The sequence below is a fragment of the Phlebotomus papatasi genome, chromosome 1, assembly GCF_024763615.1.
Source record: "Phlebotomus papatasi isolate M1 chromosome 1, Ppap_2.1, whole genome shotgun sequence".
Classification (NCBI taxonomy): domain Eukaryota; kingdom Metazoa; phylum Arthropoda; class Insecta; order Diptera; family Psychodidae; genus Phlebotomus; species Phlebotomus papatasi.
The window spans coordinates 21,204,452-21,459,167 of NC_077222.1; the positions used below are offsets into that span (position 1 = coordinate 21,204,452).

The 254,716-nt window shown below is 34.0% G+C and overlaps 14 protein-coding genes and 2 long non-coding RNA genes across 30 annotated transcripts; 7 read left to right on the forward strand and 9 right to left on the reverse strand.

Moving 5' to 3' along the window:
- The first annotated feature begins 16,913 nt into the window (after window positions 1-16,913).
- LOC129798245 (mite group 2 allergen Tyr p 2-like) lies at window positions 16,914-18,647 on the forward strand. Its single transcript, XM_055841283.1, has 2 exons — window positions 16,914-17,027; window positions 18,103-18,647. Exons 1-2 carry the CDS (start codon window positions 16,958-16,960, stop codon window positions 18,504-18,506), a joined length of 474 nt encoding a protein of 157 aa, XP_055697258.1. The 5' UTR covers window positions 16,914-16,957; the 3' UTR covers window positions 18,507-18,647.
- Window positions 18,648-23,535: 4,888 nt separating this feature from the next.
- LOC129798244 (uncharacterized) lies at window positions 23,536-25,051 on the forward strand. Its single transcript, XM_055841282.1, has 2 exons — window positions 23,536-23,649; window positions 24,114-25,051. The coding sequence occupies exons 1-2, from the start codon at window positions 23,580-23,582 to the stop codon at window positions 24,515-24,517; spliced, it is 474 nt and encodes a 157-aa protein (XP_055697257.1). The 5' UTR covers window positions 23,536-23,579; the 3' UTR covers window positions 24,518-25,051.
- A 4,353-nt stretch (window positions 25,052-29,404) lies between these two features.
- Window positions 29,405-31,413, forward strand: LOC129798242 (uncharacterized). Its single transcript, XM_055841281.1, has 2 exons — window positions 29,405-29,516; window positions 30,863-31,413. The coding sequence occupies exons 1-2, from the start codon at window positions 29,447-29,449 to the stop codon at window positions 31,264-31,266; spliced, it is 474 nt and encodes a 157-aa protein (XP_055697256.1). The 5' UTR covers window positions 29,405-29,446; the 3' UTR covers window positions 31,267-31,413.
- A 6,087-nt stretch (window positions 31,414-37,500) lies between these two features.
- On the forward strand, window positions 37,501-38,685 carry LOC129798251 (uncharacterized). Its single transcript, XR_008751400.1, has 2 exons — window positions 37,501-37,842; window positions 38,245-38,685. It is a non-coding gene; the product is annotated as an uncharacterized LOC129798251 (long non-coding RNA).
- LOC129798240 (uncharacterized) lies at window positions 38,100-39,997 on the reverse strand. Its single transcript, XM_055841278.1, has 3 exons — window positions 39,684-39,997; window positions 39,098-39,208; window positions 38,100-39,039 (listed from the first exon to the last, which is right to left on the reverse strand). Exons 1-3 carry the CDS (start codon window positions 39,757-39,759, stop codon window positions 38,726-38,728), a joined length of 501 nt encoding a protein of 166 aa, XP_055697253.1. The 5' UTR covers window positions 39,760-39,997; the 3' UTR covers window positions 38,100-38,725.
- Window positions 39,998-48,431: 8,434 nt separating this feature from the next.
- Window positions 48,432-49,428, reverse strand: LOC129798249 (uncharacterized). Its single transcript, XM_055841288.1, has 2 exons — window positions 49,218-49,428; window positions 48,432-49,162 (listed from the first exon to the last, which is right to left on the reverse strand). Exons 1-2 carry the CDS (start codon window positions 49,396-49,398, stop codon window positions 48,891-48,893), a joined length of 453 nt encoding a protein of 150 aa, XP_055697263.1. The 5' UTR covers window positions 49,399-49,428; the 3' UTR covers window positions 48,432-48,890.
- A 630-nt stretch (window positions 49,429-50,058) lies between these two features.
- LOC129798250 (uncharacterized) lies at window positions 50,059-50,714 on the reverse strand. The gene is made up of 3 exons (XM_055841289.1): window positions 50,612-50,714; window positions 50,423-50,533; window positions 50,059-50,361 (listed from the first exon to the last, which is right to left on the reverse strand). The coding sequence occupies exons 1-3, from the start codon at window positions 50,679-50,681 to the stop codon at window positions 50,099-50,101; spliced, it is 444 nt and encodes a 147-aa protein (XP_055697264.1). The 5' UTR covers window positions 50,682-50,714; the 3' UTR covers window positions 50,059-50,098.
- A 3,969-nt stretch (window positions 50,715-54,683) lies between these two features.
- LOC129798256 (uncharacterized) lies at window positions 54,684-55,295 on the forward strand. Its single transcript, XR_008751405.1, has 3 exons — window positions 54,684-54,745; window positions 54,823-54,927; window positions 54,994-55,295. It is a non-coding gene; the product is annotated as an uncharacterized LOC129798256 (long non-coding RNA).
- A 233-nt stretch (window positions 55,296-55,528) lies between these two features.
- LOC129799654 (uncharacterized) lies at window positions 55,529-56,121 on the forward strand. The gene is made up of 3 exons (XM_055843754.1): window positions 55,529-55,592; window positions 55,651-55,758; window positions 55,823-56,121. The coding sequence occupies exons 1-3, from the start codon at window positions 55,529-55,531 to the stop codon at window positions 56,119-56,121; spliced, it is 471 nt and encodes a 156-aa protein (XP_055699729.1).
- A 3,514-nt stretch (window positions 56,122-59,635) lies between these two features.
- On the reverse strand, window positions 59,636-60,322 carry LOC129798248 (NPC intracellular cholesterol transporter 2-like). The gene is made up of 2 exons (XM_055841287.1): window positions 60,085-60,322; window positions 59,636-60,015 (listed from the first exon to the last, which is right to left on the reverse strand). The coding sequence occupies exons 1-2, from the start codon at window positions 60,263-60,265 to the stop codon at window positions 59,741-59,743; spliced, it is 456 nt and encodes a 151-aa protein (XP_055697262.1). The 5' UTR covers window positions 60,266-60,322; the 3' UTR covers window positions 59,636-59,740.
- Window positions 60,323-70,330: 10,008 nt separating this feature from the next.
- On the reverse strand, window positions 70,331-71,013 carry LOC129798247 (uncharacterized). Its single transcript, XM_055841286.1, has 2 exons — window positions 70,786-71,013; window positions 70,331-70,718 (listed from the first exon to the last, which is right to left on the reverse strand). The coding sequence occupies exons 1-2, from the start codon at window positions 70,964-70,966 to the stop codon at window positions 70,441-70,443; spliced, it is 459 nt and encodes a 152-aa protein (XP_055697261.1). The 5' UTR covers window positions 70,967-71,013; the 3' UTR covers window positions 70,331-70,440.
- A 624-nt stretch (window positions 71,014-71,637) lies between these two features.
- Window positions 71,638-74,272, reverse strand: LOC129798239 (uncharacterized). Its single transcript, XM_055841277.1, has 3 exons — window positions 74,153-74,272; window positions 73,352-73,678; window positions 71,638-71,855 (listed from the first exon to the last, which is right to left on the reverse strand). Exons 1-3 carry the CDS (start codon window positions 74,222-74,224, stop codon window positions 71,712-71,714), a joined length of 543 nt encoding a protein of 180 aa, XP_055697252.1. The 5' UTR covers window positions 74,225-74,272; the 3' UTR covers window positions 71,638-71,711.
- Window positions 74,273-74,584: 312 nt separating this feature from the next.
- On the reverse strand, window positions 74,585-82,729 carry LOC129798238 (uncharacterized). Of its 2 annotated transcripts, XM_055841275.1 has the most exons (5): window positions 79,009-79,085; window positions 78,708-78,875; window positions 77,690-78,481; window positions 77,302-77,628; window positions 74,585-74,892 (listed from the first exon to the last, which is right to left on the reverse strand). In XM_055841275.1, the coding sequence occupies exons 3-5, from the start codon at window positions 77,759-77,761 to the stop codon at window positions 74,749-74,751; spliced, it is 543 nt and encodes a 180-aa protein (XP_055697250.1). In that variant the 5' UTR covers window positions 77,762-78,481; window positions 78,708-78,875; window positions 79,009-79,085; the 3' UTR covers window positions 74,585-74,748. The 2 variants fall into 2 exon arrangements, with proteins under 2 accessions (XP_055697250.1, XP_055697251.1); XM_055841276.1 differs by lacking the exons at window positions 78,708-78,875; window positions 79,009-79,085 and adding an exon at window positions 82,564-82,729.
- Window positions 82,730-96,565: 13,836 nt separating this feature from the next.
- Window positions 96,566-108,731, reverse strand: LOC129798241 (ecdysteroid-regulated 16 kDa protein). Of its 2 annotated transcripts, none has more exons than XM_055841280.1 (3): window positions 108,580-108,731; window positions 101,070-101,214; window positions 96,566-97,020 (listed from the first exon to the last, which is right to left on the reverse strand). In XM_055841280.1, the coding sequence occupies exons 2-3, from the start codon at window positions 101,152-101,154 to the stop codon at window positions 96,626-96,628; spliced, it is 480 nt and encodes a 159-aa protein (XP_055697255.1). In that variant the 5' UTR covers window positions 101,155-101,214; window positions 108,580-108,731; the 3' UTR covers window positions 96,566-96,625. The 2 variants fall into 2 exon arrangements, with proteins under 2 accessions (XP_055697255.1, XP_055697254.1); XM_055841279.1 differs by lacking the exon at window positions 108,580-108,731 and adding an exon at window positions 101,426-101,624.
- Window positions 108,732-112,788: 4,057 nt separating this feature from the next.
- On the forward strand, window positions 112,789-241,318 carry LOC129798181 (sodium/potassium-transporting ATPase subunit alpha). Of its 13 annotated transcripts, none has more exons than XM_055841196.1 (12): window positions 154,896-155,600; window positions 155,720-155,900; window positions 174,937-175,017; window positions 184,684-184,821; window positions 184,906-185,172; window positions 185,404-185,589; window positions 203,540-205,135; window positions 209,495-209,710; window positions 214,102-214,196; window positions 233,164-233,338; window positions 233,421-233,653; window positions 237,906-241,318. In XM_055841196.1, exons 2-12 carry the CDS (start codon window positions 155,889-155,891, stop codon window positions 238,024-238,026), a joined length of 3,120 nt encoding a protein of 1,039 aa, XP_055697171.1. In that variant the 5' UTR covers window positions 154,896-155,600; window positions 155,720-155,888; the 3' UTR covers window positions 238,027-241,318. The 13 variants fall into 13 exon arrangements, with proteins under 13 accessions (XP_055697175.1, XP_055697168.1, XP_055697174.1 ...); XM_055841197.1 differs by lacking the exon at window positions 214,102-214,196 and adding an exon at window positions 215,371-215,465; XM_055841200.1 differs by lacking the exons at window positions 154,896-155,600; window positions 155,720-155,900; window positions 174,937-175,017; window positions 214,102-214,196 and adding exons at window positions 112,789-112,845; window positions 167,425-167,594; window positions 227,699-227,793.
- A 7,359-nt stretch (window positions 241,319-248,677) lies between these two features.
- LOC129799655 (uncharacterized) lies at window positions 248,678-253,525 on the reverse strand. The gene has a single exon (XM_055843755.1). It carries the CDS (start codon window positions 253,523-253,525, stop codon window positions 248,678-248,680), a length of 4,848 nt encoding a protein of 1,615 aa, XP_055699730.1.
- Window positions 253,526-254,716: the final 1,191 nt, after the last annotated feature.

Below are 254,716 nucleotides of genomic sequence, written 5' to 3' on the forward strand. Positions count from 1 at the left end.
TATGTGGCCGGCTGTGAAGGAGCTGGACCATGTCATGTTCGCAATGGCACATGGGCACAGGTTGAAGCAGGGTTCAGCCCGATTTCTACTCACCACGAACTTCGGTTCCAAATTGGAATCTGGTTGCTGGGAATTCCCATCCCAATTGAGCAACCCGAACTTGCTGACTATGCTTGCCTTATACTCGATGGAGGATGCCCTCTTGTTGCCGGAGAAGGTGAAAGGACTTTCGGTTATTCATTCGAAATCATTTCCCCAATTGTAGGGCCTACAGTACTGATCGAACTTAACCTCATTGATTCTCAAACTGAACAGTCTGTTTCCTGTGGTGGAGTTCAGGTAACGATTACTGCGTAATCTTAAAGCAATTTTAAATCCTTAATAAAAATTTTAGTATTGAAGCATTGTAGTATTTAATCTAAAGTTCTTCAAATCAAATAAAGTTTATGATGTATTAAGAATGATTCTACTTAGGAGGCTGCCAGGGGGTGTAAAACCTTTCTTTTATATGATATGATTTTCTATTAATCACACGTAAGCAATATAATCTTATCTCGTCTTCCAACCTAAGGATTAGTTAATGCACTTATCCCTTATGATTTCAATTTTCAGTGGTTCTCCTTGGTATTTTCGTATATATAAGAAATTGTGAACGCTGCTATATCTATTAAACCATCAAAATAAGGCCCAATAATACTAAAATAATGATAGTAAAAATTGGATATATGCTTCACTGATTCTAAATGAGCTGTGCAATATTCTAATTTTTTGAATGATCTTAAGTAATTTGTGGATACTGTTATATATATTTATCTAATGCAATTATCAGAGGAAAACAAAATTTGATTAGATATCGCGGTATATTGGCTAAATTTAATCGTATCTATGACCAAACATTGCGATAATAGCTCAAAGTAGACCACTAGTATTTATTTTTGCATAATGGTAACTGGGGATTTCCTTATTTTCGTTATCTGAAGAAAAAAAAACATTGAAGTATTATTACATAGTCTATCTGTTCGGAATTCTCTTATAGAGATACAGCCTTTATCAAAGTGTATTCAATCATCATAAAGAAAAGTCTTACTTAAATTTTGCGATATATCAGATTTTCAACCAAAGGTTGTTTCAAAGATAGGAACATAAATATAGATAACATTGAAAAATATATAATAATAAAAAAAATAACAATGAAACGGAAATTGTAAAACAAGAAATACTGGTTAAAAATCCCTGGATTCAATTTTATTACTAGGGAAAGCAGGAATTGTTTTGCATGTTTGCAAAGAAATGGAAAATTCGCATCGTTTGAAGGTTCACTATGTGCAAACCATGCCTACATTCCCCTACTGCTTCCCTACTAATTCATAATTGCATGACTTCAGATTTAATCTAAAATAAGATACAAAGCTTAACTCTCAAATAATTGAGGTCTCAAGTAATTAAGCTTGAGAAGCCTGAATAGGAGACTCTCAACCGAAAGAGTTTGATAACTTTTCTATCACTTTAAACATAATAATGTAATGGCAAAATAACAACCATTAATTATTTTAATAAACTGAGGAAATAGAGACTTCCGAAAGAAATTATGGTACTCGTATTTTGGAACTAGTCCAAAATATGTCTGAACTTTACGGCAATCTATAGCGAATTCTGTGATTTAATTCTTATTCACTTCGCAACTGATACTCAATACTCACATTCCTTCACTTATTCACATACTCAGACATCTGCACTGCCCAAATAGCATTTTCCGGGAAGATTACCTTCGGACGTACACACCGCAGAATCCAAAACACGTCTTTTTATGGCTCTTCGAGTCTAGAGTTTATGCAAGCTTAGGAATACTACGTCAGTTATTGTGACAGTTATATGACTTCAGAAAGACTCAGAAATTCCCAGTTTACGACTGAATCCGATACGTCAAACGAGAACTTCAGTCAGTGATTTCGCAAAGTACCGTAGATGCGGGTGGCCTTGCCCTCCGTGGTTGACTTTGCATCCCCAGTGTTCTTAAACTTTCCTTTAATGTGTAAGAATGGTGTGCTCTAAAAGGGTTCATCATTAGAGCCCCATAAGGACTTACAGGTAGATTAAATTAGATTATAGTGGGGGTGGTTCCTTGAAGGAACAGCTACACCCAGCCCAAGCAGCACAAAATAACTTAACCAGAAATTATCGTTATGCCAACGTTAAAAAACGGTTATTTCAACCAAACAAGTTACGAAAACGTTATCTAACAGTTAAATAGCCAAGATGTGCTGCTTGGGAGGCGTCCTTTTGGGCCCATTATGCATCCCCAATTAAATTATCCACTATTAAGGGCAAGATGGTTCAAGCCAGGTTTTTCAGGTAAACTCCATTAAACAGGACAGGTTTAGTCTTGCTTACAGGTAAGTATTTAATTGTATTATTATTTTTATTATTATTATTATTTTATTTAATCACAAGAAGAGGGTCATCCCTTTTACAATTCTGATAATAAAAAAAATCAGTAAAAAGAGGAACATAAAAAATAGAGAATGACAAGAATTCAGAATTAAGAGTGTACAAGAAACAAATTAATTGCTTCTAGGATCCAGCCTGAAGATAGAAATTACGAATAGCAGCCACAGAAATACGGCAATCACTCGGAAGAGAATTAAACAGAATGATGTCTTTTACAAAAAGCGACCGATAGAGGCAGTCATCTTGAGCTTTACACACTATGAGTCCTCGTCCTCGAACTCTGGCAGAACTCCCCCTAACCAGAAGACACGACAGGTACCCAGGACATCCAGAAATTAGCAAATGGAACAAAAATAGCACTTCTCTCATTCTCCTCAGATGAGATGGTAAATCGCAGCCAACAAATATGTGACTGAAGGGGGAGCTATGGTCTCGACGACTTAAGCCGCAGATATATCTAACACAATCATTAAACGAAACTGAAAGACGACGTATTCTCAAACTTTTGTGGATAATTTGTAGTCAAGAAATACGGTATAGGGTATGGGCTCATAATTTTGGACAGTCTGCTTATAAGAATCGATGTTCTAAGTTTGAAGTGCGATATTTTCAATACTAATTGATTTTTTTTCGTTACTCTCTTTTTCGAAGGGTTGTTAAGAAACTTGGGAAGGCTTTATTGTCTTTGAATTTACCTAAATTAGTCTTAATACGTTTGAAAACGAATTGATATGTAGAGGTGAATTTGACTCTTATTTTGGACAACTTGGTTATTAATTTGGACAACTTGGCTGTAAATTTGGACAGCTAATCCGCCTCAACAGGATGCCCATTGTTCTTCATTTCATGAACCAATCTTACCAAGTCTTCTTCCTGTTCTTGTAAGGGAAACGTAGAATGTCACATGAAGCCCAGAAACTTTCCATATCATTCATTAAAGTGAGTTGACTTCGGTACTCCAAGTACGTGCGGACTAGCGCATTCACTGGTCTTTCCGAGAGCCTTTCAAGGCTTTTCTCACTACATCTCTTTCGAAGAGATGATGCTCCTTTGTTTCTCCAGGCATTTGTCCAACCTAGTCATCACAAAAGCTAAAACTTCACGAAATTTCCAGATAAAAACACGTGTCCAAAATAAGGAGTATCACCTCACTGGTGAATGTTTTAAAAAATTTCCCATTTTTCACATGAAAAATATAATTCACAAGGCAAATCTCACTTCAGGTCAAATGTACAAATCAACATTAACGTGAATCAACACAATATTCAATGAATATTCAATATCATCACTCAAAAACAGCGAGGAAGAATTTTTAGTACTTCACCACAGCTAAATAAGACTGAAGTAAACACAAAGTTCTGTCATATTTCTCGTAAGCAATTGCTCACACTGAATTTTCAACAAAGCAATTTCAACTCAAATCATATTCAAAATTTAACGTATTTGGTTTTAAAATCTTCAAAAAAGAACAAATATTTTGATATAATTCATTATTCATCAAATATTGGAATAAAAATCCTTAAAAGTGTCCAAAAAAAGTGTCAAAACTGTCCAAAATTATGAGCCTTTCCCCTAGACCTTTTTTTTTAAAGAGGTAAGTAGAGAAGTAATAACAGAGAGATAAGTATTTACTTACTTTTGTGGCTAGAATGTACCTTCTATAGACCGGGCCTTTCATACTAACTTTTCCAGTCCTAACGACTCTGCCAGATCACTCTGGTACTCTACTCACTGCAATTTAAGGACACTGTTCAATGCTGATTTCTATCGTTTTCAGAGGTGTTATCACATGAGTCTCCTTAGGTTCCCTGTGTATTAGCTATCTGAATAAGCAGACGGCATTTTGTGGAATTGCACCAGTCAGTAGATTTGATGTGCTCACTGGCCATAATGTCTGGCTCCCAATAATAGACCTCAAAAGTTCATGGTCCGTCTGGATACGGCACTCTCTGTAAAGGTCTCTATACTAAAAGTCTCAAACTTCCACGAATCGATCATGGAATTCTCATCCGACCTTCCTGACATATAACCAGTGTGGAGGTGAATATAGGAATTGAGATGAAAAAAGCTACGTATTATATTGCACCTCCTCCTCATTTAGATTAAAATTTGATTAACTAGATACCTTGAAATTTCGAGTTCATGAGAACATTTCTGATAAACTTCTGTTTCTTCTACTGATTATCAGTTCAGATAAAGGTCAGTTTGGGACCAACGCAGAAAATATCTTTTTATCTAAAGCCCTAGCTCTGGTTAGGTAATATCAATCGAGTATTTTATTAATTTACAGTGGGATTTAATGCTATTATCAGCATCAACCTCTGTCCCTATAATTTATGATATATCACGAAATGTATATGACAAATTCTGTTGATTGAGTGCATTCCTGGTAAGTGTGGATGGTGAGTATATAACCGGAGAAATCTTTTAACTTGCAGTCAGTTTTACCTTGTCCGTGAAACCTGAAGCTCAGTGAAAAATGAAACTGTTACTCCTTGCTCTTCTCTTGCCGGCCGTTGCTTACGCGGACCTGGTCACTCATTATCCATGTGTGTATTTTAAATAAGAAACTTGAGGAAGGATGGGTCAGTTTCATAGAGCTCAGTTACTTGTGATACTAACTCTAAAGAAACTGTGCAGTATATTTTCAGATAGTCAATAAGTACGGGAAAGTAATGAAACTGCCTCAGCCTCCCTTATTAGAAAAATACATTAAACAAAGATCTTGAAGTTATGAATACGTGAACTGCCTACCATTCCTATGTAGGAAGGATGATATAGAATAAGAAATCGTCTCCACATACACAAGAAGTGTTTTTAATTGCAATCATCTGATACTAAAATATTTAATGATTGATATCAGATTATTAATAATAGTAATTATAAGATTTGACATAACGTTACTGGTGAATATATAGCTGCATTTATTTACCGCATGTGTAGTGATTCGCTTGATTCCAGTAGAGTGGTTCTAAAGCCTTATCCTTATTGGTAGTAATGTGCAAACGTTCCGTTGTCAGGACGTCTGTTATAATTCTTTGTTATACCTAGTCGTCAGTAAATCTAGGCGTTAGTTAACCGTTTGTCCATTCTTGTATTTAAAGAATTCTGTAATCCATTCAGAACTGATCACGGATAAGGATGCTTCTTCAGTGTTCCCTTTAACTTGCGGTCACTTGAATGTTGGCCCAATTAATCCAAATTGCAAGAGAGTACATTGCGATAGATTTAGAATATACTTCCAATAGAAACGATAACAGTGCTACATAATGTCTTTACGGGGTTAAGCGAAGTCTTGATGAAGTCTTCAATATCCATCTGACTTCTGTTATCCGCATACAAACTATTTATTAAAATATTTAATATCCGTTATTACAAAACCTATTTGTAGTATTTTGAATATATAAGATAGAAACAATCTTCTTCTATTTTAATTCTTTTATAGGCACCAACAGCTATCCTGGTGGCAGCCCCGATGTTCCTGCATGGGTTTCTGTTGAGGGATGCAATCAGGATGGATGTTATATCACACAAGGCGAAGTATTGAACTTGGTTGCTGCTTTTGCACCACAAACTACTCATCACAGGCTTGAATTCTGGGTACGTGTCTTCTTGGTGGGAATTTCGCTACCAATTGAGCAACCCCCAGGTCTCGATGATGCCTGCCCACTTATCAATGGCGGATGCCCAGTTGTAGCTGGACAGGGTGAGACTACCGCTGAGGTGGATATGTTGGTAGACCTACCACCAAATATTCCAATTGCTGTAACGGTTCGCGCTGAAGTTAGTCTTCGCGATCTTGATGATGGCAGCACTGTTGTATGCGGTGGTGTTGATATTACTGCTAGATAATCTGGAAAGTAGTACATAACAGCAGTATCACTTCAGTTTTGAATCACACATTTGGATAAACATAAATCAAAAAATACAGAATATTGTCAATGTTTTTTAAATCATCAGAGTAAATAGTTACAAATATTACGATGTTCTTTTTTATTAGCGTTTTATTCGTAAATTTATTTACGATTGCTTTAAAACATTAATCGACGAAGGTACTCAGCGTTCCCAATAGGATATTTAGTGCCACTAAAGACTAAGAAGGCGTTGTTTTCTGTATCAGTAAGTTACGTCATCTGGTATCTTTTGCTGATAAATTGTAACAAAGATCGTAGATAGATTCTCTGCTCCAGATACAACGACTTCTCGGATCTCTTGCGCCTTGTTATTTAACACGGTTAACAGAAGACTTACTTATTTAAGTAGCTGCAACGTTCTTTTAAGGAACTGACCTCTCTCACCAACCTGCTCAATGTCCGGCGACTCTCCGCCATCTCCCTGCAGCACCTCATCATCCCCTTAAGGACACTGACCACTAATTTCTTCAATCGTTTTTTTGGCGTCCCACATAGCTCATTGTCGTAAAGTCCGTCCTATCCGAGGCTCCTTGAGAGTTTTCATAACAATTAAAATCAATCACCTTTATGCGGATGACCTCCAATTTTATGTTGAGGGTGATCTCCCAGACCCCTCATTAGCATTTCGAATAATGAATGAGAATCTCTCAAAAATTGAGCACTGGTCAATCTCCAATGGATTACTTCTAAACCCTAAAAAGTCGCATGCTATACTCATTTCTAAAAAGTCTGTTCACATTACTCCTTATCCTCCGATTCCTCATGGAGAAGTTATTACTTTTTGTGAGCAGGTCAAAAACTTAGGAATCATCTTCAATACAAACCTGTCTTGGTCAGATCATCTGTCTTCTATTTGCCGTACGGTCAATTACTCTCTTTACACGCTTGGGCGCTACCGGGACATCACACACCGTGACACACGGCTGCTTTTGGCTAGAGCACTTTTGCTTCCTTTTTTCAATTATGGGGCCGAGTTGTTTTTCGAGCAGAATCGATGCGCAAACTCTTGATGACCTTCAACAATTGTATCAGGTATATCGTCGGTTGCGTCTACCTCTGTCGTATCTGCATTTGTTTTGTATCTGCATTCGGTGCAAGCTACAATACAAACGTCCCCTCTTGCGTGAAATGCTGACACAAAAGAAATGCAGATACGACAGAGGTAGACGCAACCGACGATATATCTGTTGGCTTAGACCTCGTGATCACATTTCCTCGTATAGGGATGTGTTTGTCCGGGTGTGACCTACCTTCACACTTGCAAATGCGAGCCCTCACGTTCATTTGTCGGCTTCTTGTGTCGCGTCGCGGTGTCCTGAGTATCTGGCGGACGGTGGTTCGGTTAGGTTGAGGGGGCTCATTGTGCCGAAAACTGTAAGTGTGACATTCCGTCGCACTCTCTTTGTTAGGGGAGTCTACCATTACAACTCCATTCCTCCTTTTGCGAGAAGATCAGTTGCTGCTATAAGGGGGCACTTCCTGAATACATCTAAGTAGTTTTTTGAAACTTAACAATTTTTCTTTTTTTTTTCAACTAATTTTTAATTATTCTTCCAACACCTTTTTTTTCACTGATTATTTCTTTTTTGAATTTTTTATCCTTCATCTGCCACAAATTTTGTAAAAGGAAAACACCCTATTTTTTGTGATGAATAAATGAATTGAATTGAATTGAACAATCTTGAGTTTACGGAGAGGGGTTATTAGCCCCTCGCCTAACACTCTCTAGAATGACCAGATTTATTATTAGTTAACTTCAGGTTCGTGACTATCAACTGGGATCGGTTACTTAATCTTCTGTTGGAGTTGGAGGTGAACATAGGGATTAAGGGCAACAGACTGTGTGTGTATCGCATTATCCAACCCCCCCCCCCCCTCCACCATTTTGATCCCTTACCGAAGGCTTGGCTCCACGAACAAAACTGTGAAGGACTATGATAATACCAATTTCGTAGTTTGTACTGCGACATCAGTTGAAACTGGATTCGACTTTACTGATATTAAACACCGCGAATTCTCAAGCTAACTGAGCCACCCGAACTTGCTGACCAGGATTACCTTGAACTGGATGAAACTTGCTCTCTGTTAACAGAGAAGGAGAAATGTCTTTCAGTTATTGCTTCGAAATAATTTTCCCTATTGCACTATGATACTGTTTGCAAATAACTGCATTGTTCCTGAGGATGTGGGCGAGTGATTGGCTTCTAACACGATCTTTCACATGGCGGTTTCGTTGAAAATCTCGACTTCGGAGGAACTTGAAGAGCTGCTTCAAATTGTATTGCCTTATTTACAAAAGAAGACTGCGAAAATGAGGGAGCCAATATCACCCAAATCCCGAATTATGTGTGATTTTTGGCGATTGGTGATGATGACTCAATTTGTCGCAAACGGATTGAAAGCCATCAGATCGGTTGCCTTTATTTTTGTATTCCCGACATTTTGTAGTCCCAAATGACGGATTCCTGATGCACAGCCTCAATAAATTTGGCCACCATCTCATTTGACCACGAAATCCTAGAAGTTTATGAAGGAATATATAAAATGTAGATCGAACACATTTTCGTTTAGATTTTTTCTTACGTATCTTCTTGACCGATCTTTTTCAATGTCTTTTATCCTTTCTCTATCCCGTTCGCGATAAATAATAGGTATTGGAACTACTTATGTGGGAAAATTGTGGCGCAGAAACCACCCGAATAACTGTAATAAAGTCTTACCCGATGAAAATTTAATGAGCAAATGTTGCTCATTATTTTGCTCATTAATTGTCAATCATATTTACGCTATTTTAATATATTGCAACCAATTTTTGTGACCCGAGTCCACTTTTTTATCACTGAATGAATCAATTTCTAAAAGCTCTAGACAAAAATTGCACATTAGGACACATATCAGCATCAATTAATGTGAATCACATTAAAATTTTAATGTGAAATTCTCTTGTGTCATACAACGAGGCTGGCTTGCAAGTGTGACATAAAAGGAGAGGATTGATGAACAGGACCCGGAACTCCTGTGAAAATACACCCGATCTAATCTACGAACGGCACCCTCTAACCAGATTCACAGAGGCATCCCAGTTATGGGGACTGATTTTCTACAGTAGTATAGCCACTCGATACAGGGGAAAGAGGGAAATATGATTCCTGTTTACACTCAAACTTATATAGAGGTAATGTGGGACATTTTTTTGGATGGTACGACTACAGAAGGTTTAATGTTTATAATTTGTATTTTTTTAGTGCCCTTGAATTTGAGCCGGATGGTCATTTGAAAAAAAGGTTCAGTGTTTCTGTTCATCTACTATTACATTCGATCGAATTCAAAGTCTTCTGAATCTTATGCCAAAACAAGGAAGTTTTTACTTAAGGCCAAATTTATTATTCTCAAAATGATCTGATTAATTGGTAACCTTGAAATTTCAGGTTCACAAGAACATTTCTGATAAACTTCTACTTCTTCTACTGCAGTATCAGTTCAGGTAAAGGTCAGTCCGGGACCAACGCAGAAAATATTTTTCTATCTAAATCTCCAGCACTGCGTAAATAAAATCAATGGGGCAGTTTAATAATTTACAGTGGGATTTGATGCCATTATCAGCATCAAACTCTGTTCTCATATTGTCAAAAATTTATCATGAAAAGTAAGTGGTTTTGTTGATTGAGTTTATTACTGGATGTGGTAGGTGAGTATAAAACCGGTGAATTTTTTTAGGATGTTTGCAGTTTTACTTCGTTCGACAAACCTGAAGCTCAGTGAAGAATGAAACTCCTACTTCTTGCTCTACTCTTGCCAGCCGTTGCTTACGCGGGCCTGGTCACTCATTACCCATGTGAGTAGTTTAAATAAGAAACTTGGGGGACGATGGGCCATTTGATCGTAGCTCGACTAACTCTTATTAATCATATTGAGATATTTTTATTCTATTTTTTCTATTACAATTATTGTATAATTCTATTACAATTTATTGTGTTTCTACAATTACTATTTTATTTCTTTTAAAGGCACCAACGGCTATCCTGGCGGCAGTCCTGATGTTCCTGCCTGGGTTGAGGTTGAGGGATGCAATTTAGAAGAATGTACAGTACAAGTTGGCGAAGTAATTAGATTGGTTGCTGCTTTTGCCCCACACACTACTCATCACAGACTTGAATTCTGGGTACGCGCTTTCATATTGGGAATTAATATACCAATTCCGCAACCACCAGGTATTGATGATGCTTGCATACTAATCCAAGGAGGATGCCCAATTGTAGCCGGGCAGGGTGAGACACCGGCTGAGGTGGATATGTTGGTAGACCTACCACCAAATATTCCAATTGCTGTATCAGTTCGTGTTGAGGTTAGTCTCCGCGATCTTGATGATGGCAGTACTGTTGTATGCGGTGGTGTTGATGTTACAGCTGTATAATTTATAAAACATTACATCACAGCAGTATCACTTCAGTTTTGAGTCACAAATTTTTATAAGTCTAAAGCCGTAAATTAGGATAATGTATTTTTTAATAATCAGAATAAATAATTACAAATTTTACTGTCTTTTTTATTAATATTACATTCGTAAATTTATTTACAATTACTTTTAAGTTTCACAGTAGACTCTCGCTCAATAGGCTCTTTGTCAATCAGGCGAAGAATTTTGTTGACAATTTTCACGTTTGATTTTGAAGCAAATTTGCTCATTCACTGTAATTCCCCTTATTTTATCGTGATACTTTATAATTGAATGTTTTTTTTTTTGTGGAATTTACAATGACAGATGCCCGAATCTTTCGATAATTTGAATGACATTTTGCCCCATATGCTCGATTGAGAGAGTGTCTACTGTATTCAGGCGTTATTATAAAAGCACAAAATAAATTTGTCTTCGTTTCCCCAATTTTCCGGCTTACCGTGGCACATAGCGTAAGGTTCTTGATACATTTAGGACTTAAGCCGAGAGACGGCTTAGTGGAAAATAATAGAAATGTGGTTTAACCATTATTTCGAATATAATTACGCTAAGCCGTCTCTCTGCTAATCCTCAAGTCTTTCAAGGCCCTAAGATGGGGTAATTTGGAATGATATCTATTTTCGAATTTTGAGATTTTCTCATTATGCCAGATAGTCAATAAGTAAAAGTAAACCACAAAGAAGTAAAAAGGACTTTACATTCAAAAGTACTTCTTGATTGTTTCCTCTTTTGGGAAATTTGAAAATTCCGACTGATGGTTTCCCTTCCCTGTTCGCGGGAAATTCATGTTGCCCGCCTCTCGCTCCAAGCAAGTCCTATTAAGCTGGCTATACACTAGACACAATTTATTGCAATATTTCTTTTCAATATCCAATATTGACAAGGATTGCCTCAACATTGCAAAGATTTATTGACATATATAACAGTTTTACTATTGAAGAAATTTTGTCCAGTGTCAATATATTATTGCATATTAGTCAATTATTGCAAAATTTGTTTTAATATGGAGCATTTTTTTCAATATTTTATTTCATTTCTTTTTTAATGGCTACACACTTGGCCAAATAATATCAATAAAAAATTTCAAAGTCACATTGAAATAAAATTTCAAAGAAATTCTAAATATCAAATTGATTTGATATTTTCTTCAATAGTTTTTAATGCTCAGGAATCTTCTTCGTTCAGAACATCACAGAACCGCTGGGATTCCCTTGTTCGTCAATGAAAATACATCTAAGATCAAAATTCAAGTCAGGACACATCTCTTCCTGCTTCCCCCAGAAAATCTCATATTCTTGGAATTTCGTTGTACATTTTGTCAAATCTTTCCAAGAACCCAGCTTGATTAGCAGTTCTCACCTACTTACTCCAGGAAATCACAGTTCCTCTGGAATTTTGTTGTGCACTTGGTCGAATATACCCAGAATACTCAAATTTGTCAGACGATTTCTCCTGGTTCCTCAAGGAAATCACAGATCTTCTGGGATTTTCTTTTGTATTTTGTCAAGAACACCCAAGGTGCCCATGTTGGTCAAAGAATTTCTTCTAGTTCCTCCAGGAAATAACAGAAAACCTCAGAAGATCTGTGAATTGCTGGAGACACCAGGATAAATCTTCTGACCAACTTGGGTATTTTGGGCATTCTTAAGAAAAATCTGTAATTTCTTGGTGGAGCCAGGATAAATCTTCTGATCTACTTGCGTACTTTAGGCGTTGTTGACAAAATACAGAAGAAAATCCAAGAAGATCTGTGTTTTCCTGAAGGAACCAGGAGAAATCTTCTGAATAATTTGGGTATCTTCGGTGTTTTTGACAAAATTCGAAAGAAAATCCCACAAGATCTGTGATTTCCTAGAAGAGCCAGTAGAAGTCTTCTCACCAACATGGGTATTCCGGGCGTACTTGACAAAAGATACAACAAAATCCCAGAAGATCTGAGATTTTCTGCAGGAACTAGGGGAGAAGTCCTGACAAAGATGGGTCTCTGAGAAGAATTGAGTAGGATATACAGCAGAATCTCTGGTCTTGTCTACGAAGATATTCTGAGATGTCTTCCTGTTCATAAACATGTTAGTTCTAGGAGTTTTTCGATGTTTGTAAGGACCTGAATCTCTGACCAAAACGGTATTTTAATAAATTGTAATATTGAAATCAATTTGTTCAGTGTGGAGGCAAATATTGAAATATTGATTTCAATATTCGCTTCAATATTGAAGTTTTATTTAAATGTCACTTTGAAATGTTATTATTGCAATAATTTGCCTAGTGTGTAGACAACTTTACTGGCGATATAGCTCTAATGCCCGCCGTGTAGGGGATTGGCTTACTGTCAATCAGTCAGTCGGTTACATGGCCTGGAAACGTTCGGATGGAGGCACAGAGCTTGGTTTTTTCTTATATATTTATTTGTAAAGCCACGGGGATTCACAGTGGGGATATTGGGGACTCAGGTCTTAAGTGGCATGAAACATCGACCCATCGTATGAGTCTAGGTATTCCTGAGCTTGACTGACTATCTGTTCCTGCTGATCGATAGATCGGCAGGGGGCTTTACTGACTGTAAGTTTGAATTGAGCGCAAAGCACTGACCATTGCCCTATGTGCCTGTGAAGGAAAGACAAAAATTGGTCTAAATGGACGGGTTGTCCAAGAAGCGAATTTGAGTCCCCGTTTAGGCATGGCTTAACATTCGGTCAATCGCGACATTCACCGTCTCGGTGAGAAAGAAATCAGAGGCCCAATTTTTGAAATTCTCACTCGCACCCGAGAGCTCTTTAGTGGCCGAGAGAAATCCACTCGCACACCCCGTAGATTCAAATACTTCTGTAACGACTTCTTTATAACATAAAGTACTCGTTGCACGTACTCAAGAATTTCCGGGATGTGCGAGTCAATTTCCCTCGGCCACTAAAGAGCTCGCGGGTGCGAGTGAGAATTTCAAAAATTGGCCCTCAGGAATCAGGATCGAACCGTTTGTATAATTATGTTAGGGCCATTAGAGGACATTGTATTGCAGTACTCAATCAATATCACGAGGAACGCATCAAACTCGACACGAGCCCCGTGGCATTATGGCGTAACTTGTAACACTTATCAGTTACATGATAGTAAAACGAAGTTGTGTCCAAATTCGCCTACCACTGGGATTGATGCCAGATTTTTACATCCAATCTTTCGTATGATACATCGCAATATTACAAAGAAACTCGAACACTAACAGCTAAGTAACTTTCTTTATTCAATGTAAAAAAAAAATCTAGAGGCCATTTAACCTGCAGACGTCTTTTTGACATATTTTTGATCATCAGACAATGGCTTATCGGAACCTCTTGATTGCCTAGAATCCCTGCAACTTGAATCACATGTTCTAGAAGATTATCATCAGTTTCCTATGCAACAAGGGAAAGTTACAAGGAAGTGAATTGGATTATGTATTGTGATACCATTTAAATCAAGGAAGGTATTGTTTGCTTTCTCCATAGATCACATCAGCCGGTATCTCTTAGCTATGTAAAGATCTTATGAAAGATAGTCAGTTGATTTTCTGTTTCAGATGAGACGGAAGCTGAGGTCTTCTACATCTCGTTTTTGACATGATGAAAAGAAAATTTTGCTTCACGAACAAAGGTTCTGAGGCATCTGTTAGAGCTGGATTTAGTCCTACTGATACTCACTTGTATGAGTCAGGTTAGAAATTGGACTTCTTGAGTGATCTTCGATAATGTCACAATATATAACACTGCTATATAAATTTACCTGTAACAATTAGAGGAAAACAAAATTTGATTTGCTATCGCTGTATTTCGGTTAAATTTAATCGTACTTATCTATGACCAAATCTTGCGATAATGATTCGAAGTAGACCATCGGTATTTATATTTTTTATGCATATTTGTTGACTGGGTATTCCCATATTTGCCTTATTTGAAGAAAAAATTATTGAGGTATTATAACTTGGTCTATCTATTCTGAATTCTCTTGTAGAGATACAACCTTTATCAAATATGTATTCAATCACTATGAGGCTTTTTAATGGATCAATGAATAGGGTGCTTTCTCTTTCAATTTGATGTTTCAGGTTCAAAGCTGAGCAGCAGCAGATATTGGATTTGTGGTGAGGGTGGTAGGGGAAAGTGCCCATGTTTCATATGATCCTAAGCTATATAATGACTAAATTTTTCCTGTTTCTGAATAAATGTGACTTCGCAGTACATTTTAAAATCAGGGGCAATTCCCCTAGTTTTTAAAATATATGTGCGATAAATAACATTTACTGAGAAATACACGAAAAATTTTTTCATTACGAAGTTTGAGATTGAACGAAGCATAGGCTCTTTCTCTCCTATACGTTAGCGGAAAATTAATCGTCTAATTTAAACAATTGAGGTTGGTGGAGGAACGACCTTCGACATCAAGTACTAGTTCAGTCAATGTAAAATCCACTATCACTAAATTCATAACGCACACCGAGATGAACTGTTATAAGGGTTGGAATGGATAAACTTAATGGTCAAAATAATGGTCTACATGCACCAGTAATTCGAAACATATAACCGACCTCTATACAAATCTTGATCTTACAAAAGTTTCTTAAAAAATATTGACACAAATATAGGTAAACACCGGTAATACGAAAAACTTTTTATTAGTCTTTGTTTATTTAAATCAAATGAAGAAATAGGAGTTTTACGAAAGAAACTAGGGTACTCCTATTTAGGAACTACTTCAAAATACGTCTGAGCTTCATGACGTATTGTTAATATACTTCGTTACTAATACTAAATAGAAGAAGATGGGGCAGCGTAGGCATTACATTCGAAAATACACAATTTTTAGAATATTAAATAATTATCTAAGAACTGTGTTGTACATTTTCAGATAGCCAATACCCAACCCAGACTAATCAGACTTGGTTAATTTGAATATAGTTCATGAGCCTTTGGCAAATGAATTTTGTAAAAAAAAACAGTTTAGCTGCGTGAAACTGCCCCACCAATGAGGTCTTAGTGAATCGGTGAATAGAGTAGTGTCTCCTCCATAATTGTGAGGTCTTGTGTACGAGTCTAGGCAGCTACAGATTTTTCAACTGTCGTGTTAGTCTCGAATTCGTTTAGTGAATAAATGGATTAGTAAAAAGAGTTGAAAAATACACATTCACTGTCCAGATTCACAAACCGAAGCTGGTTTACCGTGATAAGCAGTACTGTGTGTATCAGAATGTACATAGAGTACCGTCATATAAAGGAGGTTCACCTCCATGGAGGTTGAAATAGAACAAGAGAATGGGATTGGGAGTGCATACTGGACCTAAATAAGTCTGAATGCAGCGGTTCCGAAAGGAATATAATCGATCTACAGCTAAATCTTAACGACCCCTACTACTATAGGGGTACTTATATTTACTACTACAGGGCTACTTATATTTCTACATATTACTTATATCTGACGACAGTCATCTTCACTGCCTAAATCCCAAAAAGCATTTGACAAGGAGATTACCATCGAATATACGTATTCAGGATCCCAAAAACGGGTCTCTTAACGAATTACTAAAAGTGAGGAGTAATAAGTCAGTGTTATTGTGGAAGTCATTTGGAGTTAGAATGATTCTGAAATTCTCCGTCGACGACCCCGTCGTTAATAACATTTCGAATGAGCACTTTAGAATAACTTAGTACATTGGACTCGCAAAGATACTACTAATAGAGTTATAAAATGCCTCACATGGAAATTTTTCTTAAGGTCAAACTTATTTGTCTTACAATGATCTGATTAATTAGGAACCTTTGAAATTTCAGGTTCATGAGAACATTTCTGATAAAATGTTGTTACTTTGAGTATCAGTTTAGATGAAGGTCAGTTCGGGACTAACACAGAAAATATTTTTCTATCTAAATCTTCAGCACTGCGTAAGTAAAATAAATGGGGCAGTTTAATAATTTACAGTGGGATTTTATGCCATTATCAGCATCAAACTCTGTCCTCATACTTGAAGATTTATCACGAGTGAAATTAGGCAAAACAATTGTGGTTGAGTGCATTTCTGGGTGTGGAAGGTACATAAGTATAAAACCAACAAGATCTTTCAGATTGCTGTCAGTTTTACTTTGTCCGTGAAATCCGAAGCTCTCAGTGAAGAATGAAACTCCTACTCCTTGTTCTCCTCTTGCCAGCCATTGCTTACGCAGGCCTGGTCACTCATTACCCATGTAAGTAGTTTTAATTAGAAACTTAAGAGAAGGATGAATGAGTTTCATGGACCTCAACTACTTGTCATATAGAATACTAAGAAAAATTGAACAGTGTTCAAGATATTTATATATTTAGTTTCTGATTCTCTTTGAGAGTTCTATAATTTTATAAGTTTTAAATTTCTTAGTGAAGTTATGAAAACATGAACTGACACACTGTAAGTCCTGTCTTGGGAATATGTCATCCTATCTAGTAACGGACAAAGCGTTTTCGAGTTTCAATTATCTATTATTACAATATTGAATTTTTATTATTAATAATTAGAAATTGTAGTTTTTACATCACGTTACTGGTGAAGTTGACTTTAGATGTCAGGAGTGATACCAAGTGATAGCGTTAGTGTGAACTAAAGTGAACCATTTCATTAAGCAATTGTCAAGTTTACAATTTCATTTAGCAATTATAACTTACACCATAGTCAGTGTAAATGTAAAGTAACTAAATTCAGTGTATTTTTTTAATTGAAAAAAAATCCAAGTTTCGTGTACTGACCCAAATCAAATTCGAACTGGATAAGTATTATCTAGACTCTGCTTGGGCTGTTAAAATGATCCAGGCATGATGTCCGAACCAGTTGAAACACGGTACAAGTACCGATAACAATGAACGTTCAAGTTTAATTCTACGTTTAATACCCAAAGATGCTGATCACGGATCACTGGGTATGCTATTTTACTGAAGTTGAGGCCTATTTGAGAGAACTTCCGAGAGGATAAAAACAGACTGAAACGAAACGTCTCTGAACCAGTGACCTATGCGCCATAGGTCCAACACTCTATCCATATGAGGATAATGGTTAATGTCATCCTATTTTGCTAAATCCCAGCATTTTCGATAAGAGATTGTTTCAATATGTTTTTAAATTGAGAAAAGCTTGAAAAATTCTTTTCGATTCAGACGATGGCAGAGCTAGTTGTTTCATTTGGAGTTGCACAAAGTCCTACTGAAGTCCCCGAACAATTAATTCTTTATTTATGATGTATCGAATAGAGATGATGAAGACAACTATAATTCCTTTAATTTCTTTTACAGGTACCAACAGCTATTCTAATGGAGTTCCTGATGTTCCTGCCTGGGTTGAGGTTGAGGGATGTGATGAATTCGAATGTATAGTTCATGAAGGCGATATATTGCACTTGATTGCTGCTTTTGCTCCACAAAGTACTCATCACAGACTTGAATTCTGGGTACGTGTCTTCTTGGTGGGAGTTCCGCTGCCAATTGAGCAACCACCAGGTCTTGATGATGCCTGTCCACTCATCAATGGCGGATGCCCAATTGTAGCCGGACAGGGTGAGACTACCGCTGACGTGTATATGGAAGTGGACTTGCCAAATATTCCAATTGCTGTAACGGTTCGAGCTGAGGTTAGTCTTCGTGATCTTGATGATGGTGGAACTGTTGTATGCGGTGGTGTTGATATTACTGCTGGATAATTTCAAAAGAAAGACACCGCAATCAATCCGCTTTTGAATTATACATATTTCGGCAAAAATTAAGCAAGAATGCGGAGTACTTTTCTATAAGTGTTTCTACAACAATTCTTTTTATTTTGATTAAATGAAATGTTTAAACAATTATATTAAGTATTTTATTTTGAGAATGCTATAGAAGTCATCTCTACCCAGAAATTATCGCGGTTGGGTCAGCTTATGCACATAACACAATTAATACAGTGCTTAAGTGACCACTTACGTCCCTTTAAGATAACAGACCTCCTGGACAACAATTCATCATTTCACATGATCCAAAGTCAGCGTCCGCTAGCGTCGCAGCATCCCCAGGGTTTTGAGAACATCGTCCACTATGTTTTTTCATCTCGTCCGTGGACGCGCTCTCCTGCTCGTCCCCTACGGATTTCGCTTATACAGTTTCCTTGTCATTCTCTCTTCTGGCATACGGCAAATGTGACCGAGCCAGCTCAATCTTTTCACCCGAATAGAGGTTACAATGTAAAGCTCCTCCAGTTCGTGGTTCATCCTTGTTCAGAATTCCCCTGGAGTTTCCTCATGGAAACGCCCGTAGATTCGTTATAAGACCCGTCTCTCAAAAATCAACAGCTTTCTCTCTTCTGTACGGGTCAATGGTACTGTTTCCAGACCATACGTAATGACTAGCTTCAGTATGGTTTTACATATTTTGATCTTTGTTGACTGCGAGACGTCCCTCGATCGAAATATCGACGAAAGTGCAAGTAAATTATACCTCTATTCCGACTTCATTTACCCGTCGTCAATATCGATCCGAGGTATTAGCTGAGATTCTTTACAATCTCAGCTTTTGTGGTTACAGGTGAAATCCGACGGGCCAGATTGAAGATGGTTGGGTAGAGAGCATCCCCTTGCTCTCTTCTACCGCCTTAACTTGACACACGGGGATTTCAGTAGCCCAATATGCAAGACCGTTAGCTCTTCGGCAGTGAGATCTCTGACTGACTACTCTCTCAGCTGTGAGTTCGAGTCCCGCCTGGTGTAAGCAACTGAATGTCGAGAAAAAGACATTTTTCAGTGCGATGAAACGTAATAAAATACACCGCCTCTGTCAAAAAATCTTCAGAAGCACGGAATAAGCATTCACTACGGGGAAGGCTTTCCTGGGCGATCTACGATCATCAGATCCTTCCAACACGAGGCACATTGTAATGCTTACATTGTAATGATTACATTGTAGTACTAAATAAAATAAAGTGTCTGGATAAGATTAATAATAAGAACTTGGCACATATAAATGTCCATCATCACTAAACCTATCAGCTTTGGGGAACAGCCCAACTCCCGCATAGCATTCCACAGAACCCCTCTATCCCCTCTATCGATCGTGTCATAGGTCTGTCCAAAATCCACGAAAAGCTGTTGTATTGAGACGTTGTGCTTCCAGCATTTTTCCAATATTTGGCATATACTGAAGAGGTGATCAGTCGTGAAACTCGGAAACCTGCCAGGTACACTGCGAAAAATTTGGGTGTGAAATGTGTACAAATCGGGGGTTAATTTTTCACACCAAATTCTAACCCCGAATCAACCAAACCTCTCCGGTAGTAAATTTGGTAATAGGCGGGGGTTAAAAAGATTGAATAGAAAAATTAAACCCCATCGAGTGTTTATTTTACACCGACGCTATAAAACGAAATGGAAACCCCCATAGAGGGTTATTAGGTGAGATTCTTAATAATCTCACCTACTATAATCCTAACAAAATTTCATGTCGTCCGATCGACCTCAAACTTGGCCAAAATGTGTTTCAGCACTTCCTGATCACGAATATATATGTGGCTAATTTACGTTCCCGGCCGGCCGGCCGGCCGTCCGGCCGCTCTTTGGAGCTTAATAGCTCCTAAACTAAAAGAGATATCGACTTGCGGTTTTCGGCAAAGGTTATATATCGTATTAAAATTGCAACTTGGTGCATTGACCCCCCAACCCCCCACCCCTCCTTCCGCCATTTTGAATACCCCCCTTTTTTTGTTTTCTCAATAGCTCAGCCTCTATGGCATCGATCGGGCTCAAATTTTAGTATATTATAGCTGGGCCTTAGGGCTTTCCATAAATACCAAACTTAAGGTCCCCCGACCCCCCTGACCCTAGCTATAAGGGTCCAAAAATAATTTCTTAAAATGGCCATAACTCCGGTTCTAATTGTCAGATTTTGAAAAGTGAGGGCTTTTTGGAAAGCTCTCATGAAATGCCACTTCCCCTTCTAGCATCGCAAGTTCATAAAACCACCGCTAGGGGCGCTATTATTAAAAAGAAGATTTTTAAATTTTCTAAATTAAATAATTCAAAAATTCCATTGTGCATCGGGCTGAAATTTTAGTATGTTGTAGCCCTTGATTATACCTATCAAACAAAAAAATACTTAAGTCGATCCATAACCCCTGACCCCAGCTATAAGGGGACAAAGTTTGAACATTGACCGGCCTCTATCTCCGGTTCTAATTAACATAGCGACCTAAATATTACCTTTTTGGTTTCGTATCGATGAGCACCTTCAGATGGAAGTTCAAAAATTCACCACAGGTGGCGCTGCGATAGCGTCAAAATTCATCGAAATTTAAACTCATTTTTCTCAAAAACGGCATTGTGCAAGCTAATGAAATTTTAGTATGTTGTAGTCCAGTCTAGGACGTTTCCAAAATGGTGCGTATGCGCGCTGTGGTTTCAATAGAACCGGAGATATGAGGGGTCAAAGTTCACGAAATTCAAAAAATCATATCTCCGGTTCTATGTGACCGATTTTGATGAATGAGGGCTTAAACGAAAGATCTCACCAAATGCTACAACTTTCTAGAATATTTGAACTTCGTGGGACCAACACCAGGGGCGCCACAGTCGAAAAACCAATTTCAATATCACATAACCTCAATTATCTCGACTGTCGCTCAACCGATTTTGATGATTACTTCGACATAATTGTAGAACACATTTGTCTCTACATTTCGTCCATACATCATTTTCCGCTCAGACTACGCTATCACTCCGATTTTTCCGTTTAAGTGTGAAAAAATTGATTTTTCCCATAATAACGCTTTGAAATCACTCAGATGCCAATTTGACTGCCTCTACTCCAGCAAGACACTTAAAATATGGTTTTAAATGGAAAGTCCCACAAAATACAACAATTCTTTGATATAGTTGAAGTTCAACAAATGACTACTTGGGGCACTCTGGATGAAAAAACGAGTTAAGAAACAAAAGACCTCGCTTATCTTGGCTTCTGAGTAATCGATGAGATCATGTTCTATGGGAAAATTATAGAGAACATTCTGGTCTACATTTCACCCATATATCACTTTTCTATCAGTCCATTCAAATCCTTGATATTTTGGTTTAAATACAAAATTTGTATAATTTCACGAATTTGATTCAAGATAACTGAATGGCGTCTCCCAACTTTAGTTCTAATTCGAATTTGCATGCACTCCGAGTTAGCTCACGTTAAGAATCTCACCTACATAAGCCGGTTAGGATTATCTGTCCCTTTTAAATCTTCTATAGCGAATTATTTTCTTTAAAAATAATGTTTTTATGACTTTTCTATATGATAATGAAATGAAAGTGTATTAAATTAATATAAAACAGGACCATGCCTTTTTTTGGATGACGAAAACTACATTTTTCCGTGGCTTTTCACAGGTTGTATGAACAGTGCAGATATAACACTCGGCGGAGTTAATTTTTGTAAAGAAAACTTGGTGTGAATATTACTTTTTTCTTGATTTTTTGGTGTGAATCTAACCCCCGATTGCCATAGTGCACATTCAACATATTTTTCTAACCCCGGCTCCCAGATCCATTTCCCTGAGTGTACCCTCCAATAGATTTCTCAGCATATGGCTTCAGCCTATCCAAGATCAACCTTAGTAGAACTTTTTACACAGTGTCCAGGAGCCTAATTCCTCTGTAGTTCTTATAGTCTTGGCCTAGACGATCATCTTTCCTGTTAATTGGGATTTTGAGTGCCATGTTCCAATCTTTTGGCATCTGGATGTGGTTAAACATCTATCTGATTCAATTCATTTAATTTTTTTCGAAGAACCTGAGATAAGTACGAAGATACATTTCATTAATAGACTGGAGGAATGTCAGGAAAACAAAGTTTGATTAGATATCGTATAGTACTTTGACTGTTACACTTATCTATGACAAAATATCGCGAATATACTTGAAGTAGACCACCAGTATTTATGATTTTTATGCATATCTAATAATTTGGTATTTCCATATTTTTTCGTTATCTGAAAAAATATATTGAGTGTTATGAAATGGTCTATCTGTTCGGAATTCTCTTGTAAATACAGCATTATCAAACGTGTGTTCAATCATCATAAAGAAAAGTCTTTCTTAGGTTTTGCGATATATCAAAATACTGTACCAAAGGTTGTTGCAAAAGAAGAAGGACATATTATAGATTACAAGAACAGAATATATATGCTTTTTTACTCTTGCATAACAAAGTATGTTTAGGTTTTATTAACCAAACATGATGTTCAATGGTAACGATTAGCATTATTTAAAAACAATATTTTGGGGGTGTGTATCTCGAGTGGAATATTTGAAAAACACAAGTTTTTTTGGGTCAATGAACTGTAAATTAACACACTAAAAGAATAAAAATTTATAGAGAAAAAGTTATAACTTTTAATACTTTTCCTTAAAACTGGTTTAAACTTGATATAATGGGTTTATAAGAAAATTTCTATTAAACTCCTGCGCAATAGCAGTTAGCATGAAGGTATATTCGGGACCACCATTGAAGTTAGTCTTCCTATCTAAAGCTATAGCACAATGTGGGTGAAATTAATGGGACACTTTATTAATTTATAGTAGGATTTCATGCCATTATCGGCATCAACCTCTGTCCCCATACTTCAAGATTTATCAAGGAAAAATATTTTCAAATTTCGTTATTGATTGCACTATTAGGTGAGGAATGTGAGTATAAAACTGGCGAAATCTTTTGGAATGCAGTCAGTTTTGCTTGTTCCGTGAAACCAGAAGCTCCGTGATAAAATGAAGTTGCTACTTCTTGCTCTCCTCTTGCCCGCCCTTGCCCATGCCGGTCGCGTCACCGTTCATGTGTGTAAGTATTTTAAGTAGTAAGTTTAATCAGAAAGTTTTAAATTTTTTATAGCACTAATTCCCATTTGTAGTCTATACAACAACTGGCTAAGCCACAATGCCAAAGTTATAGAGGATGATCCGATTTTCGGATTACCTTCAAATCTGTAAAGGTCTTTACAGTGCTGAAGCAAGACAACGGGATTTGTACCACTATAAACGTATCTATCAGTGCGCACTTTCTTCATTATGTCTGGAGCCATGGTAAGATTTGTGGTAGCGCTCCTGAAGCCAATATAATTTTCTCAGCGTCCTTGGTATCAGCCGTAGAAAAATTATTCGCAATTTGGATGAAGGATGAAGTGGCTCCCCTAAAATCATCTCAAAAATTTGGCACTTTAATTAATTTAAGAAATTTTAAGATAATTTAAGGAATTTTATGTTATTTAATTAATACGACCCCAATTTTCTTTATTTTCTTTACAGGCACCAATGGGTACTCTATTTTCAACAGACCACCCGTTCCAGACTGGGTTGAGATTGAGGGATGTGATATGAACGAATGCTCTATTCAACAAGGCGATACATTGAACTTAAGAGCGGCTTTTGCTCCATCCACTACTCATTATAACCTTGAGTTCTACGTACGCGTCTTCTTTACGCTCATTCAGGTCCCAATTGACCAACCACCAGGTCTCGACGATGCTTGCCCACTCATCATTGGCGGATGCCCAATTCGAGGTGGAGAAGGCGAGAGGGTTGCCGAAGTGGATATGTTGGTGGACATTCCAAATGTTCCTGTTGCTGTGACAGTTCGCGCTGAGGTCAGTCTTCGTGATCTTGATACTGGCAATACAGTTGTATGTGGCGGTGTAGCAATTTCAGTGTAACAGTCTGAATAAGTACAATAGCAACAGTATCATGTTTTGAAGCAGACCTTTCGATAAATCTTTTTGGCAACTTTGGAGATTACCTCTTTGTATGGATTTCTTCAAAAAAAAAAAATTAAGTCATGAAAATACATTCAAACATTTGTACTGATTTCTTTTGTATTCTATTGTATTGTCATATTAGGACAACGACAACTTGACTAAGAAACTAACAAATACTGTTGTTAACATCTCTAACCCAGTCAAGAATTTAACATCCGGTTAACCCTTTTGAGAACGAGAGAGTCAAAAATTGGGGAACAGAAAAAATCACTTTTTCAAACTTTTAAAAGCAAAACACAAAATCAGCCTTTAAGGATTAAATAATTAACCGTATAGAACCGAAATATACAACCAGGTCCACAATCCGAAACCGCGGTCGTAGACCGATTTCAAACTTTATCAATCCGGAGGTTTGCAGGCTCGTCCAGGTTGAAGAGAGAACCAGCTGAAGGCCTGAAAGACACTTTGAAAATAAAAAGAATTATTAAAGCATTCTAACAAAATCTTTACTTAAAAATTTCCAAATTATTTGAAAAGAAGAAAAAGGGACAGATAATCCTAATCGGCTTATGTAGGTGAGATTCTTAATATGAGCTAACTCGGAATGCATGCAAATTCGATTTAGAGCTGAAGTTGGGGTACGCCATTCAGTTATCTTGAATCAAATTCGTGAAATTATGCAAATTTTGTATTTAAACCAAAATATCAAAGATTTGGATGGAGTGACAGAAAAGTGATATATGGGTGAAATGTAGACCAGAATGTTCTCTATAATTTTCCCATAGAAAATGATCTCATCGATTACTCAGAAGCCAAGATAAGCGGGGTTTTTTGTTTCTTAACTCGTTTTTTCATCCAGAGTGCCCCAAGTGTTCATTTGTTGAACTTCAACTAAATCAAAGAATTGTTGTATTTTGCGGGACTTTCCATTTAAAACCCTATTTTAAGTGTCTTTGTGGAGTAGAGGCAGTCAAATTGGCATCTGAGTGATTTCAAAGCGTTATTATGGGAAAAATCAATTTTTTCACACTTAAACGACAAAATCGGACAGATCGCATTATCTGACCGAAAAATGATGTATCGACGAAATGTAGAGACAAATGTGCTCTACAATTATGTTGAAGTAATCATCAAAATCGGTTCAGCGACAGTCGAGATAATTGAGGTTATGTGATATTGAAATTGGTTTTTCGACTGTGGCGCCCCTGGTGTTGGTCCCACGAAGTTCAAATATTCTAGAAAGTTGTAGAATTTGGTGAGATCTTTCGTTTAAGCCCTCATTCATCAAAATCGGTCACATAGAACCGGAGATATGATTTTTTGAATTTCGTGAACTTTGACCCCTCATATCTCCGGTTCTATTGAAACCACAGCGCACATACGCACCATTTTGGAAACGTCCTAGATTGGACTACAACATACTAAAATTTCATTAACTTGCACAATGCCGTTTTTGAGAAAAGTGACTTTGAATTTCGATGAATTTTGACGCTATCACAGCGCCACCTGTGGTGACTTTTTGAACTTCCATCTGAAAGTGCTCATCGAGACGAAACCAAAAAGGTAAAATTTAGGTCGCTATGTTAATTAGAACCGGAGATAGAGGCCGGTCAATGTTCGAACTTTGACCCCTTATAGCTCGGGTCAGGGGTTTTAGATCGACTTAAGGTTTTTTTGTTTGATAGGAATAATCAAAGGCTACAACATACTAAATTTTCAGTCCGATGAACAATGGAATTTTTGAGTTATTTAACTTATAAGATTTAAAAATTTTCTTTTTAAAAAAAGCGCCCCTAGCGGTGGTTTTATGAACTTGCTATGTTAGAAAGGGAAGTGGCATTTCACGAGAGCTTTCCAAAAAGCCCTCACTTTTTAAATTCTGACAATTAGAACCGGAGTTATGGCCATTTTAAGAAATTTTTTTGGACCCTTATAGCTCGGGTCAGGGGGGTCGGGGGACCTTAAGTTTGGTATTGATGGAAAGCCCTAAGGCCCAGCTATAACATACTAAAATTTGAGTCCGCTGAATGCCATAGGGGCGGAGCTATTGAGAAAACAAAAAAAGGGGGGTCTTCAAAATGGCGGAAGGAGGGGTGGGGGGTCTATGCACCAAGTTGCAATTTTCACCCGATATATAAGCTTTGCCGAAAACCGCAAGTCGATATCTTTTTTAGTTTAGGAGCTATTAAGCTCCAAAGAGCGGCCGGCCGGCCGGCCGGCCGGGAACGTAAATTAGCCACATATATTAGATGAGATCATATATTCTGTCAGTAGAAGAGGTAAAAAGTTTGGAGTGGTATATCTCAGCTCCTGATGAACATAATTGGATGAGTGAACTATTGTTGGAAAGCTTGGTTCATTAGCTTTCAGAATCTGGTATATGTAATTGGCTATGGGTAAATCATGGTCATCCAGAACCATTTATGTCGAAGAAGACACTTTTTGCAGCGTCATTTTTGACCATCTACTGCTGGGACCAGGAGTGACCCACAATTCTCGCACTTGGACTGTTCGTTAGAGGAACTCAAAGGGTATAATTTGTGGAAGAAACTTTTTTTTTGGACGTCTTACTTTTTTTTATTCATCGACTTTTGCAAGAATTTTAACATTTTATACGCATAGAAAAAAATGACAGAAATCCTTCTATCTCATTTTCTGGACAAACTAATGAAGATATCGACTTGGAATGTTCTAAGTACTCCCCCATAAGTTGATCCAAGGAATCCAAATATCATATCAATTTCATCCCCACGTCTATCCTTCCCCTCCAGAAACCACTCTTTTAGGATTTTTGTAATTTTTTCCTTGCGTATAAAATGTTAAAATTCTTGCAAAAGTCGATGAATAAAAAAAAGTAAGACGTCCAAAAAAAAAGTTTCTTCCACAAATTATACCCTTTGAGTTCCTCTAACGAACAGTCCAAGTGCGAGAATTGTGGGTCACTCCTGGTCCCAGCAGTAGATGGTCAAAAATGACGCTGCAAAAAGTGTCTTCTTCGACATAAATGGTTCTGGATGACCATGATTTACCCATAGCCAATTACATATACCAGATTCTGAAAGCTAATGAACCAAGCTTTCCAACAATAGTTCACTCATCCAATTATGTTCATCAGGAGCTGAGATATACCACTCTAAACTTTTTACCTCTTCTACTGACAGAATATATGATCTCATCTAATATATTCGTGATCAGGAAGTGCTGAAACACATTTTGGCCAAATTTGAGGTCGATCGGACGACATGAAATTTTGTTAGGATTATAGTAGGTGAGATTGTTAAGAATCTCACCTAATATGACAACATTGCATGTCGCGTACTAAAAAACATAACCTAACTTAAAATCAGTGTTTTAAATCAACGGTCGATAAATTGTGGACTATAGAGCGATGGCCTATAGCGGGGTTCTACTGTAGTACACAATTGAAGAGTCAAGAATATCGAAATTCGAAATGGGAGAAAAATCAGCGCTGAAGCGGCGGGTATATGAATTTGCACTTTAGGCTTTCGGTAGATTTTCGAATACTTTTGGCTTGGCTTTGCAGTGTCTTTGTTTTTTCGAAAAGTTATTACTGAACGGAGCCGGTGTGTCTATGGCATTAGGAAAGCAAACAGCAGGTATGGTAGACTTTGCATAACTATTTCTACGTAAACTCTAGTTCTCTTATGACCTATAAAAATTGATCCAGAATTAGCTGAGATTATTTATATACGGAAATGCTTTAAGTTTAAGACTTCACAGATAATCTGGCTTCAAACACTTCGTATTTTTCCCATATTTCGCATATTCCTTAATTTGATTCATCAATGGGCAATATATTTTAAAAGCTAGCCTTAAGTATTTAGTCCCTTTCCGGATTTTGACCGTTTGAATTTTTGGATGCTATGACTGTCTACAATCGCTAGCTTCTTAATATAGAAGTAATGTGAATTTGGATCTCGTCCTATCGTTCTTAATCCACGCAGAAACATGTTTTGTCACTCAAAGGTCATGATTATCATACTCGATAGGCATTGATTATTCTTGCCGTCCGCAGTTTTATTTTTGGGCTAACGTTTGGGTTAGTCCCGAACATTTTGATTGATGTGTTATTGACACGACCTAAAGCCCCACTTTTTAATAGATTCGTAAAACAATGCTTAAATATGTGAGTAGAGATATGAGGAATAGTCGATAATAACTTAATTTACTTTTTATTGAATACTATGTTTTATTGCTGCTTGTTTTCAAAGTGAGAGTAAGGAGTAAGTAAACAATTCTTTAAATTTTAAATCAATTAACCCATTGAACCATCAAATAGACATTATAGTGATAAAAAGCAAGAGAGAGAGAGAGAGAGAGAGGATAAAGTTTAATCAGACTGAGTGACTGACTAACAGATAAAATCTATTAATGTTATTTAATCATTCTATGTCATATCAGCCATGATCATTTAACATGATTGGAACACCCTACATAATGCAATGACTGTGGGGTACAAGTAAAACTCGATTGTCTGCGGCTTAGAAATTGAACCGAGCTTCCAACTAAACAATCTAATCTGAGTGGAAACCTTGAAATGTTAGGTACATGGAAAAAATCTGATAAACCCCTGCGCAATATCAGTTAAGATGAAGATTCGGGACCAACGTCGAAAATACTCTTCCTATCTAAAGCTCTAACACTGCATAGGTGGAAATCTATAGGGCATTTTATTAATTTACAGTGGGATTTGGCGCCATTATCAACATCAACCTCTGTCCCCATACTTCAAAATTTATCACGAAAGAAATTTGTCCAAATTTTTTTGAGTGCACTCTTGGTGGCAGAGAACTAGTATAAAACCGGCGAAATCTTTAGATTGCAGTCAGTTTTACCTTTTCCGTGGAACCCAAAGCTCAGTGAAAAATGAAGTATCTTCTTCTTGCCCTCATTTTGCCAGCCCTTGCTTATGCCGGGCGGGTAACCCACTACCCATGTGAGTAATTAAAAAACCTAATTTTAAAATATGTAATTCTCTATCTGTATTGGAAAACCTTAGAGGTTCAATCATATGAAGAATGGTTCTTTCTTGAGTACAAAAGTGAAGCAAAGTTTGTGTTTAATACCTTCAAGAGGAATTTGAAATACTTTGCAACGAAAGTAAATAATATTATAGATTTGAAAAAAAAACGGTATTTGCATTTTAGGCAAAACTTGTTGCAATGAACGAAAGATTGATCTTAGGTTTAGTGAATCTCAGTATCAAATTTGAAAAACAGTGATCCTAACGCTCAATAAAGCTGTGCGATTTTTCGCAGAATCCTGATAGTAGCAACATCACAAGCAAATCAGGGAGAAGGATTTCCTTAGGATGCATCAGGGATGTGTCAGGCAAATCACAGATTTGACCACTGAGAACATCTTTGGCAAAGAATTTTGTGTTTTTCTGTCCTGAAAGGATTACACCCTCTAATGCCTCTGGAGGGAGTTCCTTTCCTTGATTAACTTGTGCTAAAGCTCTGCAATGCATGGCAATGGATAGTTCCTAGTCGGATCACTTCGAGCCATGCGGAGTTAAGGCGACAAAACCATAACTCTGGCTTAAGTCCCTCAGTATTAAAAGCTCTATACGATCTCAAATAGGATCATTGTAAATTTAATGAGATAATTTAACTCGGATTATTTTTGGTTCAATAAATTGGAACATTACATCGTTCATTTCAAATGGAACAGTACAGTAAAATGCTAATAAGTGTGTTTACGATCATGATAAGATATTTGATAGTGAAAAAAGTTCGGCCAAATTAGAATATTTTAAAAAGATGTATATATTTTTGCCCTGGTTCGGATTTATTCTATTGTATGATATTTTGGGTGCTTTTTTTCCTATAAAAAAGAAGAACTAATGGGACAAACCGAGCTTTGGGATTAATTGCAACTACGCTCTCCTTGGAATACTTTAATCTCAAACAACATTTTGGTCAAACGCAAAATGATTTGGTAGTGTTAGAGGGATGTTGGGTTGAAATTGGACTTTTTTCTTCCACTTTTAAATGGAACTAAGCTTTATTATGATGTAATTTAGCTTCTTAATTGGTTTGCTGAGCTAAATTATTATTAGCTAAGGTCCAGATTCATTTCGAAATAAGAGAAAATGCTCAATTTCAAAACTGCCACACTTCAAAGGAGACCCATTTCCTCCAACTCGATGCCGTGTCTCTGATTAAGTAATACTCAAAGAAAATTCCACGGGACATTAAGTCTTCAGACTTTGAAATATATTTTTGCAGAGTAATGTTATTTTATGAATACAATCATTAATTTCTTTTATTTCTTCTACAGGCACCAATGGCTATCCCGATGGTAGTCCTTCTGTTCCTAACTGGGTTGAAGTTGAGGGATGTGATGAATCCGAGTGTACAATTCCACATGGTGGTACATTGAACTTGAGAGCTGCTTATACCCCAACCACTAGTCACGAGAACCTGGAATTCTTCGTGCGTGTCTCCTTGCAGGGAATACCACTCCCGATTGAGCAGCCACCTGGTTTGGCAGATGCTTGCCCACACATTCAGGGTGGATGTCCTATTGTTGCCGGACAAGGCGAGACCATTAGCGAAATAGATATATTAGTGGACTTCCCATCAGTTCCTATTGCTGTAACAGTTCTCGCTGGGGTCAGTCTCCGTGATCTTGATACTGGTGAAACAGTGGTGTGCGGAGCTGTTGAGGTTACCATTGCATAATCTGAAAAAGTAATTTGTGGTAGAATCAGACAAGTTTTCAAGCACATATCACAATAAACCTCAGACAACGCTGGAGATTGCCTTTACAGATGAGTTTTCCGCGAAAATTCATTTTATCTTGGTTAAAATAAAACACAATATTGGAAATATTTGTTTTAATCGATGGATCAGTTATCAGTTCCTATCCAAATTCCAAATATTATAATTTTTTTGCACATCTTAAGATTACTTAGTATACAGTTATACTTGAATATTTACTGCTCGAACTGAAAACGAGTGTAGTAGGGGGAGGTGGGGATACTTTGAGCTCTGGGGCTAAATTATTATACATATACATTGTTTAACATGATATAATTTGGATAGACAAAATATTTGTGGATCTAAATAAAAAAACTGTAAGGATTAGTTTCATTTAGAAATATGCGACAAAATCAATGCAGCCCCACAGCTCAAACTAACCCCACCTCCCCTTATAAAATTATCCTATTTATACAACTATAATAATCCTATTTTTACAACTTGTCATCGGATTTAGAGGAGAAATGGTAAGAGATATTGACTTCCGGTCTTCAGTGACCTTAATAAAAAAAAATAAGATTTACTTCGCATGTTTTTTATCTTACTTGCCTAGTATCTCTCCAGTCCTACAGCTATCTACGGTTTTCTTTATTTTTGCATATGCTTTAGAGATAGTTCATGCAATCATTTCGTCCATACCATCAACCTAACAACAAGTCATTTTAAATTTTCGTTGGTCAAAGTTTAACCGATATGGTTAATTTTAGATTTTTTTTTGGGAAGGTCTTGAAATTTCCAATCTGGTTGCATTGTGCTTAATCGGTAATAAATCGTTTAAACATTGCATTGATAATTAAATAATTTTATTCGAAAATTATGTTTTTTACTTAACCTTCCAAACTAGAAATCAAATGGTAAGATATATCGACTTGCAGTCCTTTCAGTATTCGGTGACCCCCCTCTACATGGGCGTACCCAGCTAGGGGCAGGGGGGGGCAGCTGCCCCCCCCCCCTAGAAGCGTCAGAAAAATTCAAAAACAAGCGAAAAGTAAAAAAAATATACTTATTCAGCAAAAAAATTTAGTTTGACCGGTAAAAAAATCCAAATCTTTCCAAAAATGGGCTTAATTTTCAATTCATAAAGATAGAAAATTTCATGAAAATTCTATTGCTTTTAAAGTTGTAAATTTAGTCACTTCTCATATTTGATGTTTTACTGCTAATTTGTAGAGGATCAATACAAAAATGAACTTATATAAACTCAAAAACTATTAAAAGCCCAATGGGGGGGGGGGGGGCAGGACAAGGCACTTGTCCGTACTGTATTACATTCAAGAATTTTAAAAAAAATGTAAAAATGGGCAAATATTTCGTAACTATTTTTGCTTTCTTTTTCTAACGTAATTTCAGTAAATAAATTCATTCAGTAATGTATTTTTCGAAAAGAAGGAAGTTGTCACGTAATCTTTTTCATATATTTAAGGTATATTTAAGAATTTATAACGAAAGCCTAAAAATCCACAGAGAAAGTAAAAATATAGTGTTAGAATATGTTTTAGAAAAGTCGTACTTGAGTCTTCTAAAAATCGTATTTTTTGCCACTAACGGTTCACCATATGAGAAGAAAGCAAGTTTCTTAAAATGATTCTACCGATTATTTTTAATAATCTTCTTCTTAATGGCCTATACACATTGGGAACTGTTTTCGTCAAAAATTGCATTTTTGACAGAATTGTGATGTTTCCACCTAGAGAAGTGCAGAAAATTTTCTTCTAAAAAGCATTTGCTTTTTTGAAAATTACTCCCAATGTGTAGGCCTTAAGACATCTTAATAACTTGTCCTGATGGACCTTTAATTTCCTCGGGGGATATGTTTAAAAAAAGAAGCTCCAAGGACTCCGGAAGTTTATTTGAAGCCATCAAATGGAGCAACAGACGTGAAATTTAAGAATATGTAATTAAAGCTGAGGCCGTATATTGACTTTGAACTTTGATCTGATGAAGGGCTATGCGGGTCAAAAAGGCTGAAAATAGCATATTTTCTAACTTTTTTTCTCAACATAATAAAAATTTTATTAAATTCAAGCTCCTAGGCATATAAAATCATAACATTTAAACTATTTTTTCACATTTTTATTAAAAAAATAAATAAAAATTCGGCCGTTAGGACCTGATTGTCGGAAACGTTTATTGGAAAACTTTCGTTATTAACGATTACATAGAGTAGATTCATCTGACCCTAAAAACCGTTTTTTTTCTGTTCAGATGAGTTAAACCCGTACTTGAACTTCAGGACTTTTGAAATAAAGATTAAATTGGGTTTTTGGGAAAATTTAATACATAAATATGATTTTCGGAGTATTTTTGTTTCGCCTTGCAAAATAAATTGTTATCAAAGCAACAAAAAATCCATGGTTCAAGTTAGTGTAACTCGTAGTCTAATAGGAAATAATTTGTTTTTTTTTAACGTTAGATTAATCCACACTGAGTCATCGTGATTTCCAAAAGTTTTTTTTTTTGAAAAAGACGTTTCCAAAAATTAGGTGCCAAGTTCCAAGGAGTAAAGGTTAAATAAAAATTTAAAAGAAATGCAGTTGAAATGTTGTATTTATACATACTTAAGGGCTTTAATTGAAATAATTTTATTACGTTGACAAAAATGAAAGAAAACGTGCTGTTATTAGGCTGCGTGATCCATGTAACCCTTTAAGGGGTTACGTAGATCAAACTGACTAAAAAAAAGCACATTTTTCTATAATATTTTTACAACATAATAGAAAGTTTATTTAATTCAAGCTCTTAGGCATATAAAAGCACAACATTTAAAGTATATTTTCTGAAATTTTCTTTTAAAAATTCAGCTGTAGGGATCTGATTTTCGGAATACGGAGACCTTTTTGAAAAAAAAAAAACTTTTCGATGGACAAGATTTCTTGAAATAAATTCATCCGAAATTTAAAAACCAAATATTTCCTGTTAGCTAATGAGTCGAACCAGTCCTTAGTCATCAGCATCATTGTCATTTTCAACAGCATATCCCTTATTGAAGTTTGCGTCCTTGAACGAATGGCATTTTTGAAGTATTTTACACCATGTTTTGTTTTATAGAATAAGTTATGATCAAGTAAACATAAAATCCTTCTTTCGAGGACTAGTTTTATTCATCACCTAACAGGAAATATTAACGTTTTTAATATTAGAAAACATAGCTAAATGGCTGAATTTTGATTTTTTTCTTAAATTAAAATGCAGCAAATATAGTTTAAATCTTCTTCTTATGTCCAAGAACTTGATTTTTTTTTTATTATGCTGGAAAAGAAATTTAGAAAAAAACATTCAGTTTATTAGTCTTAAGTAAATTTCGTTAAATAAAAATGTCAAAGCTGGAAATTTTTAGAACCATATCATTAATTCTATAAAGACTGATAGTCCTTTTTGCCTTGAAGGGTTTCACAAAACGAAATGTTAAGACCAATGTTCCATATTAAGTTTAATAAAATATAAGCTCCAAAACATTATTTAATGTTTTTGTATATGCTTATTATTATCAGAAATGAATAAAGACAGGTGTAATAGTAAAAATGCACTGTGTTCTACAGATCGGAAGGGGCTTTATCAGATATTTCAGATTAAATATGAACTAACGAAATGCATCCTTGCTGTAGTTATTTGGTAAGAAGTTGCGAATAATTTCTAAAAATTAATTTTATTTTTGGTCAATAATATGAGAGACAATGCACACTGGTCCGAGGAACACTGATGATCGTTCCTTAATCAATACCTACAAATTGGGCATAGGCTAATCTCTCGTGAAAAGTAGGACCAGTTTGTATATAGATATTTTTTATCTCATTTTGTTTTTTATGTTTTTTTTTTTCAAAATAAAAATTATGTAGCCCCCCCCCCACCGCCAACAAAATTTAAGACTTAGCCCCCCCCTAACTGAAATCCTGGGTACGCCCTTGCCCCTCTACCCCATAAAGGGACATTATAGAGATTTCCGGGTTAAGTAACGTTGGACTGAAACAATTTGTTATGACTTGCCTAATTGGAAACTAATTTATAAAATATTTTTTTTGAAATTTCCCTAAAAGTAAGAGAATTGGGCATCTTTGAATTGATGCGTATTAAAAATTCTAATTCAATAAACTGTTCTCGGCCGTCGAAATGGATAAAATTGGCTCGACGCGATCCTTTACCCCCAAAATTCAATTTACAATCGAATTTTCATGCATTCCGAGTTGCTAGCTCTCTGCTAAGAATCTGAGCTACCATAAGCTTATCTGGGCTTATCACTGGTTAGTTTCTATTTTAAATAGTCTTAGTGGGGAAAGCCAACAAAAGAAAGAAAAGTTCATTGAAATCGGTTAATACACATTGGAGATATAGTCCGGTCCATATGGATATAAGGTAAAGTACCCTTTATTCGACCGGTTCCTCTATTCGACCGGTAGATTTATTTATGCAATTTAATATATTTGCTATAATATTTTGTGTATGATCTAACATTAATAGGTCAATTATTCTTTAAATAATACGAATCAGGGACAAATTCATAGAAATTGATGAAATTCACCATCAAATATTCAAAAATTGATCCACCGGTCGAATAGAGGAACCCGGTCGAGTAAGGGTACTTTACCATAGTAAGGGTCGGGGTACAGTGGGTTGGAGTAGAGACGGATGGGACCCATTATTAGAAAGATCTTGCTCTCACGTGCAATATATGCTAAAATTTCATAGAATTCTCTTCGTAAATACAGAAAATGCAGTCCGGGATCTGGCCAAGACATTTTTGGTTATAGCTCGGGTCAGGGAACATCGAGGGAGGGGTTGCGACCCACCGTTGGAAAGGTCTTGACCTCAGCTACAACATACTAAAATTTAAAGAAAAAGCATCGTCTAGTTTTCGAAATATTCGAGATCGATTAATCGAAAATCGATTTTTCGATTAATAGATCCTTCGATTTAATCGGATAAAATTGGGGTGTCACAACGGCTACAGTTTATAGTACTCCACAAGAGCTTTCCAAAACACCGATTTTTTTCTAAATCCGATAATTAGAAACAGAGATATAACCATTTGAAAATAGAATTTTTGACCCCCTATAGTTCGGATCAGGGGGGTTGGAGGGGATTAAGTTTGGTATCGATCTAAAGATCTTAGACCCAGGTATAACATACTAAAATTTGAGATCGATCCGTACCATAGGGGCTGAGTTATTGAAAAAACAGAATTTAGTGGTGTTTCAAAATGGCGGGAGGAGGGGGTGGTGGGTGGATCGGATACCACCTACTTCTAGCCTCCCATCGGACGGACGGGACGGGACGTCCACAAAAATCGATTTTTGGCGCAAATAATATTCGTGATCTATGAGTGTCAAAACGTGTATATGCAAAATTTGGGCCCGATCTGACGAGGTCGGACTTCACCTTTGACCACAAAAGCTGAGATTGTAAAGCATCTCAGATAAAAGTATATTTAAACAAAAATTAATTATCGGTGAGTAACTGGTTCATTACCGGTTCACAACCGATTTGAACCGATTTGAACCGATTTATAAATCACTCAAAATATTTCCCGAAATACACATCAGGAGTAATTTAATTGAATTTCGTATAAAAATTATTTATCGCGGTTATGAACCGGCTCATTACCGCTTCACAACCAATTGGAACCGATTCAGTTTCAGGAAATTCCAAGACTTTTGCAACGAGCCCAAATATGACCCCATTCGCGGAATGATTCAACGGTATTTTCATCTAAGGACGAAATGTCCACCTGGGCACGCGTTTTCGAGCAATCCCAAAAAACATGGTTTTGGTGGGGTAGCGGAGGGGTGGGGGCAAACGAGGGGAATGTTAACGATCCTTAGGTCTACTTAAGAGGGGTGGTCCCCCGAAGGTTCCAAGTCGCTATATCGTAGCGACTTGGACTTTGGCCTCTAGAGCTGGTGACAGCCAAACGGATAGACAGACAGACGGACAAACAGCGTGACGACATTTCTCAGAAATCGTCTGAAACGTGAGGATTTGTTGACAAAGGTGGTCTCCGGGGGGTTAAAGGTGGAAATTTTGGGAGGGGGGGGGTGAAAAAATCGACGGATTATACTGCTCTATCTCTGAGGAGTTCGAGCAGTATTTAGTTATTACGTATCTTTTGAGATCGTATGAAGCGTGCGCATTTTCCCTTTTTTTACTCCTAGACATGGCATAACAATAGTTTTCTTTCAAATAGACTTCTATTGTCATCGTGTTTCTGGGCACCATACTACATGTTTAAACTCAATGGTAACAGATTAAACAGCTTTGTTACTAACTTGTATTTTAGTATAAAGGAATCGTGATATTAATACGTGCTACAGAAATTAAATTCTTTCTGTTGCTATACACAGCAAAATTTTAGTGTCTTTTGTTTAGTATATAAAGTAGCTTATGTGTGATCTAACTCATCAGTTTTAAGTAAACTTGTGCCCGAAAACATGTGTAAAATTTTCTACATTGTTGCAGCCTTCTTGTTTAGTACAACGTTGGCTGGCCCAGTTGCCATCACTCCATGTAAGAAATTTTATTCAATTTCAAAATTCCGTGATAAGAGTTTTAAAATATTGTAATAGTTTTTGATCATTAATGAAAAATTTTTAAAGGCTATGCGTAACAGTAAGATGATATTTTCAGTGTTTTTAAACTCTTTAACTTCAACTCTTGAATTTTCTAAGGGTTTCTTTTTAACATATCTGGATGATAAAAATAATATTCAAATAGTACAGTTTTGGAAAGTGCGTTAAGTAAGAAAAATAAGTAAAATAAGAAACTCAATAATTCAATCTGTGCAATAGCCATTTAAATTTTATTTTATTTTAATTTCACCTTCTTCCCTTTAACATATTCTAAATCCAAGACGATGTGTACTCTTTTTAATATTTGAGTTAAATTAAGATGACTAAATAATTTTTACAGGTGGTGACAACAACGGTATAACAGTTTCAGTCGACGTGGACTTATGCTCTGGTACAACTAATCCTTGCGAACTTCAGATAGGTGCTTCCGTTACAATAGTAGTTTCAGTGAACATACCCGCACCGCAGAGTTATAATTTAATTTACGCTTTTGTGACCGTTAATGGTGCTACATTGTTTGGGCCCTATGATGTATGCGCGGAGGCACCAGGACTATGCCCAGCAAGCGGAACGTTCTCTTACCCGATTACAACGACAGTTCCACCTTTTCCAGGAACATATAATGCTGATATTGAGCTACGAGTCGCCCCCGACCGTGCATCTGATTTAATTTACTGTGGAACAATTACAATTCGTATTGTTTCATAAAATACAGATAAAAAAAATGATTTAAAAAATGGATTTCAAATTGCAATGATTAAAAAAAAATATTGATAGCGCATGATTATAGTGTTTTTTTTATTGAAAAAATTAAATGGGTCTTAGCTGCGATCATGGTTATTTGTACTTTCAAGAGTACGTGGAGGATCGACCCTTTGTTCACGCCTATAACACACAATCCGATGTCCCCAGTCATCCTCAAGCCAGAATTCCAAATTAACTGTAACCCCAGACACTGGAGCTTCAACTTTCATTCCCAATCCGTAACGTGCTACATCATTTGCAAAAAGTGGACAGGAAATGTCACCAATAAGAGAATTGCAGCCAATAAGATATTCCTCAGGTAGTTCGTATGGGATTTCAAGTGGTCCAAGAACTATTGACACTCCAGGAGTTATGGTTACCGTGGAATTTCCTGTAAAATAAGGTTTAAGTAAAAAGTGTGAAAGCATCATAAATTATTCCAAACTCACTGACAAGGAAATCCATCTCAAAATAAACGATTTCTCCATTGTGAACATGACACGGAAGTTGTTCGCAACCGTAGACATAGACGTCGAGGGGTAGTGGCACGTTATTAGGACCTAGATAATTTTTTTCTATAATAAATAGCAAAATTTTATCTCCAAAAACAAAATTAAAACAAAATTGTACACGGTGATGACCTTTGTTCTTTCTTCTCCTTTATTCTCTCATACGACGTTTCGGAGGCAGATTTCCTCCTTCCTCAGGTACGGAAAATTCGGGAAAAAAATGTCACAATTTTTCGTTACCACCACTTGCACCACAGACTTCTCCAGTAACTCGACCATTGGCTTTCCCACCAATGGTGGGAATCGCCAATGGTCGAGTTACTGGAGAAGTCTGTGGTGCAAGTGGTGGTAACGAAAAATTGTGACATTTTTTTCCCGAATTTTCCGTACCTGAGGAAGGAGGAAATCTGCCTCCGAAACGTCGTATGAGAGAATAAAGGAGAAGAAAGAACAAAGGTCATCACCGTGTACAATTTTCTTTAAACAATTTTCCTTGACCGAAAACACACTCAAAATTAAAACTCACATGAATATATCCCATCCATAAGATCGCCAGATATTCCGCCAGCAAGGAGTATAACAGCAAAAACGTAACGAAACATAGTTAATCAATGTAAATCAACAATTGCACTGTGCCAAAATGCCTCAATTGAAACTTATTTAAAGACTCGTACTTGCGACTAGAAATTTAATCCAGTCTGCATGATAAGATAAAACCATTCTTAAAATGGACTTATCATCCAGATGTTCAGCATTAGGTTCCCATGCACCTGGCATACAATTGATAGAACGTTTGATTTAAGGATACCGTCATAAATTTTGCAAAGAATTTAATTCAGACCATTTATCGAGAATGCTTAACAGGGTTTTTTCTCACTCACAGTATTGCAAAATTAAATGCTGCACGTATTCAAGTCACGACAGCAAATGGGTTAGTAACTAAAAGAAAAGCATTATTCAAGGATTAGCATGCAATAAATCGTTAAAATTCATCAAATCTAAACTATTTGTTACCATACCGTATTCAATGGGATATGAAATTGATTTTTAAATGAGTTTTTTCTATCCTAAATCGTTCTAACGCCATTTACAAACATATCTTCTCAATATCTAGGTTACATGCATCTTAAAAAGATTTTCAAGAAGTCAGAATCAACAGATAATGATGCTGCAATTTATTATAAAGTCTTTTCAAAATTTTTACGCAACTATAAAAATTCAAAACATTCTATAGTGATTGGGTTTATTGCAAAGTTTTCGCTCTTTTCCCATATACAACTCAAAATTCTATACCAAGCATAAAATACCTATCATTTCCCGTAAAGATATTTAATTTTTTAAGTGTAACATTTGTTTGATCTTATGCCAAACTTAAAGATAATCACTTTGTTCTTACCTTTAAAACTTGGTACAATGATTTTTTAAATCTGTGGAGTGAGAAAAATTTAGGATGATCCTATAACGAATGAAGGGACGTAAGCCTTCAACTCAGAATATAAATTTCTTGAGGAATAAAAGCAACCGGTACAAGAACAACACGATTCATTTTGATCCCAAGCAGCACACTTTGGTTAGTTAACTGTTGGATAACCGTTTGATAACTTCGCAAAATGTAAAATGGAGTTGTAAAAACGTTGTCCGAAGACCCAAAACTTGGTTGTGAGGGAGTTATGGAGCATTGAAATATACTTACAAATAACTTTGTGAAATAACCTTAAAATAACCAAACGATAACTTCCGATTAAACTCATCGAATTGACGAAGAAGAGAATTTTCTTTTCGCCACCGTTGTGTGGCGCAAGGGGCAAATTGTCAAACGCCTGGCGAATTGTGTTTAGTAAATGGTGCATTGAGTGACAAGTGTGGTGACAAAATTGATAATTCATTGTGCGTATTTGGTGAGTTTTCTTTAGTTTCCTCATGTGAAATGTTTATGCCAAAGTGCCGGTCGTGTAGAGAATTCACCGGCGCATTTAAAAAGTAGCTTCCCGTTGCAAAATACACAAATGTTGTTAATAATTTTTCTGAGATTTTGAGTAGTGCGACAATATTTGCAAATTTTTGTTCATCAAAGTAATTGATTATTTTCAAAATACCCTACAAAATCAATAATTAATCTGTGGAGACTGTGTTTAGAGAGATATTCAGTGTTAAATTTTCGATATGAGCCACTGAAAAAAATTTCATAGGTCTCTCTCTCTCTCTTTCCACCATTGAAGGGGCTACTAATTGCAAAAAGGGTGGAACCTGAAATAAATTTTATTTATTTAATTTTTTTTTATAAAAAATTGAACGTTTTTTTTATTCAATACATAATTTTTATTTTGGTTCCTATTGGTGCCTTTTTTTATAAAAACTGCAACTACAAGAATATTTAGATACTTTGTTTTTAGTTAAATATTTACCATTTGGCATAAACATTACTAAAAAATAAATGTATATTGTACAATTAATAATCATTTGTTTTGTTTTTGTTTTTTTTTTTTTTTGGAAAGAAAAGAAAACCTTCAAAGGGACACTGGACAGAAAATAATTTTTGGGGAACACCAGGCGTCTTAGAAGAAAACGGTCCAGCGAATTCTAAATATTAAGGTAAAAATTATCAGTTAATTTGGTGTATAGTTTTTCTTCTACTTTTGCATAGTATATTTGAAAAGCCCAAAATATTTTTTACAAAAAAAAACAACTTTACAAAATTTTTACAAAAAACTTTTTTCATAAAGAAATATTTTTATTAAATCCCAAGGCACTCTAAGGCAATGTCCTGAATTTGATTCAGCTACCTTGTCATGGCATCGTATGACATTGTGATGGCATCGGAAAGACTCATCTGACACAGGGTAAGGGGGACCCAGCGTTGAGCCATTAATTAGTACCCAGCTTTAGGCACTATCTTAGCCCTCGTCGGAAAGATCTGAGTGGTAGGAACGAATCAAGGACTGGATTTTACCACGTACATCAATGGCGGTGAAATTAAACTGTGAATTGCATATCCTACAGTATTGCTACAAAGAAAGTGATATGTTTTATTTAACCAGTATGGACGATTTAACACTTTAGAAAAGTAAGAACAGTTGTGTAAAAAAATTGTCTCATAAAAAATACCTCCAAAGAAAATAAAAACACGTATTTCAAGGTTGGAAATTTGTTTATAGTTATCACAACACTTTTCTCTATATAAAACACACCCACGCACCCACGAATCTTTGTGTAAATTTTAAAAACAAATAAAATCTTTTGGAAAATACTCGATCTTGTCACTGACAGCTGAACAACACGGTTGGCAACATATCTTTTGTAGTACCAATGCTTATCTCTAGGACCGCAAAACAGTGTCCCTCGCATATATTTGGTAAGGGGTATTTTGTATAAGAACTTCTTAAAAGTAAGGTGTGAAAGATAGGGGTTAATTCAGGCTATAATCCACGCTTATTTGGTCAGACGGGGATCCGAGGAACACTGTCGATCGCTGGTACTCTTCCCTTATCTTCCCATACTCTATCTAAAATTAATTAATTTTTTTAATGGGACCAACTTTTTAGCAATTAGTTGCCCCTTCATGAAATTAACCACGCGGCATTCATATGTCATTGGATGTAGTGCGGAGCGCGCAGAGCAAACATAACCTGTAAATTCTGTAGTCATTGGAAATTTGTCAATAAACACAATTATTTCCTAAATTCACACAAATTTGTCTTTTTTTGGCCTTCTTTTGCGTTATAAACATACTGATTGTTGTCAAATGGTTATTTTTCAGTTATTTTTCAGTAATATCGATGAACACTTAAAGCCGCAAAGTTATTTCTCAGTTGTCTCTTAACGTTATTTTAAAAATTCTTATAACCAATTTTTAACGTTGATACAACGATAAATTTTGGTAAGGTTATTTTGTGCCGCTTGGGATGGCAGTTGAGATTTTTGAAAAATTCAATCAGTCAATCATATTGTCATGCTATTCGCTATTCTATCTTTTATCCAGCAACAACCCGGCCGACCAATGTGTTATTAAATATGTATTTTTACACTTTAACGTTACCATATAAAATATTAATAATAATAATTTATTCATAATTCATTTATTCAACTCTACATTTCCCACCCTTACCATGCGTCCGCCGCCGTCTCAGCGGTGATAACCAGCCTCCGAAGCCAAACGGCGGAAATGCTTCTTCTTAGGCTGTATAGTCTTTTGTCGTTATAACGATCTTTTCTTTGCATACAATATGTCGCGGCAGAGAAAGTCTTGCGCAAAGGCACGGGGGTGTAGAGTGCGATTTAGAGAGGGAGCGCTTAGCCCAATGGCTGTTAGCGACCTCTAAAGAGGACATAAGTCCTCGAGAAACTATTTATATTTAAAGGTAGACTGGAATTAGTTAACCTGACTTAAACTAAGATTAAATTAATACAAAATAAAAAAGAACAAAAATAAATTTGATCAAATAAATCATGCTTGCTTAGATTGTAAAAAGTATCTGCTTTAATTCAATTTATTTAATTCAATTAAGAAAACAGAGAAAAGAGAAAAAAAAAAGACTACAATTCCAAAATTTGCCAAACAAACCCCAGCGAGGACGTGCAGGAGCCCCGAACAGACGCGGCACGGCACCACGACCAACCAACCCAACACCGCCGGGGATGGATCCCACCACCGAGATGCCCCTCCTCCAGAAGATCGCAGGTCCGTCCCATCACAAATCATAGGGCAAGAGAAACCGGTGAAGCCGGAAAAGAGAAACCCTCAGGACAGAACCGCGAGGGACCAGGAAGAACGGTCAGACTCCTGGGCCACCCGGCGCTGAACATTTAGCAGATTACCCCCGGAGGTGAACAGAGCAAGATGGAAACCGATACCAGGCCACGTACATCCAGAGTCACCCACCGCCACCAGGAGAGCCGCTCACTCAAATGGCATTAAATAGGGATTCTAAGCAAACCTTTTCGACACACATGAAACTCATAGGGTCAAAAAGCGAAATACAGGAAAAAAAAACATAATAAAAAAAACGAAATCTCCAACAAAAAATCAATATAGATAAAAATTAAACATTAGTAGCAAACAGTCCTCTCCTGAAAAGATCTGCGAAGCCAGAACATAGAAACTATTCAAATCTTGACGATAGTAGTGTCAGCAATCTTTCTTTACTCAATTTTCGGATTTGTGCCAGGACCAATGATCTAAGTAGCGGGATACCATTTCTAAACAAATTATTTATTAACGTGGGACCTTTGAAATTTAAGGATCTCTTAAACCATTGATATTTAGGTCGAGGAACGGGAACCACCTCACCCGACCTTGAGAAGCCCGCACCTGAAACAAAACTCTCCAAATCATTGTGCTTGCAAAAATTATTAAAAAGTGCAAGTATTAACAATGCATGCAGAGGCAAAATATTCCACCCAGAGAAAAGAGGAGCACTGTGATCAAACCTCCCCGACCTCGACATGATTCTCAAAACCTTCTTCTTAATATTGCTATTCTTCTTAATATTGCTATTTATATGCATAATATTTATTAGTCATAATATTTTTAAAATTGTAATTTGAACAAAACATGAGTATTAATGGAATAATTAACACTAAACCTACCAAGACCCGGTCAAATTGACAGGTTTAAAAACTTTTCAAAATTAACACATATTTAAACGGTACAATATCACTATCAAACTTGCATGTAATATATTTTTCAGTGTCTAATTTTTTTCCTCTTTTCCAAGAAAAGCGTATTGAGTATCCTACCCTATCGCGTATTATTTGACGAAGTCCGCTAGGAAAAACGACCAGAAACGGTTGGTAGGTTTAATGTTAAATATTTGATCGATAGTAAATGGAAACATCTACTTAATTTATATGACAAATATTCTAGGGGAAAGCATCCTACTTTCGGACGACTCAAGCTTCGAACAATTCATTCTTTGCGACTTGTTTTTAAGGAATTTGACCCATTATAATATTATATCTTAATGGGTCCCGGTCAAAATCCCGAAAGCCAAAATCCCGAAAGCCAAAATCCCGAACGCCAAAATCCCGAAAGCCAAAATCCCGAATGGGCTAAAATCCTGAAAGCCAAAATCCCGAATTCTTAAAAGTGTCATAGCTACTCCCGCGATTTCACTCGCGCTTGCTGGAGGCAAAGGGAAATCTTCTGTGTCTTGGAAAATTATTTTAAACATTTTCCTTCATATAATTTCATCCCTTTCAGGATTTTAAAAATTCGGGATTTTGGCTTTCGGGATTTTGGCTTTCGGGATTTTGGCTTTCGGGATTTTGGCTTTCGGGATTTTGGCCTTTTCGGGATTTTGGCTTTCGGGATTTTGGCTTTCGGGATTTTGGCTTTCGGGATTTTGGCTTTCGGGATTATGGCTGCCACCGATCTTAATAGCTAGCCTGATGCTTAACGTTTCCAGAAAAAAGCCATGGATCAAATCCATTAAGAACATTGAGTTATTTGAAGCTAGAGTCGTCCAAAGGTAGCGCGCTTTCCTCTATATGCATTACTGTAGAAGGAGCTACCAATGGTTTATTGTTCTTAGCTCTTTAGTTTTATTTAACAATTTTGTTTTTCAAGATCCGGGATCAGTTCATTGGACGATACATCGTTGGAACAAGTGACCTCTTCGGCATAATACTCAATTAATTGATTCATTAACGTCCCGATCAAGGGGAAGATATTAGGGTTAGAAGTGGTGTACGATTGAAAATGAAGTGCTTGGAAGTCTTTGGAAGTGGAAGTGCCCGAATATAAAGTATTTTCTGCCTTATTCCGTGTTTTTTCAGACTACCGTCGTTGCGGGTGACTTTGCACTCGGGGGGTGACTTTGCACTCTGCTGTTCGTGAAAGTTTGAACAATTCTAGCACTTATTGACAGTCTTCGCCGATCCAGTCTACCATGTCAAAGTATATAGGGATATGTTAAGTACCAAGTAAGGTACAATGATCCTCAAAAGGATTCTTGTAGTTTCAGTAATAGTCAATGAAATCCTGGTATAGGTATTTTGTCAAAAAACGACTCCGCGAAAAAGTTATCTGAAGATGCAATTCCAAAATCGATTACAGAGAAGTAAATTGCCCAAATCTATTCTAAATTTATCTGGCTAGAATAATCCACTTCGATTTTGTTCATTATTTTTAGTAAATTCCTTTTTTTCACTATAGTCTCCCTAAGAACGCATGATTTATATTATAAAATTACATATAATGGACTTTCTTAAGCTTTATTATAGAAGTATTTGGCCAAAAATTATCCAATTTTTTTTATAACTTAAGATAAAATGATCGAGATCTACAAAATGGTGTGGTCGCCATCTTGATTTGACGATTCTGTCCGCCATTTTGAATAACTGTCAAAACAAAAAACTTATCCGATTGAGCTGAAATTTTAGTATGTTCTGGCTGATGTCAAGACCTTTTCAGAACATATATAAAATCTGACCTAGGTCAAGCGATTGTCTGGGTACTGGGGCTCTAAGTTCAAAATTTTGACATTTTCATTAATACAAAACTACGGAGAGCTTCTTTTATCGAAACCATCACAAAAAAGGCAGTATTATCGTTAGGCGATGAGATCTAAATAACAAACAAAAAGAAAAGTAATGTTTTTCTTTATAACAGCATATTATTTGAAGATCTGAAAAACTTTTACAAAGATGAAAAAATAAATAAATGCACTTTTCATTTTTTTATAATTACGTAAGAGTAAATAAATATATAAAATAAAAGCCTCAACCTCAACCATTTCTAATGGTTACTGAAGCATTTCGTTTAGGTTTTAAAATTCAGGATTAGAAAATAAAGATCGCCAAAATATGAATATTTCAAATTTTTAAACTTTAAGCCTCTGTATCATGGTAAATACTTGACGTAGACCGGAACATAGATACGTTCTGAAAAGGTCTTGATATCAGCTACAACATACTAAAATTTCAACCCAATCGAACTTGTTTTAGATTTTGACAGTTATTCAAAATGGCGGACAGAAACGTCAAATCAAGATGGCGATCATGTCATCTTGTAGATCTCGTGCATCTTACCCTTAGATGTGAAAATCTTCATTGTCGTTTATTATCAGAAATTGTTGATTTTTTAGTATTTATTAAAAAGTGCAAAGTCACCCGCACCTTATCCCCAGTGCAAGCCTTTTTTCTTGATTTTTTTAAACATAATAAAATTTTATAAAATTAATGCTAGTGGCACAAAATCCATTCATTAACAACTGAATACAAATAATTTTACTCAAAAACCCCCCTCCCTTCACTTTAACTATCCACTTTTAGAGGGCAAAGTTGAAAAACAACGAAAAAACGTGCAAAGTCACCCGCAACGACGGTACGCTACTTTTTGTTGAGATTTTTAATTTTAGCGGCAGTATAATTTGAAAAGATCTTTTTTGACATTTTACAAATTCGGTTATGACAATGAAATGGAGCAAATATGCTCAATTTTATTACAGCATAATTTGTGTTGTGGTTTTTCCGAGAAAATATTCAGCTGAATAAAAATTTTCTTTAATTTTCACGGGAATTTCAAATGCGTGTAATTGCTCGGAAATAATGGCAGCTATTGCAATTGACTTTGAATCAATTTGATATATTTTTTTTAATAATTTATCGTAATATGTATTGGATGATTGCATAAATTCGTGAGACTTTTTCGCAAATGCAGTTAACTCTTTCGCGTCACACTTTTATTCAGCAGATGAATTCATGTAAAATTGAGTTTTTCCTAATGCTTTATGATCAAATATAATAGTTCAGAGAGGAAAAAATTTTCCATTGCGTGAAAACTCGGAAAAACCCCGGGTCATATATGACCCTATTGTCCTCAAGGGAAGTGTACATACCATTTTCAAAATCTATATCACGGGCTTTTTAAGAGTTTTTTTTTGCTTGAAGTTACTAATTTGGCCAAAACCATGGCAAACTGGATTGTCTTGATGAACACTGTACTCCTGGTGTTCAAGGAATCTTCCTGGTAATCCCTTGAACAGACACTTTCACAATATTTTGAGTGGTATTTGACAAAAAATACACTTATCCACATATTTATTCACACACAATACAATTGCACAATATGAGACGCTTGCAGAATACTCTAAAATATTGCAAAATATGTTATAATTCATCAGATATAAGATGAAATATCCAGGAGCAATTCGTCCCACCTGCATTTCACAAAGAAAAACAATGTCCCAACTACATTTCGCTATAGGTTTGGGACGAAAACACTGTTACCCTTGCCGACAATAGGGTCATATATGACCCAGAAAATTCTACACGCTTTTCTGAAAAATTGAGAGTAGTTTATTATATCAAAATATGCAATAAACAATCTTTGGATATTCTATTTTGTGTTTCTAAAGAACTTTTTGCTGAAAAAAATAAATTAACATGAAAAATTTTGAAAAAGAAAAGTCATTTCACAAAGTTCGAAATTAGTGATTTTTGATCTCAAATATTTTCTTTTCCTGAATTTCTGGAGTCTTGAGAAAATTAGCCAAGAATCTTACATCCTTCTATTATGATGTCGTGCACAAACCGATAGATTTCAATTAATGTAAATAGTCAAAAAAAAAGTTTTTCGCCCGGATCATATATGACCCTAATGACGCGAAAGAGTTAAACCCATCATTATCTAAATTGTCTTTCAAAGACGCAAACAGAATTTGTTTTAGTGATTATATTGTTGATATTTTGGTTTTAAGATTTTCATTTGATTTTTTTAAAGTTTGGTTGGAGTTCAGGTCCTAGGTTCCACGATGATTGGCATCTGACCACAAGCTACACTTCGTTCATTGTCGTCAAAGATCGCAATGCGAACAGTGAATTCCTTATTAACTGGTACTCCGGCTGTCATTATTCTGGTTTTGAAATAATATTCTCCAGCTGGTAAGTAGGGATCACAATATCCCTCGATATTGATACAAGCATCTCCGTATTCCAGTGGAAAGGTTTCCTCGACATCGTCGATTATGATGACAACGTAAGCCGGGAGACGTGTTGTTATGTAATCTATGGAGTAGTCTTGGTTAATAAACTGGGACAACATAATGAAATGCAAACTTACTGGTCCTGATTCCAATTCTTAGTGTCATTACGGTATCTTCAATAATTGGCGGACATGGGCCATGGCTACAAGATACCAATTCAAAGACAGTTGGGAGATTTCCTTGTGGACATGGTTGAACGTTGACTTCAGTAAGGACAGCAGGAATCAGGAAAAGAGCAGCAGCAATTAGACGCAGCATGATGAAAGGTTTTTTTTTGGTGGTCGACTTGTGACTAAATTGTACTTGATCAGAGCATTTATACTTGAACCCTGGTAGATTGTACATAAGATTTTTATTGCAGTTCAGCAGTGATAGGAAACCGAATTGATAAACCATTTACTTACCGCTGTGAGATAATGAAAGAACTTTCGCTATAAGATCTTGATAACATCTGAATTGACGCATATACTTCGAATGACCTTTGATCTAGTGAGATCCCTGAGATAATGTGGCCTTAGATTCCCCTCTCATGGAGACAACTTAGACAATAGGACGCTTTTATCACTCATTCAAACCTTAATGCGACTAAAGTACAATATTTAGCAGAGATAGTACCAAACCTTTCCTGTATACGTAATCAAATCATAAAGCTCTTTTGTTGAGCATCTGAATTAATCTCTTTGCAGGTGGTAGAAAATTTTTCGATAATTGCAACCTTAGATAAGGATCACGTCGTAAATCAGGTCTAACACTGGATTGGGGCAGTGTGTTATATATCTGCAGAAGGAAAGTCACAATATTTTGCTTTAATCTATCAATGAACAGTGATAAGATTAAGGCAACAATTGCGCAATGGTAAGTCTCAAGTTCCTGTGACCTCGATTTCAAGATCAAGATTGTATTAAAAGAAAGCATAAATATTGTAAATCAGCATCTTTATTCCTTAAAAAAAAACTTTTTAACCTCCAAATTCACCAATGACGGAACCACAAGCCATAGCATGACCATTCTGATCACTCATAGTTACGGTAATGGTGACTTGTTCATTGGCAGGAACTCCCTGGATAGTGAGGGGGAAAACAACTGTATGGACACCAGCATCAATAGGACATCCTCCAAGAACGGCGTTGCAGCCATCTCCAGTTGGAAGTTCAAAATCTATGACTTCACCATTGGCCAAGGTGATCTCCGCAGTGGTTGGAATTTCAGTTACCGTTCCAACTGAAAGTGCAAGGAAGAACATTAATATTTTGTCGATATTTCCTTCCAAATTAGATCTTACCAGCTTCGAATCCTATTTCCAAAGTAATTTGTTGGCCAATATAGAAGTCACAGGGAGGACCACCGGGGCATTCAGGAATATTGAAAGAGATTGGCGGTTGAACTCCGGGACCTGTTAAGAAGTTTTATGAATTTATAAATCACTAATTTTATAAAGTCATACAATTTAAGTGTATTTTAATTTACGTACAGGGAATGAATGGAAAATCGGCCAAGGCAAGAGCCGGCAGCAAGGTGGCGAGAAGAAGGAATCGGAACATGATGTATATTTTTGTCGGCTTTAGATATAAACCACAACTGAGGGTATTTCGGCAAAATGTGGCCTTTTATACTAAATGTCAGTTAACGCATTATCTTCGAATGACTAAGGAATTCTGCTGATTTGATAGAAACTAGCAACTGCACAGGGTCCTTATCACTTACCTTTCAATCTCAAAATTTATGGTCTTGCAAAAAGGGCACTTCACGATGCTTTTATGCCGCCCAAAAAAAAGATAACTAAGAGATTTTTATTCGCAACTTTGGCATTGGTTTCAATTCAGATCTTTCATTTTGTTGCTGATTAAAAATCGTGTGTAACGATAAGAACTCAATCTCCAAGAACTCCAAGTCTTCTTTTTTATTGCTCGACTGAGATCAGTATATAATATATATTTACATATATTCTGTTATTTATAAACGCTATAAATCTATATAACGCATCAATCCACTGATTGCAAGGTATATCAACTACTTGACTCCTATACCAAAATGGCAACATTTCCGGAGAGCTTTTCATAGATAAAAATTTTGAATTTTGCCTGTATTTTTTTGAAAAAAAAAATTATCTCGTGACCTAAGAACCAACATTTCAAGACCAATTTTTCAGTGTTAAGTATTCAAGACACTTAACACTGAAAAACATAATGGGATTTTGACCGGGACCCCCAGTAATGATATGTTTTTCAGTATTAAATGTCTTGAACACTTAACACTTAAAAATTGATCTTGAAAAGTTGGTTCTTAGGTCACGAGATAATTTTTTTTTTCGAAAAAACACGGGCAAAATTCAAAATTTTTATCTATGAAAAGCTCTCCGGAAATGTTGCCATTTTGGGTTCCCGGTCAAAATCCCAAAAGTCAAAATCCCGAAAGCCAAAATCCCGGACGCCGAAATCACGAAAGCCAAAATTACGAATGGGCCAAAATCCAGAAATCCAAAATTCCGAATTCTTAAAAGTATCATACCAACTCCCACGATTACACCCGCGCTTGCTTTTGAACATTCGGGATTTTGGCTTTCGGGATTTTGGCCTTTTCGGGATTTTGGTTTTCGGAATTTTGGCTTTCGAGATTTTGGTTTTCGGAATTTTGGCTTCGACCGATTTTCTGGGTAATTTGTTGAAATTTCCCTACAAAAAAAAGGAAAATTAACATTAAATCGTAATTTATATTATGAAAGATCATAATCGTAAATACAGGAATTGCAAACAAAAATTTGTGACCCGTGACAAATCCTGAAAATGTTTATACACAATATGATTCTTTGGCAGATATCTTCATGGTGTTATTTGTCGATACACACATCTTGGAATAAGTATAATTTCGACAAAATTCTACGATCAAATACCATTTTTTTCGTACTAATTTATTTTTTGACCTCTCTCTTTCAGAAATATTCCTCATTTAGAGTAAACCTTCTATGAATATCTTTAAATTGTAGTATCTTGGTAATCCCAATCACTTCTGAGAGTTTCTGGGATATGTGTATTTCAAGAAAGTAAAAATATTATCGTCCTGAAATCTTGAAATATTTGTTCTAGAATTACAAATTTGAAACCCATACGGTTTGTATTTTGGATTTCAAGATTTTGATCTCAAAATTGAGGTCACTGCTTGGTGTGAAAACTTCAAATAATTGAGGGACCCTAGTGAATCATTTAAACGTTTTAGATCAACGGGGTCTATTGAGCCCTGGGTTCGATAGACGCATTCATCGAACCTCTTACTCGACTCGGAAATTTAATTTCAGCCATTTCATCGTTATCTGGCCAAGAACGGCAACTGACCACAACGAAACTTAGAAGAGACGGTTAATAGAGACAAATCCATATTCAAAGTAGGGGAACGGTTCCAAGATTTATAATAACCCAGCGAGCACCAAATGCTAACCGATTGCAATTCAGCTGAAAACATATGTATTTTCAGCTGAATTCTGCTAACCTTGAAACAAAATTGGCGATTCAGTGCCATTTCCATATATGTGGTTAGCACTTTTTGTTCGACAACTGGTGATCAGTCAGCAAATTTTTGCTAGTTGATTCAGCCAAAATCTGCTGAAAACGCTACTTTTTTCAGCTAAGTGTGCTCGCTGGAAACTAAATTTTACTGCTCGAACTCAAAGAGAGAGCAGTTATATAATCGACTTTTTTTCAACTCCTCACTGTTCTGGAGCTTAAACGGTAAGAGATATCGACTTCCGGTCTTCGATGACCCCTCCTCAAATGATATTATCTCGTACCCACCCTCTTTACTTTCCCCCCCTCCCCTCTCGTACGCTCCCTATCCCTCAAAAATAGGTCAAAAATGAGGTTTTTACAATTTTGCAAAAAATTGGCCCTAGCTTTTTCAATGATTTTTGGATATGTTTCAGAGCTGGTCCTGGCGAACATTTCGCCCAAACATACCTATGTCCGGAAAATTTGCCACTTTGAATTTTTGAAGGTCAAAGGTCAACCACTTTGAAAGGCTCATTTTTCAACCGATTTGGTTAAATTTGAATTTTTTGAAAAGGTACTGCAATGTCGAACCCGGTTGCATCGGTCTTCATCGGTAATAAACCGGTTAAGTACCGATTTTTGAATAATTTTACATCGTCAATAATTAATATTCCCTAAATATAATGTTTTTTGGTTTTTTCTCAAAATTGGCCCAAGCTTTTTCAATGATTTTTGGATATGTTTTAGAGCTATTCCAGGCGAATATTTCGCCCAAACATACCTATGATTGGAAAATTCGCCATTTTGAATTATTGAAGGTCAAAGGTCAAATACTTTGGAAGGCTCATTTTTCCTTTTGGTTAAATTTGAATTTTTTAGAAAAGTATTGCAAATTAGAGCCCGGATGCATCGGTCTTCATCGGTAATGAATTGGTTAAGTACCGATATTTTGATTTTCAAATGCTTTTATGATTTATGAATCAATTTGATCTCTAATATATCAGTGATTCCAAAAGATTATGCAAATGCAAAAAGCTAATTCACGGTGAGCTCTATCTCGTGAGTTCGAGCATTCCGCAAACCTGGGACGCTTTGCCATCTCTTTGGGAGAGTTTCATAGAAAATATACCATTTTTGACGTATTTTACATCACGTTTCGTTTTGTAGAATAAGTTGTGTTCAAGTAAACATAAAATATTTCAATTGAACTAATTCCGAGAATTCTTGTCCGTCCATGTGATCTCAAGTCGTATTTGTAATAAAAGGACGAGAAGATTATAGGTCTAAATCCGTGTCTTTTTTATTTAATCCCACCTAAATACTTTATTTTCCTCTATTTTACAGAATTCTAAATAAGACAATGCAAAATCTCACCTGATAAGGATTCTGAAACTCTACCTATAAGGGAAAGTACTCTCCCTTCGAACGTTCGCCTTCGAATAATGTGAATTTTCTTTTATTTTTCCTACGAGATTTACACATTTTTCTTAAATATTAGTTAGTTTATCATCAATTATTTATAATAATTATGTGATAATTGTGTATAAGTCTCTACAGGAAAAATAAAAGAAAATTCACATTATTCGAAGGCATCAACGTTCGAAGGGAGAGTACTTTCTCCTATCAATTTCTGAACAGGCATTTATATACAAAATTTTCATCATAAGCCCTTTTAAGTTTCATATTCAAAGACCCTATGAATGATTTTTTTCTTTTATTATAATAATTCTGCTGTTATTTAATATGAATCTTAATTTTAGTCTGTAAGCGGTATAACCATATCTTGCTGGAAATTTTTCTTTTCCAGGTATCAGAAAGTTCTGATTTGATTCGAGCTTTTGTTATTGTAAGCTCCTAAATGAGTTCTATGAATTTTGGCGCACTCGTTGTTGTTAATCTACACGAAGAAAGCTTTAGCAATTTATCTTTTCCATCAACTTATCAGGATTTTCCCCATGTGCTACAATATTGAGTTATCAGAGAAATAACGTCTGATAGTAATGAAAAGACCACGTCTTCGCTATCGACAAGACATTAGTGTTTATATTCGTGCTACCGTGAAATGTGGCGATTTTTGGTTGTAGGAGCTCTTGTGTCAGTGGTGTTTGCGGTCAAATTGGAGAAATGTGAGAGAGAATATTAAAGAAAATTTACAAAAATGATTAATTTGAAATGTGTTACCAATTTTAAATATTAATTTTAGGTCCTGGGCCTCAACCACTTGGCTTCCGATCAAATGCGTGCAATGAAACTCATTGTTTTATCTCACTTTCGTCTCCTATTGGATTTGAAGTAGATGCCAAAATAAGTAAGGATGAACCAATTTTGAGTAAATCGTATTGATACCAGACTGAGAGAATTTAAATGTTTCCAGCTAAGAACACAATCCATGTCTTTCCGAGTATTATGTTTCTTTACTACGAGGATGGTGTTCAGCGAGGAGAGCTTCCAATTAACATTGATATCAGGCGAGGATGTAAATTTATTGTATCCCATACCTGTCCACTCAAAAAAGGTGATATCATTACTTGGGCCATGGATTGGGACTTCCTTCCAGCTGAAGTAGCCAGAGTTGGTTCAACATTTAAAGGACAAATTGTCCTACATGATGAATTTCAGAGGCATGTTGTATGTTTGAAAATTAATCTAATTGTTACAAAATAAAATTTTTAGTATGACTTTGCTGGTATTTAATAGAAATTGTTACACTTTTTAGCTTTAACAGTTTCCAAATTATTGTTCTCTGTATTTGGGCGCAATCAAGAGAATCACTAAAAATCTTTCTAATCGGTTTATCAGACTTTGGTGTTTGTAGGTGTGAGCTTTGACTGAGATAAGGGGAAGACCGCTTTGACCACTACCTCAATAATTATTCTGAAATTTAGTGTTGTTTTACTTTTGATTGAGAAATGTGGCGTTTTCTGATTGTTGGACTTCTCATATCTGTTGCATGGGCCATCAAATTGGAAAAATGTGAGTTATTGCCCAAAAGGGATTTAACCAGTGTATCCTAATAAATTACATTGCATAGGTCGACGTGGAGCCCTTCCTCTTGACATACGGTCAACCACATGCAACGACACCATTTGTGAAGTCTCAAAATCCGTTCCAGTTGGTTTTGAATTGGATCTCAAAGCTCGTAAGTTTATTTTATCAAATTTTGCAAAATCCAGATTTAATTACTTAAAACTCCCCATTTTCAGCAAATGACACAATTTTCGTCTTCCCAAGCGTTTTGCTCCTCTATAAATTACCAGAAGGTAATAGAGGAGAGATTGGTGTTGAGATTGACATGAGCCGAGGATGTGACTACCTAATATCGCATTCTTGTCCCCTAACCAAAGGAGATATTATTACATGGGCTTTTGATTGGGACTTTCTTCCAGATGAACTTTTTCCAGTTGAAGGCGACGATGTCAGATTCCGAGCTGAAATTATTTTATATGACAAAAATGTGGATATAATGACGTGTTTTAGGATTAATCTTGTTACCACTAAATAAATTTAAAGACACTAGTACAATGACGAAGTTTTGCTATCTATAAATTTCAATTGAAGCTTTTTCTCAAAGCTTCTGTGAAAGCTTTGTAAGTTCACAGGCAAGTAGTTTTGTAGCCAAGACACCTTTATATTTCACTTATTTAGTCTATTTGAACGTAAGAAAAATAAATGTAATATAGGGAGGAAGGAGCAGTTTCACATGTATTTGAAATAAGAAAATAAATATTTTAAAATATAGGAGATGCGTTTTATATTAATTAATTTATTTATTCACACTCCAGAAAATATATTTACAATGTAGGGGAGCAACCCATGCTTCGTACGATCTCAAGCTTCGTAATGACTAAATTTCGCCGTGTTTCTGAATAAATGTGACTCCGCAATAATTATAAGCCCTGATGGGGCTAACTTGATGTAAAAGTACAAACTTATAGAGGGAAATTGGAGAACTGAAGGTGCCACCTATTTCTCACTCCGCAAGAGTGATCCGTTTACGGCGACTAATGCTCACTCACTGAAGACTGAGGACAGTTACCTAACAATAAAACCTTAAACAACCTTTCAGCATTCATAAGGATGGTAGGAGATGGGCGTGTCAAAGGAATAAAGGATTATGAATGGTGGGTTATGGCCGTCGACTGGGTTGACATGTGTCGAATAGGTCATACGCTCTACAATATATTTTAAAACCTGGACACTTTCTCGCAGTTTTTACAATTATGGGTGCGATAAACCACATTTATTGAGAAACAAGGAAAAATTAAATCATTACGAAGCTTGGGGCCGTAAGTAGCCTGAGCACTTTCCCCTACAATCCTTTTTAAATCAATTTGGAGAGAAAATACCTTTTTCAGTCAATCGATGAGTATTAGTATTCAAATCAAAACACAGGAAGTACATTTAAGAAATCTACTCTATTTCCGAAAATTAGGTCCCAATGGCTGAATTTTTAAGATTTTTAAATAAAAATTTCAGAAAATTTCAGTTGAAATATTGTACTTTTATAATATGTTTAAGAACTTTAATTAAAATTAAAATTTACTACCTTGAAAAAAATTAGAGAAAATATGGTGTTTTCCTATCTTTTTGACCCACGCAACCCCTTAATACTAAACCTTCCGACTGTTTTCAGTTGTTTTTCCTAGCGCGCCCGGTAAAATGATAGACCGCGGTAGGTAGGATCCTCAACATATTTTTCTTAAAAAAGAGGAAGAAATGAAAATTTAAATACTGAAAAATATAATGTTTAAATGACGTCATTAGAATTCAATTCCATCTCTGGCTATATCGTCAGTTAAATCAGCATTTATCGTAACTTCATTTTTGCGATTTTGAGATATATACATATTTGGAATCAGCGTAATTTTGTTTATTAAACGCACTTGTGAAAAAGAAACTTTTATAAGCCCAATAAAAATTATTTTAAACAAAAATTATCGTAAGTGCTCTTAATTAAGAAAAAATTATCAGAATTTATCGTAAGTTCCATTTTTGGGGAAGTTACGACAAATTTCCATACAAAATTTTCAATAATCAGCATTTGCCGTAACTTCTTTTGCTTATTTGCGTGGCTTATAATTTGCAGCAAAATTGCAATATTTCTCAATAAAACGTTTATAAACTCTTCCAAATATCGAAAGACAGTGCGAATAGTGTAACATGAAATCATTTTAATTCAATATTTCCGAGAAAAAAGTGAGAAAAATCCCTATCCATCTGTAATTAATTCAAAACAAAACAAGCGACGTGGCGCACAAAATTTATTACAATTTATTTAATAAAACTTATGAAATAAAAACTTTTAGGGACAGGGATAAGAGTATTATTGACTAATTTAGTCAAATAAAGGCGCTTATTATCACTAGAATAATTCAAATTGATATAATGCATTTTAGAAAATTGTCGTAACTTCCAGAATCTCCATACATTGGAAGTTACGGCTTTATAAACGATGGAAGTTACGATAAAATATTATTGAGTTTCTTCTAAGATATTTCTCAATATTGCAGCTTTTAAATAATTTTATAAAGATTTTCTCGAGGCAACTTACAGTTTATTAGTGCCACTTTTATTATTTTTACTCAAAAGTATCGTATTCGGGGCTCATTATTAAGGAAAATAATATTGAACTGAAAATTTCCTCTCCTGAAAAGTTGTCAAAAGGAAGTTACGACAAATGCTGATTTAACTGACGATATAATAACATTTCTTTTCATTCTTATTTCTATTAAAATTCCGAGTTATGACCGATCCTTGAGGCATATTTGAAGAAATTCAAAGTTTGATAGTGATATTGTACCGTTTAAATATGTGTTGATTTTAAAGTATTTTTAGACCGATACATTTGACCGGTTTTGGTAGGTTTAGTGTCAATGAAATTCTAAGTTAGATATATTGAAAAATCTGATGAGAAATTAGAGAGTGAAATGGCCAAGCTTAAGTCTAATTGCCGTATTTATAATTCATTATTTTGGATTATTCTTGAAGAAAATATAGACAGAACTAATAAATAAAAAAAATATATTTTAATTTCTGATAGATCTCTAGATAGATCGTTTTATATTGTTTTATACATTCCATAAGACTTTTTTTCTGGTCAATTTACACTTAAAATGAATTGAATTTTAAAAATTAAATAGTATGGAGCCAAGATGCACGGTATAGACCTTTTTTAAAAACTTCTCTATTTCCTCCTTCTACGACGTTTCGGAGATTGGTTGTCTCCTTCCTCAAGTATGGGTAGGTATGGAGAAGCTCTTATCTGGTTTTTGGGGAATCACTTGGACAATTACATACACTTGGATTTCATCATACACTTTCTGGGACGATGTCCCCATTTGGACGGTTTGACACAGAATGATGGGCTGCTGGATATCGACCATCCAGCAGCCGATCATTCGCGGTTATCCCTATAGTCGCTAATAACCCTAATAACGCTATAACCCTAAGCCCCGCGGTTTAGGGGTAAAGAATCGCGTCGAGCCCATTTTATCCATTTCGACCGCCGAGAACAGTTTACTCGACGCGATTCTTTACCCCCAAAAATTCAACTCAGAGTTGCAAGCACTCAGAGTAGCACGCATTTCGAGGTCGCCTGTAAAGAATCTCAGGTACCATAATTTTATCTGGGCTTATCACTGATTTTCTTCTGCGAAAATAGGTTTTTTGCTCTAGAACTTTTTCCCCATGGTTTAGAACTTTGGTCCCGGAACAAAAGTTGTTACCTATACTATAGCCTATTCAATGATATAGGTCTCATTGGTGGTCGCATCATAGACCACTTTTGCCCAAATTGAATTGTAACAATTGGATCTTAAATAGCGCAAGCACCATTCATCACAGTCAACGGACTTTTACAATTTGTAAAAAGCTTTTAAACCTTTTAAAGCTTTCAAGTTCAATGATAAACCATCTATCCGAGGGACTATCAATTATTTACAAATGTTGATATTTATACACCATTTCCAGAAATACGTTAACATATCTTTAAATATAAATAAATAAAATATAAAATATTTCTTTTGGTATTATATAATCATATTTATTATTTACAAAATTGTGTGCTTCTAAAAGAAGTAGAGGAGTTATGGAAATGTATTACAAAACTTGAGAAAAAAATTTTAATTGACGGCATTAATAGGTACACGGATGCAATTGATGAGACTGTCGTCTTCCATGAGAGAGAGTTCAATCTGAAGGTTGTTTGTTGGGGGATAATTAGGTCCAACAGGGAAACGGAACACGTAGACAACAGTAGAACCAGCTGCAATAGGACATTCAGCGCCCTCGAGGTTATCGCAGGCAGTGTCTCTAACGTTTGGTGGGAGTTCGTATGGAATTGGGATGGGACCAAGGAAAGCAATGGTTCTTGGACTAAACGTAGCGATATCTCGGTCTGGGAAAGCAAAAAAAAAATTATTATGGCTTTGTCAAGAATTTGGATTTCTTTTTTTTATATACTCACAAGCAAAGAAAGTAACTCTCATAATAGCGTCTGATCCAAGTTGAATATCACAGGGAGCTTGATCGCATCCTTCGACGATGACTTCAAGTGGTGCTTCATGCCCTCCTGAGCATTGCATAAGCCCTTCTGTGGCAAAGATGGCAGGAATGAAGGTAGCAACGAGAATCAGATACTTAAACATTTTCTTTGGACACTTTTTCACTTGCTGTCTTTAAACAATTTATCTCCACAACTAACTGCTTTTCCTTCAGAAGAAGACCTTTTATACAGCTCAAGACGTTGGCTCCTATCGACCAAGATTGAAATCTTCCTGTGGCATTTCATTGATAAAAGGTTTTGGAGGCACAGGTGTTCGAGATTATGTAAAAAGTCACCGTAAATATCTTTTATGACCCATTGATAACAAAAAGAAATCTATAAATTTATCTACGAAAAATCTTAATTTGAATGTGTTGACGAACTCTGTGGGTTGCGACAGAAAAAATGTTGATCTTGTTGCATTCGCTGTAGTATGGATCACCTTCTTTGACTGATAAGATGATGTTCAGTAATGACCAGGTGGTCTTCGTAGAATAAAACCTATCGGGTTTTTCCAAGACTTTCGCATTTTTTATGATTAAATAGAAAACTTTCGAAATAACGGAAGCAATGGATTAAGGTACTTTGATATTGTCACAATGACTATTTACTTTTCGTTCATAATTTGGTATTTCTAATGCTATTAAATATTTTATTAATAGTAAAAGGCAAATCATAATCTATGGCATGGTTATGCTAATTATAATTTAGGGACTCTGAATAGGGCTAAGACAACTTGAATTTAATGCTATGTCGATTTCGATTGTTTTAAGCAGATGTGGACAAGATAATCAAAAGCTTACTAAAAGTCTATTGCAAATCTATTTGAATGGCATGCTTTTAATTTTAATATATATTTTATAATTGTATCTTTACGAAAATTCATTATAAATTCTAAAGGACAATGGGCAGAAATGTATGGGAGCTGGTCCAACCCTTCGCCAGAGATGGGACTATGCCTATTTTGTAGGTATTGGTGTCTGACTTAAAAATTACCGAGACCCAAGTCAAAAAGGACTGTCAATCTTTGGGAAATTAACGATATCCTTCTGAAAATTCGCAACTTTGACAATTTATTGCTCGAAAACGGCTTAACCGATCTTAATGCAATTCGGGACAAAGTCGATGTATGACTTAAGCTTTAAAAAAATATTTTCAGATTCTTCCTCTGACTGCTCTATCTGGTAGCTCCCATACAAAGTTGCCATGTTTTAAAGCCATCGCACATTACAGGGCAACAAAATGAAAACCTATTTTATTTAATGTCAAATCATAGATATTTTCGGAGTCCTTGGTGTATCTTGAACATATCATCCGAAGAAACTTATACTCCATCACATCAAATTTTTCAGATACCTTAAGAAATGGGTAGAACTATTTTTATGAAACGCTTTTTTTAAGTAACGGCATATCGTAAGTTGTTGGCACCAAAGAACGTTTTCTAAAAGGGTACTGAAGTCAAGAATCATTTTCCTAAAAGAAACCGTATCCCTAACCCGCATTTCTCTTGTATCCAGGAGTGGAATGATAACTTTTCGATACTATCGAATCGATAGTATCGATAAATCTATCTGTTAGATTAAGTGAATGTAGACTTTTTACGTATTGTTGGGCCATTCATTGTGACAATCTTAAAAGAATATGACTGTTGATAAATATCTATGTTAGTTACAGAAAGTGCAGCTATCGTTTAAAGTTTTCAGAATTGGCAGTCGATAGTATCGAAAATAAGTTATCATGTCACCCCAGATTTTGCTCAAATAACATCGAATATTCTTTAATTCCGTTAAAAGTATTTCCTCGATTGCATCCTTTTGTCGTCTTTAGGGAAATATTCTCCTTAAAAAAGGAGCTAGGATTGCTGAAGTTCATAGGGTTGTAAAGGTACCGTTACTAAAAAATTTTAACAAAAGGTTCTGAGTATAATTAATTAAAAAAGATTTTCTCTGAATTTATTACACAAAGTATTTAAATAACGGTATCTTTTAGGACCCTGTGATCTTTAGAGGTGTTAACTCTTTGTTCAAGCAGAATATCACTGCATAAGAGACATTTCACTAGATATAATCCTTTTTTGAATGATGAATGAATTTGAATGATGGTAAAAGATTTCTAAGGAAGATCTGGAAAATTGCAGGGAAAATGTAGAGATAAAGATATGGTTTGTTCCAGGAAATTTTTTTTTAGTCCTTATTTACAAATTATTCTTAAAAAGAACCAATATACGATTAACCGTTATAGTATAAAAGGTGTTTTGCAAAAAAAAATCATTAAAATTCTTATACATATGTTTAATGCTTTAGTGGTTTTTCTACATACTTTTGAGATTGGTCCCGGAACAAAACTTGTTACCTTTGCCAATACCTATTAGATGGTATAGGTCTCATTCATGGCGAAAGGTTGGACCGTTTTGCCCATTGTCTTTTATAAGACTCAACATTTAGAGCCATAAAGCCCTCTTTTGTAGCTTCAAAATTAATGTTAATTTAGTTTTTTTTATTTATTGAATATCGTGTAGGGGGAGAGCAACGGCCCCCTGACCCTTTTTATTACGTTCTTCGATTCTTGAACATTTCCTAAAAAGTTAAAAAAAAAGCATAGAGTAGTGGGGCCAATCGCGAATTTAATGGTAAGATAGTAATATTAGAAAAAGAGTATTAGAACAATCATAAAATACATGCATATAACTTTTTTTCAATAAAAGTATTATTAATGCCTGAAATTCGCGTGCTTTCCTTTCTCAAAATATTTGCATAAGTCTATCCCACTCTTTCGGTTTCGAAATTGGATTGGATTGGACCCAAAGTCCAGAAATGGCCAAAAACCTGAAAGCTTAAATCCCTAATAGGTAAAAATTCTGAATGGGCCAAAGCCCCAAATGGGTCGTAACAAGGGGTAGATAACTGATAGATAGCTCACGGTTCACTCGAATGCCGATCTGTCAATCCCTTGCCGGTCTGCCGCAAGTAAATTTACACAAGATTAGTGTTTGTAGTATAGTAGGGTAAAGTACCCTCGAGTCGGCCGGTTTCTCAATTCGGCCAGTTGAATTATTTAATTTTATTTACTGGTTTACGTTATTATAATATAAAAGACCTTATAATGTTAAATCGGTAAGACCATATTAACAAATCTAAGTAAATTGAATAAATAGTCCCACTGGCCGAGTTGAGAAACCGGCCGATTACAGGGTACTTTGCCTTACATTAAAATTTACCACTGGAGTTGTCTGTAGGAAATTTATAATGTTACACGAGATTAAACGAACGCTATACTTTACAAGAACGAACTGCCGTATAAATCCGCTGATTTTACACTAAAATCGTGCGGGTTTACCGATTTTTGTCAGTGAACTATGTATGTTCAACTATGTATGTATGTTCTGTCGATTTCTAGTCAAATTGCGCCGATCTGTAGATATCTTAGCAAAATAGTGCCAATTTATTTTACCTCCAAATCGGCACAATTTTGCCGATCGCCGCTCACGGTTCTGAGAGCCACTTATTCACCCCTTTGGTCGTAATATTGAACGATAAAATCCCGATCTAGAAAGGACAAATCCCAAAAGCAAAAATCCGGAATGAGCCAAAATCCCAAATAGTTCGTAATCCTGAATAACAAAATCCCGATCCCGAAAGGACCAAAATTCGAAAGACAAAATCCCGAGAGGGTCTAAATGCCAAGAGTCAAAATCCTGAAAGGGCCAAAACCCCAAGTAGGCCGAAATCTTGAACGCCGAAATAGCCAAAGAATCGAAATCCCGGAATGCCAAAAACCTGAAAAAGCCAAAATCCCAAGAGGGACGAAAATCCGAAAGTCATAATATCAAATTCTTAAAAGTGTCATAGCCACATCTACGAATGCATCCGGGCCTTCCGGAAGCAAAGAGAAATTTTCTGTGTTTTAGGAAATTGTTCACACTGTTAAGCCATGCCTAAACGGGGATCCAAATCCGTCCCGTGGGCAACCCATTCCTTTAGACAAGTGTTTGTCTTTCCCTCACAGGCACAGTGGGCAACGGTTAGAGCTTGGCGCTCAATTCAAACTCACAGTCAGTAGAGCCCTCTTCCGATCTATCGATCGGCAGAGAGAGACATTCAGTATGGCTCAGGCTGTCGAGTGGAGTGTCACGGCTCGTGCGGTGGGCCGTTGTTTCACGCCACTTAAGCCCTGAGTCCTCAAATTCCCCACTGTAAAGCCCCGTGGCTTTACAAATCAGATAGTGGGATAGTGTCCGTGCCCCAAAAGTGGCCGCGAGTGGCGAAAATAGTGAGAAAAATGGGTTGTGCAAGTGCCGATTGCGCAACACATGTGTTCGTGAGTGCTTGAAAAGTGAGGAAAATTGGCCCAAAAAGGCAGAAAACCCTTGGTAAAAGGGCAGCGGAGGGTAGTTGCTGATCGTAGGAGTAATCCTGGGGAGGATTAGGAGCATATCCTACGAGAAAAGTGGCCAGAATCGCCGGAAAAATCAGATAAGTGGTGTCATAATTCTTGGAAATCACCAGGATTTCCAAGAATTCCATATTGAATGAATGAGAGTGAGAGAGAAATTAATCACATGAAATTGCTTGTGATTAGTTTTTAACTCTTTTTATCACAATTTAGGGATAATTTTCAACGAGAATTTGTTAGACTTTTCTTAAAATAATTAAAAATCCCTAATGCTGCATAGTTTTGGCGATTTTAAGCCCTAAAATGTCATGAAAAGTTGAGATATCGCGACAATATTTGTGTGGGCGATTTAATTTTAAATTAAAATAATTTTTCCTCAAAGTTTAAAAAAAAAATGCCCTGAAATGATTGAAAACTCATAATGCATGTAAATTAAGCCAGAAAAAGTCCCTGAAAACCCAATGAGTTGGTAATTCCTTGGATGTGCGAAGGAAACATCGAGTTTTACACAAATATTTCGTTCAAAATTACAAACTTAAGAAGTCCCTTCAACATTTTAGCTGAGATTTTCTTGCATTGTGAGTGATATTTGTCTAGAATTTTCTAATATATCCTTTGATAGTCTCCAGAGTCTCCAGAGTCAATTGTTATTGTCATTTCTAGTGTGACGGTGGCTGATTGTGTGAACTGGTTCTGGATGTACTTCACACAAAGTGCTTTTAAATTTAAAGTTTCACACTAATTTTCCAGATAAGCAAGTATATGCTGACTGTAATGTCCTGAGGAAGTCTAAGTCGCCAAAAAGCTATTCGGTTGGCTCTCGAATAACCAAAAGATGACAACGGTTTCATTTCGGCGGTGGAAGTGAAAGGAGCTTGTGAGGGATACATCGTGGATCAACGAAGGCTTTCAGGAGCGAGAAATCTTCCAACGTGGTTGAAATGAAGCACGTTGCGGCGACACTCTTCGCAGGAAGTATATTCCTTGCATCTCGTATTATATAGGAGCAAATGATATCAAAACAAATGTTTTAAATGTGAACCCGAATACTAAAGTGAATCAGTTATATTTGCAGATGGACATGGAAATGACTGAGGCTATGGGACCATGTGATTGGATGGGTGATCATCTTCAGGAAATTAACCATAGGGGAATAGCCTCTATCAAACGAAAAGCAAGCCACAGAGATAGAGGGCAGGAAGATGTTAGAAGGAAATGCATGGTCGTTAGTAGCAGAGTTCTGAACATTTACTGGGATCGATATATCCAGCGCTTACGGATTTGCATGAGGTATTTGTTCCTGGGGGTGAGTCAAAATAGTCATTTTGCTTGAAGTGTTTAGGATCAAGGATGCACGTTTAGAAAATTGTGGCGTAGTCAGTACGCAAACCTGTTAATTTTCTAGATGTAAGGGTATCATCCTTGATCTTCAGCAATTTATTGCAAGTATTGGATAATTACCAGTCAAAGAATTCGGTAGTAGAATAGATTTTTAATCCAGATTTCGAGTGAGTTTCGTTAGCGTTTTGAGATGCGATAGTAATTAAACAGACAAAAGAAATAAAATCGTATCCAGAACGGAAGTAAAACCTTAAGCGGGGTTAAATATTCGACAGACAATAAAATAATATTTTGCAAGCGATTAACTAAACCGAACCAAAAAAAAGAAGACCCGTTCAAGTTTATTCAACTAAACGTCGGGAAAAAGATGTCCTAAATTTTAGATGAACGCTTCAACGTAATGTATATAGCCAATTGCAATTCGCTGTTTATGTTATCTGCTGTAAGAAGCGGACTTGTCTTTTTTTTTATTCCTGATCCATTGGTTGAAGTGTCAGTTACAGTAGTTGGGTATTCAAATTAGGAAAGCCAAAAACATTTAAAGCTATAAGACAAGGGTATAATTTATTTGAATACGGGTTTGAATGTCCTATATGCTTGAACAAAAGAAAGGTATATTATATCCAAAGATGATTCAAAGTTAATAGAATTGAAAATAGATTGTTGACTAAGTTAAAACAAGGATTAAAGATTAAAACAAAAAAAATAAGTGCTGAACTTAGTTAGTTAAAATATCTCAATTCTAGATGGTTATATCGGTGCTAAGTTCGAGTAAAGGTACAAGTCGGCTAATGGAGACTTGTATTTAAATTTTTAAAGATTTGTTAATTATTTTCTTCTCATGAATGATGGCTAGAATTGATAATCTTTAAACGTCGTTGGTGCTGACAAGTTTGAATGGTATTTCAGAATTTAAAATAATTCTAAAAAGATGGTCATTTAAAGATGGTAATAGACTCATTCTCGAGACAACAAGTTTTATTAAACACGTAATGGTTCTTGCTTAAATTTTGTCGGTCAATAGCTCCTCGTCGACTAAGGTCACCGCATTCGGAAAGTTAAAGCAACTGCAGAACTATATTTGCTTGGATTTGACCGGTTATCATCTAGTCGTTTAGAAAATTGTGGCTTAGTCAGAATGCCATCTTGTTAATTGAATAAGAATGCCATTAATTGTGAATTAATTGAGTTAAGAATGCCAATTTGTTTAAAAAGAAGGATCGGATAGATTTATTCGATTGAATATGAGACAAATATCACCTAAGTCTTGAATAAAAGCCCAATAGTCCGTAATTAAATTTAAAGAACGAATCTTGCCATAGATTTGCGATTCTTTGAATAAAGTTGCAATTTCCAGCGGTGGGCTAAGGTGCTATCTCTTATCCAATTGTAAATAAAAAGTTAAATATTGCAGGCAAAGCAGAAAACATATTAATTCAAGTGATAAGTTAAAGTCAGCAGAACTAGATTTAGACTGTTGATTTGTTTTACTAAAGAAATATTAAAATGTTAGACTTGATTAGCAAAAATGTCTGAGACCTTTTAATATAGTCTTGTTGGTGTTCAATTATGGGGAATAGGAAAAGTCACCGAATTGACCCTTGTACTTAAAGGCCAAATATCTGTTGAGTTCGTATAAAATAAATAAATAAAGGTGTTGGATTGTTATAAGCGATAATTTGGCAATAACACAGTAGTTTACCAAATGTCGTCGACTAAATTGGACGACCAAATCGTCGTCGGCTAAACCTTGAAGTCTTCGGAAAGTTCAATCAAATGAAGAATTAGTTCTACTTGAATTTGGCTAGTTGTGTACTAGTTGTTTTGAATTTATTGCCTAAATATCTATTAGTAGCAGATTAAGTCAAGAATGAAGTTTACCTTTTTACGTTAGTCTGTATTCGCTAGTAGAGTAATTAAATCGAATACGATCTTCATTGTTTTAAACTAGATATGATTGGTAATAGTAGTTAGAGGGAATACCTCTTAATTGATGGTGTTAAATTCAAGAAAAAAAAACAAATTCAGAATCCAGATACAGTATGTAAACTTAGCATGTATGTTATATCTAGACATGATATAAGGTTATGCAGTAAATGAACAGTTCCATGAGTGTTCAAAATAAGTCCATAGTAAGATGTATTGCGAAATGAATACATAAATATGGATCAGTATGAACAGCAGTACAGCGGAAGAGTGAATGCAGTGACGAAGGATGGCCGAGTCAGGTCAAGTCAACCCTCAAACCGTTAGCAGATTTCTGGAAGATGGACAGAAAGACGATATGACGTTGATATCAACCCACAACCATAACGACAATCTAAGGACGAAGAAGACAACAGGGAGATGACGTTATCAACCCTCAACCAAACCAGCCGAAGGACGAAGGAAGTAGAAACCAGATAGATTCTGGATGAAAACAACCGGACGTAAATGAGTGAAATTGGAGTTACTAGAACAGGAGGAGACCATGTCATCTAAATGGGTTTGAAGCTGAAAGTGGATAACTTTAGTTATTGCAGCTTTTGAGATTTGGATTGACCTTATCGGAGGTCGTTGCTCCAGAAAGAAATTATTTGACAGGATGTGCTTAAATGAAATTCAGGCGGAGTCGGTTATTAATTCCGAAATTCGGTAATACAAACTGTATTAATAGATCAAGTATTACACGGAAGTTTATTGTCTTTGATTTAGATGCAGGCTAGTAGCGAAAGCCTGTAGTGTTTTATCAAAGTGAATGTGATCGCCTAAACACCGATGCAGTAAGTAAGACTCTGAATGGGTTAGGATCCGACACGAATCTTTTAATTGAATGTTTTGGATCGGTTCAGTTGTCTTAAGCGCACACATATAAAAAGCTAATGTTATGTTCCAGTTCTCGTTTCAGATGCTGACTGATAACCCAATACTCCCATCGAGATGTTTTAACATCATGTATATGGTTGAGTAACTGCAGTTGGGTAATGTCGAGCATCGTAGATGGCCATCGGAAAAGGAAATCTAGATCTAGTGAAGAAAGACGTCCAACGATATTGCGCAATTGTCGAGCTCATCAACTAAGTTGCTCGATGTGTGGATTGTAAATGTAATCCACGGTTTACTCCAATCTCAGTGATATGGCGGGTTCACGATAATGTGTTCGAGTTCCCTTGCAATTATTGCGATGTATCATGCGAAAGATTGGATGTAAATGTCTGGCATCAATCCCAGTGGTAGGCGAAGTTCGATTCAACTTCGTGTTACTATCACGTAACGGATAGGTGTTACAGGTTACGCCATAGTGCAACGGGGTTCGTGTCAAGCTGGATGCGCTCCTCGTGATATTGGTTGGACATTGCAACACAATGTCCTCCAATGGCCCTATCATAATTATACAAACGGTTCCATCCTGCTCCCTTACTTCTTTCTCACCGAGACGGTGAATATCAGGATTGGCCGATTGTTAAGCCATGCCTAAACGGGGATCCAAATCCGTCCCGTGGGCAACCCATTCCTTTAGACAAGTGTTTGTCTTTCCCTCACAGGCACAGTGGGCAACGGTTAGAGCTTGGCGCTCAATTCAAACTCACAGTCAGTAGAGCCCTCTTCCGATCTATCGATCGGCAGAGAGAGACATTCAGTATGGCTCAGGCTGTCGAGTGGAGTGTCACGGCTCGTGCGGTGGGCCGTTGTTTCACGCCACTTAAGCCCTGAGTCCTCAAATTCCCCACTGTAAAGCCCCGTGGCTTTACAACACTCATAATAATAATAATAATAATAATAATATTAATGCTGACGCAACCTTCCATGAAGGAACAAGGCCTTCCCGCAAGGGGATTTCTAGACATGAATTATTATTTTTTCTTGTACGGGATGAGGTTGTCAATCCCATGCCCGTGGAATCAAGTGCAGTGAAGCTCACTGAACGCAATTCGAAAACCAAATCGGAAATTATTTCACATTCATTATCCTCCGTATAATTTCGTCAGTTCGGGATTTTCGCCATTCGGAATTTTACCGTCCTTTTAGTGCTTCTAAGTCCTTTTAGGATTTTTCTGTGCGGAGTCTTGGCTTTCTTCGGGATTTAGCTTAAGGAATTTAAGCCGCAGCGAAAAAACCTAATTTTAGTATTCGAACAGGTCAATCTTGCCCTACATTTATGATTAATACTTAAGAGGTTCCAAAGGTTTCAAACGGTTACGGGTAATCCAATGGAATTCATCAATACACATTTGCTTGCAAAAATTTATTTTCTTATCATCTATTTGATAAAATTTCAAGTGAGTGGACACTTAATAATCAAAATTCAGATAATTGTGCACTCCATAAATTAATCAAAAGCCACAGGTGGGGCTAAATACTTTGTCGTGCAATTACCTCAATAGGAAATAGCCGTCATTTTCATCCGTTGTAAAACCACTAGACTCATTACTTTATAAAAAAAAAAGAGTGACAATTTAAAAAGCGAAAAAACTGTTTATTCTACAAATTGTTATCACTTTGATCTCCCATACAATGTACATTATCTCTATATGACATGTTTGGCACGGAATAGAAATGCCAGATTTATCGGATGGCGTTGATGCGAATGCGACTGCAAGCAATTACGCTGTTGTTCTGATCAACTAGAGAGATATCTACGTCGATGTTGTTTGTGGGTGGATAGCTGGAGCTTACGACGAGCTGGAAATTGTAAGCAACAACTGTTCCTGCGGGGATGGGGCATTCTCCAGCAGAGAGGTTTTTGCAAGCATTTTCAGTGATGTCTTCTGGAAGTGAATGGTCAATGCCGATACCTAGGACATAGGCTCGAGCCTTAGGTTTGAAAGTTGGAATGTCACGAGCTGGAAAAGAACATGTGGAAAGGATGAGTAAAATTTGGTTATGTTTCAGCATGATCAGTAGACTTACGGGCTGTGAAGATGAACTCAATTCCTGTGCGTTCTCCCAGCTTGATGTCACAGGGAGTTTGGCTGCAACCCAAAACCGTAGTCTGGGTTGGAAGGGGTGGGTTTCCTGAACAACTTGTTACTCCTTCGGTGTTGGCCAATATGGCCGGTACCAAAGCAGCTAGAATCAGGTATCGAATCATGCCTTAAGAACTTTGATTATTTCCTCAGAAAACTTTTCTTCAAACTGACTTGAGGCCTTCTGGATTGAGCCTTATATAGGGCTCTCAATATGAAGTTGTCAATTGAAATTGAGTCATGTTACTCGTGTATTGATAGTGCTCTAGAAGAATTCTTGACATACAGGTGTTAAGGAAAAACAACGTTTTTGCTTGTTCATTGATAAGGTCTATTAGAATCAAATAAGACTATCAATGTATAACAAAATCGCTCATATCACGCCCTAAAAAACCAAAAATAGAAAAAATACTACGAAAATTAGGTTTACATTGCGGTGGATACCAGACCGAGTCAAAAAAAATGCTAAGGTCTTCCAGAACATAACATCTGACAAACTTATTACTCATAGAAAGAAAACGTACAGATGATAAGCGAAAATTTTCAAGTGGCTGCAGCGGTAGCATAAAAAAAATGATTTGCTGCCTTCGAATAAGATTAAAAATCAGAAATGAAAGAGCACATTAGTCAGAGAGCAATTATCCACTTGATTTATCAATTTATACTTCACAGTTGCCACTTTGATAAGAAGTCCTATGGCCAAAGACCCAGTAATGCCCCAGGTGTTTTGACTTAAGATTCCAGACAGAAAAGCTTCAAAATGCCAAAGTCAAAATTATATTCATTTATTGTCACATTCTGGCAACATTAAGTAATTAGAGATTTACAAGTAGAATGCCCAGGTTTTTAAGTAAAAGAACGGATAAAAGATTAATACACAGAAAGAAACAATTGCATTTCTGCAACTAAAGCTCCATCTTTGTATAATGAATTATCAAATCGCACTCCACCAACTTTTCCTTTGCCTTTAAGGTCTTGAAAATTGAGTACATAATCCTCCAGTTTGTATTGTCCCTGTAAATTGTTAATATTATTTAATTTATTTAATACAGAAACCATTCTGTCAAATTTTGTCTAAAACTAAATAAAGCAATGGTACTAAATTTACTAGGGGAAAGTGCTCTCCCTTCGAACGTTCATGCCCTCGAATAATGTGAATTTCTTTAACTTTTCCTAAGAGATTTCCACATGATTGTCACATAATTATCAATAATTGATGAAAAGCCAAATAATATTTGATAGAAATGTGTAAGTTTCTTAGGAAAACTTAAAGAAAATTCACATTATTCGAAGGCATGAACGTCCGAAGGGAGAATACTTTCCCCTACACTTTTTTCAAAGATGTAAAGAATATTGCACAAAATTATATTTTGGTATGTGTTTCCTGAATCTTAAAGACGAAATAGTGGTTCTATTTTAATGAAAAATGAATAGGGGTATCTTTCCCATGAACATTTGTTTTTAGCACTTTACTGTTCTCAAGTGCTTTTGCGTTATCGACTTTTCTTCGAATTGGTTCTTGTTTCGATTGTTTCCCGCAGTTCTTTCCATGTTCTAAAACTACCAAAGAGTCAGGACACAAACCAACACAAAGAAAAGTCGATTAGGGTAAGTGTGCCAAATTCCGGCCAGCTTGCAACTTCGGCCACCTTTTTTGTTCCTCGAATTTCCATGAACTTTTAGATTTTACGTACTCTAGTGATTATACAATGCAAAAGAATAACAAAAAATGTAGCTTCGACAAACGAGATGACGTGAAAAAGATATTGGAAGAATTTCCGAAGGGCAAGGAACTATGAGAATGAAGGTGGCCGAAATAGGGAACCAAAGCTATGTCTATATTTTTATTCATTTTAAAATGTATTAAGAATGATTTTAGAGTAAATAAAGACGGTAAACTCTTTACAAGTTTCGAAGCAGCACTCTTTCAGAAGAAAGAATTAAAAAAATCAATTTGTATTTAAAATATTACATTTCAAACTTGAGACTTTGACGCTTGCATGCAACTATGCCGAAATTTGGCACACTTACCCTATATAGAAGCGTTACAGATTAGTAAAATGCTAAAAAAAAGTGTTAATTTTTCGTGGGAATAGCATCATAATGCCTTCCAATAAGATATAATTCGTTTAATTCGAATAATACATCTGTGTGATAAATTTAAAATAATTTAGTACAAAAAATGTACTAATATGTACTAAATTAATTAACATAAACTTTTCTATTCACCTCAAGATTTGGTTCATTTTAAATTCAATTACAATAAAGATTCAAATATTTTTAAGAAGACGAACAAAAATTTTCAGAAATTTAAACTTCAGACGTATTAAATTTATGCATAATTTTAATGTTCAAAATTTAGTTCACCTTATATCAGAAGCCACTTTCAATAATATTTCGTAGATAAATTTTTTTTCTAGTTATAAATTTGAGGCAAAAAATGCAGAAAACAACTAAATCCAGGTGCTTTTAATTTTAGTACTATGAGTGCTAAAATATCATAACCCTACCTTCTTAACTGGACATTCTCCCGGAGGGGGTATATTGGACACATCCTTGAACTGTGGATAAATGTGTTTTTTGTAGACCTCTCCATTCAAAAAATCACAGAACTTTTCCTTTGATGTAGAATAAATTTCATCGTAATTTCCATCATTCTTCTCACTAAAGTACGTGGATATTTTCATTTCAAAATCATTATTGAAGTCTTCCATTTGGTCCATTACCATCGAGATTTTGAAGGCTGTTTCATTCACCTGTTCCGAATGCACTTCGTATTTGACGTACTTTTCAGACCCAGGAGAAGCAACAAACTTGTCAAACTTAATACCTGTAGGCTAGAGCGGAAAAATATTCTAGTTGATCGTATAAATTTTTAGAGGTAGGTAATATGGGCTTGAGCCCTAAGGTTTATCTGTAGAGCTTAATAGTGCTCTTCCCATGAAAAATAAAAAGGGGAAATTTTTCTACTGAACATTGTTTTTAGTACATGGCTATTCTCATGTGCTTCTACTTTATCGACTTTTCCTTGTGTTGGTTTCTGTCACGATTGTTTACCCCAGTTCTCGTTGTGACAAGAACAAATATAAAGAAATGTCCATCACGCACAAACACATGAGAACAGCAGTGTACTAAAAAAATGTCCAGGAGGAATATTTTTCCTTTTTATTTTGCAGTGAGATAGCACCATTACTTCTCTAACTTTTTCACACAAAGATCTTGTAGAAAAGCTTTTAAAATGCTTATCTAGAAATTTAAAACCTTCGTGATTTGGGGTAAACCTTAGGTCTGACGATCAAATTAAGCACTACCTTTTGAGCTTCTTCAGATAAAGCTCCACCGACCAGGAGTACAATCACAAGGATCTTCTCAAAAAATCCCATTTTTCCACGAAAATATTAAATCGTACTACTTTTCGAAGATTCTCACGTATTTTCCAGAAAGTAACTGAACGAACAGTCAATGAGAACTATGCATTTTATTGTGATGAGAAAGGATGAACGCTAGTGTTTTTAGAAGTTCAATTGTCATTAAAATTGAAAACACATAAAAGAGTTTCTCCCAAAAAATTCCACATCAATTATCGTAATTATTTCGATTGAGCCTTTTTCCTCACTCGAAATGAACTTGTTGATTCTTTTTGTAGGTATCAAAAATCATTCAAAAATAGACGGGGAATTATTAATGTGATGATATTGAGGTTTCGAGGTAATGAACACAAAAATTTCACAAATTCCATAAAGTAGCATCAAAATTATATTTATTTATTGCTATATTCCGATAACATCAATAAGTGTGAGAGTTGTATGTGGTTGCATGAGAGATTGAAAAGTAGAAATGCATGTTTAAGTTGTTAACAAACATGACATTTTCTTGCAGGGAAATTCTCGGATACTAAGTCAATGGTCTAATAAACGGTAAAGAACATTTGGGTCTCCGTAGCTAAGGCTCCACCTTTGTACAATGAGTTATCAATTCGCCAGCCTCCAGGTTTTCCAAGTGCTTTCAGATCACCAACATTGAAAACATGTTCTTCCAATTTGTACTGACCCTATAAAAGAAAAATAATATTAAAAAAGAGCAATTCTTCTAGAAATAATTCATTAGCAGTTAACATTATTTCTTGTTCAAATACTGAGAGAAATCCAAAAAACTCAAAATAACATCCTGGAAATGTTAATTTAACCCTACAGTATTGATCCGAAATCCGTGTAAATATTACCCTTTTTAGGTGTATTATGGGTTAAAGATACCATTTTTTCATGTTGATTTTACCCTCAAAAGTTGTAAAATTAACATTAAAAAATGTTGAATAATTTTTACACACGAAAAGTGTTAAAGTCATGACGAAAAAAGTTAATCATAGCCTCTTTTTCTCCTCAGTGAAGGCTGATCATCTACCTCGAATCGTTAGTAGAATATCATTTTTGCTTTGGGAAAAATAGAAAAGATACAATATTCTAAGGTTGACGCATAAATTAGTACACTTTAGATTTTATTTTTAGTGTTCCTGTTAGGGAGAGGAGAGACACATTGATCTAGAGTTACATTGAAAACACAATTTTTGTCGCATATTTCTAAAGGACGGTAGGCTTTATGGCTAGATTAGCTTCTTTTAGAAATAAACGAAAAAATAGCGTTTCCAATAAAGCTCTACCTCCCGCTAACTTTGTATAAAAAAAACGATTATTTAGTACTTAACCCTTTAGGAACGAATGGGACACCGGTGTCCCAAAAAAGAAAACAAATTTTTAAATAGAGATAGTCATTTTGTCCGAAATTCGTTTTTATTTTCGGGACACCGGTGTCCCATTCCTCCTTAAAAGGTTAATACCTGATTGAGTATTTTCTAAAATATTCTACATTTGTTTATTTTGTAATTAATGACATATTTAGTACTCAGTCTATCTTACACTTTTAGTTCTTGTCGTAATAAACTAAACATAAAGTACTAATTTTAAGGCTGTAGCTGAATAAGCAGTTTCTTGGTGAAAATGGTCAGTAAAAATGAAAATTAATGAGAATTGAAATATTGTTGGCAAAGAAAAAATTAAGAACTTATGGTTCTAGCATACTTTTAGATCAGGAGTATTTCATGAAAATGAAATTAACATTCCCTTCTTTGTCAAAAGCTTTGATTATGCCGGTCCTATTCTTTCGCAATTGAAGCTGGATTGGACTAAATTTAATATGATGTTGCGTTCAAAAGAAGAAGTGTGCGAAAGAGTTGGATAGACTTATGGAAAACGTTTTGATGGATGTGAATTTTAATTTCTAGAAATTCTCCTCATCTAAAAGACGTACCAGAGTAATGATGACCCTTCATTAACTAACATTCACTAACCATTTTGTCTTATTACTGATTAATATACATTTTTAACACATTAAAATTGCTGATAAAAATTTTGTACTAATTTCAGTACAATACTCTTAAAATATTAATTTGGATATTAACCACATCCAAATAAATATTTATTTTATTAAATATTTTAATATCTTGGCTGTAGCTAATCAGGGACATCAGGGACGACAATTGCATCATAATGTCGCTTCATATTTTAAATTTACAATGTACAAAATAATAAAGAATATTACAATCATGTACTAAATCCTTTACGATAACACAGAAAAGCATTAAGTTTTAAATGCGTTTATTGCACATAAGATCTACTTAAAATTTTAAGACCTTTTTAAATTTCCTTGTAAATTAATTTATTAGTTTGTGATTTTAAAATCCTTAGAATATCAATTCAGAAATAAATTCTTATGGGGAAAATAAAGCTGGGGTTTCTCATCCTCAGGAACGTTGAAGGCTAAGCTGTTGTACTAAATCTTTCTTAATATAGTTTTCAGTGTGTCAATTATAAGATTTAAGAATTTAGTACAAAAACAAATGCTTCTACCTTTTGTTATTGCTACCGATAGTTTATCACATCCATAAGATGTACTAAATTGACTAAATTTTCTAAGTTTAGTTCATTGAAGATTTAGTCCCCTTAAATCAGAATTCAAATGGATTTATGAGTGTTAATAAATACATCTTTCTCAAAGTTCAGTTACAGTTGTAGGAGGAAGTAGAGCACCTTTCCATTTCGGGTACTTTTCAAATTGGGCTTGTTGCTCTTATTGGCTGATACTCTCTGTTTTTAAAGGAATTGATGCTTAAAGTAATGTAATTTAGCTTCACGATTAGTCTGACGAGCTAAATTATTTCATTATATGGCCTAGTTTTATTTAAAAATTGGAGAAAAAAGCCCTTTTCAAAGGTACCTCAATTCAAAGTGCCCTACCTTCCCCTACTAAACAAGAAAATTGAGCTCTATCACTGTTGAAAACATTGATATTATAATTTTTCCACTATATATTATTTTAGGTTCCAGTATTTCAATATAATATAAACATAATGCACTAAAATCTATCCTCACTATAATTTAGTACAAGTACTAAATTGTCAACTCACCTTCTTAACTGGACATTCTCCGGGAGGGGGAAAGTTTGATATATCCTTGTACTGTGGATAAATGTGTTCTTTGTAGATTTCTCCATTCATATAGTCACAGAACATTTCCTTTGGCGTGGCAAAAATTTCTTCATAATTTCCATCATTTTTCTCACTGTAGTAAACAGCCATTTGAATTTCATATTGATTATCAAAATCTTCCAGCTGATCCATTACCATGGACATCTTGAAGGCTGTTTCGTTCACCTGTTCTGAATTCACTTCGTATTTGACGTACTTTTCAGATCCAGGTGACACAACAAATTTATCATACTTAATTCCTGTAGGCTAGAACGAAAAACATTTTAATTTATCAAAATACTTCCTGGGAAGAAGTTAATAACTATACCTCTTTATCTTCATCAGCCAACACTCCAGCGGCCAGAAGAACAACCACAAGAAAACTCTCAACAAAACTCATCTTGACTGAAGATTTTCATTGACTTTCCATAAAGCAACTGAACGACCATTCAATGAGAACTTTGCATTTTATTGTGCTGGGAAAGGATGAATGATAGTTGTCATGGCGATTAATTATAATACTCTCTTGTTTCCGATATTATCAGTCACTGGTGTTTTTAGAAGTTCAATTGTCATTAAGTCTCAAACACATAAAAGCTCTCTTCCAAATTATTCCACTACAATTATCATAATTACTCGCGATTGATCTTTTTCCTCATTCAAAATGAACTTGTTGATGCTTTTTGTAGGTGTCTACTAATCGCTCAAAAATAGATGGGGAATTATCACTGAATGAGCACCCATTGTCACAAGATCAAATAAATAGAATCATTATAACTTGGTGTCAATTTAATTTAGTTTATTGATCACCAGAAAAACTTCCTTGTTGGCCTTTCACTTGAAGGTCTTTTGATTATTGAGGAAGGTCAGACACTCAGAAAAAATACAAATACGGGAAACGTTACAATTTTGAAAAATGGATTTACAAAAATTAACTTATTTTGCCAAAAAGAAAATTAAGCTTTAAAAATCACTGATGAAGTAGTTGCTGTTAGTTTGTCATCCTGAATTTAGGCCTCAGCTGCCTCTTCAACTGGCAAAGGATAAGGATCGATAATGATTGGTGGAGTTTGGTAAATCCCCAAGCATTCACAGGATCCCTGAGCAATAGCAATACATTCTGCAAAGAAACGTGTAAATAACATTAGAAATAATAACCAAAACTGCGACCTTAATGCCCAACGCACATTAACTTTTGTTTAGTAAACATGTTTTTGTCATTTCAATGAGAGTGAGTGAGATCTAGATCTAGTCATCTCGCTCATTCTCATGGGAAGTTTTGAAAACATGTTTACAAACAAAAGTTATTGTGCGTTGGGCATAAACTTGAGAAAAAAATATATTACTGGTGCTGTATTTGCAATTGTAATACTGAAGAAAACAGTATGCGTCAAAGGTCATAGTAGATCCATCAGGGTAAATGCAGCATACTGGGCTGTATATTAAGGCTTCGATACAATATAGATCAGCACAAGATGACACAATGTCATCAACAGGAGCTACAACGTCTTGACCTAAAGACAAAAAAAAATAATATAGTAATTTAATTAATATTAAGAAGTGTCACAGGTATCGATAAGTTCCTAAGGCGCTTCGTAGACATTTTTTGAAGCCTAATATAAAGCAAATACAAGTATTTCATCATACCATAACAAGAAGCAGCGAAAAATACAAGAAAGCACACCAGGAACTTCATTTTCGTAGAAGAAACTCAAATTACTGATTTCCTTTCAAAAACCTTGTCTCTTTTATATCAATTTTAAGTTTACCTAAAACTATGTAAATATTTAAGAAAAAAAATAATTAGAAGGTTAAATACTCAATTTTCTTAAAACCCGTGGCTCCATGAATTTGATCAAGTGCCTCAACAACTTGTTCTTGTGCAGATTAATTAAGGATAAATCTATTTGTGCTTACTTTGTAAATTAAACCACATGTTTCAATTTTAATACGCTTCATATGCAAAATTAAAACTAATAAAAAAGTATGACTCTTTAATTAAATAATTTCTAAGATTTGTGTTGAAATAAAAATAAATTCATTTTATTGTACTGACAGTTACAGCATTTGTGCTTATCTATCACTGGTAAAAATAAAAGGGTCAAATTGACCCTTTTCAAAAGGATGGATCGTATTTGACCTTTTGAAAGGTTCACTTTTGTATCTCTTGAAATTTAGTATGCACATTTATCACGAATAATCATGTTTTATTGTAAACTTATTACTGATATCATATTTCTCTCATCTGAGCGAACACCAAAGATCACTTTTTCATTGTTTTTTTATTCGTTTATTCCGGAATTAAATAGATGTCAAAATCGTGACCCTTTCGAAGGGTACCTGGTGACCCTTTCAAAGAGTCAAATATGATCCATCCTTTGGAAAAGGGTCAATTTGACCCTTTTATTTTTACCAGTGTATGTATTATTTCTATTTATTTGTTCCAGAGTAGGGGAAAGTGTCCATGCTTAACTCTTTCGCGTCTTTAGGGTCATATATGACCCGGGGAAAAAAGTTTCTTTTTGGCTATTTACATTAATTGAAATCTAACTGGAGTCTTGAGAAAATGAGCCAAGAATCTTACATCCTTCTATTATGATGTCGTGCACGAACAGATAGATTTCAATTAATGTAAATACCCAAAAAAAACTTTTTTCCCCGAGTCATGACATTACCCTAAAGACGCGAAAGAGTTAACACGGTCCCAAGCATTATAATGAATAAATTTTTTATATGTTTTTCAATATATGTAAATCATCTTTTCTATATTTTAAAAACTAGGGCAAAGTATCTTGTTTTTAAAATACATTGCGAAGTCATATTTATTCAGAAAGATAGGAAAAATTTGGTCATTGTAAAGCTTGGGACCGTGCAAAGTATGGGCACTTTCACCTATTGGTCGTGCTTCTCTTGTCTTGAAAGTGGGAAATCTTCGAATTAGATTTTTAAACACTTTTTCTTGTGTCTTTTCTAAAGAGAATCATGAGAATTATATTTTAGTATATAAATATTCATAATAATTTCTCATTGATTTTTTTTTCTAAACCGAGTACAGGAAAAGATTCCCAAATCGGTTGAGAACCGGTAAACTTAGAAAAAAATTGCATTGCTGAGTGAAACTCGAAATTTTAGATAACGAATTATAACAACCAAAATGAAACCGAGAACACTAATAACAAAATATTCTACAAAATCCAAGGTTTATATTATTTTTCAAGTTTTATAATTCTTTTTAATATTTCATTGTTGCCTAAATGAGGAAAGTATACACGAAAGAGCTGTCTAAACCAAATAAAATATAGAACAAAATGCTATGAATATACAACGAAATGAATTTAAATATATGTATTTCATAACGAATCATATAAATTATTTAATTAAAGAGTTATACTTTTTGTTAGTTTTAATTTGCATTAAGATAAAGCGTATTAACTCTTTCGTCTCTTTTGGGACTCTGAGTACCCAAAGCAGCATATCGCTCCTTGGAAATTACAAGGGGTCAACTCACTTTTTGCGATTTTGAGATTCTAATGCACTTAGAAAGACAATTTAATAAATTTTCAGATGATATAAGTCATTAAATTTCGTTATTTGAATTTTTTTTAATTTTAATCTTTTTGATTACTTGCATAATTTTGTTTGAAGTAAAGGGGCACAAAATATATTCATCGTTCAAATTTTTGTGAAACTGGGGACTAACTCAAGCAAGTTGATCTCTTGTCATTCTAATTTCAGCAAAATTTGCACATAATATAAAACGACAAGGAGCTAACTCATTAAAAAGCCTATTTTGAAAGGTAAAATTATAAAAGTTTCGATGTTTACATAAATGCTCATACAAATAGAAAAGAAATAAATTGTTTTTGTTCAGTCATTTAATTGAGATACTTATTTACACAAAGTTGAATCTTGCATGCTATCTCCTGAAAAATGGCCGAAAATTAGTTGGCCCCTTGTAACTTCCAAGGAGCGATATGAATGTTCTGTGGAAAATAATGTTTTTTAATTATTCAGAACTGATAAAAATCCTATTCTTGTGGATGATTACAAACTATAAGGATGTTCAAATGTAAGATTTTTTTTTGTAAGACCTCAATTAGTTCCTGAGCTTAGAAATTTTTGATTAAAAAATTGTGAAATTGGCTTGCAGCATATGCTGCGGTCCGGAAAGAGTTAAAAGCGAAATATGTGATTCAATCGGTTCAATTTACAAGGTAAGCACAAATAGATCTATCCTCTCTAACCTACACAAGAATAAATCGGTGAGGCACTTGATCAAACTTATGGAGCCACGGGTTTAATTTTATGAAGGAAATTGGAAAGAATTCCAAGGGATTCCAAAGGATTCCAAGGGCCTTGGAATCCTTTAAAAAGGTTATCATTGAGTTTCCGCTACATTGTTTTAGCACTTTAATGCTTTTTATCCGTCTGATGAGCAGCCCGAGCTTTGTAGGCTATAAAACCATTCCTCCTCTTGATTTTATGGACCAAGCTCTAATGTAATCCCATCTTTATGCCACCATCTCGCTGGGAAAGATGCGGTTGCTTCTTGAAAAGCTTTACCCTTCTTTTCCATTCTCATGTCCTAATTACCAGGCTTTCGGCCACCTCCAGGTTTCCAAACTTCCAAGCAATAGTCATGAGTTCCTTGAAACAAATTCTAATCTTTTGGACGATGTTGTAACACATCCCCATTAAATTTCGCAATTTCAACATAACTCGTACTTGGAGTTCTTGAGATGAGTGTCAACTATTAATCTTCGAATGCTGTTCATCTTTTGCCAGTTATTCAGTCAATAATCAATATGTAAATCGAAATCCCACTGTGAATAACTTCATGTCATGCATTGAAGAAATCTTTTTGTTTACATCCTTTATTACAAGAAGCGTTACAATTTTGAAAAATAGGTTTACAAAAAATAACATATTTTTAACAAAAAAAACATCACGATTTAAAAATCACGGTTTAAGTATGATTGTTAGGCTATCATCCTGAATTTAGGGCTGAGCTGGTTCTTCAATTGGAGTGGTGGGCAAAGGATAAGGATCAATAATGATTGGGGGATATTGGTAAATCCCTAGGCATTCACATGATCTCGGAGCGACAGCAATGCATTCTGTAAAGAAACACAAAAAAAAACAACACATTAAATAACAGCGAACTTCGCGATCTTAAAAAAAATCTTTTGAAAAATAAATTACTGGTGTTGTGTATGCAGTTATAATACTGAAGAGAACAGTAGCTGCCAAAGGTAATACTCGATCCATCAGGGTAAATGCAGCATATCGGGCTGTATATTAAAGTTTTAATGCAATACAGGTCAGCACACAAAGGTGCCACAATGTCATCAACAGGAGCTACAACGTCTTGTCCTAAAGAAAAAAAATAATTTAGATAATAATAAAAAATATCACATGTATCGATAAGTTTCTAAGGCGCTTCACAGATATTTTTTGAAGCCTCATATAAAGCAAATAAAAAAATTTTATCATACCATAACAAGAAGCAGCGAAAAATACAAGAAAGCACACCAGGAACTTCATTTTCGTAGAAGAAACTCAAATTACTGATTTCCTTTCAAAAACCTTGTCTCTTTTATATCAATTTTAAGTTTACCTAAAACTTTGTAAATATTTATTTGAGAAAAAAATAATTAGAAGGTTAAATACTCAATTTTCTTAAAACCCGTGGCTCTACAAGTGTGAACAAGTGTCTCAACAATTTATTCTTGTACTGGTTGATTAGGATAGATCGATTTGTGCTTACCTTACTAAATTGAACCACATGTTTCGATTTTAATACGCTTTATATGCAAAATTAAAACCAATATATGACTCTTTATAAATAAATACTTTCTAGGATACCTTTTGAAATAAAAATATTTAAATTCATTTTATTGTATTCACAGAATTTGTACTTATATCAATATTTTATTTCTACTTAACCCTTTGAGATTATTGGTCACCGATGATCAATAAAAAACAAATATTTTTTGACTATCCACTCGTTTCTTCTTTAAATTTGAGTTTTTTTTTGGATTACTTTTTTTAATAGATTGAATTTGCATAAATATAGATGAAGTGTATTAAAATCGAAACATATGGTTCAATTTGCAAGGTAAGCACAAATATATCTGTTCAAATCAACTTGCATAAGAATAAATTGTTGAGGCTCTTACTCAAACTTCAAGAAAATAGAATATTTAACCTTTCACTAATTTTTATTTTAATAAACTTAAAATCGATATAAAAGAGACAAAATTCTTGAGGACGAATCAATAGTTTGAGTTTCTTTTACAAAAATGAAGTTTCTTGTGTGCTTTCTTATATTTTTCATCACTTCTTGTTACGGTATGATAAATATTATATTAGCTTTGTACGGGTCTTAAAAAAAATCTATGCGTGAAACGCATTGGGAACTTGTCAGTTGTCTGTGATTCTTAATATATTCAATAAAATTTATATCTTTTTTAGGACAAGAAGTTGATGCTATTGCTGGCTTATACAGTTGACGTAATTTGTCTACAAATACAGTGCATTCCACCGATTCCACCCTTAATCTACAGCCCGATATGCTGCACTTACCCTAATCGCTCTACTATGACCTTTAATAGCTACTGCATTCTTTTCTTATACACTGTTTGTCAACATAACACCCGTAATTTATTCTTCAAAATTTATTTAAGACCGCAAAGTTGGTTGTTATCTCTTATGTTATTTTTGTGTTTCTTTACAGATTCCTTTGATATTTTTCCAGGATCTTGTGTGCAAGCCTAGGAATTTACCAAATTCCCCCAATCCGAATCATTATCGATCCTTATCCTTTAGCCATTACTCCAGTTGAAAAACCAGCTCAGACCTAAATTCAGGAATAAAGCCTAACAACTACTTAATCAGTGATTTTTAAAACTTAATTTTCTTTTTGGCAAAATATGTTAATTTTTGATAACTCATTTTTCAAAATTGTAATAAAGCATGTAGAGGTAGACAAAAACATTGCTCCATCGTTTGGCACCGTAGTTAGTCACGGTAGCCTTTCGATTTTCTTTTTTTTTTTCATTGTAGTTTCAAGAAAATTTTATCAGCGTTGCTTTGGTGAAATTCGTATTAAAAATATTGATTTTGAATTAGTATTTTTTTTTGGAAAAAGATGGAGATCATGCGAAGATTAATAGTTGACACTCATCTCAAGAATCCAAATGTGAGATATACTGTGATCGCCAAATGCACCAGTAACTGTCGATCTTCAGACCGGAAGATTATAATTCTGTTCTAGAAACACAAGACTGTGGCTCGGAAGCCAAGAAGTGGCCAAAAGCCTGGGACTTAGGACAAGACGATGTAAAAGAAACTGTATGAGTTTTTCGAGAAGCCATCTAATCTTTCTGAGCGAGATGTTGCAACTCAGAATGCTTGAAAATTCGATAGTGAGTTGAATTTTCTGGGTAAAGAATCACGTCAAGCAAACTATTCTTGGCGACCGAAATGAATAAAATTGGCTTTAATCCCAAAATTCAACTCACCATAGAATTTTCATGCTTTCCGAGTTGAACGCATTTCGAGGTCAACTGTAAAGAATCAAAGCTACCATAAGCTTATCTGGGATTATCATTGGTAATCTTCTATTCTAAATGTTTTGAGTAAGGAAGGTCAACAAAAGAAAAAAAAGTTCATTGAAATCGGTCAATAAACAATAGAGCTAGAGTCTAATCAATTTCGGTGTAGAAAGTGGTCGCGTCGGGGTACAGTAGGATGGAGTAGCGACGGATGTCACCTTTCGTCAGAGAGATCTCGATTTTAGATACAAAATAATAAAAGTTCATGAAAATCGCTTCATAAGCACCGAAGATATAGTCCAGTCAGGGGGTGGATTCAGGAGAAAAAGCGAGAATAATGTCGTCTCAGTGAGTTTGCAGTGAGACTTCTCACTTGAGCTTTTTACTTCTCACTTGAACTTTTTACCAGGTTATTTTCTTTATACCTCAGCTCAGAGTAGAGCGAGAGCAAAGTGCGACCCACCGTTGGAAAACTCTTAACCTCACCTCCCAGCGAGCACCAAATGCTAACCGATTGCAATTCAGCTGAAAACATATGTATTTTCAGCTGAATTCTGCTAACCTTGAAACAAAATTGGCGATTCAGTGCCATTTCCATATATTTGGTTAGCACTTTTTGTTCGACAACTGCTGATTAGTCAGCAAATTTTTGCTAGTCGATTCAGCATATATATGCTGAAAACGCTACTTTTTTTAGCTAAGTGTGCTCGCTGGGCTACAACATACTAAAATTTCGTTAAAATTGAAAATGGAAGTTTAACGTGAGCTTTCCAAATCACCAAAATTTTTCAAATTCTCACTCTAACAATGAGAATCTGAGATATGGTCATTTAAAAATTAAAATTTTGACTTCTTCTAGCTCTGGTCAGGGAGTCGGAGAGCATAAGTCTTTTTTAATCGAAAGCTCTTAGGCCCAGCAATAATATACAGTAAAATTTTAGCCCGATCCATGGCATATAGGCTGAATTTTCAGAAAACAAAATTTGAGAGTGTTTCAAAACGGCGAAAGGGGCTGGAAGGATTAATCTTATATTTGAATTCATTTCATCTCATTCTTGACCTTTCCCACCCTCAATTCGTCCACCGCCGTCTTAGCGTTGATTCCAACCTCCAGGACTAAACGGTGGAAATGTCATTTCTCTGGTTGTATGTTTCGGTTTTACAATATCGTCGGTTACGAATAAGTCTAAAATGCGACTTTTCAGGAGAGAGGTTTAAAGTTTGACAGCTGAAATTTATTTTTATTAATTTCACTGGAATTAATATATAATATTTTTAGCTTTCGAAACTATTGTATCACACTTACGCATTGAATATCTTCTGGTTAACGCTACTTTTAAGTTATTTACTGTAAAATTGTGGACTAAAAACTCGATAATCGGGCAGGCTGATTTTCAGTTTTTTTCTTGTAACTTTTCCAGGAATATCTTGATCAATATAAAATTTTGTGGGGATGTAGATCTAAGGTTTCTGCACCCAATGATACCATCTTTTTATACTACTGTAAGTAGACTTACAATAGTCTTCTTCGGAACCGACGATATGTTTTACATTTCATTGGGGATAGGCCAGTCAAGAAGAGAGAGAAAGATTGCCAAGCTAATCTAATCAGCTGTATGGCAATATAACTTCAGCCTAATTTCATAACTTCTCATGATCACCACTATATAACCAGATATAACTATCTGATGTCATCTAGTCAATATTATTTAAGCGTTCCCGAAAACCGATTGTTGATATCTCTTTCCGTTCTCTCGCCAAAAGCGCTTGTACTACGTAGAATCAGCAGGACGGACGGACGAATGGACTGATAGATGCTCATGAAAATCGATTTTTAGCGCATATAATATTCATGATCTATGAAGGTCAAAACGTGTACATGTACATTTTGAGCCCGATCTGACAAGGTCTCATTTCACCTTAGACCACAAACCTGAGATTGTAAAGAATCTCAGCTATATTAAAAAGCATAGAAAAACTAAAATAAAAATATCTTTCCAAAAATATATTTGTTTTTTTATGTGGATAATATTTTAGAGTCCTTTTTCAATGGACAACTTCATCGTGCACAGCACATGCTGTAAAGCTTTAACAATCACGATTTTAGTATAGTTGATAGGCCATGATCCAGAATTTAGGACTGAGCTGGTTCTTCAATTGGAGAGGTGGGCAAAGGATAAGGATCAATAATGATTGGGGGATATGGGTAAATTCCTAGGCAGTCACAAGATCTCAGAGCGACAGCAATGCATTCTGTAAAGAGGTACAAAAACAACATAATTAATAACATCGAACTTTGCGATTTTATACAAACTTTTGAAAAATATATTACGGGTGAAGTGTATGCAATTGTAATACTGAAGAGAACAGTAGCTGCTAAAGGTCATAGTAGATCCATCAGGGTAAATGCAGCATATCGGTGTGTATATCAAGGGTTCGATGCAAGATGGACACAAAGGTTTCACAGTGTCATCAATAGTAGCATCAACTTCTTGGCCTAAAGAAAAAATCAATTTGGTTATAAAAAGAGAATCACAAGGAATGATAAGGTCTTAAAGCATTTCGCATAGATTTCTTTTAAAGACTTGAACAAAGCTAATATAATATTTATCATACCGTAACAAGAAGCGACGTAAAATACAAGAAAGCACACCAGGAACTTCATTTTCGTAGAAGAAACTCAAATTACTGATTCATTCTCAACAACTTTGTCTCTTTTATATCTATCTTAGGTTCACCTAAAATTACGTAAATATTTAAGAATAAAATAATTGGAAGGTTAACACTCAATTTTCTTGATAAAATTAAACCCGTGGCTCTATAAGTTTGAACAAGTGCCTCAACAATTTATTCTTGTGCAGGTTAATGAGGATTTGTGCTTACTTTGTAAATTGACCCACCTGTTTCGATTTTAATACACTTCATCTTTATGCAAATTCGAACTAACAAAAAGTAGGTATAACTCTTTAAATAAATACTTTATAGGAGTCGTGATGAAATAAAAAAAATAAATTAATTTTATTGTATTCACTTATTTATTTATTGAAACCAAAGATGACTATTTCGTCGTTTTTATTAATTTATTCAGTAGTACATAAACGTAAAAAAATCGATTCATGTAATTCTAGGAAATTCTATTAGATAACATGCCCTTGAAACATTCATAGAAACATTTTTTAAGGTCAGCGGTAAATTACTTCTACACAGAAAAATGTTTCGTAAAATTGTTCCTTAATGTTCGTAAATGTTCATGAGTTGCTAATTTGGACTTAGGAAATGCTTGTAAATCGTAAAAATATTCTATTCTGGTTATGTAGTGAAAAACGTAAAATTGATCAATACCGACTTTAAACGATTTCTGAGATGTTAAGGTCGTTTAGAACTTTATGTTTTTCTTCTGTTTAGAATGATATTTCATTATTTTCTTGGATTTAAGCTTGTTTTAACACTATGAAGCTACCAAGTTCTGGTCAAATTGACCGGTTTAAAATAACACATATTTAAACGGTAAAATATCACTATCAAACTTTATGATTTTTTTAAAATATCCATATAGGAGAGACCGGGGCAGAATCAGCCACGTAATGTATCTTATAGTTTGCTTGAGAAAGAATATTGAGGAAACCACTCTTTATTCCAAATATATACTTGCCTTCCTATTCATTGAAATATTTATCAACCTCATACAAACATTTTTGTACAAATTATACACAATGAAAAATTTCATTTGGTGGCTAATTCTACCCCGGTCTCCCCTAATATATTTTTCAACGTTTAAATTTTAATTTTTTGCTCTTTTCCAAAACAAATTTTGTTGAGTATTCTACCCTACCGCGGTTTGTCATTTGAACGAAAAAAGACCAAAAACGATCGGCAGGTTTATTGTTAATTTGAAGTTACAAATAATTTTATTACAAATTTCAATTGTATCAATATTATGCTATTTCGGCAATAATTTTCGAAGTAAATGTACATTTAAATCAGAAAAAAGAAAAACTAGAAAGCGTAAGCACTATAGCTTCTCGAATGATATTTATTCTAAAATAATTAAAATTAATTTTTCTTAGCCAAGGGGGAGATACTTGGGTGAAAATGTATACAACACTTCCAGACACTTCCACAATTCATATGGAGGAGCCCTTTACACCTCTAGCATTTCGGAAAACTCCCAAAAATGCTGCAATACTTCCAGCACTTCTTGCACTCCCATGCACTTCATACTTATAAATCAATAATTTGTTTAATATTATGAAAAATATAATTGAGAAACCTTAAAAAATTCTTAAGTAATTTATTTTTACATGTAGGGGAAACTGGGGCACCACCAAACACCGGGTACCACCAAACACTGCGAGTTTTTAATAGGGTATTGAATATTAGAGGATAAGACCGATAGGTATTTATAGGCACTATAGGGATGCTTGTCCACTGAAGGAACGGTCGAGATAGTCCAAGTAGTTTAAAAATAAAAATTACTGTTTGGTGGTACCCCGTGTTTGGTGGTGCCCCAGTTTCCCCTATTTTCTTTAAATATTCTTTTTAATATTTTGAATTTCTAGCAGCAGTTATTCTTGCATACTAACGATATTTTAATATTATCTGTATTTTATGACCAACAGAATTTCTTTCTATGCATTTTTTAATGGCCTCTACACACTAGAGAAAAATATGTCCATATTTTAGAGTTTTTCCTACACAAGCGTAGGCAATTTACTTCAATATGGAGATAAATTTCTCTGGTGTGTAGAGACCATAACAGACCAGTGAAGTTACTTCTGGAAAAGAGGTCTAAAAAAAATAATGTATTGTCGTTTCTAATTTATTGAAATTGTTTTGGAAAGTCTGGAAGAGACCAAAAGTAGGAGTGCAACAACTAATTTAGTACTTCAGAAGTACAGTATTGGCCAAAAATTTCTTGACAAAGTTATATTCGAGAAATCTTGTGGAAAAATTTTTCGTTTTCCAAATGAGTTGCCTGTAATCCATAAATATTATTTATGTATTTCAAAAAAAGAAATATTTAAGATCGTATTTAAAAAATTGTTTTCTAAAAGTTGATTATTTTTATCGACTAAGAGTTTCTTGTCACATTTAAAAAAGTTATTTAATTTACTTTGAAAAATAGATCATCCGACAGCATAGCGGTCAGATAAGTGAAATGTTTTTAGGGTTATTCTCGGAACACTATGTACCACCACGCTCTTATTTCACTCCCGTTAACCCCAAAGACTTCATACCCGTTCAACCACAGCACAGAATCCGACAAATTTCGGAGAAGTTTTTGATTACAGTTACCACTAAAAAGTACCGTAGTAACCCGTTATACAGTTCCTACAGTTCCCCTTATTCTTTCAGTGAAAAGAAGTGGCACCCATGTATCAAACTTTTAAATAAATCCAAGCGTTTCTAAATAGCGAAATAGGATTTTAAAAGTTTTCCATAAATCTTAATAATCTCTTCAATCTTTTCAATTGTCTTCCACTCGAATACCCACAATATTGCCGTTAATGTTAGAAACCATTTAAAATAAAATTGATCTTTTCGATAATAAATCTCTATATCGAAATTTTTCAAGTCACTTTTCAGTCATTTAAACATGATCTAAATAAAAAACCCAAAATGATTTTTTTGTGGAAGTCTATCAATTAGGCCTTTCCAAAATTCGATTAACATTAAATACTACAAAGACACGTTTTCGTTCCTTACGTATTTTTGCCACTAGAATTTAAAATCTGAGCTAAAAGTAGCGTATCATCTGTAAAATTCGGAATTAAACAAAGAAGACTTTATTTTCGGACAATCCCACTTCCAAAGATTTCCAAGCACTTCATTTTCAGGTGTACACCACTTCCGACCCTAATATCTCCCCCTTGTTCTTAGCAGTTTTCAGATCGAAATTATTTTGCTGATCGATCGAACAAACAACACCCAAAACATTTTCCCCTTTTTCTCTTTGATATTTAAGTTTCCTTCATTCTTTTTCATTGTAATAAATTTAGAGCAACTTGTGGATAAAAAATATTGTTCTGCGTGCTTTATACAATTTCTAATTTGTAACAAGTTAATATCACATTTACTTAAATTGATAGATTAGTGATTAGTATCGAGAAAGCAAGTGGGTAGTACCACGAATTAATTTCATATATTGTTCTGACCTTTAATTTACCGTGTTATTTTTAAAATAATGATTACTATCTCTCTAATGTTTTGTAATTCAATTTTTGTAGTTATACTCATAAATAAATAAAACGGCTAAATAATTAATCAGATAAAGAATTCATCCAACTTTTTTTCAGTTGAGAGTTTAGTTTGAATTTTTAGCAGCGCCAGAAAGTGGGCAATTTATAATTTTTTTTTGTTGAATAGTTACATACCAAAGTATATAATATGACAAGTATATATTTGCGTTTTCAAAGCTATTATCTTTCTATTGACTCTGTTGAGTGATTCTCACTTAACTCCCAATAAAACAAATTAATAATCATGTAATTCATTTTGTTATTATGTAAATTTTGCACAGTAAAATAGTAGTAATTGCTTCAGTATATTATAGCTTAATTAACTCTAAAACACTTTATTAACTCAATTACCTTGCTACTGACACGAATTATCTCCCAGTTAATAAAAGAGTTCTTAGATGTGAAATATTTTTTAAATAAATCAATTGAATCATGCTGAATTTTCTATGCATTTTATACGACCTTCTCTATTGAAGAGTAATGCGGCAGCACTTTTAAAGAATGATTGGCATGATTGCATCGTATTTACAAAATTTCTAAAACAATTTATGTATTCTATATTGCTCAAGAAGATCAATAATTGCTTATCATGTATAGCTTTTGCACTTTTGCATTTATTATACCACATAGATCTTTCAATGATTTTCCTGCATTTATCCTCGTAAATAAATTGAAAAATTAAAAGAGAAAATATAATAAATGTTTCTGTATTCAGTACAATAAGAATTTTCTCGTGAACTTCTCTCTCAATGCGTAAATTGAGCATGATTTAACGAAGATTATTCTTCATTAAAATCACCAAGTATTCTACCTCCAATACTTCTACATATTAAATACAATAATTGCTGATTCAAGCTTTGAATTGTTGTGCAATGTACGAAATGGGCGAGTAGTTTATGGGTCAGCTAATTGCCTTCAAAGTCATATTGAGAACTTATTTTACTCATTAAGACTTTCAGCTTAATTTTAAAGTATCAATTTGTAAATCAATAAAAAAATTGCACAGAATCTTAATTGAACATTTATTTTTAACATAATTAATGTTTTTTTTTATTTTGAGGAATAATTATTTGGTAAAATACAGTAAACACGACTTGTCGAACACTAATGCAATTATAGTTTTTTTTCGCTACTTACATACAAATTAAAAGTCATGCTATCAATTCAAGATCATGAGTCTTGTAATTAGTACATCTTTAATTAATTCAAAGAAAATTACACAATTTTGTTTTAAAAGATGGCTAATCAAGGATGTGGTGTTCAGGCATAAAGTAAACTTTCAACCAGTTTTCTACTAGATCGCTTTGGAACTTTTCTCATATTAAAGCTTATACCTTCAAAAGCTGATTGCTTTATCTTTGCATAATTTACCATATGGAAGTAAATTTCAAATTAGAAAGATCTCGTGCAATTTTTTTTTCTATTTTTATTACAATCATTCCATAATTTTTCCCTTGTTTATTGAATGAATCGTATGAATACAAATTAGTATAGTAGAGAGATTTCCAGGAAAGAAAATCGATAAGAATGCTGCATTATAGAGCTATTACGAGGAAAAATGTTTAACCATCACAAAAAGATATGGCAAAGCGTCCCAGGTTTGCGTAATGCTCGAACTCACGAGATAGAGCTCACCGTGAATTAGTCTTTTTGCATAATCTTTTGGTATCAAATTGATACATAAATCCCAAAAGCATTTGAAAATCAAAGAAATCGGTACACCGAGAAAAATTTGGATGGTGTTTTCTACAAATCGTGTCTTTGAATTCAACTGTGTCAAAAGATAGTAGAAAATACCATCCTCCATAGAAACTTTCCTTTAGAATCTACCATCTTGACATTTTAAAATTTACTATCCTATGGAAAGTAAATTCTAATAGCCGGATGGTAAAATCTACTATCCTCCTTTAGATTTTACCTTGACCTCTCTTAGATTGTAATTTCCGGGAAGTAAATTTTACTGGCCGCATATTAGATATTAGAATTTAACTGGAAGACAGTAAATTTTAACGGAGGATAGTAATTTGGATTGAAATTACTATCCAAGCCAGTAAAATTTGCCATCCTGCTGTTAGAATGTCATTTTGGAATATCGTGGGTGCCGATGCAACGGTTCCCGATATGCTTTGAATACATTATAGGAGTTCGTGGTGCAGCTGGAAGATGCTCGACTGTCATCACAAAGGTCGCGTGTTCAAATCTCGGCGCAGTCGTCAATTTTCACGCACCAAAATGACTTGAAATACAGAGAATGTCATCCCAGAAGGGCCCCAACCCAAGCCCTCAAACAATGGCCAAAAATCAATGAAAATAAGGAAAAATAAATTTTTCCGACATTTTTCATTCTAATATCCGGCTAGTAAAATTTACTATCCTGCCAGTAAAATTTACCATCCGGCTAGTAAAATCTAACATCCGGGATATTAGAATTTACCATCCGGCTATTAGAATTTACTATCCATCCAATAGATTCTACAATTTTTGACAGTCCAATTTAATATCGCGTTTGCTGGGTGACTTTTTTACTATCCGACCATTAGAATTCTGTACGGAGGATGGTAAATTTTACCATCCACATTTTTCTCGGTGTACTTAACTGATTCATTACCGATGAAGACCGATGCAGTCGGGTTCTAAATTGCAATACTTTTCCAAAAAAATCCAAATTTACTCAAATCGGTTGAAAATGAGCCTTCCAAACTGGTTGACCTTTGACCTTCAATAATTCAAAATGGCGAATTTTCCGGTCACAGGTACATTTCGGAGAAATGTTGGCCTAGAATAGCTCTAAAACATATTCCAAAAACAATAAAAAAAAAACTTGCGCCAATTTTGAGAAAAACCGAAAAAACATTATTTTTAGGGAATTTTAATTATTGGGGATGTAAAATTATTCAAAATCGGTACTTAACCAGTTCATTGCCGATGAAGACCGATGCAGTCGGGTTCTAAATAGCAATACTTTTCCAAAAAATCCAAATTTACTCAAATCGGTTGAAAAATGAGCCTTCCAAAGTGGTTGACCTTTGACCTTCAATAATTCAAAATGGCGAATTTTCTGGTCATAGGTATGTTTGGGCGAAATGTTCGTCTGGACTAGCTCTAAAGTGTCCTAAAATCATTAAAAAACTTGGGCCATTTTTTTGCAAAATTGGAAAAACCTCATTTTTGACCGATTTCTGGGGGATAGGGAACGTATAAAAGAGGAGGGGAAAAATAAAGAGGTTGGGTAAGAGATAATGTCATTTGAGGAGGGGTCATCGAAGACCAGAAGTTGATATATCTTACCATTTAAATTTTATATGGGTCAAAAGGCTGAAAAAGTGCGAAAAACTGTTTTATTTTAATCAGAGCTATTACCGTTATACTTTCCCGATCCATCACCGATTATGACCGATGCAGTCGGGTTCAGAATTTCAATACCTTTCCAAAAAATCCAAATTTGTCCAAATTCGTTAAAGACTAGGCCCTCCAGTTTGGTTGACCTTTGGCCTTGAATAATTCAAGGTGGCGATTTTTCCGGTGATAGGTGGCAAAGGATGAAATGTTCAGCTAGACTACCTCCAGAACTTATCCAAAAATGAATCAAATCGTCAGGGCCAATTTTTTGCAAAGTCAAAAAAACATGTTTTTGGAGAGGATAGAAGGTGTGGGGATAATTTGGGTAAGTTAGTTCGATAGAGAATGTAGACTTGTTGGGGGGTCACCGAAGACTGGAAGTCAATATCTCTTACCGTTTGGCAGCCCAGAATGAAGAGAAATTGAAAAAAAAACACGATTGTTAAAACTGCTCTCTCTTGAAGCTCGAGCAGTTAAAAAAGAAAAATATCTTTTGAAACTTTACTTCACTGTAATTTACTTAGATAGGGTAAATTAAGCTAATTCAAAACTTGCTCCAAATGGAAATTTTTCGCTACTCCAAATGGAAACGTCATTGTTTTCATGATAAATACAGTACTAAATTGCTTTATTTATATATTTTCTATACCACGGTTTCATTATTTAGTTAATTTTGCTCCAAATAAAGCGAAAATCCATTTATATTCACAAATTTTTATTTGTTAATTTCACAGAAAAATTAACAGTGTACCTTTTCACCATCGAATTTTTCATCGATTGGCCATGTTTTCCAATGAAAAACACAATAAGTTGACTGTTGTTTATTCATTTTGTGTAACATTTATATAATATTTCTGGCTAATTTTGGTTAAATGAAGTGCTAATTTTTATTGTTAACGATACGTGAAGTTTTCAAATGAAATAATTACTTATTTCGTGAACAAAAAGGGTTTTTCTGAAATGTCTGCAAATGCTTCAATAGGGAACACTGGAAATATGATTTTTTTTTAGAGATTTTCTTATTATTTTAAATGAGAAAGGAGAAAAGATCAGGAATAAGAACAAATCCTGCACTCAAGAGCAACTCAACAAGGTTTTGGAAGCCTTTCGTCGAGGTTTCACTTACGCAGTTTGTCTCCAATTAGAAACTTTCCCTTGTCTCCATTTGGATTAATATGTTTTTAATAGAAGCATTTTACGCTCGTGTATTTTTCTTGTATTTAAGAAGTTTTAAAATTATATCTAAAGAATTTTCACTAAACAGTAACATTTTAGAAGAGTCAAGGAGCAAATTTATGTAATTCTCTTCAGAAAAAATATGAACTTAATGTGTTGAATCTTCTGTCAAAGTTAAAGCGTCTGGAAATGGTTTTGAATTAGGACATTAACCCTACACTCATTTCTTTAATTCAAGTTTTGACTTAGCAAAATTTCGCAGGTTCTACTTGATTCCTCTCATCAGGGCCTTCACACAAGATCATAACCGCGATCTCTGACCATTTTAATTCACTCTTCCTTGAAGACTTAAATAAAATCTATGCAATAAAATCTATCGTGATAAATGTACATAAAAAAAATTCAAAAGACACTATTGTGATCTCTTCAAAGGAACAAACATGATCTATTCTTTTGAGAATGATCAAATATGATCCAATTTGGTCCTTTTATCTTTAGAAGTGCATCATTCTCCTCGTACCATTCTTTGGCTATCTTTTATACGATACTATCTATCTTATGATCCGATACAAAATCTGGCAAGAAGATCTGGGGTATATCATGGCTTCTGTACAGAGACTACATGCATTTTCGGAAGCACTCCGTGTTGTAAGCTTGAACTTGAAATATTCAAACTTAACATAAATTTTGCCATTTTCTTTAATTGAAAAAAAAAAGATTGAAGAAGATGTAAACTATGCAATTCTAAGTTCTTTATGACTGGAAATATAGTGGAAAATTTTATTAGTAATAGCATTTTTTCAAGCTTATAACCGTGAGAACATTTTCTCTGTTTTCTTCAATAGTGAAAAACCTGTTTTGTGAACAAAATAGCAATATTGAAAAGAGAAGAGGTTATTCCAAAAAAATTATTTTATTATTGTCTGCCATATCAATTGTAAAACTTTAATTCCTTTAGATAATTTTCGCCGGTACTTCGAAGCATGTCACATCCTTATTGCCATGTGTGAGCGCCCAGTGAACGACGAGACTCGTTTTGGGGTAGATCTCGAGGACTTTGAAGGAATTCTTGTAGACATAGGGAGTGCCAGCCTTAAGTGGACAACTGGCTTTGGTGGTTCCATCCTCCTCGAAGATGTTTTCACAGGCAGACGTGTTATCCACCCCGATGAAGGGCAATGGAATGCCGAGGATCTCAGCATGGACGGTGGTAGTGAGGGTCTTGAGATTTTTCTCTGGCGTGAACTTTTGCTCAATCGACACCTCTGTTTTTCGGCGGAGTTTGCAAGGTGGTTTCTGACAATTGGAAATTGATACTTCCGAGGACTCCAATTTCTTGGCTCCTCCAGCTGTAAAGCAGGTCAAAGAAGAAACAATATTAATTATATTTCAGGGTTTTTTTTTTTAACATGATGCAACTAGAGTTGAAGATGACATAGTTTAATGAAATTAAAATTACTAAAAATTCAACTATTTTTGTACTTTGAATAAAATCAGAGTGAATATTAATGATATGATCGAAAACGCGCGTTCTTATTATTTCTTAATTACACATAATTTCTGAGAATATTTTAGCAATATTTTATATTAAAAGGTATACATTTTTTGAATCTCAAATTCATCCTCTTGCTCCAAAATTTCTCTTACTAAGCAACTAAAATAATTGTTGCAAAAAGTAAAGTTTTCTGACAAAACACAGTCAAAACATTGATGTAAATTTTATGTCATTAAAAAAAAGAAATGAATAGTGCGTTTTTGCTAATACAATTTTTGCCGTAACCAGTAGTAAACAGTTCTAAAACCGTTTTTCACTGGTTTACCTTTCAGTTTTATTGTAGTTTTATTACGGATGTCCAAAAAATTTCGTATATACTAAAAAATTTGTAGTTTCTTTTTAAATATTTTCTTTTGTAAAAATTAGTTCCAGAAAACTTAAGGGGTTAAACGACACTTTTTATTAATGATTCACGAACTATCAGCTCTATCAGTTCTTCAGCTGTAACACATATGAAGATCAGCCACTATTTGTGCAATGAGAAATTTCCATTATTAGTACACTAGGGAGATTCTAGTAGAAGAATATCTAGTAGAATTAATTCTAGTAGAATTCTAGTAGAATTAATTCAGAAACGAGACAACATTAAAGGCAGTGAGAAAATCAAACAGCAATTGCTAAGAATTGGATAAAATCCTCAGTAATTGATGTGAATCGCATTTTAGAATTGTTTTCCCTATCTTACCAAGAAAAAAATTAAATTTGTCACAACATTGGTCATACTCTTACCGAATTCCACTACAGGTTATCTTCTCTCCTAATTATTAAGTATAATAGGGGCACTAAATGGTTTTATTAAGTTTTGCCAGTAGAAAATTAAAAAGGAAAAACATTTTTATTCAGTAAATTAACAGATTAATCAGAACTATTGATTCCATAAATAGCCGGATTTTCGGGATAGACGGTTAATCTATTTTGGAACACTGTAAAATCGGTTAACCGGTTAAAATCCGATTTAAAACTTCAGATTAAAATATTGAAATTTTGGCAATTTTTCAGAACTTAAACTTTGATATAAGATTTAGCACATAGTAACATTGTTTTTCTCAGACAGTTTGGAATTGTATTTATTTATTTAATGGTCTATTTTTTTTATCCCCCCTTACCCTTGATACAGGTGTGAAGCTTATCGGCTTATTATGACCAAGATCCCATTTGCTATATTTTGTTTAAAAGATATTTTAGAATAGTTTGGAAAATTTAAAAGTTCAGAACAATCATACTGCTGGGAGTTTTTTTTCAATGCAATGAATACAATGCTACTATGAACAAAATGTATATTTTTCGTAAAATTAAATTTTTTTCAGCAAAAAATTGTCATAAAACTCATCATTTTTTTAAATCTTCATTGGGAAAATACTTAAAAATTTTGTTTTAGATCTGGGAAAATGAAAAAAATATATATTTTGACGATCAAAACAAAAGCGTTTACCTTCTTATCTTCAAAATTCTAAGACTAGCTAAATTTATATATCTTAAGTTTAGAAAAAAATAATCTTGGAAGAAAATGAAATTTGCAAAAAAAAAGATATTGAATAACTATACAAAAATAAAGAATCAGATAATTTTTGAAAGTTTTGAAAATACCAAGATGGCTTAAATCTTCTTTATTTTCTTTTTGAAAGAGATTTTTGTTATTTTTGACTGTCTATAGGAGAATGTAGGCATGGTTCGCACAGAGTGAACCTTCAAACGATGCGAATTTTCTCTTTGTTTGCAAAGAGCTGACTTACTATTTCTCATCTCGTCTCATGAGCTTTATAATTATCTATCTTATGGCTATGAAATGACAAACTAGCTCTTTGCAAACAAAGAGAAAATTTGCGTTGTTTGAAGGTTCACTCAGTGCGAACCATGCCAACTTTTCCCTAATTACAAAAAAAAATCCGTCTCGTTTATACTGACTAAATTTTACTTTTATTGATCACTTTTACTAATATATGTTTTACTCTGCTGCAGTCAAATTTAAATTTAATTAGTGAAATTACACATTAGGGGAAAGTGCTCATGCTTTGCACGGTCCCAACCTTTACAATGACTAAATATTTCCTATGTTTCTAAATAAATACGACTCCGCAATATATTTTAAAAACAAGACACTTTCCCCTAGTTTTTAAAATATCGAAGAGATGAGTCACATTTATTGAAAAACATAGGAAAAATTTAATCAAAGCTTGGGGCCGTATAGAGCATGGGCAATGGGCATTTTCCCCTAGTGGATTTATTGAATTTCCATGGAAAATTGATATTGTAAAAAATCTCAGCTAAAAAGATATAAGTTTATCAGTAATTAAATACCGATTAAATGTTAAGCAATTCATTATTAATTTATTATTATAAATATAAGTTTATAAGTACTTTTTTATCAAAATATTTAGAAAAACAGAAATATTGAAAACTTTGATCAGTAATAATATTTCAAAATTATTCAAAAGGAATATTATTAAAAGAATTGACTACTTTTAAAAAGAATTAAGGCTTATCATAATGTAATTTAGTTTTACAGTTAGTTTATGGAGGTAAATTATATAAAGAAAAGGGTCAGTAACATTTAAAAATGGGAGAAAAAATCCTATTTTTAAAGCTGCCCCATTTCAAAGGCGCACCACTTTCTCCTATCCTTATATAAGCCCTAAATAACAATATAGTTTAAACTTTATTTATATTTCTCTTTCCAGAATATTATAGTAAAGTGGGGTAACTGGATCGTTTTCCGAAGAGTGCTACTTAAACGCTTGTTTTTGGATTGATGAAATTCTTTTTACTTCTTAATCCATAGAATTATTCACTGTTTCATTCAGAAACATAATATAAAAAAAATATAAAAAATATTAAAGAAAATTTATAAAATAATGATAATACTGAAATAAGTCAGCATACACTAACTGGGTCGCCTTTTCGCTAATTCACTTTTAAATAAACCTTTGGATTTAAAATACTTTTTTCACAAAGAAAAAACAATAAATGTTTTCAATCAACCAGTTGTCATTAGCGAAAATATCACTGCTTGAAAATTTTTAGTGAAGAATCCAGGTTACACAAGATTGAAATGATTCGATTATACTCATTTATTTAATGGATAAAAATATTATTTTTGCTTTTTCTCAAACTTGAATAGTTATATTATGTTACTGTAGTGACTATATTACGGAAATAGAAATAAAAATATTATTTTAAGTGGATTAGTCAAAACGATCCACATAGCGAAGCGCCCGAATTAGCACACTTGACTGTACTCTATTAGGTATTAAAAATTTTTAACTTCGTTCAATTTGAATTTTACTGTTCTAATTCACTAAAATACTAGTCAAAATATCGCAGTTTTTATTTTAAATCTATATCAAGCTTGTGAATAGATCTAGAAGATGATCTTATCTTTATCTACACAGCCCTATTGATCAACTCTCATTTGGTGTTCTTGTGACAATTGTAATAATTTTCCCGATCTTAATCACAAGTTCACGGAACGTCTGCTTCGTAGCTTGTTCGCCTTGGATTTCGGATAAATCTTTCTTTTCGGTAAATCACAGAAGCAGAAAGAAAATAATAAAACATTTCTGGTGACACTGAGAATTCGGGGTTTGTCGCTTCATCTCATTTTCAAGTCTTTCGTTCCCAAAAACAGAAATCCTAAGAAAAAAGTGATTAAGTGCCTTTTCGATGCAATTTTAAGATTCTGGATTTGAAGTAAAAACTTATGAAACACCCTATTGGAGTATGGATGATGATTGTGAAGACAAAATGCATTTTGTGTGACAGGTTAATTTGAAATTCCGTACATTATTGCTGGGCAATTTGTGGCTGAAACAATGTATTAATGTCCCATGAATGCAACATACTAACCTTGACATTGGCTGACTTCGGTGGCTCGGGAAAGGCTGATGAAGCAGGTAAAAGCAAAGGTGATGGCAAAGACGCTGAACTTCATTGTTGGTTCTTTTTCTTGTCCAAGACGTTGGGTGTATTTAAAAAAAATCCGCAAAATGCACTGAAATTGGAGGGGAATGGCTTTGAGTTGAAGTGGAGGAAACTAGACCACTTGCATCGTTAAATAACTCGATATTGGAATGAAAGTTTAGCTGGATCAACTGGTTATTATGCAACTTAAAGAAATACGGAGAAGTGGAAGAAATTCAGCAAACAGATGGTAATTGCTGAGTTTCACTCTTCTTCCAAGATTTCATTAACCAAGTCAATACCTTTCAATTATCTGTTAATAATCCTTCTTTGAGTCTCAACAAAGACAAGCACTAATAACACGCAAAAGAACAAATCCAGCAACAAAATTTCACTTTTAATCTTTCTTTCAACTCTGTGAAGCACTTTTCTCTGCAAGTTTCTTCACGAGACTCGTACGTTAGTTTGTCTAGAGATACACTGACTTGAGTGTTTGCAGTAAGTCTTTTTATATAACAACCTCTTCAGCTTTTATCCCCCTTTTCTTCTGATGCTTTGTCTCCAAGCACTGAGAACCATTCAAAAGGCAAAATTATAGAATTTAATTGATATTCAACTCATTGTACGTTACTTTTGTTCTTCCTCGCAACGCTCATTAAACATTAGATTGACTATCGGTTATTGATTTCTGACCAGAGCATTCAAGTCATACACCTTGCCACACAATCGTCAAGATACCGCTTCATTTGTATGCAATATGTGTATTAGACTAACTGGAAAAATTTCAGAAATTTCAGAAATTTCATACAGGTTATTTTATAAACTAGTTTTTTTGCCTAGAAAATCAGGAACACTAATAAAAAAGTGTTAATGAACAGAAAAATAAAACAAATTATCACTATATACAAAACTGTCTATAAAAAATATCAAGAAATGAAAAGTAGGAAACTTAAGAAGTCGAAATTTTCAGGGAAACTTTCCGAAATTATTAAATACATAATACATTAAGAAGGTAAATATTTAACTGCAATAAATACCAACCAAAATTATCATTGTTTTCTCATAATTCTATGGATTTTAAATTTCACAAGAGAGCCCCACCTAAATATGATTTTAGACCACACCTTCTCATGAGTTACGTTGAACTCTAAAGTCATTTGGTTTTACTTTCGGTGGCCAATAAAATTAATAAAGAAGCACTATGGGGTTATAGGAACAGATCATGACTAATAACTCCAATCTTTAGGAAACATATTGAGACTTTGGTTAATAAAAAATAAACCACGCCCATAAATAAACAATTAATAATGTCATAACAATCCTAAAATCTTCTTCAACAATCATCTACTTAATATTTTATGGAACAGTAGGGGAAAGTCGTCTGCCTTTAAATGCAGCAGCCTTCAAATGTTGCGATTTTTTCGTTGTTCTCAAAAGCATAAATTATATTCTATTAACTATTAGGTAGCTATCCATCATCCTCACAAATCATCAAAAAATGGAGAGCCTAGCTCCTATTTCCTAGATGCTAGATCAAAAAACATGAAAATGAGCTCTAAACTGTAATTTTGATGTTCCACAAATCATATGATTTTTCATAGTAAAAATCATTTTACAAATAAATCTTCCATTGTGACACATAGAAGGTTAATCAGGCTTAATATTTCTGTTAATACATTTTGGTTCAGATGACACAATTTTTGTGGGTGGCAAAAATTTGCAAATATCACCCTGCAGCAGCCTTTAAATGCTAATGTCGTGTGCCTTTAAATCCTATCTTTCCATACATCAAAACATGTGAAATCGAACTCCTACTTTTCTCTGACGAACGTCATACAAATACTTATAACCTGCTATCTTGCTCCGGCCAGGATGTTTCAAGTTGACAATTTTCAACTTCAATGGCTTTTTCTTCCAAATTTTCAAGTGCAAAACAGTGCTTCAGAAAAATGTGAAGAAAAGTTATTATTTAATGTCTTTTGACTGCAGTGATGATTTTAGTGAGTGCGTTAGGCTTCAACCTAATCATTTATAGCCCATTTAGTTTTATTGATTCAATATTCTCAGTGAAAAAAAAACATTTAAAGGCAGCTGCCTCGCGTTTGAAGGCAGACTATGCCAGCTGCCTTCATACAAATCGACATCACTTTTTTAATTTCCTCAGAAGGAAAAACTGAGGACTTGCGAGTGCTAAATGAGGTAATCATATACGCCGAATGAACAAGAGAATTTTTTGGTGTAGTAGAAAATAAAATCCATTTTGTGGATTCTTCAGAAAAAAATCTTAAATTTGGAACTCCATTTTTCGTTTGAAGGCAGACGACTTTCCCCTATTTAAAAATTAGATGTTTCTTGTAAGAAAATTTCCTGAAGAAAGCGTGGAGACATGGAAAATTTATTCAATTCAATTCCAAATGTGCAAACTATAAAATGTAAGAAATTGAGTATACAAAACAAGGGTACCGGTCAAAATCCCGAAAGTCAAAATCCCAGAAGTTAAAAACCCGAAAGCCAAAATCCTAAAAGTCTGGAGGTAGGTAGGTTGATATCTCTAAAAGCCAAAATTCGTAAAGAAGTGAAATCCCGATTTAGTTAAAATCTTGAACGCCATAATCCCGAAAACCAAAACTCCGAACGCCGAAATTCCGAGAGAGCCAACATCCCGAATTCTTAAAAGTGTTATAGATACTCTTACGATTTCTCCGTGATTGCTGAAGCGAAGGCAAAGGAAATTTTCTGTATCTTGTGAAATTAATCCACACACTGCACGGTAAAAAAGTTCCGCACATATTTGTTCCAAAAATTAGTTCGTCCACGGACACTATAATTTTTGACACAATCTTAGTCATTTTACGAGATTCAAAAAGATAATCAATATTTGTAACGAATTTGTTCCAAAAAGTAGCTCGTCCACGGACATCGAAAATTTTTGGTTTTAAATTTGTATGTTCTAGAAGAAACAAAAAGATACCCAATACTAGTAACGAATTTGTTCCAAAAAATAGCTCGTGTAGTATAAAATCGTATCCCTCCTCTCACATTCAGTCACCCGTCATCAACGAAGCGATGAGGACGCCAAATCTATGGTAATTTTCGTGCTATATGGTTTCACTTTTTTAATTCGAGATTCCCTTCCCCTCCTGCTGCCAGCACTCGCATATGATTTCGTCATGCACGCGTCTGTATAAAACACTCAAGTTGATTTTTATTTGATGTTCCTTATGAACTTTCGCCACCGAAATCCATCTCGACTGAAGTATAGGCCTTAACTGTAAAACTAAGTCACTTACACGAATTTGTTTCCAACAATTGGAACAAAAAGATTCCCCATATGAGTAACAATTTCGTTCAAAAAATTACCTCGTCCACGGACACCGAAAATTTTTGGAACAAAGTGCAACAAATTCAACTTTCAGGAACAAATTTGTATAAAACGAAATCAACTCAAATTTGCAGACATTCCACCGTATCAAAAGGGTTTCAAAAGAAAACTCTAACAAAATTGTAACTATATTTCGTAGTAAAACTGTAAAGAAAACCTTTTGGAAGAAACACATATCTTCTCTAGGTACAAATTGATTCCAAAAAATTTGTTCCAAGGAAAACTTGTTCCAATATTTTGGTCAGTGTCCAAAAGTTTTTACACTGTATCCTTCGTATTTAAACCTTTCAGGATTTGAACCATTTGGAGTTTTCTTTTCAGGATTTTGGCTCATTCGAAATTTTGGCTTGGCATGTCTTTATGTCCTATTATCAGGATTTAGCCTTTTCGGGTTTTTTAGCTTTTCAAGATTTTGACTTTTCAAGATTTTGTCTTTCGGAATTTTACCCGTCGGTACCAATACGAGAAAGGTACATCATTAGTGCAATATTTATATTTTTTATTGAAAATTTGTACGTAGAAAAAAGAAATTAAAAATTTGATTACATTTAGGGAGAAGTAGGACACTTGTGAATTGGGGCGCTTTTGAAATAGAACTTTTTTCTCCTATTTGAATTAAAAGATCCTTATCATGAAGTAGGAGAAAAAGCCCTATTTTAAAAATACCCCAATTCAATGATATCTCATTTACCTCTTACCAAAGACGACTAAAAATTTTGACTATCTTATTGTATATTATATTATTTTTTTTGATCTTTAATTACAATCTTGCATCACAGACATTATAATAAATGTATTTTTTTTTATTTATTGGTTACGAAGGCGAGGAATATTTTTTAGCGAACCTGCTAATATAATGAACTTGTAAGGCGTTGCTAATTACTGAACTGCAATGCTATTTCTTATAGAATAGAATTTTATTTCAATACTTTCTTATAACCTACTCTCCGTATGGCCATAGCCGTCTTAGCGTAGAGACCAACCTCCAGGACAAAACGACGGAAAATTCCTTCTCAGGTTTTAGGGGCAAATGTCCATGCTTTACGCGGTCTCAGGCTTCATAATGATTAATTTTTTCCTATGTCTTTCAATAGATTTCACTCAAAAAACTTTAAAAGTATTAAAAACTAGGGCAGAGTGTCTTGTTTTTAAAATTTATTGCGGAGTTGCATTTATTCAGAAACATAGAAAAAAATAGTACAGAAAATAGAAAAAATACAGAAACATAGAAATCATGAATTGGCCACTTTCCCCTATATTTTGTATCCCAGTATCAACTTTGAAAGGCTATATCGGCAAAGTGAGTTTATTACGTGCCTTATATTCAAGGGATTTGAAGGATTCATAAATTTTAAAGGTGGCCTAAAACTATTTTGGGCGTGGTCTAAATCGAAACGTGAATGATGGAATAGGCGTGAATTATAAACTGTAATATTTTAATGTATTTTTTTTAATATTTTAAATTTAAATTTTTAAATTGCAATATTGAATAGTTTTAGGGAAATTATTTTATGTTTAGGAGCAAGCGCCCTACCTTCGGACCACTCAAGCTTCGAACAACTCATTTTTTTCCAATGCTTCAATTTTCCTGAAAAGGGCCATTGATCAAATTCAAGGAATATAGAGAAAATATTGAATTGTTCGAAGCTTGAGGCGTCCGACGGTAGCGCGTTTTTTCTACAGTTTTTATTTGAGTTTAACATCATAATAAATCTTATGGCTAATAAAACACAAATTTGATCACCACCATTGTCTTTGAATTTAAATAGTCTCGTAAAGACTGAGTTTTCTGTATTATATCTTTTATGGCGCTGCGATCGCTCATTTTGCAGGCACATTTTTTACCCCTTCTCTTAAACGATATTTTCTATGTGAGTTGTTTCGGCTAACAAATTGTCAGTGGGCTGGTGTCCAAAGATAATGTCAGCACTCAAGTTAGACCTTTACAAGCATCGGGACTTTCAGGAAGATTTTGACAAAAGGGAAACAGAAACGCTTTTAATTTATTTGCAACCACCTTATATATTCATTACCAATATACGATAAACTAAACCCAATTTTGTCAAGATTTGTCAATTTCATAACGAAAACTTAGTATTTTACTAATAAAAATTAATTTTTGATAATTTTTTTATTTATTTTTTTAACAGGTATCATTTGATTTTTTTAGGATTGCGAACTAAAATTTTGACGAAAAAAATACTGGCGAATTTTCTTCGTTTATTTAAAACAATTTACTTCGCTTCAGAAATAAGGTTAATTTCAGTTTTCATTAATAAAAGTCTCCAAAACAGTAAATGATTTCCTAATTTTAGTTATAAATTTTCAAAAATGAAAATTGTAAAAAAAATTAGAATACTCTGTAAATCAAAATATACAAAAAGGGTTCTATTTTCACTTCTCAAATGTTAAGTAGGGTGGAATCACCACTTCTCGCCAGTGCCCCACTTCTCGCCACTTATATTGAAATCGCTATTTTTTCGCGATTTGTGAAATAAATGAGCCGCAAAGATCTTTGTATTTTTACTGCTATTATAGAGTCAAAAAATAATAATTATTCTTTTTGGATTTACGATTTTAAGCAAGTACATCAAATCGATCAAATCCAATCTTTCTTACCAAATATAGTAAGTGTCATCCAATATTCATCAAGCAAAATATATCTTTTTGGATAAATAATTTGTCTACTGAACATTTAATTACACTTGTGGAATACAGAAAATTTGTATTTAGTTAAATAATATTTCATTTTATATCATTTTTATATAAAAATGAAGCACGGCGAAGAGTGGTTATCTTCTGGAATTGATATTACTACTTGTCGCCATCACTTTTCAATAGGCGACGCTAACTTCACTTCGTAGATTATTAGTTGCCAAATTTGCATTATTTACTTTCTGCAATAGACCTATAATTTAATTTTTCAAAGGAAAGTGAAAGAAAATCGTTAGAAGTGAGTAATAATAAGGTGATCATGAGGAAAAAGAAATACAGAATGTATTCTTTTTATAACATTGCCTAAAATAATCGAGTTTAAACCTTTTCAAGTGGGTGGCGAGAAGTGGTTACAACACTGGCGAAAAGTGGTGAAAAGTGGCGACAAAGTGGTTATTTTTGTATTGTTAATAAAAATCAGTTTATAAGTAGTCCAGCGTTAAATTCTAGGACTATTGTTTTTACGAATCTAAAGCCGATACATCTAAGTAGTTTTGTGTCAAATTTGAGTTATCTTGTAATAAGATCTCAAAAGTTATAATAAAATTAATTCCTCTTTTTCCTAAACATGGCGATAAGTGGTTACTCCACCATATCTATATCGTTTTTTACTTTAAATTTAAATTTTGTATTTCTATTGAATTATTTCTAATTGTTCTTATAAAATATCAATAATATCTTTATATTTTTATATATATTAAGACCCTTTCAAAGTCCCAAAGTATTTATAAATCGATTTTATGCACCTTTACTAAAATAAAAAAAAATAATTTTATCGCAAATGGAGGCAATTTTAGTTTAATGGGAGCCAAATTGGACTTTTTGCCTTGGTTTGCGTAGATCGGTACAAAGCGACGCTAGCATCACTCGCGGCGAGATACAAAATCCCTTATGATCTTAAGATTGTGAGCTAAATATTTTGCATTATTTTTCACACATTGAACAAACTGGATATATTTTTTTTAATTTAACTAAAACATTAAACAAACATTCTCAGTCCTTTGATATCCAAATTATCAATACAATATTAACTATTTTAATTGATTATTAAATTTTTGGTTTCAAGACCACTTTTCACTACTTACGGTAAAATTGGCTATTTATCTCGAAAATTGCACGAAACTTTAGAACTCATTTGCATTTCTACAATGTTTTTAATCTGTTTGAAGCATCAAAGGAAAAAAAACTACTGATTACAATTCCTCACTGCGACATCAACACAATAGCGTATTCCAAGCACAATTCAAATGGGAAATGCTTTAAAAATAAATCTGAACTTGAATTTGTTGTTCCGAATCTCGCGCACTGAATTAATTTTCTCAGCAATTTCTTCTTGGGAAATGGATTTGTTTTTCTTACCTGAGATTATCGATGTGGACTCAAGCAGCGATCGGGAGCAATTGATTCAGGAGAGATGGAAATTGAGAGCTGATGCAGTGATTTTGGAGTGCATTGAGAGCAGGTGCAGCAGTTGTGGTTGATCTTGAACTGAGCACCACCTCATTCGCTGACCTCTGTTTTGTTTCCGTTTATTCGGCTTCTATTTTATTGTTTCTTTTTAATTTTCAGAAAAAGGAAATAGAGGGAGTAAACAGATGGGGCAAATACCTACGTCCTTGATTTCCATTTATTACAATTTTCATATTTTATTTTTCATCTTTAATTTATCATATATTTTTAGAAAATAATCAACCTTTTATTTCGCAAAATCCAAGAAATAGAAAACTTAGAAAACGCGCCAAGTACACAGCACCATCTCTTAAAATTTGTATCTTGAAAAATTATGCACTGTACTGCTATGTTCCGCAAGAGAGCGCACTATCATTGGCGCGCTTTTGCTCTAACTTTAATTTTTATGGAGAGTAATATAATAATTCCCCAATTAGCATTAATTTACATATTTTGTAGTTCTGCAAGGTTAAAGGTGAGAGCTTTATTCAGTTTTCTCACTTTACCACCAAGTAGTAATTTGTTAACAAATTTTTAAATATTTCAGATAAAAATTAAATAGGCTAGGTAAATATTAAAATGGAAAGTGACAAATTTTATATTTCAGTAAAATTCTTTGAAATTTAAAAATGAACTTTTTGGAGTCTCAGCAATAGTTTACCTTTACACTGAGTTATCATTTATTTAAATTATTTATTAATTTCAATTAAAATGATTTAAATAGATTTGTTTTTAACTACAATGAAATGTTTTATTAAAATTTTGATTTTTTGCTTACAAAAGTAGTAAATGAGTTTATAAAAATTTGTCTGATAAATATTAAAAATTATTAAAACTTTTATTTCATTCTGGTTGTTGTATGTACAAAGAAACACCTCAATCTGAATTGCATTTGATGAAAAAGTGAACCCAAATAATATGATATTGTTTGACAAATCCAATACAAATAAGCGTATTAAATCAATACTGACCCACTTGAACGAAATTTAATGAAAATCTTTGGACTAAAAAAGGAACAAAAAGTAAAAATTAGCTAAATATTTTCTAAAACAAAGCAAGAGACAGAAAAACTTTTCAATTTCACCTTTTCACCTTTTTTTTTAAACCAAATTCTTAATTTCTTTTTACTTTACTAAATGTATTTTGCTTCATTTTCCATTTTTTTAACTACTTGTCATACCACAAATTTGTAAGACGGAACTACCCTATGTTTTGTGAGTCAGTAAATGAATTGAATTGAATTGAATTTATTGAAAACCTCAAAATTGTAATTTAAGAACTGTATGACAAAAGTTAATTCAATTTATTTAGCTAAATTTATTAAGTGGTTCGATATACGAAAGGTGAAGAATCCGAAACACCAATTCCAGATTTTCGAAAAAGTAATTTTCTATTTCGCAATTTCACCAGTTCAAAATTAATTTGAGTCGGTTTATAGATTTCAAACATCACAGAGACTATTTCCTAAATTTGCATAGCAGTAATGTACATAACTTAAATGTTTAATAGAACGATAATAATTCTAACAGAACATTCGATAGAGGAACTAGGTCTTATCACAAGCAGGATTTCAAGATTTTCGTTATTATTTTTCCTTATACAGGGATGAGGTTTTCAATCCTATGCCCCATGGAATCAAGTGCAGTGAAGCTCACTGAACACAATTTTTACACCTTTAATGTCTGAATAAATTTCTGTTGACCGAACTGTGCTATCACCAGTTGAATTAATTGGTTTCCATTAATTTAGTAATATTATGTATAAACGATATAAACTACTAGTACTTAATAATAATATAATAATGGTGGCACAACGTTCCATAAAGGAACTTAGTTCTTCCCTCAAGGGGAGTTCGAAACATCGATTTTATTATTTTTTTTCTTATACAGAGAAAGGGTTGTCAATCCCATGCCCCGTGAAATCAAGTGAGGCTCACAGGATGCAATTCAAACACCTTTACTTAAACTAATATTTGGTCCACAAAAATACATTTAAATATGGTAAAATAACGTGTGATCATTCAAATTGATTTAAATTTACCAAATTACCATGAAAATTTCAATTTTCTTGTAGTTAAACAAGTAGTATTTTGTATCAAATTACTGTCATTAAATTTACTTACTAATTTACGTAATAAAATTGTTGGAATAAGTATCGAGAATCGGGAGTACTTCGCTCCGTTCCTACAAAGTCATGTAGAGGAATTAGTAATATCCAACAATCTCAAACAGAAATTACTTCAGAAACAGAGATTTGAATTGGGAAAACTTTTCACAAAATGTGTGCTGATCTTACTGTGATAAATTTTGTGATAGAATATTAAAGGATATTCGATCCGCGATACTTGTGGAGCGAGTCACGAAATATTGAGTAAAAAAATATTAAGTACAGTACAGTATTCCAATTCCAAGACTTTTTTATTGAGCTAAATCAGTGAAAAAAAGTGTCTTCTACATTCTACAATGAGCTCTACGCTCATTATTTGGTTTGGGTCGAAGGGACACCTATTTGGAAGGCAACACCCACAGGCAGTTTTGTCAAAATATTGATATTCATTTAACGTATTAAATAAAATGCACGTAAATATGTCATTTTTTCATTAATCTACCTTTTCCTATAAGGAGGTCTTTAAATTTCGTATCCCAAATTGTACAAAATAGGATGCCAATAGGTCAAAAGGTGTTCCTTCGAACCTATATACATAAAAAAATTTCTTATATACAATCCCTCATAACTTATGAACTTATGCTCAACTGAAATATATTGCTACACTTAGAAAAAATGGGGGTGCGATTAACTTCTTTTCTTCATAATTTTAACACTTTTTAGGTGTAAAAATATATCAACATTTTTTAATGTCAATTTTACACCTTTTTAAGGGTAAAACTAACATGAAAAGGGTAACTTTAACCCCCAATACACCTAAAAAGGGTAATATTTACACCGATTTCGGATTAATACTTCAGGGTAAAATTAACATTTCCGGAATGTTATTTTAACTTTTTCGGATTTCTCTCTCTCAGTGTAGATGTTTTTTTTTTAAGATAATTATAATAAAAATCATGTTTTAGGGGATATTAATAGGATAATAGGAAATGGCTGAAGCAGATTGATAAGTATTTTAGAATAAATGATAAGCAAAACAAAAATGAAAAATAGTAAGTAAAAGGTGTGACAAAGCCTCTCAGGTTTTGCGAAATGCTCGAACTCGTGACTTAGATGCTATATACCTCAAAAGTACTTTCATACCATTTACCATTTAATCGTTTCTCAACCGATTTGAACCGTTTCATAAATCATTCAAAAGATTATACAAAATTGTTTAAAAAGCAATATAATTGATCTTCTGATAAAAAATATTTATCGGCTATGAACGGGTTCAGAACCGATTGGAACCGGTTCAGTTTTAAAGAAAAATCCAAGACCTTTCCAAAGAGCCCAAAGAAATAAAATAATTAAAAATGGTAGTGTTGTTTTTGTTGAATTTAAATTATTTCGTTATGATATTGATTTTGAAGGCTTTGGATGTTATAGATTTCACAATATTGACGTCACATTGTCTTTAATAATTTTACAAAATTGTTTTTTTTTTTGTGGCAACAGAAATAATATATATACAGTAGACGTAGACTCTCGCTCAATCGGCTCTTTTTCAATCGGTCGCAAAATTTTGTTGACAATTTTCACGTTTAATGAAGCTAATTCGCTCAAATTCGCTGTAGTTCTTCTTATTTTATCGTGATCTTTTAAAATTGAACGCTTTTTGTGGAATTTACAAAGGCTTTGACGCCAAAATCTATCGATAAACCGGATGACATTTCGCCCCAAATGCCCATTTGAGAGAGAGTCTACTGTACTCTAAATACGCTAAGATTCTGAATTATTAAATAATAAATAGTGGAATGAACTATTTGAAATTAAAATGACTTTTGAACAATCATCTCAAAGTAAGAACCTACGAAATTCTAGAAAATCTTGAAAAATCGAGCATACAGCGAATTAATATTCGCTTGTTTTATTTAAAATCACCATTATTCTAGACACTTTTTAGCGAGGATTCTCACCAATAATTTACGCGTGGAGAAACTGGCGTTGCTGGCGACTGAATAGCGATTGCAGCGCTTCTCCCAGATTGACATTTGAATTGTGGTAATGGCGTCGAAGGCCAGTTCCGAGGTGAGTCTTCTTGAATTTTTATCAATTTTCTGTGATTTGGTATGGTTAAAAAGTGCATAGGACGGCGCAAATAGGTAGATAAGAGTGTGGGGGATAAATTGGCGTGAACAGATCGGTGGATACAGCGTGATAATTGAGGGTATTTACATAACTCTTGTCCGGCACACGCCCATCGTCAATCACACGCAAAGCAGAAGTTATGTCAGTGTGCGTGCAATGTAGGTCGTCGTTCAATTAATTAAGTGTCAAATTTGTGTTTAATTGAATTGTTATTGCCGGGCACTATTGATAATTGCACCGTATGTTACCAACCTGCCATTTGGGTGTGAGCCCTTCATTCGCATGTCACATTTGTGGTCCCTGGAGGCTCCGCCACGGGCTCGCACTTTTTGCCACGAGCGACAGGGCGATCACACCCAAAACAGGTGTACTTTTCCTCTTCTTGCTCTTGGTCAGGCTGCCTGATCCCTCGCCACCTTTCCCCATCAATCATCCCCATTTCCGCTGTCCTGGATCCATTCCAAAGGCTCAAGGATGCACTTTGACGTCGGAGGCTATCGGGAGTGTCCGTAAGACCTGCCAAGTCTCAAGAATCCTTCTGTCCTTACCACTAAATAATTGATGTTGTTATAGCAACAAAAATAGTCCCAACAAATAGCCATCGAGGGTGAGGATTAGCCCTCTGCGGCTTCTGTCCGTTCAACCCTCGTCATATCTAAAACCGCCATCCCTCCGGAACACCTGAATATCCGCCCTGGAATCCCCGCAAATTTCCTGCTCACTCTTTCTGCCTGTGGTCAAAGTTCAACATTTCTCGTAGCATTTTGTACCATGGAGAGCTGTTTGCATTTCTAATAGAAGTCTGAGCCTGACCAAGATCAAGCGGCAGGCGGCGATTGTCGTATTTGACGCCGCACGCTGTTCTCTAAGATTAATCTAATGCCCTAGACAGACTTACGGCTTAAGCCGAGAGACGGCTTAGTGGGAAAATAATGGGAATGTAGTCTAATCAATATTTTGATTGTAAATACGTTAAACCGTCTCCCGATTTATCCGTAAGTGTGTCAAGAATATAAGTTTAAAATCTTTCAAACACTTCAAAAGCTCACAGGTATTCCTTGATAAAGATTTTCTTGTTCTAAATCATCAATTTCCTTAAGCCGTCATGTTTAATCGCAACAAACTTCATAAAATTTAAATAGAAATATCAAGTTCAATATTTACTTTTCCAAAAGTACTAGATTGAGTTTACTGATTGATTGATTGAACTTTAAGGATTTAAGGCAGAAATAGAGGCTTTACATATTGGTTGACGGTTGATATAATCGTTTTCTTATTACCTTTTACACACTGTATAGAAATGAACTCATGAGTTCTTTAAAGTTTGATTTTCGTCACACTTTTATGTTTACTGATTCATTACCGATCTTAATCGATTTTTATTAAACGATCGGCAGGTTTAAGACTTTGCAGTTCAACTAGAATAGAGTAAGGCGGTCTTCAGACTAGAAGTTGAGCCCTGCTCTCGAAGATCTAAAATTTTAAATAGCTAGCAATTTTAGCTCTTTGAGAATCTAATAGGTCATTCATGTTTAATATTACAATCCTAAGTTAAATTTCTCCAGAAAATCGTGATTGGTAAGAAATTAGAGCAGTTAAGCCATATGGCTAAGCTTTAGGTCTGAAGCTGGCATAAGTGTAGGATATGTGGATTTAAGGCCCTAAACACTAAAAATTGCAATTGTACTAAATTTAGCACAAGTCATATTTTTTATGTTGTTTAAAATCGTTTTCAGACCTCACCATTATTGTGTTAGACAAAGAACTTACTTAACATCTGTAAATTCAATACAGTCAAGTTCCTTAAATATGAACGTTTGGGGATATATACGACATTGCTCAATCCTAAAATCTGAAGAATATTTTGAAAAACGTCAAGGAATATAAAATATATTTACCCTTATTTGATAAAAAAAAATACTTTAGAGAATTTATCTTTATTATTCATTGTTAAAAAAATCAATTTATAGAGGAAGTTAATATAAATCGATTATAAATAATAGTATAGAAGAATGGTCTTAATTCAGATCAAACAAAACGTTCTTTACTTAACCTAAAATTTAACGTTTTGAATTTAACCTTTCTTCATATTTTGAGGGTTTCTCAAGGGAAAGATATTAGTCGAAAAATCGTGTAGACCGCTTCCAGCACTTCCTAAATTTGTATGGAAAACGTCAAAAGCTTCAACACTTCCGGAAGTGGAATAGGTGATTTCCAGCACTTCCAAGTACTTCTAGCGTTTGAATTTAAAAGAAACGACTAAAGTTTAATTTTTTTTTCAACAGTTGGATTATTATTTTTCTCTCTTTTTCATCAATTTGAAAAAATCCAGTTTATCATAAAAGTGGCACACTTCTAAAAAAAAAGACTTCGTTTTATGCTAAAAAAATGTTATTTTTCTATACAAAAAAGTTTATAATAAAAAATATATTGTCGAATTAAAGCACAAAAACAATAGAAACAATAATTATTGCAGATTTCTGATTTACACAGCTCCAGTACGTGAAAATATTATATAAATATGATAAAAATAATTATTTATATTTTTTTTAGTTTTAATGTCTCCATATTTTCCATTTCTTTTAATTTTTCTTTTTTTCTGAAAGCAGTAGGATAAATTAATATTCTGTAATTTAGTTTTAGTCATTTCCGATAGTTTTCAGTAGCAAAAACATCTCAAAGAATCGACTACTATTACACTCATTATACTCAAATACTTTCTAATTGAAAATCGTAACTTGAAAATTAAATGTATGAATGGTATTGAATAAAGTTTTCTTCATTGCAACAGAGGACGTTTGTTGAACGATATTTGAAAATTTTTTACGAGAATTTTGATGAGGAATTGACGATAATTGCGACCATAAAGGACATATATTTAGTCTCCCAGGACAAGTTTTAAATGCGCTACATGCACTTTTCCTACTGTAATTAAATGACACTTCCACTTCCGCAGTACTTCCATCTCAGTGTACACTACTTCCAAGCAAATATCTCCCCCTTGAGGTCTCTACTGTAGGTGTACTTAATGAGTTTAGTACACCGTGGTACAGTAGAGTCTCGCTATAGTCCATATTTGGTTTCAAATTTGACACTTGGGTCGCACTATAGTCCATGTAATTTTTTAAAATTATCAACGACTTTTAGTATTGAAATTGCTCGACGGCTTCCACTTTCTTTGCGATTGTGGTACTTGTTCTCACTCTCTTCATTATGGATCACAATTATCACAACTACTTAATAAAGTTTGCCAAAAATATTAAAATAATTATGCATGTCGCATACTAAAAAACATAACCTAACTTAAAATCAGTGTTTTGAAATCAACGGTCGATAAATTGTGGACTATAGAGCGATGGCCTATAGCGAGACTCTATATCATCCTGTATATTATCTTTTTTGACGCCGTTGCGCCTTTTAAAATTTCACAGCGCAGATGTCTACTGTTTTGAAAAGGTTGTCTTATCAATGCATACTCTTAGTCATGTAATATCTGGCTAGCTTTCAATATTAGCAGTCTTATTGATTTGTTTATGAATTCCTTTAAAATTCTGCTAAATCGCTTCGGAACTTCTTTCAACTGAAATTTGATTCTACTCAGTCAGCTTTAATTTTTTTATTCAGACTGGAGATTCCAATCAACTAGATTTTGGATAAAAAAATTCTGTAACAAGAAAAACTCCATTGTGAGACGTTTGTTGGAAAAGCGAGCGAATCCCAATTTAAATTTTGAGGTTCAATAGTGTTTACTTGAAGGTTGCAATTTCAATTGAGTTTGCCACAAGAATGATTAAAATGTGAATGGGTGGGAAATTAAACATTGTTGGTTTTTGCATTAATTCATGAGGCTTCGAAACTACAGATTTTAGTCATTGATTTTGAATTTTACGATTTGAATTTTCCCAGAAAAACCTTCAGAGAAAAAAATCTGAAACGGACAATAGGTTCTTGTTCAGCGAATTCCAATTTCAAGATTTGTGATGCATAAATTTTATGGCTTCGACACACCTTTTAGATCAGGAAAATTTCATGAACTCAAATTCTCATCTCTTTCTTCCTCAAAGTTATATGTGTCTATCTCACTCTATCACACACTTCTTCTCAACATTATAACAAATTCAATTTATTTTAATCCAAATTTAAGTTCGAACACTGAGAAAAAAACGGGGGTGCGATTAACTCTTTTTCCTCATAACTTTAACACTTTTTAGGTGTAAAAGTATATCAACATTTTTAAATGTTAATATTACAGCTTTTTTAGGGTAAAATTAACATGAAAAAGGGTAACTTTAACCCCCAATACACCTAAAAGGGTAATATTTACACCGATTTTGGATCAATACTGCAGGGTAAAATTAACATTTCCGGAATGTTATTTTAACTTTTTCGGATTTCTTTCAGTGTTTCTCAAACGCTTTGTTATTCTTTCACATTTTTTGCATTCAAAATTTGATTGAACTACATTAGCTCTCAAATTCGGGCATTTGGGACCGAAATGTCACCCGAATTAGAGAGAAATTCAGGAGTCAAACTATTTGAAATGCAACTATTTTTTGTTCATCTGCATACTCATATTAAGTTTACATTATTGGCACTCGAAATAAAAAGTAGCTCGATATTGAAAGAACCGAATTAGCGTGAGTCTACTGTAAATTGAACTTTCGACGTACAAAAGAAGAAGAAGAGTACGAAAGACTGGGATAGATATATGGAACATGTTTGAGAAAGAAAGAGATGTGAATTATTTCATGAAATTTTCCTGATCTAAAAAATATACCGGAACCATTTATCGCAGGGATGCAAAATTTATGTCAAGTCTAAACTGATTTCAATGCTTCTTACAGAATGACTTTGTGTCACAAAACCTATTAGTTATTCACCCTTCATATTATTATGCGTATCGAGGCAGTTTTTCATGAGGTCGTTGGAAATTCGGCTGAAGTGAATTTCTGCAATGAAAAATTTATTGTCCATTTCTTGGGGGTTATTTCACTGGCCGTCAGCAAAATTTCCCAGCTGAGATCGTTTCGGACTCAATGAGTTTTTTAGAGTGTTTGGTCAGCTTGTTGGAATCCTATCCTAACACTGCAGAGTCTCTCCAATTGGTTTGCGTAGGAAGTGCAAAATCGATCGAATTTTTTTTTCATGTATCATTGACTTATTGATATTGGTGTATCTTGCCACTGGGGGATTTGTTATTATTGCCAGAGAATTACGTGGTGTATAGCTTATCGTGCGCGAAGTTGAAAAAAAAAAGAAAAATGCTCTACGGGATCTGGATTCATCCGGATCGGCAAGTTTGTGGCACGATGAGAACTCCCTCGGAGGAGTGTGTCTGAGGCAAATACCATATGACCTGACTGTCTGTCTGGGTGAGGCACACGAGTCTGGTTCATTCCGGCTGCCCCTCTGTTCCTCCTACTCTGCAATAGAGAGTCAGAGATCTTGATGTCTCACATGTTCAAGGTATCGCGGGAATTTTCAATAGACACGCGTCCAAGTCCGATCGGATTGTTCAAATGATTGCCGGATGGTCAAATGAAGCGGAAGGGGGGGGGGGGCAGGTGGGGTGTAGGATTGTATAGATGATGACAAGACGTCGCGGAGGAGTATTCAGTGCAGAGTGAGCTAATTGTTTGACCACGAGACTCCTTACATACAATCAGTTCATATCTGTTGGGCAATTAGGTTGGAGAGGAAGTCAATTAACACCCACAGTGCGATCAACGTCACAGTGTAGCAAATATTAAATGTTGCAACTGAGAATGACCGAAAGAAGTGTGCTGGTATAAATGGGGGGATGATTTGCATTGTTAATTGACTGAGATGATCTTGTGATTTTCACTTGTGGTTTGTCAATGAAATTAGCATATTGTGGAATGGGGTTTTTCCTTTCATCGATAAGTTCGAAGACAGTAGAAAATTAATAATTTAGTACTAAGATCTTTTCTTATTGAACTTCAGTGTTAAAACAGAATGTGCCAGACCATATGTCTCCTAAAAAATGATGTAATTAGAATGATATAAAGTAGTGAAGTATTCGAACTTCGAACACAGGGCACTTGTATGATAGAGCAAACGCTCCATCATACTGTGTTATCACACTTGCACATTAAAATTTAAATATATTCCCATTAATTGTCGCTGGTGAGAGTCCAAATGTGTAATTTGTGTGTTTGAATCATTTTATATTCAAAATTTGATCTATTTGTTGATAAAAAGGTAGACTTGGCCCGCAAAATTTGATGTAAATTCATTTATAGCATTAATGCGAAAAATTAATGAGATTTTCTCCTTAATTTTTTAATGTGAAAAATATTTATGCTTCAAGTAAATTTAAACTTAGTTTTGCAGGTCAAGCCCACTTCTTTATCAATAAATAGAAAGACCCCAAATATTAAGTGACTCAAAGACACAAATAACATATTTGGACGCTCACAAGCGACAATTAATGTGAATCACATTAAAATTTTAATGTGCAAGTGGGATGATGCCGATACAAGGATACATTTTTCAAGACTTCTGCCTTGAAAAATTTCTTAGATAGACCAAGGCTTATCGCGACCAATTGCCCGGCAGCGACCCAGCTCTGTGTTTCCATACGAACTCTTCCAGACCATGTTACCGACTGACTGACAGTGTCTCCGGTCAGCCAATCCCCCACAAGGCTGGCAACAGAGCTATACCGCCAGTAAAAAACCTTGCTTGGATCGAGAAGCGAGAAATACAGTACACTCTCGCTCAATCGGCTCTTTTGCAATCAGGCGAAGAAATTTTGACAATTTTCACGTTTGATTGTGAAGCAAATTTGCTCAAATTCGCTGTAGTTGCTCTTGTTTTATCATGATTCTTTATAATTGAACGGCTTTTGTGGAATTTACAAGGACTTTGACGTCCAAATCTCTCGAGAATTCGAATGACATTTTGTCCCATATGCCCGATTGAGAGAGAGTCTACTGTATGAATTTCCCACAAACAGGGAAGGGAATCCACCAACCGGGCACTACTCCGCTATCAAATGGAAAATCTCGACAACATAAGTAATAATTAATGAGAAATTCTACAAAAAAATCCTTCTTTAAAAAACAATCCCTTTAAGGACGAGTGGGACACCGGTGTCCCAAAACTGAAAATAATTTTTCTGCCTATTTAGAAAACAAAATTACTTTCTATAGTCAAAAATTTGTATTTTGTTTATGGGACACCGATGTCCCACTCGTCCTTAAAGGGTTAAAAATAACTGGCGATTTGAAAATTTACAACTGAAAGTGTAATTCGGTAAAATATCCGAAAATAAAAGTTCCAGATAAAGAAATCCAGGTGCCGTTCTATAAACGGGTATAAATATGGTTTTAGAAGATAGGAGGGGGGATGAGGGGTAAAATAAATATATCGTCTCGTGATAAAGTTCACTTAAGGGGCGAGGGGGGGGGGTCACCGAAAACCGTAAGTCAATATGTCTCACCGTTAGCGCTTAACGTCGCCGCTGGTGAAAAGTACAAAATAAAATTGTTTAGGTGACTACTATAAGAAGTAAAAAGAAGTGTTATCACTTCGAAACTTAATAGCATTTGAAAGCTGATTATATGAAATCACTCTCTAGCACCGCTAAATAACCTCTTATAGGAGCTCCCATTTGAATTGGTACCAGTGGTGCCCTCCGCCGGATCCGGCTATTCGAACACTTTGTCACTTAGGGGTAGTCCTTATAAGAGATACCGATCATTCTCTCGGTGATCGTGCTGGGCTGTAGAAGTGACGAGGTAGAGAGCGTGACCTTGTGTACTCGGGTAGGTAAGACAAAAAATACACCCTACCTCTCCTAGCTCAACGAGCCATTGCGGTAAAATTAATAGTTATTTAATTGTGGTCTGATCACATATCACACAGCTTATACAGAAAGTTCCGTTTAGAAAGACGTTCTCGGGACCAAAAAGTTACAGGAGAAGTCATTGACATTCTAGGGCGTCATAAACAGATTAGTAGTTTAACTATTATTCATGTACAATCTGTTCTTCCTAGCGGCCATCGCCAACATAGCGTTGATACCAACCTTGAGGGTAAAAACGATTTACCAATCTTGGATTCAACCGTTATAATGGACACCTAGCCCTGTTTATTTAAGTACTTCGTTTTCATTAGTTTTCTTATAAAGGTCGCAGCGTCTGAATAAGTAGCAATAGAAGCTGGCAATTAGAATTATTAGTTTCGTAAGTAACACAATGCAACTTATTCGAATTTTTATTGTGTTTGATTCCTTTTGCTAGTTTTTCTTTTATCAAAACGATCAATCCGATAATTTTCGAATATGTTTATCTTTTCCATTTCAATTTGCTTTTGTGTTCGCAATCTAGGCAAAACTGTTTTGCCGCTTTAAGGACTTTGGTATCTCTAGTTTAGATTCTGCTTTACAAACTTTGTTTTTTTTTACTAAAAGAAAGTCAAAGAACTTTAAATGGGTGACAATCCTCATGAACTTATCAAGTTCGTAAAACTCAACTTCAATCGACTTGTTATATGCATATCCCTATTTGTGACAAAGTCCCTGTTCTGGACGTCTTGACTTGTCAGAATTTAAGTCGAATAACTCGATGTTTTTTTGCAAAATTCGCTTTTTCGCCGTTCGGGTAGTCTGACAATCTTTGCCTTCCCTGTGAATATTATACCCCAAAAAGTACTAGTAAAATCTGTACTGGAAATCGCTGACCTGTAAAGTTGGCCATTTGTGATTTATTCGTTGTATATTCATAGCCGCTGGTCTGATGTTTTTTCACCGAGCGGTATTCGATCTCACAACTGCAGAAGTCTAGCCAAGAATCTTCCCAAGGACTTACGCTCTTACCAATGAAACCGATAAGGGGTTCTCGATGGATCCATGTCGATATCTGAAACCTTTTGGTCTGCAGAAGAATTCATAAAAATGTTAGTTTTTCGTTCCTCTTTCTATAGTGTTAGTTTCTCTGCTTTTTTTGTATTTAGCAAAGAGTTTTACTGAAAGACATCAAGTCTAAGACACTGTGAATTTTTTTGCACATTTTGAACCACTTTGTGATGACGTCATTCGCACTTTTGGCAAAATTTCGCGCATCTTCAGAGTCAATTTGGTGCCGAGAATGAGGAGGAGATGTAATGTTTGTTATATAGAAATGCGGGAGGGTGCAGAAGGAAAAGAAGTATTTTGGCAACAGTAGAAGAGATGTCTTAAAGGCTGGTGCAATTCCCATCTCATTCATTTTCAACCTATAAAATCCCATATTTAAAATGTGTGTCTTGTGACTTATTTTGAGCGTGTCTCAAGCCGAAAAGGATTCTTCTTTTTCATCTTAAAAACTCACACATTGCAATATGATGGGAAAATGTGCCAAAAATAAATTTTCTAACATGTACACAAACATGGAAAACACAATATATTTATAGGATGAGTCTCCTCAATCGTTTTCTATTAATTTCACATTTTGCTAATAAAATTGAAAATATCTTTTTCAACTTATCATTTGTACCTTTATATGCCTGGAAAATTGAGAGAGGAGAGGTTGTTGATGTTATTGGGCTTCTTAAACCAATTAATTTCTACCAAAGTTAATTTAAATTTTCACTCAATGGGTTTCACGATAAATATTTTCGTTTTTGATAAATGTTATGGGGAATTTTAATTATCTCTAACCCTCAACAATCAACAATGAATGATGACAGGGTGAATATTTTGTCAATATTTAATGTTTGAGATTGCTATTTAATGTGATAAGACCAAGTCTTTTTATCTAGAATCTCACTCTAAATATATGACAATGAAATGTTTTATTAAAATTGGCTGAAAACAGCAAATTATGTCTATAAAGACGAAAAAAAAAATTTCGTCTGAGTGAGTTTCTCTTTGACGAAATTGAAAAAAACACATCAAGGCTGTAACTATTTGATTCATCCTCGAGATATTTCCTGTCTCCAGCACTACGCATAATTACTACCTTAATTGTTAGATATATTAATAAAGTTTATTGGCTCTGTGAGACGCTCATCTTATCAGTGGCTATATAGCTCAACACATTCTAGCCAATGACTGTTTCTAGGCGACGATGTTAACTGCCTTTTTTTCGCAATTGTGTGGGCGCTAGTATGTCTAATACATCCTATTCATTGCTGTCTCATGCTAGGGTATGTGATCTATTATCTGACTGGTTGAAGTTTTCAAGAGGACAGTTTGATTTTAAGAATTTATCAATCAATGCAAAATTCCTTTTCGTGCTCCAGCATTAAGCAAAAAAATGCTCGTTCAACATAGATTATTCTACAAATGATAAACGTGATTTTCTTATCCTAATTTGAGACTTACTAGTGCAATATCACTTATGTTTGGTGATAAAATTGAAAAGAACGTGATTAGATGGAATTTATTTTACTTGTGCGCTAAGAGTACAATTTAGATTAAGCTGTAAATTGTGAAGTCTCAATGATGAGTTTGTGGATTTGTGTGGAAAATTTTGACGTAAACAAATTGTCCCGTGACATAATTTTTCAAAAGAAACATTACAATCTTTTTAATTGCTTCAACCGAGAAGATTTTTCATAGATATTGTAAATAAAATTCAATGTTGAGGTTTTGAGAGGTACTGCAAATATTTCAATGTTACATTTTGCTGTTCGAGAAGAGTTTACATTAATTTTATTCAGTAAGAAAGATTTATACTCTAAAAAAAAGAACTGTTGTAAACTGAAGAGAAAGGTTCAGAGAAAATTGTTCTAACGAAGGTTGATGTCGAGGGAGATGATCATTTAAAAAAAAAACTTAGACTGGAAAGAATCCTTCTTACAGTTTGGCTAGGTGTCGAATGGACACAAGTCTGAATATTAAGACGTTCCTTAATTTTGGCTTGTCGGAATTTTTGCTTTCGAGATTTTGGCGTTTGGGATTTTGACTTTCTGGATTTTGGCTTTTGAGATTTTGACTTGCGGGATTTTAGATTTTCGGAATAGTGACACATTCAGGATTTAGCCTTTTTGGAATTTTGGCTTTTCGATGTTTTGGATTTTCGAGATTATGGCTCTAGAGATCTTAACGTTTCGGGATTTTGACTTTCGAGATTTTAATTTTTGTGATTTTGGATTTTCGGAATATTGGTCTATTCGGGATTTCTACCGATTCGGAACTTTGGATTTTCGGAATATTGACTCAATCAGGATTTTGGCTTTTCGGATTTTGGCTTTTCGGTATTTTGGATTTTCGGGATTTTGGCTCTCGAGATCTTAACGTTTCCGGATTTTAAACCTTTTAGGATTTTGGCTTTCAGGATATTGACTTTCGGGATTTTAATTTTTGGGATTTTGGATTTTCGGAAAATTGTCTATTCGGGATTTCTACCGATTTGGGATTTTGGATTTTTGGAATATTTACTCAATCGGGATTTTGGCTTTTGGATTTTTCGGTTTTCGGCATTTTGGATTTTCGGGGTTTTGGCTTTTCGGGATTTTGGCTCTCATGCTTTTGGCTTTCTAATTCTGAATTTTGTCTTTCAAAGAAAAACCCATTCTGAATTTTGTCTTTCGGGCTCACGGTTTTGGAATTTTTGACCGGCACCGAACACGTCTTTATCTAATAAAAGTAAGATTCTCAGAATTTTTATTTACTACTTCATGTTAATAACGAGCTATTGATTTGGTAATTCAAAAATGGTAAACATCTTAGCTTTTCCGAATTCTCGAAAAATATTACAATTAAGAGTTCGAATTTTCCGTAAGGCTCTGTTTCTTTTAGTTCAAAACAGCATTGTGTAGGAGTTAAACAATTGAATTTCGGTAAAAATAGTTAGCAGATCAATACCGGTTGGAACCAGTTCAGTCTTGTCAAGGGTTTCAAGATCTTTCCAACGGTACTTACGTCCGTAAGGTATTTTTAATATTGATTTTAAAAAATCGTAATAAACTTTAAGGCTTAAAGAACGTTTCCGTGTATGGGCAAAATGTCTACCTAAAAAACCATTAAATAAAACGTATCGAAAATGAAGAACAGAAATTCCTTGTGTTTTCATGATATCTAAAAAACATATAAGTTTTGAAAGGGAAGCGCAACGTTGGAAAAATTAAGATCGTGTTAATTGACCTGAGTCGGCTTATGAGGGATACCCCCGATAGTCGTGATCTGCTCTCGTGACTGAGTGTAGGGATCCTGGACACAGGGATATAATGGGAAATGAAGAAGCGGACTGCCTCGCAAAAGTAGAGGCAAAGACGGCCTTCATTGGTTCCGAACCTGCTATTAAGATTTCCTTACAAATAAGGAAATCAGCGTGAAAAGCAAAGCGTGCCTGGTGGGAGGTAGACTAACAGGTCTAACCGGTCACTGTCTAAACAAACATCTAAGCAGGATGGGTGTCTAATGTAATATAATGTGCAGAGGATGCAATCAAATTGAAGAGACGGTCATTCATTATATGTGTGACTGGCTTAGCTTATATAACATCAGACGGAGCTGCTGGATAAAGCGGTGCTGTCTGATGAAGACCTATCGAGATTAAAGCTGCCCTGTTTAATGGAGTGTGTCCGTAAAACGAGCTGACTTGAACCATTATGTCCTTAACAGGGGTTAATTTAATTGGGGATCCTCAATAGCCCCAAATGGAGGCCTGGGTGCATCGGTTCCGTAACGAATCATCTCCACTTCGAAGATCCTCAGACACTACTTGAAACCCTTTAGGCTATTATTATAAAGGATACTCTTAACAGAATTTTACAATTTAAAGAAATAGAAGGAATACAATAAGTACGCTCTAGAACAGAGGTGTGCAAAAACCGTTGAAACCGAATTAACGTCAAAATAATTTTGTTATAGTAGCGTTTTGACCATTGATGTACATGTTTCATTTGACGTTTATTCGGTTTCGTTTCAACGGTTCTTGCACGCCTCTGCTCTAGAAGTATAGTATTCCTAATAATTCACAGTACAATGGGCTTATTATGAATTAAATCTAATCCTGAACTTTGAGATAACTATCCTCATTATTTCAGAAGGGCAAAAAAGATGAATGCAATGAAGAAGTACTCTAGAGCACATTAAGCATATTCATGTAATCCCACCTCCCTTTACTGATCAAATTTTAATTTTTGCTACCCAAATTAAATTTTTAATTGATTTTGTACTGTGCCATAAGAATGTAGAAGTATAATATTTTTTTTTACAATTTTATCATACACTTTTTAATGTAAAAATATTTGTAGCCATATTTCCAACAGATATTACCCTATTTATATTAGTCTAACACTAGCAGTGAGACACTTTGTTTGAAATGATGAGAGATATTAAGAGATGTGAGGACAATAAAAGATATTTTAAATTGATGCATCCGCACTTATGAGAATGAGAGGCTCTCAAGCAAAATTGTACATTATATACAGTGAGTGTCAATAGTTTGTTGCCTAATGGATGTTTGAAAAATCAAGTGAAAAAAATGATAGAAAAAAATACTTTTCCAAATTTTTCTTTTTGCAGATGAGTTCCGTGTAATCCGTAGATATTATTTATAATTTTCAAAAAAAATAAATAATTTTATTTCATATCAAAAATAATTGTTTTCCAAAAGATGGTCATTTTTGAAAAATCAAAAGTTTGTTGCCTCATTAAAAAAACTAATTCAAAATGGTGAAAACGTGCAACCAACTTTATGTAAACCGGTTACATTTTGAGCTTATGTCATTTGATAGGCAAATGGTAGATTTGTACATTTTTAAGGCTGTCAATGGTAAATATATAGGTGTAAAAGTGATGATAAATAACAAGAAATGATCAGTTTTTTGATAATTCATAATTTAGGTTATAATGGCAAATTACAAAAAGTTGAAAGGTGGGATATTGTCCAGAGATACTGCTGGAAGGAATCGGCGTCGCTTAATTGCCAACTTTTATGGAAATTCATGAAAAGTTATACATAAAATGGTCAAATATTATAGTTATGAGGCACGAGTACATCTGAAAAACGCTACTGGTAGACCCAGGGTTTCGACTCAGAAAGTCGATAACCGCATTCTAGGTATCTCTGATAGTAACCCCATGATGTTTGCTTCAAAAATTCAAAGTCGGCTGGTTACAGAAGGCATACAGGCTCCAAATGTTTCGAAAATCAAACTCAAAATGAAAGAAAATATAAGAATAGGTACTTGGCTCGCAAGATTCCATTGGTAAACAAAACCAATCTGGTTAAAAGGTTGTAAATTCACTTGGAGCATGCTAAAAACGTAAAAATACAACCTCTTACGTAGTTTGGTTTTGCTTACCAATGGAATCTTGCGAGCCAAGTACCTATTCTTATATTTTCTTTCATTTTGAGTTTGATTTTCGAAACATTTGGAGCCTGTATGCCTTCTGTAACCAGCCGACTTTGAATTTTTGAAGCAAACATCATGGGGTTACTATCAGAGATACCTAGAATGCGGTTATCGACTTTCTGAGTCGAAACCCTGGGTCTACCAATAGCGTTTTTCAGATGTACTCGTGCCTCATAACTATAATATTTGACCATTTTATGTATAACTTTTCATGAATTTCCATAAAAGTTGGCAATTAAGCGACGCCGATTCCTTCCAGCAGTATCTCTGAACAATATCCCACCTTTCAACTTTTTGTAATTTGCCATTATAACCTAAATTATGAATTATCAAAAAACTGATCATTTCTTGTTATTTATCATCACTTTTACACCTATATATTTACCATTGACAGCCTTAAAAATGTACAAATCTACCATTTGCCTATCAAATGACATAAGCTCAAAATGTAACCGGTTTACATAAAGTTGGTTGCACGTTTTCACCATTTTGAATTAGTTTTTTTAATGAGGCAACAAACTTTTGATTTTTCAAAAATGACCATCTTTTGGAAAACAATTATTTTTGATATGAAATAAAATTATTTATTTTTTTTGAAAATTATAAATAATATCTACGGATTACACGGAACTCATCTGCAAAAAGAAAAATTTGGAAAAGTATTTTTTTCTATCATTTTTTTCACTTGATTTTTCAAACATCCATTAGGCAACAAACTATTGACACTCACTGTAGCATCATATCATCAAAAGTTATGTATTTGGTGCTGGCAACAGAAGCATTTTCTAATAGATTTTTCACCTTAAAGAAGGTGAAGAGTTTTTGCTCTTCGTACAAGTAATAAGAAAAAAAAATACTTTTCATCATTTGGTTGTATTTTAAAATCAATATTTTCTCACACATTTAACATTAATTTCCCATAGGATTTTTCCAATGGAAAAGATGAAACAGTGAAACGCTCTCATGAATATCTGCGCAATTTTGATAAAGGTGCTAATTGATGGGATGCTAAATTTATTGAGATTTTCTAAGAAATATATAGATTAGAATTTAATGAGTTGTTCAATTTAGAATGTTGTGTAAACTTTTTAATAACTTAGTAACAAATTTAAGTGAGAATGGAGAAAAATGGTATATATGATAATTGAATGTGATAGATCCTTATTCACTTTCGTCCTCAATTCTCGTACTATCTTATCGTTGCTATATAGTGTTCTAACTTTGCAATATAGGGAAGAGTGCATTCTGTATGGCGCAATTGACTGATACAATTTTCCAAATGTAGGACATCACACTGATGAAATTACAAGCAAGGTCGATTTCAATTTTACATTGGCGTGCACATTATATTCACAATGTGTTACTCGGATTGGATGAAAAATTCGATAAAATTGTAGAATATTCTACAAATGGTTCTGATAGCTTTTATTTTTACTATTTCTTTTTCCAAGTTTCACTTAAAAAATGCAAGAGTTCTTAGCTAAAAAAAGTTACAGATAGTTTAAAAAGGGGTTTGTTTTCAAAAGTCTTTTGTTATTTTTCTATTCTGTATGACATAAACATATAAATTTGAAATTTTCTTGCCCTATTATATTTAGGAATTTTTCCATTAACGGTTTCCAATCGCTTTTGAGAGTTGATCCATGGTACTCCTCATTTGTTGTGGAGATAAAACAGGTAAAGACTGGAAAGATACTTAAAAGACATAATCACTTTGGTTTTCACCACAGCTATCCAGTTTGTATCAGTTAAGTCTTGAACTAAAAATTCAATATTTTATCCCACCGATTGGGTGACTCTTCTGACGAAAATTGAATCTGTTTGTAGTGTGTGTTGTATTTTTTCAGTTTGCACCGTGTAAAAATCAGTCAGTTAATGCGTAAAATGAATATTTCTGCATTGAAGTGGTTTTATCAGTGGAATATTTTTCTTATACAGAAAATAAAAATGTCTATGGCTGGATATGAGGAGAAAATGTCAATTTAGATGGTGAATGAGAAAATTATCACTTTTATGGATAAGCTATTGCAATGAGTGTGATAATTTCTTCAGTTCTCAATTATTTCTGCAATTTAGGTTCGGATAAAATCTCAGCCATCCGTTTACAAGATGCTTACATTTCCTTTCTTCGCACTCCAACTACTTCAATTATTGCCTTCGTTAATGCTTTTGGGTCAAAGATACGATAGGATGATTGATTTTATATATTGAACATAATATTTTGAAGAATTTAGGGAAAAGGAGGTTTGGTGCAATATAAAATCATTCGATTTTTTGATATCAAATATTGATATCACATTTAATCAATCCTAAGGGCCAAGCACTCCACACATCGTTCCTAATCTTTAAATCTCCCTAACTAAAAGCTCAATGTGGCCTTCAGATTAAATCTATTCCAGTTTCTCAGTAAGATGGTATTATTGGTTCTTATTTAGTGATTGATGTCCTTTTGGGAATAGAGACCGACGATAGCAGTGAAAGATGGCGTTATGTCCACTAAAATAATAGCCCAGTTCCCGAAGGTCTCAAAAACCTAAATAACAATCAACTTTATTAATTTTTCAAAATCTAATGGATCATTTGCCCTAAACAACAATATCCTAAAAAATCATTCCTAATAAGAAGTTAGAGGACTTAAATCAGATGACAAAGTCTTAGGTCTGAAGCATTTTTTTTTGCGGCCATTAAAAGGTAGCCGGACTTTCCGGTTTCTTTGGGCCCGGTTGCCAAATATTCATTTTCGTAGGGAGCGGCTGGGGATTCTGAGTGTGGAACTTCCATCACGCTGCTCGTTCGCCTTACCCCCTAAGGATTGAGGCTTGGGGTATGTCTGATGACTGCCCCCCATTGACTACACCCGCCTCTAGGGTTTCTTTTTCTGAAGGTCAGAAGAACACACTATAAATACTACAAATAAATAAATAAATAAACATTACAAGATATTTCTTAGATGTTATCACAGATTTTTGTATCACAGACGGTTTACGGATTTCCGCGTATTTTTTGTCCTTTTGTTTAAAACGGGGACGACACACGAATAAGTTAAATAAAACAGTCCATAAAAAGTCGTATAAGTGTCTTAGATTAGATCATGTCTGTATTTGGATGAAATTTGGGGAGTTGGGTGTCATTCGTTCTGATTGCCACAAATTACTTTTCCATGGAAAACATGGGTTGCCGATTATACTATACGCATGATACCGTTTCTTAGACTCGTAGTCAGTCAAAACGAGTTGAAGTGCTAATGGCAATTGGTTAAGACAGGTGGCAAACAGAGTCAGAGCCAGTATCCCCTTAGATTAGGGGTTAGCTCATTCGTATAGACAGCGAAAGGTCTCTAGTTCACCGGATACACTCCCACTTGATCAATCTTCAGAGGAAGCCAGACTCGTTTTACTAGATTTTGACGAAGTAAAGGAGAGCCTTCCTCCTGGTAATGGTCAAAACTGGATAATGTTGAAGTCTATCAAAATTTTGAGAAGCGGCATAGCACGTTTGAGACATTAGACGACGTCCGTTGTCCCTTGCCTAATGTGGAGCAAGGGACTTTATGTCAGCAAGTGCGCTTGCCATTGATGTGGCCCTTTTTTGGGAAAGATTGTTGTTTTTAAATCTCGACACGATTAACAATAACAATTCCTAATAGAAATCCTAGTGGACAAACGTTTATAGTGACTTAGTATCTCAAGGCCTCTACACATTGGGTGCAATTTTCGTCAAAAAATGCATTTTTGGCAAGATTTTGACATTTCCACCTACAGTATTGCAGGCAATTACCATCAAAAGAACAATTTTTGATTAAAATTACTCCCAATGTGTAGAGACCTTCAGGTAACCATCTATAAGTCCATCTTTGTATTGCTAACATCCCCTTAATTGTTTCCCTATTACTATTAGGATTTAGTATTAAAGTCACAAGTTCAAAGAGCCAGCAATGATGGGATGTTTTACCATCGTATATTGTATGGAAGTTTACTTCCTTCTTTACAAATAAATACCATTTTTTACGTTACTTGTCAAGGTTTGTCAATTGAAATAAACCTTAGAAAATTCTCGTGAAACGTGCAAAATTCTAATCAATTCTCCTCACGTTTCAACTGAACATTTCTGAATCGTTGCACAGAAGCTTTTCGAGCAGACAAATTCGTCACATATAGGTTTGCTTACCTTGATCTTCGCAATGCAATAGTTTACAGAAAAATATTGGATCATTATCCAGTTTTTCGATCTTGATTACATTTTTTAACACATTAGCCAGCTAAAAACTTCTACTATATCTAATACTGTACCCTCATTTCAAGTAGGGGAAATAGAGCACCTTTGAACTTGGGTACCTTTGGAAATGAACCTTTTTCTCCTATTTAAAAAAAAAAAATAAGGCTTATTTTAATGTAATTTAGCGTCTGAATAAGTTTGTTAATCTAGATTTTATCACGATAAGGTCCAGTTCCATTTAGCAATGCCTTCTAAATGGAAATTTTGAATGTAATGAGATCTTTATCGCTAAGGCAGATATGAGACTAAGGGATTAGTCTCGTTTCGAAAATTACCGATTTCAAAATAGTGTGAAGTAATACTGAGCCTTGAGAGGTTTAGAGAATAACCTGCCTCTATTCTCTGACTTTAAATCAAAACATCTTCATACATCATTCCTGTTACGAAGTTATTAAAGCAACTGGTAGAAAAGACAAATCCGTTCCGCGACTAAAGTTCCTGCCGTTATTATGAGCCCCTAAGGGCTGATTGGGTTCACAATGTACCTTGTCCCTAGGGTTAGCCTTCTGAGTGGGAGGTGAATGTTGTTAATCTTTAAAAGCTTATTAGTGAACATGCCTTCCGATGGTGACCCTTAAACGGTCTTCAGAAAAGAGGTTTAGCCCAGTTCCCGAAGGTCTCAAAATCCTCAATAGCGTGCTATTGCATTGATTTTTGAGAAACTAATAGGTCCATTTATCTTTAATAATCCAATATTAAATTAAATTTTTCCAAAGGTCGTGATTGATAATAAATTAAAACAGTTACGCCATATGGCTAAGCCTTAGGGCCTCGACAGACCTAAGGATTAGCCATGAAGATGTTTTGATTTAAAGTCAGAGAATAGAGGCAGGTAATTCTCTAAACCTCTCAAGGCTCAGTATTACTTCACACTATTTTGAAATCGGTAATTTTCGAAACGAGACTAATCCCTTAGTCTCATATCTGCCTTAGCGATAAAGATCTCATTACATTCAAAATTTCCATTTAGAAGGCATTGCTAAATGGAACTGGACCTTATCGTGATAAAATCTAGATTAACAAACTTATTCAGACGCTAAATTACATAAAAAAAAATAAGGCTTATTTTAATGTAATTTAGCGTCTGAATAAGTTTGTTAATCTAGATTTTATCACGATAAGGTCCAGTTCCATTTAGCAATGCCTTCTAAATGGAAATTTTGAATGTAATGAGATCTTTATCGCTAAGGCAGATATGAGACTAAGGGATTAGTCTCGTTTCGAAAATTACCGATTTCAAAATAGTGTGAAGTAATACTGAGCCTTGAGAGGTTTAGAGAATAACCTGCCTCTGAGAGACGGCTTAGCGTAATTATATACGAAATAATGGTTGAACCACATTTCCATAATTTTACACTAAGTCGTCTCTCGGCTTAAGTCGTAAGTATGTCTGTGGCATTAGGTCTGAAATCCGTATTAAGCGGTCTTCACTCTAGAGGTTCAGCCGAGTTCCCGAAGGTCTTAAAATATTAAATATCGAGCAATTTTATAGGTTTTTAAGAGCCTGATAGGTAATTTATCTGTGATAATCCAATCCTACGTTAATTTTTTCCAAAAAATCGTAATAAGAAATAAGAGCAGTTAAGCCATATGACTAAGCCTTAGGTCTGAAGCCCGTATAACCTATAAGTAACCAGTGTAACCTTACTGAGCCACCACCACCATTAGGCTCTCGATGTCCGTTCTTCTAAGTCCTCGTTTTTTTTGTTTTTATACTGGTTACCTTAAATCGTAGAAAGGCTTAGACTTTAGCTTTGAAGAGACATTATCCGTCTCCGTTAAAAGTTATTTCTCTTTAAAAAAAAATAAGAAAAAATAATGTTTCCTCGTCCCTTCTCCTGTGTCTGTTACCATTTTAATGATGCTTTTAACCTCTGCCTCTGTTACAAAATGAACTTTTAGATTTCATCGGTCAATGTACCTTTCGGACTAGTCTATACACATCTAATTTGAGCCTCATTAAAGTCCTGAGCTAAATAACTTTATTTAAATCGTTTTCTTTTGACAGTAAACTATATTTTCATACTTTTTATTTCAAAAAATTCCATTCTGGTTTTCCAATACCTCTAATCTATAAAATTTAATACTATTACCATGTATTCGTTTGTCCCTATCTCTGTCTGAATGGTTGTAATCGCAATTCGTCAAACACGCAAAGTTCGATAAGGTGTGACCGAGAAAGATGAGGTTGATTGAAAAAAAAAAGAGAGAAACATAAAAGAGTATTATGGCAATGGATAATGAGGTCCCTGATATCGTATCAGGGAAGTAATTACATCGACTGCAACACTGCGGCAGAATGCTGTCGTCATTCTTTAAAATCACCCGATGACTGATAAATTTTAATAGTCTCTTAATCCTACTCTATTTACGTCATCGATACCATCTTTTCTGGCAGCGTTGGAGACAAAAACGCTTGAGAGATGAAAATAGTTGAATTGACTCAATAAAAGCTATAAATACAACTTTCAAGCCATAATGGTCGGAGCTGAGCATCATCCCTTATTGGTTTGGGGTTTTGTCTGTGGTTGAGGAAATTATATGAGAAATTGTTCATCCTTCTCTTGGAACTATTGCGTAACCGTGCTTAGTTTAAGCCTTCATAAAGTGAAATGTCGTGATAATAAAGTTTTGTCCACATTGTTGAGCTTTAGACTAATACCAATGTGTTGCAATGTGGTGAAGAGGATACCCAACTATAAAAAAAAAACGAAGAAAAAAAAAGCTTGGGAAAAAAGGTCAATAAAAGCTCACACGTGACGCAATGGCATTCGGACTACGCCTCTGGACTATTGTAGGGCTCTCTTTTCTATCCTAGGCCTGTGTGTTGATGATGAGAAATTGTATTTTTCCCAAGTTTCACCGTCATGTTTCTCTCACAACATTGCTTTCTCATCAGCCATATCAGTCTGTCCAATAGAGAGGAAATTATTTTTACCGTCGAGGGCGCGGAAGTTAATCGATTTTCTCCGTCGTTATTCACGGTGGAATGTTGCAAGAACACGACAAAGTTCACCACCCACAAAGCATTTTCTTCTCAACAATATCAGCACTTTCTCATGGGAGGACGGAGGGAGACTTCATGGTTTCACCATATATGTATTATTTGATGAACTCGATGAAAATAAGTGACAGAAACTCTCTTTTCCTCCCTTAAAGTCTCTTAAAATCCCAAAGAAGAAAATTTGTGATAAAAAAATACAGCACAAATACCGAATTTTCCTTCCTTAGGAATCTCTTCAAATGCTCCTTTTTACGTTCTCATATTAGGAAAAAAAGGGAAGATACGGCGAGAGAGAAAAATGTTAAGGAAAGAGGAGAAAAAGTGTGTAATTTGTTGAAAAAAAGAAAAGTAGCAGAAATATCCTTATAGAAAATAATTTGAAATAAAGTGCTTCCAAATTGGGACTTTTTCACTCTGCCATTTATACTAATGTATATGGTAAAGAAGACGAAGGATATGAGGAAGAATGTGTGATAAAATGGATTTGAGCTTTTACCACAACTTTGGATGAAAATAAAAGAACTGACTTTGGGGGTGTGGTTTGAAGCACTTTTCAGTCCCTTGATAAGGGGTTCGTTATTGAGGGAGTAAAGATTTTTAGTATCCTTTGACTTGCAAGGGTTATACCGGTTTTGGTCCTAAGGGTTAGTGATACGGTTTAACTTCTCTAAATTCCAGTAAAGATGTTTTGGAAAATTTTCACTTAGAATTTTGGAACATTAAGAACAAGTGATCTATTTTATTCTGAAAAGGTAAAAGAAAATGGTTGCTGTGTAGGATTTTGAGACTTTCGAGAACTGGGCTAAACCTCTGGTCTAAAGACCACTTTACGGAAGAAATTCCAGTAATCGTATTCGAATTAAAATAGCTAGAATTTCTGAATTAAATATACGAAGTTCGAATACTGATTTCCGTATTTATAAAAAAAGATATATTAAACATTTAAGATATGTGACAGCCAGAATTTCTGGTTCACTAGTCTCATACGGACTCAAGACCTAAGGCTTATACTCAACGCACAATAACATTTGTTTTGTAAACATGTTTTTGATATTTCAATGAGAGTGAATGAGATCTAGATCTAGTCGTTTTGTTCAATCTCATATGCAATTTCGAAAACATGTTTACAAACAAAAGTTATTGTGCGTTGGGCATTAGCCATAAGGCTTAATTTCGGTAATTTATCAGTCAATATTTTTTTTGGGAAATGTTGACCTAAGATGGGATTATTAAAAGCAAATGATTAGATTTAGAAAAACCAATGAAATTCCTTGTTATCAAGGATTTCAAGATCTTCGGTAATTGGGCTAAACCTAAAGGTAAGACCGTTTTAGGCCTTACCTTGTGAAAAGCCAGATTTTTTAAATATAAATTTGAGTTTATAGTGTTAAGTTCGAAAGTATGATCTTTGATATTCCAAATGGGATTTTTTATACAGAAGCTTCGTACCGTTCGTACCACTCGACTTTTCCTTACGTTGCTTAGTGCACTATACTCAAATTCATGAATTTGGGTAGGATAAATGAGATTTACTAGGAACATAAAAAATATATCAAGTATGAAACTTCAGTTAATCCTCTTACGGGTAATACCGCCTCCAGGCGGTCTTCACAAAAATCACATTTAAAGCGACAATAAAGGTTTTATTTATTTTAAAGTGCTATAGTGTTCTCGGTAGTAGTCTTATAAACATCTCTTGAAAGTTTGAACTCATTTTGACTCTCCGTTTTGTTGCTATTCCCAGTTTTGTGTGACAGGTCAGAGAAAAAGCAACAAAAAATATTTATGCAAAAAAACTCATTTCCAATTTCCATAAAAATACCGATTTAAAGTTATCTGGCTAAAATAAGTTTATTTTTTACTGAAAGATATGTCATTCTACTTTGTATATTTTATTTAAAAAATTTTAAAAAATTAAAAATGTGAATTTTAAAAGCAAAAAGAGTCAAAAAATTTTTATATTTTCTCACCTAGCGCCTAAACTAAAAGAGATAATGAAGAATGGTTTTTTCGACTTTATTGGATCATAATTATCTTAGAAAACATTCTTTTAAAACTTTTTTTTCGTATATTAAAGAAAACACCTTTAGAGGGTTAACCAAAGTTTCAAAGTCTTCCCCTGCAAGGATGTGAAAGAAAATAATTTTCAATTTAAATAACTCACCACGAAAACAAGAAACGAAAATTCATCCCCTCATTAGTAACGCTTGTTTTTCTCGTACTGGATGTATAAGGTTAGTCTCATTGGACTTTCCAAAATATTGAACTTAAGATCGAACTTACTTTCTAACAAGGACCTCTGATTTAAATATTTGTGTTTCGTTTTCCTAATATATCCTTATTTTTCATTAAATACACTTTTTTTTGAGAAGAGATAAATAATAATAATAATTTATTATTATAATAATTTATTTGAGTTAAAAAATAACTGGATTTTGTCTTATTTATTTTTAAAATTTCTAAACTGTATTATGAAATTTTCGTATTTACGTAGTAATGCGGAGACATTTTTGTACGGAAAAGTTGTTTTTCTTGGATAGTATAGAAGTATACTTCACTGTTCCTACTATAGGTCTCTTAAATCGAGATTAATGATTTTAGTTTGACTTTCAAAAACTTGTGTTTTTAATATAATGCTTATATTTTCGAAATTCGAATTAACCTTTTAAGGACGAGTAGAACATCGTTGTTCCAAAAACAAAAACATTTTTTTGGCTATAGAAAGTTATTCTGTCCTCTATATAGTTCGAAATATTAGTTTTTATTTTCGGAACACTTGTATCTAATTTATCCTTAAAGAGTTAATAAATTCCAATATGCTTTAGTAAATTGCATTTAAGGCTCAAATCATCGAAATATTTTCAATATTATTTATCGGTTTTTGATCCCTTTAATAATTTTTCTGCAATGTTTTTCAATGTTTGGATATTTCTAAAACCATTCACAAAAGTTTTCGTATTTGATAGTAAAATTTAGTTTTTCCTTTTGGTTTTTTGAAATTTAAGGTAAAAGAATTGTAATCTAGATTTTCAGTTATATTATTTTTTTTATAAATAAGAAGTCCTCTTATTTCTTTTGAACCACCCCTTAAACCCTAGATAGCAGTAGAAAAATTTCTTAATCGTGCTTTATATTCCTTCTATCTCCAATAACATGGTCATATTTTGTCCTATTTCTCACTCGCACACCCTAGCCGGGCCCCAAATTATCGTGTCGATGGAAAATCAATCTTGGGATATTCCTATTTGAGGGGTTCATTTTCAGAAGAATAAGGGTAAAATGGGAGGAGAAAAGGGAGCAGAAGAACTTGTTGCCAAATGAAGGTGGGAATAGGTCTTTAGGAATGTCTGAAATGGTCTAGAATTCTTGGAGTTTTTTTTCTCAATTTACATTATTATATCACCAAAGGCAAAAGTGGATTAACTTGAAGAAATATCGTCTAAAGTTATCAAGCCTTGGCGTATCTTAAAAGTATTTTAATAATTCCGAGTTTGGATTATATACGAATTAATTTAGTGTAATTATCTTAAATTTTAAATAAAATTTGGCGATAAGAACTCTGAATTCTAAAGTGTTAAATTTCTTTTCAAACATTTAAGGTAAAACGAAATTAACTTCAAGCTATAAATTTATCTTTAATTTAAAAGTTGTTCGCAAGAACTTTTCAAAGATTTTAAAATAGAAGTTTTGTTAAATATTTAAGATTACATTTTTTTTATAAAAAGGGGATAGTTTGCAATCTTTAAGCCTTGTTCTACATTTTAATTGCTGCAAGTTGTATCATCCACGTTAGTTGAATAATTTAAACGGAAATGAATATTTCGTCTATTCCACCGTTAATAGCCAAGTCGGATGTCTTCAATTTGTACTGAAATGTTCTTACTTGAACTGAATCATATTTAATGTTGGAGGGTGTATCAAAATGCTTTATGTAGTTCAATTTAATTTTTTCCATTGAGACACAACGTGAGATACAGACTTATTTACAAGGATATTGTGTTACCCTGTCTTTGTCCAACTCTTCAGTATCGTCTTATCCAAGCGCGGGTTAATCAATTTACCAAAACATCTCTTTATGGTTTGCTGGAAATTTTTGGTGGAATCGCAAGAATTAATTAGTGGTTCGTGCTATTATTTCTATTTGTTCATTCACTCTGGCAGGAGATGACGGAAAATTTTGTTCATTAGTCTTTTTTTTTTTAAGTTGTGTGTTGGCATATCAAATGAAGGAAAATGATAAACCCTTTTTAGTGGCTGTCAGCTTCATGTTTCCATGTGATGTTGGCTCTATCTGCTATGTAATTTGATGAGAAAATTGTCAAGATGATGTATAGTTCCTGAATTTGGTGTTGAAATTATTGAGAAATTTATATTGTTTTAAATGGAGTTGTTCCTCGTGACATACTAAATGGACTATGAAGCGGTATAAATGGTGGTTGTAGATGTGGTGAAAAGAAGAAATTTGACCCAAGGACATTGCCCAGAATTCTTCTCATTTGCTTCCATTTGGAGAATTTAACACAGAATGTGCTCAATATTTCATAACAATAGAATAATTGTTTTTTATGGCATCACACTATATGTGTCGCTTTATTAGCAAGGGTGTAATTTTAGCAAATGTATTATCCACACCATCGAGGTGTGATAACATTGTGCAATTGCCCTCTGTTCACATGAAGATCATCATTGATTTTTCCTTGTACATCATTTCTGAGCTTCTTGTTTATCACACTTTTATTTTTCATCCTAACACTCTGATTGAATTAGCGAGAAGTTTTTTTTTCCTTTGCCTCTTACTAGAACAATTTAGTGCCAATGAAAGAATAATTAGAGTGTTTATTTTAGCGAAATTCGATCTGAAGTGCTTAGAGAAACCTTTCTATGTTAGGGATGTGCGGATTCTAAAGATTACCAAATTGTGTACTTTAATTAAAATCAGAAAAGCTGTTTAAGGTTGTATTAAGATCGCATTTTCTCCCGTTTTTTTAATTTGAAGAATTTTCCTGACCCTTAGATTATCCAGAAGGGTAATTTTTCAATAAGGATGCTTCCTTACTAAGTTTAGTTAAGGTTAAGGGCAGAATCACATTGACAGTAAATGCTCACCGTATTTCGTAAATTTACGCATTTTCATTACAATTCTTACGCAAGTTCTCGATCACCATATTACCTTATCTCATACACGGTGGCATTAGGTGAAACTAATATAAGAAAAACGAAGAAATAAAACGAAAATGCGATAAACGGTGAGCAAAAAAACCATGAGAGAAATTAATCGTAGTTTTCTTTGCTCACCGTTTATCGCATTTTCGTTTTATTTATTCAATTTTCTTATATTATTTTCACCTAGTGCCACCGAGTATGAGATAAGGTAATACGGTAATGGAAATTTGCGTAAGAATTGCAATGAAAATGCGTAAATTAACGAAATACGGTGAGACTACGGCGAGCATTTTATTGTTAATGTGATTCTGCCCTAAATGGTTCATTAGATTATCAAAAACCATTAGAATTGGTTTATTCTTTTGGATTTCAAGACCTTGGAGATCTGCATTAACTTTCGTGAGGCTACTGCGAACACTTTATTATCAATGTGATTCTGCCCTAAAGGTCAGATAAAAGTTTTTAATCTGAATAGGAACTTACCAAAGGGGATGTTAAATTAGCAAAATTGTAAATAAACTTAATGGGGATTGATTCAATTTCGTGTCTAAATGAGTCACTTATTTCAAAAATTGATTAGGGTACCTGTATCAAATTTCGACCAGCTTGCAATTTCGGCCACTTCTTTTATTCGTTAAGTTTTCATGAATTTTTAGTTTTTCCATACTTTACTGGAGATTATACTACTAAAAAAATGTCACTTCTACCAGCGAGATAAGGTGGAAAAAAACTTTAGAAGAATTCTAGAAGAGCAAGGAACTATGAGAATTAAGGTGGTCGAAATATTACCCAAAGCTATATCTATACTTTTATTAATTTTAAAATGTATTAAGAATGATTTTAGAGAAAAAAACGATAAACTTTCAACTAAAATCAGTTTATTCTAAACATATTATACATTTCAAACTTAAGTTAACTTTACTTAATTTTGCGTGCAACTTTGTGCGATGAAATCCCTGATTTGATTGCCATAGTTGTGAGTTCGAGTCTTGCCCGTTGCAAAAACAAAAAAAAATAGTGTGAAGGGACATTTTTCATAATACATTTAAACTGAATAAAATTTTTAAGTTGAATTAATTTATAAAACGTCCGAATTGACCCGGTTTCAATAAATTGTTGATAAATAGATAGATATTGAGTGATATAATTAATTTACGGCAGAAATAGTTACGTGAATATGAAATAATTCATCCATGCTTTATTTATCAATTCCATTCGAATGAGTAATATTTATTTATAATTTCTTGTAAAAATTTAATATTCAAAATCAATATCCTCGGAAATCTGTTTTAATGTTTGTTTATTAACATTGTTCTTCAAATCATTTATAAATGGAAATTGCAAATTCAGAAATATTGCGAGATGACTATAAAAGCAATAGGGTAAGTTAAGCTAATTCAAAACCTGCTTCAAATGGAAATTTTTCGCTACTCCAAATAGAAACGTCATTGTTTTCATGATAAATTCAATACTAAATTATTAAATTTTTATATTTTCTATACCAAAGTTTCATTATTTAGTTAATTTTGCTCCAAATAAAGCGAAAATCCAGTCATATTCACAAATTTTAATTTGTTAATTTCTGAGAAAAATTAAAAGTGTACCTATTCACCATCGAATTTTTCATCGATCGACAATGTTTTCAAATGAAAAACACAATGAGGTGACTGTTGTTTATTCATTTTGTTTAATATTTATGTAGTATTTCTGGTTAATTTTAGTTAAATTAAGTGCTAATCTTTATTGTTAACGGTACGTGAAGTTTTCAAATGAAATAATTACCTATTTCGTGAACAAAAAGGGTTTCTCTAAAGTGTCTGCAAATGCTTCAATAGGAAATAGCGGAAATATGATTTTTTTGGAAAGATTTTCTTATTGTTTTAGTTGGGAAAGGAGAAAAGACCGGAAATAAGAACAAATTCTGAACTCAAGAGCAACCCAAGAAGGTTTTGGAAGCCTTTCGTCGCGGTTTCACTTATACACTGTTTGTCTCCAATTAGAAAATTTCCTTTGTCTCCATTTAGATTAATATGTTACCAATAAAAGCATTTTACGCTCGCGTATTTTTCTTGTATTTAAGAAGATTTCAAATTATATCTAAAGGTGTCTACACATTGAGCACAATTTTCGTCAAAAAATGCTTTTTTGAAGGAAATTGGCTGCAGCGCTGTAGGCAGAAACGTCAAAATTCTGTCAAAAATGCAATTTTTGATAAAAATTGCTCCCAATGTGTAGAGACCTTAAAGAATTTTCACTATTCTAGAAGAGTCAAGGAGCAAATTTATGTAATTCTCTTCAGAAAAATATATAAACTTAATGTGTTGAATCTTGTGTCAAAGTTAAAGCGTCTGGAAATGGTTTTGAATTAGGACATTTACCCTACTACTGGTTCTAATTTAAGAATAATTTGTAGTATAATTTGTAAATATTATAAATTATTAAGCTTCGGCATAGAATTATTTAATGCTTTGGGTTTCTTTTTTATTTTAATTTGATGCATTAGATCTTTTTTCGAACTTCAATAATTTTATAATAATTGTCTGAATATTCTTAATAATAATTTTCATTATAACTGAATTTAGTTGATTAATACAGTGTTAAGCACACATAATTGCAAGAAGTCATAAATTTTCGAATACACTTAAGAAAAAAAATAAACACCTTGTGCTTAAGTTTATTGTAGTAATTGGCTACAAAATTTTGTGATAAAAAGAAAATGAATCACAGTTAAAAGTGTTCAAGATTTACAGCATTTCTCGAAGAATGGTTGATACGATAACAATATATACTTCTGTCGATTTTCCCAAAGCTATTTATAAATGATTCATCCGGTTTTATTTGAAGAAAAATATTTCACCACAAATTGTAAATTGACTGTCCATAGCATCATTTATTTGAATTCCATTTCTTCTAATATTTATATATAGGAATTAAATGATTAATCTAATATAATTTTTTCATGTTTAAATAAGTATACCGGGTAAGAAAAAAATAGTTATTTACTTTTCATAAGATAATTCAAAAATGGTTTCTCATATTGTGGATGGATTTTTTTTATTCAGTGTCTTGCTTATTTCTCAAATATTTGTTTACTTGTTTATTTTTGCGTTACATTTGAGATAGACAGTCTCTCTCTTCTACTGATGGTGAAAATTTTTCTTCCTGCTTTTTTTTTTGGCTTTTTCACAGTTACTGTAAATTATTTGGTACTATATAGAAAAGTCTATTGAAAATGGGATGATCCGTGTCTATTTGGTGTTATTACATATATGTATGAACTTTGTTTAAAGTCTCAAATACACTTGGTGGTACCACATCTGAAATATGAAAGGAAAAAAAATGAGCGAAATACCAAACTATAAAGCGTTTTATAAATACTTCCTGTGTACACTAAAAGTTGTGGCAAGTGCTTTTTCATCTGGTCCAAGAAAAGCCAAAATATCGATTATTATTGGTGGTGAAGAGAGGATCTCTGTAGGTGATTCAAAATGATCACTAATTTTTTTTTCTGCCAGGCGATAAAGTGCGAACATAGTCTATTTCAACCTTAGTAACTCAGGCATGGGTTTATGTGGGAAAATGAAGAATTAGAGTTTGTTTTGAGATCACACTGACGACACGATCGACAACGTCAGAATTGTGAAATTTGCGTAAATGACGTGCTTCCGAAATACGAATAACCATATGATCTCAACAGAAGACGTCTAGTTTAGTTATAGGCCATCAGTCTTTTCTCAGTAAATCATATCAAAATGTGCTAAAAATTGCTGAAAGATTTTCTCAAGTGGCCTAAATATGTGTGTTGCCGTGTAGATTTGTGACTTGTACCATGTGGGAAAAAGAGATGAAAATTGTGGTTATGGGAGTATATAGAGGAGGGGTGTTAGAGTTAATGAATAAATTACCATGTTATGAGTCTGGATCTGACGTCAGAACAAATTGATAATTTCATTTTTTCGCGTCTCCATCGGATAGAGATTGTAATAAAAATAAACTTACACCATGAGAATAAAAAAAAGAAATGAGAGAGAATTGAGAGTAAGAGACAGGCTGAAATTCTTGACAGATTCTGTTTTTTCTTATTATTATTTTGCTTTCATCTAAAATCAACATCTTCACAGCATGATGCATAATCACGTGGAAAATATAATTTCTTGTGGTGTTATTGGGAAAATGTCAACTTTCAATCGATGATGATAAATTGTGAATCAGTGGGAAAAGCTGTCTTGAAAAACATCTCTTCTCATTCTCCCATGATAGATTGATGTTTGGTTTTAATAACCCTCCATAAGATGATCATTTACCCATAAAATTCTTTTTTTTGTGTATACAATGACCATGATCTAAAATTATAAAATTTTCATCACAAATCAGTCATTGGATGAAAGACTAGGGATTAGGTACGGGAAATTGTGGATTATGAACACTATCACTTCTACAATCCGTAAAATGCATTTGGTTTTCATTCATTTGGGGCTAGAATAAATTCTCGCATGATTATCGTTTAAAATTCTGAATTTGACAAATTGCTTTTGCAATTTTCACAATTGGTACAAACACTTAGTAAATACCGAACATAATAAAATTAATCGTTTAATATAAGGCGTGTATTGCAATTTTCACAGATTTCTATTCAAGGTTGAACATGCTGAATTTAATGTGTAATGGTTAGGTTGTTTTACTGCTTGAACTTATATTTAGTGGTTTACGAGAAGAGTATGACCACAACAAGAGTATGTTACGGCATCCAAAATTGAGATTAGGGTGATCGAATCAAAATAATTAGGAAGACTCTTGTTTTTGATTTTTACGATCTCTATATTGTAAGAAACTTTCGTCAAATTGTAACAGTGGTATGATTTACATTCACACGTACAAGCTATTTGCTTCAAAATGCTTCATTTTGACGAAAATGACTTATAATGCATAGAAGTAATTAAATTGCAAATGTGTTTTCACGCCAAAGGTAACAAAAAGTCAATGACAGTGACAACCTTTTTCTCCGCATGAGGGCACTGTTATCTCCCACAAAGGGCGCTGGCAACTGTTCTTAATTTATAAATCCTCAGTTTTATGGGCTATTTCCATTGAGAAAATTTTCAGATTTTTGTAATTCCCAATTCACATGAAAGCTCGCGAAAGAGCCCAGCTTTGAATACGAACATCTCGTTGACATATTTGATTTTTTTGATTTAGCTTTGGAGGAAAAATGCATAAAAACAACCGAAACCTTCATGAAATCACTATTAAAGGATATCTTTAATCGTTTGGTACGTTTGGTACGAAAATTGAAGCAGGGAAAGATAATGAGGGATAATTAAATCGATTACCACTTTAAAACAGCAACGTTACTGTTTTCCGACGCACTTCTCACACGTTGCCCGTCTTTCCCGTAAATCAGTATTCTGGGCATACCGTATCCGCAATAAAGGGACATTTTCTCACTGCACGCACTATTTTCACCATCAAAGAACCGAAATTTAGTTGAAGTTCATCTAAAAACACCTTCATTGTGAAATGAAAACAAGTTTTTTTTATTGAAATTCACTCAGCTGACACCTCATTGGCATGCAAGTATCAGAAAAAAACTCAATGAATTTCGCTGTTCCCCATAGGAACAGTGTGGAAAACTGTTCACAATTTTTAATTTTAAACTTTTATAAGAAAAAGTTCAACCAAATTGAATGTTTTCTCATAAAAGCACCCTTTAATTTCATATGGAGTTGAAAATTTTCTAACAAATTTCTTGAGAAATTTTTCAATGGAAATGGCCCATTAATCAAAACTTTTGATTAAGTTAAGCCTTTAAAGGCTTACATTGGGAGCAATTTTCGTCAAAAATTGTTTTTTTTTGAAGGAAATTGTCTGCACTGCTGTATGTGGAAACGTCAAAATTCTGTCAAAAATGGAATTTTTGACGAAAATGGCTCTCAATGTGTAGAGGTCTTAAGGATTCTATAGATGTATACACTGTGCGCAATTTTCATCAAAAGTTGCTTTTTTGAACGAAATAGTCTGCATTGTTGCAGGTAAACATGTCAAAATCTGACAAAAATGCAATTTTTGACGAAAAGTCGTCCCTAGAGACCTTTAAGGCCTCTACACATTGGAAGCAATTTTCGTTAAAAATAGCTTTCTTGAAGAAAATTGTCTGTACTGCTGTAGGTAGAAACGTCAAAATTATGTCAAAAATGCATTTTTTTGACGAAAATTGCTGCCAATGTGTAGAGGCCTTTAAGGACGAAAGGGTCATAAATTGGGCTTCAGAAAAATTACTTTTTCTGACTTCTTAAACCGTGTACATGTTAGGAGCAATTAAAAAAATGCTTTTTAAAAGAAAATTTCCCATAATTGTAGGCAGAAACGTAATTTTTTTTATGGCCTCTACACATTGGGAGCAGTTTTTGTCAAAAATTGCTTTTTTGAAGGAAATTCCCTGCAGCGTTGTAGGAGGAAACCTCAAATTTCTGTCAAAAACATAATTTTTGACGAAAATTGCTCCCAATGTGCAGACGCCTTTAAAGAGGAATTTTTGACGAAAATTGCTTCTAGTGTGTAGATACCATTAAAGAGCAATTTTTTGACGAAAATTGCTTCTATTGTGTAGACGCCATTGGAGCAAAACATAACTTTATACTAGGTCCTCAGCTTGAAATCTTCCGCTTTTTGATTTAAAAACTTGAAAAATTTCAAGAAATCCAAAAATTATTTATTCAAAATATCGGTCCCTGTTAGCTTTTTGCTGTCTTCAAAGGCCTCAACACAATCAATGGGAGAAATTTTCATCAAACACTGCTTTTTTCTAAGGAAATCGTGTGCACTTCTGTAGATGGAAAACTCAAAATTCTGTCAAAAGTTCAATTCTTGACGAAAACTGTTCCCAATGTGTACCGGCAGAAAAATGGAAAATTCTTAAACAGAAACACCCAGGAATTTAATTTCAAATCCCATCCAATTAATGCCAATGCCATAATTCTAAGTCCTTGATCATTTAGTTTCAGTTGCAATTTGCAAATCTAGACATTATTCATTAAGTTCCCTATCTCTTAACTTGAAAGAGCTAGGGATTCTAGCCCATTTCTTTCGCTCAAAGCTTCTAAACTTAAACGCCTCGGGGATTCACGTCCAATTTAAGTTCCCAGGATCTTATATATTCTTAAATTTAGAGTCAAAATTTTTCTGTGTGTAAAACCCATAAGGCAATACCATGGATACCCCGAAGATAAAATAGATATTCTTGGATCAAAACCACTTCTGCGCCCAATTCTTCATTTATTTGAAATTGTGCAATCGATCGGAATAAGTGATTAAAGCGCCATGTCTGCAGAATACAACGAGGGTGGTAGCGCATCCCAAAACCAGATTTTGATGTTGACCTAGAACATAGAAGTAATCGTGTTACAACATCACTCGCTCGTGTTGTTTCTCTTATTTTGACGGTTTTTCGAGCAGTGCATGATCCAAATCGATGAACAGTTGTTTTTAACAATTTCTATTGACAGTTCAGCTAAATTTTAGCAATTTTAGAAGTAATAAATATTGCCTTCTTGAAGATATTTGGCAGTTTTTCTGATTTTGAAACTTTATAAGGTGCAACCTACAACGTTCTAGGTATATGATACTCGAACAATAGCACTTTTTAATTGCTTGTTCTACTTCGATGCTAGAAAATCCTTCTTTCATACCGCAAAGACAATATTTCGGAAGTCGTTTCTTAATTTTTTAATTGTGTTTTAGTCAACTTATGCGGCACCCATTTTTCTTTATTTTAGTTTAATCAATATGGCATGCCAACGCCCGAAGATATTTTACCGAATCACGTTTAATGCCCTCGAAAGCTAATTTTACAATTTTCATCCAGAAACGCTAACAGATCGGCGGTATTAATTGTTTTTGGTCTTTTGGTTCTCTACGTCGAAATGACAATTTTTGAATCATTTAATCAATTTTCTCGAGGTAATTCTTCTGAAAATTTTTAGGGATAGAGTAAAGTGGTACAAGTTGAACAGGGCTTTTTTCTTGATAAATTTAGTACTTTATCTTTATTTGTATTTTTTTAATGCTTTGGATTTAATATAATTTGGGTCCTTGTGCTTAAAAAAATTGAGTACTGTATTTATCAAGAAAAAATCTCTGTCCAACTTGTACCGGCGAATTGTCCAACTTGTAACACTATGTCCAACTTATATCACTTTACCCTATTAGATATTTATCCATTTAAGCAGTAAAGAACATAGATAATGTATTGAACTTGTAATTAGGAGAACCCCCTTAAGTAGCAAATGAAATCTTTGTTTATTATCTAATTATTTTAGTATGCATTTAAGGATTTATATATATATTTTTTTAATGTTTCTAATGATGAATATCCTAATTCAAACTCATAGTTTATTGCATATATATCTCTCCAAATTGTCAAATATATCACTTCTTTTCTATCTCTGATAAATTGTATACAAAAAATTTCAGCATATTGGAAATGTCACATAAGTTTCTGAAGATATTTTCAATTGAATTTCCAAGTTATTCTTGCACAAATTAAATTTTATTGTATAGAATAAGAACGCATCTGTGTTTTAGAGTTCCAGATCCAATTTAATCGTTCTGCATTACGTTGAGTTGGATATAATAAAAGATTAAAGTTTTGTTTTAAAATATATTGCGGAGCCGTATTTATTCAGAAACATAGGAAAAATTTAGTCATTGTAGAGTTTGGGACCGTGAAAAGCATGGGTATTAATTTTGTTTTGACTTTTTTTTTCGAGAATCGTGAGTTGAAGCACTATAAAATGGTATAATCTGTATAACCGCATGGTTGTATATGAATATACATAGATACTGAAGAGGCTTCAATTGATAACAATAGAAATGCAAATTTTTCGTTATTCTTAATGGAAATATACAAACCATACCATTAAATGTTATAATGGTTTGGTAAACCAATAAACTTTATTTTACTGCATATCCGATTGATGTGATTATCTGGGAAATGATTGTCGCATTGAGATAGTCTGAAACTTAAATTGAATCAATAAATTCAGTTATTTCAGGTGGAAAATTTCTAGTAAAATCTAGAAAAATTCCATTTAGATGTCCAATGCATCGGTCTTTTCTTGTTTGTCAGCGATAATAGAGCAAAAAAAGGTGTATTATTATCTTGTTTTTACTGGAATTTGCGCAAAAGATCAGTTATCATTTACTGAGGGTAATTTGATGGATGTTTCTTATGTATGTGATATAATTGAAAAGGTCTGAGCAATAATTGTTAAGTTACTATCTAGGCGGTGTTATATGTACAAGAAACATCAAGAGTGATATTAGGTTAAATTGCAACTAAGCACGTGGTATTACTTGGGTTGTGAGTCAATAGGGGAGAACATTAGAACTTTTATTGCCAATCTACCTCTATTGGGCTAATAAAGTCCATGAGTTTTAAATTCGCAGAGCGTTCGTATTTTACTTGCAAAGGGTTAGTTACTAAGGTTTGGTTATTGTTTATAAATTGTAAGGATCTGGTTAATTAATTAAACATCCGAAAATCACAACGAACTTAAGGTTATCTCTTAGGTTTACAAAATCAGATCAGTAAAACCTTTGAGTTTCAATCACCTGAAGTTGGCTACAGTTCTCTTATCAGGAAATTGAAGGTTACATACTAAGGCTAGGTTGTAATCCATACTTGTAGGATTCAGACAATTATGTAAATAATCTTCGAAACTATGTTTAGATTAAATTTTGTGTTAGTGGATGCTATAAGTTTCAATCATCTGAAGTTGGCTACAATTGTCTTGTCGAAATTGAAAACGTTTAGTTGAAATTTTCAATTGCTTTTCCGTCACCATGTATGATTAATATAGATAGAGCACTAAAAGGTAACAAACATAAAATATATGACATGTATACAATTGCTTGTAAGGCAAGAAGTCGTAAAGTCTCAATTTTGGTGATACAGTACTTGCTTGTTTTCTCTGTCTCCAACTGAGTTTGTCTTCTTTTTTTTTCGAGTCGGAAATTTCCAATGATTTCTTCAGCATCTCCGACTATACTTTGGCCATCAAGTGTAAATATGAACAAATTTCATTATAATTCATAAGCAGTGAATTCGATGAAGTGAATTCACTAAAGGTTTTTATCACTCCCAAATGTCTGTCGCAAAAACGCCCATTGTATGTTCTCAACAGTTGATCTTCTTTAAGACATTGGGACAATATTTGCCAATGCGGATGTATGAGAGTGAAAAATCTCCATTTGATCGTATATATGAGATGCCCGGAAAGAGCCAATTGTTGTGCGTTTAAAGTCCACTTGAGTGAATCGGTACGAATATCACTGTAAAAATTGATTATATTGTGCTTTTAAACTTCTCAAGCTACAGATAAAATGTTAGGGACTTCTTTTTTTCTCTCGCTTAGTTTTGGATCTGCATGAGGAAATTAATTCCAAAGACAGGTTATCCGATTTAATATCTAATCACATTTGGCTTTTTACATGAGTCACATGCTACGAAAAGGTCTCTTTTGTAGCACGTTTCTTGGCTTCTCCAGGTTCTTTTATTTTTTTTAAAAGAACTGAAAAATTTCCCTGGCAAATTGTATCCAGTTTACTGAATAATTTATGCATTTCGACACTGGTTTCGTTTGCTTTCTGGCGCAAAATGAAATGGTGGGATGTTCATTCTGTTTATTAGTGTTTATATAAAATTCACATGCACTGTTTTACGATGTTTCCCGGTTTTTTTTTTTGTTAAACCACTCATTGAAGTACGAAACAACACAAGAGAGAATCTTCACCGTGTGCGAACTCGAACTCTAAAGTGAGAGTATCAGAATATTAGTCTATTGATTTTAGACTAATTCTATATTACAAACCCAATAATGTAGGGTCATATTTTTGCATAATTACGCGTTGCCTTTCCCTCCTAACAGTTGGCAAATGGTTTTAGAGACTAAACGATGAGAGATAGCGATTTAGGTTCCCTTTTTAAACATTAGAAGTTGTACATAATGGATTATTGGTCATTACGTTACGTATTTACAATTGAATTTTGAAATTTTGGAATATATTCAAAATTAACGACAAAGCTACATTACGGTCATGGCTGTAATGGATTTTAGATCCTAGACGGTAGAAGACAGCGACTTGAAGTTGTTAGAGGTCCCTCCGTAAGTCAATCTTTGGATGTGAAACTTGGTCTGTATATATCTACCTTTTGTGTCCTCTTCAAAAAATTGTTTTACGCAACTTCGAAAATGGTTTCAATGAACCTTCCAAGGAAATAGTCAAACTTTTGTAGGGAGATAACTTCTCAAGTGATTTAGAAACTCAATATCAGAAGCAAACCATACAACTGTTCGAAACTTCCGGTTGCATGTGTTTCGGCAACCTTTAAATATAATAGAAAACTAGGGCAGAAACAGTAAAGAAAGTCGAGCTTAATCGTTCGACTAAATTACCGGTTTCCAAAGCGGTGTTCATACTTATTCTCATTTATGGTTATGATGAGGTTTGAGTAATGACGGGAAGTGTGCGATCAAGAGTACGAGTTTCAGAGATAAGGACCTTAGGACGGTTCAGGGAAACACTCAAGATCGAATGTAAATGTAGTCGTTCGTTAGGAGCTAAAGATTGAGAAGCTACTTCTCCGTGGTGGGAGGTCGCAACTACGATTATTATTATTAATCGTGTCGGAATACTTGTTACAATGTAATCATGTTATATTGCTACTGTTGTATCCCGTATTGGAAGAATCCGCTAAGTCCATGTGTAGACCGCCCAGGAGCGCCTTCCCCGTGATGTGGATGCTTCTTCTATGCTCCCGGAGTTTTTTGGGCAGAGGCGGTGCATTTTTATTACGTTATATCACAGTGAAAATGCCTTTTCTAAACATTCAGATCTTTAAACCGGGCGGTACTCGAACTCACAACTGTGAGAGTCGAGCCAGAGATCTCATCCGCTCAAGAACCAACGGTCTTGCCTATTGCGCCACTGAGACCCCGATCATGTGCGGTCATGTTCCGCGCAGGTTCTTCAGAAAAGCTATGTAAGCCCATTATAGATGAACCCGACCTCGGGTCAGACCTAGGGCAAGGTGGCTGGATCAGATTAAGAATCTTGCCCATGAACGTTTTTAGATTCGACTTCAACTTCAAGTTGTCGAAGAATCGACGACATAGGTTCCTAACCTCGATATCCGAAGCCCATGATCCTGATAGGGACAAGACTAGGAGATCGGTTAAAGTTTTCTTCACTATATCACTGAGTCAGTTGATCTATTTGCAATTCCCCATTTAGCTTCTTCGGCCCATCTATTTTAAACCTTGAACTACAGACCAATCCTTCGTCTTTGTTCTTCTTTGAATAGTCAACAGATCTTCCAGTAGGATTGTTTGGTTTGAACTACTTCCCAAATGTGTTTCGTTTCTGACTTTCTAACAAGTAATAGACATTGATGACGTTTGCTTCAGTTGCTTATACGGGATTCAGACCTAAGACTTAGCCACATGGCTTAACTGCTCTAATTTTTTATAAATCACGATTTTTTTGGAAAAAAAAAATTTAGGATAGAATTTTATTAAAGATAAGAGATATAGATTCTCAAAAAGCAATAAAATTGCTCGCTATTTAGGATTTTGAGGCCTTTGGGAACTGGGTTAAACTTCTAGTCTAAAGACCACCTTAAGGAATGTCGTAAACTACTGCTACGGATGGCGAAATTTCTAACCAAACTGTTTAGTTTCTCATCGTTAATCAATGTACTAAGTACCGGGAACTGAGAACCGTGTTTGGAAAAAAGCTTATTTTCTTTTTTTCATGCTATTTGCATTAAAAGTTGATTTATAGTGCTAACCCAGGTCTTCTGTGTCTTGGGAAATTATTCTAAACATTTTCCTCCACATAATTTCATCCCTTTCACGATTTTGAACATTCGGGATTTTGGCTTTCGGGATTTTGGCCTTTTCGGGATTTTGGCGTTCGGGATTTTGGCTGCCACCGGCTAACCCTATAAATCAAATATACCAGGGTTCGAATCCTCTTTAGATTTAGAAGTAAAACTAGTTCCTCTAATGCAATGCCGTACTGCAGTATAGTTATTTTCGTAGTAATGCTGGAGTATCAGTAGCTAAATGAATAAGACGGTAATGGAAATGATATTACCCGTATTACCCCAACTGTTGTCTTGTACTAAAAATTAAAACTATCGAAATACATTGGGACCTCGATAGAGTCAACCCCCGATAGAGTCAACCCCCGATAGAGTCAATCTCCAATAGAGCCAACAGCTATTTTTTTTACTCTACGGACTCCGATAGAGTCAACTTGGGCCCGAATTGACTCCGATAGAGTCAACTTTTTCATTATTATTGAACTAATAATATTGTATGACTTTTTGGAAATCAAAATCAGTAGATGTAGTTCGGTCAGTTTTGATTGATGAGAAATAAAACACGGGTTTTGACCTGGTTAGGATTTATTCCTAATTTTTTTCGGATTCCGATAGAGTCACCGAATCCAATGGAATCAACAGGCCTGGAAACAATTAGTTGACTCTATCGAGGTCCCACTGTAATTCAAAACACTACAGAACTTTAGCGTTAAAGTTTGTTGAATTCTTTGATATTATACGTCAGTGGGGACATATTTCCAAGTTTATTATGCTATACTATTCTATACTGCTATATACTAGGGAGTTTGATAGAAGCACGTTCCCTTTCGATGGAATGGTAAATGTTTCCAATACGAAAAAAAAAATTGAATGGACGGAACTCTTTGACCAACTTTTTCCTTTCTGGACTATTTGCAAAGTCCAATAGGATGCAATGAATCTGTAAACATGTGAAAGTGCAAAAGGTTTCGCACCAGTACTCAACTTCGTGAGGTCAATGCAATGTTTCATATTAAGTTGAGTATTCTGCAAAGTCTTCTATATTTTGACATCCCTTTTGTCTATACAACACAACACAAAAATATATTCGAGTTGGTGTGAAGTATGAGATAAAACGGAAACGGAAGGACTCTCCACACTCTATGTGGTGTATTTAAAACAAAATTAATTTGTCTCCATCCAACTGCATTTTAGTCTTTTCTGCTCCGATTTTCAAATCATTTTACTCCATGGCTGGTGTCTATTGATTTTTGCTGAATGAACTCGGGCATTATATAATCGTGTTTTCAAGAGTTGGTACTTACAACAAAAACGTCGATTTGTATCAAGTGTATGTGAATGTGTGCAATGAATTTTTTTTTCAATGCGGATCATGTGGCTCAATAGAGTGTGTTGAGAAAATTTTGGCCTTGTCTATTTCCAATGCCAATTAATTAATTATTTGCAATAAGCGCTTTTATGTTAGTTTGGAACTTTACATGACATTTTGGACTTGGGTATTAGGAGCCCTATAGGGGCTTAGGCAGTTGATGGGTTTCCACATATGGGGTTGTGCAATATTGGGTTTTTTCGTGTGTGTGTGTGTTTCTTTTTCGTACCAACAAGTTGAATTTTCTTTTGATATATGGGAAAAATTTTTATTAAGGGTTTTTTTTCTTGCCAAGGGTGAATCTTACTTCTTCCCTTTGGGGTTGGTAGGTTTTTGTCAGAGTGACGACGCCAATGGATTCGCGCCGTGACGCAGTGTGACGTCATTTCAGGCGCAGAACAGCCGTTCAATATGCTTCAGTTGGGTTTTCTCTGTCTCTCATGCCAAAAAGCTCAGTTGATGAGGAGGAAAGCTCTACCCCCCCACTTGGGGTATGTATAGTTTGAAATTGGATTTGTATGTATGGGTTTTTTTTGCAAGATAGCAAGATAGAGAAGATGTTGAGGCATGATGGTGGCGCTCATGAGAGGTGTTCTTAGGGTCATTTTCTGTGATATCCGAATAAGATGGGATGACAGTATTTTCAGGCGCCCACACTTTCCTGTCCCAGAAACCTGAAGTAATTTGGCAGGTTTTTATTTATCCCTGTAACTTCTTATCTGTTAAGCCATCCCAGAATGTTGGTGAGAGAGAGGAAGTTGAGACTATTTAGCACTATGCTTTAGTTTTTTTTTTTTTTTATTTGCCTTCGCGTGCGAGATCCAACAAGTACCAATACTAATGCCAAGAAGTTGATACCGATTGAGTCACGAATGGAGGTTTTTTTTTTTTGGGTGAATATGTGTAGTGGCACGAATACAGATGAATATGATGAGATTGTGCTCCCCAATGTGGGGTTTGCTGGTGTCAGAGTGGAAAAATCGAAGTCAGTCGAGCGCCGATCCTTCAACGTTAAAGTCGCGCGCCGTTCTTGTACCCAGTTCAGTTCGGTTCATCTCTCCCGAAGGTGGTAGAGAGGAATAAGGTTGAGCTTTGCTGGATATTGGAGGTGGAGAGAAGGAAGGGTCGTCCTAAGTCCTTCGGAGATATATAAGTTGAAGTTGAAATCGTAGGGTTTGAGAATTTGTGCAAAGAAACGGGGATATTAGGGTGGTGTATATTCAGGATTTTTTGATCAGTCCTTAAAAAATATCTATTGGGGGTTTCCATAGTGTTTTCCGAAGGTTCTCTTGGCGGGAACTCAATACCGCCCTCCCATTAAGTTCATCGAGTGACAACGGTAACCTGTACCCAAGTGTCGGGGGCACTACATTGAAGAAATTCTAGTGAATTATTATTTTTGTTGTTGAAAATTCTCTAATATGAGATTATAGTGCGAGATTGAGAAAGAAAAAATTGTGTAACAGTTGGTGAAGAGTTTTTCATCATCCTTGGTAAATTTTTTCATTGAAGAAAATCCAGGAGGAATAAAGTGCGTTAAGTGATTTGGCCAGAGAGAAGATATCCTGTGCTTTAGTGGGTGAGAAGAAGCCTAGAAGGATCATTTTGAATATATAAAGAGGACATTCTACCCTCAAATTCCCTGTTCGATTGCTACGTAGAAAGAGGACCCAGTAAATCCTACAAATGTACGTCCTAAGATTATCCCTGTTTGCTGTGAATTGATTAATATTGCTTGCAATTTCTTGTTCGTTTTCACCTTCTTGTGTTATATTTGTATTTTTTTTATTTAATTTATTCAATTAAGACGAAAGAGTTTTGTTGCGAGCGAGTGTGACGGGAAAGCAAGAGAGAGAGTCTGTTGGTTAGGATTCTAGCCTCGATATTTTAAGCTACTATAGGACAAATTAGAATTTATTTTTGGATTTTACAATAATATATTGTTGCGCAACCCCATTTTCGAGGCGCACACGGACATGTCAGACAAGGTAGGTCTCTTCCAATCCAAGTGTTTCTAATAATATGATTTTTTGCATTATTTTTTGTTGTTCATCAAGTCTTTTAGAATATTAAAAAAAAAATGGAGAAAAATGTCTTATTTGAAAGAATTGATGGTATAATTTTAAGCATGTTACACATACACTGACAAAAACATTTAAAAAAAATACTTCTGCTTTGCGTTTTGTACGAATGGGTGCTTCAACCTCCGAATTTTTTTTGCAGAGATTTCTGCAAAAGATTAAAAAAATATAAATGGGATTATTTTTTTGGGGTAACATTGAAAGCAATTTTTAGGATTATTCCAAATATGTTTTTTTTTACGAATAAATTTCTAAGGAGATTATTAATAGTTGAACTCTGTAGCCGTCGCGTGTGCTATAAATTTTCAGGAATGTTAAAATTTCAAATTAGCGACCGATTTTTCAATGTGTCTCATTACGTCATGAGGCACTATGACGATTTTCCTGTGCATGGCAATTGATGGGTAAACATTGAATTGTGCTAAATACCTGCTAAGGTTGAAATTTTCAATCAACTGTGATATGGTTTTTCGCGGAAATAACTTTAGGTTGAAGATTTTTGTAAAAAAAAAGAAGACAGATTAGAAGAGACAAAAGAAAAAGCTACGTGAAAAGCTCGACTTTTTCCCAAGGAGAAATATATATCGATTGATTTTCTCTCCTTTTTAAGAGAGGCTGAAATGCAAAAGGGAGAAACAGAGAGAGAGAGAGTCCTCTCATCCTTAATAATCTCTTAAGAACTTTCATGGCGAAATAGTGTGTGAAAATGTGGGATAACATACATGATAAAATTATATATTGATTTTCTATTTCCTTGTTCGTTTTCCTCTTTTGAAAATATTATGATCATCATGATGGGTAATTTTATTTGACTTTTTTCTCAAGTCTTCTTCCCCCTATAGCCATGCTCCAAGAAGATGAAGAGACTAATGTCAATCTTTAAGGATAGTTTATTGTGTTAAATTTACTTAATGCTGTGTCCAATGAAATGCTTGCGCGAATCTTTAATATTGATGAGGATAAAAACCTCCATGCAACAAAATTGTGTTCAGTGGATAAAAGGTTGTTTATTTGTTTTGTATAAATATTAGTCTTGAAGAAAAGAAATGAGTTGGAAAGGAAGGTAGAATGGAAATTCCCCAATGCGGTCTTTTATAAGATCTCAAAAAAAAAAAAAGTTGTGTATATCATTTGACTGTCTCTCTCGTATATTCAAATTGCACGAAGAAAATTAATATGAAAATCATTTTAATCTGTCATTCTCCTCAATTTACTCTTTCACTGTTGCTATATACATAACAACAGTAAAAAAAAGATCAAATACCCAAAAAGATAAATTTATTCTGATTCAGAGAAGTAATTTTTCTTTTGTTTTGATGTGCTCCCAAAAACTTTGAAAACAAATAAGTTGAGAAATGTTTTTGCTTCTCATGTTTGTTTTTTTTTACAAAATTTTATTAGGAATTGTGAAATAAGAGATGTTTGTCAACTGTGGTAAAATCCCGTGGTTGATTTTCTCCGAATCTTATGACGTCTTGTGGTTTTAATTAACAATTCTCGTTGACGATCAAAAAGCAATATACATGTTTTACAGGTTTATTGCACACATTTTTACCACAATGTTTATGTAGAAAAAATCATAACAGACAGTTCTTTTTCTTCTATTCCAAGATAAAATTATTTCTTATCACAAGATCAGTGTCAAGTTTAACCGAAATTTAGGAAGAACCCATTTACTTTTGTAAATTTTTTCAAAAAGAGATTTATAGAATTTCTTCAGAAGTTATGCGCAAAGGAATGTTAGATGAACGGACTCATACTTCCTTAGGAAACCTTTTGGAATGTATTGTTATCTTGCGATAAGAATCAAAAATATTCGTCCTGAAATAGGAAAATATTGTAGATGATAATACTAAAACTTTGGAAATCTTAGTTCTTAAATTGTTTAAATAACTTCAAAGAAAACAGTGAAGCCTTTTGGATTATATTTTGTTTCTCAAATTTCCATGAATTTTTAGTTTTTACATAGGGTAAGTGTGCCAAATTTCGGCATAGTTGCACGCAAGCGACAAAGTCTCAAGTTTGAAATGCAATATTTTTAATAAAAATTGAATATTTTTGTTGGTCTTTTATAAGGAGTGTTGCTTGGAACTTTGCAGACAGTTTATCATCTTTATTTTCTCTAAAATCATTCTTAAGACATTTTAAAACGAATAAAAATGTAGACATAGCTTTGGTGCCCTATTTCGGTCACCTCGATTCTCATAGTTTCTTGCTCTTCCAGAATTCTTTCAATGTCTTTTTCAGATCATCTTGTTCGTCGAAGCGACATTTTTTGTTATTTTTTGCATTGTACAATCTCAAGAGTATGCAAAAATTAAAAATTCATTTAAATTCGAGAAACAAAAAATATGGCCGAAGTTGCAAGCTGGCCGGAATTTGGCACACTTACCCTACTCTAGATATTATACAATGCAAAAAATAATTTAAAAAAATATCGCTTCGACGAGCAAGATAATCTGAAAAAGCCATTGGAAAAATTCCAGAAGGGAAACAAAAAAAACTATGAGAATGAATGTGGCCGGAATAAGCCACCAATGCTGTCTACATTTTTATTCATTTTAAAATATATAAAAAAATGATTTTAGAGAAAACAAAGACGATAAACTGTCTACAAGGTTCCAAGCAGCACTCCTTATAAAAAAGTAACAAAAAATTCAATTTGTATTAAAAATATTACATTTCAAACTTGAGACTTTGGCGCTTGCATGCAACTATGCCGAAATTTGGCACACTTACCCTACACTGAAAGAAAAAGGAAACCTCAAAACATATTATATGGCGACTTAATTTCATATATCTAAAAAAGAATAAGAGTAATTTTAGCACAGAAAAGACTAAAATAAGTCGAAAAGAAGAATATGAAGTGGATAGATATTTTAGCCCAGTCCGGTAATTCTAAACGAAACAATTCTAACTCTTTTGAATTATTCATCAGGATAGTAAATAATTCACTACGAGTTGTTAAAAACATGAATAACGTAATATTTAATCGAAAAATATTTTAGGATAATTGTGAAAATGAATTAAATAATACATTATCCACTTTTCTGTTCGGATTTAAAATAGGAAATGTATTCCTGTATTCCGCTTTTTTCAACTCACCGGTCTAGAGGTCATACCGCAATACAAACTTTAGACAGACAGACCTAAGATTTATTCATATGACCTTACTTCTCTAATTTCTTTTCCAGAAAATTTTGACTTAAGATTGGATATAATGGGAAATTCTACACTAGATCTTAAAAAAAACTAATAAAAATTGTTATTTAGGATTTCAGCACCTTTGGAAACTAAGCTAAACCTTTAGCCTACACCTTCAGATCTAAGGTTTAGCCATACAGCTTAACTGTTCTAGTTTCTTATCAGTCAAGATTTTTTTAAAAATTTAACTTAAGATTCGACTATTAAAGACAAATGATCTATTCGATTCTGAAAAACCGATATTTGGGTTTACGAGACCTTCGGAAACTGGGCTATACCTCTAGTCTTGAAGACCGCTATATGGACTTCAGACCTTTATCCATTTGGCTTAACTTCTCTAAATTCTTATCAGTCAAGATTAAGAGAATTATTAAGGGTAAGCGACCCATTAGATTCCGAAAAACTAATAGAATTGTTTGCTATTTAGGATTTTAGGACTTTGAGAAACAGGGCTAAACCCAACTAAACCTCTAGTCTGAAGACCGCTTAAGATATTTTATCGTCTTCAATGATAGTACATTAGTCTTCAATGATACTACATAACAAATATTTTTTAGACACAATTTACATTTCTTTTATTCATCCAACCTTCCAGCCTATTTCTCCGAAATGATCTTTTTCCATTAACTTCGAAAATGGCTCAATGATTTCTTATTATTTTCCGTTCTTTTTTATGGTAGCCCCCCGGTAGCCCTGGAAAACATTGCGTTTGAGTTTTTAGAAGTGAAAGTTCGAATCACTCTGGACAGCCATGTATTCATTAGGGGTTACAAATTAAAGGTACTAATCACGATGTGAAGAGAGTTCCTATCAATAAAGCCAATTTTATTGCAAAATTTTTCTATAAGTTTTTAGAATATCCAAATTTTGATTTAAATTCTTTAATTAATAAAGAATTAGAAAAATAAATCAAAGAATTTCAATTTAATTAATAATAATCAAAATGAGAAGCATCTTCATTTCGAAACATTAAAAGAAAACAGAATAAAAAAGTTTTTTTTAAAGATTTTAAGCTTTCAGAGGAATAATTTGATCCTAGAAACATTCGATAATAGCTCCAGCATATCTTCTGTTATTATTAAAGTTTCACAAAATCAAAATAAAATATCCCCTTCTTTCCTAAATTATTATTATTATTATTTATTCATTAGAGTATAATAATACAATATCATACAATAAGATTCTTGGCTAAGTCAAAGTTGACTGATTAGCCAGAGTTGGAGCTATATACAAAAATTATATTGTAATATTTAGGAAGTCAATTGTAACGCGAGTTCATCAGATTTTTTATAGTCTGTGCATCAAGTGTGGACAATAATTTCAACACCTCACTTCGGGTTAAACGTTGCACACGCGCATTAATATTGTTCACGACAAGGGGTGCAAGATAGTTTATGGATCTCTTGAATGCCTCAGTAGTAGGCCTCGGAATCTCCAAGATCTCATTCCTTCTATAGTTACAATCGTTGCGGATTAGAATGGCAGGTTGGACGCTTCTGTTAGAACCATTATGAAACAATTCAAAGATTCTCAATACATAGAGGTGGTAGAGAGGCAGAATGCCCCATCTCGTAAAAAGTGGACCACTGTGATCTCTCCATCCAGCAAATGACATAGTTCTCAAGATAGCCTTATGTGCCACCAACAAATGCTTTGTGTGAGCTTCATACGTACCACCCCAAAAGATAATACCATAGCTGAGCCTTGACTGGCCCAGAGCGAAGTAGAATGAGCGTAGAAGCTGGGGAGAGCAAGAGCTCCTCAAGACGTACATTTGACGCGAGACAGCACGCATGTTGCACTGTATCTTTTCGATGTGCTCATTCCATTTTAGAGCACCATCCACTATTAAGCCCAAGTACTTGAAATTGTCAACTTTTTGAATAACAATGCAGTTGTTGATGCAGGAGCCATGAGGAGAAGGACACCGCCTAGAGTGACAGACAACTCCTGTTAACTCCTCCCGCCGTCTACCAAACCACATTAGCACAGTCTTTGGGCTCATCATCATTCCATGAAAATCCAACCACTCCCTGATACGAAGAAGGTCAATTCGGATGTCATGTTCAATTGCCTCAATACAAGTGTTTTCATACAGAATTGCTACATCGTCCGCATAGGCTGTGGGGCTTCCCAGGAGCATGCCGGACAGCAGGCTGTTTGCATATATGAGGAAAAGCAGAGGACCCAAAACAGAGCCTTGCGGGACTCCTAGGACACACTCCATCGGCGCACTTGTGCAGTCGTGGAGTCTCACCACCTGCTGCCTTCCGGTCAGATAGGACCTGAGCCAGTTTTGAGCGGTTCCTCGGAAACCTGCCATTTCACACTTCGCCAGGAGAATATTATGCTGCACAGCATCAAATGCCTTTGTAAGGTCGAGAAATATTATCGTGGCCGCTCTTTTGGGATTCTTGTTGAGCGCATTGTGTAGGCGTCCAAGGAGCTGCAAGATGGCATCCTCGCATCCTGACCGTTCACGAAATCCAAATTGCGCGTCGGAGAAATACCGATGCGAAGACAGAAAGTCATTCATCCTTCTGTACATGATCTTCTCAACAATTTTGGATATACTTGAAATCAAGGAAATTGGTCGGTAATTGGAGGGCACTTTCTTGTCACCTTTTTTGAAGATCGGGATGATTACGGAAGATTTTAGTGCATTAGGAAAAATTCCTGACTCGAATGATAAGTTTATGAGATGGGCAAGTACGTCAACAATGTTGAGCGACACCATTTTCAGCATTTTATTAGTAATGCCATCAGCACCCGGCGCACATTGATTCTTCATTCCAGAAATAACAGTGTATATCTCAGAAGCAGTAGTTGGTCTACAGAAAAAGGAGTTACTGATGTGTATGTCAGGCCAAGGAGGGGCACACATAGCAGCTGTACCATTATTGTCAGACATAAGGTCGCTTACTGCCGTAGCAAAGTATGTATTCAGCTCATTACATATTTCATTTCGGTCGCTCAGAAGAGCACCATTTTTGGTGATTAAGCTTGGAATGTCAGTACTTTTTTTCCCACGATTTGTCATTTCATTGACTATTCTCCAACATCGCTTGGTATCGCTTCCAGCAGATTGCAGCCTATCGGCATAATACGAGTCTTTTGCTTCTCTGACCATGTTGCGTACCTTCTTAGACAATTTTTTGCTGTAATCGACCAGTCTTCTATTATTAGGGTATCGTCGTGCCAATCGCAGAAATCTGTTCTTTCTGTCAATTTTAGTGCATAAGGATCGTGATATCCACGGTTTCAGAGGGCAGGAACGTCTTCCCCTGAGTACCTCCGTTTTGGTGGCCATTTGGATGTGAGTTCCAAGAGTGTGAATGAGACATTCAAATGCGTAGTTGACGTTCTCACAAGTGTAGACATTTTGCCAACTCTCAGATCTGAGACGAAGATTTAAGTACTCATAGTCAATAGATGTCTTTCTTATGCATCTCAAAGAGTAATTTGTGTTTAAATCCGCAGGATCACATAGTATCTTCAAAGCTATCGTATAGTGATCAGTGACCCCGGTTTGTAAAATTTGGGTCTCATTCCTTATCCGACCTCCCCTCGAATTCCTACAGAAAATATGGTCCAAACACGATGATGAATTAGGAGTTACCCTGGTAGGGTCGCGAACAAGTGGCACTAAGCCGTGCTCAGCCATTAGGGTTTCGTATTCACTGCTAATCAAAGAATTTAAGAGATTTATGTTTATGTCGCCCAAAACGTAGAAATTTGCCTGATTTATTTGGCCCAAGCAGGATTTCAGCTCGTCCAGAAAGTTGTTAACAGAGAATCGGTGTTGCCGGTATATACAAAGGAAGACAAACACTTCCTTGCTATGGGTGACCTTCACACAGACACAGTCAGCAGTCACAAAACTGGTTTCCACTAAGGAGCAAGAAAGTTCCTCGCGCACATACAAAATTACACCACCAGATCGGTATGTGTTATCGCAACAGTGAAACAAGGCATATTTTTCCAACTCATAGAGGTGGAGATCACAGTCATTTGTCCAAACCTCAGTAAGGCAGATGATGCTGGGCTTCAGGTTTTCCGTCTCTAAGGTTACAAGAAATTCATCCAAATTCCTCGCTATACTGCGTATGTTTTGAAGAACAAGCGTAATCATACCTCCATTTTCCGGCGGCGGAGTGCAAGGATCTGTAGAAGATGAAGGTCCCCAGCCCTGGTCAATTATAGTCAAGTTCGAAAGTGACGACAAAGAGCTCGTTTCAGAATTTGCAGTATATACATTCTCTGAAAGGTAGGTCGAGCGCACGGCAGTTGAGAGATCAACCTCACTGCGAGTTAGATTAGGATTATCCATAGTGTGAGAGCCAAGGTCATGTACATTGGTAGCCGATGAGTGAATGCCAGTGTTTACTGGACCGCAGGCTGAGCCGGGTCTCTCGAGGAACTCCGAGGAAGTCTCCCAAAAAAATATTCTCGAAACTTTATATTACTCGGCCAAAAACTATCACTATTCGCCTCAGTGAACTCCTCCTCAGTGAAGGGTATTCGGTAAGATGAGTAAGACACGCGATTATCATCCCTGGAAACCCTAACACACTCAGGGCGACGGTGTGTGGACAGTGTCTCTTCCACGTAATCAGCCAGCTGACTGTCCGTCAGTTTGGGGGGCAAGCGCGTCACAAACAGATATCTAACTTTTGGAGCAGCTCGCAAGAGAGCCGCTGCAGGTGTATCGCGGTTTGCAGTTCCCGTCCCCAATGGACGCATTCGGCGTCCTCGCCTGTTCCGATCCGGATGGGCTCTGTTGCCAGCAGAGTCATCATCTACCCGATCATTCGCACGATCCACCCGTGGGTGCTCCAGAGCTGGCTCACCATTCGGCGAATCACTTTCATTACGCGCGGAGGGACTAAAAGCAGATGGATCAGAAGCGGCGGGACCGGAAATGGAGGGTCCAGATATAGAGGGGCCGGGAACGGAGGGTCCAGATACAAAGGGACCGGGACCGGAGGATCCAGGTATAGAGGGGTCAGAAACAGTGAAACCGGAAAACGAGGGTTTAGGAGAGTCCAGAACGCGCGGCATTCCTACACTTGCGTCACTCACAGTCACCTCCGACACTTCCGGGACACGAATCGACACTCGTTTGATGGGGGATGAAGTGGAGAGAAGGCCGCTCCTGATTAATTGTTGCACCCGTAAGTGCTTGCTCAAGGAAGCTTGGCCCATTCCGCGATCATCATCACTGTCACTTGACTCACTAAGATGTCCCTGTGCCAAGGTTTGTCGAGCGTAATCCACCCTGCCTCCAATGGTGGACTCCAATCGCCTCATAGGAGTCTGCCCCTGAGGCACAAATGATGGTCTAGCCGACGTCATTGACCAAAAGGCCTGAGCGTCGAGACGCACCTCAAGTGCACGCAATCTAGAACGTACATCCCCCATTTCTCCGAGCTCCGCCCTCAGTCGAGCAATCTCCAGTTCCAGAACCTGCACTCGAGACTTAGCAGTAGCCAGATCATTCAGCTCACATTTCAGTCTCGCATTCTCCTCAGCGTGGGCCACACACATCGCCTCGACCCTCTCAAGGCGAGCCATTAATCCAGAAAATGAATACTCCTGCTCTGCAGCTCCCTCATCCTGAGCGCAAGCAGGCGCCATGCATGATTGACACAGCCAACTAATTTTGCCAATTAGTATGTCATTAATTTCCTGATGAGACACTGGCGGATCCGCACAATCCGCGTGAAACCAGCCGTCGCATGGGCCTGAGCACGGAAATCCCGGATTCTGTGTGCGAGACACAGTTAATTCACATTTTATGCATCTGCGCGCCATTAATTCAAAAGTAGTAAGCCCCTCGGCAATGACTCTCTTATTTTAAAAGGAAATCCAACAGTCACTTGTCAAACCGCCAATGGGTCCAGCGACTAATAGATGGCGCTGCAGTTGTCCAGGCTAAAAAAATAACCTGTCTGACGTCCGGACCGCCATAAAAACACACCCGGACCAGTAATGGCTTCTGGGGCACCAGCAAAGCCGCAAAACACTGTGGGCTGTTAGCTTATCAGTGAGAAGTCAGCAATGCAGGGGTGCGCAGGTGCAGCAGAAAGAGCACTCAGACGTCCACGCGGAGGGGGAGGGGACTAGCCTTCCACAACCTCAATCCGATCGGTCACCGTAGAACACCACCACTGGGATAATTCACCCCGAGCTGGAAACCTCTCCAGGACCAGTCAATCCCGCCAGAAGTTCTCACCAGAGCCGGAAACCCAACACAGGGCAATTGTGGATCGCAGGTTCAGAGTCAGAAAATGTTCCAGTACGCCTCTCAGTACTCTCAGGACAGCTGAACAGGCAAGGCTTTTCTTCAAACTTTAGGCAAGGAAAACCACGAAAAAGGTCGCTTTTTCCAAAAAGGAAGGATTCGTGGAATCCTTAACCTGCAATATAGCCAATATTTGGCTCAAAAAACAGAGACAGAGGTGAGAAATCTCCAAAAAAAATATGAGCTCAAAAGTAAATATTTGTATTCCACTTGCCTGACAACTGTCAATTTGTCAAAACATTTTGACAACTGTCAAAATGTTTTGCACTTTTGAGAAATTTGATATTACCGAACTGTTACAGAGTGTTGGTTATGGAAACGTAATTAATGTAAGAGTTTTGACAAACATTTTAAGGCTTTCAATACTTTCCTTAAGCGAAGGTAAATAGGAGCTATTACAATTTAGATTAGATTCCTAAAAGACAGTTAAAATTATTTTCCAAGATAATAATTATAAATTGACAGGTATTCGATAGCTCTGGAAATCTTTTCTTTCAATTGAATAGCGCCACTAGCGGAAGGAAACTTTCATAGGTGGCGCTGCCAACTGTTTACAATTTTTAGTACTCAAACTTTTAATCATAAAGTTCGGTTAGATTGAATAAAACAATTTTAAAACAAGTCCTTATTGAAAATAGGGTCAAAGGTAACGCCTATTGGTAAGTTTAATAAATAATAGGGGGAAGTGGGCCACCTTTGAAATTAGGACTTTTCTTCTATATTTAAGTGGAACTGAGCTATGTCGTAATTCAATTTAGCTTCTCAATCTGTTTGTGCAGCTAAATTATATCACGATTAGGTTCAATTTTATTTAAAAATAGGTGAAAAATCCCAATTTCAAAGGCACCCCACTTTTAAAGGTGCCCCACTTCCCTCTATCCTAACCTATTGGCACACCATTTAGATTATTGAAAAAATGTAATATTACTTGTATTTATCAGATACACTAAATATAAAGTTCAATATTTTAACGAAATTCCTGATAAATGTTCCTTGCCGAACAAGTGTTTCTTCGATCCTAGTTTACATTACCAGTTCATGACTGACATTACTATTATTAGGTGTAAATCAATAGGGATAATGATTATCCTTTGAAAGATTTTATTAAGACCTATTAATATTCACTTACGGGAAACCTTTCAAATTTGTAAGGGGAGGCTTTAAGGCAATATGGATTAGTTATTTATGGAATTGAGAATACGATAGATTTTCTTGGAGTAAGAATACAATTCCGAAATAAATAAATGGTGGAATTGAGTGATTGAGGGGGCATTTTATAATATAAATGTCGCGACAGGAAAAACATGACCCACATTATCACACACTCGTGTACTTGGTACAATTTTGTGCTCTATTGAGCGACAGGGAATTATTTTAAAATATCTATATAGGAGAATTGTGTGAGAGTCATTGCGTCAATTGGCTCTGATTCACGGGACAATGACGGACTTGCAATGGGTGTTTTAGCATTGATGATGATGATGATCATGATGATGAGGTGGAGATGGTTTCTCAAAGAGGGAGAGAATTCTAATGCTATATAGAATGATGATATACCCTTCCGCGCACATAGGATGGACTCTCTTTCTCTCTAATCCCTATGTCTTACAAATTGTAAGCTAATTGATTGAGAATAAATCAATGTAAATATTCAGTTGTGTTACATAATGGGGTTTTTGTAAGTGCTTTTGTACCCAAATACAATTGCATTTTGTAATTTTGAATCTAAACGTACAATAGGGGTATTTCAATGGTGTTTAGAATGTTTTGAATATCATAATCTAACGTCATGATACAGCGCGTCATTTTTGGAATGATTTCGATTGGGAAGTTTTGGAATCAGTAATAAATTATTTTGTCTGTCAATTAAGAAGTAATTAAATTTTATTTTAATGTATGGATATCTGTTGTTACTTTCTTCAGTGGTAACCACGCGCCGTGTGTGTGATACAAGCAGAGAAGAAAGGATCTGATTGTGTTTGCAGGATAACACGGAAATCTAATTCTTGAAATAGACAAAAAAATTCAGGCAGAATACAAAAATCAAACCCTTTAAATCAATAGAGTAACGATCGTCACAGAAAGTATATAACGTAAGCTATTATATTGAATCCTTATACAATTTCCAAATAATGTCCCCTTGAGAGTGAATGCCTAATGTTATATTTTCATAAATTGTTTTAATTTCGTGACTTGACCTTACATGTAATTGTCCTTTTAAATGTTATTGTATAAGGTTATGCTTTACATTATTAATATATTTAAGTGAAAATATAGGAAGTTTACTATGATTAAAATAGAAGCTTTTTGTCATGTGCTGTGCTGTTAAAATTACCCAGAATTCCCTGAACAGGGATAATATTACAATTTGAGATATATATTTTTTTAACTTTTAAAAGGTATTAAGACAACCTTTTGAAAATTTTTTATTTATAATTTTCACATTAAACACAAAATTTAATGCACTTTTTCGAAAAAAAAATTATCGATAAAAGATTAAAAAAACGGTTATTAACCATTCCGTAGCACATTTTTTTTATATTTAGAAAAAGAAACCTTTGTGATGTTTCTTTGCTAAATCTTTGCAAAATCATCAGGTTCCTCACATACTCTGGCTTCAACACTTAATATTTTTCCCATATTTCTTTAATCAATGTGGAATATTTATTCAGATAAATGTGTAACTTCATACATTGAGAGAAATTTGAAAAAGTTAAAATAACATACCGGAAATGTTAATTTTACCCTGCAGTATTGATCCAAAATCAGTGTAAATATTACCCTTTTTAGGTGTGTTAGGTGTTAAAAGTACCCTTTTTATGTTAATTTTACCCTTAAAAGGTGTAAAATTAACATTAAAAAATGTTGATATATTTTTACACCTAAAAAGTGTTAAACTGAGGAAAAAATGTTAATCGCACCCTCTTTTTTCTCAGTACTGAGAAAAAAGGGGGTGCGATTAACTTTTTTTCCTCGTAACTTTAACACTTTTTAGGTGTAAAAATATATCAACATTTTTTAATGTTAATTTTGCACCTTTTTAAGTGTAAAATTAACGTGAAAGAGGGTTAATTTAATCACTAATACACCTAAAAAGGGTAATATTTACACCGATTTCGGATCAATAATGCAGGGTAAAATTAACATTACCGGAATGTTCTTTTAAGTTTTTCGGATTTTTCTCTGTATATAGATCTTCAGAGCTAAATTATTAGAATTTCTCTATTCTTCTGTTTTTTTTTCACAATATTCTTGTCGGTTATTAATTAAATTTCGGATTTCTCTCAGTGAGTGTACTATTAAAAAGTATTGCTAATGATAAGTCAGACTCATTAAAGGAATATGGGAAAAATATGCAGTGTTCGAAGCTACAGTGCTTGCGAATTCTTAAAGCAGGCCTGAGCAAGAACCGTTCGAAACCGAAAAATCGTCAAAATAAGTTTATCCAAGTAGCGTTTTGACCTTGGTTTACCCCTATTCCTTCCTTGTATAAAGGGATAGCGGACGGTGGTGTAACTGAGCTAGGTTTTCAGGACAGTCCTTCCGGTGAGCGTCTGAATTTGTTGATCAAATCCTATGAATCAAGCACACAATTTTACCAGAGCTTTCGACACTTATCGTGTCTTCCTCAGTGGTTATTGGTTGGTCTTTTCTTTAGAATTTTTGTCACTAATTGACTACTAACTTGAATATTCAAGTACCAGTCCTTTCGCTGTGTAAAAAAGATAGAAGAAAATTAGCTCCTAACCAAATTCAAAACTGATGCATAAGAAAATGGGAGAATTAGTGACAAAAATCCTAAAGAAAAGACCAACCAATAACCACTGAGGAAGACACGATAAGTGTCGAAAGCTCTGGTTAAATTTTGTGTTTGATTCATAGGATTTGATCAACAAATTCCGACGCTCACCGGAAGGACAGATTGTCCTGAAAAACCTAGCTCACCTATTCCTTCCGTTTCGAAAAATATCGTACGTTTGATACAGCGTTTTGTCCCAAAATTGTACAACTTTTTCAAAACGAAGGAAACATTAATATTAGATTTATTGTTATAAATGCTCTTATAGAGTTATTTACTTAATAATACAATTTAAATTTCTAATCATTTTTACGTCCACTGCTGTCTTACAAATCCTTACCTTCTTCTAGAAAAAGATAGTATATAGAATCTTAATACATTTTATCAATTGATATTGAGTAAAACTTTATCCATATTTGGTTAAGTATTCAATCCCATACAATATTTCACTTTTATAATGTTCCCAGATTGGCTAGAGCTTTGAATGTTTTCAGCCTGAAAACATTCAGATCAGTTGAATCAATAAAAGCGATGGAACTATAATTTAAATACTTTACATTTCGATAATGCATAATTTCAGAATATATTTAAAATTACCATGATTTATAATACGAAGAACTTTTTCAAGCTTAATTAAAGCAATATTGTTCAATTTTTCCATTTTTTGTTACTCTAAAAGTGCATTAAATTTTATTTTTCATGTGAATGGTATTTTAAAAAGATAAAATAAGTAGAAAAGTCTGCAAATTAGTGACTCAAAAGCCCTGCTTTTAGTGAAAAGCTCTTCATTGGCAAATATTTGTGTTGCAAATTGAATAAGTCAGGAAGGAAATATGCATAAAAAATGATTCTTTTCAATTTGACCTTTGATGTATGGTAGATTATGCAACATAGATGTATGATACTCTGTTAGTTGTTCTAGGGATTGTTGGATGAAAATGATGCTCAGTGTCATTTTGTAAATGAAAAATAATGAAAAGTTTCCACACTGAGAGAGGATGCTAATTGACCTTCCAAGGCTACGAATAAAGTTGCATTTGAATGGTTAAAAAGCAAAAAAAAACGAAAAGATTGAGAGGGTTTTTGCACAAAATATTCCACCCGAATGGAGGTTTTCTGGTGCGGTTCCAACATCTAATCATTTAATATAGGTAATACATGCGCTTTGGAAAAATTGTGGAGAACCGTGGGAAAATGTGTGTTATTTTTTTTTTGTGTGTTCGGGAAAGATTGGGTGTGTGAGTTAGGAAGTCTGGGACTGGAAAATGGTCAAAAGCGCATGTCCATTGGGAGAAATTCTCTCATTCTCTCGGAAAATTCTCATCGAAGCCCTTCAAGAAAATTTAACCGATTGTACAGAGTGAAGTATAAGTATCCCTTTTCAGTTTCATTGAATTGAATTTAAGTCCGTTATTTATTTATTTAAACTTTGATTTCTGACGACGACAAAGTATTTTGTACTTCATAGAGATATGGAAGAAAATATCATAACAAAACTAAAACTTTTCATGTTCAATGTATTATGTTTTAGTTAATTTCTTCTTGTAAAAATATTCACATTGTTATGAATCTTGCCCGATTTCACAAGTTTGAAAATTTTTCATAAAAATAAATATGCAGTTTCATTGCTATTTTCAGTTAAAATACCTAACTGAAATCGGATTTACTATTAAATTAAAAGAAAATATTGTACTTACTTTCAGTGTGTTGCATATAAAAAGGGTTTATCTTGTCCAATCTGTTACTTTTTCTACTTCTGGTAAATTTTCGATGAATATTTCTGCAAAAAAATCAAGAATTTTAAAGAAAGTAAAATGTGATCTATTTAAGTAGTGTTCAGTGCTTGACTAGTGATATAATATTTCATCTCTATTTCATGAATTATTAATAAAAAGGGGAAAGATGGGGCAGTTTCAAGTACCTTAAAGTTTTGAATTACATTCAAGCTAAATCCATTTAATTTTCCTTGCATATTGGCTGTCTGATTATATTAAGATTCAGCACAATCCTTAATTATTTTAATTGTCACAAAACTTTATATTTTCGGAAGTCATGAATGTGTGATACTGCCCCACTCACCTCTCTACTCTTTGATAAATTTTATCTGATAAAATCAGTGTTAGAATCGCTAATATTGTCCAACGAAAACAGCAAGAGTATTCTACTTTCTGATTTTTAAGTTTCCATTTTGATACAGTAGAACCCCGCTGTAGGCCATCGCTCTATAGTTCACAATTTATCGACCGTTGATTTCAAAACACTGATTTTAAATTAGGTTATGTTTTTTAGTACGCGACATGCAATGTTGTCATAATTATTTTAATATTTTTGGCAAAACTTTATTGAGTAGTTGTGATAATTGTGATCTATAATGAAGAGAGCGAGGACAAGTACCACAAGTACCACAATCGCAAAGAAAGTGGAAGTCGTCGAGCAATTTCAATACTAAAAGTTGTTGACAATTTTAAAAAATGATATGGACTACAGTGCGACCCAAGTGTCAAATCTGGAACTAAATATGGCCTATAACGAGGCTCTACTGTAATGTTATATTATTTCTTTAGGTTTTTTTCAAATTTTTTATAAGTTTTTTTTTTAATAAAAAAGCAAATTTTCCCTTTATTGACATTAAAAATACTTTTCTCTAAAATGAGACATCATCTCATTTCTTTGCATAACTTTTTGGAAAATATGCTTTATTTAGAAGTCAATTTTATGTTTTTTTCTTTTTAGTTTTTCAATATATTTTCCAGCAGTATTTCCATGCTGATGATTTTTTAAGAGAATCCTATTTTGGATGATATTCCATATCATTACTGTTTTAGTCTTGTTGTTTCATGGAAAAGTTATAGCAAATCTTGTTTGAATGACTTCTAGAGTAGAGTTATGGCGCTATTCCAATGAAAACCGAATGAGTTTTGTAGCATGTTATCGTTTTCAAATATTTCTGCACTATTGATATTTTTGGTGTAGGTTCCTGTCTTGACTCAAAACCAGCAAATAGTCGTGACAGGAACCAACACAAAGAAAGGTCAGTTATGTAGAACCACTTGAGAACAGTGAAGTGCTAAAAACCTACAGTGGCGGCCAAAATAATAGAATCACTTTGCAAAGCTTACATTTTTTTAACTTTTGTATTTTTTACCAATTTGTTGATGTAATTCTGAAGTATAAATCTTCAAATTATTAGAATCGTAGAATAAGGGTTGGTTGGGCCTCTAGGAGGTCTCTATTTTACACGGAATACGTCAATAGTGAAATTCAGTTTGGCCAAAAAAATTGTTATTTATGGTTTCTAAATATGGCTCTATTTAAACTTATTCGATTTATAGACCACATACTTTAATTTAAATGAAATTGATCTTATCGTGTTGTTCAAACCTAATTTCACTATTCATGTATTCTGTTAAAAATGCAGACCTCTAGCGGCCAAAACAATACTTATTTGACGTAAGGTAATTATTTGAATATTTCCATATAAAAATGATTTCAACGAATTGGAATAAACAAAAATCCTAAAGGTAAAATAGTGATCTTTGCGGAGATGATTCTATTATTTCGACCGCCACTGTATGTCCATTTTTAATTGGAATAGCACCATTATGCACTATTCTAGTTAGAAGTACAAAATTCGAAGACCTTTTAATTTCCTCAAGGTTCATCAAAAAGCTCGCATGAATTGAATTTAAAATATATCATTGAAATTTAATTGGAATGATTTTCTTCAGAAATATTTATTAGTAAATAGATTACGAACCAAGCGAACAGGAGCTTCGCTTTAACGTTTTTTCAAAACATTCATATTAAACCATATAGGGTAAGATTAGGTAATTCGGAATCATGTCTATTTTGGAATTTTGAGATTTTCTCACTGTTTCAGATGGTCAAAAAGAAAAAGAAAACCACAAAGAAGACGAGGACTTTACATAAGAGAGTACTTCTTTATAGTCCATTTGCCATCTAAAATTATTAGGAAATATCAATGTTCCAAATTAGACATCATTCCAAATTACCCCATCTTACCTTATTAAACATAATTTAGAAAGTTTCAAGCGTGACATTGACAACCTTTTTCTCCGCATGAGGGCACTGTTTTCTCTCGCGAGTGGCGCTGGCAACTGTTCCCAATTCTCATTTCTCAAACTTTTAACTGGAAAGTTCGATAATGTTTTTTAAAAGCTTCTAAAAATTTTCTTTTTCTGAAGAAAATATCCTTTTTTAATTGGCTATTAATATTTGAGTTTCGATATTTCTTAAATCGAAAAGGATATGACAGAAGCACCCTGTAGAGCGGTTCTTGTGGGAGCTTTTCATGTGACTAAGCGGTGGAATCGATTGTGCAGAATTTTCTCTCATTTTCCCAACATTCTATGAGATTCTGTGTGAGAACAGTGTAAGAGAGTGTAGAAAGAGCTTCAACCCCTAAAACTTTCCATATTGATCATGGAGAATTTTATTCGAGAAAAAGAACCGATAGCACACGTTCACTCTGCAATTTCTGGGTGCATACACTGTCAGTGTCTTTCTCTCTCCTGGAAAGTTCAATATAACGGTTACTGGAAAAGAGCTGTGAAGGGTATATTCCAATTTCAATATTCATTTCCACTATATTCTTCTCTCAAGAATTTTCCACTGAAAGAGGGATTCTTTCCCATAAGAGAGGAGTCAGAGAGTGCGAGAGAGAGAGTGTGAAAGCTTTTTCCACGGGCTTGCCAGAGTACAAGTGATTTTGGTGTTGCAAGTCTTTTTCCTGTGTGTCCGAATGTTGGGAATTTAACAGGAGTTAAAACGTTTTTAGGCTGATTTTGGGGTGCTGAAAATCACAATTTTCACCCAGTGGAGGCTCAAAGTGACGTGAAAAGTTGTGGAAAAGTGCTGTAAGATTGCTAGTTGAGTGTGCGGAAGATCTTTTTGGGGGTTCGAGTGGCACTTTTGAGTGTTCTACTGGAAGCTTCAGCAACTCGATTACGTAACATCGAAGTGTGATGTAAGGAAAATTTGACTTTTCCACGAGAAAATTTGCCTTTTTTCCACCCTGTGTGCTTTTTCCCTTGAGATGGGCAAATGTTTTAGTGATTTTTTAGGTATTTTCTGGGGGGAAATTGCATTTTTCTTTTGCCAATGAAGAAGACTTCCGGAGATCTTGGATAGAATTTTCCAGGACGACCGGAGTCAAAGTTAGGAGGATGAATGGGAAAAAATGAGGATTTTTTTGCAGACTTTTACACTGAAATTTAGCAAAAAAATTTAGCTATTTGTTAGGATTTTATGCATTTTGCTCGATTTTTTTCTTATACTGCCTGAGTTTATTGCCTGCATCAATATATATTTTTTTTATAAATAATAAAATTTTAAAGAAAACACACCCACATTAAGCCATGCAAAAAATCATACCAAAATCATGGATTTTATTTCTCCATTGATATGACTTAAGTTACATAACTCGTTAATGCTTTTGATAAATATTATCTACAAAGACTAAGATATTTTATTTAAGTTTATATAGCATTGGTTTTTTTCTCATAAATTTTTTGTGTTTGTGCTTCTTTTCTGTTTCATGTTTTTTTTGTGACCATTGTCCAAAACCAAAAAAAATCACAAATCCATACCCTAAAAAAACCATAAAAAACCATTAGCATGGAAGGACGGACTCGTACCGAGTCGCCACTGTGGCAGCAGTGCAAGACGATAATCTCACTGCGGATGGGATGTACAAGGTAATATTCGGAATTCATTGCAAAACAAAGAAAATTTTATAAAAATACACATTTTCACAAACAAAATAATTTCAAAAGCACTTAAATTGGTTGATAAAATAAATCGCATTTTGGGTGAGAAAGGATTATTTTGCATTTGTACAGAAATAGATAAATTTTATACTAACAAATTCTTTCCATCATTTTGCACGTTTTTCAAACTTAATATCTTCTTGGCATGACAGAATATTCTCACGTTTTGCTCACAATTCTTACATCTAAAACTTCTTTACTTGACACATTTCTCTTGAGGTGGCTTGCAATTTATGCTAAAAAGCGACTTGAAAAGAGATATGTCACATTTTTCTTCAATGCCTTTTGCAGTAATTTAAACTAGGTTTTAATGGATGTTTTTATTCATGGATATATAGTTTTGTGATAAGATTTCTTACCATTGCATGTCTGAAGTGTTTGAATTGCTGCAATACTGTAATTCTTTTCACTCAATTTTAAATACTTGAAACATTGACTCAAGAGCTCTTTAAGTACACAGCAAAAATTAGTTAATATTGCAATTGAGAAATCAATCATTTACAGACGTGTGCGGATTAATAGATATACTTAGAAAAAGAAAATTAATAGCGCTATTCAACTTGACGGTTTAGTGCTTTAGTTCCCTGCCATGATTTAAGACTGCAAATATTATAGATAGTAAAACTTATTTATAAATTTAGATATTTATATTTTTTATTTATTGTCCCTTTGAACTTTGAAAAAAATAAAATAAAATTAAAATGCCTTTGAGCAACTTTAAAATATTGTAATTATGCTTAGAAGCCATCCTGTTATTCACTAAAGTAAAGTACGGATCGTTTCCGCAAAACAATTTTTTATTTGAAAATTATTCCCAGTTTTTACCTATTGTTTTATGCAGAATAGGTTAGGAGAAAGTGGAGCACCTTTGAATTGCGGCAGCTTTGAAATTGGGCTTTTTTCTTATTTTTAAATGAAACTGGACCTTAGGATATAATTTTGGTCTACAAATCATTTGTTAAGCTGAAATATATTATGATAATGTTCTATTGCATTTAAAAATAGGAAAAATAAGCTCTATTTTAAAAATTCCCTAATTCAGAGGTATCCCACTGCTCCCTGTAATGGGCTAATAATTTTCTAATTCATTTACTTTATATTTTGGAGTGATAATCCTGGCTTCATTTATCGATCTATCTATCCCACGCTGCCCTTAGTATCTTTGAAATCGAAAATTCACGATTTTGTTATAATTTAATATGATATATTGAAAAACTAATAAACTTTCTCTTTTCAAATATATTTCAACTCTTTGATAATAAAGGCAAAACTTAAAAAAAATATGGATAGATAATAGAAAATAATTAGATTTCAAATAAAAAAAAAATGGAATTTATTGAAAACGAAGCCACTTAAAAATTAAAAAAAAATATTCCTAAAATTAATAATTAAAAAGTTTTAGAAGAATCAACATAATTTTTTCTGGTCCGTAACATTTTAGAGAAGCTCTTATTGCGCCCAGAAATTAATGAAATTTACACATATTAAAGGTTATGGGATAGATTTTGAAAGAGTTTAAAACCTAAACACGGGCATTTCTTTTATTAGGTTTTTACTTTAAACTTGAAGTTGTATTACGTCGCTTTTTTGGATACGAAACTGTTTATAGAAGGTATATATGATGTATAGAGGTTATGTCGAATAGAGACAGAGGTTCAACATAGCCTTACTTCACAAGATACTCTTGCAAATTCGGCCATTTGGGACCGAACTGTCATCAAAGTTACAGAGAAAATCGGGCGTGAAAAGGTTTGAAATCCAATGATTTTTGTTCAATTCCGTCTGACCAGATAAGCGTAAATTAAAGGCTGAATTAGCCCCTCTCTTTCATACCTTACTTTTAAGAAACTTATAGAAAATACCCCTTAGAAAATATACAGTAGAGCCTCGCTATAGGCCATATTTGGTTCCAGATTTGACACTTGGTTCGCACTATAGTCCATGTCATTTTTTAAAATTATCAAAGACTTTTAGTATTGAAATTTCTCGACGGCTTCCACTTTCTTTGCGATTGTGGTACTTGTCCTCGCTGTCTTCATTATGGATCACAATTATCACAACTACTTTATTAAGTTTGCCAAAAATAATAAAATAATTATGACAACATTGTCGCGTAGTAAAAAAACATAACCTAACTTAAAATCAGTGTTTTGAAATCAACGGTCGATAAATTGTGGACTATAGAGCGATGGCCTATAGCGGGGTTCTACTGTACATCAATGACATTGTTTTTCGATCGTAGTGGTGAGCAATGGAACTACGAAAATTATGTTGCCGGCCGTGTTGTTCAGCTGCCACTGACAAGACAAGATGGAATATTTTCAAAGAGATTTTAATTTAAATTCGTACGATTCTTACTGATTTTAGTAATTTTATTAATAATAATAAAAATGCGTCGGTGCGTTTCGTGTAGGGAAAAATGTACAGATAACAAAAAAACAAATTAGAATCCTAAAATACGTTTTATAGTCGTTTTCCGTGGGTATTTTATAAGAGAAATTTTTTTTATATGATGGTTTTGACTTTTCTAAGGTGTCAAACCAGTTTAAATAAATCATCACTATCCTTATAGCTTCGATGGTTTGCATGATGTTCGGTAGTGAAATCAGGAGGTGTGTTTGACAGTTTTATTCATTTGCCACTAATGTTTGTGGAAAAATATCCAGTCCTTAATTAGGGCGTACTATTCAGATCTTACCATCATCATCATTGGAGATTTCACAGCGCTTAACAACAAGAGAGATCTTACCAAAAAGGCCTAATATAATGCCTATATCCTGATGTTATTTAAGGTCTTAACGTTGAGCTTTCCTTACCCTGTGTCAGACGGGATCTTAAAAGAAACGAATTAGCGGGAGTCTACTGTAACTTATTACTAGGAGATTTCACAAACTGTTTAACGTAATGTTTCGTAAAAGCTTGTTCGTAAGAGAATTTTAAAATAAAAACTCTACCTACGAGTAAATTAATCATTTAATTTCAATAAATTAAATGAGCTAGAGTTTTACAGATTTAAATCCTTTTGTGGATCAGCAAATAATGCGTTATCACGGAGAATTTTTCTCATGGTCGCCTGCTATAAAGAGAAATTATTAAGTGACCCTGCCATAGTTCAATTTAGTAGCAAAAAGGACGTGCTATAAAATTTTAAGGTTAGGACAATAATGTTTATATGGGACAATTACTTTTCAGATGGACCCCTGAATAAAAAAAAGAAAATGTTTATAAAGATTCCAAATTTTATTACGCATGATGAAATTGCAAATTTACATACTGAGTTTCAATTCATCATGCTTTATATTCTTTTTTAAATACTTTAGTCCCATTGCGTTATTTGATTGGGCAGATCTTGAGAGCATCTTTAAGGCTTTCAAAGGTATAGAGCGCATTGTAATGGCCAGTATATTAACTGTAATAAGGGCAAATTTTCTTCTTTAAATAGAGTTTAGTAATTATTTCATTAAAATTGTGAATTAAATTCGAGTTTAATAAATTTGCACACGTCTGTATATTGTACTAATCTCTGCGAAACACTGGTAAGCTTTAGATAAAAAATGCTTTTTTCAATTTTAAATTTTTAAAATAACTATCTCCAATTTTCTTAGTGTACAATAACTGTAGTCCAACTTCAATTCCTTCGCTAAATCTGCGAAAAATGCTCATCTCACCTTGTACTTGAAATGTATTGAATATTAGCTTTTAAGTGAAAAGAGAACAGCAAATTTTGAAACGTTTTCCCTTACAACTTTTTTTCATTTGAAAAGTTTGAGCATGCTAATGAAAATAAAAGCTGAAAATTCCAAAATAAAGTTTTCTATTTGCTATTTTTAGCTGCAATACTGGTAAAATTTATTTGAGTTTTGAATTGTGGTTAGAAGGGCAGTTTTCTGTACGATTGAAACTATTTCTTTCAATCACTGTAATCCGTATACTAACTAAAGAGAGTTTGAAGTAGCCTTGAAATGGCGAAAAAGGTATGTTTCAATGTGTAAATAGTTCATTAAATTTATTTATAATGGTATGTTTGGTGGTATAAATGAGAAGAGGAAGGAAATATTACAAAATCTAATACTAATTAATAAAATATTGGGTATAGCTTCTTCCTCTGTTTGGTGTTCTATTTTTTCCTTGATTTTATATGGTTTTTTTTCTACTAAAAATTGGAATCAATGAGCAATTTTTTGCAGGATGGAATATTAAAATAAATTTTAAAGTAAACTTTTATCTCTTGAAATAATACTCCAAAAATCACACTTGGCGTCTATTTTATGGGGTTTTTCAAGTTAAGTGATGGTCAGAGCTTTAAAGCAAACAAATGGTTGAGAGAAAGAAAAACACTGCGATGTTATCAATTTAATCAGTCATATTTTTACAATTCTGTCTCTGGCTCTTCTACACAGCATTTTAAACGAATAAAATTGTGTCTTTGATATCACAGTGGAATTAGTAGATAGTAGCTTTATAAAGGCCATCTATAGAATCGCAAACCTTTCAGTTGCATTTTATTCTTCATACAGCTCAAATCGATATTATTTTTCGTTTTTTTTTTTTTAATCTGTGTTTTTTAGTATTAGAAATAATTCCAACTGGAAATTGCTCATTGGATTAAAATTATATATTCTTCTTTTCCAATTTGGTGTGTTTTAGTATCAGTACTAAAGTGATTTTGTGAAGAGTTTTTATTTTTTGTGGTGAATGAATCTCCGCTTTCCCAAATAATTTAAATATGATATAATATCAACCTCTATTCTGCATACCGAGATCAAGATGAAGTTTTAATATGGAAATGCATAGAATATTAAATGAACTCTAAAGAAAATTTTAATAAACTAGCAAAGACTATCCAGTAATTCAATTATACAAAAGAGAGTAGAATCTATTCTGCAAAATGAGAACATAAATTTTTAATGCAGGAGTGGATAAAACATCAAATAACCTTAACAAGGATTTCAATAAATAACTGTCAAAGTCTTCGAAAGAAATGGACATTAATAATTCATTTCATTCTTTCTTGAAGTTATAGTTTATTTAAAGTGGAAGTGTAGTAGAAATGGAGGAAGATCCAAAAGAAAATTAATAAAAAAAGACAGTTCACTGACCAAATCGGTTTTAGATGAGTTTTTTTTAAATGTGTTTTTCTATTCTATTTCTTCTAGTTTTTTTTTTAAATCATCAATCTATTACTTGATTCATTAGTACACCGAAGCATTTTTTTTAATGAACAATCATGGTAGATAGGGGGAAATGGGGCGCCTTTGAATTGCTACAGCTTTAAAATTGGGTTTTTTCTCCTATTTTTAAATGACACTGAACTTTAGATATAATTTAGCTCAAAAAACCAAATCCGAAGATGAATTATATCATAATAAGGATCAATTGCATTAAAAAAATAGGAGGAAAAAGCTTAATTTTAAAGCTGCCCCATTTCAAAAGTGCCCCACTTCCGTCTAATAACCTAGCGAGTATCAAATGCTAACCGATTTCAATTCAGCGGAAAATACTCTGCTAACCTTAAACAAAAATTCGCGAGGCAGTGCCATTTCCATATATTTGGTTAGCACTTTTTGTTCGGCGACTGCTGACTGGTCAGCACATTTTTGCTTATGGATTCAACAAAAATATGCTGATCACGCACCTTTTTTCAGCTAACTGTGCTCGCTGCGGACTTTCCCTAAAAACCGCAAGTTAATACCTCCAACCATTCTCTATCCAGTAGAGGAATTCTGTAACGGTATGACAATGTCGTACACTGAGAGAAAAACGGGGGTTCGATTAACTTTTTTTGCTCATAACTTTAACACTTTTTAGGTGTAAAAATATATCAACATTTTTTAATGTTAATTTTACACCTTTTTGAGGGTAAAAATAACATGAAAAAAGGTAACTTTAACCCCTAATACACCTAAAAAGCATAATATTTACACAGATTTCGGATCAATACTGCAAGGTAAAATAAATATTTCCGGAGTGTTATTTTAACTTTTTCGGATTTCTCTCAGTGTATGACAAATTTGATGTTTTTCTGTCGTGAATTTAGAAAGAACTAATCGAAAATCCGATTCACATCAGTTACTAAGAGCTTCAGAGAACTGTTTACCGTGGCCATTCGATTCTCACTGGGCTTCAATGTTGTCCTGCTCCGGTAGGTGAATTCTGTAGCAGTATGACAACGTCATACGACAAATTTTCATGGTAAATTTTGGAGTAGAGCAACATTAAAACCTAGTGAGCATCTAATGGCCATTGTAAGGAGCTCTTTGAATCTTTCAGTAATTAATGTGAGACGGATTTTAAATTAGTTCTTCCGAATTTACCACATAAAAAATTAAATTTGTCATATGACATTCTCATTCATATTATTACAGAATTCCGAAAGGACTACGGAGAAAGTATAAGTAAATTCACAAAGAATAATTTTTAGTGATCGCTTAAAAAGTTTCTAAAGATTTTTCGACAGTGTACTATCAGCAATTTAGTTTTGATTAACAATGCATAATTTTCTAAAGTTGTAAATTTGAAAATGTGACTTATGACTGTGAAATGGTCAATAAAATAAGCTATTTCTGTCAGTCACAAAATAAGCCAAAAATTTATTGAAAGTGCGCTGCAGGTGTTAAGATATTTTAGTAAAATCCGGTTTTGATTTACTTATTCTTTGTGAAGAATATTTATTATTTCTAATGTGTTAATGGTTGTTATTTTAAGTGGTTACATGGGTAAAAAAAGGTAAAAAAGATTAAGAAAAACAGGGGTGACATTATAACTTCTTTTGGATACTATCGAGTGTCGATCGTGAAAAATTTAAATGATTGCCTCACTTTTTGTAGCAATCATTTAAGACAGTCAAATTGAATGGTTCAATAATGTTTAAAACTGTATCATTCACTAAATCTAACAGATACAGAATTAAAGATTCGATAGTATCGAAAAGTTATTATCCTACTTCGGCATATCGCTCCTTGGAAATTACAAGGCGCCAACTAATTTTCGGCCATTTTGCAGGAGACAGCATGAAAGATTCAACTTTGTGTAAATAAGTATCTCAATTTTATGACTGAACAAAAATAAGTTATTTCTTTTCAATTTGTATTAGCACTAATATAAACATAGAAACTTTTATATTTTTACCTTTCAAAATATGTTTTTTAAAGAGTTAGCTCCTTGTCGTTCTAAATGATGTGCAAATTTTGCTGAAATTAGAATGACAAGGGATCAACTTGCTTGAGTTAGTCCCCTGTTTCACAAAAATTTGAACGATGAATATATGTATTTTGTGCCCCTTTACTTAAAACAAAATTATGAAAGTAATCGAAAAGATTAAAATTTTGAAAAACTTTTCTAATATCGAAATATAATGACTTATATCATCTGAAAATTTATTAAATTGTCTTTCTAAGTGCATTAGAATCTCAAAATCGCAAAAAAGTGAGTTGGCCCCTTGTAATTTCCAAGGAGCAATATTTTCTCATTTTTTTCAATATGATAATGAAAAATTATCTAATTTAGGCTCTTTTGCATATAAAAGTATAACATTTAAACAATATGTTCTGAAATTTTCATTTAAAAATTAAAAAAAAAAAGAAATACAGCCGTTGAAGTCTGACTTTTAAAGACTTTTTTCTGGAAAAACAAACACTTCAGTGAGCAAGAAAATACTTGAAAGAAATTAAATTTAGATTCTTCGGAGCATTGTAAGTGAAGTTTGTATCTACCATGAAGTTTAGATCGTTCCCCGATAAAAAAAAATAAAAATTGTTCCTTGATATTTACTAATTACTTTTTGCAACATATGTTTCTTTAGTAACAAATGCAAGAGAGACGTTTTGCAAAATTAATTTTAAGAACAACTAATAATTTAAAAAAAAAAATGGGGTGACGATCATGGTCAATACATGCTTCACTATACCTTACAAGAAATTACCATTTTCTATGTATTTTACGCCATGTTTTGTTTTATAATATTAAGTTTTGATCAAGAAATTTTAAATTCTTTGTTCGGGGACTACTTTAACTCATTTGCGAAAAGTAAATATTTAGTTTTTTTTTTTATTTTAGATGAATCGACTCAGTGATCTTGCTCACCGAAAATTGAGTTTTTTCTTCAAAAAAGGTCTTCGAAAATTAGGTCCAAGCGGCTGATTTTAAAATGAAAATTTCAGAAAATATAGCTTGAATGTTGTATTTTAATAATTTTTTATTACATTGAAAAACAATTTAGAGAAAATATGCTGTTTTTTTTAAAATTTTTTTTGACTCACGTAACCCATTAAATAATTACTGATCAGTAATGATTATTTTTAGTTAATAAGTAAATTTTTGTTTATAAAACCTCAAGTATTTAGCCAGTAATAACTACGTTCAGTTGAATCCCAAATTAATTAATTATATATGTAAATCAGTATTAACGTCGTATACGGTCAGTTAAAGATATAATGTTTATTTATTAAAGTTAACTATTTGACTGATCAGATCAAAACTTTTTTTGGACTTAAAGTCTTGATTTGTATTCTAACTAAGATGAATGATTTGTTCCATAGATCCGGGTGATTTTGTCCTCCTGCTCTTAGTAAGGTTTTCCTTAATTCTATCACTTAAAAATGGTCTTCATCGATCGGGCATGGTTGATCGAATTGGTGAAGATTTACCGTAAGTGTTAGAGTGAAAGTAAGTGCTAGAGTTAAAGGAAAGCTTACGAACAGCAGGAGTGCATAGTTATCCGAATTTATGGTATTAGGAAGTATCAAATTTCTTTAAAGCTTTGAGTATTTTGAAGATTATTTAATTTTAGATAAAAAAAGTTACAGAAATTTGATTTTTTTTTAAATAAAAATATCGGAGAATAAGAAATGGTTTGAAAGATCCATTTGAAGAATTCAATATTAAAGATTTATCCCAGGATTTAGCGATTTTGCTCTACACACTGAGAAAAAAAGAGGGTGCGATTAACTTTTTTTCCTCAGAACTTTAACACTTTTCAGGTGTAAAAATATATCAACATTTTTTAATGTTAATTTTACACCTTTTTAAGTGTAAAATTAACGTGAAAAGGGATTAATTTAATCACTAATACACTTAAAAAGGGTAATATTTACACCGATTTCGGATCAATAATGCAGGGTAAAATTCCGCCAACATTCCGGAAGTGTTAATTTTACCCTGCATTATTGATCCGAAATCGGTGTAAATATTATTCTTTTTAGGTGTATTGGGTGTTAAAGTTACCCTTCTTTCATGTTGATTTTACCCTTAAAAGGTGTAAAATTAACATTAAAAATGTTGATATATTTTTACACTTAAAAAGTGTTAAAGTTATGAGGAAAACAAGTTAATCGCAGCCTCTTTTTTTTCTTAGCTTCATGTCTACTACTGCCCCAGTTTCCCTCAATAATTTTTATATTATATAATTAATTTTATCCCTTTCTTACTTTGAGACTTGACAGTTTTTTTGTTGTTGAAAATCTTGCCGGAGTAAATTCCAGTTTTTTTTATCTTCATCTGGTTATCGTGTTTGGCAGAATAGAGGTCAATGTCTTTCAATTGTGGGATTGATAATAAATCTCCAATTTGTTTCTTTCCTAATTTGATAATCTCCAGTCTCGGCGCAAAATGGCGAAGGCAGCAAAGAAGGCGAAAGGAGATAATTTGGATGATTTGAAACAAGAATTAGATATCGATTATCACAAAATCTCTCCCGAAGAACTCTATCAGAGATTTCAAACACATCCAGAAAATGTAAGTGGAATGGAGGATGAAGGGTAAATGGGGTAAATGGAGGGCTTAGGGATTAATAATTTTTCGCTAATTGGAATTTATTAGGGTCTCAGTCATGCTAAGGCCAAGGAGAATTTGGAACGAGATGGACCGAATGCATTGACACCTCCCAAACAGACACCTGAATGGGTGAAATTCTGCAAAAATCTGTTTGGTGGCTTCGCCCTCTTGCTCTGGATCGGTGCAATTCTCTGCTTTATCGCCTATTCCATTCAGGCCAGCACGAGTGAGGAGCCATCCGATGATAATCTCTTTCTCGGTATCGTACTTGCCGCTGTCGTCATAGTTACAGGCATTTTCTCTTATTATCAGGTTTGTGTCTGGCAATTCCTCCGTCTTGCAATCTCCTCTCACTCTCATGCCATATCTCACATGACCCAGTTTACAATTAATTTTCCCAATGACATTGCTAATGTTACTCTAGCAAAAGAAAGAAGGAATCCTGTTTTGAGTGAGAGGAGAAAAAGTATTGATGGATAAGGAGGAAAATTTCAAATGAAAAATTCAATTCTCATGGCATTTTGACATATTTTGTGATTGCAGGAATCAAAGAGTTCCAAAATTATGGAATCATTCAAGAACATGGTGCCCCAATTTGCAACAGTCATCCGCGAAGGTGAAAAACTCACTCTGCGTGCTGAGGATTTAGTGCTCGGTGATGTTGTTGAAGTCAAATTTGGCGATAGAATACCCGCTGATGTGCGCATCATTGAGGCTAGGAACTTTAAGGTGAGTTGTGCAAAAAATATTTGAAATTTTTATATAATGAAGGATTAAACCACTTTTGGTCACTTGAAGTACCCCTTATGGCCACCCCTGAATTACTTAACCCTCTGACGGTGTTTTCTTTAATATGCGAAAAAAGTTCTAAAACAATGTTTTCTAGGATAATTATGATCCAATAAAGTCGAAAAAAACCATCCATTCTTCATTATCTCTTTTAGTTTAAGCGCTAGGTGAGAAAATATAAAATTTTTTTGAAACTCTTTTTGCTTCTAAAATTCACATTTTTAGTTTATTCAAATTTTTTAAATAAAATATACAAAGTACAATGACATATCTTTCAGTAAAAAATAAATTTATTTTAGTCAGATAACTTTAAATCGGTATTTTTATGGAAATTGGAAATGAGTTTTTTTGCACAAATATTTTTTGTTGGTTTTTCTCTGACCTGTCACACAAAACTGTGAATAGCAACAAAACGAAGAGTCAAAATGAGTTCAAACTTTCAAGAGATGTTTATAAGACTATTACCGAGGACACTATAGCACTTTTAAATAAATAAAACCTTTATTGTCGCTGTAAATGTGATTTTTGTGAAGACCGCCTGGAGGCGGTCTTACCCGTTAGAGGGTTAAAATTTAAGTTGCGATCCTAATAATTTCTCTTACCCTGATTTTACCGGTTTAAAACCGTTTTGAACCGATTTATACATAACTCAAAAAAATCGTTGAAAATTGTTTAGGAGCAATACAATTGATTTTACGATAAAAGTTGTTTATCAGGTTATAACCGGATTGTAACCGATTGACCATCGATTTGACCAATTTATAAAGCACTAAAAATATTTCCCTGAATATACCTTAGGATGCTGCTTGGTAAAGCGGTACTGCGTCAAAGTGAATTATCACACAGAAAAAAGTATTTTATAAAAATGTTCGTAAATGTTTATGAATTCCTATGGGAGAGTTACGAAACGCTCTTGAATCGTATAAGCCACAAAAAAGTTCGTAAAAGTTTGTACTTTTTTCACAAACATTGTTCGTAAAATGATCACTTGACGAGCATTTTTTTGTATTTTTACAAACATTTGTTCGTAAATGTTCGTAAACACACAAAAAATGTTCGTAAAATTTTGTCATTTGTTCGTAAATTTTTGTTTTCTTGTCGAACATTTTACGTACATTTACGAACAAATGACAAAATTTTACGAACATTTTTGTGTGTTTACGAACATTTACGAACAAATATTTGTAAAAGTACAAAAAATGTTCGTCAGATCATGTTACGAACAATGTTTGTTAAAAAAGTACAAACTTTTACGAACTTGTTTGTGGATTATACGATTCACGAGCATTTCGTAACTACCCCATAAGAATTCACATACATTTACGAACATTTTTACAAAGTGTGCAGGAATACAACCGGCCTGTTTGATGGGCTGTCATGACACACTGCTGTGCCCTTATTGGGATACTTTTTCAGGGGATGCATTAATAGACCCGACAGAGAGGCCTGAGTACAGCGATGATCTTTGACCTCTCTTCTAAATCTAAATCTAACCGATTGGAACCGGTTCAGAGTTACCAGAAATTTTAAGACATTTCCAAAAACCCCAAACTACCCTAATCATTTGAGATATACGCACCGGTAAAAATAAAGGGGCCAAATTGATCCAACAAATCAAAATGAAAGAATCACCAAGGATCCTTTGAAAGTTTCCTCCGGAATTAACGAACAAAAAAAATGATAAAGTCATCTTTGGTGTTTGCTCAGATGAGAGAAATATGGTATCAGTAATAAGTTCGTGATAAAACATAATCTAACGTGATAAATTTTCATACAAAATTTCAAGAGACACTAGTGATCCCTTCAAAGGTTCAAATATGATCCATCCTTTCGTTAAGGATCAATTTGACCCTTTTATTTATACCAGTGCGCCCTTTAGAGCCTTTTTTAACCTCTGATCTTAAAAATCCGTAATTCAGCCTCAGGACCACCTTTTAGATCAGTAAACTTTCATTAAATCAAAATTCACGTCCCTTTCTTTCTCAAAAGATTTGCATTGGTCTATCCCACTCTTTCGGACTCAAAATTGATCTAAAGTAAATTTAACTTGGTTTGATGTTCAAGAGAAGAAGAAGAGTGCGAAAGAGTAGGATAGACTTCTGCAAATCTTTTGAGAAAGAAATTAATGTGAATTTTGACTTTATGAAATTTTACCGATCTAAAAGGTACACCGGAGCCATTAGGTAGGAATGATTCAATAGTGTTTTCGTATTAAGACGAAATGACCGCTTAAATAAATAAATAAATGTTTCGAACTTTTTATGTTATTTTTGAAAGATACAACATATCCCAGAAATCATAAAATTGTTAAAATGTTTGAAGAAAATCACTATTACATAATTTTCTACTCGAAATTGTTGCACAGTTTCTCAAATCAAAATCACTTGAAAATACTTCACTTTCCAGAAATAGAACCTCTCAATAGATAAAGGTAGTGCCCTCATTACTGAAATCTTTTTATGGGATTTTTACAGATTCAATAGATTACAATTTTAATAATTAATAATTTAAAAAAAATGGACATTGAATATCTAAGTAATATATAAAAACCTGAGTTGTAAAAATATAATTAATGGACTTATTTGAATAAGTAGATTAAGTTCTAACATTTTTTACACTTTTTAACTGTTCTCAAAAGCGTTTTTTTTTGTTCTCAAACAATTATTTGCGATTTAGAAATAGGAACTTTTGTGCATTATTTTTAATAATTTTCCACTCTGTCACTTATTTTTGAGTGGCATTATTTAAAAAAAGGAAATAATTGTAACGACATTTTCTTCCGCATAGGGGCGCATTCAACTGTTTTCAATTTTGAGTTCTCAAGATTTAAGTCAAAAAGTCGAATTAAATAAAAATTCAAGAAAGCTTCGAAACTTTATTTTTTCTTATTTTCAGAAGAAGTGATCCATTCTATTTATCTCGCTCCTTTTCATTCGCAGTTTCTTAAATTTATTTATGAAACAAGATCAGTCCTACCTACGTCATTATTCTCCGTAGGACGTTTTCCTCTCGTTTTTCAATAACTGGCTTCAAACACTTCATATTTTTCCCACATTTCTCTAATGAAAGTAACCTAATTTAATTCAGGAAATATGTGACGTAGGACCGTCTATTAATATTGAAAAAGTTAAAATATTTAAATATCTAGGAATTGCAATTGACAGTAAGCTAAATTTTCAAACACATATCAGTAGTATCATTAAAAAAAATATCTGCAATAGTAGAAGCTATAATAAGAAATGATTATAAGTCGATCCCAATTAATATAAGGAAACATATTTATCATTCTCTGTGTGAATCATTTATCAGATATGCGGCAGAAATATGGAGATCTACAAATAAAAACATTATTAATAAACTACGACGATCACAAAATAAAATAATAAAAATTCTTTTTAAATATAATAGACGTAAAAGTAGTATACAGTTATACAAAGAGTTAAAATTACTTACATTAATAGATATTGTCAGAGTCCAACAAATAACTCACATTTTTAAATTAAAAAACAAATGTATACATTCACAAACAAGTATAGAAGAAATTACTCACACAGGCGTAGGAAAGGAGACATTAAAAATATTAAAATTAAAACTATTAAGTTTGGATTAAAATCAATTATATAACTCAATTAAAAATTACAAAAATCTACCTTCACAAATAAAACGCACTGAACAATTGTATAGTAAAAACAAAAAAAAAAAATACTGGATGGGCAGGAACGTTAGGGATTTGTCTCGTAGGGATTGGTCGCAACTCGAAATTTAATTAGAATAAAGTATAAAAAATTGTTATTATATAGTCACAAAGAGAATTCTATTTCTTATGGCATGAAATAAACATTATTATCTATCTATTTATGTCATAGATAAATCGGATTTATTAAAGGAATGTAGGAAAAAGGGACAGATAATCCTAACCGGCTTATGTAGGTGAGATTCTTAACATGAGCTAACTCGGAGTGCATGCAAATTCGATTTAGAGCTGAAATTGTGAGTCGCCATTCAGTTATCTTGAATCAAATTCGTGAAATTATACAAATTTTGTATTTAAACCAAAATATCAAGGATTTGGATGAACTGACAGAAAAGTGTTATATGGGTGAAATGTAGACCAGAATGTTCTCTATAATTTTCCTATAGAACATGATCTCATCGATTACTCAGAAGCCAAGATAAGCGAGGTTTTTTGTTTCTTAACTCGTTTTTTCATCCAGAGTGCCCCAAGTAGTCATTTGTTGAACTTCAACTATATCAATGAATTGTTGTATTTTGTGGGACTTTCCATTTAAAACCATATTTTAAGTGTCTTTGTGGAGTAGAGGCAGTCAAATTGGCATCTGAGTGATTTCAAAGCGTTATTATGGGAAAAATCAATTTTTTCACACTTAAACGGCAAAATCGGAGTGATAGCGTAGTCTGAGCGGAAAATGATGTATGACCGAAATGTAGAGACAAATGTGCTCTATAATTATGTCGAAGTAATCATCAAAATCGGTTCAGCGACAGTCAAGATAATTGAGGTTATGTGATATTGAAATTGGTTTTTCGACTGTGGCGCCCCTGGTGTTGGTCCCACGAAGTTAAAATATTTTAGAAAGTTGTAGTATTTGGTGAGATCTTTCGTTTAAGCCCTCATTCATCAAAATCGGTCTCATAGAACCGGAGATATGATTTTTTGAATTTCGTGAACTTTGACCCCTCATATCTCCGGTTCTATTGAAACCACAGCGCACATACGCACCATTTTGGAAACGTCCTAGACTGGACTACAACATACTAAAATTTCATTAACTTGCACAATGCCGTTTTTGAGAAAAGTGACTTTGAATTTCGATGAATTTTGACGCTATCACAGCGCCACCTGTGGTGAATTTTTGAACTTCCATCTGAAAGTGCTCATCGAGACGAAATCAAAAAGGTAAAATTTAGGTCGCTATGTTAGTTAGAACCGGAGATAGAGGCCGGTCAATGTTCGAACTTTGACCCCTTATAGCTCGGGTCAGGGGTTATGGATCGACTTAAGGTTTTTTTTGTTTGATAGGTATAATCAACAGCTACAACATACTAAAATTTCAGCCCGATGCACAATGGAATTTTTGAGTTATTTAACTTATAAGATTTAAAAATTTTCTTTTTAAAAAAAGCGCCCCTAGCGGTGGTTTTATGAACTTGCGATGTTAGAAGGGGAGGTGGCATTTCACGAGAGCTTTCCAAAAAGCCCTCACTTTTTAAATTCTGACAATTAGAACCGGAGTTATGGCCATTTTAACAAATTTTTTTTGGACCCTTATAGCTCGGGTCAGGGGGTCGGGGGACCTTAAGTTTGGTATTGATGGAAAGCTCTAAGGCCCAGCTATAACATACTAAAATTTGAGCCCGCTCGATGCCATAGGGGCGGAGCTATTGAGAAAACAAAAAAAGGGGGGTCTTCAAAATGGCGGAAGGAGGGGTGGGGGGTGGGGGGTCAATGCACCATGTTGCAATTTTCACCCGATATATAACCTTTGCCGAAAACCGCAAGTCGATATCTTTTTTAGTTTAGGAGCTATTAAGCTCCAAAGAGCGGCCGGCCGGGAACGTAAATTAGCCACATATATATTCGTGATCAGGAAGTGCTGAAACACGTTTTGGCCAAGTTTGAGCTCGATCGGACGACATGAAATTTTGTTAGGATTATAGTAGGTGAGATTGTTAAGAATCTCACCTAATATGAAAGGTTTGGAGCCAGAATAACTACGAAGCTTGAAAGCCTTCCCCCACTTAAAATACTAAAATATTCCTCCTATTTTTCTTAAATATGTAGGGGAGACAGGGGTAGAATTAGCCAGCAAATGAAGCTTTTTTTTCGCGAGTGGCTTGTGAAAAAATGATAAGTTTTGTCTAATATTTTTATGTTTCATAAGTAGCATTAGGATATTGGCTATATGAAACAGTGTAGTTCAAAGCTCTAAAATCCTTGGATTTTTCTTGAGAGGATAATGAAAATAGTATGATACATTGGCTACACTTACCCCTGCCTGGGTAGAAATAGCCACTTTTGGGGTACTAATTGCCACTAGTTTCCCAGATGAAATTTTAAACTGGAGATACCAAATATTGTTTCACTTGATACACTGAAGCCCACTGATGCTAAATATGTTACTTAAACCTAAAGAAAAGGGCTTTAGCCAACTTTTTTATGACATTTTTGTAATTGAGGCAAAATTAATGCAAACATTCTGAAAAAATCTATTTCTCAAGTTGCTCATACAAATGGCAATATTGCTTGGAATATCAATAGTACTTTTTCATCTAACAATTATCCATGTATTAGTGAAAAATCATTGATAGTTTTAGCCCGCCACGGAAGAGTGACTACAACTGCCCCGAGGGCTGTTTCAGTGTTTAACATCTTATATAAAAAAGTGGATAATTATTATCCAAGTGAAAAATATTTTTTAATTAGGTTTATTAAACCAGAAACGAGGTAAAACTATGAAATCTTGACTAGAAACTCAGAAAACCAAATGCTGGTCCAAAAACGGTAACATCAGAATTACAATTTTATACCCATTTTATAAAAATGCTTCTAAATTGTAGGATAACAGGATCAGAGTTATAAATATTTCTGGGAATATGGGGATGTGTTCCTACTTTCATTAAAAAATACTTTGCTCGATGTACATTTTAAGAAAAACGAGAAAAATCCACTGTCTACTTTTACCCCTGGCTATAGGTACCCCGGTCTCCCCTAATGAAATTAGGGCTACTAGTTCTCACTAGAAGCAATTCAGAACTGAACCCCAAAACCCTTTTATCTAATATTTCATTTAAAGTTAAGCAAAAGTGTTTAGGCTTTCCTGTCCTAACTTTATTACGCTTAATACTTTACGTTAAAACGCTTAAGGATCCTGTTCAAAAGTACTCAACTTTTAACTTTGCAGAGAAAAAAAATAGCGAAAATGGACAGAAGTCAGGCACGATGTATCTTTTGAAAACAATGAGAAACTTTATCATAAGAAATTCTGAGCAGAAGTACAATTTTCTGCAAGTTTACCGAAGTTTCTGCAACTGATTAGGGAAGTTAAGCAGATTGAGATACATGCACGTATTACAGGTTTTTTTTTTTATTACTTTTTGGAATGCAGGAAAACTTCCAAAGTTCAAAGCTTGTGGTATTTTGGTTCAATAAAAAGTTTAGGATTGAGGGATTTCCACTGTACCGCACGTCGTTTTTTAAGATTCTTGTCTTTTGACTTAAAAAGGATACAAATAATATCCATATAAATCCATACAAATAATATTGTACGTTGTCCTCATGGATTATTATTTTTTTTATAGCTAAGAAGATCACTCAACTAGGTAGCGCCCTAGACATTAATAAGAAGAAGAAAGATAAGAAAGATAAGAGAAGAAAGATGAATAGTGGTCATCGTTTTTTTAAGTTTTGTATTTTTGAAAACTTAATGAATATTGCAAAGGTAAAAGAGTGCCCTGTCCTCAAATATAATATTGTGAGATTATCCGACTCTTATCAATTGCAAATCTTTAAATAATAAATTAAGATTTTCTCTCTCAATGTTATGATCTTATGATTCTTTTAGAGGAATCTCCCTTTGAAAACAAAATGTTCATGATGCATAACTCGCATTGATTATGTAAACTTGGCTTTACACCAAAAATTTTCTCTTCTTTCATGTAAAACAAAATCACATTGAAATTATCTTGACCACACACTAATATGCAGGTTTTAAATATTTTTGCATGTTGAATATTTATAATTAGAATTGCAACAAATTCATTTTAAAGTGATTTTCCTCAAAATTTTGCACAGTTTATGCTTCAATAATTGACATTACTCTTATTTTATAAACTGTATAAACTTTTTTCACACTTGCGGTAGCAATTTTAAAATTGAGATGAAAAAAATGGGTGACAAATAAGTGACGGAGACTTTGCTGAGTGCTTGAACTCGAGACTTTGTTATTTCTTGTTATTTTGTAACAATTGTAAAAAGGATAAAACACCGAAGGAATACTCTTGAATGTAAAGTACTGTAGTTCTTCGTGGTTTTCTTTTTCTCTTTGACCATTTGAACGCTTGTCCGTACTCCGAAAAAATCCGAAAAAGTTAAAATAACATTCCGGAAATGTTAATTTTACCCTGCATTATTGATCCGAAAACGGTGTAAATATTACCCTTTTTAGGTGTAAATGGGGGTTAAAGTTACCCTTCTTTCATGTTGATTTTACCCTTAAAAGGTGTAAAATTAACATTAAAAATGTTGATATATTTTTACAGCTAAAAAGTGTTAAATTTCTGAGGAAAAAAACTTAATCGCACCCCCTTTTTCTCAGTGAAATTACCCCATCTTACCCTAAGTTACGACAATTGTTCCAAAGTTTTTTTTATCCCTATTCAATAATTCATAACAGTTTGGAACTAGTTGAAATTTATCCGGGATTCCAAGACCTTTCAAATGAACCCAGACTTGTCCCAATCGATTAAAAAGTAATCGGTCTAGCAGAGATTGATTAATTGATTATGAAATATTTCTCTCCTTAATAAATTCTGCCATTATTCAATGTATATAAACTTTTCAATCAAAAGGAAATCTCATCAATTATTAACTTGTGAGCACTGACTAGTTGAACATTATTAATGGCATAAATTTACAATTATAGCCCAATTGTGTCAATTTTGTCCATTTTGTCAGCCATTGTGCGAGGCAGAAGAGTTTATCAAAAGTGTTACTATATACTCTTGGTGTATTATCCACAAATATAAAATAATTACACTATTGACGTCATAACATGATACACTAATAAATGATTTCTCTAACGTATCATTGAGATGCAATTTTAATGTTTACATCTCCCCATATGTTTTAAATTGAAAAATTATGCCCATATAGTAAAGTTCTCTCGAACTTGAGGAGTTATTTGTCAAAAGCTGACAAGAATGTGACATTAAATTAAAAGGGAAAATGCTGTTTTTGAGTGAGGAAAATTTATTATGTTCTCCAGAGTTGGTAAAATGGGTCAAATGCAACCACATTGAATGGTATTTAATTCAAGGCTACATCACCCGTACACCGTGATCATTCACCAATAATTACTAATCAAGAATTGATCCAATTTTTCATCAACTTGCTTCACACTCTTCCATATTGATTTGTGAGAATGAGAGAGTACGGAAAAGTATTGGATGCATTTCCTTTGAAATATTCTTGCAGACATATTACGTGTTACATAACACCATTACTCATGCAGCAATTTATCTTCAACTGGGAATGAGACAAGGGGCTTTTCAGTGAAGAAAATAAAATAGAAAATTTCTAGGAATTTTTACAAATATTTACGAAAGTTTGTAAATATATTTTTTTTAATTCTGAATATCTTGAATATTTTGGGAATAGGGGAAGTGTATCAAATTTCGGCATAGTTGCATTCAAGCGTGAAAGTCTTAAATTCGAAATGTAATATTTTTAATACAAATTGACTTTTTTTATCACTTTTTTTAAGGAGTGTTGCTTTTGGAAACTTGTAGATAGTTTATCGTTTTTGTCTTCTCTAAAATCATTCTTATTATATTTTAAAATGAATAAAAATATAGGCATGGCTTTGGGTAATATTTCGGCCACTTCTCATAGTTTCTTGCCCTTCCGGAATTCTTCTAAAGCAGACCTGTGCTTGTTAAAAGTCGTGTAATATCGGAAATTTTGTGTTGATAATTTTAATGGAAATTACAGATAGCCATACCGGTAACACTAATCCCGCTCATTCACGGTGCCATGATAAATATTTTGCACCAAAAAGACATAACAGACATAAAAAACTCATATAGAAAGAAATTGTCGTCTTGATATCTCTGTCGGAAGACGGATAGCTGTTCACTACACATCTTTTTACTTGAATCTTGCGGAAATATGAAGAAATTTAAAGAAAATATCATTTCAAATGACAAGCTTCCGAAATCGCGCGCAATTCAACTCGAGAGAGAGACAGAGACACAAATAACTCACTTGACAAACGTTTGGCGGCGCTGCGGTTGCAAAAACTCTCTGAAATGCCACAAAATATTTTCTTCTCTATTTTATCCTTATTAGCAGGTCGTGTCCCTTCTTGTAATATATACTTTTGCATTCCTTATTAACCAAAATACTTTTGTACAAAAGGGTTTTTCTCAAACTTATCCTGAATTTTGAGACAGCTCAAAAGAATATGAGTCTTCCAGCTCAAAATTTCATCCCAATGTTTTTGTTGTAATATCGACAATTATTCACAATTAACCCAAATAACTGTATTCAACTAAATTATTAAAAGGATTTCCTTGTGAAAATGACTTAACTCTAAGGAATTAAACAATTTTCACATTAAAAACCTCTCATTTTCTCTACGTGAATTTTCGCGGCATTTCGAAGAATGCCAACAGGCACCACCAAATTCACTTTGGCTTTTCTTTTAGCCCAGGCCTGTTCTAAAGTTTTTTTTTTTCACAAATCATCTCGTTCGTCCAAGCGACATTTTCTGTTTGTTTTTCATTGTTTAACATCTCTAGTGTACGCAAGAACTAAAAATTCATGGAAATTTGTGGAACAAAAGAAGTGGCCGAAATTGCAAGCTGGACGAAATTTGGTACAGTTCCTCTATTTTGAATATTTTGTAAATATGTTAAAAGTCAATACGAATAAAGTAATTATTCTGTGAATATTTTTGGAGAATATTCCTAACATCGTGATTATTTTATGATTTTTTTGGTAAATATTTGATAATTCCTAAAATAACATAATTTCTAATAGTTTGAAAATTTGTTTGTAATTGTTTGTGAATTCCTGCTGGGCACTTACGAAATGCTCGTAACTCGTATAACCCATCAAAATTTTTGTAAAAATTTGTAATTAGTCATCAACAATGTACGTAACTTGATCACTTGATGAGCATTTTTCGTTCTCTTACAAACATTTATTCGTTCATATTTGTTTGATAAAAGTTTACGAACAAATTACAAAGTTTCACGAACATTTTTCTAGAGAAACATTTCGTAACTTGATCACTGTACGAATATTCTTTGTTCTTTTACAAACATTTGTTTGTACATTTTTGCAAACTTTTACGAATAAATGACAAAATTTTGCGAACATTTTTGTGAACGAACATTCACGGATATATGTTTGTAAAAAACAAAAAAATCGTCAAGTAATGATATTACGAACGATGTTTGTGAATAAATACAAACATTGTTAGTAAACGTTTGTTGAGCAAAATGTTTGCAAAATTTTGTCATTTGTTCGTAAAATTTAGTCGGGTAAAAAAAAAATTTCGAACAAATATTTGTAAATGAATAATATTACTCGTCAAGTGATCATGTTACGAACAACGTTTGTGAAAAAGTACAAAGCTTTACGAACTTTTTAGAATCACAAACATTTACAAACAATTTTACAAAAATAGTATATTTTCCATGTAGTGAAATGCCCCTTGGAAAAATCTTAAATTTCACGTTGTTCTTCAAAGAATTAGTGGAATGTGTTAAAATATATCACAGCAGTTTGCTGACAAATTAACGCACATGCCTGCCGTGGATATTAACCAATTTTCTCACTTATGCGACAAATAGACCAAGTATCAAACAAATATTGCAAACAACTACTTGAAATTCTGTATTCCCCTTCACCCCTCACTAACCACTTCAAGCATTGTGTCTCTTTCACAATACAACCTTCAGTAATTGCAATTTTACAATGCACTTGAAAATTTAGATCACACTCTAAATGCAATCGAATTGACAATAATAAGTGTAGATAAGTACTTTTCCATTTCAATGGAAACTTTCCATTTTAGAACTATTAGCAGCATTTCAATTGCAAATCTTAATTTTTCTCCAATTTCAGTTCAAGATTTTATTCTTTTTTTTTGTTTTTTTTTTCATTAATCTATTTGTAATCAGAATAATTAAAATCAAAATTAAAATTCGCTAATTGCTTTTCTGTTTAATATTCACTGAAATATAGATCATGAAACATTTACTTCATGATAATTTTAAGCGATTGCAGTGTCCCTAGCGGTGACCTTGTAAATTCCGAATGTCCAGAAAAGTTGTTAGCATATCGAAAAAGCCTCTTTTACCGAGTTTAATTTATTCGACGCGATTTCTATAGAATCTCAGCTGCCATTAGGTTATTTTCGTTTGTGTATGTTCTCTAGAAAAATTGTCCCTTATTTCAAAAATCCGTTTTACTGTTTTGAAAATTACTGGAGCTATTATTAAGATTACTTGAGATATCACTTTCGGAATTGTGTTTCCGAAATTTTTGGATTGGATAAAGACGAATTCGTTGCTCATTTTAAAGCTTCTTCTTCCAAAACTATTTTTTTTTTAATAAAAGTGGCAACTCGGGGTAAAAAGTAACCGAAGGCACGGGATAAAAAGTAGCTAGAATCTACACTTAAGTAACTTTTACTCAGCACTATCTCCAGGTCGCCTTTTCTGCTATTCTCACTAGCGAATAGACTTCCCATGCCAAATATGGTTTCAAAAAAGGTCTGAGAAGAATATTTTTCGAAGATATAGAGAAAAATGCTTTGCTACAAAAAAGGTTTAAATTTCTTATCAAAATGTGTCAATCGTGTCAATTGCTTTTGCTTCCGCGATTCAGTAGTAAAGTGTATAAAATTACTGCATTATACAAATCCTCACAAGTCTATTAATATTAGGTGAGATTCTTAACAATCTCACCTACTATAATCCTAACAAAATTTCATGTCGTCCGATCGACCTCAAATTTGGCCAAAATGTGTTTCAGCACTTCCTGATCACGAATATATATGTGGCTAATTTACGTTCCCGGCCGGCCGGCCGGCCGGCCGGCCGCTCTTTGGAGCTTAATAGCTCCTAAACTAAAAAAGATATCGACTTGCGGTTTTCGGCAAAGGTTATATATCGGGTGAAAATTGCAACTTGGTGCATAGACCCCCCACCCCCCACCCCTCCTTCCGCCATTTTGAAGACCCCCCTTTTTTTGTTTTCTCAATAGCTCCGCCCCTATGGCATTCAGCGGACTCAAATTTTAGTATGTTATAGCTGGGCCTTAGAGCTTTCCATCAATACCAAACTTAAGGTCCCCCGACCCCCCTGACCCGAGCTATAAGGGTCCAAAAAAAATTTCTTAAAATGGCCATAACTCCGGTTCTAATTGTCAGAATTTAAAAAGTGAGGGCTTTTTGGAAAGCTCTCGTGAAATGCCATTTCCCCTTCTAACATCGCAAGTTCATAAAACCACCGCTAGGGGCGCTTTTTTTAAAAAGAAAATTTTTAAATCTTAAAAGTTAAATAACTCAAAAATTCCATTGTGCATCGGGCTGAAAATTTAGTATGTTGTAGCCGTTGATTATACCTATCAAACAAAAAAAACCTTAAGTCGATCCATAACCCCTGACCCGAGCTATAAGGGGTCAAAGTTCGAACATTGACCGGCCTCTATCTCCGGTTCTAATTAACATAGCGACCTAAATTTTACCTTTTTGGTTTCGTCTCGATGAGCACTTTCAGATGGAAGTTCAAAAAGTCACCACAGGTGGCGCTGTGATAGCGTCAAAATTCATCGAAATTCAAAGTCACTTTTCTCAAAAACGGCATTGTGCAAGTTAATGAAATTTTAGTATGTTGTAGTCCAGTCTAGGACGTTTCCAAAATGGTGCGTATGCGCGCTGTGGTTTCAATAGAACCGGAGATATGAGGGGTCAAAGTTCACGAAATTCAAAAAATCATATCTCCCGTTCTATGTGACCGATTTTGATGAATGAGGGCTTAAACGAAAGATCTCACCAAATGCTACAACTTTCTAGAATATTTGAACTTCGTGAGACTAACACCAGGGGCGCCACAGTCGAAAAACCAATTTCAATATCACATAACCTCAATTATCTCGACTGTCGCTGAACCGATTTTGATGATTACTTCAACATAATTGTAGAGCACATTTGTCTCTACATTTCGTCCATACATCATTTTCCGCTCAGACTACGCTATCACTCCGATTTTGCCGTTTAAGTGTGAAAAAATTGATTTTTCCCATAATAACGCTTTGAAATCACTCAGATGCCAATTTGACTACCTCTACTCCACCAAGACACTTAAAATAGGGGTTTAAATGGAAAGTCCCGCAAAATACAACAATTCTTTGATTTAGTTGAAGTTCAACAAATGACTACTTGGGGCACTCTGGATGAAAAAACGAGTTAAGAAACAAAAAACCTCGCTTATCTTGACTTCTGAGTAATCGATGAGTTCAAGTTCTACGGCAAAATTATAGAGAACATTCTGGTCTACATTTCACCCATATAACACTTTTCTGTCAGTTCATCCAAATCCTTGACATTTTGGTTCAAATACAAAACTTGTATAATTTCACGAATTTGGTTCAAGATAACTGAATGGCGTCTCCCAACTTCAGCTCCAAATCGAATTTGCATGCACTCCGAGTTAACTTACGTTAAGAATCTCACCTACATAAGCCGGTTAGGATTATCTGTCCCTTTATCTCGACACTTAAGAATTTCAAGAAAATCTACTTGGGCTATCTACTTAAAAATCTATCTAATGGCCTTCGGTAAAGTTGTCGATCATTGAATTATAAGATTGTACTAATTATAAACGTTTTTAGTCTTCTGAGGCTCATGAAAAAGTGAAATATCCGTTTTGTCACTTTTTGCCCCAGTCTCCCTATTTTCTTGATTTACTGCTTATGAATTACTGCGGAAGCTGATTATCCAGTACTTCAAGCATTTCTACTCTTAATGCTATTTTATTAAACTTATTGCAGAGATGCTGGCCAAAATCCTGTGAATGAAAAAATTCCAAAAGCCCAAATTCCAAATAGGTCGAAATCGTGAAAATACAAAATCTCGAATGATCCAAAATCCCAAATTGGTCGAATTTCTGAATGGATCAAAATCCCAAATTGGCCAAAATCTCGAATTAGTCAAAGTCCCGAATAGTTCAAAATTCAAAATTAGTCGAAGTCCTAATAAGGTTAATGTTCCGAACGCCAGAATCCCAAATGGGTCAAAATTCAGAATGGAGCAAAATGCCAAATTAGTCGAAATCTCTAAAAGGCCCAAGCCCCGAACGCCTAAATCCCGAATGGGTGGCAAACCTGAAAATCCTATATTCTGTATGGGCTAAAATCCCGAAAAGCTGAAGTCCCGAAAAGGTCACAATCCCAAATTAGTCGATATCCCGAATATGTCGAAATCTTGAATACGACACTTTTAAGAAACCGGGATTTTGGATTTTAGGATTTTGGACCTTTAGGGATTTCGAACCATTTGGGATTTTGAATCATTTGGGATTTTAGGGTTTCGGATTTTAGTTTTTGAGACTTTGGCCTTTTCGTTGTTTTGGTTTTCGGAACCTTTACCGGTATTTTCTAGACAGATCTACGGCTTCAGTTTAAAGACGGCTTAGTGGAAAATTTATCGAAATGAAGTTTAATCATTATTTAGATTATAATTGTACTAAGCCATGTCTCTGAAAATTCTCAGGTCTATACAAGCCCTTATACGGGCTTCAGACCTAAAGCTTAGCCATATGGCTTAATTGCTCTAATTTCTTATTAATCACGACTTTTTGGAAAAAATTAACTTTGGATTGGATTATTAAAGATAAATAACCTATTAGACTCTCAAAAACCAATGAAAATGCTCGTTATATAGGATTTTTAGACCTTCGGGTGCTGAGCTTAACCTTTAGTCTGAAGACTGCATTACACTGGTTCAAATTCTAGAAAAGTTCTAGAAAATGCATAGTTCACTACATCTTAAATAACAACTAATTTTTCCTTAATATTATTCAATTCCAATTCAAAGGGCAATGCAATGGGCAAAACGGTCCAACCTTTCGCCACAACGGAAACCTATACCATTGAATAGGTATTGGCAAAGGTAACAACTTTTGTTCCGGGACCAACCCCAAAAAATATGTAGGAAGAGCACTAAAACATAAAACATATGTATAAGAATTGTAATGATTTTTTTTTGCAAAACTCCTTTTATACAATAACGGTTAATCGTATATTACTGGAACAAACCATATCCATATCCTTTATCTCTTCATATTTCCTGCAATTCTCCAAATCTTCCTTATAAATCTTTTACCATCCTTCAAATTCATAAACAAAGGATTGTATCTAGAGAAATGTCTCTTATGCAGTGATATTCTTCTTGAAAAAAGAATTAAAACCTCTAAAGATCGCAGGGTCCTAAAGGATACCGTTATTTAAATACTTTGAGTAATAAATTCAGAGAAAAAATGTTTTAATTAATTATACTTAAAACCTTTTGTTAAAATTCTTTAGTAACGGTACCTTTGAAACCCTTGATTTCAGGAATCCTAGCTCCTTTTTTAAGGAGAATATTTCTCTAAATACGATAAAAGGATGCAATGGAGGCAATACTTTTAACGGAATTTAAAATATTCGAGAATATTTGAGGAAAATCTGGATCCAAGAAAAATGGAGGAATAGGTATACGGTTTCTTTTAGGAAAATGTTTCTTGAGTTCAGATCTCTTTCAGAAAACGTTCTTTGGCGCCAAAAATTTACGATATGCCGTTATTTAAAAAGCAAGTTTCATAAAAATAGTTCTACGCATTTCTTAAGAACTCTTACTTTAAGATATCTGAAAAAGATGACGTGATGGACTATAAGTTTCTTCGGTTCATATGTTCAAGATACACCAAGGACTCCGAAAATACCTGTGATTTGCCATTAAACGAGAAAAGTTTTCGTTTTGTTGCCCTGTAATGTGCGATGGCTTTAATGGCAAGTTTGTATGGGAGCTACCAGATGGAGCAGTCAAAGGGAAGATCTAAAAATATTTATATAAAACTTAAGTCATATACCGACTTTAACCCGAATTGCATTAAGATCGGTTAAGCCGTTTCTGAGGTTTTTGAGTAATAAATTGTCAAAGTTGCGAATTTTCAGAAGGATATCGTTAATTTCCCAAGGACTGTTAGTCCTTTTTGACTTGGGTCTCGGTAATTTTTAAGTCTTACACTAATACCAACAAAATTGGCCTAGTCCCATCTCTGGCGAAGGGTTGGATCATCTCCCATACATTTCTACCCATTGTGCTTTACCCAAAAGAAACTTTCCTGATAAGATACTAGATACGTTAAGCCCTATGGCCAAGTTTGAGGTTTGAAGTCTCGTATTAGGGTCCGAAGCCCGTGTAACTTATGGATACTGTGAATAAGTGAGTGGCAGATCGGGAAATTGTGCTGAATTGTTTCCAAGATCGCGCTGATCGAGCGATCTGTCTTCAAGACCGCGCTGATCGAGCGATCACTTTCCAAGATCGCGTTGATCAGAACCCAAAGTAAACCGTAAGTAGCAGATCTGTTTATTCAGGGAGGTGACATTAACTCTGAAAAATGCGACCAGTTTTAGTGTAATTTTTTCCCTGTTTTCGTACACATTTCACGATATATCTGCAAAACTATGTAGGTTGCCAATTTGGGGTTTTCGGTTGCCTCTTCGTTATTAAATTGGCTTTTATTTTGTATTAGTATATTTTCTAATTCACTCTACAATGACAGAAAACAGCTAATAAACTCAAAAAAAATTTCGGCTCGGTAGAAACATATGGAAAACATAGGAAATGATATGCCACTGTGAAAAAGGGTAACTTTAACCCCTAATACACCTGAAAAGCATAATATTTACACCGATTTCGGATCAATACTGCAGGATAAAATTAACATTTCCGGAATGTTATTTTGACTTTTTCGGATTTCTCTCAGTCAGTGTAGAATCGGGCTGATACAATTCGATCAATGACCGATCAAGGATCAAACCCTCAATTTTAAAGCCAAGAATTAGGAGTAATGGTAAATGTTTCCTTTGCAGGTCGACAATTCATCTCTAACTGGCGAATCTGAGCCCCAATCACGAGGACCCGAATTCACGCATGAAAATCCCCTGGAAACTAAGAATTTGGCTTTCTTCTCCACAAATGCCGTTGAGGGTACTGCAAAGGGTGTTGTGATCAGTTGCGGTGATCACACTGTGATGGGTCGTATTGCTGGTTTGGCATCGGGTCTGGATACTGGTGAGACACCAATTGCCAAGGAAATTCATCATTTTATCCAATTGATTACTGGTGTTGCTGTCTTCTTGGGTGTCACATTCTTCGTTATTGCCTTCATTTTGGGCTACCATTGGCTGGATGCTGTTATTTTCTTGATTGGTATCATTGTGGCCAATGTGCCGGAGGGTTTGCTGGCCACTGTGACTGTCTGCTTGACATTGACGGCCAAGAGGATGGCATCGAAGAATTGTCTGGTGAAGAATTTGGAGGCTGTGGAGACACTTGGATCAACATCGACAATTTGTTCAGATAAGACTGGTACATTGACGCAGAATCGGATGACAGTTGCCCATATGTGGTTTGACAATCAGATCATTGAGGCTGATACGACTGAAGATCAATCGGGTGTACAGTATGATCGTACGAGTCCGGGCTTTAAGGCACTGTCGAGGATTGCGGCATTGTGCAATCGGGCTGAATTTAAGGGTGGTCAGGAGGGTGTGCCGATTTTGAAGAAGGAAGTCAGTGGTGATGCATCAGAGGCGGCTCTGCTCAAGTGTATGGAATTGGCACTGGGTGATGTGATGACCATAAGGAAGCGCAATAAGAAGATTGCCGAGATTCCATTTAATTCAACAAATAAGTATCAAGTGTCAGTGCATGAGACAGAAGATTCGGGTGATCCGAGGTATTTGTTGACAATGAAGGGGGCTCCAGAGAGGATTCTCGAACGTTGCTCGAGTATTTTTATCAATGGGAAGGAAAAGGTGTTGGATGAAGAGATGAAGGAGGCATTTAATAATGCATATTTGGAACTTGGTGGTTTGGGAGAGCGTGTCTTGGGTTTCTGTGATTTTATGCTGCCATCAGATAAATTCCCTACAGGATTCAAATTTAACACAGATGATCCCAATTTCCCACTCGATAATCTCCGTTTTGTCGGTCTGATGTCCATGATTGATCCACCGCGTGCTGCTGTCCCAGATGCCGTGGCCAAGTGCCGTTCGGCCGGTATTAAAGTGATAATGGTGACTGGTGATCATCCGATCACAGCTAAAGCCATTGCAAAATCCGTGGGCATTATCTCAGAGGGCAATGAAACAGTCGAGGATATTGCACAACGTCTCAATATCCCTGTTTCCGAGGTCAATCCACGTGAAGCTAAGGCCGCTGTTGTGCACGGATCTGAGCTTCGTGAATTGTCATCGGATCAACTCGACGAGATATTGCGCTATCACACTGAGATTGTCTTTGCCCGTACGTCGCCACAGCAGAAATTGATTATTGTTGAGGGGTGCCAGCGTATGGGGGCTATTGTGGCCGTAACTGGTGATGGTGTCAATGATTCGCCAGCTCTCAAGAAGGCCGATATTGGTGTTGCTATGGGCATCGCTGGATCCGATGTGTCCAAACAGGTAAGTGCCAGATTAATACCCAAACATTTTTACTCCATTTTTACGCATCAACTCAAATATAACCTTGACCAATTGATTAAATATTTTAAACACATTGAAAGTCACACATTAGCGTTGGCAAAAAGAAAAATAGCAAATGTTCTTGACGGTGTTTTTTTTAATTAAGGAAATATTTAAGATCGGGGAATGTGCAATTCATTCGCAAAAAATTGCTAAGCGTCCAATTAAGGTGACTACACATTGAAAAAATTATGTCAATAATTAATTTGAAGTGAAAAGTTTGTCAAATGGATGTTCTTCCATGCAGAATACGAGAAAAATGTCAAATTGACGGTCAATTAGATCTTAATAAAAGTTTGTAAGAAGGATGTATTTCTATATAGGAAAAAGGCTCATAATTTTGTCCAGTTTCTTATTTTGGACACTTTGAGGATAACATTGGACACTAAAAATAAATTGATTAAAATGATGGATTTTTATTCAAATATTTGATAAATAATGAATTCTATCTAAATATTTGTTCTTTTTGGAAGATTTTAACACTAAATACGTTAAAATTTGAATATGATTTGAGTTGAAATTGCTTTGTTGAAAATTCAGTATGAGCAATTGCTTACGAGAAATATGACAGAACTTCGCTTTTTTTGAGTGATATTATTGAATATTCATTGAAAATTGTGTTGATTCACGTTACTGATGATTTGTACATTTGACCTGAAGTGAGATTTGCCTTGTGAATTATATTTTTCGTGTGAAAAATGGGAAATTTTTTAAGACATTCACCAGTGAGGTGATGATTCTTATTTTGGACAGGTGTTTTTCTCACGAAATTTCGTGAAGTTTTAGCTTTTGTGATGACTAGGTTGGGCAAATGCCTGGAGAAACAAAGGAGCATCATCTCTACGAAAGAGATGTAGCGAGAAATGCCCTGAAAGGCTCCCGGAAAGGTCAGGGAATGAGCGAATCCGCACGTACTTGGAGCACCGAAGTCAACTCACTTTAATGAATGATATGGAGAGTTTCCAGGCTTCTTGTAACATTCTACGTTTCCCTTACATGAACAGGAAGAGGACTTGGTAAGAGTGGTTCATGAAATGAAGAATAATGGGCATCCTTTTGAGGCGGATTATCTGTCCAAATTTATAGCCAAGTTGTCCAAATTAATAACCAAGTTGTCCAAAATAAAAGTCAAATTCACCTCTACATATCAATTCATTTTTAAACGTATTAAAACTAATTTTAGTAAAAATAAGACGATAAATAGCTTGCCAAGTTTCTAAACAACCGTTCTGAAAAGAGAGTAACAGAAAAAGTAAATTAGTATTGAAAATATCGCACTTCAAATTTGGAACATCGGTGCTTATAAGCAGACTGGTCAAAATTATGCGTCAATAAGTATGCCTTATCAAGAAACAGTACAATATCATTTTGACAAAATTTTATCATAATTCATTTGTCAGTTTGACAAAACTTTTCCTTCATAATAACGATCAGAATAATCCATAATTGATTTTTTATTGACCAATTTTTTAACTGATCCTGTTGCAAATTTATTTTAAACAATCTGTACAAAACAAATAAACGCTTTTACTTTAAAACAGATATTAAAACGAGCTCACCAAAAACTGATATTTCCACTTAATCTAATTTTTCCAGAAGAAATTTATCTTTTTTTACTAAAACATTGATCACAAATTTTTTTTTTGTAATTTAATATTTTGACACAATCTGTCTGAAACAGTTATGGATTTTTAAAGTTAAAAAAGAATTCGAAAACCATATTCTAAAGGAGAGAATTCGTATCACACTTTAATGATTTGAGTGGCATTTTTATGCCTTTTATATTCTTCGAGTGTTACAGAATTATATTGAGATTTTTTTGCAATCTTAAGGTCTCTACATATTACGAATTATTTTCGGCAAATATTGCCCTTTTTGAAGGAAATTGCCTGCAGTTCTGTAGGTAGAAATATCAAAATTCTTCTTATTGTGTGGAAACCTTAAAGTCCTCTACACATTCAGTGCCCACACAGCTAGGAGAAATTTTTACCCGAACTTTCGGAAACCATTTTTGAAAGCTTTGATAACCAAAAAACGGTTATCTAACTGGTTATAGGTATTTGGTTATAGGTATATTTAAAAATATACCTATAAACTAATAATTACTATTATTTATTTATTTAATTAATTCATGTCCCTGTACTAATACATTATCGGGCTGCAATTTTTTTAAAATTTTTTTTATTCAATATTTATTGTATTATTTATTTTAAAAACGTTTCTCAAATTATTAAAAACTGTCTACGGGATTTTTCGATTCTCGTAGATTTTTGACATTACCCTTCGAAATTTTTGATTATATTTTAAAGCACATTAACAGAAAAAAGAATATTTTTTAACCTGACAAAATGAAAATATTAATTTAAGGATAATAAGGAATAAAAATATAAATAATAAAATTAATAATTAAAATATTGATTTAATGATTGAGTTTATTATTTGTTATCAAATAATAACTATTATCAATCAGAGTGTTAATTTTGGAATCACGAAAATTGCTAACAATTTTGATATTTCCAAAATTTAATTTATAGCAAACTCAGCATATTTTATCATTCCTGGAAGAATTTTCTATTAACCCTTTAAGGACGAGAAGGTTTAAAATCGGGGGTCAGAAAAAATCACTTTTTCTGACTTTTTAGAGCAAAACATAGCTTTAGAAGGCCGTAGGAAAAATTTCATTTTTGGGTCACTGGTGACCCAATCGTCCTTAAGAGGTTAATGAACAATTTTCGATGTACTTGGCTCTTCAATTTCGTGGTTTAATGATTTAAAAATAAACGGTCATTCATACAATTGGCGCGAATTACAATATTCCAAGCGCCAGGAGCTTTCGGAACGAAAAATGATAATTCCTCAATGATTACCAAAACAAAATGGTCATAGCCGAGACACGAAGTGTAAAAAAATGGTTATCGCTCAGTTGTCGCTGTCTCGGCTATTTACACTTACCCCAGCTCTGTGGGTGCTCATTGGGAGCAATGTTTGTCAAAAATTTCTTTTTTGAAGGAAATTGTATGCAGTGCTATAAGTGAAAACGTCATAATTCTATCAAAAATGCAATTTTTAACGAAAATTTCTCTTAATGTGTAGAGGTCTTTAGAGGTCATCCCAGGCTATGCGAAATGCTCGAACTCGAGATTTATATGATATACCTCTAAAGTATTTACGCATCATTCACCGGTTTTCAAACGATTTGATCCGAAGCATCACTCGAAAGATCCCCAGAATAGTATTAAAAGTAATAGAATTGATTTTCAGATAAAAATTAGTTATCAGCTATGAATTGGTTCATTACTGGTTCAGAACCGATTAGAACCGGTTCAGTTTTATAGTAAATTCCAGGACCTTTTGAGTCAGAGTGTTATCTCGCGATGGAAGAATCTGTTAAGCCTATTACCGCCAAGGAGCGCCTTTGCCACAGTGAATGTCTTTGACGTGCCCTTGTAGTGGAATTCTGTAACAATATGGCAAACTTTCACCTTAAAGCCCAATGAGCACCGAATGACCATTAAAAAGGGCTCTGTGAAGCTCTCAATAAGCGAAATGATTCAGATATTCGATTAATTCTTCTAAATCTACCACTTGAAAAATTATAAATTTGCCATATGACATTGGACTGTTCTATCAAATTTCAGTTTGAAAGTGTAAAGGCGTCTCTACATATTTTGACAAATTTTCGTCAAAAATTGCTTTTTTGAAGGAAATCGCTTGAAATTCTTTAGGCGGAAACATCGAAATCCTGTCAAAAACGCAATTTTTGACGAAAATTGCTCTTAATTGGTAGAGGCAAAATTTCAATCAATTGAATTTCACTAAATTGAAAAAGTGTCGAGCGCCATTGGTAATTGAATTAAAAAACATGTTATATTTATAAAGAGAAGAAAAATTAAGAAAACGATATTCAGTTGAAAATTCCGATCTTAAAGTGATTAAAAAAAATTAAAAAAAAAACAAGTTTGAAAACTTTGAAATAACATCTTTCATCTGAAAAACGCGAAAATAAAATTTTTATCGCCTTTTCTGTCAACAAGAAATTACATTGCCTTTTGACGCTTTGAACTTTATGACACATTTGAAGTACATCTACTTGCCGCTAGTTGAGAATTTGAAGGAAGAATTTCTTGAAGTAATCAACAGTTTGCATTTTTATCACAATTGTTAGTAATTCTAATATTTGAAAAAGTATATTTTAATTGCTCGAACTTCACGAGAGAGCAGTTTTTTTTAAACAAAATGATGATCTCTGGTAACAATTTTTTTATTGTTTTCCTTTGGTATTTCTTGTGCAAAAAATAGGCTGCTGACATGATCTTGCTGGACGATAACTTTGCATCAATTGTCACTGGCGTAGAGGAGGGTCGTCTGATTTTCGATAATCTCAAGAAATCTATTGCTTACACACTGACATCAAACATTCCCGAAATCTCACCATTCTTGGTATTCATCTTGTGCGATGTTCCACTGCCACTTGGAACTGTAACAATTTTGTGCATTGATTTGGGAACTGATATGGTAAGTTACATATTTTCCACAAATTTTCTCTTATCACTCTCTAAAATAATGTCCTGTGAGGTGAAATATTTTCCTTCTGTCAAGGAGGAAAACTGCAATGATCCTATATTACATACATTTTTTTTTAAACTCCCTTGCGATAAAAAAAACAAATATCATGAAATTTTATTAGGAAGAATGATTTTTTTTAAAAACAAATTTAGGATGGGAGAGATTTCATTACAGCATATTTTATTAGGGGATTTTTTGAATTTGTATTTTTGTTCTAAACAAGAAAAAAGTCGCATTGGAGAATGATCTGAAAAGAAATGCGAGGAGAAGAGATTTTTATATCAATTTTCAGAGTTTAAAATTAATTTTTAATTGTATGATAATATGATGTAATTGTGGCGATTGTTTAGGTTCCAGCCATTTCACTAGCTTATGAAGAATCTGAATCTGATATTATGAAAAGGCGTCCACGAAATCCCTACACTGATAAACTGGTCAATGAGAGGTAATGGGCACTTTTGTTACAGAAATACCAAAAAAAAAAAGTGATTTAAAAACAAATACTCTGATCGCAATGCAAGATTTTCCAATATTTTCTTCTCAACTACCTTTTATGAAACTTTACCAATTTATTACACGTAGATTTTTTTCCTTATTTCTGACAAAATGTGAATGATACATTATCAAAGTTTTTCTTTTAATAATTTCAATCAAAATATTGCTAGTGTGATTTTAATATTAGGAAATTCGAAGAGGTTTTAGTACAAAAAGAAATATTTAAAGAAAAAATTCACACTAGTAAAAAATACAATCTTTGCAATCAGTAGGGTGGATAAACTACTTTGTCGTGCATTTTATCGAAAGGATTATTATATAAAACTTTATTTTTTAAGTTTTAATTACTTTATAAAGTATTGTTCGAATTCTAGGAAAATTTTAAATTGAATGGCCAATAGTTTCCACTTACCGCCACCTTGGTAACCACTTTTGGCCATTGCGTGAAACCCCGTAAAAAGATCTTGTAATTTTTAATGGAAAATTGACGAACAAATTATTGACAAAAGGCTACTTAAAGTATTGTTTTTCTTGCAGTTTTAATTATTTAAATTTCAGACTACACAGAACAAACATTTTGTAAAATTGTTCTTAAATATATGTTAATTCCTTCTGATGACTTACAAAATATTGTCTGAACGTATAACCCACCAAAAAGTTTGTAAAAGTCAGAACTTTCATGAACAAATTACAAATTTATTAAAATTTGTTATTTGTAGGAAGTCACAAATATTTACAAACAATTTACAAAATGTTTTTTCCGAGTAGAAGATTTAAAAAATAACAATAAATGGTAAGCTACTCCATAAGAATATTTACGGCCATTTATATCTCATCTTTGGTCATTTTGCGTAGCAATTGTGGTGCTTGGTCAAAAGTGGAAGTATCTTTTTGCGAAGTTTCCATTTATGGTCACTTCAGAATTTTATTATCCAAACTAAAATAATTATTTTAATTAGAAAACGAAGAAAATTTTGTTTCTTAACAGTGAGAGACATTGGATAAGATATTGTAGTTTTTAAACAAATTTTGAGATATAAAACTGTGAACCTTTTAAACAGGAATTATTTTTTTAAATTTTAATAGAATTCTTCACTGTTCTTTAAGGAAAAATATTTTCCAAATGGGCCACAAATGAAATGGACTGAAGTACAACAGAGAGAAAATTATAGTGTTTTATATTCTACAAAATTTATGCCACGCCAATTTTTTAATTAATTCAACGGACTATTCTTTTCTAAAAGGATCTAAATTCGTAATATGGTACATATATGCAAATATCCAACTTAAAAGCCAGATAACATAATCTGAAGTATTTGGAAATTAAAAAAAAATAGAAGGTTTAACATTGTAAAATAATTAAGCCACGCCCATTTTTGATTTAATGGAATGAACCATACTTGAAACACACAAGATCCAATTCTACTAATTGCTTTTAAAGGTAGATAAGTAATTTAATTTACTACAATATTTGAAATTTATTATCGAACAGAAAATTACGGCGTTTCATATCCTAGAAAAATTAAGCCACACCCATTTTTGATTTATTGCAATTAAAATACACTTCTTCAATAAGGTCCATTTGTACTATTTGTTTTTAAAGGTAGATTAATTTAATTAACTACAATGTTTGAAAATTCTTAACAAAGAAAAAATTAGTCTGTTGCGGATTCCAGATAAATTATGCCACGCCCATTTTGAATTTAATTCAAAGGATTATTTTGCTTCAAAAAGTCCTAAATCTGGTACAGAGTTCCGAATATAGAACTTAAAAGTCAATTAAAATGAATCAGACGGATTTGGAAATGACAAAATTAGGCTGTTTCGTAGTCTAGAAAATTTATGCCACACCCATATGGATATTACGTCTTCCTAATGTAAATCTACTTCCAATTAAGTCAGTAATTTTGATCTATTATCAAGGCTGGGAAAACCCAAGAAGCAAAATAGCTGCCTTATAGAACCAAGTATTAGACAAGTCTTTTAGTGCACTTTTAAAAGACTTAAAGTGAAAATTTTCTGTTGAAATTCCCATAGCAGCTCTTAAGATCACTAAGAGTGCGCCACTTTACTCATAGTAATATCAGTGATGGAACCAATAGCGTTAGAAGTCAATAAATAGATTTTTGGTTCTATAGTGTCTAGGGAATTCTACAAGACTCTTTTAAGAAAAAATTGCTGCTTGGGTAAGTGAGTTTTAGGGAAAAAAATATTCCTTGAATAATAATAAATTATCTTTGTTTAAAGAAAAGTTTTTTTAAGGGGCGTGGCCTGTATTTCACAATTTTGTCTTTACACTGAGAAAAAAGAGGGTGCGATTAACTTTTTTTCTTCAGAACTTTAACACTTTTTAGGTGTAAAAATATATCAACATTTTTTAATGTTAATTTTACATCTTTTTAAGTGTAAAATTAACATGAAAAATGGTAAATTTAACCCCTAATACACCTAAAAGTGTAATATTTACACCGATTTCGGATCAATACTGCAGGGTAAAATTAGCATTACCGGAATGTTCTTTTAACTTCTTCGGATTTTTCTCTGTTTATCGATCTTCAGTGCTAAATTATTAGAATTTCTCTATTCTGTTTTTTCACAATATTCTTGACGGTTATTAATTAAAAGTTAAAGAAGCCAAGACAGTAGAAGTGAAAGAGAAAATAGTTTTAGGAGAACCACGACAGTGGGAGCATCATACTCTGAATTCTGAGTTTCAGGGAGTTTGCCCTCGGGCCCAGGATAACGACTGAATACAGTTAGGTGACATTAACTCTGAAAAATGCGACCGGTTTTAGTGTAAATTTGTCCCTGTTTTCGTACACATTTCGCGGTATATCTGCAAAACTATGTAGGTTACCAATTTGGGGTTTTCAGTTGCCTATTCAATATTAAATTGGCTTTTATTTTGTATTTGTATTTTTTGCTAATTCATTTTACAATGACAGAAAACAGCTAATAAACTTAAAAGTTTTTTTGGCTCGCTAGAAACTTGTGGGAAGCATAGGAAACGTCATGCCCTGACTTTGATTTCTAAATTCGAAATGAAAAAAAAAATCTGGAGTAATAAACAATTGAAAAATTCATGCGATCATCGCCGTCTTAGGGTTGCTTTGCAACCTCCAGAACAAAATTCCTGAGGTGGCAGTAAAGGAATCAAAGACCATCGAAAAGTAGTTAATCCACCCTAAAGCTCAATGTGAATGGCTGTTTGGCGTGCCAATTATTCCTAAAAGGACATTAATATATTTTCTGAGCAAAAGTAATTTTTTTCTCACACAAAACTGATTGCTAATAATTTATATCTTCAATTTTTTTTTAAGAAAAGTAGTTTAAAAATATGTACGTTTTATAATTTTTTTCTATGCTATGTTTGTACCAAAGAGAAGTACTTACAAAAAAAGGAGATAGAATTAATAAGAAATAGGAATAATATTGAAATAAAATGGGAAATTATTTTTAGAAATTAAAAGAATTCGATAATTTTACCTTAAGATTTTTCCACTACAAACATGACATGGGAATAACGACTAGTTTAATTTTCTTCATTCAGATTTTTTTTTTAAACATTTGTAGATAGATATTGCATTTTTTTTATAAATGTATTACATGAAGGGTGATAAGCAGCATTTAGTTGAAAATTATGTGAAGATGAAGGTACGTTTTAAGAAATCTCCAACAGAGGAATACAGATTATTTTTTAGTTTAAAAAATTTAGGTAATTCATCTTAAAGTCAATATCATTGTCATTTATTCACCAAATATTTATTTAAATGTTTAATAGCAGATTAATGTACAGATAAGAAAATGATGAAGGTATTGATGATTTTTCCAAACGATAAATATAGGTACCGGCCATTTCGTTGGCCTATGAAGCTGCCGAAGCCGATATTATGAAAAGACCACCAAGAGATCCCTTCAACGATAAATTAGTAAATTCCAGGTGCAATTTTTATTTCTTTCAGTTATTTTTTCTTTTATTTTTTATCTAATTTTATTTTATATTTTTATATTAACGAGTGGTTAACAAGAGTTTATTTTTTTGCTGAAAAAACAATTTTTTAACACCTGGAAATTTATTAAAACAATATTAATCTGAATACTTGAAAGAAATATCGGATATCAATGTGCTTTATTTAGTAAATGACATAGTTTAGATAGAATACCGAATAACTAACAAATTAAGCAAAAGTTAATTAAAGCTTTTACAAAAAAAAACTCGAAACAGGGAAGTAAAAAAAAAGTAACAAGAACTAAAAAAAACCATTCATTCAGAAAAAAGACTAAACATTAATGTGTGAAGTTTTATTTTAGACAATCTAATTCTCATAGTCAACTAGCTAAAAACATATATTTTTTCATAAGAGTAACCAAAAAATAACAGAAATCATTGCAAGACTCTTGGAAAAAGGATGAATTTATGATGAACGAGTAAGATAAATTAACACAAAATCAAATAATCCGAAGGTAGGGATAATTAAAACATGAACAAAACACACTGAACACAATTTTGAAAAAATAGTTTTTCAAAAAAACAAAAAATAAACATAATACAGGTTTAAAACACAAATTTAGCAACACGAAACACGAAAAAATACCAAAAAAGATATTTTAAGATAAAGAAATTCGTTTAATTTAATTTCAATATCTTTCCTGACTATTTTAGCCCCGCCCCCAAATTTTGATTTATGTCCAACCCCTAACTTTTAGAGCTCCATTATCATGCCATTGATCATTACAAAAAATTGTGTCTAACCTTTTGAGTAAAAAAAGCAAAAGAAAAACGACCACATTTGCCATAAATGTAATATCATTTTAAAATCTTGCACAATATGATCATAACCTCCCATTTATCATGCACTGGTATTTACAAAAAAAGAAAAATCAAAACGTTTTATTTTATAGGTAAGGCAAAAATAATCTCCTTATACATCTGGATCATTCTTTTCCTCCGAACTCCCCTTAAAATCATTCAAAAAAGAAATCACTCATTTTATTTTAATTTATCTTTTATTTTTTGAATTTTTATTTTTTATTTTCTTCAAAACAATTTTTAAAAAACAAATCATTGATGATGTGTAAAACTAAAATGTGAGCGTGATGTTGTGTCAATATAGGTCCCAGCTATTTCGTTAGCATATGAGGAAGCCGAATCTGATATTATGAAAAGACAACCGAGGAATCCTTTCACCGACAAGCTGGTGAATGAGAGGTAAAAAAGCCTTAATAACATCACACAAAAAAAAACAGCCAATGAAAAAAAAATAAGCAAAAAGTTGAAAATGTTGCAACATTGTGCTACATTAAGAATTTATTTCTTTAGAAAAAAAAATACAGACAAGAAGAAATTGCAATCAAATTTGATCACTCTTCTATCTCTTTATTTATCTATCTCTATTTTCCTTTTTTTATTTTCTTTTATTCTATTTAAAAATATGTAAATTGCTTTTATTTTTGTGAGCATCACACAATTATGAAAATAATACACAATAGAATTTATTGTGTAAACATTCGTTTGACATTTCAGTGTTTACAGGAAAAAATGAACTGTACGTGGTCCATTAGAAGTTATTCATGACAGAAAAAATGATTTTATAAATACGTTTTTGACAATTCAGTCATAGGGAATGAAATATAGTTAGAATTATGTCGGTTACTCAAGTATAAATCTGAGCTGCACATTAAGGGCAACGCACAAATGATTTTTTAAATGAAAAAATAACAACAGGTGGTTCCAAAACCAATTTAAACTTTGAATTATTATCTTTAATAATGTTATTCAAAAAACTTGAAAAAATAAGGAAAAAACATGCTAATAGTCTTCAGTGCCTCTATGCAAAAACTAATGGAAAAATTAAATGTCGAGAGGCCCCTGGTCATGGTTTATTGTTTATGGTTTTGTAGGGAATGGAGGGAGTAGGGGAAAAACAAAACTCATAATAATGTTCTTTGGGTCGACTTAAGGGGGGTGCTTCAGTGATAGGAAGTTCATATCTCATACCGTTTCGCCTTTAATGGGTAACAAGTTTACGGACAGTAAAGAAGAATATTTGATAAAGATTGGTCATTTACGGGTACTTGATTGATTCATTACCGATTGCGACTGATGTAATTGGATTGGAAATTTCAAGACCTTTCCAAAGCATCCAAATTTATCCAAATCGGTTGAAAAATAGACCCTCTAATGTAGTAAAAACTTTTTCCTTAAAAAATTCAAGATGGCGATTTTTTTTAGGTCTTTCGTATGTTTGGATGAAATGTTCGCCTGAACCACTTCCAAAACATATCCAAAAATAAAAGAAATCGTAGGAACCGTTTCCGAAAAAAAGGTTTTGGAGAGGATAGAGGAGGGTGGGGGGAAAAGAATAAAAAACGTCTGGAGATATCGTTCTTTTATTGGGGGTCACCGAAGACCGGAACTTGATATCTTTTTTCGTTTAAACTCCAGGACGGTAACAGTCGAAATTTAGAGCTTTTTGAATAAAATAAGGCATAGAATAGATACATATTGCAAGTGTACCGCAGAGTCCAAAGAGTACTCAGGCAGTAGAGCAACGCGGGCCAAATCGTCCAAAAAGCCAGAAAACAGAAAAATTCATTACTCACTCCTTGAGGAATGAAGAAAGTCATGGCAAGAGACGGGATTGCGAGGTGAGTTGTAAGGATAATGCTCTGTCTTTCAATTGTAAATTTCATGAAAATCCCTTAATAACGCAAAATTACATCAAAATTCAGACAAACCATGGCAAATTTGAGCATATTGGGTTCATTTGATAATCATAATCAAACTTGAAAAATATCAACAAACTTTTTTCGAATTTAACCGCCGCCCGAATTAAAAAGTAACCCGATCTTAAAAGAGCCGAATTAGCGAGAGTCTACTGTATTACGGCGTTTCTATAATGTATTCGAAATAAATCTCCTCCGTGTATGCAATATTTTCAGTTCGGAAAGTGTTCATAATCAAAGCACCACCGAAGAATTGGTTCAAATTTCGGAACTAATCTATATACGGTAAATATCAAGGTGTTATTCATAAGCAAATAGAGCGGCTCGAGTTCTCGATTCCCTGAAAAAATGTATGGATTCCCTGAGTTCCCCGAGAGTTTCCTGAAAAAATATATGAGTTGCCCTAGTTCCTTTAAAAAAAACACGAGATCCCTGGGTTTCTAAAAAAAAATGAATGCTCCGGGTTCCCTGAAGAAATACTTGAGTTCTCCGGGTTTCCTGAAAAAATACTTGGGTTCTTCATTTTCCCTGAAAAAGTATATGTGTTCTTTGGGTTCCCTGAAAAAGTACATGAGTTCTCCCTGTTCCTTGTAAAAGTACATGAGTTCTCCGGGTTCCCTGAAAAAGTACATGAGTTCTCCGGGTTCCCTGAAAAAGTTCATGAGTTTTCCAGGTTCCCTGAAAAAGTACATGAGTTCTCCGTGTTCCCTGAAAAAGTTCATGAGTTTTTTGGGTTCCCTGAAAAAGTACATGAGTTCCCCGGGTTCCCTGAAAAAGTACTTGGGTTCTCCGTGTTTCCTGAAAAAGTACATGTATTATTTGGGTTCCCTGAAAAAGTACATGAGTTCTCCGAGTTCCCTGAAAAAGTACATGAGTTCTCCGGGTTACCTGAGAATTCCCTGAAAAATGTATGGGTTCCCCGAGTTCCCAGAAAAATGTATGAGTTCTCTGAAAAAATGACGCAAGTGCTTTGTGTCTTATCCGCAGTAAATACCCCTTTTCGGTTATCGACCCTTCTGACTCTCCAGATGCCAAATGGCACGCATCTTCCTCAAAATAATCAATTCAGGAAATCCGTTTCCTTACCTCTCCGGTGATCTCAGTGGCGTATTAGGCAAAACCTTTGACTCTTGAATGGATAGATCTCTGGATTGATACGCAATTGTGAGTTCGAGTCCCGCTTGAACTTTGTTTAGCAACTCCGGGAACACAGAAAACGTATCTACACTACAGGAAGGCGCACGAGATATGACATTGTAAAAATGATTACCTTGATAAATATCCCGATTCGATTAATAATAATAACCTCATCGGTGTTACAACCAATTGTTCTTCTTGGCCTGAATCAGGACCTATTTCGAATCCCTTACAAGCCGTTGTCCTAGTCTACACCGTCAAGCCAATTGAAGGAGATACGCCGTAGAATCCTCCCCTGAAACGGTTTCGAACGGGTTGGAAATAATGCCTAAGCCACAATAAATTTTGTTTGTAAACATGTTTTCAAAATTACCTACGGGAGTGAGAGAGATGACTAGTTCTAGATTTAATTCACTCTTATGCCCAGCTCACAATAAATTTTGTTTGTAAACATGTTTTCAAAATTTCCTATGAGAGAGAGTGAGATGACTAGATCTAGATATCACTCTCTCTCATTGAAATGTCAAAAACATGTTTATTAAACGAAAGTTATTGTGCGTTGGGCATTACTGAAATGTTAAAAACGTGTTTACAAAACAAAGATTATTGTGCGCCAGGCATAATGTTTCACCGATTTTGTTTCGGAAACATATTTGCCAATCCGTCTGTGCAAAGTAAACAAATATCAACTCTAATTATCTCTATCACTCCGACAAGAAATTTCAATACAATTTTCGCAAAGCTAAATTATTTGTACTTACTTCATAAATAATAAAATTCACAGTGTTATTGTTTTGTAATATCCAGCGCACAATAAATTTTGTTTGTAAACATGTTTTCAAAATTTCCCATGAGAGAGAGCGAGATGACTAGATCTAGGTCTCACTAACTCCCATTAAAATGTCACAATCATGTTTACTAAACAAAACTTATTGTGAGCTTTATATAATACTCCCTCCGTCCCGAAAAAAGTCGTACGTTTGCTAGTACATTTTGTATGAAAGAATGTACGACTTTTTTTTTTGGGACAGAGGGAGTAATATAATTTGTCGGTCAAGAAAGAGTGAAATAGCCCTAGTTTCAGTCATTTCGCTATTCCGAAATTGTGTTGGCAAAACAAAAAGAATTCTGCGTACCCCATAATTTTCTATGTCCTTATGAAATGTCAAACTAATGTTTGCAAAAGAGAAATTATTTGTGTGATGTCTATTTTGTATTTATTTAAATTTTTAATTTCTAGCATTTTCTTTTATTTTCTTGTAAAAAGTCCGTAATGTTTTGTTTCATTTTCTAAATTATTATTTTTATTTTTATAATTTACTTTCTTCTTATCTCTGTACGCGATGGTCTGCGGTCGACGTTGTTTATTGTGATAGTGTGATATGCTATTTCCTTTCTCTATACCTAAAAGCTTTTGATATTTTCAATTTTTGAAAATACATTGATTTCTTTTATAATTATTTGTTTGTTAATGTACAAAAAAAAATCAGTGAAAATATGTACAGCGTCTAAATGAATTTGTAAAATTGCTGTATTTTTTTTATTTTATTATATTGCTTTTGAAAATATATTTCATGTCTGCAAGTGAGTGTTGTGGGAAAAATCGTAAATAAAGAAAATCCCTCTGTATTTCAGAGGGTATTTATTTATTTATTAGCATTTTTGAAAACAAATAATTATAAAAAGATTGATGTAAATTGAAAATATTCGTGTGCGATTTTTCAATTATTTTTCTATTTTACTTTAATTATTTTGGTTTTAGGTTAAGGCAATAGAATGAATTGGCACTTTTACTTTGTATTTTGGAAATTTTATTTTGTTTGTATTACAACTTGAATTGGCATTTGATATTTTGTTCGAAAGCAGACGAAGTTAAATTTTTCAAAAGAGTTTATTTTTTTTAATATTTCAAAATTTATCGTTAATTGTTGATTTAGGGAAAAGAAAATTAAATTCGGCTGTCGTTTCTTCAAAATATCATTAGCTTAATCTTCTCCGATTCTATTTTATTTATTTTTTTAATTTTCTTTATCATATGTGTAAGGATATGCAATTATCTGTCTTAACCTCTATCTTCTTATCTATAACTTTTTATCTCTTTCTCTCTGTCTATCTAGTCGGCTAAATGGTTTTATCCTTCAGATTTAATGAAAAAAAAGTTAGAAGTAATATTGAGAGAATTATTCAGTGATATTGGTAGATTATTTCTTTTAATTTTAATACTTTAAATTTCACGTATGTGAAATGTGGAGTTTTTGTTTTAGTTCTCGTATCAATTTGAGAAATTCTGTAGCCAAAAATCTGTGTGTCTATTTAATGGGATAGAAAAAGTCATACACAAAGGCCAAGCGAGATATCTCTGCTTCAAGATCTTCACACATTTTTTTACAAATGACATTTTATCACTTTCATTATGATTTTCTCTTTATAAATTTTCTTAAGGTCTTCTTCTCAACTATAATGACTTATTAAGCTAAGAACACGCTACAGATTTTTTCCTTATTATTGAATTAATTATGTTCTTTCAATCACAAAATGATACACACATTAATTAATTTATTCTCTGTTTTTCCTTCTTTCATAAATAACATTATTTCAATTATCACATTACCCTTAATACAATCCCCTTATTGTCTTGTAAGGTAAGTGGCTTTTCACTTTTTCGCCGATTTTCTCAAACTCTGTCTACCTCGTAAAATGGTATCATCACTTGCAGTTGAAAAGTACAAAATATATTTATTAAAATATTTTTAAAAAAATTTTATAATTATTTTATTTTTTTCTTATAATATCGTAATTTTTAATACACATAAATTCATGCAGTCATTAAAAACATCATTTACATCGTCTTTTATATTGATTTTTATTTTATTTTTGACTTCTATTTAAACTTTTTTATGCTCATTGCAATGCCATGAAATTTAAAATATATATTTCGTCTCATAAATCAAAATATTTCAGCTTACATTCTCTTAAATTCACTATTTTTATTCCCTTGTATCTCTTTCTTATCAATTTTAATAGCATAACTTTTGTGTGTAATGGCCTCTAGATATATGTGGGGAATTTTTGTCAATATGGAGTATTTTGAAGTAAATCACTTCAAAATGCTCGATTTTGACGATAATTTCTCTCAATGTCTAGATATTAAAACGGAAGTGGTATTTTGAATTCTTCAAATTTAGAATTATATGGACTTCAATCTTAAATTTAGAGAAGAGCAATTTCTTTAAACGATTTTGATGATTTTATATTTAATTGAAAGTCGGAATAATGTTCTTAGATTTCTTGGTACGTAAAAATTGTAATGGTCACCGCTAGATGGCGTTGACTCTTAGTTAATACGGACCCAGATCAAGATCCAAAACTCAAAATTTCCAATGCCAAAATCCCGAAATCCAAAATTTTGAACGCCATAATTCCAGAAGTCGAGATTGCAAAGACCGGAATCATGAAAGCCAAAATCCTAAAATCCAAATTTCTGAACGCCAAAATTGTGGAAGTCGAAATTACAAAAACCGGAATCGTGAAAGCCGAAATCTCAAAATCCAAAAACCTGAAAGCAAAGAACCCAAAGTCCAAAATTTCGGACACCAAAATTCCGGAATTCGAAATTACAAAAGCCGGAATCCAAAAATCCAAAAACCTGAACAAAAAGATTCCGAAATCCAACATTTTGAAATACCAAATCCAGAAATCCAAAATCCCGATCGACAAGATCCCGAAATCTAAAATCTCGAAAGCCAAAATCCCTTAAGTCAAAATCCGGAAGAGACAAAATTCTGAATGCCAAGAACCCGAAATCTGAAATTCCGAAATCCGTAATCTTGACCGTCATAATCCCGAAAGTCGAATTCCCGCCACTAAAATCCGGAAAGTGTCATAGCTACTCCCACAAATCGTGGCCTAGAATTGAACCCGCTTTTTCTGGAAGCAAAGAAAAATTTTCTGTGTTTTGGAAAATTGTTCCATATCCTTCGTTTGATTTTCACACTTTCAGGATTTGATACTTTACGAAGCATACGCTTCCTATATTTTCGAACTTCCTCTGTCTTTCCTCCTTTTATCCTAGTGATTTATTTACAAAATTGGTTTACTACTATCCTTTCATTTTTTAGAACCCAAAAAGACATATTAAAGTATACAAAACTCTTCGTTATCCATATGATTGGGAATGAAAATGATGGATAAAAGCTCGTGAAGAGAATTTACTGGAATTTTTCGAGTATTTGACAGCTGTCATCCTGATATCGGAGAGCTGATTTTAACGGATTTTAGTGTTAATTCTATAAATTTTCTCTATTCTTTAATCAAGAAGTCCATTTTTTCTGCTCTAAAGAAAACAAATGGAGTACCCTTTGATTTTTCGAAACATTTAAAGTTCTATTAATTCCCGTTATTGCCGTTAGAATTGAGGCATTGTTGATTACCACATTCGATATTTTTCGACTATTCGAATTCCATTGCGATTTTTCCAGAACAAACTTTTCCAAAAACAAAATTTAAATTCGTGCTACTCGGTTAAGAAATAGACCTCCCAGATCGATTCAGCTTTGTCCTCAAAAATTTCGATTTCTAAAAATTTTTTCGATCATCGCTAAAGCTATTTTCGAAATGAAATATAAAGGCTTTTGATGAAAAGAAAGAGAAAACAGTCTTTTAAAAGTGTCTCTTAAGAGAGTCACTGCAAGTCGGAAGTTTGATATCTCGTACCGTTTAGCCTCCAACTCGGTTTAAGTCAATAAGGTCCAATAAGTTTAAGAAACGCGGCATTACATAGTGCAAAATGAGGTAATTTGGGACATTTGAGATTTTCTCACTGTTTTAGAGATTCAAAAGGATGAAATCTGTTCCTTTTCTTCTTAATCGCCTTTTTCTTCTATTTTGCGACCTTTGTTTTCTCTTTGCCCATGTTAAACAGTGAGAAAATCTCAAGTGTCCCAAATTGTAAATGGTTCCAGATTACCTCATTTTACCCTACTAATCTTTCTTCGAGTTCAACTAATAAAATTTTCCGGTTTTTGGTCGGATTCTTGTGATTGTTTACAATACAATATTATTCTAAAGTTTTCAAAATACCACTTCAATTACTCAAATTCCTGCATTCAAAAAATATTCATAATTGCAGGAATTAGGGCACATTCACATTTCACGAATTTTTGAATTAATTCACCAAATAATTTTCTCATAATCTCATTACAAAGAATTTCTTACTTAGAAATTTAAGATAGATTTTTCCTAGTCATTTTATTATTTTCCTATGTTTTTCCTATATTCTTTATTAGTGGTGAATTCAAAAGACAGAATATTGATAGAAAAAAAAAGAATAAAACAAAACAGTGAAACACAACATTTATCTTTCTAGATTACTTCTTGTAGTTTTATAATAGTTTTTAGTTCTTGAATGACGAATTTCTTTTAGATATAAATTTTCTTCTCAGAAATATGTCTTTGGGGGTTGTTAAGGTGATGAACGAAGAAGAAAGTACAATGAAGAAATAACGTTCTTTAGTGTAGTGTTGTATTATAGCGAGTTAAAAATTGAGAAAAAAGACAGAAAAAAATTTACGAAAAATTTACATTAATTTCCCTAGACCAAGAAAATTGCAAATGAAAGTGAATGGAAAAATTGTATAATTTGTAAAAAGAAGAAATGTTCAATATAATTGGCTTGTAAATTTTGCGTAAAAAATTGTTGCTTATATTTCATTTTGTTGGTTAATGTAAATTTTTTGACTTTTTTGCGTTTACAATTTGTCTAAAATACAATTAAATATAGATTTCTATCGAGATGCCCCAAGTTTTTTTTTTTAATTTAAAAAAGGATATGAATTATATGAAAAAAATAAATTAATATAGTTTGAAAATATTGTTAAGATATTACAAAAAAACAGCGCATTTAGAACAAAATCTAGTTTCTAATTTACGAAATAATAGTTTTTATATTAAAATTTTTAACATCTGCAATGTTTCTAAGTAAGATGGATATGATGATAAATGTCTTGTTATATTACTTCTTTTATACATTAATTGCTTTTTCAGTGATCATCCACAAACAAAAATGTGATTTGGAAGTTTTTTTGTATAAAGACTTTACCTATCAGCCTAAAAATCATTTTCATCAACTTTTTTGGCTAATGCGCCGATTTTTATCCATTATTTTAACATTTTAACATTTTTTTTTTTCATCTATTTATTAACTTTTTAGAAGTTTTTCTTATATCTTTGAAGGATTTTTTTCAGAATTTTTGTATTAAATCCATTTCAGTACGAAATAATTTTGTCAGCTGGTTTTGATCTTGGTTTTCAGTTAAAGACTGAAACACATTGACTGAACTTTTTATGGTCCAAATTCGTTAAAGAAAAAGAAAATGCATACTTTGAAATGTTTTACGAAAATTCACAGACAAAAATTAAAGAAAAAAATAGCAGGAAAATTTTTGTATTTAGCCGAGATACATCATATGTGTTGCTCAGAGCAAGAGTGGCCTATTGTAATAGGAAAACGTATAAAAAGAATAGCTTCCGTATAGTCTAAGCGCCTCATATTAAAGGACATGTTTAATCGGGGATGTTTCACAGTTTTTTTTACTGTGCTCCATGCTACAATCTTGAAAATCTCTTCCAATGTTTCATTTTTGTAATCTCTTCATAATTATCATAAAAGTGTCTCGGCTAAAACAAAGGAAAAAAAGAGAATGACAAGTTACTTTGATAACATGTAATGATGAAGTTAAGACGGTGTACATATTACTTTATATACGAAACCTATCTCATCGAAGGATCTTATGCAACAAAATTAAACATCTCAGGTTTTTACCCCCTGACTTATTCATCCTACTGGTTTTTGATGATATTCCGTACATCATGTTTTTTTAAGAGGTTTATTAAATCGTCGGAAAATAGTCAAATAACACTGAAAAGATCGCTGTAGAATTTTTTCGCACAGGGAGATTTTCAATCAAAATATTCTAGTATAAATGGCTTCTTAAGTTATTTTACCTTGTCGTTTTTTATTTGGTTTTGAAAGACAATTTTTAATGGTAATAAAAGCTCAAACACTTTTTCTGTCTGTTGCTTAAAGCCACGGTCAAAACTATTCCATGGAAATTTGTATTTTTTTTGTTGGATCAGTTTCTCAAAAATATTATTTGCAATTCAAAGTGTTGCAATTTTACTACATGATTAAGGGGATTTTGATTATAACTGAAATATTATCAAAAGCCTGTTCTTGAGTTGTTCAAGTGCTAGAGCACTCGTTCTATGTTGCAAGTGTTTCGGGTTCGAATCCCACTTAGGTCACCATGAATTTTTCTGGCATTAAAGGTGTTCAAATTGTGTCCAGTAGACTTCAGTGCAGTAGATTCCACGGGGCATGGGACTAACAATCCCATCCCTGTTTAAAGAAAAATAACAGAGTAGATGTGGATGACTTTGCACTCCGTCCGAAGTGACTTTACACGCCCGTTTTTCGTAAGCTTTTGTTTAATTTTAGAACTTAAGGATGGCCTAAGGATCATAAGGGCACCTAAGAAGTATTTTAGGATGGCCTAAAGACCAAGACCATCCTTAAGTTCCAGACTTAAAGAAAATCTTACAAAAAATAAGCTTACAAAGTAATACGCATTTACGGAGGCGTATTCAGAGCTACTCTTACAGGAGGGCCTAGTTTCTTCATGGAATGTAGTAGGGTAAATGTCCTAATTCAAAACCATTTCCAGACGCATTAACTTTGACAGAAGATTCAACACATTAAGTTCATATTTTTTCTGAAGAGAATTACATAAATTTGCCCTGGACTCTTGTAGAATGTTACTGTTCAGTGAAAATTCTTTAGGTATAATTTGAAAACTTCTTAAATACAAGAAAAACAAGTGCAAAATGCTTCTATTGGAAACAAATTAATCCAAAAGGAAACAAGGAAATTTTCTAATTGGAGACAAACGGTGTAAGTGAAACTGCGACGAAAGACTTCCAAAACCTTGTTGAGTTGCTCCTGAGTGCAGGATTTGTTCTTATTCCTGGTCTTTTCGCCTTTCCCATCTAAAACAATAAGAATATCTCTCTAAAAAAAATCATATTTCCGGGGTTTCCTATTGAAGTATTTGCAGACACCTCAGAAAAACCCTTTTTATTCACGAAATAGGTAATTATTTCATTTGAAAACTTCATGTACCGTAAACAATAAAGATTAACACTTAATTTAACTAAAAATAGCCAGAAATATGACATAAATGTTGAACAAAATGAATAAACAACAGTCACTTTATTGTTTTTTGAAAACATGGTCGATCGATGAAAAATTCGATGGTGAAGAGGTGCACTTTTAATTTTTCTGAGAAATTACCAAATTAAAATTTGTGAATATGAATGGATTTTCGCTTTATTTGGAGCAAAATTAGCTGAATAATGAAACTCTGGTATAGAAAATATATAAATATAGTAATTTAGTACTGTATTTTTCATGAAAACAATGACGTTTCCATTTGGAGTAGCGAAAAATTTCCATTTGGAGCAAGTTTTGAATTAGCTCAATTTACCCTACTATAATAATTATTATTATTCCTTTGACTCGTTTTATATATAAGGGTAATATTTATTAGGTGAGACACTTTACATTCTGCGTACCAAACACGGGCTTCAGACCTAAGGCTTAGCCATATGGCTTCAATGTTATTTCTTGTCATTCAAGACTTTTTAGAAAATTTTAACTTAGGATTGGATTATCAATTTCAAATGATCTATTAGATTTTTAAAAATTAAAAAAAGTTGCTATTTAGGATTTGAGGACCTTCAGAAACTAGGCTAAACCTCTAGTCTGAAGACTACTTAAGGGTTCGATGAGTGGTATGCTGCTATATGAAAAGCTTAAGCTTTGTCTGTGTATTGCGACTGAATATTGCTTAGATTTTGCATAATTTTAGGTTATCAGGTTCTAAGAAATCTATAAAATAAGCTAAATATTGTAAGCGATGCTAAGATTTTTATAATTAGCCGAGATACATTCCATAAAATGCAATTTTAACATAACCTTTGTACTGAAAATCTACAAAGTTTTCAATAAAACGGTAATTGAGACAAAACTTTTTTATCTAATAAGTGAATAATATACGGCTACGAAAAGAACAAACTGAATTGAATTATATTTTATGTCGTCGTTTGGTTCGTGTCTCGGTTGAAATGTTTTCTACTGGACACAGTCACAGTCAATGTGTTTCAGCCTTAAGTTTTTTTTTGAAAATTCGAGAAATTCAAGTTTTTTTTCTTTAAAATTGGTAAATTATAATCATAACTACTTTTGTGGTATCGTTTTTTCATTATACTTTAGAGTAATTGATTTTTTTTTTTAAATTTTGAAATGATAACTCATTTTCATTGCCAATTTTTTTTAGCCAATAATCTCTCCTATATCTTACTGTCATGTTACTAATATAGTAAGAAATGATAACAGTTCCCATAAAGAAAAAAAAAGAAATCATTAATTTTTGTCTCATCTATAACACTATGCTTTTCTTCTCTTCTTCTCTTTCTCTGTTTGTATTTTTAACCCGCTGAACTTTAATGTTGATAATTGCAAAGGTGCCGGCCATTTCATTAGCTTACGAAGCGCCCGAGAGTGACATTATGAAAAGGCAACCCAGAGATCCATACCGCGACAACTTGGTCAATCGCAGGTCAGAATTTTGTCCTCGGGATCTGGTGGTAGTTGTGCCTTTTATGAACCAATCAAAAAAACCAATTTTTTCCATTTTTTTTTGTTCTTGTATTTTCGTTTCATATATTGAGATAAACAAAAAAAAAGATTAAATCTTATATGGGATGAAATATAAATTAAATAAATTTTCATTGAAAGGAAAATGACTTTAGAAGAAATTTTTGAATTTTTTTTTGGCGCTATTGATTTTTTTCCCAAAGCTTTGACAAGGTTTAGTTTTAGTAAACAAAATTTTTATTTTTGTGCTGATTTTCAGACCAATTGATCAAAATACTTCCGGATTTTGTTTTTGTGAACAAGATAAAGTCATTTTCAATTGGTTTTTTACATTATATTTATTGTGTTTCTGTCGTATACACACAATTTTACCAAAAAAAAGAGAAAACCTCATATATTGTATTTGTATGGAAAACTTTGAGATAAAAAACTTATTGAGTCGTTTGGATTCTTTTTAGAATTATTGAAAACTTTACATTCACAAAACCTGTACAAAGAAAACACACAATTATTGATTAAAATCTAAACGATTCGATTGGTTTTATTTTCTTAATTATTTTATTATGTTTAATTGTCCCCCTTCCCGCTCTATTGGTTAATGACATTTATGTTTTGTTTGACTTGTTGATGAAGTACGAAAAGTTCTATATGTTCTAAAAATTTATAACCACCCTTTCACCCTTGATGATTGCATAAAGTCTTTTTGGAAAGCGAAATTCAAAATTATTTTTTTACATCTTATAAATGTGCTTTTACTGTTTTATTCGTTGTTTGTTTTCCAATTTGAAAATTTATTGCAAAAAATAAATCCACAAAATACATTTTTCTCAAAAAGACGGAAATCAAAGCAAAAAACAAAGCGTTGATATTGACAATGGGAATGGTTGTTGCGTCTTCACCCCTGCAATTTCCAAAAACAAAAACTTCATTTTTTTTATTATTTTAATGCAGTAGATAGTTCAATATCTGTAGTGTGGATCATCATTGGAAGTTTTTTGATGCTGGCAAAGTGAAATTTTTGTATTTATTTTTTTGTTTTTGTAGAAAAATCTGGCTTTAAATGTATTTTTCGAAACGTTCTATACTATTTTTGTTTAATGTTCTGTTTAGATAAAAAATGTTTCGTTTAGTTAGAAAAAAAAAATTGTTGGAAACAAGTGTTTTATAAAGCAAAAAAAATCGAAAATATTAGATGTTTCTTCATTGTTCTTTGTCACTGGAGAAAAAGCTGATGAAATACTTTTTGAATTGGATACAGGTGAAGATGTTTTGCACTTTATTAATCTGTGAATAAATCCATTTAGAATGCCATAACTTCTGTCAAATCCTTCTTTATTCTGCAGGAAATGTTTGACTTTTCTTTTGAGGAGTGTACTAAAATAATTTTATGTCACGCCCTTTTTAGTGGGCGGGACATAAAGAGCTTAAAGAAGGCTGAGCATTACAATTATTTGATTTAGTTCCACAATTGTTTTAAGGAGGTAACGTACATTCCGTTAAAGTCTAATTTCCTTTAGAAATATGTGAAAAATCGAATATCTATGTATCCTCACAGATCAAAGTAGCTCCGCCTCTCCATATCACTTAATGATTAAGCCACGCCTCTTTACAAGAAAAGAAAAAATCAATATTGATAGCTAGGATATCTTTATTGAACAGAATTAAATTTGACTATAAACGACGAAGGGTTTATGCTGCCACGCCCACTAATAAAGGCCACGCCTATTTACTTGTATGTACATAAACTTTACTCAAACTTACTAAATTTATCTGCTATATTCCGATTAAGAAAATGAACTTTCTGTAAACAAAAGGTGAATAATTTGAGCGCTGAACGATTCCTATTGTATTTTCTTTAAGAATTTCATTAGCTAGCTCATTGTGCGCCGATCTTCCCTACATAAAATATGGTAGCTACGGTCTTCTCAGTTACAGAAATAGCTCATTTGTAAAAATTGTAATAGTCATGGAGCTGCATTTTCTGAATATTGTGAATAATACTCCACCCGATTTTCATTGAGGGGGTCATACTCTAGAACACTTTTCCCAGAGAGCGAAAGACATTGTGGCATTGTCACGCGTGAGTTCGAAACCTGACAATGCCATTAGAGCTTTTTTTGTCATATAATATGAGTTCGAAAATGCATTTCATTGAATTTTTAATGAAATCCTTTTACTTGATGATTTTATGAAAATATAGTACGTCTTAATTGATTTGTTTAACAAAATTCATTGTCATTTGAATTGCCAGAAATCTTTAATATGTGACTTCTGACAATGCCACGTGAGCTGAAATAGCAATGTCACGGCTACAGAGTCGCATTTTCGAAAAAGTTCTCCTGAGATTCGAACCCAATTTGTCATATGGCATTGCCAGAGCGTTACAGAATTTCCCTCCTGGTTAACTGGTACCTAATTTCCCTACGTAATTGGTTCCTAATTTACCTAGTATTGTTGTATAGGGCTATTTTTGTACAGAGGCCAGTTTTATCATGAACGTTTTATTTAATATTTTGGGCTGAGTTTCACAATTTCAGCTCAAAATTCAAGCGTAAACTATTCTTTTCCTTTACTTCTTAAATAGATTATATGCTCTGAATATTACACTATAGCTACCTCGTTGTCAGAAGATTTTTTAGAAGCTTGAAAATTTTTCGTAAGTCGATTGTGGGCGTGGTCTATTTTTCATGGGTGTACGATCCATTCAGATCCTTTCACTATTTGAACGTTTGTGATTGTTAACGTGTATAATGATATTGCTATTGATGTTTATTAATCGAACTGATAAATTTTGTCTCTCTTAAATTGTTTGAAAAATAAATAGCAGTCTAATACGGGCCTCAGATCTACGACTTAGCCATTTGGCTTCACTTCTCTAATTACTTATCAATAATGATTCTTTGGAAAATTTCGACTATGAATTAGATTATTAAAAGCAAATTTAGGATTTTAAGATATTCGGGAACTGGGCTAAGCCTCTGGTCTGAACACTGCTTAAGTAGAACTGGTCTCGGTAATAGTGTGTAATTCCATCCTGGTACCTTCTAGAACTCTCAGAGAGACAGTTGCAGAGGTCAATTCTGTTGACAAATTCCGTACGTGAGAAGTAGATCGAGTGAGTTATCTGAAACGATATTCCTCGTATTTACTGAGAACCGAACAATCAAGAACGAAGCCAAGTATCGCGGCCTCTCAAATTAAATCAAACGGAAAAGGAAGTCTTGAGAAGTGATCACGGGCACCCAAATTCCAGACGTATCTAACACAATTGTGAAAGATTGCAAAAAGGCGTTAAAGTGATTCACTATCCGCTGCAGTCTCTTAAGCTGCTCTAGTATTCGTTATTCGTCAGAGTTTATTCCTCTTTCAAAGTAAAAGTAACATTTTTCCCCAGAACTTTAATATTCAACTCCCAGATTAGGCTCCGCCCAGGAAAAACAGGCCACACCTCCTTTTTTGAATAAATTTATCAAATATTCAGAATATTGATCTAATGAAATGATGCTAGGGGAAAGTGCCCATGCTACGTACGATCATAGGCTTTGTAAGTACTAAATTTTTCCTATGTTCTTCAATAAGTTTGACTCAGCAATTTATTTTAAAAACTGGGCACGTTACTCTAGTTTTTAAAATAAGCGTGCAATGAGTTACATTTATTAAGAAACACAGGAAAAATGTAGTCATCACGAAGCTAGGGATCATACAAAGCACGGGCATTATTTTCCCCTACAGCATTATCTCCTGGCTCTGGAATCTGAAGAAAATGTGTCGTCCTTCAGTTTTTTCAGTGTTCCTTAGAGTGTATTCCTCTTTCAAAGTAATAGAATCAGTTTATTTGCCCAGAGCTTGCTGTGGGTCTTCTTCAGTGTGCTGAGTAAATATTTTTTATTTGAGAATCATTTTAGAAAATGTTTCTCAAATAAAAAAATGTTTCCTGACCACACTGAAGAAGTTCTACGCCAAGGATCGAAAGCTCTGGAGAAAACCCTGATTGATTTACTTTGAAAGAGGGATAAACCTTGAAGAATACCGAAAGGCCTGAAGAGAGAACAGACTTCCAGTATCACTTTGTTAGGTCAAAAATCACTCAAAAGTCTCGGTATTCTTGCTCAAACAAAGAAGCGTGGCCTATTGTTTTCCCGGGCGGAGCTTGATCTGGAATTTCAAGATTATCTTATAACAAAGTATAGTTCCTGGGAGTTACACAAATATCAACGAATATCTCTGTTAGGAGTGGTAGATAGGAAGAATAAAGAGGGCGTGGTCTATATTTCTTGGGCGGAGCTTAATTTCCAAGTCCAGTAATAGCTTATAATAATATCAGAGATTTTATTAAAAAGAAAGTTAAGGCATTCTATACCATTTTCTTTTCTATCTAAACGGTTTATTAAATCTTCAAAAATGAAAAGTATTCATCAACTTTTCCTGTGTAAAATTCTTGTGCTTTTTAGTCTGTAAATGATGTACCAAAGTTCTCAAAGAGAGACTTCAAATAGAGATCTACTTTTGCAAAAACTCAAACATGTAAAATAAATTTTTGTATAAAGAAAACTACCTCAAAAAAAAACCTTCTCTGCAAAGAGTGATAAATTCAATTCAATTTAACATTTCAAACAATTTTTTGTTTTTCCACAAGAAAATAGATGATATACACAAAATCACCTACACATCCAATTACACTTTTCACTCATACTTTGCAAATCTATTTCCGTTCATTTTAATGAAAACATTGAGACACCCAACACACATTTCAAAGAAAAATATTTAAAACACAAATTAGAGGAAATTAAAAGCAAATCTATAATAAAACTAATTAAATTAATACAAAATAGAGGACAAAAGAAAAAGAATAAGTATGAAAGAAGGTAACGAATGGGAAAAGAGCAACTGAGAGAATCGTAAGTTTTTAATATGTAAAAAAAAATAGATATTTGCTTTTTGGTCATGGTTTTTTGTACATAAATTGCTTGGCAATGGCTTTAAATATATTTTAAGTGTAAAAAGACTGTACAGAATGTTCCTAAAAAATAATTCTTTTAAACTCACACTATAATAAAATTTGATTGCATGCCTAACTTGTAATATAATCCATTTAATATTTGTAAAACAAATGAATTTATTTGTGCATTGAAAATTATTGAGATATTGGTTAGAAAATTTATTTACAAAAAAAAGAGAATAAATTGAAATAAATGTAGCACAAATAAATTCAACTTCTTGTAAAATATAACACAATATTATGTCTTTAAAGAAATTAAAGAAGAAAAAAGATATTGGCGTTGATTGAAAGTTCCCAAGTGAATTAATATGATGCAAATTTCATCAAATCTAGGTTGATCTCAATGGCATACGGTCAAATTGGTATGATTCAGGCAGCTGCTGGATTCTTCGTGTACTTTGTGATTATGGCTGAAAATGGATTTTTGCCACAGAAACTCTTTGGCATTCGAAAGATGTGGGATTCCAAGGCTGTTAATGATTTAACTGATTCCTATGGTCAAGAATGGGTAAGTGGCTTTCTCTCCTTTGTAAGAATTGCCATTTTTTTCAGGAGCTTACATTGTTTTTGGATCTATTTGTCTCTTGCAGACCTATCGCGATCGCAAAACACTCGAATTCACTTGTCATACTGCTTTCTTCGTGTCCATCGTGGTTGTACAATGGGCTGATTTGATCATCTGCAAGACCCGCCGTAATTCCATTGTGCATCAGGGAATGCGCAATTGGGCTCTCAATTTCGGCCTTGTGTTCGAGACGTTACTTGCGGCATTCCTGTCATACTGCCCGGGAATGGACAAGGGTCTCCGAATGTTCCCACTCAAGTAAGTGTCCTTCCATTTTAGAATCATTTCAAGCCCTGATAAATTTATAAAGTCCATTTAAATTCTTAAAGTTTTCAGGATTTCATGAAATTTTCTGATTTTTCTATCATCTTCAGATTGCCCTCTTACTGTGTTATCACACTTGCACATTAAAATTTTAATATGATTCACATTAATTGTCGCTGGTGAGAGTCCAAATGTGTAATTTGTGTGTTTGAATCATTTTATATTCAAAATTTGATCTTTTTGTTGATAAAAAGGTAGACTTGGCCCGCAAAATTTGATATATATTGATTTACAGCATTAATACGAAAAATTAATGCGATTTTCTCTTTAATTTTTTAATGTGAAAAATATTTATGCTTTAGGTAAATTTAAACTTATTTTTCAGGCCAAGTCCACTTCTTTATCAATAAATAGAAAAACCCCAAATATTAAGTGACTCAAAGACACAAATAACATATTTGGACGCTCACAAGCGACAATTAATGTGAATCACATTAAAATTTTAATGTGCAAGTGTGATAACACTGTAAAGTAGAGTCCTTAAATTAGAATCCTTATTCTCTTCTAAGTAGAGAAGATTTAAAGAAAAACTCTCATTTTGTATGGTGGCTACCAGAAGGGTAGAGGAGAGAGAATGTAATATGCGTGGATTTAAGTCACTGACTCTTACCGATTTCCATAAGATTGCTTCAGTCGTTCTTGCGTAATTCATTGTTAAAACAGCAATTTTAGCTGAGATTCTTTACAATCTCAGCTTTTGTGGTCCTAGGTAAAATCCGATCTCGTCAGACTGGGCCCAAATTTTGGATGTACATGTTTTGACACTCATAGATCACGAATATCATGTGCGCTAAAAATCGATTTTCGTGGACGTCCCGACCGTCCCGACCGTCCCGTCCGGAGTACAAACGCTTCTGGGGCCGTATCCTCCAGATGTGAGAGTTTGATTTTGTGGGAAAAGCCAATTCTCCGTGTGGAACTCGCATATTTAGTATCCACTAAATTTTCGATTGGAAATTTTCTCATCAGAAACCGGGGAGAATTATCGAGTGGTATTCCCGGTGAGAGTTTGATTAATTTACATAAATAATAAGCAAATAAATTAAAATATCGCGTTTTTTTTAAGTTTTAAATGGTTTTTAAATGCTTATTTCACTTAATAAATACAATTTCCGTATATTTATAATAAATTTCAATGAAGTTTTTTTCTTAATAAACTCTGCAGGAATTTCGAATTTTTTTGTTATTATCTCTTATTATTTTTCTATTTTTTTTGAGTTTGATACCAATCATTTTCCAAACTGTTTATTACTTTAATATTATTTTGTTTCAGCTCTCGTAAATATGAAAAGGGTTTTGGCCATTTAATGATTGCGAAAATATCATGAATATTTGTCGAATCGAGGTTCTCAAGTATTGTAAAAATTTTACAAAAATGCTTGTCAAATCCGAAAACAATACCAAATTAGCTACCAAGAAAACTTTTCTTGGCGAAAACTCGTAACCTCTTAACATTTAATATGCCTCAAGAAATACAAGAAAATGTGAAAATATTGAAAAAAAAATAATAAGTACACATCTTTTTCTCTTCCGAATTCCTGTTGGAATTTTACTTATTATTTTCAAAAAAAAAGACCAAATTATAAATAAGAATTTTTAAATTTTACAGAAAAAATATATATTGATATGAATCCAATAATCCTTGCCAAATTGCTAAAAAAAGACTAAAAAAAAAGACTTTAGCATTATTTGATAATATTCAGAAAATTTGTACAAAATCACAAGAAAATGAGAAAATCTTTATACGTATAAATATTCATTTATAATTGAATTGGTACAAATGCAAAGGATTTATTTAAAGTTTTTTTTTTACTGTAGTAAAATATTAAGAAGTGAAATTTATCATGAATTGTCGTTGCAGTCATTTAAGTGTTAAGAGGAATCGTGATGATAAATCAAAGCTTATAACAATGTAAGTTAATTGTTTATTCATTCATTGAATTTATAATTACTTCAGTATTCAGTTTTTTTGCGACCAAAAACAGCGCGCGGAATGTCAAAAAAACGATTTCCACAAAGAGTTCCACACGAAAATTTCGCCTGATTCTCTCCGATATACGTGGATACGGAGAGAAGGCAGGTGGGAAAAATAGGCGAAATGTCACGGAGAGAAGTTCGCGTAAAATCTTGTCTCACAAAGTGGAGGATCTGGAGAGAGAACGGAAAGAGATATAGACAAGCGGTTTTCGGCAAAGGTTAAATGTCGATAAGTGACGAGAACTTGATGATGTCAGACCCAACCCCCCCCCCTTCCGCCATTTCGAAACACCCCCAAAATTTGTTTTTTTTTTTTTTTTGTAAATAATTTAGCCCCTATGGCATCGATCGATCTCAAATTTTAGTATATTATAGATGGGCCTTAAAGCTTTCGATCGATACCAAACTTAACCCCCTCCGACCCCCTTGACCCGAGCTAGACGGGGTCAAAAATTGAATTTTTAAATAGTCATATCTCTGATTTTAATTATCGGATTTGTAAAAATTTTGGTGTTTTGGAAAGCTCTCTTGAAGTTCTACAACCCTCATGACACCCTAATTTCATCCGATTAAGGGCAGAATCACATTGACAGTAAAATGCTCACCGTCACCGTCAAAGCCCTCACCGTATTTCGTTAATTTACGCATTTTCATTGTAATTTTTACGGAAATTCTCAATTACCGTATTACATTATCTCATACTCGGTGGCACTAGGTGAAAATAATATAAGAAAATTGAAGAAATAAAACGAAAATGCGATAAACGGTGAGCAAAAATACTGTACGAAAAACTGTAGCAAAAAAAAATCCTACAGTTTTTTTGCTTACCGTTTATCGCATTTTCGCTTTATTTATTCAATTTTCTTATACTATTTTCACCTAGTGCCACCGAGTATGAGACAAGGTAATATCGTAATGGAAAATTTGCGTAAGAATTGCAATGAAAATACGTAAATCAACGAAATACGGTAAGGGCTTTGACGGTGACGGTGAGCATTTTACTGTCAATGTGATTCTGCCCTAAATTCGAAACATGTCGAGCCAATTTTATCCATCTCGGTGGCCAAGAACTGCTTGCTCGACCCGATTCTTTATCCAAAAAATTCAACTCACGATCGAATTTTCATGCATTCTGAGTTGGAAGCACTCAGAGTTGCACGCATTTCGAGGTCACCTGTAAATAATCTCAGCTATCATAAGCTTATCTGGGCTTATCACTGGTTTTCTCAGGGATAAAAGCTTTTTTACAATGGCTCCCAGCTTTTTCATCCTGGGTCCGGGCAATTTTTTAATCTTATATCACTATCTAAAATATGTGCTTACTCTCATTTCTGGATAAAGATGAACCAGCGTCCATATACTTTTGACCATTCTTCCTTCTAAGAAATAGTTTTTATACTTTAGAATTGTTCCTTCGTGGTTTGGAAAATTGGTTCCAGAACAAAAGTTGTTACCTATATCAATGTCCCGTTCGTGGTGATTTCGGGACCGGATTTGACCATTCTCCTTTACGCAAAAAACGCTTAACTTTTCAGCTGATCTTTTTCAAAACAAATTTTTCGAGCTGATTATTCTCAAGGATCAGCCTATATTCGGCATTAGGCTGAAATTTTAAGGATATGTCTACCAAAAACGTTTTTATCTCATTCTTTTTTGATGCATTCCATATTGCATCTGGAAAACGTTATCAAGCGGCTATATAGCACAACTATAGCCCATCTGCAAGCGCTTTCAACAGGGTTGTGCCATAGATTCTATCAGCCCTTTCATAATGATATCAAGGCAACCGCAGGCGCGCAGGCGTAGCCTCCCCTCGCGTTATGACCTGATAGATCGCTACTAATCAGATTTATCCTAATCCGAATTATTATATTTCTTTATCTTAAGTTTATGATATTTTCTTGAAAAATATATCATTATCATTATGATTTTTGACTTTTAGGTTCGCGTCTCAGCTTATAATTTTTTTGTTTGACTATCAAAGTATTTTAACCTTAAATCCAATTGAATTCTCTCAGTCAGCTTGACCCTGATATGAAACTTTTTAGACTTATTCCGAGTATTTTTTCTTCAATTTGAAGATATATGAAATTTTCGAAATTATCATGAAATTTTGGGATAAAATGAAATTTTGCCTTTTCATGTGGAAAATATCTCATTCAACATTTAGTTTGCCTTTCAAAGCATGTTCTAACCAAAATTCTTGCAGGTTCGTATGGTGGCTCCCAGCTCTGCCATTTATGTTGGCCATCTTTGTCTATGATGAGACGCGTCGATTCTATTTGCGTCGCAATCCAGGCGGTTGGCTGGAGCAGGAAACTTACTATTAAAAAAAAGAAAAGAGAAAAGAAATTTGCAGTTGCTGCACATTCGAAACAAGTAAAAAACAAGCTATTAGTGAAAAAACGATTATACTTTCTCATCTTTCTGTTTTTTTGAAAAGAAAAAAAATAGGAAAAAAAGAAACTTAAGGGCAAATGAAAATGAAACAAAAACAAAAGCAAACAACTGATAAACAGTTGAGTGAAACTGTTTAAAAAATTTGGTTTTCGGAAGCCTCATTTTCTCACGCACTCTAATGAAAGATTGAATGAAAGTTTAAAAAAAAAAATAAGCAAGAAATGAAGATTTCAAAGTAGTTTAAAGTTATATAAAAAAAATTATTACATTTAAGGGCAGCAAAATTTTTTTAGTTTGACAATATTATGATTTTCTTTTCAGTTATTATTTTTTTCTTTTTTTTTTTAATTGTTAAAGACAGAAAAGAGTGAAGTGGGAAAATAATGATAATAATTGGGATTGAAAGGGGGAAGCTGATAAAGGTTGATTTTTCGTGAAAAAAACAAAGGAAAGAAAAGAGGATCATCAGAAACCAACCACCGTAAAGAAATGAATATTTAATTGTAAATGAGGGAAGATGAAAAAAAAAACAAAATATTGGATAAATATAGCAAAGAATTTTTTTTGCATGAAATGCAAAAAAAAAATGAAAATCTTTATAATGCAATAGAGAAGAAGAAAAATCATTTATTTTAATAATAATTAATTATTTATTGAAAGCATGAGAAAAAAATAATAATATCCTGTAATTGGAATCGCGAAAGATTTTTAAATATTTTCTTTTCATCCTCATTGAAGTTTTTTTTTTGGTTATTTTTTATTTTTAATAAATTCTGTGTCTGTATTTTTTTTCAATTGGATGGGTTTTTTTTGTAGAAAGTTTTTTTAATAAGGTTTCTTCAGGACAATTTTAAGGAGAAACCGGCGTATTTGATGCTGAAATCGAGCTGTAAATTTTTTTTGGGAAAAAAAACAGAAAAAGGTAAAGTTAAAATTTTTAAAATTTCAGATACAGGCACCCCGCGAAAAGCTGAAAAAACCAAGGTTTAAAAAGAATAATTAAAAAAAAACATAAAACAAATCATAAAGATACAAAAACTACTGCCTGATTGTTGTTGTTTAATTATCATTAATATTTCATTTTTTATCGTATCGTTAAGATTGTAAATTTTTCTTTTCTGTGTTTTTTTTTAGTGAATTAAAAAATAATTGCGATAGACATTTCTCAAAATTTTTCAACACGCAAATAATGGGTAAGAAAAATTAATTTAAAAAACAAAAAATAAACTTTCTTTTTCTTTAAAATCGGTGAGAAAGCTTATAGAAAAAACAAAGTATAATAGTAGTAAAAAAAAGAAATTTTTAAATTAAAAAAACTGTGTTGTTGCTGACGAGAAAAATAAAAGAAAAATTGAGAAATAATGTCTTTTTTTAGTATTAGTGATGAGGAAAATGACAAAGTACATCTTACAAATTGGCCTGATTTCAATGTGAACTAGTAAAAAAATATTTAAAAAAAACGTACATGCTGTTAAAAAATATAAATGTGAAAATATTTAGGCAGTCACAAGTAAAATTTGTCGTCACGGTTTTTTTTTATTATTTTTTTAAAATTTATTTCCGGATTTTCTTACGGATTTTTCGATATTTTTGATTTCTAAATTTAATAAGAAAAATTTAAAGATTTATAAAGAAAGTGTTCAAGAAGTTGCAGCTAAAACAACTTCAATTAAATCTTTTTCTTTGTAATATTTTTTTTTCTTAGAGGAGCGCGGCACACAGAAAAAAAACTATATAGTATTATATTTTAAAAAGTAGAATTTTTGAAGAACGAGAAGTTAAAAAAAAACAATATTGAGATCAGCCGGAATAAAGAAAAAATTGAATAAATATAATTATGTTACTATTAATTATGTTTAATCTTATATTGAAAAAAAAGTAAAAAAAAGAAAGGAATTAAATAAACTGTATTTTTGTTTGCAAAAAAAAACTATTAAAAAAAATAGGCAGAAGTAATGAAAGAAAAAAATGAGAGAATAATAATTATAAAAAAAAAATTGAAAAAATATATATAGAGGTGAGGACAAAAAAGAAAAAAAAAACATTTTTAAAATGGAGAAAAAATCTAGTAGATATTAAAATTAATAATTATTAGATTAAATAATAAAAAAAGAGAGATAAAGAAATTTTAAAAAAGAGCAACAAATAATTCTATTATTATTACATTTAAAAAAAAAAAAACAAGAGAAAAAAAACAACAAGATGGAATAGAACATGAGACAGGCTTACTGCCGAATTAAAAACAAAAAAAAAAAAGAAAAAATAAACAAGTGGTATGTGAACGTTTAAATGTGAAGTGAATAAAAAAATAAAAAAAATAAAATCACATCCGTAGAAGGCACAAGGTGTAAGAAGAGAAAATAATAATAAAAAAATTGTATTTAGGCCTAGGACCTAAGCTAAATAAATGATGAAAAAAAAAAGATGAAACCTATATATACTGCTATTATAAATGAAATATTAAATAATTTAATGAGAAGTAATTAAATAAATTAAAGAGAAAAAAAAAACATGAAACCTGCGCTTCAGCCATCTTTTAGACAATTTTCACAAGTGACAGAAAAAAAATCAGAAAAAAACACTTCGAAAAAAATCCACACGCGTCAAGTGTTAAAAGAATAATGAAAATTTCAAAAAAAAAAGTAGTTTGCAAGAGATGAAAAGTGCAAGAAAAAAAAATTCACTCAAATATTTGCAATTTATTTTTTGTTTTTTGCTTCAGAAATCACAGAAGAAAAAATCACAAACACTTACACAAGAATAGAAGTTGTTTGAACATATTTTCCTCGTCAGAAGATTAAATTTAACAAAAAAAATGAAAAAAAATCAAGAGTTTAAACCATTTGCAGTGAAAAGAAAATAATAAAAAAAAACAAGTGTTAATTAGCTTTATTTTAAAAGCTAGAGAAATTCCAAATGAGATTTTAGATGGTCTCAAGACAGAATAAAAAAAAAAAGATTTTATGGACATGAAAAAAAACTCTTACAGATCAATAAAAGATTTCAACAAGATCAAATATTCTTGTTTTTATTTTTACCATTTTTGCAAATTCCACTCCGATTTTTTTTTGTCAATGGTTACCGCAAAACTTGGCGAAATGTCTCGAAATGGAAAAGAAAAAAGTTCACTGAAAAATGTCTAAAAACTCGATGGCTTTGGTAGACAACCTAAGTTGGCTGATTTTTCTACTCTCCCAGTTATTTTTGATTTAAAAAACAAAATGACAGATTGATGTGTCAGAGAAGAGTAAAACGAACTGATGACAGCATGAAAGGCACAGTTTGTAAAATACTCAGGAAGAATCTTTCAAAATCCTTAATATTTATTTCTAGATTGAAGAAAAATATGTTCAGTATACCTTTAAAAGATTGCCAGAAGAGGTTACGTTGCAAAGTAAGGTTATAGTAGTTACATAACCTAGAAATGGACAGCTAAAACCATTTTTTTTAAATTCGTTTTACCTGTCAAGATATTCCAATAATTCGCGTTGAAAACTGAGGTTAACTCGAAAACTGATATAATCAATGAAAAACACCCTTCTGAGGTTAGCTTTGTGACATAACCTAGAAAAAGACAGCCCTGTCCAATATTTTTCCTCCTTATAAAAAGTTTAGAGAGCGATATTATTTATTTTCACTAACGAAATCGCAGGGATATTTTCTAAATTTGCTAAAAGAGGTTATGTTGCAAAATAGGGTTAACTTAATGAGATAACCTAGATAAGGATAGCCAAAAACCTTTTTTTAATTAGTTTTAGCTGTCAAGATATTCTAATAATTCGTGTTAAAAAGAGAAGGGTAACTCGCAAACTGATAAAACCTACGAGGAACACCTTCCTCAGGTTATCTTAGTGACAACCTAGAAAAAGACAGCCCTGTCCAATATTTTTCCTCCTAATAAAAAGTTTAGAGAGCGATATTATCTATTTTCACTAACGAAATCGCAGGGATATTTTTTAAATTTGCTAAAAGAGGTTATGCTGAAGAGTTAGGTTATCTTATTGATATAGCCCAGATAAGGACAGCTGAAACCATTTTTTTAAATTAGTTTTAGCTATCAAGATATTCCGATAATTCGTGTTAAAAAGGGAGGGGTCAACTCGCAAACTGATACAACCTTCGAGGAACCTTTCTCAGGTTATCTTAGTCACATAACCTAGAAAAAGATAGCACCCCAAATGTTTTTCCTTCTGAAAAAAATTTTAAGGAACTTACAAAGGAGAAACATCTATTTTCATTTATGATATCGAAGGGATATTTTCTAAATTTACTAAAAAAAGTTATGTTGCAAAACAGGGTTATCTTATTGACATAACCTAGATAAGGATAGCCAAAAACCAATTTTTTAATTAGTTTTGGCTACCAAGATATTTCAGTGATTCGCGTAAAATAGTGAGGTAAAATCACAAACTGATACAACCTACGAAGAACCTTTCTAAGGTTATTTTAGTGACATAACCTAGAAAAACATAGCCCCACCCAAAATTTTTTTCCTCAAGGTAAAAGTTTTAAAGAACTTACGAAAGAAAAATATCTATTTTTATTAATGAAATCGGAGGGATGTTATTTGCTAAAAGTGGTTACGTTGCAAAGTAGGGTTATCTTACTGACATAGCCTCGATAAGGACAGCTAAAACCGATTTTTTAATTAGTTCTAGCTGTCAAGATGTTCTTAAAAATTCGCGTTGAAAATTGAGGTTAATTCTCAAAGTAATACAATCCATGAAGGGACATTTCTGGGGTAATCTTAGTGACATAACCTAGAAAAAGACAACCACACGCAATATTTTTCCTCCAAAGGTTTTAAAGAACTCACTAAAGAGAAATACTATTTATTTGGGATATTTTCAAAATTTGCAACAAGAGATTACGTTAAAAAGATACATAACCTATAAGTATAAATTTTTACTATTATTATTATTAATCATGTTGTCATATATCCCGTGTTGGAAAAATCTGCTGATCGTAGATCGCCCAGGAGCGTCTTCGCAACAATGTGCATTCAAAGTATGATATTTGATTCATCCTGTGCAAAAGGATCAAAGTTGGATCAATTTGACCCTTTTATTTTTACCAGTGTCAGGTATTTTCAAAATCTGCTAAAAGAGATTGTGTTGGAAAATTACATAACCTACAAGGATGCATTTCAACTGGCCAATATCGATTTTTAAATTCGAAAAAGATTTGATAAGAAATTTCCTTTTTCTCAGACAATTCTTTTGAAGATTTTTCATTTGGGTTGAAGAATGAGGTTAAATCATAATCTAGTTTTATCGATACAACCTACAAAAAGCCCTTTCTCTTTTATCCTAATTTTTTTGATTCAATAAAGGTTCATTTGAATTTATTGTAAGATAATGTTTATTTCCAATGATGATTACGAAGACGTCAATTTGTAAAAATGGCAAGGGAAGAGGTTACTTTTCAAAGTGAGGATATGTCGCAAACAATATAACCTTGAAAGGAGCCTTTGAAATACTCAGCACTAGTTTTTTTCTTCTTTTTAAGTACTTTTCTGAAAATTTCGGCATTGGCAAACTCTTTAAGGTTCCAAATATTAAAATTCAGATTAGAAAAAATTTCTTTATGAAAATTTGAGTAGTTTAAGAAACTTAAATTCGTAGTTTTTATTCAAAGATCGGCACAGATTGTTTCTCTTCTTGATACAGTTAATTTATGTATAGTTAAAGAAAGGACTCGGGGAGGTTATGTTGCAAGGTGACATAACCTTGCAAGTGCTCAAATTTTTCTTCCTGCTGTTGATTTTATTGGAAATGTACTTCACTTTAGAGCAAGGGATGGATGACTTGGCTGCCTATGGTTGATTTTCAGTGCTAAAAATCTTGTTGATCCGCTGACCATTTTCAAGAATCGTTGTGATTTATTGATCTTTTGCAAGAATTGGCGATCAGCCGATTTTATATGCAAAAATCGTATTGAGCTGGGATATTCTGGAATACATTCAATTCATCGTTATCCGGATAATTAGGGGTACAAACTAAAACAAACTTAAAAAAATAAACTAAAACATCATACCTAAAGCGGAATTTCTAGAATTTCTGACATGTTTGACATCTGTCATTCCAATATCAAATAGCTGAGTGTAAGTCCTAGGTATCGATTTACCGTCGTTCTTTGGCAAGAATCATGTTAATATCCTGATTTTTGGCATTGAACCGATATCGATTGGTCACTAACAGTTAAATATGAAAAGCACTTAATTCATCCCTTACTTCTAAGCTATATGCTACAAGGACACATGTCACGTCAAAAGTTTACTTTTCAAATGAAAAGATTATCAAAATTCTCTTCTATTTCCTCATAAAAGAAAAAAAGGATAATAAAGGAAAGCTGAAACAGTTTCATTCATGTAAGACTTTTGGTTTATCTTTAACCTTTATCTTGAAAAGAACGATATGTAGCTTAACGAAGTGGAATGATACTAAACAGAATTAAAAAACATGATGAGGTTATGTTACTGATAAACAACATAACCTCAAGCATCTGAGAGTACCTTTTTCTGTAAATTTAAGTACTTCCGGTAATTTTTGCAAATATAAATTCATTCCAAATGAATTCTTTCACGCACAGATTCATCGAAACCACAGATCCAACGTAAGGAATTGTTAGAGATAACCTATAAAATCCAAGCAAATACTTTTGATAGGCCTGATGAATTATCTTCTAAGCTGAAATCAATAATGAAAATTCGACTTCTCCTTGGCAAATTTATTAGGTTTTACAATAAATCAAATATTGACTTAAAGAGGATCTCTTAATTACCTCAGTTTTATGGATATTTATTTAAATAGTTAATTGGAGGTATTAATATAATGTTAACCAAGCATTATTTAACTTCTAAATACTAAAGTTTCCAAGATTGAGAATTTATGCAGCTTTAGCTGCTCAAAATATATTTCTAGGTTATGTGAGCATATTTCTAACATAACCTCTTTGTGACTTAACCAAACTTTTCAACGCATAACCTTCAAAACTTGTTAAAATTGACAGATAAATTCAAGTAACAGATATTCCTGTATATTTTACAAACGCAATCTTTATAAGAAGAATCGAAAATAGTTAATTTCCACTTTTTCAAGAATATACTAAAGAAAATGAGAAACAAATAAACTGCGAAAGTAACTGAAGTTAGCAACATAATGAAAAATCGTTATAACTGATCTAATAAAGGAGCAGATGAATAATTTTAAGTATTGAAATACAAATAAATAAAATCAAGAAATTGAAAAGAAAACTAAGATAAATTCACAGATTTTAGCCATGTAGGTTAGTCACGTAGATAAAATGTGTTGTTATCATCATGCCCTGTACCCTCCCTATCACTCTCTGAGATATGAGACAAAAAAAAAAAACATAAGAGTAATGTTTCTATTTTCATGTTAAACTTGTGAAAAAAGACGAATTTTCCTTAGAGCAAAGGCTTTATTATTTCCAATTCCTTCAAAATAGGATCTTGAAATTGAAATTTAAATATAAACTGAAAGGAGAAAATGGTAATAGAAAAGTAACTGAAATGTCAAAAAAAACGGTGAGAATCCTTCTAATCAGAATCGAAGAGATACGAGAAACGTTCTAAAGAAAAGTCAAGGAAATGGAATATCCAATGAATTAATTAAGAAGTCGCCATTGATTAATGTAAATATTATTACGTCACCATTATAAGTAATTAAAAGGTAAACCAAGAGTAAATATTACTTCTCGATTACTATTAGTTGTATTATTTTAGAGAGATACTAAAAAAAGGCAAGAAAATGACTAAATTTTGAAAGTGTTTTTAGAGTAAAATTAAGATGAAACAATTGGAGCTATTGCAGCAATTTCCTAAATTCTTGAATTTAAATTTTTTTCAATTTTTACTCCCACTTTAGTCTCCGCTAGAACAACTAATTCAGAAAATTGACTCAATAGAGAATAATGGAGAATATGAAAAATTTTAAGCGCTATATATTTTACTACATTAAATGAAAATGAAGAAGAAAAAAAAACAATTTTAGCCGAATGAAGAATTATACAAATTTATTATACATTTTACTATTAAATTACTACTAATAGTGAAAACTTATGCGATTTGCAAAATGATTGTACACCACTCACGATGCAAATGGGAGTAAGAAGTGTCACCAGATGCGAGCATACAGCTAAATTGACAAAGTGACAGAGAAATCACTGAGAGATAAAAAAAAGCGAGATTGTATGGTAAAATTATAGATGAAAATTTACTACATTTACAATTATGAAAAAAAAAATGAATAACAAAATGTAAGAGAGAAAACGATTAGGTCACCCAAAATTTTGTTCACGCATTTCTAATATGTCGGTTATAGAGCTGTAAACATTACGTGTTAATAAAAAAATCTTAAACATATAAAATATTTGTTTTGCTTTTCCGAGATCCAATAAGAATATTGAACAAGATTATTTTATGATGCATTTGGCTCAGTTTATTTAAAGAATTATTTTACAGGATGTGAATAAGTGAGGTTAGTATTAGTAGGGCTTCAGGCCTAGGGGTTATGCCCTAGACACACTTACGACTTAAGCCGAAAGGCGACTTAGTGGAAAATGATGGAAATGCACTTTAACTATTATTTTTAATATAATTCCCTAAACCGTCTCTCGGCTAATCCTCATGTCTGTCGTGTCTGTCAAGGCCCTTAGTCCTATGGCTTGTCCACTCTAACTTCTTTGAATGTTTTAGATTCTGAAAAACCAATAAAATTGCATACCTTTACTGGACTAAACCTCTAATCTTCGGACCGCTTTAGTAATAAATCCACTGATTTAAGATGACTAATCTCCAAGATAAGCTTGATAGGTGCCGATCAGTCGCCAAGATTGACTGATCGGAACCCAAAGTAAATCATGAGTGGTAGATCTTTTTACTCCATAAATCAATCCTAAATTCCAAAACATTTGTTAGTCCATTTTTTGATTGGGTATTGCTTTAAATGCTTTATTTAAAGCTTTAAATTGCTCTCAATTTTTCGTTATCTGGATGATTGGGATAAACATGACAGGGAAAATGACATACAGTGGGACCTCAATAGAGGCAACTTGGACGCAAATTGACTCTGATTGAGTCAACTTTTCTTTTATTATTGAAATAATAATATTATATGATTTTATTATGATCTTCTCGAAATTAAAACTAGTCTGATTATGTACCAATGTAACGTTTTTAACACAAGAAAAACATTTATGTAAGTACATGGTAATATTATGATGAAATTCGTATATTAACCGTGCAATTATTATTTAAATAAAATTTTTTTCTCGTGATTTTAAGCGTTTTTGACCGATTGAAAGTTTTCTTGTCTTTTCTTTTTTGTCATTAAGATTTTTTGATTAAGCCCTGGGGCATGAAATTTCCTATGTTTCCCATATGCTTCCAGCGAGCCGAAAAAACTTTTGAGTTTATTAGCTATTTTCTGTCATTGTAGAGTAAATTAGAAAAAAATACTAATACAAAATAAAAGCCAATTTACTAGCGAAGAGGCAACTGAAGACCCTAAATTGGCAACTTACGTAGTTTTGGAAATATCTCGTGAAATGTGTACGAAAACAGGGAAAAAATTATACTAAAATCGGTCGCAATATTCAGAGCTATTGTCACCCCCCTGATTAAGCCTATGATCGCAGTGTTTGAGCCATCATTAATTTTGAAGTGACTACTATTAAGGCATAAACAGAAAAAAATATGAACTAGAATTTCAAAAAGAAAAACGTACTAGATTTTTTGTGTATAACATAGTGAATAATTTTTTTTTTCTAAATTTATTAAAACTTTCAAAAGAACTTAGGGTAAAGGCTTATAATTTTTCCAGTTTCTTATTTTGGACACTTTGAGGATAAAATCGGACACTAAAAATAAATTGATTAAAATTATGGATTTTTACTCCAATATTTGATGAATAATGAATTCTATCTAAATATTTGTTCTTTTTGGAAGATTTTAACACTAAATACGTTAAAATTTGAATATGATTTGAGTTGAAATTGCTTTGTTGAAAATTCAGTGTGAGCAATTGCTTACGAGAACTATGACAGCAGAACTTCGTGTTTACTTTAGTCTTATTTAGCTGTGGTGAAGTACTAACAATGTGTGGAGGACGTACCTTTAATTAAAATAAAACACGAAGGTTTAGAACCCCTGCCCTGATAATGGCTTCTTTCTCCTCGTGAATTACCTTAAAATAAAATATCACTCCTATGAAAACTCCTGCAAGTCAAATGGACTCACTCCCTTGTTGGTTACCTTTAAAATGATAAAATAGCAATTACAATCCGTCGCGAACGACCGGATAAACGCCACAGGATCCAGATGCTGACCACCGCTCCAGAGAAAAACTTTTTATTACAACAAACTAATTTATTCTCACCAATTCTCAAAAAATATTTCACACACGCTGTTCTTCACTCCTTCTTCTTTGACAAATTTTCTCAAGACTACCCATTTCAAAATTTTCCCGCTAGGGGCGTCACACTTTCTCCTTCCAGTCGCCCCATAACCAAAGTGCCGTGGATACTTCCGCGGAATAGTCGACATTCTCCCCCTCGAAATTACTCAATTGGTAATTTCGCCAATTTGTTTGCAGCTCTTTTGACTATTCCGTCTGCTGTCCTCAGAGTCACCACTCGGGTGACGTTGTCCTTTCCTGGATGACATTCCATCACTCTGCCTCGAGCCCACTCTCCTGGTTTGACGTTGTCTTCTTTGATTAGGACCAAATCTCCAATCTCCAACGAACTCTTGTCCTTGGTCCACTTTGGTCTTTGCTGTAGGCTCGTCAGGTACTCATTCTTCCATCGTTTCCAGAAGCTCTGGACTACTCGTTGAATCAGCTCGTACCTCTGCAGACGATTGATTGGAATGTCCGTCTTGTCTTCACTTGGTAGTAACTTCAGCGAATGGCCAATTAGAAAATGACCCGGAGTCAAAATCTCTTCATTTTCTGGTTCCACTGACATTGCACAAAGAGGTCTCGAGTTTAGGCAAGCCTCTATCTCACAAAGGATAGTGGTGAAGGCCTCGAATGTGAGCTTCATATCACCCATCACACGCCTAAGATGATACTTTGTAGACCCGATTGCTCGTTCCCACAAACCTCCAAAGGTTGGTGCATATGGTGGGTTGAAGTGGAACTGGATGTTTGCTTCTGCCATAATTCTGCTGACTTTTCCTCGCATTCGCACTTCATCATCCTTGGTGGCAGCACTGGCTCCGACGAAATTTCGACCATTGTCGCAATAAATATTTTGACAATACCCTCGTCGAGCAACAAATCGCTTCAGGGCGTTGATGAATCCATCAGAAGACAGGTCACCAACAGCTTCTAGGTGAACTGCCTTAGTCGTCATACATATGAAAAGACATATGTATCCCTTCACGTAACGGCTGTTTCGAAGATTTGAAGCCTTGATCTCAAACGGCCCAGCATAATCACATCCTGTGTTCACGAAGGGGCGAATCTGATTGACTCTAACTGCTGGGAGATTCGCCATCACTGGTGATTGGAGCGTTGGTCGATGCTGGAAACATCTGATGCATTTGTTCAATACTTTCCTGGTCGCATTTCTCCCTCCCACAATCCAGTATTCACTGCGTAGAATGCTGGTCAGCAGATTGAAACCAGCATGTAGATGTATCTTGTGAGAGTACTCTATCAGCAACTCAGTAAAGCGATGACCTCCAGGGAGAATTATTGGGTGGCGAGCGTCGTACATCAAATTTGCAAATCTCAATCGTCCTCGCACCCTCAGAATTTGGTCATCGTCTAAGAAAGGCACCAGCTTCACAAGTCGACTACCCTTCGGGACTGGCTCCCCCTGTCTACATCGGGAAATTTCCTCACTGAAACATTCTTCTTGGATGTCTCGGATGAGACGTTTCAGAGAGCTTCTGCGTTCTTGAACAGTTAGGGGACCCTTTTGACGCTCCGCTTTCTTCGTACTTAACCGGATGAGATGAGCTCCAATGCTCACCATCTTACTGAAACTTGACATATCTTGTAAGAACTCATAAAGTGAAAACTTACATTTTCTTGTGGTGTGGGCAAGCATCTTCTTGACTATCTTCTCCTCGCCAGTATCAGCAGGAACAATTACTTTGTTTTCTGGCCAGGTACTGGAATCCTGGGACAACCACTTGGGACCCGTACACCAAAGAGGATGACTAACTAATTCACTGGGCTTGACTCCTCGTGACAAACAATCCGCCGGGTTTTGCTTGCTCGGTACATATCGCCAATGATGTGGAGGAAGTACCTCTAGAATCTGCGCAGTTCTCTGAGCCACATACTTCTGCCACTTTCGGGGATGGGATTGTAGCCACTGAAGCACAGTGGTTGAGTCACTCCATGCTGTTACATTCACTTCCAAGTGGATGAATGAGTCCTTGATCTTTTTGACTACTTCACTAAGCAGCAAAGCAGCTTTGAGTTCCATTCGGGGTATTGATGTTGGCTTCAATGGAGCAACTTTGGATTTTGCTATGAACAAACACACGTGATAATCACCATGAATCAACATTCGTGCGTAAATCACAACACCAAACGCCTTTTCTGATGCATCCGCAAATGCATGTAATTCCATAAAGGCTCCATTGTGAGGAAGACGTCTTTCAACATGGGCTGATTTCAGCAATTCAAATTCCTTTCTTATAACATCATACTCCTTCTGATCTTCCTCAGAAAGATCATCGTCCCAGTTCTTTGTTGTTGTCCACACCTTCTGGAAGAGCATCTTGAACGTAATTGTAACTGGTGCTATAATTCCCATGGGATCATAGACTTTTGCTGCTTCCGAAAGAAATGCTCTACGAGTTCTGACTTCTTGAGGAAGGTGAAGCTCTAGCTTCATCACGTCTTCCGTTGGGAGCCACCTCATACCTAGAGTAGCGACTCCATTTTCTTCATCTTGGCCAACGGTAGCTAGTTCATCCTGAGCTTTTGTCTGCAAGACCTCTTTAGCATTGGACGTCCATTTTCGTAGCATGAATCCTCCCCCTTGCAGAATATTCTTAATTTGGTCACTGACACAAACACTTTCTTGCACTGTTTCGGTTCCGTAAAGCAAATCATCCATATAGAACCCACTTTCTATCCCTGCACTTGCTTCCGGATAAGTCTCCTTGGAATCAATTGCCATTTGCTGCAAGGTTCTTGTGGCAAGATACGGTGCACTTGCAGTGCCGTAGGTGACAGTCTTCAGCCGATACAACTTCATAGGCTCTTGGGGATTCGGACGCCAAAGCACTCTTTGGAAATCTTGGTCTTCTGCAGCTATTTGTACCTGCCGGTACATCTTCTCAACATCGGCTTGGAAAGCAATCTTGTACGTTCTGAACCTCATCATAATTGACAGAAGATCATCTTGGACTTGAGGTCCAATAGCCAATGCATCATTCAAAGAAACACCGCTGGAGGACTTACTTGAGGCATCGAAGACCACCCTCAATTTTGTGGTTGTGCTTGAGGGTCGAACAACGGCCTGATGTGGAATGATGTAAGACTCTTCTTTGATTCTCTCGTCTTCTGGAACCTCCTCCATGTGTCCGAGAGAGATATATTCGTCCATGAAGTCTGCGTATTGCTTGTGGAACTCTGGATACTTCTTGAACTTGCGTTCCATCACAGACAATCGTGCTTGAGCTGCCGACAGAGAGTTACCAAACTTCCCACGATCAGTTTGGAAGCATAATTTGACCGTGAATCTTCCTGACTTATCTCGCTTGTGTGTTGCAACGAAATCATCTTCACAAAGCTGCTCTTCTTTTGTCAGGATTTTCCTTTCCGGTAACTCCTCCTCAGCTTCCCAGAATCTTTTAAGAGAATTCTCAATGTCACAATGTGTATGAAGCACCTGTACTGAAGTCTCCTCAGCACTTTGAGTGACAACTCCCCCTAAGACCCAGCCGAACATGGTAAGCTGCGCAATAGGGTATCCTGGTGCTGATCTCTTGTCCGGAAGGTTGATTTCCCATGCATACTCCATGCCAAGAATTATGTCAATCTTCGCAGGATGGTTGAATTGTGGATCAGCCAACGTAAGTCCCTCAATATGCTTCATTTCATCCAGTGTAATGGTTCGTCCAGGCAACTTGCTGGTCAATTTGTCCAGAATGTAGGCCTTGACTGCGATCTTCTGGTGCTTATCGTATCGTGAAGAGACATTGAGATCAATTGCACCTTTCGTATAGCCAACATTTGCTTGTCCTGTCCCCTTGATGGCAAGTCTTGCGTTGTGGCGCCTCAAATTCAATCTTTGAGCGCATGCTTCTGAGATCAAAGTACACTCAGAACCCTGATCAATTAAGACTCGACATGTCTGCTGGTCTCCACTGGCATCTTCAACATTCACCAATGCCGTTGGTAGTAAAATCATCTTCGTGGTGGAGGCAACATGATGTACTGAGACAGGAGTGTCTTTAGGCGCATCCTTCTTGGTTGACTCTGCTTCGGAGTCTGAAATCTTCTTGTGTGTATCTACTGCAGGACTCGTTGTGGAATTCGAGCTTGAAGTTTCTTCGTGCAGCAGCGTGTTATGCCTCTTATGACATTTTTGACATCTTCCCTTGCTGCGACAATCCTTGGCACGGTGACCTTCCTTCAAGCAATTAAAGCACACGTTCTTGTCAGCCACGAAACTACGCTTGTTCTCCACAGACAACTTCGCGAATTTCTCACATTGAAACAATAGATGAGCTTGGCTACATTTCAAACACTTGGCTTCCTCCGTATGATGAGCCTTAATGGTGCCATCGTTCCTATCTTTCTTGGAATAGGAACCCTTGTTCTCCTTGCTAGCTTGGCCTTCCTGTGTTTCTCCATAGACTTCAAGAGAATCCATCCTCCTTCTCAGGAAATCGAACCATTTAGCAATGGATGGAACATCTCCACGCTTAACTTCTTGTGACCAGAGTCTACGAGTCTCGGAATCCATTGATGATTGCATCAAATGCACAAGCCAGACATCCTTGCCGGAGTATCCTTCGCCCATTTTTTCCAGTGCTTCGATGCTATCCTTGTAGACATTGTAAGACTGCTTGATCAGAGAAATCTTTGCTTCTTTCACCGGCTGCTGCTTCAGGAAGCGCTCAATGTGGGCTGTTGCTATTTGTGGCTTCTTGTCGAATTGTTCCTTGAGTTTGTTCCACGCTGTTTCATAGTTGTCACTTGTGGTAGCCATATTCTTAATCTCAGATACAGCATCCCCCTTCAAGGACGACCTAAGGTATTGTAGCTTCTCTACATTGGACAGGGACTTGTTATTGTGTATTGTAACTTCAAACATATCCTTGAAGCCCTGCCAATCTGTGTAATTCCCAGAGAAGGTCATCAAATCCAGCTGTGGTAGCTTAGTCCTACTAGCCTGCAGAGATCGTTCTTGTTGAGTGAAGACTCTCTTCATGATTTCTTCAAGAGAATTGGCACTGTCATTTGTCGATACGTTAGGAACATCTTGAGAGTTATTTGGCTGCAATTCTGTCAACGCGACATGCGCTTCACACCTCAACTCAGAAATTCTGACCCAGAGGGCTTCTCCATCCTTGTATTCTTTCTCCTGAATCTCAGGAGATTCCTTGGCAGCCTCAGTTTCTATTTGCACCAGAATCTTTTCACAAGCTGCGGTCTGCACATCGATCTCGTTCAGAATCGCCTTAACTCTTGCATACGACAAATTTTCCCTTTGCTTGATAGTTTGTTCAATGCGTGTCAGAGCGGACTTGACTCTCCCACGGGACCTGTGTAGGATCTTGAGTTGTTCCATGATGTCTTCTGATCGTTGTCTTACTTCTTGGGAGATCAAAATTCACCGTGTTTTGCTTCCCTGTCGAGACAGCTGAAGCCCTTGGGAACACTTCCTTCTTCGGTGGGAGAGTACAATCTTTTTCCTGTGGACTTGCTTCTTGGGGCCTTAAGGTAACCTCTTCGGTGCTGATTGTACTCTCGAAGGACCAGATTATGTGGAGGACGTACCTTTAATTAAAATAAAACACGAAGGTTTAGAACCCCTGCCCTGGTAATGGCTTCTTTCTCCTCGTGAATTACCTTAAAATAAAATATCACTCCTATGAAAACTCCTGCAAGTCAAATGGACTCACTCCCTTGTTGGTTACCTTTAAAATGATAAAATAGCAATTACAATCCGGCTCGAAGGACCAGATTATGTGGAGGACGTACCTTTAATTAAAATAAAACACGAAGGTTTAGAACCCCTGCCCTGGTAATGGCTTCTTTCTCCTCGTGAATTACCTTAAAATAAAATATCACTCCTATGAAAACTCCTGCAAGTCAAATGGACTCACTCCCTTGTTGGTTACCTTTAAAATGATAAAATAGCAATTACAATCCGTCGCGAACGACCGGATAAACGCCACAGGATCCAGATGCTGACCACCGCTCCAGAGAAAAACTTTTTATTACAACAAACTAATTTATTCTCACCAATTCTCAAAAAATATTTCACACACGCTGTTCTTCACTCCTTCTTCTTTGACAAATTTTCTCAAGACTACCCATTTCAAAATTTTCCCGCTAGGGGCGTCACACTTTCTCCTTCCAGTCGCCCCATAACCAAAGTGCCGTGGATACTTCCGCG

Excerpts from the sequence above, each read along its gene's own strand:
- LOC129799654 (XM_055843754.1), top strand. The coding sequence starts at position 55,529 with ATGTGGCGTTTTCTGATTGTTGGACTTCTCATATCTGTTGCATGGGCC. Across the intron at positions 55,593-55,650 it reads GGCCATCAAATTGGAAAAAT|GTCGACGTGGAGCCCTTCCT; the intron begins GTGAGTTATTGC and ends TACATTGCATAG. Across the intron at positions 55,759-55,822 it reads TGAATTGGATCTCAAAGCTC|CAAATGACACAATTTTCGTC; the intron begins GTAAGTTTATTT and ends CCCCATTTTCAG.
- LOC129798242 (XM_055841281.1), top strand. The coding sequence starts at position 29,447 with ATGAAGTATCTTCTTCTTGCCCTCATTTTGCCAGCCCTTGCTTATGCC. Across the intron at positions 29,517-30,862 it reads GCGGGTAACCCACTACCCAT|GCACCAATGGCTATCCCGAT; the intron begins GTGAGTAATTAA and ends TTTCTTCTACAG.
- LOC129798240 (XM_055841278.1), bottom strand. The coding sequence starts at position 39,759 with ATGTTTCGTTACGTTTTTGCTGTTATACTCCTTGCTGGCGGAATATCT. Across the intron at positions 39,209-39,683 it reads TATGGATGGGATATATTCAT|GTCCTAATAACGTGCCACTA; the intron begins GTGAGTTTTAAT and ends AAAATTATCTAG. Across the intron at positions 39,040-39,097 it reads TGAGATGGATTTCCTTGTCA|GAAATTCCACGGTAACCATA; the intron begins GTGAGTTTGGAA and ends CTTATTTTACAG.
- LOC129798239 (XM_055841277.1), bottom strand. The coding sequence starts at position 74,224 with ATGGGATTTTTTGAGAAGATCCTTGTGATTGTACTCCTGGTCGGTGGA. Across the intron at positions 73,679-74,152 it reads TATCTGAAGAAGCTCAAAAG|CCTACAGGTATTAAGTTTGA; the intron begins GTAGTGCTTAAT and ends TTTCCGCTCTAG. Across the intron at positions 71,856-73,351 it reads GAGAATGTCCAGTTAAGAAG|GGACAATACAAACTGGAGGA; the intron begins GTAGGGTTATGA and ends AACAATTTACAG.
- LOC129798181 (XM_055841193.1), top strand. The coding sequence starts at position 112,822 with ATGGCGTCGAAGGCCAGTTCCGAG. Across the intron at positions 205,136-209,494 it reads GATCCGATGTGTCCAAACAG|GCTGCTGACATGATCTTGCT; the intron begins GTAAGTGCCAGA and ends TGCAAAAAATAG. Across the intron at positions 209,711-214,101 it reads TTGATTTGGGAACTGATATG|GTACCGGCCATTTCGTTGGC; the intron begins GTAAGTTACATA and ends CGATAAATATAG.
- LOC129798247 (XM_055841286.1), bottom strand. The coding sequence starts at position 70,966 with ATGATTCGATACCTGATTCTAGCTGCTTTGGTACCGGCCATATTGGCC. Across the intron at positions 70,719-70,785 it reads TGAGTTCATCTTCACAGCCC|CTCGTGACATTCCAACTTTC; the intron begins GTAAGTCTACTG and ends GTTCTTTTCCAG.
- LOC129799655 (XM_055843755.1), bottom strand. The coding sequence starts at position 253,525 with ATGAAGAGAGTCTTCACTCAACAAGAACGATCTCTGCAGGCTAGTAGG.
- LOC129798249 (XM_055841288.1), bottom strand. The coding sequence starts at position 49,398 with ATGCTGCGTCTAATTGCTGCTGCTCTTTTCCTGATTCCTGCTGTCCTT. Across the intron at positions 49,163-49,217 it reads AAGAATTGGAATCAGGACCA|ATTACATAACAACACGTCTC; the intron begins GTAAGTTTGCAT and ends ACTACTCCATAG.
- LOC129798244 (XM_055841282.1), top strand. The coding sequence starts at position 23,580 with ATGAAGTTGCTACTTCTTGCTCTCCTCTTGCCCGCCCTTGCCCATGCC. Across the intron at positions 23,650-24,113 it reads TCGCGTCACCGTTCATGTGT|GCACCAATGGGTACTCTATT; the intron begins GTAAGTATTTTA and ends TTTTCTTTACAG.
- LOC129798248 (XM_055841287.1), bottom strand. The coding sequence starts at position 60,265 with ATGTTTAAGTATCTGATTCTCGTTGCTACCTTCATTCCTGCCATCTTT. Across the intron at positions 60,016-60,084 it reads GAGAGTTACTTTCTTTGCTT|ACCGAGATATCGCTACGTTT; the intron begins GTGAGTATATAA and ends TTGCTTTCCCAG.
- LOC129798238 (XM_055841276.1), bottom strand. The coding sequence starts at position 77,761 with ATGAGTTTTGTTGAGAGTTTTCTTGTGGTTGTTCTTCTGGCCGCTGGA. Across the intron at positions 77,629-77,689 it reads TGGCTGATGAAGATAAAGAG|CCTACAGGAATTAAGTATGA; the intron begins GTATAGTTATTA and ends TTTTCGTTCTAG. Across the intron at positions 74,893-77,301 it reads GAGAATGTCCAGTTAAGAAG|GGTCAGTACAAATTGGAAGA; the intron begins GTGAGTTGACAA and ends TTTCTTTTATAG.
- LOC129798245 (XM_055841283.1), top strand. The coding sequence starts at position 16,958 with ATGAAACTCCTACTCCTTGTTCTCCTCTTGCCAGCCATTGCTTACGCA. Across the intron at positions 17,028-18,102 it reads CCTGGTCACTCATTACCCAT|GTACCAACAGCTATTCTAAT; the intron begins GTAAGTAGTTTT and ends TTTCTTTTACAG.
- LOC129798241 (XM_055841280.1), bottom strand. The coding sequence starts at position 101,154 with ATGAAGTTCAGCGTCTTTGCCATCACCTTTGCTTTTACCTGCTTCATC. Across the intron at positions 97,021-101,069 it reads CGAAGTCAGCCAATGTCAAG|CTGGAGGAGCCAAGAAATTG; the intron begins GTTAGTATGTTG and ends CCTGCTTTACAG.
- LOC129798250 (XM_055841289.1), bottom strand. The coding sequence starts at position 50,681 with ATGTTCCGATTCCTTCTTCTCGCCACCTTGCTGCCGGCTCTTGCCTTG. Across the intron at positions 50,534-50,611 it reads CGATTTTCCATTCATTCCCT|GTCCCGGAGTTCAACCGCCA; the intron begins GTACGTAAATTA and ends ACTTCTTAACAG. Across the intron at positions 50,362-50,422 it reads GGAAATAGGATTCGAAGCTG|TTGGAACGGTAACTGAAATT; the intron begins GTAAGATCTAAT and ends TTGCACTTTCAG.